We start from the raw sequence: 260,553 nt of genomic DNA on the forward strand, positions 1-260,553 counted from the left end.
GATACTGTGAGCAATGGCTCTTCGTTTGCAGTTTCTTTGGTCTGGAGTAACCTGATGTTCTATATCTGTATGACATCTCTCTCCATTGCCACACAGGCTGACTAAAGTCTTGCCTCATTCAAAACATTATGGCCCTGGCTGGTGTGGCTCAGTGGATTGAGCACTGGCCTGCGAACCAAAGGGTCACTGGCTCGATTCCCAGGCAGGGTGCATGCCTGGGTTGCAGGCCAGGTCCCCAGTGAGGGGCGTATGAGAGGCAACCACTCATTGATGTTTCTCTCCTTCTCTTTCTCCCTCCCTTCCCCTCTCTCTAAAAAAAAATACATAAATAATAAAAAAAAAACCATTATGGGTGTAGGTCAAAAGTCCAAGTCAAAGGGAACCAAGGGGTTGATTATCATTCTTTGCCATAGAGTGTAACTATATTTTAAAAGATAATGCACATAAAACCACCAACCCACCCCTAAACTTGTTGATCCAGGGGACTTTTTTCAGCCCTTTTCCCCCACTTCTGTTTTAGAAGATTATGTTGGAGGGGTAAGAGTATTAAGTCAGCTTCTGAATTTTTCTCTTTTTTTTGGTCATCACTAAAAAGTGATAACATCACTAAAAAGAGCATGACAAGAGTTTGTGCTTCTACATTTACTACTTGATTTGAATTATTTTGAGATAATTTCTCCTGGATTTTGAGGGATAAAACTTTAAATCTGGCTTTTAAATTTTAAAATTTAAAATTTAATTTTAAATTTTAAAATTTAAAATAGGAGGGCACTCTGCCCTCCTATTGCGGAAGGCTTTATGATCAGGCTTAAGGGGGAGAGTGAACCACTCAGCTGATCACTTCTCCAAGTCAGTTGTTCCATAGAGCCTTGCTGGTCCTGCACTAATATGAAGGCTAAGAAGTAATGATGATAGTAATGAAGATACACTAAAACCACGGAACACGTTGGTACTCTTATCCAATCAAAACTGATTTCCAAGGTGGGGGACAAAATAAGATTAAACTTCCCCAGACACATGCTGATGAGTTGTGAAAATAACCTTGAATCAACCGCTCTTTACCTACTTGGGTTCCACTTACTCCTTTTTCCCTCCTAATTGTGGTAAGATAGATGTAACGTGAAATTTACCATTCGAGCCATTTTCAAGTGTACAGGTCAGTGGCCTTAAGCATGTCCACAGGGTTACGCGGCTGTTGCCACTCTCAATCTCCAGGACTCTATCCATCTTGCAAAACTGAGACTCTGAACCCATGAAACCCCACCTCCCCAGTCTCTGCCCGGCCCTCGGCAGCCACCCTTCTACTTTGCGTCTATGAATCTTTTCTGATCTTGGGTCCTTATATCAGTGAAATCAGACAGCATTGTTCCTTTTGTGGTTGACTTATTTCACTTAATATAATTTCCTCAAGATTATCTATATTGTAGCAGGTGTTAGAATTTTCCTCCTTTTAAAACTAACTAATATTCTGTTGTGTGTATACCACATTTTGTTTTTTGTTTATCCATTTATCAAAGGACACTTGGGGTTATTTCCACTGTTTTTGTGAATAATGGTGCTGTGAATATTAGTGTAAAATATCTCTCTGAGACTCTGTTTTTAATATACACCCCAAAACGGAATTCCTGGATCATATGGTAGTTCTATTTTTAATTTCTTGAGGAATCACTATAGTGTGTTCAATCAATGTATTCCTTTTAAATTAAAATGGAATCTCATGCAGGGAAACAGTTTCCTCTGGGTTTGGGTTTGCTTATGAAGGACTGCTAGTAATTTCATGGTAGCCCCAAATTGGGAAAGCTATATTGCAATTACAGCCAACATAGCAAGAGGAAAATAGAGCATATCAAATAAATAACAAATGATAGATTTGTATCTATTTACTCTTTCCCTGCTTGGAACCGTGCTATGGATAACGCTCGCCATTTCCCTTCTACCTCAGGTGTCCCTGCGGAGGCCCGGATGCTCTTCCCAGAGAAAACACTTCCATGGGAGTGAGATGGAAACAATTCGGAGCCAGTGTTTCGTGTCCTGTGGATTTCGCTGGAGTGAATTAGTAAGTTGGGCTTCCAGAAAGCTACCCTGAGAAGAGTGGGCAGAGCTCTCTCTGAATTAAAGAACGAGGGTCTGGAATACATCTTGTGCTCCCCTGCCAGGTGGAGGGCTGTCTGCGGAGGGGCTAAATCCTCAGCCTGGTGGGCACCTTCCACCATCCCTGGCCGCAGGGGCACTGTTCTGGGAAGTGAGGAGACCTATTTGCCCAGACTTCAGACTTGTCACTTTTCATAAGCTGGGTTAGACCTGAGGTTGCTTGTTTTCAGGTTCTAGGCTTAGTTTTTTATTGACAAAATATAACTTCCAGCTTCTGAAATTGGGGATAATGAGGGGGGTGACGAAGAATGTGCTTTTCAAGGTTTATGTTTAGAAAAGAAGAAAAGAGAAAGTACCTCGGGCTCCTCAGACATCAAATGGCTCTTATAAAACTGCATTTTGATGGCTTAAGTGTAAGTGATCCGAAAACATGTGGCTTAAATTTTCCAAGAAACACACATGGATTTGAAAACCAGAAGGAAGGAGATCTTGGCAATGTCAGTTCGGGGCCTTCCCAGACTCCAGATGCATTGCTGTTCTCCGTGCCTGATAGCATAATCGCGCTTGGTGTTTTGTGATGGTGACTCACAGGATGGTTGCCTGCGTAGCTGTCTGAGAAATGAGGCATTGCCAGTGGCCAAATTGAGCAATTCAGGCTGGAGACTGTTCGAGCTCTACTCATTCAGGTTGGATCTCCGTATCACCAGATTCACTGGTGACTCAGCCATTCTTATCCTCTTTATCACTTGGCACATCCACATACAAACACCCACACGTCTGCCACTATCATCACCTCCCCTCTGAAAGGACGCCCCACGCGTGGGAGCGTGCTCAGCCGCCCCCTGCTCCACCCAGGTGAAATGCAGAAAAAGGCAGCATGGGCAGAAGAAGAACACAGGCACTAAAGTGAAACATGGGTTCAAATTTTGGTGCCACCCCTTACCAGGTCTTCCTTCAACCCGGCAGCTTCATTTTTATCATAGTTTGGGAAGATAAAAAGAGGCAACCTGTATGAAGTGCCTGAAAGAGTGCTAGGAGAATAGGGGGTGCCGAATAAATGGCAGCTGTAGTGGGAAGCAGTCCCTTGTTTCAGTTGTATTTTCCGCTTTTGTTGTGCTACTCCCTGCGTCTGGAGGCTCCTTTAACCTTTGCCCTCATGGTCTCGCCACGAGCTCAGTTCCTCAGACCAGAGTTATAAAATGCAAAGGTGCATACAAATCATGTTGGGTGCTTTTTTTTAAATGAGCCTCCCTGAGCTCCCTTGCCACATTTTTAGGGCTGGAGTGGGACTCTGCACTTCAGACAAGTGTGTTTGGTGACACCTGAGCAGGTCTGAGGTGGCAGTTGGCACAAAGCTGTGCTCTGGACCTTCTCCCACAACCATCGAAAAAGATGTGTCCTGTGAGCCGTGCAAGTGTGGTCACATATAATAGTGGCTTAAATTCATGTCACTCTGGTAATGTACTAGCATTTGATTGTACAACAGGGTTGTATGACCAGGAAATGAATGAAGGACCCTCCCTGCTTGGACGCCAATTGTGAAAGCAGGGTCTGTGTGAAAAGTGGCCGGCTGGCGGTGACAGCCGAGGGGATTTGTGAGTAGGTCACTGCATGACAGTGACTACTCTCATCTCAGGTTCCACTCTTCTTCATTAAATACACTTGGAAGGGGGTCTTTCCTCTTGGGACTTCGAAACAAACATTTAGAACAGTGGCCCTGAAAGAGTGGTCTCAGGCCAGCAGGGGCAGCAACACTAAGGAACTTGCTAAACTTGCAAACTCTCCAGTCCCTTCCCAGACCAACTGAGTGAGAAACTGGGGAGGCAGCCAGCAATCTGTAAACTTTGCAGGTGGTTCTGATACTTGTTCAAGTTTGAGAAGCAGTAAAGTAGAACAAAATTATTATTCTTGCAAGTAAATGTCTTACTTATAACAGTATATGAATACATGTATAGCATTTAGAACTGTCTGTCCAAAATGTGTTAAAATAATAGGTATGCTATACATAGCTCACACACACACACATACACACACACACACACACACAGGCCCCTACATAAATACATTCTGGAAGTAAACACAGAAACTCATCACAGGAGTTCTGGGAAGTGACACTGGGCGTGGAGGGAGGAGAGAGAGAGGTTTATTTTTCATATTACATCTGTCTGAACTGTTTGGTATATTTTCTTTAAATACGTGCATATATTGCTTTTATTTTTAAGTTTTAATTTAATAGCAATTACGAAAGAAATTTTAAAAGCTAAAAGAACATACAGATAAATATTTATCTGATTTTGAGAGGAGAACACATGAAAAGGAAGAAATCACAAGGAAAGAAAAGGATAGATTTACACCTTAAACTTTGGTAAGTCAATATACCGTTGATAAAAACAAAAACACATAAAAGCAAAGTGACTAAGAAAATGGATAGTCTCCTGGCAAGACTAATCAAGGGGAAAAGAGAGATCACCAATTATTAACAATAGGAATAAAAATGAGACATTGATTTATATCTTAAAAGCTAGAAAGATAAAAAGAGGATATTATCATATTTCCTGGCAAGTAATTTGGAATTTTATTTCTAAAAGAATAAAACAAAATTTATTGAATTTGTCATTTTATTTTTCAAATATATTTTATTGATTATGCTGTTACAGTTGTCCCATTTTCCCTGCTTCATTCCCCTCCACCCTGCACACCCTCTCGCATCCGAATTCCCCCACTTTAGTCCATTATAGGACCCTGTGGGTCTCTCCAATGAACTCCCCTGTGATGCTGGGAGTTTCTCCTGCTGCCTCAACCCTCACAGGTTTTTTCGGTCAGAGGTTTTGAGGCTTTATTTCCCTGTGTTGGAACCCTGGGTTTTTCGGTCTGTCTCACCCCCCAGTTGTTCATCCTGGCTTATCGATGCGCGAATGTGGGACTGCCCACTTCACCAGCTGCCACCTCACCTGCTCCTCCAGCCGCAGCCCTGCTGCAGGTCCTCTCTGCTCTGGCAACCTGTCTTCCCCACTCCGACCAGGACAAAGATGAATGTTTCTTCTTTAACTCCTTGGTTGTTGGATTTCCATCAGTTCAATTTCCTGGCAGTTCTGGTTATTTTTGTTTTTAAATTTGTTGCTGTTCTTTTGGTTGTGCAAGGAGGCACAGTGTGTCTATCTATGCCTCCATCTTGGCTGGAAGTCTGAATTTGGAATTTTAGATGAACGGTCCATATTGCCAGAAAAACATAATTTGCCAAAACTCATTATAAAAGAATTAGAAAATCTGAAAAGTTCTATATTTATTGAAGACATTGAATATATAATCTAAAAACCCTCTCACAATGAAAACTATAGGCCAATATAATATCACCAGTGTACCATATTAAACATTTAATAAAGAAATATCTATTACCAATAAGGTACGGAAGTGCTTATTAAATAAAGAGCTTTCTTAAAAGTCAACGAAAAAATACCTCATTAAAAACAAAAACAAGCTTTGGCTGGTGTAGCTCAGTGGATTGAGCACCGGCCTGAGAACCAAAGGGTTGCTGGTTTGATTCCCAGTCAGGGCATATGCCTGGGTTGTGGGCCAAGTCCCTAGTAGGGGGTGCTTAAGAGGCAACCACACATTGATGTTTCTCTCCCTTTCTTTCTCCTTGTCTTCCCTTCTCTTTAAAAAATAAATAAAATATTTAAAAACCAAAACAACAAGACAAATAGGCAAAAAGGGAAAAGAAACTTAAATTACCAACAAATATTAAAATGTTCATTCTCACTAATAATTACACTAAAAACATTATCTTTGCTTTGTTGAAGGTGATACAAATTGGCAATTGCTATGAACTTTGTGGAGGGTGATTTGGCAATATGTAAGAAAACGACTATAGATGAAAGAGGAAAGTTTATTTAAAGAATATCCATCTCTGTGTTAACAGTAAAATATGTTTTTGGAAATCTAAATGTTTAATAATAGGTTAAATGAAATAAACTATTATGTATCCATATTATGGCATACCATGCAGCCATTAGAAGTATGTCAAAAATAGTAATATGGTAAATGTTTGTAGAAAACAGTGGAAGAACAGGTTAGAAAACATGGAAGAGTATTAGTATTAGCTACTTTTGTTTATATACCGCCCCCCCACCACACACATAACACACTGATGGGAAGAAGACCGAAAAAACATACATAATGTCCAAGTGGTTCCTCTGAATGGTAGGGTTCTAGGTGACTTAATTTTCTTCTTTTTGCTTAATAATATTCCCAGATGCTATACATTGAACATTCATTATATAAGAAAAATTAAAATCAATTGATAACACTTATGGAGTTAGATGAAAATGCAAACTTACAATGGCACCAAACAGAATAGTACTGAGTGTCTGCATTTGGTCTATGACAGATGCTTAGCCCAAGTATTTCTACAATATACTGATAAATACAAAAGTAGGCTTGGAGATATAAAATAAGCTTCCTGAGGTCAGAAAGCTGGCAAGTGGAGGAGCCAGGATACAAATGGAAGCCTTTCTGACCCTAGAAGCCTATACTTTGAAAATCATCATCAACTGCTGACAACTGGTTGACCTGGTGCCAGTATCTGGAAGAATTTTACAGCGATTCTGCAGCCCAAGAAGCCAATGTGCAAAACATGGTTGGCGACCTGTTCTTTGCTGTGCCAACCAGAACAAAGATGGGACCACCCATACTTCTCTGTCCTTCACAAATGGAAGATCTGTACCTCATGAGAAGACGGACAGTCTTCCCTCCTCTGGGTTGGAGCTTTCCCTTGAAGCAGCCAGTGTTGCCCATGGTTCCCATCTGTACCTCTTTTTTTTTTCTGTGTTCAGCAGAATAAAACACTTTCAGGAAACAACTGGGCAGGAAGTAAGAGAGGAAGGAATTTCATCCTGGGAGGTTTGATTCCCACAAGTGAAGCGCTGTGGTGGGAGCCTTCAGGAAGCGTTATTGGCACGTGGGGACCATTGTGCTTTATGAACTCCATGTGTTCAGAGCATCTGAGACTCACAGGGTGGGGCAGGGCAAGATTCTATTCCATTTCCAGTGTATTCCTATTAGATGGACTCCTGCTAGAAACTGGGAAGTAGCTAAAAATTGTGTGCATTGACTCATCACACACAGACATCAGACATAGATCTGAGAGGATGACTCGATCCACCCCACTTGCAGGGAGACCCAGTGAAAGGCATACATGTGCATAGGTATTAGCCAATACAGGTCTGAATGGAGCTTACCTCATTCTATCATGAGAAGATAGTGTGAAATATGGGTCTCAGGGTTGAGGGAAGGGAAGTATTGCCAAGCAAAAGGAAGAGAGCATCACTCTGAAGACTCAGAGCAAGGACAGACCTCTGAAAAATGGTTTACCACAAGAACCAGGTGTGCTCCTAAGATGCAAGAAGACATGACTCCATAAAATGGGTATAAAAAACTAGAAAGGAAAAACTAGACATGAAAAATAATGACATTAAGTGAAAAGAGGTACAGGAGTGGGGAGAAGGGAACAAACTGAATAACTAAACTCCTTAGTAATCATTCATTTATATTCATTCAGGAAACATTTAATGTTCACATATGAACCAAGAACAGAAATAGAAATAGTAAGGAGCAGAGTTAACATGGTGAAAATTGAGTCTGAGATGTGGGAGGCAACCTTGAGAAGATTCTCAGAAATGCAGGGAGGACAGAGATGAAATGAGCAAAGATGATTGACATGGAGGATGGAAATTGGAGTCCTAATCCAGCAATAAGAAATGCTTCTGGTGGTTAAAAAAAATAAAGGACAACTGCAATACCAACCGTGATCAAAGAACATTTTCCTAAGCTTAAAAAGTAAAAACAAAGAAATATGATAGATAAATAGACCTAGTTTACCCCATTCCAGAAAAGAATCAATGAAAAAAGATCTTTAGGAATAACCTAAAATTCAAAAAATTGACAATGATTTTTAAAACAGTCATGCAGTAAAAAAACTACCTATGAAAAACAGTACCCAGGTCTGCCCCAGACCTTTCATTTGTAAAGCAAAATCCTAGATGAAAATGCAGCAAAATTGCCAAAGTTCTCAGGCTAGATGGTTGAAGAGAAGTAAGTACAACCGTGTATAAAAATGCAAATATAATTTGAAATATGTTAAATTTTAGAAAATACCATGAAAATAGCTATAACAATTCCAGCTTGTTGAGGGTTTGGGGTACAGTACACCCATCTTCTCTGCCCAAGTTCCTAACCGATTTAGAAATAGTCGTAAGTTGGGTAGATGGGCGAAAATAATCCCCTTGTGTTGCTGATAAAACGCTCCTATTGGAGGATGAGCCTTACTGTGGACCGCTGGCTTTCCCAACTGAACCCCAGGGCTGGAAGCTGGACCCACACATGTCTCCTCCACGTGGGTGTCTGTTCCAGGAAACATCCGGCACCCAGGGCCCAAACGGAGGAGGTGCTTCCCTCAAGGCAGGCTTGATTCAGAAAGGATGCGGCAATTCCAAGCAGTTCTGGGTTTTGGCCCAGACTTGCTGCTCAGATAGGTCACAGTTCCATTCCCACTCCCACTTCAAGAAAAGTGAGGGGATGGGAAAGGGTCAAGAGTGTTGCACTGGTGCCATCAGGAGTAAGGAGGATGCGCCTCCGCCCCCCACTGCATTAGTCCGCATCTCCCCTTCCTGCACTCCCTGAGAGAAGCGAATGACAGTGCACACTGGGAAGGTTGTGATATCAAAGGGCCGACTCTTATGCTCCCCATTGGATGGAACCTGTACTAAGGAAAAAATATCAGGAATCAAGACAACATTTACATTATTCATTATAGCATTAAATAATTTAAAGTAGCTCTGTACTATTTATAATATTGCAGTAAATACTGTCAATGACGTAAATTATTATCTTTAGGAAATGGAAAAGTCATTCTGCCTTAAAAATGATGTTTTTAAAAGGTTTTTGACGACATGGGGAAATGCATGAATCGTAATGATATATGGTACAGAAGTCATGTACAGTTTCATCTTGTACGTCAACTAGAATTATTTGTGAATGGCTGCTGTTTTCCCCCAGATAGCTTTTCAGGCCATGTCTGGGTTCAGTGGGAGAGAATGCTGCGGACAACAGTGGACATGGGATGTAGTTATTGGAGTGAGAGGAGGGTCAAGGTAAGGAATGGTGTGATGCCTGCCAAATATTTCCCATCCATCTTATGGTATATAATTTCAACTGTGTAAGGAGAAGAGCGTGAATTAAAAAAAAAAAAAAAAAGATGAGAGGAAGACAAACTGATACGTAGGTGGATGTGGCCTCCGGTAGCCGGGGTCACGTGTGGTGTTCTTCCCGCTTCCTCTGGGTGTCGCTCCAGTGGGCTGCCGTCTGGCCTCCCTGAAACGGAGTCCTGACCCTGCCGCTCACTAGCACGTGTGCTTTAATCTCTCCGTGCCTCAGTTTCCTCCTCCAGAGAAATGGTGACGATAACAGCAACCACCTCACAAGGTCAGGGCTCAGGCAGATGGGCCAAAATTAAATGCATTGAAATACTTAATGTGTGGGGGACGCTGTCTGGTACACGGAAGTTCCATACCAGTTTTAGCCATTAGTAGTAGTAGTGGTACAGTGAGCAGATATTACTTTTATAATGAGATAAAAAGAAAACACAGGAAGGACAGTGCAGAAGTAAGAAAAATTATTTGAGAAAGTGTTAAGTGGCTAAAGCCTTAATATATGATTTTACATTTAATTTGAATATGACTGTATAAAAGTATGTGTACATGTGGAAAAATATTTTAAAGGAATATCAAAAAAAATGAAAACATTTTTGGAGATCAAAAGTATGGGCTTTAAAAACGATTTCCTCTTTGCCCGGGTCAGGTGGCTCACTTGGTTGGATTGTCATCCATACGGCAAAGTGTTGCAGGTTTGATCTCCGTTTGGGCACATACCTAAGGTCCAGGTTCTGTCCCCAGTGGGAGCGCGTACAGTAGGCAACCCATCAATGTTTCTCTTTCACATTCATGTTTCTCTCTCTCTCTGTCCTTTTTAAAGTCAATAAAAAAAAATCCTCGGGTGAGGATTAAAACAACTTCTTTTCTTTCTCCCTTGGTTTCTCTCTCTGTCTCCACATGGCCCTCCCCTCTGAATGTGATGATCTCGAAGTCAGATTTTTTTAATGCTTGCAAAGATTTCTAAAATTCACCTATTTCTAGAATAATGGTGAATATGAAAGAGTAGAAATGAAATTGACTAGCTGTACTTTCTAGACGTGAAGGATGAGCATTTCCTCCTCTGTTTGTGGAGCGTGTGAATCCACGGATAAGGGAAACAAAGGGGAGGGTGAGGGAGCCGTTAACAAAAGGAAAGAAAGGTTTATCTGGGGGCTGGACATCATCTCTTTGTGGGGAGGAGAACTGGAAGGGTGTTTATCATGCCTCTTTTTTTCCTGTTGGGTGGTGGGGAGAAGGGAGAAGGTCCACATAACAGACTATATCGATATGTAGTGTTTAGGTAAACTTTTTCTTAATATTTAGTCTCCTAAGTGCAGGTGACAATGGCTTCAAAATCACACACACAGCAATCTGGGAAAGGGTTCAAACCCAGAGGAAGAGAACAGGCTGCCTGCCCTGGTTAGGGCAGCTTCTCCTTTAGCTCCTGGCTCTCTGGGTGACGATGACACAGTACATTGCTGGAAAGACTGGTCTTCTCCAATTTTTGTTTGTCTTTTTAAAGACTTTATTTACTTATTTTAGAGAGACAGGAAGGGAGGGAGAAAGAGAGGGAGAGAACTATCAGTGTGTGGTTACCTCTCACATGCCCACTATTGGGGACCTGGCCTGCAACCCAGGCATGTGCCCTGACCAGGAATCAAACCAACAATGCTTTGCTTCACAGTCCTGGGCTCCGTCCTCTGAGCCACACCAGTTAGGGCTGATCTGTAATTCTTTACTGTATTGGTGAGAAGAACTGAGCTTCCAGTAACAATGCTTCTTTCCAAAAAAGTCGGGTTGTAATGCCCTGGGACCAGGAAAAGGAGACTTGAAAGCCATCATCTCTCTCTCTCTCTCTTTTTTTTTTACAATTTTATTTATTTATCTTTAGAGGGGAAGGGAAGGAGAGAGGGAGATAAACATCAATGTATGGTTGCCTTTTGTGCATCCCCTGCTGGGAACTGGCCTGCAGGGAACCAGCCTGCAACCCAGGCATGTGCCCTGACTGGGAATCGAACCCTGATTGTCTGGTTCACAGGCCCACGCTCAATTCTCTTTTTTTTTTTAAATAAAGATTTTATTTATTTATTTTTAGAGAGAAGGGAAGGAAGGGAGAAAGAGAGGGAAAGAAACATCAGTGTGCGAGAGATACATTCATTGGTTGCCTCTCACATGCCCCCAACTAGGAACCTAGCCCACAACTCAGGCATGTCCCCCAGCTGGGAATCAAACCAGAGGACTCTGGGTTCACAGGCCAGCACTCAATCCACTGAGCCAGGGCAAAAGCCATCATCTCTTATTGTAACCAGAAAACCCCAGAGCAAAAGAGAAATCATTCACTTTTCAAGGAAAGGCACAGAAGGAAAAAGACAAGGCTAATAGCAATGTCACCCAAGAATTTAACAAAAGGAAAAAGAAGCACTCGGGTCAGTAAACATGCTACTATTAAAAAGCACACAGGGGAAAGAATTGTTCACCTGCCAGAAATGGTGAAGCAGAGGAAATAACCCTCAGTGAGATACAAATCCTCAAAGTCACGGACAAAACTTGTAGCACTTGGCTAATCAGCGGCCATACGCAGCTTATTGGTGAGTCTTGAGGAAACTCCTTCTGTGGCTTTATCTTTTCTGGTTAGTTTCTTTAAAAAAAATAATTTCACACACTTCCTCGGGAAACTAAAAGCAAAGATGTGGCCAGCGCAGTCAGCCCTGAGTATGTCAGGAGACGGGAAGGATGCCAACAGCACCATTTCCTGATGTAAGTCTTTCTGCCCATAAGCAAATTACAAAATAACAATCGTCAGTCCAGAAATCTAGCGTATCTGACAGTGGTGGAAGTGGGTTTGTCCTTTGAAGGTGCTTTTGAGAGTACATCTCTTGCAAAAGTTTTGAGACCCTCCGTTCAATGTGGAAACACACAGAACATCGGGCTATTAAAAAAAAACCTGCAAAAAACCCCCAAAAAACAAAACAGCCCCAACTGGTGGGGCTCAGTGGGTAAGTTGTTGTGCTGCAAACCAAAAGGTTCCTGGATGGATTCGCAGTCAGGGCACATGCCTGGATTGCAGGCCAGGTCCTCAGTTGGGGGTGTGAGAGGCAACTGATGGATGTTTCTCTCACACATTGATATTTCTCTCCCTTTCTTTCTCCTTCCCTTCCCCTCTCTCTGAAACTAACTAAATAAAATCTTTAAAAAAAGAATTACAGACCAGTGAGCAGAGGTGGATGAGTAAGAGTTTTCATAACACCTTCTCAAGGGAGATAATGGGCTTGCAGAGGTTGAAGAGAAGGGATTAGTATAGAAGAAGCAACAAGGGGCTGCCTTGGCCCACCTGGAAGTCAGAGAAAAGGGGACTTAGGGATGGGCTCAGGGGATCAGCCTGGGGCAAGCTGCCTGCTGCCCATTGGCCTTAGCGCTCAGGAGACCAGTGCGCCAGTGCCTATGAAGAAAGGAGTTCTGGGTGAGAAGAGGAAGAAGAAAGTAAAGGGAATGGGGTGGGCTGCTCCCCAGAGGGAGAGCGTGTGCATTAAAACAATTTTTAAAGCCATTTCCCTTTGTATCTTTATTACGTAATTTAACAATGTGCATGTGGCTTAAAAACCCCCTCCTCCATGTCCTTACAAAAGAGAGACCATGAATAAGTATCTCTCTCTGGCCGTGGGAGCCATGCTGAGAGCATTGACAGCCATGTTACCCACCAAAGCAGTGAGTCTTGTGAGAAAGGGTAATTCTACACATGGAGCGAGAGTTTTAATATGTGACTATATATGCGTGTAAATGTGTGTGTATGTATCTGTGTATATATGCATGTGCATTTTCTCTATCTATCTGTCTATCTATGGTAACATTTATGTGTTTGGTCCCAGTTATTCTCTAATCTTGCCTTTTCTGCAGATTCATTGTTAACTCTTACTTCATTTATGGAGAAAGCCCAGTATCATCCTAATAAACTTCTATTTTTGCCTGAGGTTGTTTGAGTTGGTTGCAACCAAGACCCATGACTAATTCATATAACAGCTTTAGTAATAACAGCAAAAAAGGGGAACAAATATTAATCAGTAATATTAAAGGGTGGTTAAATTATGTCAAATCTATCTGATGGGCAATTATGAGGTCATTAAAATACTTTCAAAGACTATTTGAGAAATCATCTGGAATATTAGTCAATGAAAACAGGCGACTCCCTGGCATTGGAAGAGGGATGGAGATTGGGTGCCACACAGGAAGAAGAACCAGCATGTGCAGAGGGCTTGAGGTCTGATGAACTTGGCTCATGAAGGCACCAATGGGAGGATAATGCACTTGCAACCATAAAAGGAAGTCAGAATAAAGAATGAAGTGAAGACAGAAGGACAGGCACTGCAGACTATGGTGAGACTTGCGAGTTTTAGCCGAGAGCAATGGAAAGTCATGGAAGGGTTTTGCAGAAGAGGAGTAAATCCAATTTTGCAGAATTGGATTTACATTTTTAGCTTCTGGGAAGAGAACGTATTGGAAATGAGCAAGAATGGCAGCAGGGAAATGGGCAGGAAGCTGTTACCAGGGGAGCCATAGAATTATATTCAAAATCTGGAGAATTTTTGAGAGTGAAAGGGAGAATTTTAATCATTAAGCCAGAACCAGAGGTTCCAGCCAGGAATTTCCTGGCCAACCAGGACAGAGGGTCACAGAACTATGATTGTCTAGGAAATAAACAGTGGTGACTTGAGCCAGGGTGGGAAGACTGGAAACCATTTTAGCCATTGGTGGCTTAAGGCTGAATGTCAGTCCTTGATTGGTTGCCTGTATTTGGCATTATCCTCTTCTTCAAAAAAGATTTTATTTATTTATTTATTTATTTATTTATTTATTTATTTATTCTTAGAGGGAGGGGAAGGGAGGGAGAAAGATAGAGAGGGAGAAATATCTATTGGCTGCCTTGTGTACCTGGCCCAACCAGGGATCCAACCTGCAACCCAGGCATGTGCCCTGACTGGGAATCAAACTGGTGACATTTCACTTTGTGGTATGATGCCCAACCACCTGAGCCACACCAGTCAGGGCACTATCTTCTCTTGATGTTCCTCGTTTTGCCTTACTGGGTTTGATAGGAAGATTTTCCTAGTCATGTTAATGCTTCTGGCTCAATGGCTCTCACACTTCAGTGTGCATCAGAATCACCTGGCAGGCACACAGATTCCTGGGCCTCACTGTGAGTGATTCAGTAGATTCAGAGTGGAGCTTGGGGTCCAGCAAATTCTCATTTGCAAGAAGCTCCCAGGGGCTGCTGGTGCTGCTGGGCTGGGGTCCACCCTTTGAGAACCACTGCTCTAGACATATGCTGATTGTGAAGCATATTCAGGCTCTCTCTACTGGCTTCAATCCAGTTTCTGTTATGTATGTGTTTATGACTTTTCTGATGCAAGTTTCTTGTTTTTGTTTTTTAAATCAATCACTTATCTCTTGTATTGCATCCATGCATCCATCAATTGTTTTACCTAATTGAGCTGGGAATATCTGTGATCTAGTCTGGAAAACTATGACTTCTTTTTATCTGTTGCACTTATTTCACTGGAGTTAGTGTTTTGGGGATGGTGGTGGTTTTAGTTTCATTCCTTATGCCCAATTGCCCCCTACCCATTTTTTATAATGCTGCAGTTTTCCTGTACTGGCCAGCTGCTGACTAAACTCATCTCCTGCTCTTTGTGATGGTTTCTTGAAGCTGCGCTTTTCTTCAGCCACAGTCCCAGAGGTTTCTGGCCCTCTTCATGTCAGGAACCTCATCTGAACCCCAGTGGCTGCAGAATGAGCGCCTCTCTGTTCCTATCTTCTTGCCGGTCTCTGTGGACCACGTGGCTGTCCTGACAACTAGATAGCACTGGCCACGATAAACCATCTGTCCCTCACATCTCTCTGGCCTGTTTTTGACTCTGCTTTGTCTCCAGTCTCTTCCGGTCTCTGCTGACTTTGCGTGCCATGAATCCTCTGGAATCATCACTCATAAATACTGATAAGTCCACCTGCAAAGAAAAAACTTCTGAGACCGCTGTTGCCAGGGAGATTTTAGCCTGGAAATAGCAGCCACTTTTCTCAAGTCTTTTCCTGTTCTTGCTTTCAAAATCTTCCCCCTTTTCACAGCTTCAGAGTAAGAGACAAAACAGCTGTGCTTTGTGTTTGAAAACTGCAACTCACATTCAAAATGCTACAATCCCAGTGGAAAGCCTGCCTTCAGCACTTTTTTCTTTTCTCTCTTTTTTTTTTTGGAGAAGTAGTCAAAGCTCAATTCTTTTCTTTTAATGTAACTTTATGTATGTTGATTACAAAACTAATACTTTTTCATTGTCGGAAATTTAGAAGCTGCAGAAAGCAATAATAGGAACAACCACTGATATTCCAAAAACTAAAAACCTCCCAGACATAACCTTTTCAGCTAACCTTCTTTGTTTCATATTTTTTAGCAGCTAAAACTTCCCTTCAAATAGCATTGTACTCAGAAGCCAGTATATAAACAGATGAAGCTGCTTGGGTTGGATTGAAGGCAGCAGACTTGGGGTCCAGCTGCTCAGTTTAACCGTCCCTGCCCACCGCAGACCCACAGGGCCATCTGCTGAATGCTCAGCTTTCCGCAGGCCTGCGTGAAGATTGTCACTCGAGGTCATTCCTGTGCAGAGCCTAGACCCCACAGGTTCATTGCCAAGGCATTCTTGGCTTGACGCTCTGGTGGCTTGTGGGACAGGAGGAACAGATGCTATTTTGGGGTGGGTTGGTCTTCCAGCTTTCATATATTTCCTCTTTCCTTTGCGCCTACATTACCTCCAGTCTAAATCAGAGGTTGTTTACCAGGAGCTCAGACATTCCCTGAAAAATATACAGGATTCATGCACATTCTTTTTTTTTTCCTTCATAAATGGAATTTTTGAAGATCTCAGCAATTTGCAGTTCAGCAATGTGATGGAAATCTTTGCATTTAAATATTCAGTAGTGGAAGTATTAAATACTTAGGAACAAAGGAAAAAAACAATTGGAGTAGAAATTTTGTTCCCATTGCTTTTAAGCTTGACTTTAATGTATCCATCCCATTTTTTGAACAACTGGTTGGCATTTTCCTTCTCAAATTTAAACTGTAATGTTGTCTTATATCTAGTATTTTGATAACACAATTAAGAGATAATTATGTGGCACATAAAACTAACCTTAGAATAAAAATGAATGGTAATGGCACTGATTTCTTATAAAGATGACAATTCCTCTACTATTATTAGTATATTATTAGCATGTATTATTAGTAATATATTATTAGTAATTCCCCCCATGTTATTAGTATAATGCAGTGTGCCATAAATACGTTGTTGAATAGGTGTGTTTAAAATTTTGGTAATTTTAACCTATTTAAATTTCAGTAATTCACTTATTTTAAATATACAAGGAAAATTAATTTCAAATGAAATCCCACAACAGAAACATCTTTTAAAAAGTAACGAGGTTTTTGTAATGTTAGCTCTTTTGTAAGGTGAACAGGGGTCTGTATCTTGATGTTTTATAGGTTCTGGCTGATCTCACATTTATCCTGAGTTTTCTGAAAATTGGGCCCATTGTGTATTGGACATTAATGGCTAAGCCTTTCCCTGTAGAAAGGCAGGCCTCATTCTTGGGTGCAGTTAATAAATCACGATGCAACTAATGGAGATGCGTCTCACCTCTGAAACGTTCCCTTTGCCAGTCTGCAGCGAAGCAGGCTGCATCTAAGGCGTTTTACTCGGTGAAGCAGGGCTGGGCTGTGACCTACCCTCCAACCTGATCCCATTAGCCCACCTGAGATGCTCCGCCCCCTAACAACGTGCAGAATAGTTTATGGCCCATTTACCTCTTATTTTGTGATCATGATAAAATTATGACAGAATTAAAAGGCCAGATTGACATGAGACCCCTTCAAGGAGCCCTCAGTTAGCTTGTTTCATTTAAGGTCCTTTTATTTTTAATGATTGCTCTTAATGTGTAAATGCAGCACTGCGTGCTCTCCTGTTTGTGGATTCGGGAGAGAAGAGGCAGAAATCCATGGGTTAAGACTTTTAAAGGGCAAAATTAATGCAACCGGCAGCCCTGCGTGGCTTCCTCCGGTGCACAGAGTATCCATCCCTCTGCTCCGAGAAGCTGCGGTCCCCCCCTAGTGGCTCTGCGGTGATATCTCCTCTTAGAGCCTCTTGCTTGTTCACTTGAGCTGCATGTCTGCCAGCTGGTGGCTCCAGAGGGTTTGAATTAGGGAACCACAGCAATTTCTGCATCTCTTTGAAATCTGTGGTATTTAGGGCTTCTTGTTCCATATCTCATGGATTAAACGAGAAAGGTCCCTGAAGCTTGGAATGAGTAGGTGATTGAAACTCTTCATTTCCTCTCCTTGTAGTTCCTGCTCTCTTCAGATACATTTTTCCCACCTTCTGCCAAGAACACAAGTGAGGTCCGGTGTACAGAGACACTAAGGTGTGGGTTCAGGACACAGCCCCTGCAACACAGAACCCCTGGGAAACCCAGCTCTCTCTGAGCACACCTCTGTTGACCTGTGCTCCAAAGCCATTAAGCTGCAAGAGAACCAAACAGTTCTTTCAACGTCTTAAAAGTGAGTTGGGTGTATCTTAGAGGTCCCGAGGCCCTAGAAACGTCTTCTGTTGAACTGTAGACTAGCCCATTAAGTGCCTCTGAGCGTTAAAGTCTTGCACATCGTGTAAGATTAATATGTGTTGACTGAATAAATAATGAATTGGTACTTGTGTGTATATGACATCCCACCTCAACTTTGGATTCACAGGGAAAATGCATTATTTCCCTTGGCGTACTCCTCCTTCACAATCATTTGAATATTTCAAAATAGTCCCCCGTAAGATAAACCCTGTAATAACAAAGTATTCCTGTTTTTCGTCCCTTCTTTGGGGACACACCGAAAACTGCTGGCATAGACCATGACCACTCATAGACGGCGGCATCGTCCCTCTGTTTGCTTTCATCTCGGGCACAGGCCTCTGAACAGCAGCGGACGCAAGGCCTCCGCGTTGCGGTTGTTCAGAGAGCCTGCCAATCTGACCCTCTGATCGGAATGTGCTGCGGTTTGAGGGAGTGATTCCAAGGAGCAGCTCTGGTGGCCGCTGTCAGGGATGGTGCAGAGAAAAGTTCAACAGGGAGTTAGGGGAGAATTAGAGAAACTCTAAGGTCCCTGGCAGCTCTCTTGTAGGAGTCTGTGATTCTTACTCTAATTTTTTTAATGTTCTGGTCTTATGAACCAATCATCTTTAGCTTGTTTTTTATAATTTATTTTACTTTTTAAGATTTTACTTATTTATTTTTAGAGAGGGGAAGGGAGACAAAAAGAGAGGGAGAGAAACATCAATGTGTGGTTGCCTCTCACTCATCTCCTAATGCAGACCTGGCCTGGAATTGAAACAATGACCCTTTGTTTCTCAGGCACCCACACAATCCACTGAGCCACACCAGCGAGGGGTTTAGCTTCTGTTTTAAAAATAAAAAAATCTAAATGAATGAGTATGAATCAGTGAAACTAAGCCATACATAGTGTCTGGCCCAATCTATACCAAGGAAATTATTCCCCCCTTGTGCTAGAATATCTCATGAGCACTTTTCCAACCCCTATGATAATCTCTTTCCTCTTCTGTTCTATCACGTGCATCTCAGATCATTACCAGGAATTGCATTACCAGGAATTGCTTTTCCTAACTAAGACTCCCGAATCCTCAAGACCTGCCTTTTGCATGCCCCCATCTGCTGCTCTGCTGCTCTGGCATCATATTTTTTAAAGACTTTATTTATTTATCTTTAGAGGGGAAGGGAAGGAGAGGAGGAGAGAAATATCAATGTATGGTTGCCTCTTGTGTGTCCCCACTGGGGACTGGCCTGCAACCCAGGCAAGTGCCCTGACTGGGAATGGAACCGCGATCCTTTGATTCACAGGCCCACACTCAATCCACTGAGCTATGCCAGTCAGGCTGGCATCATCTTGATCTTTTGCTCTACTCTTACTGCTACCTTGCTAAAGTGGACAAGAGTGGTGAGCATAGAAAGAATAACTGCTACTATCTAGTAAACTTGGTCACCAAGTCACAACACCCTGCATCGCCTGATACAGTTTTCATTTGGTGAGACAGAGCAGTTCATTGTTGCTCTTCGAAAACTGACAAGCAATCCAAACCAGAAAACAAAGACCCTGAGGAGGAGGTGGACCAATTGGCTTTAGGAAACCAGGGTCTCCTGGGATACAAAGAACTTACGTCTTAAACCCTACACCCTGAAACAGTCAATGTTAGGGAGTCCTGTTGAGATGACCCACTGGGATGGCTAAGGATCCTGTGAAACACAATTGCCCTAAAGCAGCAAGGAGATGAGATTAGTGGGCAAGTCTTGCACTGGCTCAGGGATGATGTGGCTTGGGCTTTGGGATGGAGCCAGCCCTCCTGGCAATGGCCAAGCTGTGATCTGAAAGGGATGCTGTCAAAGAAATCTGAAGCTTTCTTTGTGGAGCAGAACGTTGGGAGGATTGTCTTCTTTCAAAGAGTTCTTACAACATAATCAGTATTATGGCATGTACCACAGAAACCTAAATCTGCCCCAGGTGTTTCTATAGCCTCACCCGGGACTGAGGTAGGATTAACGCAGAGGTTTTTTCCCATCATGCCAAGTCCCTAAACTATTATTAATCCCAGAGCTGAGTGACATGTGTTTTTTTTTCTAAACAAATGACACAATTTCAAGCCAAATTGCTGACATAGGACGTCTGGTGGGATTCTGGAAATCCATAAATGGGTGAGGGTGATTTGGGGCTGGAGTAATGGGGTCTGCCAAACGCTTCCACAATCCACCTGGATAATCAGGAATTTAACATTCTCTGTGGATGATTGAGATTGATAGAGTCTATAAGTGAGGGGACTCAAATTTTTCTTCAAAACTCTCCTGTGATCCCAAATCCTGGGTGTCCCTTTAATGCTTCTCCATTTTATGTCTCACTTCTGGTTGGCAGCAAACAGTGCCACGTGTCCTCACTCTAAGTAGCGAGGCCAATGCTATCTTCACACTTCAAGAAAGCATATGGATTGAACATTTGCACAAATTGTACACAAAGAATGGACAAATCGTACACGAAGAAGGAAACTCCTGTGACATCCTTTTGCTTTTGCTCTCAGATAGAAAGATACTAATTCTGTTTTGAGAGATTACTTCATTTCCAACAGTGCTAAATCTTACTTAATATAATTCATTTTTAGCATGCACGTTGGAATGAAATGAAAATTACTTAGTTCTTAAAAAATGGCTTTACATAATGATTTATTAGAGCAAACAATTATTTGATACTATTTTTTGGGGGGCAGACAATACTTTTTCTATAATAAATATATCACATACAGACTCCAGGTAAAATTAACCTATTTTCAGAAGCCTTAATCTTGCTCCCTTCTAGTTTAATGATCATTTCATTTGTCTTGTAATCAGCTTGATATAAACCCTCAAACAATAGTGAATAGAACTGGCTATAATTGAAGAAAAAGCTGGCATCCCAAGTTAATAACAGGATTTATAAGAAGGAATGAAAAAGGAGTCCTGCTGTCAGTGGTTTGATTTGCATACTTAGGACTCAGGCTCCAGGGTGTTTTGAAGTTACAGGTGGCAGCTAAATGACTCTTGACAAAGGCACTCTTTGCTTTTAAATGCATCTGAATATTATACTATAACATACATTCATGAATTGCATATTGATTTTATTATAAATTTTAGTTTCAGTTAAATATTTATTGAGTAATATTTCCATTTGCTTTGGTTGGTTGCAAGCAATAGAAACTACCTTAAAGTAAAAATAAATTTTTGAAAAATTGGGGATAACTCATGGAACCGAAGAAAAAGCTGAAATTCTAGGGTCAGCGTCAGTATGTAACATCCCTTTCTTCCTTCCCTTTCTCAAGCCAGAATGGATTGGCATGAAATATTAAACATGATGAAAAGCAATAACCTACAACCAGTATTACTCTCTATAGCAAAACTATCATTTAGAATCGAAGGAACGATAAAGAGCTTCCCCAGACAAGAAAAAGCTAAAGGAGTTCATCACCACCAAACCAGTATTACAAGAAATATTAAAGGGACTTCTTGAAGAAGAAAAGGGAATAAAAAAAATCAAAAATATGATTCATGAAATGGTAATAATTACTAACTTATCATAATTATAATTACTCTAAATGTAATTTAAATGATTAATTTAAATTATTATAGGGCTCCAATCAAAAGACATAGGGTTGCTTAATGGGTAAGAAAACAAGACCCTTATGCTGGCTACAAGAGACCCACTCTGGATTGAACAGACTGGAAGGAAATGAATGGAAAAAGATATTTCATGCAAATGGGAAAGAAAAAAAACTGGAGCAGCAATACTTATATCAGGCAAAGCAGACTTTAAAATAAAGTCTATAACAAAAGACAAGGAAGGACCCAGCAATTTCACTTCTGGGTATTTATCCAAAGAAACCCAAAACACCAATTCAACAAGACATATACATCCCTATGTTCATTGCAACACTATTTACAATAGTCAAAATATGGAGGCAACCTGCATGTCCCTTGATAAAGTGGAAAAAAGATGTGGTTTATACATACAATGCAATATTATTCAGCCATAAAAAAAATAAAATTTTGCCATTTGTGGCAACATGGATGGACCTAGAGGGTATTATGCTAAGTGAAATAAGTCATACAAAGACAAATACTGTATAATTTTACTTACATGTGGAATCTAAAAAGTGAAATAAATGATCAAACAACAGAAATTCATAGGTACAGAGAACATTTTGATGGTGGCCAAGTGGGAGGGGCATGGGGAAGGGGTGGAAGAGGGGAAGGGATTAAGATGTGCACATTGCTAGTTATAAAAAGTCATGGGATGTAAAGTACAGCACAGGGAATATAGTCAGTAATATTGTAATAACCATGTATATTGTCAGATGGGCACTAGACTTACCAGAGTGACCATTTCATAAGTTATATAAATGGCTAATCACTATGTTGTAGACCAAAAACTAACATAATATTACATGTCAACTATGAGGGGGGACCCAAAATACACCAATTTTATTTATAAAAAATTGTGCATTTATTCTTACATGTTTAAGCTTCAGTCAGTCACCTTCAAAGTACTTTCCATTTGATGCAGTACATCTACTGAGAGTTTTTCACTGCTCAAAACAGTTTTTGAACTTGTGGATTTTGATGCCTTTCAATGCTTCTGCCATTTTTAAAGATTATTTATTTATGAACAAATGATCCTACATTTTGGGTTCTATGTACATTATTTGGATATCTTACTATTTGAAAATGTTATGGTGTTCACATACATCCTGCATTTTGATAAAAATTGTTGTTATTCTTAATAACTGTGAATTTGCTGTCCTTTCACTGTTCATCTTTTTTATCTTTTTCTTAGGTAAGTTCCTTTAACATTTCATATAATAAGTGCTTGATGATGATGAACTTCTTGAATTTGATGTTATCTGAAACAAAAACAAAGAGGACAGCTAGATCAGGAGCAGAACCATAGAAATGAAGATCACATGGAGGGTTAGCAACAGGGGATTGGGAGAAGGAGAAGGGGGGATAAGGTACAGAAAATAAGTAGCATAGATGGTAGGTAGAAAATAGATAGGGGGGAGGGCAAGAATAGTAGGGGAAATATGGAATCTAAAGAACTTGAGACATGTGGTCATAAACTAAAGGGGGGAATGGTGGGGGAGGGGTGTGCAGGGTAGAGGTGAATGAAGGGGAGAAATAGAACTGTAATGGCATAATCAATAAAATATATTTTAAAAAATTGTTGTTAGATCTGTAGTGCATCTTCCAAGCAGTGTTACATTATAATTAAACAAATGTATAGTGTGACATCTTTGTTAATAATCATGGCCTGTTACCAGTTGGACTTTAATCTGACCCATATTTTAGTTACACAGTTTAATCAGTACATATCTTTTTAACTCACACTAGATTCTCAGACCTTTCCCATCACTACTAGCACAGGCTTAAAATATTTTTTTTAGCCAGCATGAAATTTTAAAAATATCCTGTACTTTTTCTTCCTGAATTCAGTGGCTATTTCAACTGAGGAATCAAATTGTATATTTGTTGCTAACATCAATCTTTTCTTCTACACTAGAAATTAAATAAGAAATTTGTATTATGTCAAGCCTCCAAGAACACAAAAATCCCCTTAACGATGTCTTTGCAATCAGATATTTCACTTTGCTCTCAAAAGTGTGAAACATTCATCTCTCCAAAAGGTTAACTGCAGGCTGAGTGGAATTTGAATTCATGCACGTTAGCATTTGTTTGCTTTGTGTTTAAGAAATACTTTGAGTTCAGTGCCTGCTGCCTTCCAGTTACACACCCAGTCATGTTAGAACTATCCAGTGGAACTTAAACAAAGTGCTTTTAATCAATTGGAATGAAGTTCCCATTATTTGTATTCATAACTCAGTGTAGGAAACTTCATAACTCAATTCCCACTTTCCTCACAAACATACCCATAAGAAGGTCTTATCTCTTTTTAAATGTGTGGGGAAATAGGTTTTGACTGATGTACTTATTTAGGGTTTAGATGTTTGAATGGCTGTTAATATCTGTGTGAAGAAATGTATATTGTGTTATTAATTTGTTATGTCTTCTGAAGGAATAGGGTTTATCTCCATTAGTATCATTCCCCTGTAAGGGACACAGCACTGTTTCCAGTGTTAAGATAGGTGGGCTGTTGAAAACAGCAGTTAGGCTGCAGTTCCCAAATCTGGCTGGTCATTTGAATCACCCGGGCAGCCAATGAAAGCCTGGCTTGGACAGGTGAGTCACTGGCCTGAGTTACAATGGATGAGATTCCTCAGTAGCTGTTGGAGTTGTGGTTCAGACTGAAAAAAGAAAAACAAAAACAGCAAAGTATTTAAGAGTAATAAACTCAGATATGAACGTTGCATGTGACAACCAGTGGCAGAGAGGAGGATATCCATGTGCGTGTTTTGAGGAGAATTAGAAAGACTGGAGCATAATGAAAAGTATCCCATTAAGTCTCCTTACTTTCCCCTCCTGCCCAACACTTTTGAAATATATTTTTAAATTTTATTTTCTAATATTTTAGTATGTACAACTTAACAGGGGAGTTAGTTATTTTTGCTATTGTTTAAGTTCAAAATACATGTAAATATTTAGTACAATAGTAGTTTCCAAACCTAACTCCTCATTAGAATGAGCTAAAGAACTTTAAAATATAATTGACCCTTGAACAATGCAGAGGTTAGGGGTGTTGACCCCATGCAGCCAAAAATTCTTGTGTAACTTTTGACCTCCCCCAAATTTAACTACTAAGAGCCTGTTGACTGGAAGCTTTACTGATAACATAAACAGTGGATTAACAAATATTTTGTTTCTTGTACAATTATATACTATATTCTTACAATAAAGTGGAGAAAAGAAAATGTTATTAAGAAAACCAGGGCATAGAAGGTGAAGAAGGAGCAAGTGGAAGCTACACTAACCTCTTCCCAGGACCAAACTGGAATTACAAATAAATTATGGAAAAATCACCTGAATAACCTACTGAGCACTGGCTGCAGAGAAACATTATAACCGCAGACAGAAGAAACCATATCACCACAATACTGGTAGGGAGTGCAGAGCAGGTGTGAGAGGGCTGGCTGGGCTCCCGCAGGCAGCAACTGAAGTGTTAAAAGGATACTTCAGTGGCTGGAAGATTTCCCCTGGGAAGTGTGAGGTCTATACCCCAAGCTGGTCTCCCCAACCTACAGCACCAAAACCTGGAGAAGAACCTAAATAACATATGACTGAAAAGCAGCAGGGTTTCTGTACACCAGCAAGAGATGGCTGGAGACACAGACAGCTTCTTAAAGAACCAACACACAAAATGCCATTTGCAGCCACTTACCCTGGGTTCTGGCAGATGGAGAACAAAGTGGACTAGCAACGCTTGAGGAGAATCTGGGGTTGGTGGCTCTGAGGAGAGAACTGAAGGAACAGCTGCCAGAATCTCTGTGCTGAGCCATTCTCCATACCGCAGGAGCCATCTTTCTCAGACAAAGCACTCCCCTCCAAGTGGCATCAGCTTGAGGGGAAGCAATAGCCCCACCCCCAGGAATTACTCTGCTCCATCCAGTGGTGCTTAAGCCTAGCTGCAGAGGAGTAGAGCTGCAAGACATTCACTGATTAACCCTACAGAGAGCTTGCAGGCAGAGGCAGATTTCCTGGGCCTGGTGCAGATAGAAGCCAGCCTTGTTGCACAGCTGGTTCTTTCTGCATGAACTCAGGCCCGGCAGAGGGAGTCACAAAGTGTGGATAGCTGACAGCTTTAAACAGATTGCTCAGGGCCAGTCATGAGCAGGGTTTGATCTAGGCCTGCACCAGAGCCTTGCATATCTACCTATTACATACAAACAAACACAAAGAGGCAAACAGAATGGATAAACAAAGAAACAGGCCCCAGATGAAGGAAGAAGAGAATTCTCTAGCAGAAGAACCAGATGAAATAGGGGAAAGCAAATGATCAGATAGAGAGTTTAGAGTAATGATTATAAGGATACTCAACAGCGTTAAAAAGACATAAAAAACATTAAAAAGGACCAGTCAGAAATAAAACATAAGAATACATTAAAAAGGACTAGGCAGAATGCAATGTCTAAAATAAATAATACACTGGAAGGAATAAATAACAGGTTAAATGAAGCAGAGGATGAAATCAGTGATTTGGAAGACAAAGTAGAAAAAAACACCCAAGCAGAGCAGCAAAAAGAAAAAAAGAATTAAAAAAAATGAGGAGAGCTTAGAAACCTTTGGGACAACATGAAGTGTGACAACATCGGCATCATGGCAATACCAGAAAGATAAGAGTGAGCAAGGGATCAAGAACCTATCTGAAGAAATAATGACCGAAAACTTACCCAATCTGGTGAAGGTAGAAGACACACAAGTCTAAAAAGCTCAGAGAGTCCCAAACAAGTTGGACCCAAAGAGGCCTACACCAAGACACATAATTAAAATGACAAGGCTAAAAGACAAGGAGAGAATCCTAACAGCTGCAAGAGAAAAGCAGGTAGTTTACTTACCAGGTAGCACCAAATCTGATTTCTTAACAGAAACATTACAAGCTAGAAAGGAGTGGCATGAAATATTCAAGGTGACGAAAAGCAAGGATCTACAATCAACACTACCTTACCCAGCAAGGCTATCATTTAAAATCAAAGGAGAATAAGGAGCTTCCCAGACAAGGAAAAGCTAGAGGAATTTGTTAACACCAAACAGGTACTGTAACAAATTGTTAAAGGGCCTGGAAGAAGGAGAAGGATGAGGAGGAGGAGGAGGAGGAGGAGAAAGGAGAGAGGGAGGAAAAGAAAGTAATCTAACAATAAAAACGCAATAAATACATATCTATCAATAATCACCTTAAATGTAAATGGCTTAAATGCTCCCACAAAAAGACAGAGGGTAGCTAAATGGATAAGAAACAAGACTCATACATATGCTGTCTCCAAGAGATACATCTCAGATCAAAAGATATACACAGACTAAAAGTAAAGCATTGGAAAAGATATTTCATGCAATGGGAAAAGAAACTGGGATAGCAATACTTACATATGACAAAATAGACTTAAAACCAAGGCTACAGTAAAAGACAGAAGATACTACATAATGATACAGGGAACAATCCAATAAGAGGACAAATCTGAGTAAACATCTACATACCCAACATAGGAGTACCTGAATATGTAAAGCAAATTATGATGGACATAAAGGGGGAGACTGACAGAAATATAGTCATACTTGATTTCAATGGATAGATCTACCAGGCAGAAAATCAACAAGGAGACAGCGACCTAAAATGACACACTAGATCAATTGAATTTAATTGTTATCTTTAGAGTATTTCACCCCAAAGCAACAGAATATAAATACTTTTCAAGTGCATGTGCAGCATTTTCTAGGATCAACCACATATGAGGACACAGAACAAGTCTCAATTAAAGAAGATTGAAATAATATCCAGCATCTTCTAGGACAACAATGCCGTGAGAGTAGAAATCAATCACAAGAAGAACACTGAAAAACATGCAAATATGTAGAAACTAAATAACATGTTATTAAAAATGAATGGGTCAACAACAAGATTAAGGAAGAAATAAAAAGATATGTTGAACCAAATGAAAATGAGGACACAACAACCCAAAATCTGTAAGATATTGGAAAGCAATCTGAAGAGGGAAATTCATAGCATTACAGGCCTACTTCAAAAAAAATGCCAAGAAAAAGCTCAAATAAACAATCTAACTTCACATTTAAAGGAACTTGAAAAAGAACAACAAAGCCCAAAATGAATAAGAGGAAGGAAATAATAAAGATCAGCGTAGAAACAAACAAAATGGTCAAAAAAATGATACAAGAAATCAATGAATCCAAGAGCTGGTTCTTTGAAAAGATAAACCAGACTGACAAACCTTTAATCAGACTCATCAAGAAAAATAGACAGAGGATGTCAATAAAATCATATGAAAGACAAAAATAACAACTGACATCACAGAAATACAAAGGACTTTAAGAAAATATTATGAACAACTATATGCCAACAAACTGGACTACCTGGACAAAATGGATAAATTCAAGAAATGTACAATCATCCGAAACTGAATCAAGAAGAATCAGAGAATCTGAAAAGGACAAATTACACCTAGTAAAATTGAAGCAGTAATCAAAAGACTCCCAACAAACAAAAGCCCTGGACCAGATGGCTTCACAGGAAAATTTTACCAGACATTCCAAGAAGAAGTAACACCTCTTCTTCTTAAACTATTTCAAAAAATTCAAGTGCAGGTAAGGCTCCCAAGCTCATTTTATGAGGTCAGCATTACCCTAATTCCAAACAGACAAAGGCACTACAAAAAAAGAAAGAAAGAAAATTATAGACCAATACCCCTGATGAACATAAATGCTAAATCCTGAACAAAGAAAGTATTAGCAAACTGAATACAGCAATGCATCAAAAAGATCATTCACCATGATCAAGTGGGATTTATTCTGGGAATGCAAGGTTGGCACAACATTTGCAGATCAATAAATCTGATTCACCAAATAAACAAACTGAAGGAGAAAAACCATATTATCATATCCATAGATGCAGAAAAAGCATGCGATAAAATCCAGCACCAATTTAGGATAAAAACTCTCAGCAAAGTATGAATAGAGGGAACGTACCTAAATATAATAAAGGTCGTATATGACAAACTCATTGCCAGCATCATACTCAGTGAGCAAAAACTACAAGTGCCCCTCTTATGATTGGGAACAGGACAGGGATGTCCACTTTCATCTCTCTTACTCAACATAGTACTGGACTTCCTAACCACAGTAACAAGACAAGAAGGAAAAAGAAAAAAGCATCCAATTTGGAAAGAAAGAAGTAAAACTGTCAGTATTTGCAGATGACATGATATCATACACAGAGACCCGAAGATTCTACCAAGAAACTACTAGAACTGATAATGAATTCAGGAAAGTAGCAGGATACAAAATTCATAGCTAGAAATCGGTTGCCTTTTTTTTTTTGCCAATAATGAACTAACAGAAACAGAAATTAAGAAAACAATCCCATTCATAACGGCTTCAAAAAGAATAAAAAACCTAAGAATAAACCTAACCAAGGACACAAAAGACCTGTACTCAGAAAATCACAAGATATTGAAGAAAATAGTTGAAGAAGATACAAAAGTGGAAGCACATACTATGTTCATGGATAGGAAGAATTCATATCATTAAAACATCCATAGTACCCAAACCTACCTATACATTCAATGCAGTTCCTATCAAGATTTCAATGACATATTTCGCAGAACTAGAAAAAATTTCAAAACTTTATATGGAATCACAATAGGCCCCACATATCAACTGCAATCATGACATAGAAGAACAAAGTTGGAGGACTCATGCTACCTATCATCAAACTATACTACAAGGTCGTAATAATCAAAACAGCATGGTACTGTCACAAGCATACACACATAAATCAATGGAACCAAATACACAGCATAGAAATAAACCCATACCTTTATAGTCAAGTAATATTCAACAGAGGAAACAAGCCCATACAATGGACTATACATAATTTATTCAATAAATGGTGTTGGGAGAACTGGACAGATACATGCAGAAAAATGAAACTAGATTATCTTCTCACAACCACACACAAGAATAACTTCAAATGAATCAAAGAATTAATATTTGGTCCTGAAACCATAAAAATCCTAGAAGAAAACACAGGCAGCACAATCTCAGGCACTGCTGGTAGAAATTTTTTATCAGGTATATCTCCCCAGGTAAGGGAAACAAAAGAAAAAATAAACAAATGGGACCACATCAAATTGAAAGGTTTTGCACAGCAAAGGAGATCTTCAACAAAATAAAAGGACAACCCACAGAATGGGAGAACATATTTGCTGATACATCTGATAACAGGTTAATATCCAAAATTTATAAAGTACTTGTAAAACTCAACACCAAAAACCAAACAATCCAATTCAAAAGTGGGCAAAGGACCTCAATAGACTTCTCCAAAGAGGACATACAGATAGATGGCCAACATTCATATGAAAGGATGCTCAACATTACTAACCATCAGAGAAATGCAAATTCAGACCACAGTGAGATACCTGTCAAAATGACTGTCATCAGTAAATCAACAATTAAGTATTGGTGAAGATGTGGAGAAAGGGGAACCCTTTTGCACTGTTGGTGGGAATGCAGATTGGTACAACCGTTGTAGAAAGCAGTATGGAGATACCTCAATAAGTAAAAATGGGTATGCCTTTTGACTGAGTGATACCACTTCTGAGAATATATCCGAAGGCACCCAAAATGCTAATTCAAAAAAACATAAGCACCCCTATATTCACTGCAGCATTATTTACAATCACCAAGACATGGAAGCAGCCCAAGTGTCCTTCAGTAGGTGAGTGGATAAAACAACTATGACACATTTACACAATGGAATTCTGTTTGGCCATAAAAAAGAAAATTTTACTCTTTTTGATAGGACAGATGGGCCTGGAGAATATTAATTCTAAGTTATGCTAAGTGTAATAAGCCAGCCAAAGAAAGAGAAGTACCGTAGGATTTCACTCATATGTAGAATCTAATGAAAAAACTGAACTAACAAACAAAATAGAGACAGACTCATAGATAGAGAGCAGGACGACAGCTTGAGGGACAGAGGTTCGGGGTAGAGGGATTAAGCGAAAAAAAAAAGGGACCCATGGACATGGACAACAGTGTGGTGATTGGGGGTTGGAGTATAAGGGGACTAAATGGTAATGGAAAGAATACAATAAAATGACATTATGCCAGAAAAAAAAGAAAATCATAAGGAATAGAAAATACATTTAGAGTACTGAATGTATTTCTTTAAAATATGTGCATACAGCGGCCCACAGAGTTCGAACCAGTGTTGTTCAGTGGCCTCTGTGTAGAGAGTCCTAGGCCTCATCTGTTTTACTGGATCAGAATCTCTGAGAACGGAGCCTAGGTGAGTCTTCGTGTAGAAAGTTCTCCAGTTGGTTCTCAGTAGCAGACACCCCTGCTTGCGGGGCCAGCGCAGGTGAATTAATTCAAATCCATGTGTTTGTATTTTTAACCAAATGACATGAAAAAGCTAGGAACAAAAATGCAGCTGAGATGATGCCTTGCTCTAGTATTGGGTTGGCCAAAAAGTCCATTACATTTTTTTCTATAAAAGACGCATTTTTAATGTTCACCAACAACTTTACTGATTTGAGTACCTCTTGCTATTGGTTTCTAATGGATAGAGGCCAGGGGTGCTGCTAAACATCTTTCGATGCATAAGACAGCCTCACAGCAAAGAATTATTTAGCTGAAATATCAATAGTACCAGTTAACTTTGCAAACCAGTTTTGGCACTTTCAATCAATCACAGCACCTTCTCTATACACTGAACAAATCTTTTATTGTGTTTCAGTTGCATTTCTACCTTTCTTGAAACAGTAAGGCATGATATTATTTTATGCTTTATTATGAAATGTTGCATGTTTTCCATCTTCAACATTAAAATGGCTCCACAAAAATTCACCAATTTTTAAAAAATTTAATTGATGTTCAAGTACAGTTTTCTGTCTTTTACTCCCATCCTAGCCCCCCCCCCCAGTGCTCCCCACCTTCCTCCCATTTCCACCCCCCTTAGTTGTTGTCCATGCGTCCTTTATACTTGTTCCTCTAAATCCCTCCCCTTTTCCCCTGAAATTCCCTCCCTGCACCCCTCTGGTCACTGTCTGCCTGTTTTCTATTTCAGTGTCTTTGGTTATATTTTGCTTGCTTGTTTGTTTTGTTGTTCAGCTTCCTGTTAAAGGTAAGATCATATGGTGTTTGTCTTTCACTGCCTGGCTTATTTCACTCAGAATAATGCTTTCCAGTTCCATCCATGTTGTTGCAAAGGGTAGGAGCTCCTTCTTTCTTTCTGTTGCATAGAATTCCATTGTATATATGTACCATAGTTTTTGGATCCATTCATTTATTGATGGGCACCTAGGTTGCTTCCAGCTCTTGGCTATTGTAAATTATGCTTCTATAAACATTGGGGTGCATAGATTCCTTTAGATTGTTGTTTCGGGGTTCTTAGGATATAATCCTAGCAGTGGAATAGCTGGGTCAAAAATCACCAATTTTGATAAGTTTTTTAAATGCACACTGATATGACAGCTATAACACTACAAACTAACAAATTTGTTTCAAATGTAGGTAATGACAGCTAAACACTACTAGAGCTGTCATACAGAAACATGTAAAGGGCTTTTGGCCAACCCAATGCAAAATGTGTACTTAATAAACAGTCACCTTATTGAATGTCCGATGCTTATTTATTAGTTACTTCAGAATATAATCTCATATAACTGTCAGGAGTATGTAAATTTGAATGATAATTCTTCAACACTAAAGCAAAGCATTGCCAGTACTATGAAATCCACATTCTCCTCCTTCATGCATAGAAGCATGCATGCATGTTCACATACACAGAGGCTGCAAGCTTCTCTTTGGAGTTGAGGTGAAAAAGTGTCTGGAGAGCAGCCTGGCTTGCAGAACCTTAGGAAATGTTAAAAGCACTGTATTAATGGATAGTAGCTTTTAAAAGCACCCAATTCCCAATTCTAATCCCACCTCTGAAGCAACAACCAAACCAGAATTGATGGCAACTTTCTAGAATCCTTCAGTGGAAAGAAACCAAAACTTACTCAAAATGTCTCCTTCTTTTTTTTCAGTGAGTGGCATGTCATAGTTCCTGTGATTTTTTATTTTATGTGTCATCATGACTGTGCTAGTAAATGTCCAGATAGCTAGTAAAACATTATTTCTCAATGTGGTTCTGAAGATATTTCCAGAAGAGATTACCATTTGATACAGTAGATTGAGTGAAGAAGATAGGCCTCAACAATGTGGACAGGCATTGTTTAATCTGTAGAGGGCCCAAGGAGAACAAAAAGGCGGAAGAAGGGCAAATTCTTGCTCTCTCAGGCTGGTTATCCATCTCCTGACCTCAGATATCAAGCTCCTGGTTCTTGGATTTCAGACTCTGACTGAATTATGCCACCAACTTCCCTGGTGCTCAGTTTACAGACAGTGGATTTGGGGATTTGGCTTCCATAACTGCAATAACCAATTCCTATAATAAATCTCATATATATATATATATATATATATATATATATATATATATATATATATATATATATATATATATGGATCTATTTCTCTGAAGAATCTTGACTAATACAGTTTCTCTGCAGTGTGCCCCCTCACTGCAAATCAATACATCTGATTTTATCAGACTACAGATTTGTTCTTGGGTCTATGGCTAATTAAGTTTTAATGATACATGTGCACTTGAAAATGTACATTATGAAGTTTGGGGGAGCAGTGATCTATGTATATCAATTAGGTCAAATATATAAATCATGATTTGCAAGCTTTGTGTATGCCCACTGATTTTTTTGACTGTTACATCAGTTAATTAGAAGTATATGTTTAAAATCTTACTCTGTACTAGTAGACATCTCTATTTCTCCTTCATTTGGTTCATTTGTTTTTTTTACTTATATATTTTGAGGCTGGTTACTAAGCAAATAAACCTTTAGGATTGTTATAGCTCCCTGTGGTCTTGATACTTTTATCATTGTGAAATGTCCCTATTTATGTCTCTCTGATGATACTTCTTGCATTAGTAGCTATTTTTATGCTAATATTTCTTCCCAGCTATCTTACGGCTTAACTTATTTTCTTTTTTTGCCTGATTTTAGATTTAATCCAATGTTTTTTACTGTTCTATTTTCACCTTTTCTTAGTTGTTAAAGTTTTACATTTGATTATTCCTTTAGTAAATATCCTAACGGCGACATGCAACTCTTACTAATATTTCTTATACAACTCACTTACATTTTATCAGCAATACAACACAATGTGTATGCATAAGAAGGTGGCTTCTTATGCACAAATTTGATGCACAAATCTCATCATCAATCTTCCAAATTTCATAATGAAACAATATCATTATAAATTAGCTGCCCCTTTATTTTTTACAGTTGGAACATTGCTGTGTACATTCATGTAAAAATTATATGTGTAGATACATGATATTACATACTAATTTTAGCTTAAGATAATTATTATTCCATTTCAGGATTTTTGTTGTAAATTGAGAGGTCCGGGAGTCTCATAGGTTGAGAACAATGTGGGTAGAATCACTATGTTTGCTAAGATTGATTTCAACACAGATAAGACCTAGCACAAAGAGTGCTTTTTATCACGATTATTTCTATTATTATTTTAGAAAGCTATTATTGTTACATAAAGCCGTTTCAGGAACCGAATATTGATTGCCTCTTGGCCGGAACCTTTCGGTCCCCCGTCAGAGGCTCTCCTAAGCAGTTCTGGTCAAGATTCCGACCGGAACCTTGGCGCGGTAACGCTAGTTTCCGGCGGACTCGTTAGAGCGGTGAACAGCTTTGGGCCAAAGGACCATGAAAGGGCCAGAGCCGGGTCCCGAACCTACGATGGAAGGAGACGTACTGGACACACTAGAGTCGTTGGGGTGAGTATTCCAAAGGATGTATTTCCCCCGAAAACCTAAGCTCTCCCTCAGCTTGGCTGCTGCAGTTTGCACCCCGAGGGCCTCTACTGGGCTCAGGAGGCCGGGTGCAGGCCTCCTTCACTGCCTCGCTCCCTCCGGCGCCTACGGAGTTAAGAGGGAGGCGGGAAAGAAATCCGTTTGGAGGGTTGGGGGTGGAGTAAGGCCGGAGAGCTGGGGCGCGTGGCCCCCTCTTCCAAACCCCTTGCCTGGGAACTCCGCAGCCCGGGCTGGCAGCACTGGCGCTAAGTGACCCGGCTGGCGTCAGCTCGCCCGGGAAGCATGTCCCTACCCTGAGGGAGCTATTTTTGTTTACGTAGTAACCGCGCACTGGCGGAGGAGGTGCGGCAACCCGGGGTGCTGCTGGGGACTGTCCGTCTCCTACTGTGCACAACCGGTGGCTTAATTAGGCCTCCGGAGCGAATCTCTCCTGCTTCCTTGACCGAAAATACTTTAGTTCAACCCATTCATTCAACCATTTCATCCGTTTGTAAACAACATATTTACATGATGTTTATGTGTGTTCATTAGTGCATATTTATGTGCTAGACTGAGGAAAAGACAGTAGTTTACATAGTCGTTGTGGCTACATAGTATGTACTGACAATTCAGAGTGGTGATTGCTATGAGAACTCCTCGGTTAGTGCGAATCCTTCCAGGCATGGGGAGCCATTGCTCTCCCACAGCCTTAGGCTGGTTTTTCTTCACAGCCGTTATTCCTTTCCCTAATTGTCTCGACCCGCACGTTGTCTCGTGAATGCCTCCGCCCCCATCCCCAGTCAGCTCCAGGAAAACAGGTGCCTTTCCTGCCTTATTCCCAACGCAATACTACCAGGGTGTCTGTCACAGAAAATCGTGGTTGAATGAATGAAGAAGAGTTCAAAAAAGAGCATGCACAGAGGTAAGCATAGGGCCAGATAGTTGAGAGTCAAAAAAATACACGGTAAAGCCATTAGAGCTATCAGTACAGTTGTTTGCCCTGCCACATGCTGGAGTTTCTTGATTAGGTTGTGCCTTTCAAAAGCAATTACGAAGCTTGAAACCCCGACTCCCTTTATCTTTTCTTGAAACTGCACTTGCTTCTCTGTCGACTGCTACTTTGGATCCTGATAGTAACTACCTTGCAATTAGTAGATCCTGAATAAAATGTTTGCCAAATGAGGAACTGAGCCAGTGACTATTTACAGGGCATTTTTTTTTTTTTACTTCTGTGAAATCCCTTGGAAATTTTCACTTTACTTGGTTAAGGGAGTAACCAAAACAAGAAGTTAAAATACTTAAGTGAAGTGTTTAGCCCTCAAACAATTTAAGGTCCCAAGTACTCCAGAGAAGAATGGTGGGATTCTGGTCCTGGCGGTGCTACTCAGTTGGTTGGGGGGTCCTCCTGCAAACCAAACTCTAGAGGGTTGGATTCCTGGTCAGGGCCCTTGCTTAGGTTGGGGGTTTGGCCCCTGGTTGGGGCTATATGAGATGCAACCAATCATGTCTCTCTCTCACATCATTGTTTCTCTTCTCTCTGTCCCTCCCCACCCCGCTCCAAAAATCAGTAAGCATGTCCTTGGGTGAGGATTAAAAAAAGACAGAGAATGGTGGGATTCTGTAAATTGTTTATGAAAAAGGTTGTCAGTTCTTTTTATCCTTCCTTTAGTCCTTGCATTTGTTTGTATTATAGGTACTTAAAAATGGAGTTTACTGTAATCTTGACTCTTATTAAAGAAAATTAGATTCAGAGTATTCAATATAGAAAGTAAAACTTTACACATTACAGAATTGATTTTTTCTGGAATAACCGAGGGCAAAATTTTGAAGTTTAAAATTTCCTATAATGATAATGAAATGTAGGAAAAAAGTAGTTGTTTACTTACAATAGGAGTTATAATTGAGCACTGTTTTAAAATACTATCTATGTAGATTGTGAGTAATGAATTTCTATTGTGATTAAAATGTGAGATGTCATGAAGGCACTTTTGTCAGATAACATAAGAAGTTAAAGGAAGAAATTAAAAGTGGACATCTGTGTGAAAGAACAATTTAGTGATATAGTCTATTACAAATTAAAACAGGTGAGAAATAGTTTACTCATCTGTGAAAGGAGCAGGCTGGAGCAGATGATTTCAGATGTCTCTTTCAGTCCTGACAGTCTGATTTTGTAGAACAGTGGATCTCAACCCCTACTGTGCATCAAAATCATGTATGGAGGGCGTGGGGAAAAGATTGCAGTCTAGTTTATATCACAGACTGACTGAATCGTGATCTTTTTGTCCTCCTTTCCCACTCAGTCTCACCCAGTCAACTCCTGTTGAGCATTCTTATTTCAACTCAAATGCCACTCCCTCAGAAATCTGTCACTAACCCCTAAGACTGTATAGGTCCTCCTGTTATGTTATCTTATTTTGGGGGTGGGGTGGGGTGTGTGCAGTGTAAGCATGCATTTCTAAAAACTCCACAGCCTAGGTCGAGAACCACCATAATGGAGAGAAGTTGATTTCAAATATTTATTGAGTGTAACTATATTGGACACTGTCTGAGAAGTCAAAGGTAAGCAAAATAGAATTAGTCCCTGTCTTTATGGAGCTACAGTCTAGTGGAGAAAGACATGATCACACAGATATTTATTAACTACAAGTGCTTTAAAGGGAAAGAACAGGATGAGATAACAGGAGGACCCATATAGTCTTAGGGGCTAGTGATAGATTTCTGAGGAAGTGGCATTTGAGTTTAAATGGGAATGATCAATAGGAATTGACTGGGTGAGAGTGAGTGGGAAAAGAAGACAAAGGTGTCCTTATAGTGAGAACAAAATAGGAAAGACTTCAAAGTCGAAAGGAGCATACTGTACTAGAAGAACTGGAAGTAAGCTAAGTGGGTAGAGGGTAGAGAGCAAAAGCCAGAGTGGTGGAAGATTGGATTGGAGAGTTCGCTGAAAAGCAGGGCATGCAGCACCTTTTAGGCTGTATTGTATTGGGGTAGCCAAAAAATTCGTTTAGTTCTTTTTCCACGAACTAAAAGACATTTTTCATTTTCACCAATAACTTTATTGATTTGGATATTTTGAGTATGTCAGCTATCTTCCCCACGGTATAATGTTGATTGTTCTCAATGTCTCGATCTGATTGCTATCAACTTTAACTACTCTACCCAACTGTGGAGCATCATCTAGTGAGAAATCTCCAGCCTGAAACTTCGCAAACCACTTTGACGTGTTCAGTGAGTCAGAGCATTTTGTCCATACACTGCACAAACCTTTTTTTGTGTTTCAGTTGGATTTTTACCTTTTTTGAAATAATAAAGCGTAATATGCTGAAAATGTTACATATTTCCATCTTCAATGTTAAAATGGCTACATAAAAACCAATTTTGATAAGTTTTTTGAAAAATGCACACTGATATAACAGCTGTCACAATTCAACCCAGCAAAATCGATTTGAATGAAGTTAAAGACAACTAAGAGCTTTTAGAACCATCTTATGGAAAAAACCCAAATGAACTTTCTGGCTAACCCAGTAGATGTTTTTCTTTGTCACAACAGCAATGTGACATGATTGAAGGACTTTAAATAAAAAAGGGGGTGATTAGATGTCTAGTTTGAAAAGCTACCTTTGTCAGCAAGATGGAGAGTGGACTGGAGAGTTTAGTTAGTCTAGACAAAAAGTGATGGTTGCTTGGTGGCAGTGGATATTGGAAAGAAGTGCATTAGGGGACTTCCTGATTGATTGGATATTAGAGCTAAGATGATGATGTTAAGGGTTCATTCCTGCAGTAGGTATTTATTTAGCACCAAAATGCAATAATATACTTTGGAATCTAAAATGAATAGGGAAGAAAGTGAAGAGAGCAGGGAACTAGTCAATACAGAGAATGTGGATGGACCAATGGACTGGAGGTAGAGATGATATTAAAGAACAGTTGTAGGTGACTGGTTAAAAGAGCAAGCTGAAAGAAAAGATAGTAGGTTGTGGTCAGATAGTGTCATATCAGAATTCATGATTTCCAAGTTGGGGTAGTTCCAGGTGATAGCCAGAGGGTGACTCACTGACGTGTAGTGGCAAAGTTTGGCAAAGAGCGAGTTAGGGAATTGAGAGCTCAGGGTACGGGATAAGGTATACATAAGACATTGAAGAAACTTAATATAATGGTAGACATGGGAATGGAAAGGAAAAGTGAGCACAGGGAATGTTGGGGAGTATCTAAGAGGTTGGTAGATGAAAATCATGAGGAACAGTGTGGCCAGTCTGACTGGCTTGAGCCTGGAGAGAGCAGGAGGTATTTATATGAAAATGAGGGAGCAAGGATACGAATCTTATACTGGGAAGCAAAAAGAACAGATGCTGCCATCTGATGGAGTGAGTAAACTAGGCAAAGCTACAGGTGGTAGGGATAATCTTTCCGAGATTGACAATACAAGAGAGTTGTTGTCTATGAATGGGACGTAGGGAGAGAATTGGGAAGCAGGAGTAAGTGATGTGCTGGATCAGAGGCAGGCCAATAGGTTGGGCAGGTGACAGGGGAAAGGGCCTCATTTTATATGTTGGCTAATAAAGCTAGAAAACAAATTAGGCCTTGGCTCTGCCTTTGTGGAGGTTTGCCAGTGGCCCTACAGACTGAAGACTAGATTAGCCAGTTTGAAGAGGCAGACGGGCGGCTCTGGTTCCAGTGTATGGAGGACTCCTGGGGGAGTCTGGGCCTAGGGGAGGTGTTTCCATTGCTTGGAATAAGACAGCACTTCCCTAATCAAGTACGAGTACTAGAACAAACTAACAATAACAATACCTTTGAGGTCGTTATGGCAACTTTGGGGTAATAAACGTAAAGCACTGTAGCACTGGCCTACCATAAGAGCCGTTTTTTTATTTTAGTTGTATTATGATTGTGGTTGTTATTAGATGTTAAGTTAGTTAAATGCCTTTATTGTGTTTCTTTTGATTTTTATCTGATTTTGTGAACTGAGACATCAAGGCCCGTGAGATTTTTCTCCCTCTGAATTCCTTCTTTCTGGTGATCTAATCGATTTTTGTTATATTGTGGTTGGCATTTAAGTGAAAATAACTTACCACCAACTATATGAATTAGATACATTTATTCAAAGGTTTATAATTATTGCAGAAATGCAAGTAAGTGGGGGGAAATAAGATGTTTACACTCCAATCTCCATGAGAGGCCCTGTAAGACAGGGAGGAGAGTAACTGCACAGAGGAACCAGCAGCGTTGGGTAGAGGAGCAGAGACAGCGGTCCAGCCCTAGGTCTGCTTCTGCCTGGTTGCACAACCTGGCCGGGTTTATTTGCTTAGTTTCCTTATTGGTGTGGACAGAAGTCTCACAGTTCACATGGAGCATCTGGAGTCAAATCTGGGGTGAATCGGCATGTCATCATGTAGTTATTTTCTGATCCAAAATTGGATAATACTAACTTCAAAGTATTGCTGTAGAGATTAAATGAATGATAAATAAATGTATATAAATAAATGTATATATACACACACATACATATACATATATCTGAGTAACACTGTGCCTGGCCTCTTACTTCAAGCAGGTATCCTAACCTTCTTAAACCTTAATTTCTTACTTGCAAAATAGAGGTTTGAAAATATCCTTCATGAAGATATGACTAGAGAATTCAGAGAAAAAGAGATGCAAATGGCCTGTAAACACATGAAAGGAGGTACAGCCTTGCTCATAAGAGAAATGTAAATTAAAACTATACAAGATACCAGATGGTCAAAAATCCAAATGATTGACAACGTTGCTGCCTTGTGGGGGATGGGTACTGGTACCTGATGGTACAACCTTCTGTAGAGGAAAATATAATAGTGTCTAGCAAAGTTACGAATTCACTTTACCCTTTGACCTAACAGTCCCACCTCTAGAAATTTATCCCTGATATACAAACATTTGCTGATATTTTATAACAAAACACTGTATTAACCCCAATGTTCTTCAGTGGGGCCCCTGAAGTGAATAAGATACAGTGCATTCAGACAGTGGAGTGCCCTGTTTTCTTACCCAGAATTAGGATAATTTTATTGTATAGTAACAATAAAAATGATTGAGTAATATTTCTCCTGATCTCTAGTGTGTGTGTGTTTGTGAGAGAGGGCATATATGTGTTTAAACCAAGATATAGGTCAGTATATAGTAGGTTACCTTTTATTTGAAAAAGGAAAAGTGTTTATATGTTTAAGTGTATATAAGGAGAAAGCATTATGGAATGGCAACCCCAAACTAAAAATATGGTTATTTACGGGGGAGGGAGGGAGTGGAGTGGGGGGAACAAGATCGAGATTGTAAACTAGATTTGTCTGAATGTACCTTGCTTTGTAAATTAGACTTTGAAACCATATAAATGTTTTACATAATTATAAAGCAAAGTTAAAAATGAAATTAGAACAAAAAAAGAGAGGCAGATCTCTAAAACTTAAAGCAAAATGAAGCAAAGGTCTGTTAATATTTTTAGGAGGTGGTTTAATCTCATGGAAAAGAATTTTTAAAAATATATCCTTACTGGGATATATCCTAAAGATAAAAACATAAATTGATTTTAGTGATTTTGTTAGTAATAATGCTGGTTTTCCTACTTTGAAACTATATGCAATTTATATTTTTACTAGGATTATGTAAATATTATAAGAAACCAGATTTTTATTGAAAATAGTTCAAAATAGATAAAAAGAATTTTAGAGACAATAGATGAAAATGTAAAACCAAGTAAGTAAAACCCCACAATTCTTTTATTTTTTTATTTATTTTTATTTTTTAATTATTTTTTAAATTTTTATTTAGTTATTTTTCAAGTACAGTTTTTTGTCTATTTCTCCCATCCTAGCCCCCCCACCTCCCTCCCATTTCCTCCCCCCCCAGTCCCCACAATTCTTAAATTTGAATTGGAAATAGCAATGGGATCTCCTGATATAATTTCTCTTAAAAAGATACAGTACCAGATTGGGTACTCTAAATACCATTAAAAAAAAAATCAGTGCTTCTTAAGAAATGGCCAGTTACAGGTATAGAACAGGAACATCTATCTGGTCAAAGAAATCAAGGAAAGTGTTCAGAGAATACTGAAGATAGTCAAATGTGAATGGCCTCCCACTAAGCAAAGATAGGACTGTTTGGAAAGAAAAAGGACTGCAGTGGCTTAAAATACATGAAGTGTGTTAAAACCTGTAAGCTTATAATGTGAGAAAAAGCTCAGTGGCAAAAGGAGCGACAAAGTAGGAAACGAGTACCTAATTCAATTAAGATAATGTACAGATGATAAAAAGATTTAAGGTTCTATTCAAACACATTTTGTAGCAATGTTTGAAGATGTAAAATTATAAGCGGTTAGGTTAAAATGATCTCACAGGTCTTTTTCAGCTGTAATTTTTTTTTTAATTAAAAATTTGCATCTGTTTTTTCACTATTTTTTTCTTATTCTTGTAAGTAGTGTTAGACTTAGTTCTATTCGACTTAGTGTTATATGTAATTTTTCTCTTAAAATTGGTTAATAATTTTACTTAAAAATGTTAAAATATAGGAAAACGCCAAATGTTAATTATACAGAGCAGAAATCACACCATTTCTTTAACAGACCAGTTAGTAAAAAAAATTAGGCTTTGCCGGCCATGCTGTCTCTGTCACAACTACTCAGTTCTCTGCCCTGCAGTGTGGAAGCAACCAGACACAGTCTGTAAATGGATACATTTATTGGCTCTGCTCCAATAAAACTATTTGCAAAAACAGGCAGCAGGCTGTTACAAAAGAGTATGGGGCTTTCTTTCTTTTTTAACTTTTCATGTCTTCCTTTCTAGGTATAAGGGACCACTGTTAGAAGAGCAAGCCCTTATCAAGGCAGCCGAGGGTGGACTGACTTCACCTGACTTTTCAGAGCTCTGTGTTTGGTTAGGCTCTCAAATAAAAGCACTGTGCAACTTGGAAGAAAGTATCACTTCAGCTGGTATTGCTATTGTGTTTATTTACTTTTTTGTTCAATAGTAGAATGAAATGATAGCTTATGATTTATCTACAGTGTGCCCACTGTACAAAAAGAAATCATTAATATGAAGAACTTCAGTATGTTATGTTAAATATCTTTGAACTATATGTTATATTAACTAACCCAAAATTTGTTCTTAAATTTGTATAAGATTATAAATAATTACTGTGTATCTGCTGTCTTAACCTTAGTAGTTTTTAGAAAATGTGGAGTCTGAATTTGGTCATTTAAAAAGCTTAACTTTTGAATACTGCATATTTTGAATTAAGGTTTTTATTTGTTGTTGTTTGTTTGTTCTTTTGTATTACCAAGCCTGTGACTCAGGGTTCTCTTAGGAATTGTTTTATGAAAAGTTCCTTTACTACTTCATAAAAAAGTTTAATTCCTATATTACTTCATAAAAAAGTTTAATTCATTACTGTCTCAGTACCTGAAATCGTTGATTGGTAGAATTTCAGATAGATAAAATGAAAAATAAAAAATTATTGGGCATTTGCAAAAGTAGTCCTCTCTTTTCAAGCTGTCCTTTTGAATTGTTTTTTCCTTGCTAAATCTAATAGAATTTACTTGAAGCAAAGTAAAATAAGCTAAATTTAAAACATGTCACACAGGCTCTCATATAATTATATTATGAAAGAAAAATAAGCAATGAGGCTTAATTAGATGATTGCATTTATTATCTGAATCCATAGAAATGCAATAGAAATGCAGTAAAAATGGGGTCATTTGCTCTGAAGCCAGTTAATAATTATAACTGCAATGATGCTTTTAATATTTTAGTTACTAACAATATTTTCATTTTATCTGCTTTTATAGAGTGTATATTGGAAAATACTTACTGGATTTAAATGTAAAAATACTCATCTCATGATTACATGTTTATATTCTTAAATTGATACTTACATTTCTGAATTAAATGTTACTTTGAATATAGACATCGTTTGGTTATCTTTACCTAAGCTTTGGGGTCACACATGTCAGGATTTAATGTCTGAGAGATTTAGAATCAAATGTAAAATTGAAATGATCAAGTGTTAGATTTTATAATATCAGATTATATGGCAAATATTCAGTAAATGTTGTATGATTTTTCTTTGTTAAAGGGGGAGATGATCTGGAAAGCTTCCAGCTTGAGATAAGTGGCTTTTTAAAAGAAATGGCATGTCCATATTCTGTACTCATATCAGGAGATGTGAAAGACCGTTTAAAAAAGAAGGATGACTGCTTGAAACTTCTACGTAAGTTACCTTTCTTTGAACATTGAAATACACGTTTGATCTGATTTTGTTATTTTTCAAGTCAAAGTTTATGAAATTTCATTAAATGCTTCATTACATTACATATCTTGTATATATAAAATGTTTTAATATTTGACTTAAAATATGAAGCTGACTCAAATATTTATATAAATGTAGTATAAATTCTAATAATATATGCTAAGATTTCTAACATTTATGATTTGGCCAATCTACAATTCCTTATGTTCATGATTTATATAGTATTTTAGTAATTTTTCCTTCATCTAATTCATCTCGTAGCATTTATGACTAGATGGCTAAAGTTGGTGATCTCTAAAGTCCTATTTAATCCTAAAACTCTTTGAAACTAGTCTACTAAGCAGTTATAAGATCTTGTTTTAGTAATAGGCACTGAGTGATAGCAAGTTCAAAAATACGTTTTTGATCACATATGATTGTGCCAGAGATGACTCTAGGCATTAGGGATATCAGTTTTAAAATATTTCGTCTTTGGGCCACTGGAGTTCTTGTGAGTGTGGCTTATTTTCATCAGGGGTTATTTTGGAGTAAAATTACCCTATATCCAACCAATTACGATAAATAAAAATCTATTTATTTGTATTGGGTTCCTTGAAAAGTTTTTTTAGTTCAGTTAAATTTCATGCTCTTTTAAAAGTTCTGCAGACAATGACCATTTGAAAGAATTTTCTAACATCTGTTATTGAAGATTTCTGTTATTTTAGGGTGTACCGTTTATTAAAAACATCCATGTGATGTAGTCCTTCTAGGCTGAAGTGTTAGTAATGTTTGTTGCACTAGGGCAAAAATTGTATGTATGTGCTTACCTGGTCATCATGATAGAAGTGTTGACATTTGAATTGCATTGTATGTGTTGGGGGGACAAAATTATGTCTACGCCTTCATTTTTTATACTGTTTCTCCATCTTCCTTCCATTCAGTGGGGGTCATTGATTTAATGAACCACTGTTATTAATAACATGGGCCTGAGAGCCAAAGCATCGCCTGTTCCATTCCTAGTCAGGGCACATGCCTGGGTTGCTGGCCAAGTCGGCCCCCCCAGTAGGGGCGTGTGAAACATCAAACCATACATTGATGTTTCTCTTCTTCTCTTTCTCCTTCCCTTCCCCCTCTCTAAAAATAAATAAATAAAATATCTTTAAAAAAACTGTATAGATGGTAGATATGTATACTAAATATACATACAAATATATGCCTAAAAAGATAGCCAAGAAACTAATAATGGTGATTACCTCTGGGGAAGGGGAATCTGAGGATCTGTGGTGGGAAGAAGAGTTTTCACTGTGGTGTTTACCATTTTCATTGATTAGCATTTTAAATACTAGACAGGATCTTGTTTGTACTATTACGTGGAGCACATTTCCATAGAACAAAGGTGGACTTCAGCCAAGTTTCTTTCCAATGTTGAAGAACTGGTGATCTCTTTTAATGAAGTTTTGAAATCAGAGGGACCTTGGCATAGTCCTCATAAGCAAACTTTAATACTTACTGGTCTCAGCTTTTTGTGGGTTTTTTTAGACTGTCTAACATGTATAGATTGCATGGAAAAGTCCTTAATTAAGTGGCCATCAATCCTGCCTGCCCATGAAAATCGCCTTGGGTGTAAAACAAACCACTCAGATGCCCTACTCCTACTTCAGAGCTGGTTCAGAATTTCCGAGGGAGGGACCCTGGCACCTGTACTTTTAAAGTTTCTCAGGTATTTCCTCTGTTCAGCCGAAGTTGAAATTACTGTATTAAAGTATGTATGTGTAACTTTAAACAAGTAAAAACTGCTGTAGTGAAAGTTAATTTAAAATAAGATTATAACATTTAAATGAAATGGTGGCAGTAAAGAGGTGGTCTGTCTTGAAGGCAGATAATCACTTAGATTACCCTCTCTGCTTAGAAATTAGTTAGAGCTGTGTGTTTTCCCCCGGCTTGGGCACTCTGTGCATGTGAGGGAGAGAATATTTTATCAGCATCTTAAACATTTTTATACTTAAATTATTGACTTACTGGTGTGTCTTTCATACTGGACTTTAAACTCTGGTAGGCACTTTTTTTTTAAGTTTTCTTCCTGCCCTCTTTATCATTAGCAGTATTATTTTATGATAACACAGCACGAGATTTATCCTTTTATCAAATTTTTAAGTATTTAAAAATTCCAGTATTGTTAACTACAGGCGCTACACTGTGAAGTAGTAGATCTCTAGGACTTATTGTGTATAGCTAGCTGATCAGTAGGTATCCACCTTGGCTTATGGGGACTGTGCTTAAGGTCCCTCTAATTTCAGAAGTTCATTAAAACAGATCCTAGTTCCTAAACAATTTATATTTGACTAATAACTCTGTTTCTCCCTCCCCCTTTGGCAACCACCATTCTCCTTTCTGCATTATGAGTTTGACTGTTTGATTTCTCATCAAAGCGATATGTAGTATTGTGCTCCTGTGTCTGGCTTATTTCACTTTGTACAATGTCCTTCAGGCTCGTGCGCAGTGTTGCATGTGGCTGGATTTCCTTCTTTTCAAAGACCGAATGATGTTCAATTGTATGTCCATTCTACATTTTCCGTATCTGTTTGTTGAAGAACACTTATAAGTATCTTGGTTATTGTGGACAATAAAGCAGTGAACATGGCAGTACAGATCTCTTTGAGATCCTTATTTCAATTTCTTTGGATATGTAGTAACCCCAGAAGTGGGATATTTAAGGAGTTTGTATACATTTTAACATTATTTGTTTTTCCCTTTTCTTATAGTATTTTTAAGTACAGAGCTTCAAGCTTTACAGATATTACAGAACAAGAAGTGTAAAAATTCTCAAGTAGATAAAAATAGTGAAATTTGTCAGGAAGTCCAGGCCATCTGTGATACCCTTGGTGTTCCCAAGTCAACAACTTCTGACATTCCACTTATGTTAAACCAAGTGGAGTCAAAGGTACTGTATTTGTTTTATTTTTCTTTCTCCAAAATTCAATTAAGTGCTTACATGTTAATGTAAATGTTATATTAAAAATGAAAATACTTCCTTTAAATATAAGATATACATTTCTTTTCAAGAGAAGTTTATCTTCATGAGAACTACACTTTGGATTTGGAGTTAATATGCATGTGACCTAATCTCCCTATAGATAATACTCGGGCTTTGTGAGAGTTACATGATAGAAATCAATTTGCTAATGGAAGGATTGTTTTCTTAAACAAGGTTGAAATACAGTGTAATGAAACAAGTAGCCTAAAAAGTCAAAGGCAAACTAAATTTTTTTATGGATATTGTTGATAGATTTGCAACATGGTTGTCTTTGACATTCAGCAAGCACAGTTTCTGGTAGATAAGTGTTTAGTAAGTGTTTGTTGTAGCGTGAATGAATGAGTATCCTGATGGAGGAAAAACAACTACAAACTTTGTGCCTCAAGTTTTTTGAATTTTTTTCAACTATTAAACTATCCTTTATCCTAGTCGGGCAGTATGTTAGGCAGACTGCTACTCTCACAGACCAGATTCTGGTCTAGTTCCTAGGTTTTGTAGGAGCCCTATAAGGGGATATAATACAGGGTTCATTTTAAAGGAAGAGAAAATTCTCACCCTCAACAATAGGTACTTAAACCCCATTTTTAGGCACATTACTTTGTAGGCACGAAACTAAATTCTTGAATAAAATACTTTTTTGCATTGATAATTTATGAACTTAAAAATAAGAAAGGTTTGTTAGTGTGAGAATTTTACTATCATTAACATGAAAACACAATATTAAGAACTTTTTTTGTGGGGCGGGGAGAATAGAACTTGCAAACCAAAGAGTAAGTTGGTAAATCCCAGCTCAAAAGCATTGCTCTGGAGTTAAAGTACTCTTCAGACTTTTCTTCTCTTTTCCTCTGGATTAAGAATGATCTGCGGTTGGCTAAAATGTCTGGGACTGTTTCCGAATGAGGCAGATTTTTGGGCTCTTTCTAATAGTGCATTTACATATTTATTCCAAAAAGACTTTCTCCTCTTACGGGTTTCAGTTAGTATTAATAATATTCCCAAACCTCTTTTTTCTCGACTTAGAGCAGCTAGAATGCCCGTGTTCAGGTGCTGGCGGCCTGATTATACGGGAGTTGTTACCATGGTCGTCGTGGCTGCGTGTGTCCCTGAAAGGATGTCCTTCTGCATTCAGTTCCGATCAAAGCAAATACTTCCATACATTTTTTTCTTTTATGTGTGCTGTATAAGGAAGAGACTTTGCCACTGTTGGGAGGAAAATTACTCATTTCTAACCTAAAGCCGTTTAAGTGAATCTAAAGTAATGATAGTAATATTAATAGCAAATTATAGCATCTGAATATTTATATGGAACAGTTCATTGAATTCTTAGGTCACCTGTAATGAGGTGGGAATTGTTATCTGCAACAACTGCATGAGGCAGCTGAGGTACTAAAAGACTTCATGAATTGGACAAGTAAGTTTCTAACCAGTGAGGGTTAGAAACCCAAGCATCATCCTCCACTCCTCGCTCCCTGACTCCATCGCAAGTAATTCTCAGACTCGTTGAAGCCGTTATCTAATGTTGAAACCCTGGGAGTGCGATTCCACGTGAGAAAGTACAGATACGCATTAAGAATCCCTCTTGAGTGAGGAGTTACAAGTAAAACTTTAAGAAATATATGAAACAATCAAACTGGAGGTATTTACAAAAGTTGTGGAATCTACAAAAATGGTATATTTTAAGAAAATAAGTTAATTCTTTACAGTATGCAAGAATTGTTTCAGTAATTGAAGTGTTATTATAAAGATAGATTTGCTGTGAAGCTAATAAAGCTTTTAAGCCTTGGGACCCCTCATTTACACTTCTTTTGAAGCTAATTTTTTAAAAACAGCCTCTCAAGAAACAATTTACATGCCATAAAATTCACCCATTTTGTCCTGACCTGTGTGGCTCAGTGGTTTGGGCATCATCCTGCAAAGTGAAAGGTCACTAGTTTGATTCCCAGTCAGGGCACACGCCTGGGTTCTAGGCCAGGTCCCCAGTTGGGGCGCCTCTAAGAGACAACTGATTAATGTTTCTGTCACACATCAGTGTTTCTCACCCTCTCTTCCCCTCTCTCTGAAAAGAAATAAATAAAATCCTTTAAAAAAATTAACCCATTTTAAGTGTGCAATTCAGTGAATTTTAATGTAGTTTTATAATATGACCGTCATCAAAATCTAAACTTAGAATATTTCTGTTACCCTCAAAAGAAACGTTGTGCCCATTTATAGTCATTCTCCTTCACCACCACCAGTATCCAAGCTAATTATATGTTCATACTTTTGAATTCTTTCTCTTAAAGAGTGCCTCCCAACATTAAATAAGCTTCATACCCCTAACCCTTGAACTGCTCCTCATTGGCTTACCTACTTACCTATAACTAAGAAACTGTAAATATTTTATTTTGTTTTGAAATATTTTCTTTAGATAACAAAGGATTCTCCAGATGGGGGCTTAAGTTGAACTTAGGCCATTATTTCTCCATCATATTCTTCAGGATAAATGACTGTTAATTGGAATGACCCCTGATATTGCTAAAGCAAAAGTGGATGCATAATATCTTCTTCATGGAGAGAAAAATGTTTTAAGTAGTTTAAATCGGTGACTTTGCAAAAATAATGAAATGTGTATGTGATGACTGTCACTGAGAGGGCTTGCCCTCCTGTGGTGTCTTGCTGAACAGTGAAGCCAGAATCCTTACAACTGGAATGTGTATATAGTACTTAATTGAGAAAATCAGTGTGCTCATCAGAGGTGTTAGTGTGCTTTTTGAGAATTTACCAGGATGTAAGCAAGTGCCATCTTAAGAAATTCTAAAATTATTTTACAAAAACATACAATCTTCACAGCAAAACCTTGTAGTAGCTATTTTAGTTGTCTGTGTACATTATTTCTTATTCTGGAGAAGAATATGTGCTATAGCTTGAATTAATGTAATTAGTGTTCTTTGAAAAAAGATTCTGCCTTGTAGTGATATTTTTTCCCAGTATATAAAAGTATATTTTAATTATTTCACTTTAACATTTTATTTTTTTGAGCATTTAAAATACCATTTTCAACAAGAATAAGATTGTTTTAAATTAGGGATTTACATTTTCACAGTCTTTTTTATTTATTTTTAGGTGAAAGCTATTCTTTCAAAAGTCCAGAAAAATTATGTGGGAAAACCACTGCTGAAAATCGATTTAACTCGGGAACAGGTGGTAAGTGTCCACCACCTACCCTCCCCCACTGCTTTTAATTAATTTTATGTAATTCGGTTAATGAATATGACTTAATTGTATAAATTGTATAAATTGACATCTAGATTTTATAGTATGTAGCATGCATTTATTATTTTGGAGAATTAAAATGAATTGATATTCTAGAGTAATAGGTCCAAACATATTTCTTCAACCAGATTATTAATTTTAAAAATATCTGGGTAAAAGTTTTTATAGTGCCCAATATATTAGCATAGCTGTGATTTGAAAAGGGTAGTAGTTCAAAGCCAGCAAGAGGGGATGTTACTGGTATTTTTTTTTCCCTATTGGTCCCTACTACTTAGCATGTATATGTTTTACTTAAAGTAACACATTTGATTGAAGATGAGGTAAATTTACCAGTTGTAAAGTTTATTTGTTTAATATCTTCTGAATATCGTAAACATTCTATCAAATTCTCTATTAAATAATTTACTGTAAATCCTCATGGGATTGGAAAATGGTCATCAAGTATAATATCTTTTCAATCAGGGAATATTGACCATGGTTTTCATATTTCTTTTCGGTGCATAATAAGAGTCTAAAGTTTATGATATTTGTTTCTGAATTTTTTAGGAACAACTGGAAAGAATCAATGATGCCCTTTGCTCTGAATACGAGTGCCGACGGCGGATGTTGATGAAACGGTTGGACGTGACAGTGCAGTCTTTTGGATGGTCCGATAGAGCTAAGGCAAGGCTGTTTTCCCGTGTGTGTCCTGTAGGTGGTGCTCTGGGACAGCGCTTCAGGCGCTCGTCTGTTATGTAACTGTGCCACATTTGCACTGCATCATTGTATCTGAAGCATGTCCCAGGCCATCTACTGGTCTTATGTAATGATCCTGGCCCTATGTAAATTTCTGTTTACAGATACCTCAGTTTCTACCCAGATCATTCACATTTATTTTAAACTCATAGCTGTTGTGATTTATGCAAGGATTGCATGAAAGAAGATATCATATGATACAGTGAGGTAAATATAGTGAGCAACTGGTCAGGAAGGCAGGATATAGGAATAGGTGCAGGTAGTACTGATGTGTGAACGAGTTTTCTTAAAAGTGGCTTAAAGCTGTGGAGTGTGGTCCAGTTGAAGAGGGGGTTGGAGGGTGGGGGCATCCACAAATAGTCTCTTCAGGTAGCTTTCTAGAGAGCTAGCGCTTGTCACTCCCATTTTATGCCTTTAACCTGTACCCAGGCTTGTCTTGGACTCCTTGCCCTACCTTGCAACATAGTCTGGAAACTCTCCAGACCGTAAGCTGGGACAGCTGTCGGAAATCTTTCCCTTCTTTCAAGGATCAATGTCCTGTGCTCTGTGATGTCCAGTGTCTGAAAAATCACTGGTTTACATGGGTTGTCCTGTTTTAAAGTTTCAGGTGGCAGGATAAACCTGGTGCATCTTACTCTCTGATATACATTCTTTGTATTAACTGTTTCTCTTATAAGGGTCTTTGTGATTACTTTGGCCAACCCAGAAAAATCCAGGAATCCAGGATAAGCTTTCCATCTCAAGATCCTTAATTTAATCACACATTTACAGGTTCCAGGGATTAGAATGTGGACATTTTGGGGAGGTCATTGTTCAATTTACTGGATGTCTCATCTTCCTTCTAATTGGATTTTATTTTTTTCTTATATTGTATTTCACTCTCATATGCTGCTGCTGCTTTGTGTGTGTGTGTGTGTGTGTGTGTGTGTGTATATATATATATATATATATATAAAATGTTTTTAATCAGGTTGCTGAACATTCGAGTCCTCCATTTTCTTCCCTCCCCAAAGCTTCTGTCCTGCTATTGCAGCCCGGCTGCTTGCACCACTCTCCTTGGCTACACCACTGTTTCTGGACCCAGCGGCCTCCTCTTTCATTGCTTTTTCTCTCGTTCTGTAAGTCCACAAAAACTTCCTAACGAAGGGTGCATTTGAGTGATTGTTCTGAATCCTTGAATTCTGAATATGTATATCTGCTGTCATATTTGATTGATAGTTTGGGTAAATGTAAAAATTCTAGGTTGAAAACATTTTTTCTCTAAGACTGTTGAAGGCATTGCGCTTTTAACATTTCATGCTGCTTTTGAGAAACCCAGTATCATTTTCTGTGTTTTGGGATGACCTTTTATTTCTTTCTCTGGAAGCTTTTGGATTCTCTTCTCTATCCTTAGAGTTCTGAAAGTTCACATCAGATGTCGATTTGGGCCTCTTATCATTTTTTGTGCCAAATACCAGGTGAATCTTTAAATCTGTAGACCAGCTTTTATGTTTCTCTTCATCAATTTCTTGCCTTTTGTTTTCTGTGTTTTTTGGAAATTTGTTAGTCAGATATTGGGTATCATTTTATTGAATGGTTCCAATAAAATGAATCCCACTTTGATTCATTTTATTGGAAATATCCTTGGTATCGAATTTTTGTTTCTGCTATCATTTTTTAATTTCCAGAAATTCTTTTTGATTCCTCAGGTTTTCTTTTTTATACATTTTTTAAGTTTATGGATATGCTATCTTTTTAAAATTTTTCTTTCTTTTTTTTGTTTTTTGTTTTTTGTTTTTAGAGAGGGAGAGAAAGAGAAACATCTGTTTGTTGTCCCTCTTATTTATGTATTCATTTGGCTGCTTCATGTATGTGCCCTGACCAGAGATTGAACCTGTAACCTTGGTGTGTGAGGAGGATGTTGTAACCAACTGAGCTACCTGGCCAGGGAGATATGCTATCTTCTTTTTTTTTTTTAATTTTATTTATTTATTTTTAGAGAGTGGGGAAGGGAGGGAGAAAGAGGGAAACATCAACACATGGTTGCCTCTTGAGTGCCCCCTACTGGGGATATGGCCCACAACCCAGGCATGTGCCCAGACTGGGGATCAAACCACCAACCTTTTGGTTTGCAGGCTGGTGCTCAATCCACTGAGCCACACCATCCAGGGAGGTATGCTGTCTTCTTGAATGAGGGTAAAAAATGTCAAACCTCTCTCCAAACAAAAAAGGCCACCTTTTGCCTTCATTTAGCTTGTTTACTACATGTAATTTTTGGTTTGCTTTTCTCTTTTGTGGCGGCTTCCTTCAAATGCACGATGGTTACTGGCTATTCATTTTAAAGAGCAGGACAGTGAAAAACTGATGGTGGACTTGGGTCGTTGATTGGATTGGAATTGTTGGCACGAGACTTGGGAGTTGGCCCAATGCTGAACTGTAGAAATCTTTTCTCAGTAGCTGCTCATTTTTTCAGGAAGAGAAACCTTATTTTTTCTACACACTTTTTTTTTTCCTTTGACCAAGGGAGGACGAGTGGAGGGTGGCCCCAGGGCCTGGAGAAAAGTACACCGTTCTATGGATAAACTGAGTTAGTCCCTCTTTTTGGCTCCAGGTTTCATTTTGTGAGAAATGTATCTGTATCCCTCTTCTTATCTGTATCCCTCTTCCGTTCTCTTTGTAGTATATGTATACATTTTTATAATTTAGTGTGGTCAGTCTGATCACTGACCTAGAAATACTCCCTCCTGTATTATAATAGAGTCTCTTGCCAAACACCTGGCAGACAGATATAAAACATTGAAGAGTGAGTAGAACAGAGGTGCTGGTGAAATGAAAACTATTATTATTTCAGGAACATTTTTTAGCATAGTAATAGAATAGCTATAAGTCAAAGTTGAAGACTGTCATTTATGTATTTTCTTTTAATAAACATTTATTCCAGCATCTCATGTGTCAAGCAGCATGATGTACCGGGTTCTGGACGAGCTTTTCTGTACCCTGTATGATTAGGTGGAGAATGTTCTTAAAAGATTTCTGTGTTTTTAATACTGGATGCAGTTGTCAGGTGGCTAAATCCTGTTTCTCCTCTGCATGTACACCAGGGTACATCCAGAAATGTGTGTGTGTCCATGTCATGGAAGTGACTGTTGTATGCCAGAAGACCCATTGCTCTAAGAGCTCTGAATTACCAGGGAAGTAGATGACATGATTGCTGACCCGGAGAAATGCAGTCAAGTTTAGGTGTGTGGGAGGCACTGGAAACTTAATAGAGGTCGGTATACGTAGGGTCTTCAGTTCAACCTGATAGAGTTTCAGTGAGAAAAAGGAGTCCAGGCACATAGAGGCACGACTGTGAAAGGCAGTGCATTGGAAGTGTCTTAATACAGAAACTTGGAGGATATTTTCAGTGTTGGCCTTGAGTTTACAGAGAAATCCCAAACAGAAGAGTTTCGACATGTTCTTTTCTTTGAATGTTCCTAGTGGCATGTATTTATGGGAATGCTGATTCTTTACTGGCCTTAGACTGGGGGGCTGAGAAGACACATCTGTAGGAAACATCTTGGTAGTTTATCTTCCCCTCTTGGTCTTGTTTCATCATGTTTTAGGACAGGAGGTTTGTTGGTTTTTTTTTCCCTTTTCTCTTTAGTGTGAAAAAAATTTTTAATGTTTTTCTTTGGGCTATTTACAGGTCAATATAGGCCTTTCATTTGATCCTTTTCAATTGATTTTATCAGTGTATGCATTTATGCCTTGAGTTTTCTCATTAAATATCATGTAAATTTAATATTTCTTTATTATTATCCCCCATACCATGATGTTATTGAATGACTCATCAAATATTTTTCTATAGCATTTTAAAACTTTACAGAAAATTTTATCACATAGAATGATATAGTGTATTGATTAACACTGAAGTTTTCTCTATTTTGTCTCTTGATTGATGTTTAAGTGAAATCCTCAGCAGCTAAATTTTTGTTCCTGTCCGTGATATATTCCTAAAATTTTTTTTCTTTTTTAAATTGAGATATAATTGACATATATTATATTAGTTTTAGGTGTAGAACTCAATTATTTGAAGTTCGTATATATTACAAAAAGATCACAATAAATTACAGAATTATTTTGTGAGGAGAACCTTAAAGATTTGTCCTCTTAGCAATTTTTAAACGTGCAATAGAGCATCAACTGTAGGTGCCAGCTGCACATCACAGCACGTCCCCATGGCTTACTGTTTTGTAACTGGGAGTTTGTGCCTTTGACTCTGTTCCCCCCTTTTGCAGCCCCACCTGTCAACCCCCAGTCTGTTCTATCTATGAGCTTGGTGTTTTTTTGGTTTTTGTGAGGGAGGGGATTATTTTCTTTTTTTAGATTCCACATAAAAGTGAGATCACATAGTATTTGTCTTTCTCTGACTTATTTTACTTAGTACAATGCCCTAAAGGTCTGTCCATATTGTTGCAGATGGCAGGATTTTATTCTTTTTTATAACTGAATAATATTTGTGTGTGTGCATAGCATTTTCTTCATCCATTCATCCATCGATGGACACTTAGCTTGTTACCGTATCTTGGCTAGAGTAAATAATGCTGCACTGAAATACATATATATCTTTTTGAGTCACTGTTTTTGTTTTCTTCAGATAAATACCTAGAAGTGGAATTACTGGTTCACATAAGAGTTGTATTCTGAACTTTTTGAGGAACCTCCGTACTGTTTTCTCTAGTGGCTGCACCAATTCTCATTGAGCTCCAGCAGTGCATGTTGCTGGCGCTTGCAAGGCTCCACAGCCTTGCCAGCGCTTGTTATTTCTTGACTTTTTAGTGAGAGCCATTCTAACAAGTGTGACATGATATCTCGTGGTTATATTTGCATTTCCCTGATGGCTAGTGATGGTGAGCATCTTCTCATGTACCTGTTGGCCATCTTTATGTCTTCTTTGGAAAAATATCTATTTAGGTTCTCTCTATATATTTTTAATCATTATTTTTTGCTCTTGAGTTGTATGAACTACTTATATATTTTGGATGTTAACTTAACCCCTTAGTAAATGTATGATTTGCAGATATTTCCTTCTATTCAGTAGGCTGCCTTTTCTTTTTGTTGTCAATTTCCTTTGCTCTGCAGAAGCTTTTTAGTTTTATGTCAGCCCACTTGTTTATTTTTGCCTGTGTTGTCTTTGCTTTTGGTATTAAATCCAAACAAATCATCACCAAGACCGATATTAAGGAGTTTACAACCTGTGTTTTCTTCTAGGAGTATTAAAGTTTCCAGGTCTTATATTCAAGTCTTTAATCCATTTTGAGGTGATTTTCATGTATGGTGTAAGATTGCGGTCCAGTTTCATTCTTTTGCATGTGGCTGTTTAGTTTTCACAATACCATTTATTGAAGAAGATGCTCCTTCCCCATTGTATATTCTTGGCTTGTTTGTCATAAATTAACTGACCATACATGTATAGGTTTATTTCTGGGGTTTCTGTTCTGTTCCATTCATCTATGTGTCTATTACCATATCAATATCATACTATTTTGATTACTATAGCTTTGTAATATAGTTTGAAATCAGATATTATGATGCCTCCAGCTTTGTTCTTTCTCAAGATTGCTTGGCTGTTCAGGGTCTTTGTGATCCAAGTGAAATTACTTGATCAGAGAATAAGCATGATTTATTTAAAGCTTCAGCCTTTATTAAATAAAAAGGAAGTAGAAGACAGATAAAGGAACAGAACAGGGACTCCTTTTTCCAACTACACACATACATAAAGTACAGACACAACTAAGTAAATGACAGGGACAATTCAGGGGACAGACTGAAGGGCTGGACAGAGACAGCACCCTCCAAGAATGGACCTGGACCCAAGGGTAGGCTGGGACCTGGACCAGGGACAGACATTTGGAGGTGTTATGTTCAAGGAACTTGGGGGTGAGGTCCTCGGCTCCTGTTAACACAGAGGTGGGGAACTTCAGGTCTACCTTGTCGAGGCACCAATAAATTGCATTGTCTGAAGCACTCTTCAAGGGGGGATTTCTTAGCAGCTCATAGCAGAGGGTTCTGTTGTACCACTGATCCACCTTCTCATTGTGCATGCTCCCCTCAGTCATCTCTGGGGAAGGTGGTCCAAGATGCCATGCATTGTCTTCCTCCCCAGCAAAGGTGCGTGTACAAACTAGTCACAGTGAGCAATCTGTAGTTTTTCCTGAAGCCCCAAGAGCAGATCCTCTGGCTTTTATGTCTCTGAATCACATCCTGTAGCAGTACATCAGAGCATTTCCAGTCCTTCCATGAACTGTGGTGGTTCACTTACTCATCGAAAGTGCTGCTCTGCTGCAGCTCCTTGTAGAGCATCCTTTGGAGGGCATACTCCAGAATCAAATAGATCCTTTGATGGCACTGAAATGCAGAGACACAGCATCTTGGGATGATGAAGATGGGCCTGGATTTTGATCTTCCTGCAAAGCTGTGTTCCACAGATTTCTTTTCCCTCTGAGACCTGCAGAGGACCTTGAGTGCCATGATAAAATGAGCCAAGTACACGTTTCCAAACTTGCCTTTGCCCAGAGGATACCCAGTCTCAAAGTCATCAATTGTGAAGGACTGCATTAAATTGGATGTCCCATTGCTTCTCTGGCCCGGGCAGCTGTGGGAGTGGCTCTTGAGGACAAGAGAAGATGGGGTGGTAGGCTTCTCTTGGAGGACCCTAGGGAAGGATGTTTAGGCTCGATTAAGCCGGCTGCTGGTGGCAGGGCCAAGTGTAGGCAGTCTTCTTCTAGATTATCCTTAGTGGGACAGGGGAAGGAGACCTGATGCCTGTGGCACAGCCAATATCCTGACTGCTGGCTAAAAACTCAGAATATGCATGATTTTAATGCTTTTGATGCATACTCCATAGTTACCCTTTAAAAAGGTTATATATCTTTATCAGTATGGTTAATCTAGTGTCTTTTTTCTTTATTTTCATTGTTGACACTATTGCAGAGGTCCCCATTCCTCACCCTGCCCCCACCCCCACTTTTGCCCCACTCCTTCTTCCTTCTGGCCATCATGGTTTCTTTTTTTAATTATTTTTCTAGTATTGAGGTAAGACTGTAAATATAATTTATACTTTTATAGTTTACTTTTCTTTACCATGTCCTGGTCATTGTTTCATATCTCAAAAGCTCTATTTCAGAATTAATTTTAAATTCATTTCTTATTTTTGGAGATATGTACAATTTAGTACTTTAAAATGTACAGTTCAGTGGTTTTTGGTAGTCACCGTATTCTGTAACCATTACCACTATCTAATTACAGGAAATTTCCATCACTCCCAAAAGAAACATGTGCTCATTAGCAGTCATTCCCAATACCCTGTCCCATCCCTGGCAGCCACTACTGTGATCTTCTTTCTGTCTCTGGGTTTGTCCATTCTGGACATTATATACAAAAGGAATCTTACTCTATGTGGGTTTTTGTGTCTGGCTATTCTTAGTATAATGCTTTAAAAGCTTTATCATACGGTGATGCCATAATTTACTAAATCTTATTTTATACATATTTTCTACATAACTAATGTCAGGAATGTTAATATATATAACCTATGAATTTTAAAGTATACTTTTATAATGTGTTCCTAAATGGAAATTTACTGTGTCAAAGATTATTGATGCTTAATTCTCATGACTCACGTGGCCAAATTATTTTGTAGAAAGTTGGTATGATTTTAAACTCCTATCAGTAAGGTAAATGAAATTTTGTCTTCAGTTTAGTCTCTAATATTTAGAATATTGAAGTTAGCAATTTTATTGCTAAGTTGATTGTTAAAAAGACTAAATTCTTTTAATTTGTATGTTTTTATTGTTGGGCAAGTTTAACTTGTTTTCATAAGCTTATTAGTCATTTCAGTTTCCTCTTTTTTTGAAATTTCATTTTGTGTCTTGTCTTTTCCCCTTTTGGGTCTTCCTTCCTGTTTTCCTTTTGATTGAGCTTTTTATATATTAAGGAAATTAGCTAGTTGCTTTATCTGTTGAAAATATTTCCCCATTGTCTTTTGATTTTGTTTTTATGTTTTTCGAAGTATAGAAAGTTCAATCTTTATATTTTTTCAATTTAAAATAAAACATCAAACATTTTTGGAATTTCAGTGAGGTATACTTTATTATAACTGTGATTACAAATAGGCAATAGTTTATTCCAGAACCATTTAAAAAATAACCCATCTCTTTTCTCACTGATCTTGGATTCCCTCTACCATTTGTTGCACTCACACATGTATGAGGCTTGGAATATCAGTTGCCTATTTTGTTTCATCAGCCTCTTTTTTTTCTCCTTAAGTTCCATGTAATTGGACTGAGGTGGACTAGTGTACTATTATCTGTGCATCTGCGCTTGTGGGTCCGGTGTGGGTTTGTACACTTTATTAGTTAAGTGGGCAAACCTGGAATTCACTCTGTATTTGGGGAAAATTGTTTGAGCTTTCTAAGCCTCATTTTTTTTCTCATGCAGAAGTGGGTAATAAATATAACCACTCTAAAAGGATGTTTTGAGAATTAAAGAAAAGACTATTAAGTCCTGGCACATTTAGTAAGTATTTTATGGATGTTAGCTATTAAGATGATGATAATTTCATATTGCATACTAATATTCGGTAGAAATTTTCTTTTTCAAAATTCAGTCATTCCACCTGGCTGGTGTAGCTCAGTGGATTGAGCACGGGCCTGTGAACCAGACAATCCCGGTTCGATTCCCAGTCAGGGCACATACCGGGGTTGCAGGCCGGTTCCCTGCAGGGGACGCATGAGAGGCAACCATACATTGATGTTTCTCTCCCTCTCTCCTTCCCTTCCCCTCTAAAGATAAATAAATAAAATCTTAAAAAAAAATTCAGTCCTTCTTAAATATTTAATTTTTGGATTAATTTTAGTCCCCCCCCCCCAGTCCTTCCAAAAACCATTCAAATAGGATCAGAGTAAACTATTAGTTAATTTGGAGATAAACACATAATATTCAGTGTCTCTATCGAGAAAGTTGGTATTTCTCTCCATTTCATTTATTCAGGTTTTCTTCTTGTTTTTAAAGGTTTAACTATTTTTTTTTCTGAAGGGTTCTGTATGTGTTGTTTTCTTTTTTTATTATGAATGGAATACTTTTTGTGTTTGTTTTTTTTTTTTTTTTTTCAGGAAAATGCAAATTAATCTTTATTATAGTTTTCCCATTACCATTTAGTCCCTTTATACACCGCCCTGCCCCAGCAATCACCACACCCTTCTCCGTGAGTCCTTTTTCTTTCTTTCCCTTCACCCCCTTACCTCCCCCTGCTGCATTAGCTGTCACCTCCCTATCTGTGAGTCTATCTCTGTTTTGTGTATTCAGTTTCTTACTTATTTCCACATATGAGTGAGATCATACAGTGTTTGTCTTTCTCTGACTGGCTTATTTCACTTAGCATAATGTTCTCCAGGTCCATCCATACTATCACACAGGGTAAAATTTTCTTTTTTACGGCCAAACAGAATTCCATTGTGTAAATGTCCCATAGTTGTTTTATCCACTCACCTACTAAAGGACACTTGGGCTGCTTCCATGTCTTGGTGATTGTAAATAATGCTGCAGGGAACATAGGGGTGCTTATGTTTTTTTGAATTAGCATTTTGGGTGCCTTCGGATATATTCCCAGAAGTGGTATCACTCGGTCAAAAGGCATACCCATTTTCAATTTTTTGAGATATCTCCATACTGCTTTCTACAACGGTTGCGCCAGTCTGCATTCCCACCAACAGTGCAAAAGGGTTCTCCTTTCTCCACATCTTTACCAATACTTGATTGTTGATTTATTGATGACAGTCATTTTGACAGGTATCTCACTGTGGTTTGAATTTGCATTTCTCTGATGGTTAGTAATGTTGAGCATCCTTTCATATGAATGTTGGCCATCTGTATGTCCTCTTTGGAGAAGTCTATTGAGGTCCTTTGCCCACTTTTGAATTGGATTGTTTGTTTTTTGGTGTTGAGTTTTACAAGTACTTTATAAATTTTGGATATTAACCTGTTATCAGATGTATAAGCAAATATGTTCTCCCATTCTGTGGGTTGTCCTTTTATTTTGTTGAAGATCTCCTTTGCTGTGCAAAACCTTTCAGTTTGATGTGGTCCCATTTGTTTATTTTTTCCTTTGTTTCCCTTACCTGGGGAGATATACCTGATAAAAAATTTCTACCAGCAGTGCCTGAGATTGTGCTGCCTATGTTTTCTTCTAGGATTTTCATGGTTTCAGGACCAAATATTAATTCTTTGATTCATTTGAAGTTATTCTTGTGTGTGGTTGTGAGAAGATAATCTAGTTTCATTTTTCTGCATGTATCTGTCCAGTTTTCCCAACACCATTTATTGAATAAATTATGTATAGTCCATTGTATGGGCTTGTTTCCTCTGTTGAATATTACTTGACTATAAAGGTATGGGTTTATTTCTGTGCTGTGTATTTGGTTCCATTGATTTATGTGTGTATGCTTGTGACAGTATCATGCTGTTTTGATTATTACGACCTTGTAGTATAGTTTGATGGTAGGTAGCATGAGTCCTCCAACTTTGTTCTTCTATGTCATGATTGCAGTTGATATGTGGGGCCTATTGTGATTCCATATAAAGTTTTGAATTTTTTTCTAGTTCTGCGAAATATGTCATTGAAATCTTGATAGGAACTGCATTGAATGTATAGCTAGGTTTGGGTAGTATGGATGTTTTAATGATATGAATTCTTCCTATCCATGAACACAGTATGTGCTTCCACTTTTGTATCTTCTTCAACTACTTTCTTCAGTATCTTGTGATTTTTTTGAGTACAGGTCTTGTGTATCCTTGGTTAGGTTTATTCCTAGGTTTTTTATTCTTTTTGAAGCTATTGTGAATGGGGTTGTTTTCTTAATTTCTGTTTTTGTTAGTTCATTATTGGCAAAAAAAAAAAGGCAACTGATTTCTGGATATGAATTTTGTATCCTGCTACTTTCCTGAATTCATTATCAGTTCTAGTAGTTTCTTGGTAGAATCTTCGGGTCTCTGTGTATGATATCATGTCATCTGCAAATACTGACAGTTTTACTTCTTTCTTTCCAAATTGGATGGTTTTTCTTTTTCCTTCTTGTCTTGTTACTGTGGTTAGGAAGTCCAGTACTATGTTGAGTAAGAGAGGTGAAAGTGGACATCCCTGTCCTGTTCCCAACCATAAGGGGGGCACTTGTTTTTGCTCATTGAGTATGATGCTGGCAATGAGTTTGTCATATACGACCTTTATTATATTTAGGTATGTTCCCTCTATTCATACTTTGCTGAGAGTTTTTATCCTAAATTGGTGCTGGATTTTATCACATGCTTTTTCTGCATCTATGGATATGATAATATGGTTTTTCTCCTTCAGTTTGTTTATTTGGTGAATCAGATTTATTGATCTGCAAATGTTGTGCCAACCTTGCATTCCTAGAATAAATCCCACTTGATCGTGGTGAATGATCTTTTTGATGCATTGCTGTATTCAGTTTGCTAATACTTTCTTTGTTCAGGATTTAGCATTTATGTTCACCAGGGGTATTGGTCTATAATTTTCTTTCTTTCTTTTTTTGTAGCGCCTTTGTCTGTTTGGAATTAGGGTAATGCTGACCTCATAAAATGAGCTTGGGAGCCTTACCTGCACTTGAATTTTTTGAAATAGTTTAAGAAGAAGAGGTGTTATTTCTTCTTGAAATGTCTGGTAAAATTTTCCTGTGAAGCCATCTGGTCCAGGGCTTTTGTTAGTTGGGAGTCTTTTGATTACTGCTTCAATTTTACTAGGTGTAATTTGTCTTTTTCAGTTTCTCTGATTCTTCTTGATTCAGTTTCGGATGATTATACGTTTCTTGAATTTATCCATTTTGTCCAGGTAGTCCAGTTTGTTGGCATATAGCTGTTCATAATATTTTCTTAAAATCTTTTGTATTTCTGTGGTGTCAGTTGTTATTTTCGTCTTTCATTTATGATTTTATCGACGTCCTCTGTCTATTTTTCTTGATGAGTCTTGGATTCATTGTTCTTTCATATCTTGTTTTGAGACTCTATTTTGTTTGTTTCTGCACTGATCTTTATTATTTTCTTCTACTCACTTGGAGCTTTGTTCGTTGTTCTTTTTCAAGTTCCTTTGAAGTGTAAAGTTAGGTCGTTTATTTGAGCTTTTCCTTGTTTTTTTCTTTTTTTTTTGAGGTAGGCCTGTAATGCTATGAATTTCCCTCTTCAGATTGCTTTCCCAATATCCCACAAATTTTGGGTTGTGCTCTTATTTTCATTTATTTTAAGGTGTCTTTTGATTTTCGATTTCTTCCTTGATCTCGTCATTGACCCATTCATTGTTTAATAACATGTTATTTAACTTCCACACCTTTGCATGCTTTTTGGTGTTCTTCTTGTGATTGATTTCTACTTTCATAGCATTGTTGTCAGAGAAGATGCTGGATATGATTTCAATCTTCTTGGATTTATGGAGACTTGTTCTGTGGCCTCACATATGGTCTAGCCTACAAAACCTTCCATATGTACTTGAAAAGTATGTGTGTTCTGCTGGGGTGAAATGCTTTGAAGATTTCAATTACATCCATTTGACCTAGTGTGTTGTTTAAGGCTGCGGTCTCCTTGTTGATTTTCTGCTTGGAAGATGTATCCATTGAAGTCAGTGGGATATTAAAATCCCCAAGCATGACTGTATTTCTGTCAGTTTCTCCTTTTATGTCCATCAAGGTTTGCTTTACACATTTAAGTGCTCTTATGTTAGTTGTGTAAATGTGTACTAGGATTATATCCTCTTGTTGGATTGTTCCCATTATCATTATGTGGTGTCCTTCTTTGTCTCTTACTATAGCTTTGGTTTTAAAGTCTATTTTGTCAGATATAAGTACTGCTACCCCAGCTTTTTTTCCTTTTTATCTACATGAAATATCTTTTCCAATGCTTTTCTTTTAGTCTATGTGCACCTTTCAGTCTGAGGTGAGTCTCTTGGAGGCAGCACATATATGGGTCTTTTTTTCTTATCTCTTCTCCTACCCTCTGTCTTTTGTTTGGAGCATTTAAGCCATTTACATTTAAGGTGATACTGATAGATACGGAAAGTAGTGCCATTTTATTGTTAAACTGTTTTCTTCTGTTTTTACTTTTTTCTCCTTAAAGCAGGCCCTTTACCTTTTGTTGCAGTAATGGTTTTGTGTTTACAAACTCTTACCGTGGATCCCTGCTTCTGGGGTCTGCGGCGTTGTAGATCAGACCTGACAAATTCACACGGACTACCGCGTCCTGTGGAGGAAAAGAGACATCTCGGCTTCTCTTTCAAGAGGAGAAAAAGCCTCAGAGTGTCTTGGCCACCCTCTCAAGAGGAGAGCACCTTGATCGTTGCCTTGACAGGCTTTTATTATGTTCAATTTGCACAGGAATACATGGTGTATACGTAAAGCTCATCCATCATTGTTAGGCAGAAATAATTAAACAATAGATAACATTCAGAGAACTCTGAGGGCTTATTCTGAGTCAGGGTCAGACAGTTAAAGGGCCATTAAACTGGGAAACAAACTCACGATCTTCTTAGACTCTTATCATTTAAATTGAAGGTATTAGCACAGCGGGTTTCACAGGATTTTATGCATTCTTTCTTAGGCCTGATTGCCCTAGGGAATAAGCCCTTTCCAGCACAGGGCTGCAGCCACCTCCATCATTGTTTCAAGTTTAAGTCAGTCAAGGAAGGTAAGGCAGCCTAGAGATTAAGAGACTTCTTGCAGACAGAATGAGGACTCAGGCTATGACAAAGCTAAGGTGTGAGGATCCATCACCTCCTTTTTCTATAGCCCCTCAAGTCCTTCCCTGAGGGCCCCTTTTCGACCATGCCTGTCTTAGGTCATCCCTCTTGGGAAATCTTACCAGCCATTGGCTAACCAGTCATCTGCCTGAGGCCAAGCAGGGTGAAGAGAAAAGGGGCAGAGGTGGTGTCCTTACAATGAAGATAAACTTTGTCTCCTAAGTGGTTTATGGTCCCCAGGTCCTTTACTCAGCCTTAGCCATGGGGGATTATAGATTCTGAAACTAGGCAACAGATTTCTTTAGCTGTTTCTTGTCTGGGAAACTCCTCATCACTCCTTCAATGTAAATTATGTCTTTGCCGGGAAAAGTAGCCTTGGTTGCAGGTACTTGGTTTTTATCACCTTAAATACTTCATGCTATTCCCTTCTAGCCTGAAATGTTTCTGTTGAGTAATTGGATGCCTTTCTAATTGGTACTCCCTTGTAGGTAACTACCTGCTCTTCTCTTGTACCTTTTAGAATTCCTTTTTTGTCTTAATTATGATGTGTCTTGGTGTAGGAGCATTTGGGTGCACCTTATATGGGACTCTCTGAGTTTCCTGGACTTGTGACTTTTTCTTCACCAGATAAGGGAAGGTTTTGGTCATCATTTCTTGAAATAGGTTATCAGTCCTTTGCTTGCTCTCTGCTCCTTCTGGTATTCCATGACGTAGATGTTATTACACTTCATGTTCTCCAAAATGTTTCTTAAGCTTTCCTCTTTTAAAAGAAATCTGTTTTTCTTTTGCTGTTCTGTGTGTTTTTTTCCCCCTTGTCTTCCAAAACACTGGCTTAATTCCTCTGCTTCATCTAACCTACTGTTTATTCCTTTCAGTGTATTATGATTTTCAGATATTGCATTCTTTATTTCTGAGGGGTCCTTTTTTATGGTTTTTATGTCTTTTTTCATGCTGCTAAGTATCCTTATAGTCATTACTCTAAACCCTCTATCTGATCAGTTTCTTTCCTCCATGTCATCTAGTGCTTCTGGAGCATTCACTTGTTCTTTCATTTGGGACCTGTTTCTTGTCTTCCCGTTTTGGCTACTTCTTTGTATTTTTGGCCTGAGCTGATAAACTCCTCAGCTGTTAATATCTTGAAGCTGTAGTCAGCACCCAAGCTTAAGCCTAACACAGGGTGAGGAACAGAGTAGTTTTGGGGGTGGAGGCACTGCTTCCCCTCAGGCTGATGCCATTCAGGGAGGAGTGCTCTGCCTGAGAGAGATGGCCCCTGCAGTAGGGGGAATGATTCAGCACAGAGCTCCTGGTAATTGTTCCTTCTGCGCTCTACCCAGAGCCACCTACCCCAGGCTCTCCTCTAGAGTCTCTAGTGTACTTTGCCCTCCCTTTGCTGGAGCCCAGGGTAAGTGGCTACAAATGCAATTTTGTGTATTGGCCCTTTAATAGGCTTCCTGCGTTTCTAGCCGTCTCTCCCTGGGAGACAGAAGCCCTGCTGCTTTTCACAGCTGGATGTTATCTGGGTTCCTTTCTAACTCCGGTGCTGTTGACTGAGGAGTGCAGCTTGGGGTTTAGACCCTACACGTCTCAGGGGCATCCTGCTAGCCACTGAAATATCCTCTGGCACTTCAGCTGCCACCAGTGGGACCCCAGCCAGCCTTTTCTCTTCTCTTCCACATTACCTACCAGTCACATTGTGAAGTGGTTTCTTCTGTCAGTCTGTGGTTATAAGGCTTTGCTCCAGCTAGTGACCAGATGGTTATTCAGGATGATTTCTCTGCAATTTAGTTGTAATTCCAGATTGGTCCTGGGAGGAAGTTAGTATAGCCTCCACTTACTTTTCCACAATCTTGGATCCTTACCCTAAAAATCAGTGTTAGTTTTTAAGGAGTCGATAGTGGTAGCTATATATTCTTCTAACATCTATTGGTTTACTTTTTCATTCTACATACAAAATGTCAGATATTTATAATTGCCATTGCTCTTTTATTGAAATGTTCTTTGGTTCCTTTCTCCCCTTTTGTCATTTAGGTGAAAACAGATGACATAGCACGAATTTATCAGCCTAAGCGTTACGCTTTGTCCCCCAAGACAACGATTACATTGGCGCATTTACTCGCTGCTCGTGAAGATCTATCCAAGATCATTAGGACGAGCAGTGGCTCCAGCCGGGAGAAAACGGCATGTGCCATTAATAAGGTTGGTTTTTCTTTCAGTACAGTGGAGAGTGAATCTTTAATTTCCTCATTTGGTATTTTTATGGATCTTAATCCATTTTTTTATGTCCTGGCAAACTAGAAAATTCAGTTAATTCAGGCTTAGTTATGTGTGTGAACGTTCATTTGAATTTTTGTATTTGTAAATTAAACCAAAGTTTTATCTGAATTAGAGGAATTAAGAATTGTTTTTATTAATAGCTTTAGGAAGAATTATTTACCATTCCAAAAAAAGTAATCTTTCTTTGTCACTGAAAAATCTATAGGGATTGCTTCAGTTACTGACAGGCACCTCACGTCCTTGGTGTAAAGGAAGGACACACTCTGGCATCATACAGACCTGGGTGCACATCCCAGCCCTGTCGTTTACGTAGAGGAGTCGACGTAAACGACGGAGCAGCTCATTTCTTGGGCAAGTCACTGAATCTCAGGGAGGTTTCCTGATCCAGAGTGTAGACCCATTTCTCAGAAAGTGGTGTTAAGCTCAGAGAGTCCATAGTTTTTGCTTTTACTGCAGGAACAACAGTAAACTAATCTGGAACACTGGTCAGCTCCACTAGAATGTACTCTTCATTTAGAGCACTCTGTGGCAGATTTCATAACAAAACGAAAAACTCCAAAGTATGCGATTTGGGTAATTTTAAAACATCATTTCTCACTCAGTACAGTGAGGTAGGTATTCGTGATACAGGCTGCCTTCCCAGAGGGATGGTTTTTTACAAAGTCAACTTGCCTAATTGTTGCTTGGTTAGGCACCAGGTGTTGCCGCTGCCTACTTCCATTTTAGATCAACCTCCTCTATCTTCTGGAAGGGTTTTCTCTTTAAATACAGCATGGGGGCAAAAGTAGGTTTACAGTTGTGAATATAGAGTTTATTCTTGTATTATTTATTTTATTATTTTTCATATGAACAATTGTAAACCTACTTTTCCCACCCTGTATGATGTTACTTAATACCTAGTAAATATCAGGCTATTTATTCTTGCTACATCAAGAGCTCTGCTTTTTTAAGTGAAATTGCCCATCCCTTTTCTGAGTTTATAATTTATAGTCTAATTATTTGAGGATGGTCCTTTTTTTTGCATTTAAGAGAACGATTTCTTGCCATGATAAACCAGAAACTGAAACTGAAACAGTTGACAGAATGTACTTGAACTTAACCTTCAAGGGAAATAAGAGGGTCAGACAAAGCCACTGTGTGTAGAAGCTCATGATTGGTTAGGGGGCAAAGATAAGGATGACGGCATTCAGCCTGGGTGTCTTTGGCCCCTCACCAGCAGGTCTCCCCTATCCCTTTCCTTCTGAAGCATCTGCTTAACCCATGGCTTTTCCTTCTCTATTGCAGGTATAAGCCAATAAGTATCCCTTTGGACATGATACAAAACTAAGAGAAAGTTTATAAATTTTACTCCAGGGTAGAAAGTATGCACATAACCAACTCAGCACATATTATGTGGCATCAAAGCACATGGTAGCAACTTGAATTAAATCTGTGATGCTACTGTGTGTGAGACCTGTTACGGGGACCTGTAGCTAGGTCAGTGTTCCTGACTTAAAATACCAAAATATCAGTGTGGCAGGATGCATTTCTGAACTCCAGATTTTCTAAATACTTCTCAGAGGCTATTAAAGTGATACAGAAGAGAGCTGTGTCTCAGAAACCTAGGGACTGGGGAGGAACATTGATGGGTTCTTTTGGGGACTTTTTCAGCAGGTACAGAGATGAACAGAGCACATTAGAACACCTGTTTAGGGCAGTCTTATGATCAGTTCTTGGAGCAGCGTCTCCATATACCCACCAAAGTAGCACGTTTGGTGGAGAGACCACTGAGAATACCAACCAAGAAGGCTGTTTTTTGAATTTGGTGATTAGGACAGTATTGCTGACTTTCAAAGAGTGTTTATATCTTCGAACCTTACCCCACAATGAGAGTGTTGTACTTTTTGTGTTTTATTTATTTATGATCTCTACATTACTAAAACATAGTTTTGGTGAGGATCAACTGAAGTAGAACCTAACTGATTCATAGGTTAGTTTGGTTGAGGAAGTTACTCTTTTACCTTCTTTCCCTGAAAGAGACTAGCAGGAAGCTATTGGCCTGTGGTGGGTGGGAGGGCCCCCTCTTCACTGCTGTCTGTCTTTCTCTGTTCATGGCATATGAAGTAGAGCCTTTCTGTAGACGTCTGGGGTCACAAACCAGGTTCTTGGTTTGTCCTTCAGAGTATTGTAAAGCATGGTTAAGGAAGGATATCAGGTCTTTATTTTCTTCATAGTGTAACAACTAGACCATCCCTGAAATTGAGCTTAAGTTTCTCAGGAGGGAATACTTCATTGAGAATCATTATATCTCTTTGCGGTGCTGCCTTGGATTATAATCATTATATTCATTTCTCACCTCAGTATATCCACATGTTATCACAAATACTTTATACTTTGTTGAAATAAAAATATGCTTAGAAATACAGTCTTTCATTGGATAGTCCATTATCAAAATCAGTGGCAGTGGAAAGTCCAGAATTGTTGTTGTATAAATGGTTCTGAATTTATTAATTTGGGGTCTATATTTTATATATTTTAATATTTTACTAAATGTTTTGCTAAAAAGGTTTCTTATCATAAATATTTCTTCATCATGTTTGTTACAGAATTTGCTAAACAAATTTAAATGAGAAAATAACAGGCCTTAAAGTTTCCAAAATATTTCTCAAGATTGTTTAAAACTAATACTGCATTGTGAGGAATTTGTCATATATCACATTTATATTTTCATAATTAACTCATGCTGTCATGTCTGATACTTTCATGTCCTTAAATATTTGACTTCTGTTTCTTTATTACAACAATAATTTCAATATCAGTTGGTGCCTTTATGTAAATTTTAACGTTTAAAATATTAGAAACTGAAAGCAAATGTTTCTTCAAACAGGTGCTGATGGGAAGGGTACCTGACAGGGGAGGACGGCCGAATGAAATTGAACCACCACCTCCTGAAATGCCACCCTGGCAAAAGAGACAAGAAGGCGGCGGAAGGGGTGGTTGGGGTGGTGGAGGTGGTGGGAGAGGAGGGGGTGGGGGTGGGAGAGGGGGCGGAGGCTGGGGAGGCGGTGGGGGAGGGGGCGGAGGTTGGGGAGGCGGTGGGGGAGGTGGTGGCAGAGGAGGAGGTTTCCAAGGCAGGGGAGATTATGGAGGAAGAGGGGGCTATGGTGGAAGAGGGGGCTATGGTGGAAGAGGTTATGGAGATCCATATGGAGGAGGTGGTGGTGGATATAGAAGATACTAATGACTACAAAATTAGCAGTGCTTACTTGATAGATACTTAGGCATAGTGTTCTAAATAACATACTTGAATGTCATCTTTGAAGTAGACACCATGTTAGATTCCTTGATATCATTCTTTAATTGGGTTAATATGTAAGAGTATTGTTTTATACTACCATTTCATCTCCTGGACAGAATGATGATTTTATTTTTATCATTTTGTGTACTCTTAAGCATGTTATGTCTTTTTAAAAAAACAAAACAAAAAATGAGCTTAAAACTATTTTTTAAAATGTAAATATTTATTACCATCAGACTTGGAAAATGGAAAGTATTTTATTGTCATGATTGAATTTAGATTGTTACCTGTATTTTATTCAGGTTTGAGACATAAATGAGCCCACTTGTTATGAGACTGTTGCCTCATCCGTTTCCTGTGTTTTGTATTTGTTAATTTTACTTTACAAAATAGGGAAAGGGACTGACAGGTTCGTTCAGTAGGTAGTGGTCATGACTTGTTTTTTCTTTTATTGGATTGGAAGTGATTCTTCTGTAGCTAGGTCAGTGTTCCTGACTTACAATACCAAAATATCAGTGTGGCAGGGTGCACTTTTGAGCTCCAAATTTTCTAAATACTTCTCAGAGGCTATTAAAGTGATGCAGAAGAGAGCTGTGTCTCAGAAACCTAGGGACTGGGGAGGAACATTGATGGGTTCTTTTGGGGACTTTTTCAGCAGGTACAGAGATGAACAGAGCACATTAGAACACCTGTTTAGGGCAGTCTTATGATCAGTTCTTGGAGCAGCGTCTCCATATACCCACCAAAGTAGCACGTTTGGTGGAGAGACCACTGAGAATACCAACCCAGAAGGCTGATTTTTGGATTTGGTGATTAGGGCAGTATTGCTGACTTTCAAAGTGTGTTTATATCTTCGAACCTTACCCCACAGTGAAAAATAAGGAAAGGGACTGAGAGTGTTGTTGAATAGGTAGTCGTCATCGCTTGTTTTTTTCTTTTATTGGAAGTGATTCCTCTAGCCAGTTTTCTGTTAAAGTTCCATTAACTGAAACCTGAATCTACTTCTTGGTATGCATATTTGATTTCTTTTCCAGCTGGATTGAAATCTGTGATTTTTATTTGGCAAAGCAAAGTTAGATTGAGGTTAGAATTATTCTAAAGGGACAGAGACAGGAACCAGTTTTACATGATGCTGTAAAAATATTCCTATAAATTGTTTCTTCATCATTTGGGCCATTATTTTAGATATCAGAATATTAAAAAGCAGGCTGAACTGTATTACGTAGGATTACAGCAGTAATTTCCAGTTTTAATAGATCAGAGGTAGGGCCAATGCATCCCTTCGTAATTCTCATTCACAGCAAGACTTAAAAAACACAGGATCAGGGAGGGCTTATCGGTGGTTCGGCCGTTGAAGCAGTCAGAGGCTTGGTGAGCAGGGCTTGTGAATCTGAATCACGGCACTTAGTCCTGGGGTGTTGTGGGCCAAGATGGTCCAAGGGTGTCAGGAGTTGATTTTTCCTCACTTCAGCTGAGGAATGTGATGCTTGAGCCCTATGTAGGTCGTCTCATAAAGACCTGAGTACAAGTGAAATTTGTTGAGAATTTATAGCAGGCTTATTGTGAATAGTTTAAGAGGTGGGGCAAGTAATGCATTTTTCTCACTGTGGAGAGAGAGAGAAAAAGGGCCACACAGTTTTAAATTCCCACTGTAAAGTCTGTACCCCGGTGTAGGCTTCTGGTTAACACCTGTGCATAACAGCTCTCTGTGCTCTAACCAACTCAGTAGGTAGGAAGCTGAGCACCAGTGGACAAACAGCATTTGATTTGTGGCAGTTACGTTTTGTTTTATAGTAAACCCTGTGGTGAAATCTAAAATAATGTTAAAACTTTAAAAGTAAATATTGTGTATACTGCAGTCTTGACCATGTGTTTTTCAAGATAAACCTTCAAAGAAATTTGTTCAGGATAGGAAGACAATTTGTTTTGGTTATTTGTAAACTTATTTTTAATGTGTTTATATTAAATAATAGACTTAATTTTATTTGTGATTGTCAGAGAATGTTTTACATAATTAAGAACACACTTTTATTAGTATCTGTGAACTCCAGAAAAGAATTGTTAAAAATATATCAGCAGATACCAGCAGAGTAAAATATTTCAAGAGAATTATTAGTTAAAACAGAAAATGTTCATTTAAAACCTTTACATTTCCACTTCTTTTCTTTTGGGAACTGTAGTTGCTGACACAGAAGGAATTTACGATCCCTCCAGCTTTTATCAATGAAGATTCATGAGCAATGACAGAAACATTATCAGTCTCTGTAAGGTCCCTTTGTACCTTCATAGGGGCACTGGGATTGTCCACAGGACTCACTGTAAACCTTACCCATGTGTAGCGCTTGCTCTCGGAGTTGTGTTGGAGCTGGAACCACACACATTTCCACGTTCCCATAAACGTCCCCTGATTAACAAGCTGAGGGGTCTAGACTCAACTGTCTCGTCCTTTCCTCAAAGCTAAGATTTCCACGATAATCTTTGCTCAGTAAAAATTTCAGTTGTAGAAGTGTGCTAAGCAATAACTAAAATAGCAGTAAGATAATCTGAGGCCTTAATGTGGAAATGTTTTATAAATTGAATGCAATACAGATGTGGAGTATGATGATGGTACTTCTGCTTCCTAAAGTCCAATACCTTGTGCCTCCTCCTCATTCCTTTTTGCCTGGTTCTCATTTTCATTTTTACCTATTACCTCATTTTCTTTCCTCTTTTTTTTGTGCCTTGGTCTGGTCTTTGTTATCTAATAGCATCTTTAGATATATCTTGACTGGGAGTTTCTGGATTAAAGAAGGTAACTACTCCTACATGTGGACCAGAAAGAGAACGTAAGTCCACCATTGTGGCTCACTTGTGGCTTAGTGGATTGGAGCACCATCCCATAAACTGAAAGGTTGTGGGCTTGATTCCTGGTCAGAGTACGTGCCTAGTTGTAGGTTCGGTCCCTGGTTGGGGTGCATACAAGAGGTAACTGATTGATGTTTCTCTCCCTCTCTTTCTCCCTTCCACTCTCTCTAAAATCAACAAGCATGTTCTCAGATGAGGATTTAAAAAAAGAGAGAACATAGAACATAAGTCCTGTCCACGTATAGCCTACCACACCATTGCACGTCAGCTCAGCAAAAGAAGGTGTCAGTGTTTTCTTTGAACCTATTTCCTTGTGTTTTGCAGATCAGGGAAATTGTGACTCACTAAATAGAAAAAAAAACATTTAAAAAACCCTTTTAAAACAAAAACATTTAATTACCTATATTTGTGTCAAAAAAAAGGTTTGAAAATCCAGAAAAGATTTTTGACCAGAGAATGTTCTGAGCCACGGCATTATTGTTTTGTAAGGAGCATAGGGTATGGATATTTGGGATGGGAATTGTGGCTGGAGGAGAGGAAGTTTTTAATCTCTTAAGTTCAGGTTATTAGAGTGACTTCATTATTTTGTATGAAGTACGAATGGGCAGAATGATAAATACACTCACATCCAACTGTATCAGAAGGTGTTCCATACTGGAATTTGTGATTGGAGGTTTTCTCCCTTCCTCACTGGTCTGGTTAAACAGAAGTTGGCTGGGGATTAAGGGGCGCCAGGGCTATATCTAATCACTAAGGAATCGTGAGCACAAACGAATTGCTCTGGGTGCTCTGTCCACTAGACTGAACCATCCTCTACCAGTTTCACCCACAGCTTCGAAGTTCCTGTACTTGCTAGTTTTCTTAGATAGAATTGTGAAATTAAAGACCAAGCCACAGAGAAATGACCATTTCACATATGTCTCCTTTAGTGTTAAGTATTTATAGACTTAATATTTGGGGAACAGTGTTAAGTCATTGTGCAATAAGATGGAAAACGTTGAATATTTCTATACTCTTACTTTGTGTTATAAAGAGATTTAGAAGAAATAATACTGAGTAATTAATTACTTGGCTCTGCTTTTCCTTCCAGGAGAACTGTTTGGTTAACACAATATGGAAATGGTCTCAGCTGTGGAGTATAGTAAAAATTCAGGTGAAGCTTCATACATATTCATGAAGTAGAAGAAATACAAAACATCTATGTTGTGGGGATTCTAATGTATTTTATCATATAAATATTACACAAAGAAAACTTACATTAGGTATAAAAAAGCTTTACAATCTGTACATGTTTTTTCCTTGCAGTTCTTTTACATAATACATCTTTAGACAGAAATTCACAAATAGTAAAAATGCAAGTCAATTACCAAAGCAAATGATAAGTGACATTACTGATAACAAAACAAACTTTGTCATTGTTTTGGCAGATAAACATATGCCCAAACTTATTTCAAGTCAGTACAAGACACAAAATTTTGTATCCTAGGCTTAACAAACCTATTATTTCTGTAGCTTCACACCAATAATATTTACTTACACATTGTACTTCTTGGCCCTGTAGGATATAAAAACCTGTGATGAAATACTGCTTCCTATCCATTTTAGTGAAAAGTTCTGGAATGCCTGAGATCTTCTAGCCTTGTTGATGTGACTAAGGAGACTGGGACCTTTGAGTTCCTATAAACTACAGAGTATTTACATAGAAACTAACCTGGAGTCTGCATTTGGGGTAGAGGGAAGAATGAAAAAATGTGTTTCATGACCGTGTTTAAAGGAAATAGAGCAGTACTGTTTTTGGTCTTTATCAGAGGAATAATAGTGAAGAATATGAATTTTGAAGATGATCATAAACTCATGTTGTCCCATATAAGGTAAGTAGCCAAGTGCTTCTATAAATGTACATACCAGGTGGTGGGATTTTCCAGTTTGGATTTAGGAAAAGGGTAAGTGTGTGTGTAAAGCGATTCTTTAAAACACTGAAAGCTCATCACTAACTTTGTCACTAAAGCTCAATACAAGGAGGTATGCAGATTGGAACCAGGCTTTCATCAAACTTCTTAAACGATCCGAATTCTCCAAGGAAACTACACTGTATGTATGTGCTTCGTATTCTGATTAAGACTTGGTGTTGTTGGCTTTAGGTTTGGAACTTCTCATTGTTGATACGATATTCTTGGGGTGTTGGTCAGCTTGTTTATGAATTTCAAGTCAGTTTGGTACCAGGTTTTCTAAGCGTGGATGGTAAGTCCCCTCCCCTGCCCCCCTCACAGAAAAAGAAAAAGAAAGTGATCGTATGAATTTTTTAGAGAACTAGAGAGTCTGACAAAGGAGTTTATGAACAGTTGCCTGGACGATTAAATGAGCTCCTTCCTCTATCATTAACCTTCATTAATGGATAACTTGTAGGTCTCTTACTTGTGATTTTGCCAAACAATATAATTTACATTGTGAGCAGATTCTTCACCTTACAACAAACTGAACTTTATACTTGTGAATTTCTGTAAATGACTAAAAGTTGTTTAATTCACTTCCACATTTTATGGAGGAAAAAAATTCCAAGTCACATGCATGCCTGATATTATATATACATAATAAATATACATATGTACACTCTGTCAGCTGTTACTGAAGGGTCTGATCCAGTTAGCTTATTTCCAAATAATATTAACAGTGAAGGCAGTATAAGCACAAATTCAGCTCAAAAATAGTTACAATACTTAAAAACAGGTAAAGATGGCACATAAAGACCTAAACAGACTCTGTTCAGAAACAACAGCCACAGAGTCCTGATTCTGCTCACTGTAGATTGCATGAGGACACACATGTTTGCATTCTGTTCAGCTAATTAGCCAGTGGTCTGTGAGAAGGTATTGGCCGTGTCTTGGGGTATTTGATTTGGTTACTTACTTTATTATGCCTGTGAGACTAAAACTGTGAGTTTAACAGGCCCCCCCCTCTTTGTGCCTGCATCTCCAGCAGTTCAGTCCCAGTGGGTGTCCTCAGGTGTGCGAGTGTGGTGAGGAGGGTGGGAAAGGCTGACTGGATTCGAGGTAGTGAATTGGGAACCAGATTCGTGAAGAACGCTGGCATGTAGAAGAAGCGAGTCTAATGTAAGCAAGCTTTGGATGGAACAAAGTAAATTCCTCAGTTCACAGAAAACTCCAGGCAGATTCATTTTCCAGGGAATTTAGTTCTAAGGAAGAAGCAGCTGGGCAGGCTACTTAGAAGCTACCTTATAAAAAAAACTATAGATGTGTTTTTGTCACATTTTTGCTATTAGTTTCAGGGAAAACAGTTTTCGGTATGAATGGCAACAATATCGCATTCTTCAGTTTTCCTTCCCTTTGATTTAACTGAGTGGAAGAGAAAACAATACCACACACTGGGAAGAAAAGAGTAGCTTTTCCTTTTTAAAGTACCCCTTTTAAAGCCGGTCACTCCAAGGCTCCCTGGTGTCTCTGGTGATTGGCTTGTGGAGTGAGATCTGTGATACACCCATCCATACAATGTGCTGCTTGAGTTTCTTGGCTAAGAACAGTCACCTTGTTCCATTCGAGCTAAGACATGGTTGCTTTTTGCAAGTTGGAGGCTTTCTATTTTCTTCTGTGCATATTTTAGTTGGATCTTTAGAGCATCATTATCTGCTTTCAGTGCATTTATTTCCTTAAGTGAAAGGAAAATGAGGTATGTTAATGAAGCAGCAATGAATAGCAAATACAGTATCAGGAGTATCACACTTGATTGGTATACCCCATTCATTGTGGCTGAGCATGAAAGACTATTTTCAAGACAGTTATTTTACCCTGAATAGAAAAGAACAAGTTAAATATCAAATGAGCGTGTGCCAAAAACAATTAGTTTTTGTTAATCATGTCAAATAAGTGAGTGGCTAACAGGCAGAATAAACCATTCTGGGCAATAGGTGGATAATAACAAAACTTTGGAGGTTGTGTAGCAGGACCTAAACTTGGCAGACCTAAACTCTGGTCAGATTTGAGGTGTGAAAGCAATGACTTGGAATACTGTAATGTGAGAAAGCATAGTTCATTTACTCTTAAGTGTTCTTACCTGAAACCATTGAAAACTAATCGACTCTTTTGGTAAAGATAGGAATTTTATCCCATCTTCTAAACTGAGATCTAGTTAACTAATTTTCAGTGATTTTAATTATATGGACAGCAGGTGGTTTCCAGTTTTGACTTTTTTTAAAAAACTGAAATATTTGACATGTAACATGTAAATTTAAGATGTACATGTTAATTCAGTAGTTATATATTACAATATGATTGCCACTGTAGCTATAATTAATACCTCTATTATGTTACATAATTACCCTTCCTTTTTAGTAGTTGGCATAATTCTTGTCTCTAGCAGCCGCCAGGATTGGAATGCAACATTGTTGTCCATGCCCTCTGAACTGTGCAGTATATCTCTAGAGCTCATTTACAGCCTGTGAGTTTGTGCCGGTAAACAACACCTGTTTTGTGCTCCCCTCCGTGCACCTCGCCTGGTCACCACCATTCCATGCTCTGATTTTACAAGTTTGGCTTTTTAAAATTCTGTATATAAGTGATATAGTAAGTACTTGTTTCTCTCTGACTTATCTCAGCATAATGTGCTCAACGTCCATCCATGTTGTTATGGATGGGAAGATTTTATTCCTTTTTATGGATGAATAATATTCCATTGTATATGTGTACTACATTTTCTTCATCCATCCATCTGTCAGCAGACTCTTAGGCTGTTGAGTATCTTGGCTATTGTAAATCATGCTGCAGGGAACATGGTGGTGCCTTTATAGTTTCGAGTTAGTGTTTCTGTTTTCTTCAGATAAATACCCAGAAGTGGAAATGCTGGATCATACGATAGACCTATTTTTAAGTTTTGGAGGAACCTCTGTATTGCTTCCACTGTGGATGTGTCAGTTTACATGCGCACCAGCAGTGCCCCAGGGCTCCCTTTTCTCCACGTCCTCGCCAGCACTTCCCGCTTGTCATCTTCCTGACAGCCACGCTGACAGGTGTGCGGTGATACTTCCTCGTGGTTTTGATTTCTACTTCCCTGATGATTAGTGCTGATGAGCACCTGTATGTATATCTTCTTAGGAAAAATGTCTGTTCTTCTGTCCATTTGTTAATTGAAATGTTTTCTTTCTGAGATTTATGAGTTTCATATGTCATTATTTTGGTAGTTTAACCCCTTATATGATATATAGTTTGCCTTTATCATTTTGTTGTTTCTTTTGCTTTGCAAAAGCTTTTAAGTTTGATGTGGGATCATTTGTTGATTTTTACTACCGTTTCTGCTTTTGCTGTCATATTCAAAAAGATAATTGTTAAGACCAGTATCGAGGAACTTCGTCCCTATTTTTTCTGAGGAGTTTTATAATATCAGGTCTTATGTTTAATTTTTTGATCCATTTTGAGTTAATTTTTGTGAGTCATGTAAGATAGAGGTCTGGTTTCAGTACTCTGCATGTATTTTTCCAGTTTTCCCAAAACTACTTGTAGAAGATACTATATTTTCCTCATTGGGTGATCTAGGCTCCCTTGTCAAATAGGAGCTGACTGCATAAACAGGGACTTAATTCTGGGCTCCCTTTGCTGTTCCACTGGTGTGCGTGTGTACTTTTGTACTGATACCATACTGTTTTGTTACTGTAGCTTTGTAGTAGTTTGAAATCAGGAAGTGTGATATTTCCGAGTTTCTTTTTTATCAGGATCGCTTTGACTATTTGGGGTCTTTTGTGGTTCCACACAGTTTTTTAGGATTGTTTTACATTTTTTGAAGAATGCCATTGGTGTTTTGATGGGGATTGCATCGAATCTATAGATCGCTTTGGGCAGCGTGGGTGTAACAATATTAATTCTCTAATGCATGAACACAAGTGTCTTTCCATTTGTTTGTGTCCTTGTCAGTTTCTTTCAGCAAAGTCTGGTAGTTTTCATTGTACAGATCTTTCACTTCCTTTAGTTAAGTGTATTATTCCAAGTATTTTACTGGTTTTGATGGTACTGTCAATGGGGATAGTTTTTCTTTTTTAAATGTATAAAAATGGAACCAGTTTCTGTATGCTGATTTTTGTATCCTGCAGTTTCCCAGGAATTATTGATTAGTTCCAATGGTTTTTGGTTGCATCTTTGAAGTTTTATATACAGATCATATTATCTGCAGATAATGACAGTTTTACTTCTTCCTATTTTGGATGACTTTTATTTGCCTAATCACTCTAAGACTTCTAGCACTATACTGAATAAGAGTGGTGAGATAGAGCTTCCTTGTCTCTTTAGGGTCTTATAGGAAAAGCTTCAGATTTTCCTCTGTTGAGTATAAAGTTCATTAGCTGTGGGTTTGTTGTATGTGGCCCTTATCATGTTCTGTTCCTTCTGTACCCAATCTGCTGGTTTTGTCAAATGCATTTCTGCACTGAGATGATCATGTGATTCTTATGTTTTATTTTATTAATATATATTACATTTATTGATTTGCATATGTTGAGCCATCCTTGTATCCCAGGGATAAATCCCACTTGGTTATGGTGTATAATCTTTTTAACATGTTCTTGAATTTGGTTTGCTAATATTTTGTTGAGAATTTATGTATCTTTATCAGTGATATGGGCTATAGTTTTCTTTTAAAGATTTTATTTATTTGTTTTTAGAGGGAAGGAGAGAGAGAGACAGAAATTTCAGTGTGTGGTTGCCTCTCACACATTCTGACTGGGAATCGGACTGGTGACCCTTTGGTTCAGAGGCTGGTGCTCAATCCACTGAGCAGCACCAGCCAGGACTCTTGTGGTGTCCTTATCTGTCTTCGGTATCAAGGTAATGCTTCCCACATGGAATGAGTTTGGAAGTACGCCTTCTTCAGTTTTTTGAGTTTGAGAAGAATTTGTGTTAATTCTTCTTTGAATGTTTGGTCGAACTTGCTAGTGAAGCGATTTGATCCTGGGGTTTCTGTGTTGGGAGGTGTTTCATTACTATTCAGTCTCTGCTCATTATTGATCTGTTCACATTTCTGTTTCTCTCTGATTCCGTCTGGGTAAAGATTGTGTATTTTACTATTCAGTCTCTCTGCTCATTATTGATCTGTTCACATTTCTGTTTCTCTCTGATTCCGTCTGGGTATAGATTGTGTATTTCTAGAAATTTATCCACTTCTTTGCAGTTATCTAATTTGTTGGCATATAATTGTTCATAATAATCTCTTATGGTCTTATGTATTTGTGTAGTAACAGTTGTAATGGCTCCTTTTGCATTTCTAATTTTATCTGAGTCTTTTTTTCTTAGTCTGACTAAAGGCTTAAGAACCAGCTTTTATTTTTGTTGAGCCTTTCTACTATTTTTCTTGTCTCTGTTTCACTTATTTCCACTGTTATTTTTCTCCTTTCTGCTGACTTTGGGCTTACCTTTTTTTTCCCCCAAACATGTAAAGTTAGGTTGTTTGAGATCTAACTTCTTAAAGATATGCATTTATTGCTAAAACTTTCCTCTCTTAACTGCTTTTGCTATATTCCATTTGTTTTGAGATAATTTTTTATTTCCCATTGGATTTCTTCGACTCATTGATTATTCCATTTCCATATATTTATAAATTTTCATTTTTCCTCTTGTTGAGTTCTAGTTTCATACCATTGTGGTCTGAAATTATAGTTGGTATGATTTCAGTCTTTAAATTTGCTGAGATTTGTTTTGTGCCCTATCATTTGGTTTATCCTGGGAAATGTTCCCTGTACACTGAAGATATTCTGCTGCTCTTGGATAGACAAATTGGTTTGTAGAGTGTGGTTCAGTTTAACATTTCCTTGTTAACTTTGGCTGGTTGATCTATCCATTGTTGACAGTGGGGCATTGAAATCCCTTACTATTATTGTATGGTCTTTTTCTCCCTTTAGATCTGTAAGTAGGATCTGTAAGATTTGCTGGATACACTTTAGTGCTGCAGTGATGGCTGTGTATATATTTGTTCAGAGTTGTACCTTCTTTGTCTCATCATTGTTTTTGGCTTGAAGTCTGTTTTGTCTGATAGGAGAACGGCTGTGGCTACTTTGTTTTTGTTTCTGGAATATCCTCTTCCATCTTTTCACCTTGAGCCTGTGTGTCTGTAGAGCTAAAACAAGTTTCCAATAGGTAGCAAGCTTAGAGTTGGGTCCTTTTTTTGAAATCCATATGGCCACTCTGTGCCTTTTGATTGGTGAATTCAATCTCTTTGGAGTGACTGCTGATACATACAGGACTTACTACAGCCGTCTTACTGTTTGCCTTCAGGTCGTTTCTCCTTCCCTCTGTTTCCCTTTGTCAAGTGGTAGTTTTCTGTGGTAATTAGCTCATTCTTCCCTTTTCATAACTCTAGATTTTTGCTTTGTGGTTACCTTGTGGCCTGTAGAAAATGTATCATCAATACAATAGCCCTTTTCATGCTGGTAGCACCTTTGTTTGCCTGTAAGTTTCCACCCTTTTACTCTTCCCCTTTTATGTTTTTGATGTCACAGTTTACCTTTATGCTGTGAACTTACCGAGAAATTAGATAATACTCCTTAAGTCTTTATACTATAACCAAATGGTTAACACAAGTTTTGAATACACAGTTAGTTTTCTAATTGTTTATCTTTCACCTCTGTTAGGGTAGTGCAGGAGAGTAGACGGTGGGACACCTGGGGCCAGCAGGCAGTTGTCCCAGTGCTCTGCTCCGTAGGGCCAGTGTGCTCCTGTTGTTTAGAGTTCAAGGCTCACAGTGAGCTGTGCGCAGGGCTGTAGATGAGTGTAATGTGTGATATTGCATTACATACAGACGAGTCACGGTAAGGGTTTTACTTAATGGGAAAGTGGAGCTCATTGTTTTTCTTTTTTTTTTAGATTTAATTTATTCATCTTTTGAGGGGAAGGGAAGGAGAGAGGGAGAAAAATATCAATGTATGGTTGCCTGCTGGGAACTGGCCTGCAACCCAGGCATGTGCCCTGACTGGGAATTGAACCGTGGTTCTTGGTTCCCAGGCCCGCGCTCAATCCACTGAGCTACACCAGCCAGGGCGGAGCTCATTGTTTTTCAAAGACACAATTGTGAGTTCTTGTCCCTAGGTCCCTATGACAAGGATGAAAGGAAAGAAAGGGAACTTGGAAGGTGACGACAGGGCCTACGGATTCTGGTATTGGTGGGTAGGAATTATTCTGGACTTGCCTCTTCGGAAATGTTTCTGCCACCCACTTCTTACATCAAGCAGTCATTATTGCCAACTACATCGGTCCTTTTCCTAGGCATGTAATGTGTCAAGATCGGAAGCAGACTGTAAAGAGACATGCAGAATCCCGGCCCTGTGTTTTACAGAGGACCGGACAGGTGACAGAGTTTACAGGAAACGTCTGGGACTAGAAATACAGATCTTTGTGAAGTTCTACTCTGTTGAGTTAACTTTTCAAGATGTCTTTCATTTTTTCTTAGAAGTTACTTGTGCTAGTTTCTACTTCTAAAGAAAGAGGGCTTTGTAGAGCCCGCATTTTGCCACCTTCTTTCTGACTTAAAGCACATCTTAAAAATATTCTGAGCAAGAGAGTATCTTTTGTCCAGAAAACCTGTTCTTTTTTCATGTTCCAGGCACCAAACCAAGAGTTTCTTACTGCGTTATGCACGTAACTTGTTTCTTCAAATGTGCCTCCGAGTGAGTTCCTGGGAGTCTGTCGGGGAAGGTCCAACACTGAGAACAGGGAGGGAATCCTGAGGCTGCCTTGCAGTCTCACTGTGTGCTGTGCAGAACTATTTAAGGAACTCTGCCTAGGTGGGTGTCGGCTTTATCGTCGTAACGATAGGCCTCCAGAACCACATTGCCGGCCTCGATGCTTTGGGGGTGAGGGGAGGGCAGAGAGGCACGCTTCCCCTTGAATGAAGTGAATGATCATGTTGGATCTAAGGTAGCCTGTCTCTAAAATGACTTACCGTGTTTTGCTGTATAGAATACACACCCACAGTTTTGTGCATATTATACACAGGATTATTATGGCTGTTATACCCATGGCGTGTAATCGTTACACCTATGTAATAATGCTTATCCTTATTTTTCCTTCAAAAATTTGGGCAAAAAAAGTATGTATTATACATGGCAAAATACAGTAACTTACCTGCCATCAGTTAAAAAAACACCCCAAACTACTGACTCCATGCCAAGAAGTCTGTCTAAGCCAGCTCACCGTAAGCTTTGCACTCTAAATAAAAAGAACTGCAGAGTATTTGGAAACTGCCTGTTGTTCCATCTTACTTTCCCAGCTTTCCTTCCTTCTTTTTCTTTAAACCTCAAATCCTTGGCATCCTATTCCCAAAGTCCTGGTCTCCTTTTCCTGGTAAACCTCATTTTGTCTCCATTAGGTACCTTATTAGACATCGTAGCCTGACAGAAAAAAGCTTTTTAGCACTTTACAGAGCATACTGCTGTGTTATATTCAGCTGTGCGTTTGTCAACTACTACTGATTCAGCTCTACATATATAGAGCAGATCAGCACATTACCTGATGTGTTGGAAATGACTTCCTCGTTTATATTAATAGTGAGCTATATATTTTCTTTGGTGAGCCATAATACACTTTTTTTTTTGGTAGCACAAAGGTCACCTGCCTTCTTTTAGGAAGATGCCTAGGCAACCACGAAAGTCCCAAAACATAACCCTGATGAACAGAGTAAAAATTACAAGGAAGGAGGACTTAGGTAAGTTCATTTTAAGTTCCAGCTAGAAAAGGGAAGGGGTGTGGTGTCAGCACAGTAACACTGACCAGTAGAAACTTTTCCCCCTCAAGGAGCCTACTGTGAAGAGCGGTGGGCACTGGCACTTTGAAGTGGTGCCTTTATGGTGACAGGGAGCCCTGTTCACTCCTGTAAGTAAATCGGGGCCTATACTGGTTTCCTTAGGAGAAAGCCAGGATCCCTCTATTCTCCTAGCAACCAACCTGAATCTTGTTTATATGCTCTTCCTTACTTGAGGCCAGCTTCTCAGAGAGTCTGAAAAAAAAAAAAAGGGAAAGGTACCTGTTCCAGCTCTTGGTAGGTTGGGAGTCTGAGGTGACGGAGCTCCTCCTTTGATTTTATGAGGGAGTCTTTATTCTCCCACTTGACAAAAGCCCGCTTTCTGACCAGGACTGGGCTGGGACAGGGAGACGTCGGACTGGGAAGCACATACAGAGTGTCCTGGGCTGTCTTCCGTGGGGAAGACAGTGCGAAAGGACCAGAGGGGCTCTCGCTGCCAATCCAGGCCAGCAAATCCGTCTGCGTGGCCTTGTGGGCCACAGTCCTCTTCAGCCGAACAGAAATCTTCTGTGAGGACACCCCCATGAGCATGATGGTCCGATCCTTACTTTCTTCACCGTGTTCCGCAGCCTCCCCATTAGGGAACGCGAAAGGTCCTTCCTCTGGCGCTGTAGGGAGATGCGAGACATGTTAGTACTCTAGCTCAGAAAAGCAGACTCAAGCTGGGTGCATTCATTTCAAATGAGATCTTACTGTGACAGGCACCCAGTGTAGGCGTGAGGGGGACTGAACTTCAGGGGTCTTGCTGGCTATGCCCTGATTGCCGGTATCAGGCTGCATCCACCCTGAGGAAAGGGCATTTTGTTTGTTTGTTTGCACAAAGGTTACCTAGAGAGTCTCTGTTTCTCCAGAAAAATTGACCCCCTGCTGCCTTGATGCTGTAATGGTTCATAAATTAAAGAGGGTGGGGCTGATAATATAGGCTGAAACATTTCATAAATACTTCAGTAGGCCCTGGGATTTGGTCCTGAGACAGGCAGTGTTGATCAGCTGGTAGGAATTGTCTCTGGTGCCGATTAGCCCATTTGTGCAACAGGCACAGCTTAACTCTGAGGGGAAAGCCCTCACTTGATATTGATCAGAAAAGGGGAGTGGAGTTGTTCTGGTTTTCTTCTTTGAACAGCACCCTGACCCAGGACCCAGCCTAGATACCAACCAAAAGAAGTAAGTTCTTGGAAAACTAGAGTAGGGGCAGATGCATACGAGGTGGGTGGTAAGCCTTTAAGATAGCAGATCATCTATGTTTACTGATTTGCAAAGACTCGGCTGTAATTTTAAAGTATTCTTTTCTATTAAAATGTTGCGTGCATATATATATATTTCTACTACCAAACTTTCCAGCCAAGACATTGGATTGATAATCAAATGGCTTCTGGACAACAACGGAAGTTCTGTACTTAGCATTTGTAACCCGAATCAACAGCTGTAATACTAGAAACCTTCTAAGGATCCTAGTTTAATTTTTCCCTAAGGGAACATAATTTAAATTAACATTAAATATTTATCCAAATAAAGCTTAAAATTATAATTACTATATTTTTCCATGTATAATGCACACTTTTTTGACCCAAATATTTCAGGAAAAAAAATAAGACTGTGCATTATACATGCTAGTACTAATTCTGTATCTACGTAAATGGTTTTAATTCTTTTATGTATTAAAAGTAACCCTAGAAAGCAATAACAATGTCTATATGCAAAATAACACCCCAGAATATGATAATAGGTTTTACATTTAAATAAATTGAATTAAAAGATTTTTTTCCTGAAAGTTTGGGCCAAAAACATGGATATGCATTATACACAGCAAAATATGGTGTGCTGTTATTTAAGTACCAGAATAAATTGTTATATTCACTCTAAAATAATTACACTGTCTCTTTTGGATCTGTATTATGGGTAATGATTTTTTTGTATTTCCATTTTCCCACTTTTCTGTAACACAGACTTTTTTTTACCAGCCCAGATTGTAAACTCTGCTATTATTCAGGTCAAATTCCTAGACATACTAAAAGCTTGGGACAGAGTCTTAGGAACTCTCTTTCTTTTTAGGAGCAAAAAGAAGAAAGCAAATAAAAAACCAACAGTAAAGGAGTCCTTAAAATGGCAGGACAAGTTCTGTGACATCACAGGGTTCTAAAAGTCAGAAGAGTGGAAATTTATACAAAGTAGGTGAGTGTATACAAACACATAGCCCCCTTTCCAGACTGAGGCCCAGTCCTTGACGCTGTTCTGTGCCATTTTTCTTCCATGGAAATTTGGATTTTGTGTGACAACTGTGGTACCCAGTGATGACGTGTAAATCTTAAAATACAGGTTGCATAACACACAGGCCTGCCTTGCATAGTGGTATGTGTGTGCTTTCTATTAAGAAAGAGTAGGATAGAGGTAATCTTTCCTCCCCAAAAACCTCATCCTTCCCGTTTCACTCCAACATGAATGTTCCCAGTGCCTACTTACCATGGAGCAGATCTTTGGCTCCCAGTGAGCAAAGGTTGAACGTGGGCCCCACAGGGGTGCTGTTCTCTGTGGAAACTACTGAGTTCTTGGCACGCTTCTTGCACTCGAACACAACCAGATCTTTGCACTGTTTGTGGCAGTTCATCCCACAGTCTGTAGACAAGACACCCTGGTCAGAAAGTCTTTCACTTCTCCAGGGTCTCAAAACCACATTCATACAGGGCCCTGTGGTCACACATGCCTGTCCTATCTTCTGGACCTAGGACATCTAACATTCGTAATGAACCCAGCATTCTCGCTTGGTTGGTCAGTCCTGGAGCTCAGGGTCTTGTTGTAGCCCTCACTGGGAGACTCAGGCAGGAGCAGCACCCTGTGGCCATGGAGGGAAGAGGTGGTGTCTTCGTTACCCCACACATGCTGCCTACTCTGAGGGGGCCCTCTGGGCGCCCAGCTCTTAGACCTGATTCTTTCTTGTGATAAAAGGTCTGTTTTCCTTCAGTCCCAAGGCAGGTATGTGCAGATAAAAGGAAAGTTGGCAAGGGCCTTTGGTAATCACTTCTGTTCCAAATGTGATTCGATACCTCTCCTGAGGGATCCACCTCTCCCTGACTGAATGAGAGCATAGTCTCCTAGCAGCCATCCCCATTTCCAGGGCAGAGAGAGGGTCTCATAAAGGGACCCGCCTAACTGCTCACCCAGGTGCTCCTGTCATCTGTGTGGTGGCAGTCACTCAGGGGGGCCTCTAGGGAAGCCAGTGTGAGGATGTGGCTGGGCTGAGAAGTTGTGGACTGAACGGACAACTACCAGGAGGAAAGGGTGCTTTATAGGAGCACACCTGAGACCCAGGGGAGCGGTGCTCTCGACGAAGCTGAGCCTTACCTTTGCATCGGTGTCCTTGTTTGATCACTCCCCAGAGCTGTGGGACGAGAGACAGAAGGCAGCACAGATCATTCCTCTGTCTGTAGCAGGCTAGGCCTTGGCGTCCACTCCTGAGTTTCCCTCATTCTACTTTCCGCCTCAGGTGGGAGGGAACCCTCATTTGTCTCTCATGTGCATTATCTCCTGACCTTAAATTGAAAATGGGAAGTTTGTGCCGCTCAGAGTCAAATGTTCTCAAGAAACTCGGGATGTGAGCCAGCTGAATCATAGGACCAAGAGGCTTCTCAGGACCCAAACTAAAGAACAGATCTCAGGAATCCTGGGGTTGGGGACTGGGTTTGGGAGGGAACTGCTGACTGGGGTTGGGCACCAAGCCCAGATGACTTATTCCAGGTAGTTCCTTTTCAAGTGGGCAGGGGTGAGGATCTCTCACACTTCTTTTTCCTAACACTTGGAATAGCATACGAGTATATAACACTTAAGAAACATATCCCAAATTTAACATTTATCCAAGGCCTCGTGTACCAGCGGGAAAGTACATCAGGAAGGAACAGGACAAGGTGAGTGCAAGTGGAAAACATGCGTCTGTAGACTAGGTTATTCCAGGGTTTGCTAGGCTTCAGCTAGGATGTGTTGGTCAAGGTTGAGAGGTGTGTGTCTGGCTTAGTCACTGTAACGGGCCTTTTACTCCTCCCCGAGTTAACCCCGAAGCACTCTTAAGAACAACTTACAAATCCAGCACAGTTGTCACAGAAAGTAGGCTTCAGGTAGGTTGTCTCCTGGAAGTTGTGGGGAAAGCCCAGGCCCAGCTTGGAGTAGATTGAGCTGGCCCTCATGAAGTAGGCCGTGATCTCGTCCCTGCTGATGAGGCCTTCCCTGCCGGCCAATGACAAAGACATGAGCAGGGGGGCAAGGGTGGCTTCTCGCCTTAGAAACTCACCTTTCTCTTCACCCTTGGCTGGTGGTGCAGTATGTGTTCCCTTCATGAGCCGCCCTCTTAACTCATTTTTATAGGGTTGTTCTTTGGCTAAACTAGGTTTTCCCAACTAATAACTACAGGACTTGAAATAGAAATGATGAAAATTGTGTGTGTTGGGGGGGAGAGAAATCCTTCATGCTGCAGTTTCTGACTTCAGACAGTACATAATACGTAATGAACCCACCAACTACGCGTTTGGTTTTACATAGGAAACCAAAGTAGAACTTAATGTAACCTTGCAAAAAGTAAATATGCACAGTATTAATAAATACTACTTTTTCATAATGTGTAAGGAGAAAACAAGAAGGAAGACCAAACTTTCCAAAGTTTATAGCTGACGGTTCCTAAACTGGCTTCATGGTCTCGTGGTCCCCACCAAAGCCAGACAGGCATTCATTTGGTGACTGCTCTCTCGGCAGCGGCATCTCAGCCGACTCCTCAGTAAGTGGGCACAGCAGCAACACATCCGAGTTTATGAGTTCTTTTCTATTCTAGTCACACACCCATAAATTGTTTTTACCAGAGGGCTCATGACCCTGTGGTCCTCACCTGTCTTTGTCCATTACACAGAAGGAAAATGGAAAACTTGCAGCGATTTTCTCAAATTCTTCCTGAGAAATGTATCCGTCTTGGTCATGATCATAGTTCTTGAAGACAGACTGTGAAAAAAGGAGTTTCTTTGGTGAATACCGAAGAGAAACCAGTCATTTCCCCCTTTACCCAAATGACAAAGGGGCTGGAGCGGCCAGTAAAAGCCTCTCCTCAGCCTGAATTGAAGGAACAAGGAAACGTGCCCGTTAGGCTGCTGCAAAGGTGTGTGGAGGGTGGCCAGGTGCTTCGATCCATTTGCTTATCAGTTATGCCGTCATCCCGGCTAGTGTTCTCCGCTGGTGTCCTTGCTCCCTGCACAGAGGGGCGGTCTCCCTCTGCTCGGCCCTTTCATTGCTCAGCTCAGACTGCATCTTCTGTGAAGCTGAAGCTCAGCTGAAGAGCTCCCTTCCCTCACTTAATCCTCAACTACTTGTCCTGTCCACTTTCTGGCTCTTACTTTTCTATTGTTACTCTGGAGCAAACCAGGATAAATGTAGAAATATGGATGTGTGGACCACCCCCTCAGCATATATGGCACGGTAAACCGAGTATCTTTAGAACTCTTGTGCAGGCACAATACGAGAAGTGGTCTCTGGGTCTCCCCTGTGCCCTTCCATCTCTCCCCTTGCTTTTGTCTCTGAAACACAGCTGTACTTACATCCACCATCCTCTGGACATGTTTGCTTATAGTTTTTGGGTCAGGTTTGGGAGATACTCCAGAGGCCCAGTCCACTACTACTGGTGGCTTTGAAGGTGTGAGTGGCTAAAATGAAATAGAGAAACCCCTGTGATTATAATGCAATATAAACTACAGCTTCTCCCTTTCCCAGTACCCAATGGCTGCCGCTGCTGGACTGCTGCAGACACAACTCTGCTGTGGCAAGAAGCAGAGAGCCCACATAACAGATTTAAAACAGTCATCTCGACTAGCACTAGTGCTGTGTTCTGCTGTTTGTGAAATGCTGCTCACATACGTTATCTCCATCTGCAGAGAATTTAAAATTCTCAGCCTGCATTTCAATTCCTTCTCCATGAAGCCTTTTGCCAAAGCTATCAACCAAGAGTAAAGTGGATCACTTGAGTTTCCTCCGTTCTCTACTTATTAATAAGTAGAGGTATAGGTGAGGACAGAAATAGCTCAAAGGCAGGAAGACGCAAGGAAAACAATGAGGCCCAGACAAACTGAGGTGAGAGTCCACTCCTAAGTATTTAAGACTTGGTCTAAATTAAATTTTTTTCTGAAAATAGAAGGTACCTTTCCATTGAAATGCCTTCTAACATTCTGAAAATGGAATCTATCAGACATTTTTAGTGAACATCTTTCACTGCAATAGGAAGCTAGAACTTGATCTTTTCTAGAGAAACAATGAAATTTAGCCACCTGAACAGGTAAGCTGAATTTCTTACGTGGGGCAACTCTCCCCTTGAGTACCACTTGTTAGGGGGCTGGGAAGATTCCCAGGACACTGTGGGGAATTACTGGTCATTCAGAAGGAATACTGTAATTATTAAACCTGCCTGTAGGAGAGGCAGGTCCATATGACCTGGGATGTTCGGACCATGTAGTGCAAGGACTGGGCTGTTTGAGGGCTCTGCACAGGAGGTCACAGGACTTAGTAGCCTGTGATGGGGCTTTTCTGTCTATCAAGCTGGAAATCTTCTGAAGTTAGCTTCTGATAGTGTGCTTATTGCTTGCATTACCAGCAGTGAATCACAAGGGAAACTGATGTGGGGCCACTTTATAACAGGGAGAGGTCACTGGCCCACAACACTATCTACCTTCTCTACTTTACCGACTGATTCCACCAGTCACTCTGATGCTCTGATGGCGTTTAGTTATTTACTGTTCACACATCAGTCTTAGCCCTTCAAGACCGTAGGCTCTTTATGGTCAGGAGCTGTTCCTAGCACAAGGCTGGGCACACAGTAGGAACACAGTACTCTTAGGAAACTAAAGGAAAGTCCATCCCTTCAGATGAGTGCACCTGTTACCTGAGAGTCTCAATATGGAAACTCACTGGGGCTTTGTGGTTCCGCGGCTCCCGGGCGTAGGAAAGCTCGTAGATTTCATCCTCGGTGTAGTAGAGATCGAGGGACAACTGTGGGTCACAACAACAGCGTTAATTGCTAGGGGGCTGTGTTTCTTTCTTGTTCTTTGTCTCTGGTGGTTTACTCACCCAGGTTCTTAGAAGTTTTTGTAATTCACGGTTTGGAGGGTGAAGCAACTACTACTGTAATAGGGCAGGCATTAGTTCTTTTTTTTGGTTAAAATGTTTTCAGATTTTGGAGAAATCTCAAGATGCCTCATTAAACTACAGTTTACTCTGCAAGCCTCTATGTAGTTTAGGTGCTGGGTGGTCTGAGTGCCCACACTGCACTCGTTCTCCCCAGAGCAGACAGATGGGCCGGAAGGGCAGTCCGCATGGCTCGATCCTAGTAAAATCTGATTCTTGGACCAGAACCCAGTTTAAGTAACAGGCACTATTAAACAACAGCAAGAGTAATAAATTCCACATGTATTAGAGCCATAAAGTTTTAGAGGAGAGAGGTCTTACAAACCTCGTTTTGAACCTGTGGTCCCTGGATGGGCTTCAGGGAGTCCAGAACTCAAAAGGATTGTGCATATGGCTTATGTGTATTTTTCTGGGAAGAATGTTCACAGCTTTCACCACAGGATTTGTGACCCCCAAAAGTTAAGATTCTGTACATGTCTCTACAGATGATGTCTAAGGCCAAGACCAAGGTCACCTTGCCATTAGAGCAAGGGCTAGGATTAGATACCGGCTGGACTCAGAGTTCCATGACCACAGTGACACAGCTGGCGACCCTACAGAACCGCAAGTCCTGAAGGGAGTTCATCTGACCCCTTCTGCACCCCAGGTGCACATCCTGGTCTCCTGCACCACTGCAGGTGCTCGCCTTTCCTTGGCTCACACGCTTCCAGAATAGGAGTCCAAACAGTGAACCTGTTTTCTTTTTCTTTTTAACTCATTGCCTTGTCCTTTTTTATGAGAACACACTGTCTCCATCTCTTACAAGCCCGTATCCTGATTTGCCCTCGGCCCCTCCTGGAGAGCAGGACTGCTCTTGCAGGGAGAGGGAAACACTCCTAGGAGTCGGAAGGGCGCACTGCCTAAGAGCACAGCTGCTGGGTCCTGCCTTCTGGGTGTGAGCCCAAGCTCTGCTGCTAAATAATGTCTCGTCTTCTAGAAAATGATGTCTCTGTGCCTCTCTATTCCCATCCATAAAATGGAAATAAAAGCAGTAGTTACTTCATAGTTTTTATGAGGATTAACTGAGCTAATATTTGGTAAGGCGCAGAGAGTGGTGCCTGGCACACAGAAAGTGCTTCGTCATCGTCTCCCGGGTGAGCCTCACCGTCAGCAGGTGCACCAGGTCCTTGTTGGCCTCCAAGGGTGGGGCCACCTCCTGCAGCTGGACCAGTTCGTTGATATGATTGTAAAGAGCCAGCAGCTTGTGGACGTTCACCTTCCCGTCCTCCAGGTAGTTAGGCATGGCTTCATACAGGGAGATGAGGTCCTTGAGGTGCACCCCCAGGATGGGGATCTTGAAGTGGGTGCACTCCCCGTAGGCGCGCCGGTAGTTGTCGTAGTTTCTGCAGGAGGACAGCAGCTCGGTCATCTCACCCAGGACCTACGAAGAGAAGACGAGACCCAGTCGCTGTTAACCTGCCAGGCGGGTTGCGCTATCTGCAATGGCCGCCTTGTTTACTTTCCGCCTCTGCCATGATCACACCCCATCCCCAAATGGCAACTCCAGCTTTTATCAAATGTCACAGGGTGTATTTACAAACATCGGTGTTCCTTCCATGATTCTACTATGTAACTGGAAAATTTTAAATGAGGTCTTGTCATTTTTATGCTAAAATTTTTCTTTTAAAAAGTAAGCACCTGATATAAGAATCATAAAGGCACACGAGTATACAGTGACTATTGCCGGCCTCCGATCTCTGCCCCAAGCCACGCAGCTCCCTTCCCTGGTGTCTTCTGAGCCCTTCTAGACACACCACATTACGTAACCTCTGGACTGCAGTGCTGGCGGTGCTGACTGTGGTGCTGGCGTGGGGGAAGGCGCGGAGAGCTTCCGTAGTCACTGGCGTGTTTCAGCCTTCGTGCCACGCTCTGTGGGCCTCACTACCTTAATGATTCTCAAAATGGGCCCATGTCTAGGGAGCAGGTGACATTCCATTCATTGACTGAATGAAACCCTGAACTGCAGAGACAATAGACTGGACCAATTCCCAGCCAAGGACACGTGGAGGATGGGGCATAGGCCGCACGGAGCTCTTCATCAGAGCTCAGCCCCTGCCCTGGCCCTGGAGGACGCGTGGCTGCTCGCCGGCACCGAGAGGGAGCAGCTGGATCGGACGTTCTCTCCAAACGTGCCTGGCTCCGGTCAGCAAGCAGTTCACACAACCTCGTTCCCCACGTGTGATGACCAGCTTCCTCAGAAGCAAAGACGGGAAGTAAAGACTGCCGGTCGTGCTCCGACACAAAATTGCCATTTTAAACACTGCCGGAAATTCATTTAGTAAAACTGATGTACCATTTCCCCCTGCCCTCCCCCCTCCCCACCCTGGGAAGATCTTGTTCTGGAGTTGGCCTCCCTCAGTCACTCTGACCTGGCAAGAGAGCCTCCTCCTCATGCAGACAGTGCAGGCGGCGGAAGTATGGAAGGTGCTCACGGATGAGAGATGAACAGCAAAAAATAATACATTTAGGCCTCTTTTGAAGGTGGAATAAACTACTGGGGTGATGCTTGCTTTCAAGTAGACTTAACTGATTGACTGTGCAGAACCCCCTGAGGGGCAAGCAGCTACAGACAAGGAAGCACTAGCGTGGGGGACCCCAAGCTTGAGAGGAGCAGGCTGTGTCTTATCAGTGAAGCGACAGGAAGGCACGTTAATCTCTGTGACGATTTCCTTCTGTCACCTCTGAGACATGGGCAGTCTTTTCAGTTGTTCCACTTGGTCCCAGCAGAACTATTAGTGAGTCGTCAGGGGGCCAGACCACTGGGTGGGGGTGGGTCAGCATCCTCAGAGCTACGAGTGAGAGCAGGACGGCTAATAGCGACCCGAGAGGAGGCAGAACACCTGGGAAACCGTGGGAGAACGAGGCACCGACGTCTCTCCCTAAGAGGAGTCTTGTGCCGGCCACGGAGGACCGGGGCTTGAGTTTGGGAAGGGAGGGCTGGTCGTCTTAAACGAGATAAAAATGCTGAAAGAGCAGTCATTATACCATCCCTAGCTGCACTAGTATCTTCAGTATATCATAGCGTCTTATCTTACATTTTTAACAGCCCTGTGTTACAAAGGATTAAAATCAATTCTGTAAAATCTAACTAATAATGTAGGAAAATACTTAGGATGTTTAAGAAAAATGTTCCTCAGTGAAACACGTACAGAATGGCATGTGAAAAGCTCATTTCTAATTACCTGGGGAAATCCAGCTACCCAGGATGTCATTCTCCAAGGGATCTGGAGAGCCAAGGTTTTAATGTGTCACCGTATACGTACACCTGACTTGCAAACTGAGCCACTGTTCCTTTCGGGAAGACATTTTGAAGCAAGGGAGTCAGTGTCAAAGACGGTGCCTGAGTCATCCGCGGTGTGTAAGCCTGGGGGAGAGGCACACATTCTTCCAGCTGACCAGCAGGGACACGTGCAGTGACACTGAGGCAAGACTGAGTCACAGTCACTTTCAAATCTGTGATGTCCCCATCCTGCAGGGGTTTGCCTCCTTGGTATTTTTCCTGGTTGACGGGGGTGGTGTGGTTTGCAAAAGCTTCAGAAGAGACAGTAGTACTGACCTTATTGATTTCATGTGGGACGTGTGAACTTGTATCCTTGAGTCTGGAGATTGAGCTGTGACATAGGCCTCCTATCACAGCCATCAAAGTGTTGAAATTCTGTAGTTGGTGGAGCTTCTACAATACACAAAGCAGATGAGGACAGTCACTGAACGTGTTAGCTACATGCGAGCTCAGAGGCTGTCCCTGGTCTCTGTGCCATCTTCCTTATATTGGTCAAATGGTAGCTGTCCAGTGTTACAATTTCCTGTTCAATTCTTGCCTTAGGCTTAATCCCAGACCACTAGACCCCAAGTCTAGCAAGGCATCACATCTCCTTCCCTTTGTGTTGATGGTCTTTGGACCACCATCCAGGTCAGTGGTTTCTAAGAATCACCCAAAAATACTTGTTTAACACAAAGATTTCTGGACCCACCCTGACCAGTGTGGCTCAGGTAGTTGGGCATTGTCCTGCACATGCCTGGGTTGGGAGTTCAGTCCCTAGTCAGGGAGTATTCGAGAGGCAATCAATGGATGTTTCTCTCCCTCCCTTCCTCTCTCTCTAAAAATAAGTAAGATTTCCACACCCAAGCCCAGGTAGTCTGATTGCTTGGCTCTGGGGCTGAATTTCGGGATCTGTGCTTTTAATACACCTTTAGTTAATATCAGAGCAGGTAGTCTGCACACCAACTTTGAGAAACATTGGTCTAGACCATCTAGAACTGGAAAAATGTAAGATTAAGCATAATCTTATATATCTTTTACACTGAATAAGCAGACTTTCATTTTTGAGGGCTAGGACTGTCTTATTCCGTTCAGTGTCAGTGCCCATATAGGTCAGTAATTGGGAGAGAGAAGCTAGAATCTCTGGAAAATTTCGGTATGTGTTCACAGTACTGTGGGTCCTCAAATAACATCGTTTCTGTCAACGTCATTTCATTATAACGTAGACGAGATGCCAGGACAGTTCAAGGCAACTAACCCACTGTGGCTCAGGAGGGAAAGACTTGGCTGCGGGAAGAGGGGATAATTTACCTCATAGCCCAGGCCATACTCTTGTCCCATCACTCACCTGAGCCACCTGGATGAACTTGATGAAGACCTCAGCTCGCAGCTGCGGGGTGGGGCGGCTGAGCACCATCAGCTGCACCCACTGCGAGATGCCGTTGCACAGGGCGATGGACCGCTCCATGGTGGGGTTCTCCTTCACGCAGCTGTTCACCAGGTAATTCTGGTAGTCCGAGAACTGGGGGGAAAGAGACCCGTCAGGACGGCGGCTCTGGTGTTCTGGGACATCCGAGGGCAGAGTGTGCTGCTCAGTGGACGGCCTGGAACTGCCATGGGAAGAGGCGCCCTCGGCCCTCCCCTCCTGTGTGTCGCAGGAGGTCTTCCTGACGCTACCGGCGGCGGGGGCGCTACACCAGAACTCATTAGGCGTACGTGGATGTGCACGAGTTAATCCAACACACTAGTTAATTCAAATGTGTTTGGGTAGATGCTGGCACTTCTAAATTCTAAAGAATACAGAATAGAAGAAACACCTCAGTACTAATTCCACCTCTACTGATGTTGGAGGGAAAAAACGGAATTCACGCAAGACTACCACTCTCTCTGCCCCATTATATACTCTCCATACCCATCCCCCTCCCTCTTCCCTCCCTCGTCACCCCCAGCTGTTTCCTTACCTTAAGAATGGGATAATAAAATCTATCTAGCACACAGAATCATTACGAAGATCACACATAAGGTGTGAAACCACTTTAACTTTTCAAAGTGCTAAATAAATGTGGGGTGATGCTAATAGGATAATTATTACCTTTGTGCTACAACAAATTTGTTTGAATTTACTTTGAACTTGAACAGAGGCCCAGTGAGTCGGGCACACGAAGCCTGGTTAGCTAGTTCTGTGACCGTATTTCCCAGCTGGACAATAGCACCGACTCTGGTTGACAATTAAGCAGCATATGTGAAACTGGAAATGTCCCAGAAGGTCACTGTGTAAGTGATGACTGCAGCTATTGTGTCCCGTCCACACAGCTCTTCTGCTCAACTAAGACACCCAGGAGGGAGGAGCAGTCTACCCGGTCCCGTGCTCCTGTGGGAGTTTTGGTGCACGTATTTCCAGCTCTTTGCTTCTGAATACGCCCTTTGGAAGTCAGGTGTGACAGTGTAGCGTAGTTTAGCTAGCAGCACATAAGTGGAAGTGAGGAGAGTTTTGAGGGGGAGCTACAAGAGCCACTGAATGGTGTGCCCCGTTGCCCTTCCACAGCTGCAGAGAGTGTGGAAATCGGTGTGAAGTTGAAACTTCCCACATCTGGTCCCTGAGCCACTGATGGGCAGAGGCCCCTGCTGCCGAGGTGGTGTGAGTGAGAGGTAAACGTTGGCTTTGTTAGGCCGCTGAGATTGTGGCGGGGGGCATTACTTCAGTCTACATACTTTATCCTGCCCGACCAGTAAAACGCCGATGAGAAAATCTCACAACCTAAATAGTGTAAATGCAAATGAAGTACTGCACTGTGATTACTCATGAGTAGAAAACTGAGTAGGACCAAAACTACTTCTTAGGAGACACACACAAAGCAAAAATCTTATTGGTTCTAGAGAAAATTCCCATGACTCATTCCAGTGAACTCATTTATATATCCCTCCCACTATAAGCACAACATATCGAATTCTTTTTAAAAGAATTATCCCCATAATCTCACCCCCCAAAATATTATAATAAACAGAAAATATCAAATGCCACTCAGCAGGGAGAAATGTCCCTCCAATCCCATGTTGGAGGGAAAATCATTGTTTGGGAAAACTGTTAAGAACTGTGTAGGAAGAACAAAAAGTTTCCCCCAAATATTTTTCTGTGAGGGGACTATGCCTGCTGTTCAAAAGAGAAGAAAGCTCCAACTGGCGTTCTCTCTTGCAAACAGAACACTTGCTCACCAGCGGGGCAGCGCGGGCAGAGTCCCGGCTGCACGCCCGTCTCTGCTGTGCTCTGAGTGAGCGCTGGCATCAGCAGACGCCCTGCGGGCCTGACCCAGCAGCCCTGCCAGCCAGGCCCCAGCACAGCTCAGATTGTCAGTGTGATAAATGGCTCCTGCCTGCGTCCCTCCCTGTGACAAGGGAAGGCATTGCCAAGTGGAAACTCCCCAGGCAATGCCTCCCATCAGGGTCCCGTGGCCCTGGCCTGAGGGGTGCCAGTGAGGGGCCAATGCAGACTGATGCTGGGAGACTTATTTCCACATGGGAGTTGGGGGCTTCCTGGCTGGTTGGCTGGGCAAACAGCTATGTAAAAAAAGGCATCGGCATTATGGGAGGAAAGATGGAATGACCTCTGGAACCTGGTTTGCAGGACTCCCTTCAAACAGAGCCGGGCTCCTGTAAGCCGGTGCTGAGCAGTCACAACAGGCACGTGCTCCTGGCCTCAGCTCTAACCCAACAAGCCATGTGACCTTGCCGGGCTACCCTCTGGGCCTCTATTCCCTCACGGGGCGAAACAGGTCAGCATGCCTCCAGCAACTTAGTCTCCTTTTAGAGTAATGCTGAAGACTATTTTTCAGGGTAGACAGGGGCCGAGGACAGGTGTCACTGCTCAGGAAAGCATAGTGGCCAGTGGGGGGTCTGTTGGCATCTGATACGCTGACAGGTTCACTTGTATGGAGCCGGTGCCCTTTGGTACAAGTATGGAGTTCTAAAGAGCAAGCTTGGGTCGGTATTGTTTATCTCTAGATCATCGGCAACTGCTGGCCCCTGTCAGCAACGCTTCAAGTCTGAGGGTATTCTGGCTGGACTGGCAACATCTACTTTATTTGGTGATGTCCCAGGTCCATCCAAAACCCATCCTAGAATGAACTCAAACTCTTAGAGGACCTATCTCCATTTTATTGGAGAAAAATTTTTAAAAAGACAAAATCTCTTACAGCCGAATGATCAGGGGTATGTATGTGTGTGAGTGTATGTACACTCACGTCTGCACGTGTGCCCACTGTATTGTCACTTGAGTCAGGGCTGTGTGTGGGGGGTGGTATGGAAGATGGAGGGGAAGGGCAGCCACACCGGAATTCAGAGCGTACTGATTCCCTGGGCTGCACGGTGTCGGCAAGGCCCACCGGCACAGAGGGGGCCTCGGAGGCGAACAGGCTGTTGAATTTCTCTGCTTGTGTTCAGAAGCACCCAGGGAAGTTCCCCCTGCCCCTCGGGTACATACGGATATCCTCCGGAAGGACTTGAACTCAAGGTAGGTGAGGTGCTCCGACAGCTCTTCCGGTTCCAGGTGGTCAAAGAGCAGGGAGACTTTCCGTTTCTTGCTGGTGTTTGATTTGATCCTTTGCGTAAGTTTCCTGGACCAGTCACGGGCATTGCTTTTGTGGTTAAACATGAAAGAAAGAAGATGGGGAGAAAGAATAAATCAGAATTGCTTTGGAGTGCAAGGAAATCCATTGGCGTTTCCCACGAGGACATACAGAGAACCATTAGCTAACTTTCCTCGGCCAAGACAATGCATTACCAGTTTCCCAAATCATTTTTTTCCTATGGCGGCAGCAAGGATTCCTAGCTGGTTTCCTATGAACTTCTCGAACGCACCATGGGAACTGGGTGAAGGGTGTTTACTTGAAGGACAAGGGAAGCACAGAGTCTCAGGCCGTGGCCACAGTTTCCCAAGTTTGGTCCTGCTCCTTCCTGGAGCCCCTGGCATGTGTGCTCTCTCTGTACCTACTGTGTGTCCCTCCGCTCTCAGCAGGGTGACAGAGGCTCTCCAACTGTTTGGAAGTGTCAAGGTAGGAGGGTGTTTTCATGCCAAAAGAGCACAGAGAACCACTGGAGAAGTCATGCCGCAGGGAATTGTGTAGGAGCACATGGGTACTCCGGGCAGACTTGGGGCACTGCCTTCATGTCTGCAGCTGGTGCTGCTGGTGTCCCCAAGGAAGCCTAGCTGCCCTTGGGTGCCCCCCAACCACCATTTTCTTATAACCGGCCCATGCATTTGATGTAGTTTCAGTTTCCTACACTAAAGCAGCAGAGAAGCAGCCGTTTTGAGAGGGAGCAGGTTGTAAATCTGTTTCCCAAACAAGGTTGGCGAGAACCTTGTCTCTCGACAGAACGACAGAAAGGCTCTGTGGTCAAGTGAGTTTGGGAAATGCTACAAATTCTTGAGCCCCCTGGGCCAATGAGCAAATTACAGAGTCTGAGATGCATTGCAGATTTGCAAGTTTGACGTATCTGGTCAGGCAGTATCCTGCTGGCTGACTCCTGAAGCACGGGCTGGGGGAACCCTGGCGGAGGAAAGGTACCCGGGGTGTGTTGGGACGAGGGGCTTTGGGCTTGAGAACAGTCCTGGGGCCGAGGTTCTGCAGCTTTAAAATGAGGAAATTGTTACTTGGAAATCTCTTTTATCTTTCAAGTTGTATTATTCTAAGCAGAGAGGTACAGAGAGTCCATACCTCTGAGAAACTGATAAATGGATTCATTTGCAGCCGTGAGATGTGATTCTTAAGTCCTTCTGCACGGCTGTGACACAGTGCACTGAGGAGCCCCAGAGCACAGCTTCTGCTCTGCAGCGACCCAGGCGGGTCCCGCAGGCTTGCTGAGCCTCAGTTTCCCAGGATGTTGGGTGAAATGGTCTCCAGAGTTTGTTTCAGTTCTACAATTCTATATCCTAGGGGTCTGCACTATCCCAAAGTAACGTGGCCACATTGTGAAAACCTTAGCATACAAAGTGTGCGCCCTCCTCGCCTCTGGCTCATTTTCCAGAGCGAGCCAACCTTATGAACAAGAAATTTCCTACGAACAAAAAATCCAAGGAACAATGTGAAACATTCCTGAAATCTCTCCCAGCTCCTGAAGTGTTAAGTGCCTTTCATAGAATCCAAATGTGTCATAAGCCCTCTGCCCAATACACTGTCCCTTCCCCATTTTCAGGTCCTCCTGGACTGAGCTGGCGAGAGGCCCCGGTTTAGTCACTGCAATTTCAGTTTCTCATGATCTGGATACATTTTAGTCAGTATCTCGTAATCCAATTTCTTTTTGACTGGGTCTTACATCTTTTCTGCTGTGAACATTAGTCACCCACAGCTTTTATCACCAGGGGGCTTCTCTGTTAGCTTGTTAAATGTCAAGCTTCCATTTGGGCAAAGTGATCTGCACCTGCCTGTCGGAGGGGCGTGGCCTCCCTGCAGGGGCAGAGCAGCAGAGGCAGCCTTGCTGAGCAGGCTGGGTGGTGTCCCGGGAGGGAGGGGGCTCCAAAGACTCCTCAAAACCTTGACACTCACATCTGAGTTGTGTCGATCAGGCGGCAGTGTAGCTCCTCCCCCTTCGCTTTCACCAGTTCCTGAAACTCCTCCATAGTGTTCGTCAAGCTGGCATCCGTCTTAAACATGATCCAGAACTCGGTTATCCAGTACCTGCAAGGTGGGAGTTAAACAACAATCCAAAACCAGAGGCCAGGGCTCACACTTCGCTGGGTGCTTCCCACTAAGAGGACTGAGAAAAGACCAGACAGGCTGGTCTGCCCTTCTATGTTCCTGGGAGTATGGAGTATACATTCTATGTATGGACTCCAAGGAGCCTGGGAAGAGGGAAGAAGGCCACCTATCAACAGCCCTCCACCCCCTCCATACATTAAATGCCTCGATAGGATAAGCGCATCCTGGTCACAGGAGCCAGCACCGAGGCTCGGGAGCGGCCAGGTGTGTCGGAGACCGTCATACACTGGACAGCGGCAAACCAACCCAGAGTCTCCACGATGGGGGCCACGTATCTGCAGGTCGCACTGGATCCCATCTTAGAATATTATGTGGCCGTGAAGATAATAGTCACAAAAAGTTTTTAATGACTAGAGGGGTTTTCAATGATATTAGAGTTAAGACTATGGGATATAAAAATTTCTGTGTGTTTTGATCTCAACTTTTTAAAAAATCTGCTTGGAAAAAAAGACAAAGGAAATGGACCCAAATAGGTAGTTAGATATGAGTAATTATTAATACAGTTGTATTTTGTTTGTTTTCCAAAAAGCACTAATATGAGCTATATTAGGACTTTTATAATTAGGACCAAAAACAAGAGAACCTTCCCAGTCATTCGACAGCAACGTGCCGTCAGACAGAGGTGGACAGTGGTGTAAGACACTAAGCTCAGGCTGGCCAGCAGAATGGACTCTGCTCCTCCTCGAGCAGTCACGACTGCCCTCCCCAGTCCACCCAGGGGTGATCTGCAGGCAGGTGGGCAGGAAGGGAAAGGCAGGGAAGGACGTGTGAGGAGCCGGAGTCACCCGCTCCGCAAAGTCCCGAATGCATGCAGAAGCATTACCTCACAAAGTAGCAGATCTTCAGGCAGAGCCCTGGTGAGTCCTTCGCCGAGGCCTCCTTATACGTAGGCTGGGGTTAAGGGAAATGAAAGCCTCTGTTACGGAAACAAAACTGCCTCCTCCCGAAATAATTTCTTCTAAATGAAAGTGTTTTCTTATGTCAGAAATAAAACAACTTGACATGTGCAGCCATGTTTATTATCATCTAGAGGGGCAACACGGTGACCTTCTACCCGCTCATGCTCCAATGGCTGGGGGAGGAGACCACGCACCTCCTCTGCAGAAGCAGACTGGGAGGTCGGCGGTGTGGAAAGCACCAGGACGGGTGACCTGCAGGCAGGGAAGAAGGGATAAATGACCCCGTTTATGCCTAGGAGTCCAATGGAGACAAGTTAAAAAGAGCGGCCCCTCAAAGGATCACGGTTCAATTCCCAGTCAGGGCACATGTCTGGGTTGCATGTGAGTTCCCAGCAGGGGGCGCACAAGAGGCAAACACATTGATGTTTCTCTCCCTCTCTCCTCCCCTTCCCCTTTAAACAAAATCTTTAAAAAAAAAAAAAGAGCTCCTTGTCTTTTAAAATGTTTTCAGTAACTGATAAAATTTGTGCAGTGAATTAGAGAAGAGGGGGAAGGAATAACTATATTCAGGTACACTGTCATGATAAAAATATGAAAATGATAATATATGCCTAGAGGATGTCTAGGTTGACCCTGTAAGTTGTGACGGCAAGTCACACAAAGCCACGTGAGCAACCCCAGACACAAGGGGAGACCATAGTAAGGACCCGCATCACTCAGCACATTCCAGGAGAACCGTGTGGTCCTAAGAACATCAGAGAGCATTAAGACTCCACCACGTTTACCTGTCTCCAGAGCAGCGACTTTCAGTCTTTCAACCCGTGCACCACAAGAATCTTCAAAACAGGTGACGCCTGCCTAGTCAGGGCACTGGCCTCTTTGCCCTGAGACTGTCAAATAAAAAACTAACAGCCAACACAACAACAGCCATCTGGTGTGAATGAATAAAAAATATACCTTTTATTTTTTTTGGTCAGGTCAGCAAAAAATATATTTTTGGTGTGCTGTAGAATGTTAGCAATTAGCTTATGTGTGCCGTGAGAGAAAAAAGTTGAGAACTGCTGCTCTGGAGCTAAACAGAAAGAGTATCCACTGAAGAGGAAAAGAAACACAAAATCCAATCCAGTGCTGAACCTGGGTGGGCTCTACCATTTCTGTACACAGACAGAATGAGCAATTGAGCTAAACGGGCCATGCGCCCTGCAAGGCTGGGCCCTCTCTCTCTTGAGCCGCGCTAACTGCAGCACAGGTCTCGGGGTTGCGGCACCGCCCCTGGGATGCATGGGGAGAAGCGGGCAGAGATCCCAATCACTAACGAGGCCAGGAGCAGCCTGCCTTCAGCGGGGGTGCACACTGTAAGCCCTGGAGAAGTCGGGGTTCAGTATAGCAAAGACAGTCCGAGTCATGTTATCAGTGGTTTTTTTTTTAGGAATGCATCTATGCCTTTTGAGATTTCGTATGCCAGTAAAGTTTAAGAGTACATTAGAAGGATAGCCTTGAAACTTCAGTTTGGAATATATAAATAAGTGCTTTAGACTTGTGGTTTTAAACTGATATTTTGTTAAGTTTATGCATTGATTTGGAACATCTAAGGTCATGTTAGCCATACTGTTTGTAACTTTACTAGAGTTATAAAAGCTATTTCAAATTCAGGAAGGCCTTCGAAGTATTTAAAAATAATCTAAAATGTAAAATTCACAGTTGTTCAAAAACATTGGAAGTACTTAATTAACATTATCCACACATTTTTCAAGGTCCCTTAAAAAGGTATGGTGGAACAGGCAAGACTCACAGAAACATTAAGACTGCAAGCTAAACTTGAACCTCTAAAGAAAAACTATGGTTATGAAATTTGTACTTTCAATAAAATGAATTTTAAAAACATTTCAGTGGGTTTACTGCTTATAAAACCTGTCCTTGAGGGGCAGATTTTAAACAAAACAAGAACACAAAACCACACACACAGTAACAAGTGTAATCAAAATAAAAATGAGCCCAGGCAACTGGCAAACTTCATGAAGTAACAGGTTCCGACACCTGCCTTTCTTTGGGCATAAAAGGAACAACGAGGTGACAAATGTCGTTACGCCACATCACCAAAAAGATGTGTCCCCCCAGTGCAAAGATATTTAAGCATAAAACAGATTTTCAATAAATAAATAAGTCTTAGATTCTACATTTTTAATTATTTGATCAGCTTCTAGAAATCTTAATTCTTCATCTTGAATGAGTAAGGCACAGAAACCAATCTCCTCTAAAACACCTAAATGGACATATAAATCAACGCTGTGCCCTTTATGTGGAGTTTATTTTCCTCCTGGTGGTTTCTTATCCTTCTCTTCAAACGTCCCTTCTGGCACAGTGGCTGCACTGGGTGGGGGTGGGGGGAGTATCTGTGTGAATCCAGTGGGCCTGCGTCCAAGTGCTGAGCCTGGGTGGACCTGCAGAAGGCCAGTCAGAACGGCAGAGCCCCCCAAGGCCGGCAGCGCCCCTAGCAAAGGCAGCCTGAAGTGAGGCAGGGCACCCGCTCGCTTCTCACTTGAGGAGATGAAGCCAAATCCCACAACACCAGCGGGGCAGTGACAGCTCAGGCGCCTGCCGCCCAGCGGTTCAGGCTCCACACCTTTTCCTCCTCTTCACGGCCTGCAATGCACCTGGGACACAACAGCACCACTGTGACTGCGCTTTGCAGGCATTGAACTATTCAAAGCCGGCTTAAACTCTCTCTCGCTCTTTTAACAATGGAAAAACAGGAAACCATCTTAGCTTATCTAACAATTCTGTCACTTCCAAGTCAGCAGAGAAACTAAGCACAAAGAAAAAATTGTCTGTCTGCCATGTTTAACCTGGGTTTCGGTGACGGGAAGTCTTCATATTCCCTTCTTAGAATCCCTCCCCTGACCCCAGACTTGAGCAAGCCCAGATTTCTCACCTAAAGGTCCCGACAGATACAGAAAAAGCGCCCCAATGTTCTGCACCCGCAGTAATGCAACATTCGCTGCATCCTACCAGGACGTGGCCACGCGGCTGAGCCCTAGAGAAACAAACCCGCCTAGGCCCCTCCCCTTGAGGGGCACTCTAGCTAGGAGACAACACGTAAACAGGTAAGTTGCAGTATGACGTGTGTTTGTATGTTGGAACTGTAGTTTTTCTTAAAGTAGCTTTATTTAATTCTTCAGTACCCTTGCAAAATTCTGTACTACTAACACAATTCAAACTACAGCAACTAGACGCAAAGGTGTGTTGATTTACAAGTCATCTATAAATACCAGAATATATGGGTGTTATGTTTCAAAGCTCACAGGCTGAAGTTTAGGCAGATTGGTTTGTTTAGCTAACACTGGGGTTTTCAGCCAGTGCACCACAAGAATTGTTAAAACAGGCGATACCTGCCTATTTAGTCTGGGACACTAACCGCTTTCCCTTAGATTGTCAAATAAAAAATGACAACAGCCAACATGACCATAGCTGTCCAGTGTGAACGAATCAAAGTTGTACCGATTTTTTTTGTCAGGTTGGCAAAAAGTCAACTGTTTTGGTGGGCCGCAGAATTTTAGTGATTAGTTTACGGGTGCCGTGAACTGCCCGAGGGCGACTCGCTGAGCCAGCAGAGAGAAACGCTTCGCTCCTTCTGTGACCGCGGTGGGAAGCTTCCAGGGCCGAGCACAGCCAGGCCGACACAGGGGAGAGGCGCACGCGCTCACGCAGTGCGAAGCTGAAGTCACAGAAAGGAAACAGGTTTTTCAAATCAGTAACACCGTTTCAAAACACTAGTTGAATTTTTTTTTTAATTTTTATTGATTTTGAGAGAGAGGGAGAGAGATTTGTTGGTCCACTTATTGATGCATTCATTAGTTGATTCTTGTATGTACTTTGACCAGAAATCGAACCCACAACCCTGGCCTATTGGGTGGCCGCTCCAACCAAATGAGCTAGCCAGCTGGGGCCTGAAACACTAGAAGCATTTTTAAAGGGGTGGGAGATGGAGAAGTGCAAGAGGGAGGAAAAGGCACTCCAGGCCAGGCACTGTGAGAAGCCCGGCAAGGAGGGGCAGGTTTCTGAGAGCTGTGGGAAGAAGCGGGAGAGACGCCCTGGGGCCTCCCCTGGGGGGCCGCTGCCTGGCAGCTAAGGGGTCTGCCGTTGCCTCTCTGGTGTGCAGAGGTTCTGCAGACAGGGTTGCCCGATTTCTCAGGAAAGCCACTTCAGAGGTGGAGAACGCACAGGAGCGGGAGGGGCACAGATGAGAAGACCATGGGACAGAGGCTTCGGAGAGGGCCAGAACTGCGGCAGTGGCATGGGAAAGCAGAGGAGACCAGGTGGGAGTCTTTCTGAACTCGAACCCCTGGGACTCTGTGGGAGGTGAAAGGCAGGAGAGTTCAGATGCTTCAGATGCTTCTGCTTAGGCAACTGAAAGGGTAATGACACATTAACTGAAACTGAAACTGAAAACACAGGGTCAAAGCCAGCCCAGGAGCCGCAGGGCGTGGTGCTGGGAGTCCTGGAGGGAGAGCTTGGACAGGCAGGGGCATGTCAACCATGCCCAGGGCTTCTGGGAGGTCAGCATGAACGAGAGGGGAAAAAGGCCATTGGGCTTGGCAGCTAGGCGGTCACTGGTGTCACCAGAGGAAAGTCTGAGCACAGCCCTGGGGGCCGCAGTTGAACTGGGCAGTGAGTGGGAGTGGAGAGATGGGAGGTAGTGAGCGCAGACTACTTCAGGAAGTTTGCACATCAAATTTCTAACCTAACAATGGAACGAAGGGGAGGCAGCACTGAGCGTTTATTTTTAGTCTGTGGAGCTTTGAATGTGTTTTAGGCTGAGGGGCCGGTGCCACTGAAGAAGCAGAGTTTAGAAGTGCAGGAGAGAGGGGGCATCACTGAGGGGTAAGATTCTGTGGGCGGCGAGGCCTGTGCGGGGTGGGGAGGGGGTCTGGGCGCCCTGTGGGCGAGCACTCCAGGCACAGTTTAGTCCTCACCCCCGCAAACAACTTTTCCAGTGGGAAATACTTAATCCCTCACACTGTTTAGAACTGCTGGTATGTGAAGTTAATATTAAAAAGCAGACCAACTTTGAGTCGGTTTTATTATGCTTTTAAAATTCTCGGTAGATGGGACACCCACCTATTACCTGTACCTCTTATGATGCAGACCCCTCCCAACAGTCCCCACGTGGCACGCCACTGGGAACCTGTCCTTTGCAATGACAGTAAAGATTTCTAAGCAGGGTTAGAGAAGGGACCGTGTGTGCACCACGAGATGAAAAGGCAGGGGTCAGGAGAGCGGTGAAGATGAGAAGAGCCGCAAGTCATGACTCAGTGCCAGGAGCTGGGCTTCCTTCGGGTGCTAAACAGTCTCACCCCACCTACGGTCTCTCCTTGGGGGCCACAGCTCACAGAGCCGTCAGTGACAGGGAGGGGGCAGGTGCTTTTCTATACCTTCTCACTTCACACCCTGTCAGAAGCTTCAAGTCCTGCAGGGTTTGCTGCCTGAAGCAAAAGGCACCAGCAGGTCCCCCAGGTGCTGTGGCACCAGGAAGTTTCCGTCAGAACCTGGGGAAGGTTCCAGGATCGGACAGGAAAGCCCAAATGCTGCCGTCATTTGAGTCACGCTGGCACCCTGTCAATCTGCACAGGATGAACATGCATTCTGATGAGTCCACAAGAGAAGCATTTTTACTAGCCAGAGATACTGAAGAAGATGGTTGGTACTCTTGACCTGACTACTTTCCAAAGCAATCGACGTCAGTAACGTTGTCTTGCCCAACAGGAGATACGCAGGTACACACACAAACACAAACACACACACGCCCTATATCCCTAAAAGGACATAGGACATATGAACCCATTTACCACAGGACTATTCCAAATCAATCAAAAATAAAAACATACTTTCCATTTCAAGACACTTCTCAAAGAATCCCACTTTGGGACTGCCCGGCAGCACGCTGAAAGGATATAGGGCGATCACTTTTTGGAGCAGCTCGGCAGAGGAAATGATAATTCGGTGCATGGTCAGCATGACTTGCAACAGCTGGTTACTTCGACACAGGTTCCCATCCGCGTCTGCAACACAAAGAGCAGCATCTCAGTGAGGCCCCGGAGAGAGAGCAGTCGCGGGCCAGCCGGCAGCCCGCGCTCCTGGAGGGCGCAGGCTCGGAGGGCGCAGGCTCGCAGGGCGGGTTCTTCGGGACCGGTGCTTTCTGCCACGGCCCCTGGCACCACGTGCCCCTCCCTTCTTTGCTTTTCTTAGCCTCCTGCTGTGATTACTCTCTCTTCTTCCCCAAATGTCCATTTTGGTGCCCACTAGCCAGCCCCCTGGGAAGGTGGCGGAACCTTGGGGAAGGGATGAAATTTGCACCAGTGCACTTGAGTCTGTGCTGAAAGCAGAGGCAGGTCCAGGTTTTGGGGGGCCCTATGTGAATATAATGTGGGGGAGTCCTTTCCAGGGTCAGAGTAAAAACAAGACACAGTCTTAATAGATCACAGTTAAAATACCTGTCTTTTGCAATTTTTGCAAAGACATACGACCATCAGAATACATTCCTGGGGCTCCTCCATGGGCCTGAAACACAAGCTTCCCTAGTTTTATGGGAGTACATCTCCAGGTGGAAATAGAGGAGGAAGACTATGGACAAACACTGCACTTGGAGATTATGGCTGAGTTACAAGTATCCATGATGACCTGTACCCATGAGTATGATTAGCTGGGTGTCCCGAATCCCAGCTGGTGCCAAATAACAAGATGCATCCCACACACTGGCACTGGGTATAAAGCTTGCCCGCAGAAGGGTTTTCCAAATCTTTCCACCAGTTACAGCACGAAGTACTAGGGCTGTGCCAATTACTCGCTGCCTTGGTGGCTGTCCTTCATGGTGGATTGAGTGGGCAGTGCCAGCGGGCTTCCAGCTGCGTCCAGCCATCAGGGGGCAGCGGCAACAGATGGGAGAAAAGACAAGTCAGGAGGTGGCTTGTGCCCTCCCTGCTTTGGCACCACTCCCCTGAGAGGAGCTGTGGGTCTCCAAGGAACCAACGCACCCCGGGCCCCTCCCGTGACCCCTGTTTCCTTCGGCCCCCAGGGTGGCAATGACGTCTGGCTGTCAAGAGTCTCTGGGTACAGCATCTCTGAATTCCACTCTCACCTCTTTAAATGGTTCCTTCATGGAAGTGTCTTCACTTAGACAAACCATGTGAATTCTATCCCCTGCTGGGAGCCAGAATAATTCAGGGTAGAGTATCAAATGAAAGAATAAACATGAATTGCTTTACCACTGTTAGCTCTCTAAAATATATTATGCAAAAGGGGCTGTCATTTTCACTCTCCCCAGGTGTTCAAATGGCAAGTAAAGGCCATAGCGCATTTGGGCTCAGGGTTCAGCAGTCCCGCTTGTCCTCAAAAGAGGACCTGACACCACAGTCCACTGAGAAAGTGTCAGTAAACTGATGGATCACTCCGCGTCCCACTGCCAAACCCGCCAAGTCACCTGCGTTCTGTCGCTGCCTGCCTGCCCGGCTTCCTTCCAGGGCCCAGGCCTCCACTGTGCCCGGGGAACCTCCCTTCCCTAGGACCTTGAGCCTGCCTCTGTCTACTTTCTTCTCTGCATTATCAACTTCTCTCTCTCTCTTGCTTTACTTCCACTGGCATTGAAACGTGCCTCGGAATCTCCTATTTAAAACAGAACGAAATAAAACAAAACCTGACACCCTCATCCTCTCCAGCTCTCTCTCCTTGTCAGCAAAACCTCACCGTCATCTAACTCCACTTCGACTCCTAACTCTATCCTTCCCCTTCATATTTTATCTTCAAGGTCACATCGCCACATCCAATAGTTGTTGCCTCTGTCCTCATCTTACTTTATGACTCAAGCTGCGTTCGACCCAACCCACGTCGACAGCCCTCTCTCCCCGGAACACTTTCTTCCCTTGGCTTCTACCACATCACACTTTCTCAGCCTCTCTCTCAGGCTCTTCTGCTGCCTCTCCTTCCTCTGCTGAGCTTTTAAATGTCACCGTGCTCTCTGGCTTATTCCTCCCACTCCCTTTTTCTAACAATTTTTTACATTTAAAACTTCTTAAATTTTAAATTAAAAAACACATGTTTTTTTGGTGAGTGAATTCACCCAGTCCTTTGGCTAAAATACCACCGATATGCTGATGATTTGCTCAGCCTTTAACTGCAGCCCCGAGTACCGAATTAGTCTGTCCACCAGACCCGGCAAATCCACTCAGAGGTCTAGTTTCAAACTTCACTCACTCAGACGAAGCTCCTCGCTTCCCCCCGCCACGCCTTTCCCATCCACTCTTCCATCTCAGCAAGTGGCACCAGCCGCCACCCTCCTGGTTACCAGACCACATACCCAGGAGTCATCTTTGTTTCTCACTTTCCCTAGCACCCAATCCAGCAGCAAATCTCAGCTCTACTTTCTAAATACATTGCAAACGTGTCCATTTCTCTGCGTCCTCGCCATCGCAAACTCAGCCACGACCACGACTCAGTCACCCAAATAAGCTTCGTGTTTCTACTTGCCCCCCTACCAGCCCTTCTCCACCACCCAGAAGTCAGGAGCGAGCCCCTGAAACCCGTAAGTCAGGTCACAGTGCTTAATATACTCTAATGAATTCCACTGCACGAGTAATAAAACATACACTCCTTCTGATGGCCAGGGGGCTCCCCATGTTCTGGCCCCTTTGACCATTTCCCACTGTGTTTCGTTATTCCATGCCCGTCACCCCTCTCCACTCCCCTATTTATGCAGCCAAGTCTACTACCACTCTAGGGAGGTAACTTTTCCACTCAGCATCTGACGTACGGTTTTAGTGTCTGTATTCCTGTGCGTTGTGGTAAAAAGCAGGAGAAACTGTGAAATACCTTTGTAGGGCATGCACTTGGATGTCCAAAGGGGCTGTGGACACAGTCGCAGGCTTTTTCAGTCAGGACAAAATCTAAGACCTGTGACTCCACTCTTCTTTCTGGTTGGCTAGCATCTTTTAACAATGTTACTTCTAACTTTCCCAAGAGTTCTGCAATGTTGGTATTGTTCATGACTTATAGCTGAGGAGATTAAAGCATAGGGAGAGTGGGGGATTCGTTCCAGATCAAAGCGACAAGGCAGGGAGGAGCCGGCCTCTGGGTCCAGGCCGGTCCCATTCCCGGGCCCCTGCTCTCCCCTCTGGCTGCACGCGGCATGACCAAGTCCCAGGATAGGGAATCCGAGTGTGAAGTGGGAGGCTGAGCTGTAAGATCTCTTCCAGTCCTTAGGGCTGCAAGCCTGAGAGATGCCCCTGGGAAGTCGGACTGGAACCGACACACATCTGCACTCCGGTGATGTGCGAAAATCTCTTGTAAGCCTTGTTTAATTGATACTGATCATTAAAGTTACCTTTAAGGTGGAAGGGTGTCGTGTCTAAGATTCACAGTCACGTTCACGCTCCGTTTACCCTGCACCTGCTCCTGCCCACATGCTCTCTGCACAGCGAGGCAATTGGCATGGCCAGGACAGGAGGACCCACCCGGCAAAGGGAGGCAGAGACAGGGCCACGGAAGAAGCCCCTCTGCACCTGGGGCCAGAAACCCCTACTTGGCTCTTTTTCCACTAGGAGAATGTCCTGGCACACTCGCTTGACCTCATTCCCACCACTGTCTCTCCCCTACATGACCTTCCACCCTCACATGACCTCATCAAGGACGCATTCCCTTCCTGACCTCACCTCACAGAGCAAGCACTTCTTCCTGTCTGAGGGGAAGAGCCTGCTTTTTGAAAGTCAAAGGGAACCTGCCTTCCAGACTGTTGGATTTTGATATTTTGATGTCATTGCTATAAGCTGATTTAAATATTGCAATGCATAATTTCATTCTGTTTGCATCTTGAAGCTTTTTAAAAATGCAGGGTGTCATACTAAAATTTTTAATAAGTAAATGTGCAGATTTTCTCATTCCCACCTGCTTCTCCTTACACTTCTGGGGGAGACTTCTTGAAAGGGTGGAAACCTCGGTGGGGTACAGAAGGTCATCTCACATCTCACTTGACTTGGGGTACACTGGCTGCCAGAGAACTACACTCTTTACAGATCGACCAGCCGCTGGGCCACCGGCCCCACAGAACAAACGGCGAAATCCTGCAGCTCCTAGAGAGTCACTTGCCCGTGAGGCAACAACCGCCTTCCACGGTTAGACTCGGGGACGGCAACAGCTACACTCCCTGGAATCCCAGACTTTTGGGGTGGAAAAGACTGTGGACATCTTCTAGCTCACCTTTCCATCCAACACATACTTCCTCCTGAAAGTGTCACAGGTCAGTGGCTATGTAGTCTCTACATGTAACCTTCCAACGAGAGGCTATAGCTCCCTAACTATTCCATAAAGCAACTTTTCATTCTACTTCAATCAAAAACAGTTGTGGACACAATTAGCCGATATAGATAATTAGTCTACCCTGTGCCAGGCACTGCCTTAGGTCCCCAGGGAGGTCCGAACAGCCATTTAAAAACTCGCCACTCAGGTGCTCACAGTCTAGCTGGGGAATGAGACATGCACGCAAGACACCAGTCAGCGAATGTGAGAGTGAAGCCACGGAGGCCAGGCTGACGAGTGGTCAAGTTCAGATGCTTCCTGGTGTGGCGGTTCAGGAAGCATCTGATGTCTGTGGCGAAATGATCCAGATCTTCAAGATTCAAGAGGCCTTATGGTCCAGCCCTCTTCCTCTGAATCACCCTGCATACTCTTTTTTTCCCCTTTCTGTGGCTTAATCTTAAATAAGCTGATGACCGGGAACCCTGCGACAGCAACCTCGCACAGGCTGCCTGCCAGGCGCGACCTCGTGCTGACGACAGGTGGGGCGGCCGAGCCACAGTGGAGGCTCCTCCGGGGGATGAGGTGGCAACGGCTCTCGCAGGAAGGAATAAAGCGTCGCGCACCAGAGAAACCCTAGAACAGAGTCTTTTCTTCTCCTTTGTTTTGGTTTCCATGGAAATCTCTTGATGGGTGAGGGATTTTGAGTGTACCAAAGGCACAATGTCGGAAATTGGTATATTGAGGGAAGGCAGGCTGACAGCATAGCAGGCATAGCACAAAACAGCAGATGTCTCGAAACCAGGGACCAGAAAATGGAATGGGAAAGTGCGTGTCAGACACCCATCCTGGCAGTGCTGGGTCTGCAGCCTAGGGTCGCGCTGAGGTGGCTGATGGAGGTCAAGGTCTCCATAAGCGAGAAGACTGGCTCCAGGAAAAACCCAACAGATTCTTTCTCTCTCTCTCTCTCTTTCACACACAAACACACACGAATCCTCAAGGTCTAACAATGTGACCAATGTTCCAAAGCAACCGAGGCTACTTGGCAGCAAGACTACAGCATTCATTAAATCCTGGCTGGAGAGTGCGCAAACATTTGCAAGCTGAAAGTAAAGTCCCTAGTTTGTTCTTTGCTTTGTCTGGTTTTCAGTGTCAACAGTTGCAAACAGACTCTGGAAATGCAAGTAAAAAAAGAACGCGGTGATACATACTTAGAACTCTCACACCTGAGCAGCATAAACCATGGGGTAGATAGACACCACCTTGACCTTGTTTTCATCCCAGACCCTCAAGATGGAGGAAGAAAACAATCAGGAAAAAAGCAACTGTTTTTGCTAAGGATGGAGTGTCACTTCACAGAGCTAGTGTGAGAGTCGGTCTGGTTGCTGTCGTTGGCGTGCAGGGAAGAGATTAAAGAACAGCTCTCCTGGGGTGCATGAAGGGGACCCTGATTTGTAGTGCTGGCAGATTTCTGTGGTTCACTACTCCCGCTACAGCCAGTTCCAAGCCACCAACATGAAGGCACCGAATGTGGAGATGGGGAGAGATACTCACGGTCAGGTGTCCACCCAGGTGCATGTCAGCAGCAGCAGCAGAACTGAGGTCAAAGGTCGCTGCTTGCGCAGCTTCCTGTTGCGTTCCTCCCTACCTGGTGTCCCCGCTACCAGGTGCTGCCTAACCGCTGTGCTCTCTACCTCATTCCTAACCTCGCGCCCTCTGGGCCTTGCCTGCGACCCAGGAGGAGCTAACCCACATCAGCCAGTTCCTCTGGTGGGCAGAAAGACTGCAAGGGTGAATCCTTTCGGGACATCCGCATTGCAACAGCGGTATCTCGGAGCAGTCAGTGCTCGAACCCAAGGACACAAACGTTACTCTGAGGTGAGATCAGGGAGAAGGGAAGCTCCCAGTTCCTCATACACCCGGCCGGACCTGCATTCCACCAGGGGCCCCATGGGGTGTCGCACCCAGGCCGAGGGCATGGGGCTGCCAGATGAGTGAGGACATGTATGTGTACAGAACATTTTCTCTTCCTTGGCCCATACAGTGTCCAGGGGCTCTGAGTGTCTTGGTTATAATTAGCTTTTAACTGTTTATTGGAAATGCCCAGGGGACATTGTGGCATGGACAACACACAGCCTCAGTGGAACTAGGACCTGCAACTTCAAGCTTCTACAGCAGGTCTTAGAGTCTCAAAGTGGAGAAGGGGCTGGGCAGGCTCATCTCTTCTCTCCCTCCCCCCAGCTGCTGGGGGCGGGTGATGACGGTCAAGGCCAGGCATGCAGAGGAAGGAAAAACCTGGCTAATCAACCCCTGTGTAAAGCGGATTTGGTGTAATGAGGCCTCCCTCGACTCCCGTCCCAGAGGCCAACCGGGCAGACACTTGGTGAAGGAGAAGGCCCGGGGCGTCCTCCCTTCCTTCCACTGCTGCTGAGACACAGGCCTGCCGGGTCCGACAGTGGAGGGGAAGAGGGGCAGGCATTTTGAGGGGCAGGCATTTTGAGGGGCACGGCATCTAGACGCACGCACACAAACCGTCCCGGAAGCCAGCCAGCCCTGGAGAACCACCATCCCCCGGGCTGAGAGCAGCTGGCAGCGGCTCACTGGGTGTTTGTGGCAGGTGGGCTCCACAGACAGAGTCACCGTGTTGGACACAGGGGGTGCACAACACTGCGAGGCAGCAGGGCCTGTGGGCTCCATTCCACAGATGGGGACACCGAGGTATTGAGCTCTGGCCATGGGCCCGGGGCTGGGGAGTGGAGGCCCCGGACAGGAATGGCCGTCTGGCCCCCAGCCTAGGGCTGTTTCCCGGGCACCTGCCTCTCCTTAGGGACCAGGAGATGAGTGCGGTAAAGACTAGTTATGCAGGGAAGAGCTGGGACTTTCAGCCACCCGCACGACAAAGCTGAACCTCCTACCCACTTCTCTTTTTCTCCCCAAGAAGCCCTCCACCCTGACAGACCAACCTCTTCACCCTTCTCTCTGGGGTCGTGATGCATACACTCTAATGATCCCTCTGGAGATCCGGACCCTTAAAGCCACCCCTTTCATGACGTTATCACAGGCAGCTAGCACTGGCGCCGATGAGCTGGGGCAGCTCGAAACCAGACGGCCTGTGCGCCAGGGGCGTGTGGGTGCAAACACCAAGCCCCCCGAGAGCCCCCAGCCCCCACCTGCCATGCAGGCCCCTCCTCTTGCAGTGGGCACCCCACTCCCGCAGCCAGACCAGCAGCGGCAGCAACACCCACACCCCTCCGCGGGCAGGGCGCTTCTTCACCAGCACGAAGCTCTGTGTAAAGGATGACCTAGATTTTTTGGATGAGCGACTGCAATCTATAAATGTCTAACCAAGCGCATGAGTTGCCTAACGTGAAAGAGCTTTTAGCCGTGTTGCCTCTGCTGAGCAGGACTGTCAGCCTTCCTCGGGGACGGCCATCTGGACGAGACCCGTCACGCCTGCAGACTCAGGGGGCTGAGAAGTCACGCGGGCAGCTGTCCTCTTCAGTTCTGCAAACTGGATACAGTTCTGGGGGTGGGGTCGGGAGGCTGGGCTGGCACCACAACACGGAGGCATGACAGGTCCGGCGCAGACACAGTGACCTGACTCTGGGGCAGTGCTGACCGCACACTCTCAGAGCCACTGTTGGACGGCAGCGCCCACTGAACACCCAGGGTGGCTGCTTCACCAGGGCCCATCAAACTCCCTGGGAACAATCGTCCGCCGTGGCAGTAGTTAAGCTGGGACTGGATTCTTTGGCGATGCATCCCACTAGGCTCACACGCAGCGATCATTCCCCATCAGAATGTGCTGGCGGGGCGAACGGGGAAGCAGGGCACAGAAGGCAGGGAGGCTGCCAGCAGAGGGGGAGCGGGCCCGAAGGAAAAGCAATGCCAACAAAACAGGGAGGAAAATCTGGGGCAGCACTGTTTCCCTGCTCACTGCAGAGCACGCCCATGGTTTCACTCTTATCTGTTCAACTCGGGGCCTTTCCTGCATATTTGTTGACAGGCTGCCCAGGTAGAAGCCACTCAGGGAACTTCCCAAGACGCACCAAGGGAAATAATACAGGGCCTCATGGAGACCGGTCAGCCTCAAACTCAGGCTGCTCAGAAAGTCTTCCTCACCGTGCGGCTTCACCCTAGCAGACCTCCGTGCCCAGGTCACCTCGGTCCAGCACAGAACGGGACTGAGGCGATGGGGCGTGGCCTCGCACAGCAGCCACACAGTGGGTAAGGTCCTGCCGCCCGCCAGTGGGCTTTCACCAGGCAAACTGTTCTCGGCTGCCGATCCTCTGCAGCAACCTGTCCTGCACCGAAAGCAGCAGCATATCACCATGCACAACCAAAGTCACTGAGCAAAGTCTTTCAAAATCAGAAGTTACTCTGCAGTCTTCTCTCCCCTTCTTTAGTGGTACTTCGGATCAGATTACATTTGATTAAACATAGAAAAATGCTTAGTAAACTGTGACGCCCTACCACAGCAAATGGTTCTTACTTCTCTTGCTGGATCTGGAACACCTTGCTTCTCTCTTTGCTCCTGTTAGTCTTCAGCTTGTCCAGATAGGACGTGGTGTTTCCCGAAACAGGGACTACAACCACAACTCGAGGAGTGGCCGTCCGCAGCTGAGTCACTCTGCCCGCGCCACTGAAGCTGCCCTGGGCCTCCCCTGGCGCGTGGTCCTACTCCATGCAGAGTCAGCCAAGGCCGTCCACGGTTCCCTTCCTGTCCTGGGTTTTAAGTGCACCCTCCCCTCGGGCCTTGAAGATGGAAGGACCTCTTAGAGTTTACTGAGGTGCTGGAGAGAAATCTGCAGAGGACCTGGGGCGCGACTGTGGAAAAGAGAACTTCCCAGTGGGGTGAGGCACGTCTTACCATCTGAAGGAAAGGAGAAAGTGTCCTCTCCTCGGGAGTCCAGAGCCAACTACGGATGTCTCCAAACACCCTAAGTTATGAATGCGTGCTGCAACTCGCCATACTGGTACCAACTGGGACGCGGAAGAGCCGGGAGAAGCATCCGGTGTTGGAGGAAATGCAGCATCTGGCTGAAGACATGCGCCCTATTCAAAGGTCAGCCTGACTCCCTCTCCTTCTCTCCCCGTGGCCCCCTGTGTGGGGACAATCCCAGAGTGCTTCCGGCATACCAGAGAGGGTCTTTATGTGCATTAACTGCATGAGGTGACAACTGTCACCCGCTATGAGGAAACTGAGGCAAAAACAGGGTGAGGTAACTTTCCCAAGCTCAGCTACTAAGTGGCGGCCCTGGGACAGCTCTGACTGCGTCCTAGCCTCAACTTGCTCATCTGCAGAACGAGAGCTTGCACGTCCTACCCCCAGCCCTCCCAGCAGAGGGATAATCAGGAGATCAGTCAGGTTAAGGAGGAGCTTTCATATCTTTGGGGGAGAACAAGCTCTTGAGCTGAGTCTAAACCACTGTGACTTCCGGTTGACCTGTGGGTCCCCAGTATCTAGGCTGCCTGCCTGGCAGTGGTCACGTGGACACACGAAACCCTCACTCCCTAGAAGCCTACATTCATTAGTGCCTTCCCACTGACCACCCTCTCCTTGCGTGGGAGCTCACGTGACCCTGGAGACAGCTCTGTGGGGTGAGCACTATCATCTTACGAGTAAGGAAATGGAGGTGAGGGGATGGACCAGCCTAAGCCACGCATCTGATGAGAGAGTGCTGGGACCTGAGCTCTGGTCTTTTGACTCAAGCCCTGCCCTGCCCACCACATCTCGCTGCTCCTCATTCTGAGAGTCGTACGGATGGGAGATGCACACTTTGCTCAGCACTTGAGGGACTCTGGGGGCAGCCTACGGGCTAAACGAGAACATGGACAATATCCACCACCCTCTACCGAGCATTCCATGGGCCAGACACAGGCGAGGCCACGGCACAGACATTCTCCCTAATTTTACCACAGCTCTGCTTGGTAGATCTGTCTCTGTTTCACACATGAAGAAATAGACTCACGAGAAGTAAAATAACTCATCTATGGTCCCACAGCTAGGAAGTGGCAGGAAGGGACTGCAAATTATTGTCCTGTTTACTTTAGCATTCCAAGTCTATGAGAGTCCTTCACTGCCTTAAAAAACATTACAGTTGATATACAATATTATACTAGTTTCAGGTGCACACCCAGTGATGAGACGTTACATAACCTGCTAAGTGATCACCCTGATAAACCTCGCACCTGACACCGTGCGTAGTTATCAGAACATCACTGACTGCATTCCCTCTGCTGCGCTGCACTGCACATCCCCTCCCTCGGCAACCGTCAAACTGTTCTCTGTATCTGTGAGTCTGTTCCTGCCCTGCTTGTTTACTTTGTTTTTTAGATTCAGTTATTGATGGAAGTGTATTTACTGCCATTTTATTGTTCCCACTGTTTATCTCTTCAGGGATGAGGAAAAGGCTGTGTCTGTCTGCCCCCGGCTCCCTGCAGTCCTGAGCCCCCCGCCGCACACACCGCTCGGGGCGGTTTCCGTCACTGGCATCACAGTACAGAACAGCCACCGACCAGCTGCACCGACACACAGCACAGGCGCTGCACACTCACCACGAGTAACGAGGGAAACGTCTTTGGGAGGAAGCGATAGCCGAGGACTGGTATTCCCAGGACCCGAGGGTGTGAGGGGAGGCAGGGCGCTGACAATGAAGAAAGAAGTCGGTAGTTTTTAAGAGAGAGGGAAAAGAGGGAGACAAGAAGCTATAAGGACAAAGCAGACACTGAGACTTAGACTCTTACTTCAACCTGTGTCATGTCGGGGGCCCTTAATTCCAGGTACAGACAGAGACAGAGTAGCCTCTTGACACACAGTGGCAGTCAGAGACGCCCAGACACCTTCGGGAACCCAGAGGCGTAAGGGCATCATGGGGCAGAACAAGGCGTCCTCAAGTAAGAAACGCTTCAAGTGCAAAAAGCCTTTTCTAGGCTTCTGGTTTTGCTTAGATCTTCCAAAACTTATCTGCTGAAAATCTGACATTTTCAGGACTTTTGAAAACGTAAGGGGTGGTGCTTGAAGAAGCTGACGACCTGACTCTCCCTGCGGTCTGACAGTGTATTTCAGAGAGTTCTCCAAGTGCTGGGTCCCAGTTGAAGGGCTGGCCGCTCCTCTGCCCGCCGGCTCTGAGCTCTGAGCTCTGAGCTGGGCAGGGGGCGCTGAGGGAAGGACCACTGGCCCCCGCACACGAGCCCCGGAGACACCCAAACAACCAGGACATACCGCTGCGCAGCGCTTCAGGTTACAGAGTCCGTGCCCCGTGTGATCTCAGCTGACTCTCACCGCAGGCCTGTGAGGCGAGCAGGGCTGTGCTGGGTTACAGACGGCAAAGGCACGACGGGCGTGCCCTCCGTCCCACTGGCATCCGCACAAGTCGACGGGGCCTGCGCTGCACCGGTCACAGTTTGGCCATCACCCCCCACAGACACCTGGCCCTGGATGACATGGATGACACACGTGGCAAAGCTGGAGCTCCAGGCTTCAATGTTCTTGTCACATGTTCAGGGTTCTTTGATCAAAGAGTGTCAGGGGAGGTACCTTAGGGACTGGGAAGGCAATCAGGCTGCTGCCCCAGGACGTCAGCAGAAGCTACTTATCACAATATGGTGGAGAATACAGTGAGGGCCCGGGGCTGGAGGAGGTGCCCACAAAATAGCAAGGCAGCGGGGAGAAGGAGCAAAGCCAGATGCAACTACAACTGAAGGCTGCACTCTCACCAAGAGGTGGCCTGCGAGGAGGGCCTTGAAGGGGGGCGTCCATCTGCACAGGCGGAGATGTAGGGAAGGGGATTCTGGGTGGGGGAAGATACAGTTCCTCCTTTTGGATGGGGGAGTTACAAGCACATTCAGGAAAAGTGTCAAGTTTAGTCTGGTTGAGTCAGAGAGCACTTGTTAGGCAGGGAGGGAAGTGTGGGAAAGTAGATTGGGGTCACCATGCGGGAAGCTCACAGACCAAAGTGGGGAGTTGCCCTTACTCTGATCTAAAGATTCTGCAGAGCGAATGCTCCCCAGAAAAGGAAAGCCAGTTTCCTCTGACCTAGTATTCCATTCAGTGTGCTAGGCTGTTCACCTTACGACCTGAGCCCTCGGCTCTCTTCACAGTGGATCACTTCTAAAGAACCTTGCACTTCATTTTAACTTTTACTTATACATCTTCCCCTAACTGCTCGGGCCACCAAGGAAAGGGTGAAGAGTGCAAGTAATGGGCACGGGTGTGTGCCCTTGCTGTCACAGTGAGGTCATGTCAGAGAATGCAATAAAGGTTGGTTTTGTTGAACTCTGCTGATTTTGTTAGTTAGGAAGCTCGGTTACTTACAGTTATTCTTTTCCCTCCCCCACTTTGCCAGCATTAGCATCTTAACCTCCAATCTCCTTCCCTGTCCACACCCTTCCCTGCCTGCTTGGAAGCTAAGCAACTACGTGGCAAACCATCTATGACCGACCACGGGGAGTGACGACTCCAGGACTCCCCAGGTCTGTCATAGGGATGCTGGGTGACTTACTTTCAAAGTCAGATCCCCTGCAAGAAAAGGTACAAAACCACTCAGCAAGGTTGGGGTGGAAGTTTGGCAAGACTCTGGCTTCCTCTGTTTTGCTAGGAGTTTTAGCAAAAGTGGGATAAATACTGTTCGTTCATCTTTGGTCCCTTATCCACACCAGCTGGATCTGCCTCTGATCCACACTATTGATTTACATAAAATTATAACCCTGTAGCCTGTCCAAATAGGTCTTGAGCAGACTGTGAAGTGGGTGCGGATTTCAATGCTTTCCCGGCTTGGTGTGTTTTTCCCCCTTTACCTCCCACCTTTCTGCACACCTCGTGGTTGCCCATGGAAACCAGAGGAAAGATCTACCTATGTGAATGTGTTGGAGACTTCACTATACTTCAAGTCATATTTGCATAATAACAGTCACTCTGAGAGGAGATAACATAATGAAAAAAAATCACATTAGGTAAAATTTTGGGCTTTTCCCCCCCTTTTTCTAGTGAGGAGGCCTTGATGTTAATGGAGAGTTTCAGGGAGGAAAAAATCAATTGTTTTGTATCTTAGGATGAATATGCTCAGGCTTATCCACCAGCAAATCAATATATAAACCTGACTGGCTTTAAGACCGCCTGGATAGGTTAAAAATAAAATAAAAATAAGCCAAACAACACACCCCCTCCAAATAATTGCAAGTCCTTATTTCATGCCCATCACATCAAAATATCCTTGGATGGGGCATTGAATCCGTATTTTTCAGAATCTTCCTGGGATCTGTTGATCGGTCACATTTGATTGGGCTGAGTTAGACTATTTAGTTCATTCCTTGCCCTGGGGTAGGGCTACAAGCTACTGAGTGACCCCTGAAAGACACTTCCAATTTCAGGAACCGTGCTGAGGCCTATCAGCTGTTTTCAGGGCTGCGCACAGGGGAAGTGCTTACGCGACAGGTGATTCGGTGCCAACACTGCCATCATCACAGACTCCGTGGTGGGGCTTGGCTAGTCCTAATTTATAAAGCACATCAGAAGTCAGCCTGGGGTGAGCCAGAGGACCACAGTCAAAGGCAAAAGGTCTGGGCCTCCATGGGCAAAGCTGTTCTCCCTCAGGACATTGCTGGACAGCAATGTTCTCAGGACGTACTTTGTGCCCGAAGCCAGGACGTCAGCCCTTTGCACCGTCCAAAACCGAGATATTGGTTGACCTGTGGCTCCTGGTCTTTTCCTAGGGGGCAAAGTCTCTCCCCTCGGCCTCTGGAGTCTGAGGAAGTGTCCCCCAGGGGCCATCACTTTGCAGGCAGCAATAAAGGGGCACCAAAAGCTCAATCCCCAGATGACTCTGTCTTACTTGGGAGAGAAGATTCCATCCAGGATATTAACACATTTCTCTTGCCCTTTCCCACCACCAGCTCTTGGGTCTCTCACCACTGGTAACACTTGGGCTAAGAGAGGACCCACAGGAGGATTGAACACTGGATACTTGTATTATTTCAGCAACTCTGGTGAAACAACTGGGACAGACTCCAAAGGATGACTGAAATGTGTGGGTCTGTGGTAAGTTGTTGGGAACTGCCCTGCCTGGTTTCAGAAGCTGTAAACCCTCCATGGCTAAGGCTGAGTAAAAAGACCTTGGGACCATAAGTCACTAAGGAGACAAAGCTCATCTCCCTGGTAGGGGTGCCACTTCTGCCCCCTTTTACTTCACCCTGCTGGGCTCCAGGCAGATGACTGGTTGGCCAATGAGGCGTAAGATTCCTCAAGGGAGGGATGTCTTAAGACAGGCATGGTTGTGAAGGGACCCTCAAGGAAGAACTTGGGGGGCTATAAAGAGGGTGATGGACCCTCACCCCTCAGCTTTGACACAGTCTGAGTCCTCATTCTGTCTGTAGGAAGTCTCCTGATCTCTTGGCTGCCTTACTTTTCCTGCCTGACTTAAGCCTAAAACAATGATGGAGGTGGGTGCAGCCCTGTGCTGGAAAAGGTGGGTTCCCTGGGGCAATCAGGCCCGCATAAAATCCTATGATACCTACTTTGTTAATACCCTCAATTTAAATAAGGGTCCAAGCATGAAATGAGTTTGTTTCCCCAAAGTTTTATGGCCCTTTAGCTATTTGACCCTGACTCAGAATAAGCCCTCACAGTTCTTTGAAAGTTATCTGCTGTTTGATCATTACTGTTTGATGATGACTGATGAGCTTTATGTATATGCCCTATATTCTTATGCAAATTAAATTCAATAAGAGACCACTGAGGAACAGGCTCCCGGCCCTTCTCCTTTGAGAGATCGGCCACCTTTCCTCCCCAAGCAGATCATGTCTTGGTAGATTTATTCTCATCTGTGGTGGCTGGGGGTCCCTGCAGGTGGAGACCCCCCTACAGTAAATGTCAATGAACCCCTCTCCTGGACTAGCATGATCTTGTGACTTAACCGTCATGTGATTTGCCACATCAACTCTTTAGTTCCTGGACTATTCCAAAGAATATTGCATTGGTCGCCTGATGAAATAAGGATGTTCTTTTTCCCAGGGTTTTCTTTGTCTCCTGACCCCTGCTGAGTGAGTGAGTCATCAGAAGGGGTCCCTGGTTTCTGAATTACTAGACATTTGTCTCTCATATCTTGGCCCTCACATATTTGATCACACACAACCACAGAGGGACCCAAAGGCTTAACCCAGAGGAAAAGCTGAAGGTTGTCATGATCACTTGTCACCTGCTGGTGCCCTCTAGCAAGCTCCACCTCACGGGCACAGGTTGTGGTAGGACTTTCCTCAATGTTCCTAGAGAAGCAACTTCTGCCAGTCTTTCTGGAAGCCTGTTTTGCTGTTTGTTTGATTTTTAAATAACCTTTTCTATCTTATTAAGCCTCTCTCAAGACAGAGCATTTTTCCACGACCCAGTAAGTTCCCTATATTCCCAGTTGGTGCCTCCAAACCCATCCCAGCATAAAGCCATTTTTAAAAGAATATAGATTAGTTTTACCTGTTTAAGCACGTCATATAATTGAAATCATACAGTACGTATTTTTATGTAATGCTTCTTTCATGAAGCAAAAAGTGTTTGAGATTAACCCATGTTAACTATATCAGTGGTTCATTCCTTTTCATTGATGTATAGGTATTCTGTTGAATAAATGACATTTTAATTCTTTTTTTTGATGTTGAGTGGTACATGCATTGTTCCAGTTTTAAATTTTTATGGCTAAGACTGTGATGGACATTCTTGTACAAGTTATATTGCAGACATGTGTTCTCCTTCCTTTTGCATAAATACTAAGAGTGGGATTGGTAGGTCATAGGGCAGGTGAGTATTCAACTTTAAAAGAAACTGCTAAGCAGTTTTCCAGAGTGACTCCATCATTTTACAACCCCATCGGCAACGCTCCAGAGTTCCGGATGCTGTACGTCCTCACCGACAGCTGGTGCTGCCCGTGGTTTAACGTCAGCCTTTTCGGAGGGTGTGCAGTGATACCTTACTGTGATCATGATTCAGATTTTCTAGTGCCTAATGATGTTGAGAATTTTTGTGTGTTTATTTGCATTTATATTCTTCCTTTGTGATGTCTGTTCAACTGTTTTTGTACAATTTTAGTTGTTTTTATTATTGTGTTCCAGGAGAACTTCATATGTGGGGTCCAGCACAAATAATACCCCTTTTTATTATGAAATGTTTTATTACAAAACCAAAAGCATATAATTCTGTAACATAACACTATCACACTCAAGCACACCATATGGCATTTTAGGAAAATTGTTCAAATTAAAACTATAAAGTATTACACCCAGATTATTGCCCTACTAACCACACTAAAGCAGGAGTTAATTCTGCCGGACCCTGTATTTTGAATAAAAGTTCTGGTCAAAGATACGTTTTGCCAAGTATTTTATCTCACTGTGTGGCTTGGCCATTCATTTCTTTAAAGGCTCTTTTGATGAGCAGAAATTTTTGATTTTTTTAGAAGTCCAACTTATTAAATACATCATTTACTGTAATGATGTATTTGGGTAAACACCTACCCAAAGTTTACAAAAATATTCTCCTATATTGCCTTTCAGAAGTCTTATTGCCTTAACTTTATATTTAGCTTCCTGATTCATCTCTAATTGTTTCTGTGCATGGTGTGAAAGACAGGTCACATTTTTTTCAGTATCAGTTGTTCCATCACCATGACTTACTTTGGTGCCTTTGTGGAAGATCAGTTGCCCATATATGTGGATTTATTTCTGAATTCACTATTTTGTTCCACTCATACACTTGTCTATCCTTATATGGTCTTGATTATTATAGCTTTATAGTAAATTTTGATATCCAGTAGTGTGAATTTTCCATTTTTCTTTTTCAAGATTGTTTTGCTTTTTGGCTAGAACCTCCATCTTCCAGTTATCTTCTGAAATGACTGAGACAAAGGGAAAGAGGAGAGGTACCCACTCTGTGTTCTCTAGGCCTTTAAGAAAACAGGGAGTTGCTCCTCTGGCCACGTACATGAGAATCTACAAGAAAAGTGATATTGCAGGCATCAAGGGAATGGGCACTGTTTAAAAAGGAATGCCCCACAGACATTCCCATGGCAAAACTGGAAAAGTCTACATGGCCACCCAGCATGCAGTGGGCATTGTTGTAAACAAACAAGGGCCATGTTCTTGCCAAGAGAGTTAATGCACATATTAGCATATAAAGCTCTCCAAGAGCCAAGATAGCTTCCTGAAACAGGTAAAGGAAAGTGATCAGAAAAGGAAGGACACTGAAGAGAAAGGTACCTGGGTTCAGCTGAGGCCTCAGCCTGCACCACCCAGAGGAGCAACACCGCGTGAGAACCAGTGAGCAGGAGCCTGGGCTGCTGGAGCCCATCCCCTAGGAGTTCATGGCATGATGAGTGTGGAAAAGTAAAAGGCCTCTGTACTGATTTAAAAAAAAAAAAAGATTGCTTTGGCTATTTCCTTTCATTTCCAAATTAGGTCCAGTTGCATCATCTGAAACTCCAGTGCTTGGGGTTTTTGTGGGTTTTTTGTCTTTTCTTTCTGAATTATTGACTTGCCTTCAAATTCAATGATCTTTTCGTTTTCAGTGTCCAACATGGTATTAAGCCCATCCAGTGACTTTTTCCTTTTGGTATATTTAATTTTTCGCTTCTAGAATTTTCATTTGCTTTTTAAATTGTTTCTATTTCTCTGTTGAGGTCACACATCTGTTCACCTTACTTTAAATCCTTCAACATATTTACAATAGCTGTTTTAAATTCTTTATGAACTAATTCCAACACTTGTGTCAACTCTGCATTTATTTCTCTTTTAAAAAATATTCTATTTATTTTTAGAGAGAGGGGAAGGGAGGAAGAAATGAGAGACACACTGATGCTAGAGAAACATCAATTGGTTGCCTCTAGTAAATGCCCCAACCAGGGACCAAACTGGTGACCTTTTGTTTTGCAGGACGATGCCCAACTAACTGAGCCATACAGGTCATGGCAACTCTGAGTTCATCTCTATTAACAGTTTTTCTTCTGATTATGGGTCACATTTTCTGGCTTTTTTATGTCTTGTAATTTTATATTACATGCTGGACATTGTAGCTAAAATGTCGAGGCATTTAATGTACCTGAGCCTTAACTCAGTACTATCAAGGTTTGGATTTAGGCTTTGCTAGTGTGGGTCAAGAGTAGCTCTTATTCTAGAGCTAGAGCAGTCCAGCTCCTTCATTACAGCTTTTTTTTTCATGTCCCAACCGAATGCCTAAGGTGTCATATCTCTCCATTCTGATGGTTGGAACTGTGATATTTCCTCTGACTCACACACCCCCAATAATTAACTGGTGTCATGGAGTCTTACCATTTTCATACACAGTTTAGCAGCTGACCAAAGACTAAAAAGGAGATCCTTCCTCTCTAGCACCCTACTCCACAAATCCCAGCAACCCTGGAAGCCCTGGACACAAACTCTATTTCCTCCACTCTCCAGGATCTAGTTCCCTGTACCAGAATTTGCCAAGTTGCCCTAGGCATCATGCCAAGATATGGTCTGAGTTTGCCTCATGTCTTTTCACTTTATCCACAAACACAAGTCTGTCCTATTTTCCAATAGCTGCAAAGTGTTGCTTCATATATTTTGCCCTACTATATAGATGTTTACAGCAGGAAAATAATTACAATACCCAATATTCTACTGTGATCAGAATTGGAAGTTCCTGTTTTGGTGTTTAATACCTTTATAAATGGGAAGTTGTAGTTTCTTGCTGAAATTTGAATCCATTTAGACTTTTTACCCATGCTATTGGAGGTAAATAACTCATACTAACTGTTTTGTTCTCAACACTGTCAAGACATACATATGCTTACCACTTTAACATATGTTAAGGCCACAAAGAAAGAAAAAAGCACCCATTTGTCTACTTTTCAGGTATTGCCATCTTGTAGCCCCATAATTTTATTTCTGTATCATTTCTTGACTACTTATCTCCTCTATACTCACTCTAGCTTTCTATTCCTATTTGAAAACCCAGAAGCTAAACCTGAACTTAATAACACCTTTCACTACAATAAAGAAAATGTGTTAATTTTCATGTTTCTAGAACACGAGTCTCAGAAACATTAGGAAAACTTGCTAAGGGCAAAAAGTGTCTGTGTGCCAGCATCACAGCTGAGCCTCAGAATGCAACTGGGGCGGCAGGGCCTTACCCTGGAGAGTCCATTTTTACTAATCTCAGACTATTTTTACTTTTTGACAAGACACATGGCACTAGTGGCTCGTATTGAAGGTAGTGTCTACTGAAACCTTTTGGTACTTTTCATGAGAATGACAACTACTCCAGTTTTTATCTGTGCAAAACATATAATATTTTAAAACTTAAGAGCAAGACATGTATTCTTACTGACATGCTGTTTATCAGAGTTCTTTGTTTTACATTATTGCTCTCCTGAAGTTTGATTTTCATCTAATGTATTTACCATTTCCATCAGTGTGACAAACAAAAACAGACTGTGTTTAAGTCTGATGAAAATGTACTGAACTGTTCATGAATGCTGATACCTGCAAAATGACATCCACCTATGCTCATGTATGGATGCATACACTTTGAGTATGATTATTAACCACCTATACATCTGTGTATCTGGATTTTATATAGTCTACATTTGTCTGTCCAACATTTATTGAGCATTTACTTTTTGACTTGGTAGCAAAGCCCGTGAGTACCCTATCTATATGCTCTCAGGCATTACCATTATAGTGTAAACTCCATTCCAAACTGTGTGTGAGACAGGCCAGACATGCTCAAGAATGAACACCCCTTGAAAGCTACCCTTAACCAGTGACTAAGGGACCTTGGTAAACAAGTACCCTGGCTCCTTTGCTTTGGATGGGACAGTTCTGAAGCCAGAGTAGTAACTCACCTGACAATGCAGCCTCTATAAGCTGCCTTCCCTATTCCTCTACAGATTTTCCTAATATCACCTCCCAAAGTAAGCTATTTGTATTAAAATCTTTGTCTCAGGATCTGTATCTGGGAAAAGACAAAATAAGACAATCATTTAATTTTCACCCAAACTAAAATGACCTTCAATTTTTTTTACACTGTCCTATTTATAGATGAACAAACTGCAAAGGAAAAAGTTAAAAGACACAGTGAGCAAGAACATGTATGGCTACAGTAATAAACTAAGGGACACACACATGATGTAAAATATAAATGTGAGGGGGGTGCGTAAAAAATGTGCTTTCAGAATGCATTTCGACTCAAATAACAATGAACTTAAAATAGACTGCTATGAATGTAACCTGTTAAATATGAATCTTATGGTAACCACAGACTAAAAACCTATAACAGATACACAAGAATAAGAAAAATAAATGCAAAGAAACCACTAATGCCATCAATGTACAAGAAAAGAGAGCAAGAAAGGAATAAAAACTACAAAAAGCAAACAGAAAGCAATTAATAAAATGGTAATATTATATAACCTATCCATAATTTAAACATAAAAGGACTAAATGCTCTCATCAAAATACATGGTTGAATGTATGGAATGGCCAAAAAGTTTGTTTTCTTCCATAAGATGGCTCTCGTAGTGCCTAATTGTCTTTAATTTGATTCAAAACAGTTTTGTTAGATTGTATCATGACAGGTGGCATATCAGTGTGCATTTAAAAAAACTTGTCAAAATTGGTGAATTTTTAACATTGAAGATGGAAGAAAATATGCAACATTTTTGGCACATCATGCCTTATTATTTCAAGAAAAGTAAAATTGCAACTGGAACACAAGAAATGATTTGTGCAGTGTATGGAGAAGGTATTTGATTAAATGTGTTAAAAATGGTTTGCAAAGTTCTGTGCTGGAGAGCTCTTGTTGGACAATGCTCCACAGTCGGGCAGACCAGTTGAAGTTGATAGCAATCAAATTGAGACATGAACTGAGAACAATCAATCTCCTACCATGTGGGGAGAGCGCCAACATACTCAAAATATCCAAATCAATAAAGTTGTTGGTAAAAATAAAAAATGTGTCTTTGATTTAATAGAAAAAAACTAAATGGACTCTTTGGCCAACTCAATATATTAACAAACAAGACCTGTGCACATGCTACCTACAAGCAGCTGATTTCAGATGGAAAGACACACACAACTGAAAGCGAAGTAATGGGAAAAGGCACTTCATACAAAGGAAATGAAAAGGGAGCAGAGGTAGCAATACTGACAGCAGACACACAGGAGAATTTAAAACAAAGACTGTAACAAGAGATGAATAAGGGCTTCTTATAATAATAAAGAAATTAATCCAGCAAGAGGATATAATACTTGTACCATCTACACACCTAATTTAGGAGTACCAACACACACAAAGCAAACATTAACAGATGTAAAGAGAGACAGTACAGTAACATGGTCATAGCAGGGGACTTTAACACTGCACTTCATCAGAGGACACATCATCCAGGCAGAACATCAGCAAGAGTGACTTTAAATGACATATCAGACCAGGTAGAGTTCATAAATAGCTACATAAAATTCCCCACAAATCAGTAAAATACACATTTTTTTCAAGTATACATGGAACATTTTCCAGGGTAGTCCAAGTCTGGCCAAAAATCAAGTCTCAGTCCATTTAAAAAGACAAATTGTATGAAGCATCTTCTGGGTGCTTTTATACAATCACAATTGTATAAAACTAGAAGTCCATTACAAGAACAATACTGGAAAAAATATAAACACATGGAGGCTGACCAACATGCAACTAATACCAATAGGCTAATGAAGAAATCAAGGAGGAAATTTAAAAAGTCTTGAAACAAATGAAAATAAAAACACAATATTCTCAAAGTCTGAGGACACATCAATAGCAGTTTTAAGAGGAAAAGTCATAGCAATACAGGCTTAGCTGAAGAAAAGGGAAAAATGTCAAAATAATCTTAACTTTATCTAAAGAAACCAGAAAAAGAACAAACAAAGCCCAAAGCAGGTAGAAAAAATAAGAAAGATCACAGCAGAAGTAAATGAAATAGACACCAAACAAAACCAACAGAAAAGATAAACAAGAGAAAGGCTAGGTCTTTAAAAAAATAAACAAAATCAATTCATTTTTAGCCAGACTTATCAAGGAAAAAAAGTGAGGGCCCGAATAAATAAAATCAGAAATGAAAGAAGAGGAGTGACAACCGACATCACAGAAACACAAAGGACACAGGCGAGCACGGAGCCGACACATTGGACGACCTGGAGGAAAAGGGCAAATTCCCAGAAACATAATCTTCCAGGACTTAAATCAGGAAAAAACAGAAGACTTGAGCAGATTAATCACTGAAAATGAAGTTGCATCAGTAATCAAAAACTTCCAACAAATAAAAGTCTGGACCGGATGGCTTTATCAAACATTCAAAGAAGAATTCATACCTATCCTTCTCAAATTATCCCAAAAAACTTGAAGACAATGTAAAGCTTCCAAACTTATTCTATGAAGCTAGCATTACTCTGATACCAGAACCAGACAAAGACACTGCAAGACAACAAAATTTACAGCTAATATCCCTGATGAACACAGATGAAATAATCCTCAACAAAATCTAAGCACACTGAATTCAATGATAGATTAAAAACATCATATACTTGGTCCAGAGTGCAGGGATGGTTCAATATTCACAAAATCAATACGATACACCACATAACAAAATTAAGAATAAAAATCACATGATCATATATATAATTACACACGGAGAAAACATTAGACAAAATTCAACATCCACTTATGATTAAAAAAAAACTTAACAAACTGGGTATAAAAAGAAGATTCTGGAATATAATACAGGCCATAATGTTACCCCCAGCTAACATTATACTCAACAGTGAAAAACTGAAAGCTGTTTCTGTTTGATCAGAAGCAAGACAAGGATGCCCAGTCTCACCACTCTTATCTAACCTAGTACTGGGATAGACATGGAAAAGAAAGAAAAAGAATCCAGATTAGAAAAGAGGAGGTTTAATTGTCACTATTTGCAGATGACATGATACTATATATAAGAAACTTGAAAGATTATAACAAAAAAATTATAAGAATTAATAAATGAATTCAGTAAAGTAGCAAGATACAAAATTTATATACAGAAACCTGTTAAATTTCTGTATATAAATAACAAACTATTAGAAAGAAAAATTAAGAAAACAATCCCATTTATAATTGCATCAAAAAGAATAAAATACCTAGGAATACATTTAACCAAGGAAGTAAAAGATATGTACTCTAAAACATATAAAGCATTGATAAAAGAAATTGAAAAAGGCATAAATGGAAGTCTATGCCATACTAATAAATAGGAAGAATTAATAGCATTGAAAAGCCCATCCTACCCTCAAGCAATGCACAGATTCACTGCAATTTCTATCGAAATACCAATGGTGTTTTCAGCAGAACTAGAACAAATAATCCAAAAATGTACATGAAATCACAATAGACCCCAAATAAGCCAAAGAAATCTTGAGGAAGAACAAAGTTGGAGGTGTCATGTTCCCTGGCTTAAAACTGTATTACAAAGCTATAATACTAATCGAAACTGTATAGTACTAGCACACAAAAAAGACACATAGATCGATGAAACAGAATAGACAGTCCAGAAAGCACACCACACTCCTACAGTCAAGTAATCTACAACAAAAGAGGCAAGAATATCCAATGAGGAAAATCTGTCTCTTCAATAATCATGTTGCAAATACTGGATAAGCACATGCAAAAAACAAAACAACAAAACTAAACCGCTTTCTTATACCATATGCAAAATAAACTCAAAATGGATTAAAGACTTTAAGACCCGAAGTCATAACACTCATAGCAGAAAACATAGGTAGTAAACCCTTTAAAATCAGCCTTAACAATATTTTTTCGATATGCCTGCCCTTGGGCAAAGGCAACAAATGCAAAAATAAACTAATGGGACTACATTAAACTAAAAAGCTTTTGCACAGTGAGGGAAACCATCAACATGATGGAACGGCAATCTGCTGAACTTGAGATATTTGCGAATGATAATGCCAAAAAGGGATTAGTATCCAAAAATATAAAGAACTCATATAAACTCAGCATTTAAAAAGCCTAATTAAAACATGGGCAGAGGACCTGAATACACATTTCTCCAAATATGACATACAGATGGCCAACAGACACATGAAAATATGTTCAACATCACTAAACATCAAAAAAATGCAAATCAAAACCACAATGAGACATCAGCTCACACCTGTCAGAAAGTCTATTACCCAAAAGACAACAAGTAACAAGTGTTGGCAAGAATGTGGAGAAAAGGGGACCCGGTTGTACTGGTGGGATTTAAGTTAGTGCAGCCGCTATGGAAAACGGTATGGAAGTTGCTTGAACAATTAAGAATAGAACTTCTGTACAACCCAGCAATTTCACTTCTTGGATACATCCTGAGGAAACAAAACCAATAATTCAAAAATATATATATGTACCCCTATGTTCATTACAGCATTATTTACAATAGTCAACATATGAAATCAACCCAAGTGTCCATCAACAGACCAATGGATAAAGAAGTACTGATACAAATAGACAATGGGATATCATTCACCCATAAAACAGAATGCAATCTTGCCATTTGCAACAACATAGGTGGATCTAGAGTATATTATGTTAAGTAAAGTAAGTCAGAAAGAGAAAAATTCTGTATGATTTTACTTATATGTGAAATCTAAAAAAAAAAAAAAATAAAATGTAATAGAAAAAACTCATAGATACAGAGAACTGATGAAGGGGTGGAGGAGTAGGAGAAAAGGCAAAAGGAGTTAAGAAGTAAAATCTTTGTTATAAAATAAGTCACAGGGATATAATGTACAGCACAGGGAATACACCCAATAATATCATGGTAAGTATATATAGTGATTGATAGTTACAACAGTATTTATTAGTGATAGTGATTGATGGTAACTTTGCAAAGTTATAAATGTTGAATCACTATGTTATACCTGAAACTAATATAATTCTCTAGGTCACCTATAATTAAAAAGAAATTAAAATAAATAATTTTCCTAGTACTGATCAAAAATTTTCAGCCTTATTATCCATTTTGCAAATGAGAAAACTGCAGTGAAATAACCTGCCTAAAGCCAATATTGGGTAATGTGTAGAGACAGGGTTGGATTCCAAAGACCACGGTGCTGTGTGGCCTCCACGGCCTTCTGTGCAACCTGCTCACTGCCTTGCTTAAGAAGGCAGCGCCATAGCGCTGGCCTTTCCCTGTTCAAAACTGGGTGTGGGGGTGGGTGGGGAGGAGAGCATCACATTCTCTCGTTTACTTAACTCCTACTCCCTCCTCTGACAATAAGATGGAAGATTAAACTTTCTCATTTTATTTTTTGTCTTTCTGGAAACCAGAAATGCAACATCCCAGTGTTGAGCAGGCAATGGGCTGAATGAGACCTGGACGTTAGATACAGGTCATGGGTAGGTTAACTCAGTGGTGTGCATCCTAAGTCCCCTGTGTGATTCCTCACCATTCTCGGCCCTCTTTAATACACACATGGTGCTCAGTTTTATCATCCAAGAAAATGAGAATAACAGATTCCTTTGAGTTTCCTGTTAACTCCCAATCATCTATTTTTCTTAGGTTTTGAGAACACTTCTTTATGATTATGGAACTTAATAGTCTTTTGGTCAAGATGGCAGAGGTAACTGCTGAGCTCGCCTGCTCCCATGTGACTATGTCGAAATCACAACTGCGGAACCATCATTAAGAACCACCTGAACAGGAGCTGGACAGAATTCCTATGACTAAGAATATAAAGAGGAAGCCACACCAAGACTGGTAAGAAGGTGTAGAAGTGGCACAGGCAGGCCCCATACCCACAGTGGGGCAGTTAAGAATTGGGAGGGAGATCCCAGCTGCAGAGGTTCCCCCTGAGGAGCCAGAGGTCCCAGCCCCACACCAGGTTCTCCAGCCCGGGATACCAGTGCTGGGAAGAGGAGGTCCCATAACATCTGGCTGTGAAAACCAGCAAGGGCTGTGTTCAAGTGAGATAGAGGGCTGATGGAGACTGGTGAGCTTCTCTACAGAGGCCTGCACACATACACATTCACTCACAAACTCACTCGCTCTAAGCTCCAGCATAGGGGATGCAGCTTGAGAAGTGCTGGAAACATACAGGGAGGAACTAAATTGGCTAGCTTCAGGGAGATGGCTGGAGGGGCAGGGGTCAGGATAGCTCTCTCCAGGGACAGATGGGCTGGCAGGCACCACTGTTCCCTTGATGAACTCCCCTCCCACCCAGATGCCATGGTGCAGGTGGGTGTCAAACCTCAGATCTCTATTAACCTGGCTAACACTGTTTGTCCTGCCTTGGTAATTCTCTGAGACCTCATTCCACTCAATTCACTAACCCACCCAAGCCTCTTCCAGCAGCTAGTCCACACAAGAAACTGCCTTGGCTCATGCTGAGGACTTTCCTAATATCTCTCAAAATCCACAAATCCCAAATAAGCAGTGGTTGGCTTTGGTGTGCTCTGTACTTCTTGCTAAGTGTCCCTAAGCCTGGCACAAACAGTGACTTGTCTCAGTTTCCATTGTAACTCCCAGCAGGTGGCCCCAAGACCTACATATGCAGTAGCCAGTCTTGATTTGGAACATAGCTTCAAATGAGTGGCCACAGGCCTGGCACTACAATGTGGCTGACCTCAGCCCACACTGTAATGCTTACCAAAGGGTCCCAAGCTTGGCATAAGTGGCAGCCATCCTTGGTCCACAGAAAAGCCTCTCCCAGGCACCTCCGAGTCCAGCACAACCAATAACCAAGTACAGATCACTTTGTACTAGGCAGACCCAAACCCAGTACAAACCATGGCTGCCTGTGGCCTGCACTACAGCTCCTCCCAAGAGGCTGCAAAACCAACATACTGAAAGGCACTGTGCGTGGGCTTGCTTTAGACCACAGCAGGGCACCACCCAAACAGCTCCACAGCCAACACACCTGCAGGGTAGACTCGAATGGCACAGGTGCCCAACTTAAGCCACTCATACTCCATTGGATTAGCCCCAACACAGCAGATTGCCTGCTGCAGTTATGCCCAACCCTCACAATCAGACCCACTGAGACCCACCACTACCTGCTGACATGCCAACAGCAACCGAGGCGCATCTACAATGAAGGGCACTCGCAACCCATGCAAAGGATACCCCTTCAGAAGCCGGCTCAAGTGACTAGTGAACCTGCATCACTGGGCTCCACAGGACACCTACTGATATGGCCACTCTGTCAAGACAGGGAGATGTAGCATATCTACCCAATATCCATACATGGAAACTAATACAAGGAGTGAGAAAAAATGAGGAGACAAAAACACACATTCCAAACAAAAGAACAGAACAAAACTCCAGGAAAAAAAAAAAAAACCCTAACAAAACGGAGGCAAGCAATCTACCAGATACAGGGTTCAAAACACTGGCCATAAGGATGCTCAATGAACTTAGGAAAAGAACAAATGAACTCAGTGAGAAGCTCAACAAAGAGAAGGAAAACGTGACAACAGACCCATCCAAAATGAAGAATACCGTAACTGAAATGAAGCATGCATTAGACGGAATCAGCGGCAGGTGAGATAGAGCAGAGGCTCGAATCGGCAATCTCGAGGAAAAGATAGAAGAAAAGACCCAATCAGAACAGCAAAAATAAAACCAAAATAAAATAAACGAGGATAGTTTAAAGGAACTCTGGGACAACATCAAGCACGCCAACATTAGCATCACAGGGGTATCAGAAGAAGAAGATAAAGAACAAGAGATTATAAACCTATTTGAAGCAATAATGACAGAGAACTTCCCTAAGTAGAAATACAAGTCCGGGAAGTTCAGAGAGTCCAACACAAGATGAATCCCAAAAGACCCACATCAAGATACATCATAATCAAAATGCCACAGGTAAAGACAAAGAGAACCTTAAAAGTAGCAAGAGAAGAGCAGGTAAGGAGCTCCCATAAGCCTACCAAATAATCTCTCCATAGAAACTTTGCAGATCAAAGTAACTGGCATTAAATATTCAAAGTGATAAAAAGCAAGGCCCTATAACCAAGATTTTTCTACCCAGCAAACCTATTATTTGGAATCAAAGGACAGATAAAGAGTTTTCCACACACAAAAAAGCTAAAAGAGTGCATCACCATTTAATCAATATTACAAGAAATGTTAAAGTAATCTTTAAGAAAGAAAAAAACGATAAAAAATATGAATAAGAAAATACAGAAAAAAATTGTCACTGACAAAGGCAAAAATTTAGTAAAACCAGTGGACCAGCCAACCATACGGCTAGTACAAAACTTAAAAGGCAAAAGTAGGATGATCATGTGTAGTGCCAACAGTAAGTTAAGGGACACACACATGAGGTAAAAAATAATGACAAAAACAAACATGGGGAAGCAAGAAAACATTGTAGTCATTTTAGAATGTGTTCACACTGAAGCAACTATCAACTTAAAACAGACAGTTATAAACATCAGTTGGTATATGTGAAGCCCATGGAAATCACAAACCAAAGGTCTGGAAGAGATATACAGGAAAAAGAGAGAAGGATGTCCAAATACAACACTATATGAAGTCACCAGCATACAAGAGAAGAGGGCAAGAAAAAAAAGGAACGGAGAACAACTACAAAAACAATCACGAAACAATGGATAAAATGGCAACGATTACATACCTATCAATGATTACTTTAAATGTAAGTGAACTAAAGCCTCCAATCAAAAGGCGTAGGGTGGCTGAATGGATTCAAGAAAAAAAAGACCTGCACAAATGCTGCCTCCAAAGGGCCCACTTCAGAGAGAAAAAAACACAGACTGAACATAAAGGGATGGAAAAAGATATTTCCTGCAAATGGAAACAAAACAAAAAAGGCTGGAGTAGCAATACTTATATCAAACAAAATGGACTTTAAAACAAAGGCTGTAACAAGAGACAAAAGCATTTCATAATGATAAAGGGATCCAACAGGAGGCTGTGACTCTTGTAAACATTTATGCACCCAATGTAGGAGCACCAGAGTATATAAAGCAAATACTGATGGACATGAAGGGAGAGATCGACAGGAATACAGTCACAGCAGGGACTCTAACAGCTCCCTGACTCCAATGGCTAGATCATCCAAAGAGAAAATCAACAAGGAAACAGTTGACTTAAATGACACATTACGCCAGGCATGCTTAATTGATACTTTTAGACCATTTCACCCCAAAACAACAGAATATATATTCTTTTCAAGTACCCATGGAACATTTTTCAGGATAGACTGCATCTTAGGCCAAATCTCAACAAATTTAAGAAGACTGAATTCATATCAAGCATCTTCTCTCATCACAATGGTATGAAACTAGAAATCAATTACAAGATAAAACAGAAAGACACAAACACATGAAGGCTAAATAACATGTTACTAAACCATAAATGGGTTAACAATGAGATTGGGAAGACATCAAAAGATATCTCGACACAATGAAAATGAAAACACAACAACCCAAAACCTATTGGACATAGCTGAGCAATTTCAGGCTAGAAATTCAAAGCAATACAGGTCAATCTCGAGACATAAGAAAAAGCTCTAATAATCAATCTAATCTTATAGCTAAAGAAACTACAAAACAAAGAAAAAGCAAAATCTAAAGGGAATAGAAGGAAGGAAATAATAAAGATTGAAATAAACAAAATAGAGTCTAAAAAACAATAAAAAGATCAATGAAACCAAGACCTGGTTCTTTGAAAATGTATACAAAATTGATAAACCTTTAGCCGCACTCATCAAGAAAAAAAGAGTGGCCCAAATAAATAAAAGCAGAAATAAAAGATAAGAAGTGACAAATGAGATCACAGAAATAAAGAGCACTTTAAGAAAGTACTACAATCATATGCCAATGAATTGTATAACACAGAAGAAATGGATAAATTCCTAAAAACATACAATCTTCCAAAACTGAATCAGAAAGAAACACAAAATATGGACAGACCAATTACTAGAAATGGAATTGAATCAGCAAAAAAAAAACAACAAAAAAACAAAAAAAACCAACAACCGAAAGTCCAGGACCAGCTGGCTTCCCAGATAAAGTTTACCAATTATTCAAAAAATTAATATCTATCATTCTCAAAATTGAAGTCTCCTAAACTCATTTTACAAGATCAGCATTATCTACATACCTAAACCAGACACAGACATTACAAAAACACAAATAAATTTAAAAAAACATTATAGGCCAGTATCCCTAATGAACACAGATGCAAAAATCCTCAACAGAATATTAGCAAACTGAATTCAGCAGTACATTAAAAAGATCATACACCAAAATCAACAGATATCTATTCCTGGGAAGCAAGGTTGGTTGAATATCTGCAAATCAATTACTATGACAATACACCATATAAATAAAATGAAGGATAAATCTCACATGAGAAGTATCACTAGACACAGAAAAGCAATTTGACAAAAATCTAACAAACATCCATTTATAATAAAAATTCTCAGCAAAGTAGGAATAATGGAATATACCTCAGCATAATAAAGGCTATATATGACAAATCCACAGCTAAGATCATACTCAGTGGCAAAAAACTGATCTTTTTCTTTAAGATCAGGAACAAGAAAAGAATGTCTACTTTAACCACTGTTATTCAACAGAATGAAGAGGCCAGAAACAAACCCACATCGTATGATCAACTGATCTGTGACAAAGGTGGCAAGAATATATAATAGGGGGAAGATGTCTCTTCAATAAATGATGTTGGGAAAACTGAAAAGATAGATGTAAAAATATTAAACTAAGCCACTTTCTTATACCATATACAAGAATAAAACAAAAATGGCTTCATGACTTGCATGTAAGACATGAAACCATAAAATTCCTAAAAGAAAACATAGGCAGTAAACTCTGACATCAGTCTTAGCAATATTTTTTTGGACATGTCCTCAGGCATGATAAACAAACAAAAACAAATGAGACTATATCAAACTAAAAAGTTTTTGCAGTAAAGGAAAACCAGAAACAAAAAAAAATTATACATGGAACTGCCTTATGACTCAGTGATTCCCTGCTGGGGACATATCTGAAGAACCCCTAAACACTGATTTAAAAGAATACACGCACCCCTATGTTCATTGCAACGTTGTTTACAATAGCCAAGATTTGGAATCAGTTCCAGTGCCCATCAGTAAATAAGTAGATTGAAAAGCTGTGGTACATTTACACAATGGACTGCAAAAATGATGGGAATCTTACCTTTTGTGACAGTATGGAAACACCTGGAGAATATTAAGTGAAATTAGCCAGTCAGAGAAAGACCAATGTGATTTGTGCCAACAAATGAACAGAAGAAGGGAGGGGATTTGGGGGGCTGGGTGAGGAAGGTGATGGGATTGAACAAACAGAACTCAACAGACACAGACAAGAGTATGGTGACTACGAGAGGGAAAGGAGGGAGGGGGACACCAGAGGGTAAAGGCGGAATCGGTGGTGATGGAAGGAGACTTGACTTTTGGTACTGAACACACAATATAATATACAGATGATGTTTTATAGAATTGTACACCTGAGACCTATATAATTTTATTAACCAATGTCGCCCCAATAAATTAAATAAAAATTTTAAGAAAAGTCAACCTACTGAATGGTAGAAGATATTCACCAATGATATATCTGTTAAGGGGTTAATATCCAAAATATATAAGAAACTCAAGCAATTTAACACCAAAGACAAAACAAAATAAACAATCTGATTAAAAAATGGGCAGAGGACCTGAATAAACATTTCTCGCAAGAGGACTTGCAGATGGCCAACAGACATATGAAAAGATGTTCAACATCACTAATCATCATGGAAATGCAAATTAAAACCACACAAGAAGTCAACTTACACCTGTCACGATGGCCATCACCCATAAATCAACAAACCACCAGCACTGGAGAGGATGCTGAGAAAAGGGGACCCTCATGCGCTACAGGCAGGACTGCAAATTGGTGCAGCCACTGTGGAAAACAGTATGGAGGTTCCTCAAAAAGTTAAAAACGGTTCTATTATATGACCCAGCAATTCCACTTATGGGTAGTTATCAAAAAAATCCAAAACACTAATTTGAAAAGGTATATGCATCCCTGCTTTTAGCAGCTTTATCTACAATAGCCAATAGATGGAGGCAACCTAAGAATCCATCAATAGACCAATAGTTAAAGAAGTTATGGTACAATATATACAATGAAATACTACTCAGCTATAGAAAACATGAAATCTTGCCATGTGTGACGACATGGATAGATCTAGAGGGTATTACGCTAACTGAAATAAGTCAGACAGAGGAAGACAAATAGTGTATCATTTTACTTATATGTGGAATCTAAAAGATACACGAGAAACAAATTCATAGATACAAAGAACGAATCGAGGTTTGCCAGATTGGGGGTATGGGGGGCTGGATAAAAGAGGTGAAGGGATTAAGAAGTACAAATTGGTAGTTATAAACTTAGTCCCAGGGATATGAAGTACAACCTAGGGAATATAGTCAATAATATTGTAGCAACTATGTATGATGTCACGTGGGTACTAGAATGATCACTTCATAAGTTGTACAACCACTCTGCTGCATACCTGAAACAAGTGTAATATTGTATGTCAATTGTCATCGAAAAGTAAGACAAAAATTAGAAATAAAATTATAAGCGAATACCACAGTAGGCAAAATGATGTAAGGAAACCCCATGGACTCAGCCAGCTTCGACAGTGACCAGCACGTGGCCGGTTTTGATCCGTGTAAACTCCCCTCACTTTTTCCTCCCACATTATCGTAAAGCAAATCCCAGACATGATGTTTCATCAGTAACTATTTTAGGTTAAACATTTTTTTAAATAAGGGCTCTTTAAAAAACAATGCATCATTAACATGACTAAAACAAAACAAAAAATAGTAATTCTTTATAACAAACATCCAATCAGCTACGCATTTCCAAGTACCTATAATTATATAATATAATTTAGAAAAAAGTGTTCGCATGCTATGACGGGCTGAAATGTCCCTTATGTTTCTTTTGGTTAAGAGGACCCTCTTCCATCGCTCTTGCAATTCTGAGGGCACCGCTTTTTTGGTTAACTGAAGCCATGACCATCTCAGGTCGTAATGGTTGCTGACCAGGTAACAGGGCGCTAAGCTCCTGGGGACCAAGAGGGTGGGGGGACCACAGACACAGTGTGGAGAGCTCTTTTTGGGGGGCTTAAAGCCATGTCGAACCATCAAGTGAATCCAGTGTCACTGGCTAAGACCAAGGGCTCAGTTCATCATTGGCAGAGTCCAGCAGTCAGCAGCACAGACACTGCAGCTAAATTCTGGGAAGTGGCCCATCAAGAAGCTGGAGTGACTGGCTGTGTGGTCTGAATGGCCTGGGAGTGGAGGTGATGAGCCGGCCAAGGCAGGTATGGATGCAGTAAATCTGGAACCCATGATGCCCATGAACTGGGGAGGAAGAGGAAGAGGAACCATAAATGCCCCTAGGCATTTGGCGTTCAATACGTGAATGCAAAATTAACCAAACTGAGTAAGTGCTCATCAGATTAAGGATGCTCTGTAGGCTGTAACTACATTCTAATAAGACAGACTCCTGAATGATAATGTGGGAACACATCTTAGATTCCTGAATACCCTGGGTGCCCCCTTAAAATGGGGCTGTTCACAAGATTTAAAAAAACAAGTCCTGACAGTGGTTCAGACAGATCAGTGAAGGGAAGCCAGACGTGGCTACTTGTGCTCCTCTAACCCCCAAATTCCCCTGAGACTCCCTCACTGGCTGCCTCACCACTCTGGTGATTCCATTCTCTGCTTCACTACCAACCGGGCAAGCTCGGCTCCCCGCTCCTCTCCAAGAACAGTGCCTCTAGTCCCTACTGCTCTTGGTCACTTCGGTTAGTCACTGGTGTCCCTCCAACCCATGCCCCATCCTGGTAGCATCTACCTGAAGATTTTGGTAAGAGCCTCGGCAGTCTCCCCGGGGCCTTGACCACTCTCTGGGGAAAACCAAAGTGGGCGACCCGGCCTCCCCGGCACCAGAGCCCCGCTTGTCTTCTGCTCTGCAGAGGAGTCCCAGAAGCACCAAACTGTAGCATCGCCGTGTGGCTGCTGCGTGTCTCTCCTGGTTGCCACTTCGTGAGTCTCTCAGAACATTAGTGAGGACACAAGATTTTTCCACTGTTTTTGAAAACAAAGCTTCTCTTCCACAAAACCTGCCTAACTTCTCCTGTACATAAAAAAAAGCCCACACCTAGAATGTTAATAGAAGCACGTTTTTTATTTCCTTCATTTGTTATAACTATAATTACCTGCTTATCATACTTAGCATTTGGCCTTGAGAAGAAATGGGTAATTACTCTTGTAAGGATTTTAATTCCTCATTAGAATAATTTTAGTTGCCAAGCAACTTTCACTTTCATGTTCCATATAAGAAAGGATGATGCCAGAATTGTTTTTTCAAATCAATTTTAGGATAGAATGAGCAACTTTCTATGCTAGCATGCTTCTTTATAAGAACTAACATTGATTTTGAGAGCGGAACTGTTCACGATGGAATTACAGGAGGCAAGAGTTCACTGCAGCAGCCTGCCACAGACAGACAGCAGCGACCTCCCGGGGCACCACAACGCGCAAAAGAGGTGCGTGAAGATGTTCCCCACAGGCCTCTCTTGCTCCTGGTGGCAGAGTGGATGGACGGCAGTAATTTTCTCCTTTTTGCTAGTCTGTATTTTCCAAGTTTTCTAAAGTAAGCTTGAAAAATGTTTAAAGTTATTCAAATTTAGGAAGTAAATGTAAGAGCTGAGTTACAATTAGATTTTATAAATACAAGAACTGATAAAAGTGTGAGATTTAAATAAGAATATATATGAGGGGGGACCCCTGCAAAGAAACAGAATTCTCTTCTGGAGGGCGGGCCCCTTGTAGTGCAGGCTTCCCCCTCTAGGTGAGTGTTCTAGGAACCCATCTGTGTCAGTCAGTGGACCAGCTGGCGTTGCTGTGAGAGGCTGTGTTTGGCTTCAGTGAATTTTTTTGAAGACTCTTTCAACACGTTTGCCCATTCCATGGTGGGGGATTTACCAGCACACCTGCCCACAATGTGCTGAGTGTTCAGCAGTTCTGATCAAAAATGACAGGATCCCCGTGCCCCACCCTCCCTATTCACTTGATCTCACCCGGGGTGGCTTTTTTGTTTGTTTGTTTCCCCAGATGAAAGAAGTCCTCAAAGGGAAACATTTTGCACATGTGCAAGAGGTGAAACAAAAAAAAAATGGCAAAAGCAGTAAAAGGCATCAAAATTGATGAGTTCAAAAACTGTTTTGAGCAGTGGAAAAGAAGTCTCAAAATAGGTGTAGTGCATTAAACAGAGAGTACTTTGAAGGTGACATGAAAGAATAAGTACACAATTTTTTATAAATGATCTCTGGGGTTTTTTGTTTCCCCCTCATATAAAATATATTAATATGAACACTTTTTTCTTCATGGTAAAACTTCAGGTTAACTATTACTAAAATAATATTTTAGAAATGGGTTTATGTGGTAAATTTCATGTTATGTACATTTTACCATAATAAAAAAATATAAGTAAAAACAATGTAGATTCATTATATAGTAATAATTTAGAAAAATACACCTAAATTTGGTTGGTTTTGTAAGTCTCCACCCTAAGGATATTGGCTGTGCAAACAGATCAAAAGCACTTTCCTTAAATATACAAATTCCTATGGCACTTATTTCAAATGCACATCCAATACTGTGAGTGAGACCTCATGCCATCTTCTCCCTGATACTTTCAGTCTCAGAAATCATTTCGGTTACAAGTGACCATCCAAGTGCTCCAGTTTTAAGCCAATGACAATCTCAGAAACAAAACTGAAGGCTCTTTTTCTCCAGCAAAACCTTACTGACAAAGTTTTATTGATCACCCCCAACAGCAGACTATAGAATTACTGTATATCATAGAGATTTAATGAAACTTTGATTAAAACAATAATAGCATATTCACCAAATCTTTGGAATAGGGATTTTTTTTTCAAATTTAGACATAATAAAGGAAAAGATAACAAAAAACACAGACAAACTTAACTACATTAAAAATGTAAAGTATCTATGCATTGAAATCCCCAAATCAATATAAAAATAAAAAGGAGACTAAGGAAAAAAGGCCTGGAACAATTGGTATTCAAAGAGTTAAGAGATTTTTTATATAAAAAGCTTTTGCAACTCTCTAATAATAAAAAACATTGAGCAACAAATAATAAATACGCAAAGGATATGAACAGACAGTTCACAAATCTGAAAATATAGTTAGCAAACCACAAACAAACATGAAAACATAACAAAAACTTGGAGATACATATATTATCCATCTATCCATCCATCCGTCTATCAAACCTCTTCCCAGGGAGGGTGAAATAAAGGCGGATGGTTGAACAGATGGAATCAGGAACAAATAGAGAAGGCACAGAATACACGCAGAACAGAAGTTCACAAAATTGAGGTCTGGTTGGTCAGAAATAAGGGATGGTTGAACCATAGAGAGTTTTTAGAAGAGGTAAATGTTTTTTTAAAAAGTGATAACTCTGACTCCAGAAGGAGAATCTCAGTTTTAGCTTTTTAGTTCCATTGTCACTTCTTTAAGAAAATTTCTCAATTTCACTGATATTTGATTTTCTTTTCCATAAGGTATAATGTTCCTTGTTTCCAAAGCACACACGGAGAGTTGTTTTATAAGATACTTAGATGAAAGAGCAAAAGAAGAGCAAATAGTCCCCTCTCCCAATTAGGTGATACAAAATTAAATTTCCAGTTTTAGCTTCCCTTCCCTCCTGGACGCCTTGTTGTGTAAGTGCCCATGTGGCTGGGGGAGGCGATGAGATGGTCGGGGCTTAAGGGGAAGCCCTGGCTGGCAGTGCTTGTCCGTTTCCATGATGTAAATACTCCCGACACAGGCAATGTCACTGAACGACTAGCACAGCTTCACTGAACGTGGAGCTGGGGAGAGCTGTGCGAACCATCGCTTACTGTGATACAGCATTTCTACCCTGTAGATATAGTAGACTCTCTCAAAAGCACAGATGACAGTAAAACGTGGTACTGTATTAGAAGATACTGAGTTTTCAGGATTTATCTTGCAAGTTGATCCAATTTAATCTGTAATGATGCCTGTGTCTAACAACTGGCTCACACAATTTCTGCCAGTTTAACAGACTGCTGTTGCAGGTGAAGACCGTCAGGACTTCGGCAGCATTACATCCCGTGCGGTGCCCCGTGCGTCTGCACAGGCCGTGAGCCTGGGGACCTGCCCTGCGGGGCACTCACTCGCATTCCCTGCTGTTGTCCTCACAGCCACTCTGGGAAGGCCCCTGCTGGGGGACTTGCAGAGCCTGTCGCCAAGCCTGAAGCTGGTAGCCACTCCAGGCAGATGGGCAGGTCCTACTTTGAGGAGGAGGGTCTGGGGGTGGCGCCTGCACTTTGGATGACCTTCTCCAGTGGTCTCATTGCCCAATCCCTGCTGTTTCAGTCAATTACTGAGCACATAGCTTTCAATTTCACGCTATTTCCTAATGTGTTCCCATCACAAATTTAATAACTTTCATGTCAACTAATGGCCTAAAAAAAAATCTGTTGGACAAGTGGCACTTGTGGAGAAGTTACTCATAGGAAGCATCTCTCTAGTCCTCATCCCCCCCTCCCCCCTGACCCCTACCCACTGAGCTGCTACTCTGGGCCTCTGACCTGTGGGAGATGGGCATATACACATATATACATTAGGGACGAGGACTCCACAGCATCACAGAGGAGCCTTGCACCGTGGAAGGTGGAAATGAAGAACAAGAATGCTATCTTTGAATGCAAAGAACAAACCACAGTAATAACAGACGCCCATATTCTATTTATTTCCATGGCCAAAGATGAACAGGATAGAAGTTTTGAAGGGAGTTTCTGTAGTTGAAAAGAAACAGAAATGCGGGAAAATCTGAAAGCAGCAGGCCCAAGGTGACGAGCCTGCTCACAGGCAGGGCTCTCCAACTAGGTCTGGAGGGCAGCTTTAGAGATGCCCCGGGCTGGCTGCACCACCTGCTTTTCTAGTTCACAGAGCTGAAAACCGTGCCTGGCTCTGTTGCTTCTCAGGGGGTGTGCATCCTTGAGGTTTTCCACGTTTTCCTAGAAAGCCCAAGAAGCAAGTGTGCCATGGGACTCTATCTCTCAAAACCAGTTCATGTGTCACCTCCACCAAAACCACAGTGGCTACCAGCTTAATGGACATCTCCGGAGGGGACCGTCCGGAATCTGCAAGTCAAACCCACCCCCTGCCCTAGGAGTCAGGATTCCTGCTCATGTTAAGGGTGGAGAACTTCTGGTGGAGCGGAGAGAACGTGAGCCTCAGAGATAAATGACCAGAGCTCAGATCTCAGTGGCTCTCTCACTAATGAGTTGGGCCACTTTCCACAGGTTCCTTAATGTCCCTGAGCTTCAATTTCCTATGAATTAAAAGAATAAGGAACAAACATCCACCTCACAGGGCTATTGTGAAAATCAGTGGCACCAGTTCAGGTAAAGGCCCAGCAGCCCGCAGAGACCACGGCAGGTGTCCAGCCACCCTCAGTCTGCTACCGGTCTGTCTGCTTGTCTCCTCCTCTCAGCAGTCAATCCCGTCTCTCTGGATGGATGTACTGAACTAAAATGCTTGAAATTCCTGTGACATTGTCAACCTCATGCATAAACATTTTTGACCGCCTCTGTTCTCTATTACAGCGAGAGGTCTGTTATAAATAGCCCCACACAGGAGCACAGAGGAGACTGGGAAGGGGTTTCCCATCTCCTCACTTCGCAGGGGTGGCAGTCACTGTAACTCACACCCATGGGAGGATGGACACACCAGCCTAGGGCACTGGCCAATGTCAGCCTGTCAAAGATGCAGCAAAGAATCTCCTGGAATAAATAGCATCTTAATCGCAGAATGCTAATTATTTCACTCCAGTGGGCTAAGGACAGCCATGTCTGAGAGCTGCTCTGATGCCAAGAAGCCTTAGGAAGTAGGTGCCCGGAGGACAATTTTTTACATGTGCAACCTTGGCCATGACTTTCAGTGACTGGGGGTTCCATCAAGAAGGTAACTGAGACAGCTGTGGTCTTCTTCATGGAGGGCCTGTCATCAACAGTGACCAAGGCTTTGGGCCCCTTCCTCATCCTATACTTGGCTTTGTTTCTTGGAGTTGCCCATTCTTGGGTCTGAATGCCATTGGCTATCATCTCTCTGGGCTTCTGGTCTTACACTCTTGCTGCTCACGGGCACCTCACTTTGGTGTATAGACTCTAAGTTGCAGAGTGGCGAGAGATACCTAACCCTCCCTGGAGGGAACCGTGCGGCCCCAACATGTGTGTGTTTGCCTTCTTTGGCTCTAATTTTAAAAATAAGTGTAACATTTTAGCCTTAACAAGTTAAGGTCTATACAACACTTTTAACATCCACTGCTCCATGGTGTGGGAAATATGCCTATTACTTCTGGGGTACTTCTAGTTGGGGAAGTCTTTGGTTAGCATGAGTACAATGCAAGTGGCAAGTTTAATCAACTAACACTTTGTTCAAGAGACAATTTCTGGCAGACACCTGCTATAAAGACACCTGCTATAAAAATGTGAGCCCAGGGTGCAGCCTTGCTCTGTGTGGCATGCAGTGACCCCAGACCAAGGGAGGCTGGGCCCAGGAGGGGGACCCCAGCATGCCCAGCTCAGGTTGCAGGTGGCTGCTGGGGGCCGAGGAAGAAGCACATGCATGGCCTGCTTTCTCCTTACACTAGGGACATGAGGCCAATGTATTCTGTTGTTTGTCCAAAGGAGACAATCATACCTGACCTGCTTATTTCAGAATTGTTCTGCGCTTAAAAGAAATCAATACATATGGAACTCCAAGGTGTGTGTGTGTGGGGGGAGCACCAACAGTCTAAAATATAAGATACTAGGCTTTTCCCTCCACACTGACAGGTAGGACAAAGACGGAGAGTGTCCTCCCACACCCACCGGAGAGCAGGGGAGCTGCTTGCTGACGGTCCCTTTCTGGGATGTGTTTGGCTGTCATAGTTGTCTTGCATTCAGAAAAGGACAAGGAAAGAGCTTTGTGAATGGGGACATTGGAAGCCTTCCACTCGATCCCAAGTGCTGGCAGCCCGCTTACAAAACGAAAACGTTTTAAAAAGCCCAGATGACCTCATAGGTCTTCTCCACCTCTGAAACAGATGGTGTGATTCACATACATTTGACGTCAATGTGTCAGGTTGTGATGGTTCGCCATTATGTTCGGCTGAGGAGTGGATTAACCTGTAATAATGCGCTGAGGATGTAAAGCATGGCCTCCAGTGAATACGGAGGTGGGGGTGGGTTGCTTCATAGTGAAAGCAATGAACTGGCTCAAGGCTGTGCGTTCCTAATCACAAACCTGTGACCTTGTACGTGACAGTGGGAGGCCTGCTGGAGGCCTTCAAGAGTACCCTTAATTTGTACAAACTGATCGCCCATTTTTAAAAGCATTGGAGTAAGCGCATCCTCTGAGAACAGTATGGGTGGTAATTAATGGTTAATAACACTCAAGAGAGTAAAGACTGCCAAATGCCCGTGATTCCTTGGGGAGTATTCAGATTATTACCTAGAGATGCTAGAGAAACACAAATCCCACAGTTCCCAGAACACCAAGTCTGCTGCTCTTCCCCCCGAGTCAGCCGCTGACCCTGTCCAGCATGCCCCACAGACTTCTTCTGTGGCAATGGAAATGCTCTTTATTTACTCCATTCAGAGGCAGCTACCACTTGTGGCTGTTGACCACCTGAAATATGACTAGTGAGGCTTAGGCACTAACGTTTACACCTGATTTAATTTTAATTAATGGACACATATGTGTAAACAGCCTTGAGTATAGTGGCCACCATCGTGGACAGCATAGTTCTGGCTAACTCAACCTCTTCAGAGCAATCTTATGAAGGGCGGGGTTGGGAAAGTAGTCCAATGTACATTAACTAGTCAAAACTATTTTTTCTAAGTTTAAAGAGGTGGTGAAATTCGAGGTCAGAAACGAGAGATTACTGAAAAGTAAGCACCATTTCCCATAACCCTGCACCATTTCCCTCCGTTTTTATGGGTATTCATCTGAGAGGGCATCAAAACCCTAACAAAAAGCTAAACTAAGATCCCTTTATTCTACTGAATAACTTTTCTATACAAGGCTGAGAAAAAGCACCAGTGAGATCGAGTTCAAGAGAAACATTAGCCTCTCGGTCCTGTTCTCGGATCACCTCAGAGGAGCACGAGTACGTGGGACGTTCTTTGTCTGCCGTCCTCCCCAGCCCCACTTTCCTGTGTGGCTCCACCTCCCCTCCCCTCCCCCTCCTAGACCGGTCAACTGATATAAACCACGGCTCAGAATCACAGGCAGAGCGCTGTGTCCATTCCCTCCATACTTAAGGCATCTTCTTTCTTGCCCTTTTGTGAATTCTGTGGCAGCCTTGAAGAAGTGAACTCACTCAAACTTTACAGGGGGTAAAGAATTTATTCTTCCCTCACTTAGCTTATTATTGCCCTCTCTTTTGTATCTTTTTTTCCCCTGCACAGTGCATTTCTCAGGTAGTCTAAGCTCTAATAATGGAACAGGGGTTCGGTCCGTGCGATCCTCCTTACACACGGCCCAGCACAACCTCAGAGGCAAATAGGAACTCAATCAATGCTTCATGGTGGTACATAACAGACCATGAGACTCGATGGGATGTTAAGATACTTCTTTCAGGTCAACATACTCCAGGAAACAAGGTATCTTTTGCCTTTGTATGATTTGTTGAGGGGAGTGCATTAGGCTTGGGCCTTTTGCGAAAGGACTTTAGAAAGGGCCATGTCGTTTTCAGGGTGATGTCATGATTACCCAAAAGTTGGGAAAGCAGCCCTGGCCTCAGCCGGCAGCTCTGTGATTGGCATGGGAGAAACGAAGCGCGATAAATACATCGTTGGTCGCTGTCTTCTCAACAGTGGGAACGGAGCAAGAATGAAGGTCTTCATTCATGAAATGGTCAGCATGCAGAGTGGCCCCGCTGAAGACCGGTGAATGGGACTACCAGGCCTGTGTGAGGAACTCTGCAGTGTGTTGAAGTGGGAACAAGGCGATGTAAGAGCTTATGGCAGCCGCACCTCCCAGTCTCCACTGTGCCCTAGTGTTCTCCTTAAATGCACATCTCCTAGGGAGATTATTTTGAAGGAGAAAACCATTTATTCTGCTCCCAAATTCATCCTTAACTGAAAGATTAAAGTGTAAGTAAATAGAAATCTAATTAAAATTTAAGGTTAAACTAGCAATAAAAATGCTTCCAAGCTAAAGAGTCTACCACAGACAACAAGCACAGTGGGGTACTTGGATCAGCTGCATTAGCAACACCAGGGAGCCTGTTAGAAATGCAAAATCTTGGGCCCCACCTGGGACCTACAGGAGCAGAAGCTTTTGGAGCCTGGCCCAGCAACTGTGTTACAGAAGCACCTCCAAGTGACTGTGCACTAACACTTGAGAACGATTGCTTTACCCAGTGTTGAAATCATCAACTTCTTTCCAATGTTGTAATTAAGTGTCCTCAACGAGTATCCCTGAAACGTCAAGTCTTTCCCAATCCTAGAAGTAAGGTCTGACCAAGCACTAAACAAGTCTAGCCAGGAATCCCTAGTTCTGAGTTCAAACACAGGTGCATGTCCTGCTGCCTGGGGCCTGACCGAGCCTCCCCAGGGCGCTCAGGCGCGCTGGGCCGGACAGGCGCGTCTGCGCCGAGACACCAGCGCCCATCAGCTGGGTGGGGGGAGACAGAGGGCTTCCAAGGGGCGGGGCATGCGGAGGGGAACCGTGACCGGAAACCTGTGCCTATTCCATCAACTGGAAGCATTTCTCTTTTTGAAGGGAGCAAATATTTAATACCTTTCCATCGCTACTTCACAAACAACAATCAAAAGAACCACAGCGGTTATAAGATTTTAAAAAATAGGGCATCTTCGCAGATAACTGCTGTCAGCGGCACCAGGGCGCGTGTCCTTCATGGCAACGACCGAGTCCAGTGTCTGGATGAGTCCTTGCTGACGTGAGTCTGTCTGTGTCTTTCCCGGATCTGTGACACCCCCCCCCCCATCGCAACACGCATTAACCAGTATCTCCCAGTCACAGGCATTCCAGCCTCACCCAGTCCTTTCCTACTCCACCATAATGACCATCCAGATCGCAAGGGGAATTAATGAAGCTTTTTGTCCAACTGATTCAAAGACTTTCAAATTGCTTTTTGATGACAGTGGTTGCTCATGTAACCTACTTTTTGTGTGCTCCAAGAACACAAGGACAAAAAGTCAAAGCCCCAGAAGCACAAGAGCATTTTATGATAGTTCCCGTCACAAGAAAAACCTCCACGCAAAGACACATGGAGATGTAAACTCTCCACTGTAACTTCTCTCGCTGAAATCGCACCTCTTGTCACGACCTGGTACACCCACACGGTCGTGTGCCACAGGCACTGCACACTGTCTCCGACATCTCAAAGGCTCAAAAGCTATTTTTAAAGCTAAAATGCAACCCAGGTTGCTATTCTATAAGGCATTTTCTTAAGGAAGAACAAAGTAACACAGTGACTTTTTTTTATGCATGTGGGCAGTTAGCCAACTCACCAAAGGACTGAATGCAGCTATCGATGAGATCGTCCAGGCTGGCTCCTTTGGCCAAGTGGCCCAGAGACACCATCATTCGGAACTGGGTGATCTGGGCCAGGCTGGGATGGGAGGGGATGGGGCTGGTGGCTGTCTTCGCCTCTACTTTTGCTTTAGGGGCAGCTCTGCAGCCATGGGAAGGTTTCCTGAGGAAAGAGAAGAGTCAGTGAGCGCACACAGGGCAGCCAGGGGACCAACAGACTGGCAGCTCCGTGCTCTGAAGGCAGATTGGAGAGGAGAGCAGTAGAGATAGCACAATTAGTCCTGGGAGTTGGGCTGATAGGAAATATACCCCTCCCACTTGGCAAAGGCACCACGCGCACTGGTTGGCTGTTAAAGAGACATCTCCCAAAGCAAATAACAAGGTGAGATTTCAGGGTTGCAACTAGGGCTTGTCCTCCTGGGGTTAGGATTGCTTTGACCTGCTGTCTCTGATTCCCAAAGGGGAGAGGCAGAGGCAGGACCACCCTGGCAGGCCTCAGCTCCTAGCAATAGTTTTTCATTTTAGCTTCAAGGCCACTGACTTGGGTCTTGAGAATTAAGTTTCAGGTGGTCTCATCTTCAGCTCGGTTCATTCGTCTTGAACAACAGCAGAGATGCTGTAACAGCCCAAGTGGTCTGGGGAGTATCCTTAAGGCCTTTGTGGGGCAAGTCAAAGACTGAGGACTGGTATGCAGGGGCTGAGGGGTGAGGGTGGTGGTACTTAGATTTTAAATTACAGTCCTGCCTTTCTGACAAATCTCTGTTGGTTTTAAGATCCAGTTTTTCATTAATGATAATACAGATAATCATCATGAGTCATTTTTATCATTAAACAGCAGTCCATCAAGTCCGTACGTGGGTTTTTACTTATTGGGGGCAGGGAGGGGGTTGAGGAGCAGAGCTCAAGGGGGCTTTATTCCAGAGCCGAATCCAAAACAGTGAGCCTGGGTACAGGAAGGCCTAGGGGTCCTGCAGGTCACCGTTGTCCACGCTCACCTCACTTTACCTTTGGTCATGACCTTTCAGTATAAGCCAAGTTGTTTGCAAAAGGATACATGAACATTAATTAAGCATTTTGTTTCCCTTTCCATTAGAACAGAGAAACACACACAGACACATTTCTACATTCTTTGAAGGTTTGTTAGTGGCAGGTGGTGTTACTGGTAACGTCTCTGAGCACAGAGTTAACTCCTCTCTCTGCTGTGACCTGGTTATCTCATAGTTCACATTAAGGAGTCAAAAACAAGAGAAAAGGAAATATATCTCAGATCCATGCTTTAGCGACTCACTACATATTTTGATAAACACATGATGACATTAATTAATCAATAATAGGTCAGAGAAGACCAGTGAGACAGTGTGTAAGAGGATACTCTTGTAATCTGTAAAACATACTAATTACATTAGTTAGCTGTTGTTGTATAAAGGTCATCTATAAGTTCTTTAAAACAAACATCTAGTTGGAGAATCAGACCCAGACCATGAAAAGATAATTATCAATCTGCGAGCGTCAAGGCTAAGGGCTGGGCTGTTCTCAGAGGAGGGAGAATCATTTGCAGGTGGAGTGTAGGGGAAAGCTTCTCTGATGAGACATAATCTCACCCAGGAGGGGCTGAAAAGGTACTGAGATGAAAACAAAATGCCGAGGCATGCACAGAATTTTGGAAACCAACCTGTGGAAAGACCTCTGAACCGTGGGGCTACTCGGTGCCAGACTTGTGGAGGGGACACCCTGCCCTTCCAGTGGCATTTCAAAATGGCTCCAGGGTGCTGGGCTCCCGGTGGCTGGGGGCTCTGTGTGCACTCAGGGTGGTCCCAAAGAGACAGAATCAGCAACTGGCTACTGGGAGTCTGCTAACCTGAGGCAGTGACTTCCAAAAGTTCAAGCTGGTATTACAGGACTTGATCAAGTTTCTCTTGGCTGTTATTGATTCTCACCCAGCACTTGCAATAGCCCCAGGGTCAGATCAGTATCTGAAAATGAGAGAATAATGGCCACTGTGGATTGAACAGCCTTGACAGGCAGGCAGGCACTGTACTGGAGATTTACATGGTCTTTGAAGCTTACATCCCAGAAAGATTTGATCTCCATTTCGTGATTCTGAAACTGAGTCTAAAAGAGGTAAATGACATAGCCAAGTACAACTCATATGTTCTAGATCTGGGATTTGTACGGGGCGCCTCTCTGGCTCTATCTGCTTAATTAATATTGGCTGTGCCTGGAACTGTGCACCTTCACTACGTCAGAATTAGTAAGAGAGGCTGACAAGGGTCAATTCAGCTTAAGATCAAGGGACATTCTCCTAAAGCGTAGCTGATGACACAAAGGCCGAATGTCGGTCCTGCTCCTTCTGCACAGTCCCAGAGTGGTCCTCAGACCCCAGTGCTGCACGGACTCTTTGAAGTTGTCATCCACACCCTCCACCTACATGCACGGAGGCCCAGGATCAGCAGGGCGATGGGACCGGCCACCAGTGCCGAGGAAAGCAGAAGCCAGGCCCCCTGTGCCCCAGTCTTGCCCCCCACTTGGGCTCTCTCCCCTTTTAGGAAGCATTGACAATCTCTAAACCTGGGGCTGGTTGTCAGGTGTTGGGATTAATCATCTTTGTGCCTTATCTGCTGCCTTTTTACCACTAATATCCCTACCCAAGGCAGAGGTGGAAAAGAGAAAAATAAAGTTCTCGGTGCAAGTATTTTTTTCCCTCTTAGGCCCTCCACTTCACTTCTCCCTGGGCCCTGCAACCAGAGGCTGAGTCTCCACAGATAGCTCTTCCCTCTGGGGCAGGGAGGCATCTGCCTCAGTCCCTCAGCTGATGCACAGAAGGAAAATTCCACTTTCTCTCTCAGTTGGTGGCACTGGCCATTGAGGACTCTGAAAACTGCCCTGGCTCTAATTCTAGTAATGGTTCCTCCTGTCAGCTAGGGGAAACCACTTTTGGTTCACAAGGTGAGATACTTGTACCAGAATGAGGAGGGACTGGGGTAGATTTGAGCAAAAAAAAAAAAAAAACCAACAACAAAAAAAAACGAACGTGAAGGGAGTACTTGGGGGTTAGTGAAATATGCAATGTGGGAACTATCAAGCCCAGAGAGAGTAGAGGGTTGGGGCATGAGAAACCCCAGGGAGAAGAGAAACTATTAAAAGCCAAATTGCAACCTGAGAGGTCTAGATAGATGGGGCTCATCTGCACCACAACCTGGGAACTCAGCTCTTCTGCTATGCGATTTCTTGACTGCCTGTCTTGTGACAAACCCTCAAAACTCTCTTCTGGAGAAATGACTAGAGACAAGGATTTATTAAATGCTTATTACGGGCAGTACTTGAAGGTATTTTAATCCATAGAATGCATAGTCTCTAGTCTGCAATGACATATCTTTAAATGAGACTAGCCAAATATTTCCTGGCCAGTTCCCTTGCAAATTAAAAAAACAAACAAACAACCCTTAAGGAAAAATTAACTTGAAGGTGTTTTCTGACGCTAAAATTTGCTAAGGCCCCAGTAGCTTTGCTGAAGGGGACTCTCAAAATTCAAACTGGTTCAAGTGAAATCCTTTCCAAGCACAAATTACCTCAGTTCAACTTTTTATGGAAACTTTCACAGCTTTCTTTGCAGTGGAAGTGGCTTTTACAGGCTTCTAGTGAGGATTCCTTCCAGTCCTGGCCTCTCCCCATCTCCATAATGACTCAGTTTAACATTGTGAAGCTCTCCTCCCTCAATCCAGTGTGAGGTACAGTGTTGGACCCTTGGGGATATAGGGCGAGTGCAAAAAAGAGCTGAGGTCCTTCAGCTCTAGAAAGTCCAGCAGAGCAAAGCTTCCTGCCTCCATTGGGCATGCTTGTGCAGGCTGGGCACGGCACAGTCACATTAGAGCCCATGTGCATGGAGGCGGGGAAGTGCACAGGTGCTCAGACTTATGCTGCGCTCAGGCCGCTGTCTAAGCAACTGTCGGGTGCCAGCCCTTTGGGGATAAAATCAAAGTTACCTGTCTCCTCCAGGCCCCTTCCTCTAGACAAGAACCTTTTCATTCACTGTCACTCTTCATCTTATGTCACCCCAAGACGCTCCTAAAACATCTCTTTAAAATCACAGTGGAGTGGGGGTTCCCACCCAGAAAGTTATACATTCGCTGACCTCCGTTTGCTTAGCGCAGTGGGCCCCGCAGGGCCCTCCCGAGATCCGCAAGGCCAGCAGATGCCGCCAGGGGGCGCTGCGGGAGCCCTGCCCCCGCGGCAGGTGCGGGAGTGCAACCCGGAAAGTCCACGAGTGGAATTCCCAGGTGCGGGGCAGCTAGGGGCTGGGGGATGAGGTCTGTCAGTGCAATTCGGGAGCTCGCCAGGCGAACGCTGGCCGAGCGGACCGCACAACCCAGCTTGCTACCCCATTTCCCGGGTGCGACGCGCTGGGCACCCCAAGAGCGTCCGTCTCTTGAGCTTGTGTCCGCTGCGAGCGTCTCCCCGGACTTCAGCAGAGACCCCAGCCTGCTGCCCCCAGCAGTCCGGCCGGCAACTTCCCGTAGAGGAGGCGCCCGTGTCGTCCACCCCACTTCCCATCCCCTAGGGGCCTCGGGGGAGCTGCCCGCACACTGGCCCCGGCCCCAAGGAAGAAGACTGGCGCTTCCGAGGGCCTGGGCCCCTACTCACCGAGGAGCCTCTCTCGCCTTGCCCAGGGTCCCCATGGCCACGGCCGCGCTCGTGAGCCGCTTCACCTAGCGCAGCTAGACGGGCTCAGCGGGGTGCATCGCAGCACCCTCGCCGCTGCCCCTGCTGCCGCCAGCGCGTCCCTTCGCCCCGGGCCTCTCCGCCTCCGAGCCGCCCACCCGCCGCTCTCGGAGCCGGGCGAGCTCGCCGGACGCGCACCCGCAGGCACAAACTTTATGTGCGCGCGCTCTCTCGCCTTTACCCGCGCGCACGCGCGCACTCACACTCTCCGGCACCCAACCACCTGACACCCTCTGATGTTATCAGCTGTAGGAAATGTGTAGCGCTCCTCGGCTCTTCTCTGAAACCTGCCCTCAGTACTCGGTAGTGCCTCGAGACCAGCGTCTCTCCAAGTCCTCGCCTTCCAACCCTGCCTTGTACCCTCCCAGCCGGAGGTTTCGGTCCCAAGGAGAGCTGGAGGGCTGGGGAGGCTCCGGATGCCCTAGATCCCACCAAACCCGCGCCTGCAGAGCAGGCGTGAGCCCAAGGGAACCGGCTTAGCCCGGTGGCTCGGCTCTCGGCTCTCGGGAGAATACCACCACCACCACGTCCCCTGCAGTCCTGCATTTCAGTCCCGGATCCTGAACACCCCTTGACCCCTGGCAGGCCTTTTTGTATTTATTAGAGCCCATAGCTGGGGCAGGGCAAGGAACTAATACAAAGTTGTGGGTATGCCTGAGCCTGAGCCTCTGGGTATCTTCTTGGTAGCAATTTGCAAGACTGGGCTGGAGATACGTGTACAATACCGTTCAAGCAGCAGCAGGTGTGGAAGTGCGCTCTGGGGCGTGATGCACATCTGGTGGGAGACAGCTGCCCAGCATCTGTAGGTGCAGGAGATGTAGGGAGAGGAGCACAGAGGTGGGGAGGGGTGGAGAGAACTTTGCTTCAGCAGACCTGGCTAGGAATGGCGGCCTAACCCCTGCTTGCAAGTGATGGTAACAATAGCTTATGTTGACCGAGCACGTTTTGCTAAATGCTTTCTGTACATTGCCTCATTTAATCCATTTCCCCCAAATACCAAGAGGTCATAGTTTAAAGATGAGAAAATTAAAGATTAGAGGCTAATAAACAGCAGAGAGAACCAAGACTGGGCTGAGATCCGACTCCCTGTAATCACTGCTGCACCGACCGCCCTGATAACACACCCATTGTCATTGTCACAGGCTATAACTCTAGCCACAATAATAGGGCTCTTCCCAGCCATAATGTTTGGACCTTAACGCGTTCCCCTGCAACTTCATTTATACATTGCCTTATATTATGCTATCTTGTCCTTAAAAAATTGAAGATAGCTTACCTACATAAACTACAAGAGAAGTATGTGAAATGTACAGTGAAAAATAAGATACATAAAGCAGAGCCATAAATGAAAGTCATTTTCTAAACATGCACCCCATAGAGTCCAATACACTTGTTTCAGTGGGACAGAAACTTTTCTCCTGGAGTTCCAGCAGTCATGTCCAAAAGGGAAGGCATCTAAAATTCAGTTCCTTGGGGGGGGGGGACTGAGGGCAGGGCAGGAGGCCAGGCTGGACAGGTGAGATCCAGCTTGCAGATGCACACTGATAAGTTTGCACTTTATTCTGTAGGCAGCCAGAGATTCCTTGGCAGTTTGGAAGCAGAGACATGACATGATGAGGTCAATCTAAAAGCAGCACGAAAGAAGGGTCAGAGACGGGGAGGTTCTGTAATTAGGGAGGTTAGTTATGAAGCTACTACACATATCCAGATTCTGAGATAATGGAGGTCAAGGCCAACAGGTGGCTGTGAAGATAGGGAGGAAGTCCTGTGGGATAATTAAAGGAAGTGACCAGTTGGAAATGTGGGTGTGGATGTTAGATATCGAGGTTGTATGTTCAAACATCAGAGTCATATGGGTCCCGTTAAAGCTGTGAAAGAAAATAAAAACACCTAATTTGAGTAATGGATCATTTAGAAAACCTGATGAAAGCAGGTATTTTCGTCTCAGAGGCTTCACAATGCCCATCAAAAAGCCAAATGAAAGTCCACGTACTTATTTAAGAACGCCCAATTGAAAGGAAGAACCATAGAGAAAGAATCCCTCAGAATGACCTCACCCAAGGGGCAGGTACAGCCAGACAATTGTCCCCAACCTTTCTCAGCTGCTAGAGACACTGACAACTGCACATCAAAGAGGTTAGAGACCCAGGAGAGAGGGTTAGAGGGTTAGAGGAGTGGGTGAGAGAAAAGAAGAAATCTGTTCTGAAGGTCAGAGGTGCCTGGGAAGACACTGGGGAGACTAACCACCTGCAGAAGGTGATGAAAGCCACAGAGCTAACTTCTAATTTTGTAAATGTCTGGAAAGGACAAATTGCTCAAGTAGGAGTAGCCAGAAAGCTCCATCTAAGAACTCAGGTGGGCCAAGAAACACAACCAGGTTCAAGTCTAGTGCAGAGCTCTCGGGAAGCTGGAGAAGAGGAAGCTTCCAGGCCAGAATCAAGCCCCTTTCTTTAAAAAACTCAGCAAGACTTGTTTCTCGAATGAATTAATAATTTCCATCCTTATACACATAATGGACTCTATATCCTTATACACATAATGGACTGCAGGTGTGTAGGTGTGAGCAGCTGCCTACATGTGTGCTTAGTATTGTGTGTGTTCACCAAAAAGTTATTCTATGTACATATACCCACATTTACATATAGTTATGCACATACATAAAGGTATATGCTTATCCACTTGGCATATAGAAATATAAGTATAGAGTGTAATTCTAGAAAAGTGTTGTTATTTAATATTTATTAAACATCCACATGCCACTTCTATATATGCTGTGACTGAGGACGTGGTTCTTTCTATCGCCTCAAAGTTCAAGGGGATTCTTTAGAGCTATCTCTGTCTGGTCTCAGTATCAAGAAGAGTCCACCTTCTCTTGAGCAATTTTCTTCTTCCTTTTCTTTCTTTCTTTCTTTCTTTCTTTCTTTCTTTCTTTCTTTCTTTCTTTCTTTCTTTCTTTCTTTCTTTCTTTCTTTCTTATTTATTTTTGTTTGTCTTGCATGTGACAGGAATTTTATTATATTTTTTAGTGGGATCAAACTTTTTTCCTTTTTCAGTGTATTTTATTGATTATGCTATTACAGTTGTCCCATTTTTCTCCCCCTTCCCCCCAGGCCCTCCCAGCACCTGCCCTTTTAGGTTGCACCTTGGTCATTCCTGGTAATTGCTGTGTCCTGAGCCCCTGCAAGCCTTGGTGCTTTTGCCTGCATACCTCCTTTTGCCTGCCATCTCTTTTCACCTGATAGACACACAAAAGTAGTTAGACCAAATGCGTGTCAAACTGGTAAGCCGCCCTAGAGGGCACACGCAGGACTGCCTCCCGGGTGCAGAGGTGTGCATACTTGCCTTTCAGAACCTGTCTGCGGCTACCACAGCCTCCACTCTGTTGTCTGCCATTGATTCATTCATTTAAGATGTCTTCACTTGGTGCCTACTTAGTCTCAGATGCTATCCTTGTCACTGAGAATCTGGTAGAGAACAAGACATAAGATCCTTGTTCACAAGAGCTTACGTATCTAGCAAACAGACAGTAACCAAGTCAACAAATATACAAATACGTCACGGTTTTACACCCTGATTTCTAGGAGTTGCCACTTCAGAGTCCGGTTACCTCTGCCCCCATGATGTAACCCAGTTGGGCACCCCTCCCCCATGGGTGTGTGAGAACAAAGCTGCCACATTTAGGGGCACGCAGACCCAGAGGAGAGTGGAGAGAGATGAAGAGGGAAAGTGGGGGCTGCGTGGCATCATCCTTTCCTCTCCTGCTGAGAGCTGCTCCTATTTCTGAGACAGGCAGCATTGGCCTCGTTATTTTATGATTGTGACTGGCTGCCCTGCACAGATGCACATCGAACACCAAGGCTGCGCACCCTGGGCCAAGGCCAGAGGAGCCTCCCGTGCGAGAAGCGGCTCCGTTGGCTCTGTACCTGTAGAGTGTGAGTATGGGATGGGGGCCTGCTTGTTTTTGTCCTGGGCTTCTTCTCACAGGCGCAGCGGCAGGCCTCTCTGGGTCTCTCCGTCTGTGAGCTGTTCTGGAGAGTGTCTCTTTCCTTCAGGTATCCCCGGGATTCTCCAAAGGGAATTTTATGACTGCCCTATACATTTCATTTTAAGCTAGATGGTCCTTTGTATAAGCCCTAAATGGGAATATCCATTCTTGTTTTCGGCTGCTTTGAAGGATCCTCCCTGTCTTTGTGAAGCCGCTTCCTGGAGTCCCATCACAGAGCCTGTATTTTGGGTTAGACTGGCCTCAAATTTGATTTTGGATTTTTTTAAAAGATGGTAACACAGCAAACAAATAGAAATACAAGTTGTCTCATAGCTTTTACTCCTAGCTGGATGGGAGTCCCTGGAAGCCTTTGAACAGATGAGGGACGTGATCTGACTTCTGCTTTATGGGGCCCCTCAGGCTGCTGAGTTCCAAAGTGCTTCACAGGAAGTGAGGGCAGAAGGCTCTCGGTGGAAGTGCCTTTAGAATTTCCACCCGAGTGGGTCTGCCAGGTTGGTGGCTTTCGGATTGTTTTGAACATTACTCCATGGTAAGAGGAGTCAGTCACATTGTACGTCCTGTGACTCAGATGCATTTTACCCCGCGTGGAAAACCGAAACACAGGCTGTGTGAAACAATCAGTCCCCTTACTAGATGCGGTTCACTTTGATCCTTTCAAGTCTTTTTCACTTTGTTTAATGGCGTTAGAGAGTAAATGCTGGGCAGGACCCGCTGAAGTGATATGTTACTGGGTTGGGCTCACAGTTTGTGAGATAACAGCTCTCAGCCAGCCTCTCACGATAACAATAGATCACCATAGTTACCCCAGGAAATGGGAACCAGGTGGCATCAAGTAGGGGAACATTTCACTCCTCATTGTTTCCCCTTCTGTAAGTTTTATTTTTGTGTTATGTGCGCACATCTATTCAATAAATAAATTCTATTTTAAATTATTAGTGCACACAAACCTTCCTGCCTTCTAATTCGGAACTGAACGGCTTTACAAAATGAGAGGCTGGGGCTCACAAAAGTAAGATGTGAGTGAATTTGTTTTATTCAAGTTTATCAAAAATATCCAACAATATTTTTTCCCCCACAAACATTTGGGAGGCAGAACGGCACAATGGTTAAAAGCCCTGGAGTTAGACTCATTTTGAATTTCAGCCCCAATACTTCCTAGTAATGTGACCCTGAGTGAGTTAACTTCTCTAATCCTCAGTTTCCATGTCTGTAGAAATGGGCACAAACAAGGCGTACCTCATGAACCTTTGCTAATGATCATATGGACATGATCCACGCCTAGCATGTAGTAACCTCTGGAGACATGGTAATGTTTTGAATTATTACTCTGTGCCAGGTGTGTTTCAGGAACCCAATGAGTGCTATGTGATCACATCCAAGGGATACCTACCCTACCTAGTTCTTGGTCAATGTGGGGCCAGCTTCTCAGAGGAGGTGAAGTGTATAGGTTAAGATGCAAAGGGTGAGATGAACAGAAGGGAGGGGAGAGGAGAGCAGAGGGCTTTGCTTCTGATCCCCTCACACTTCCACCCCCGTCAGTATAGAAATAAGGTTATCAACTCTAACTTAATCTTATTGCCTGTATAGAAGCCAAGAGGCTGGTTTACATCTCAAAGAGTCCCATGGGCTCCTTAGATCCCTCACTCCACTTTAGATGTGATTCAATTAACACCACTCTCGGGTGTGCAGTTGGGTGCTTGAGATGAGTGTTGCTGAACAGAGGTCCGAGTTAATCAGCATTCAACACCGGGCTTCTTTTCAAATGGCTGGCATTGCGATCGAATGATGGCCATTCAACCACTATTTTAGAAATGCTTAGTGTGCACCCAGCACCATCCCAGCGTTTAGACTAAACAATGTAACACCTACAAGGACACAGGGTTAAAAACTGGAGAAAAAAAATGGTTCATAGAAAGATTCGTATGACCTGGACCAGCCCAAGGATGTGGTTTTCTGGGTACAAAAACTGCTTAATATGCCTTTTTTAAAGTACTGTGATAAGTTGCATTAAATGAAAACTCTTAAGTATTAATAGATTCTTTTGCATGTGAGCGGTGGAGAGAATCACTGTGAATGAATACGGACAGTGCTTCTCAAACTGGGATCATCTGCAGTGCACCCTTAAGGGTCTAGAAGATTTTTTCCCTGTAAAAGGGGCCATACTTTACTCGTATCTCAGAAATACTGAAGTAGGCCATTTCCCATGCAGCTTGCAAGCATTTTACCTTTTGATTTCGATGGTGTGGTTCTAATAGTCCATCCCACTTCTCTGTGCCAAAGCCCCATCTTCCCCACCCACGTGGGGTGTGAGTATCTCTGTATGCAGTCTCGTTCTTTGTCATAGGAATTGGGATTGACTCTTACGGCCAGAAAGCAGGCCTAGAAAAGTATAAATTGAATAATCTTTTACTTTCCTCTGGCTTTGGAAGTGGGAAGTGAAGCTCCATCAGCTGGACTAACAAGGGTGTGTCCTAACCCCCTGGGTGACTGGCCCCTGAGTGCACGATTTGGGTTTCAGAAATAACAGTCACACCAGGAGAGGGTCGTGAACATTAGAAATACATTGATTTAAAAACAAAACTGAAAACTTAGATTTGCTGCAAGTATCAATAAAAATTGATCTGTTCTCATTTTTAACTGGCAACTGACTAAAACATTTTAGTGGAAGTAATTTCTCAGAGTCTATCCAAATGATAGCAAAATTTACAGTAAAATTAAAGTGTTTCTCTTTTGTTTCTTATTTTGTTGTTTGCGTGTTTGTTTTCCATCTTGTACCACACTCAGAGCACGACTCTGAACTAAGTGCGCAGCCGGAGGAGCCTGCATCACGGCTTCACAAGCGCGCACAGAGGCCTGTCCGTCAGTCAAGACGGCAAACCAAGCGCCCACCTTAACTGATTTTAAAATAAATAACTCAGTGAAAAGCATTGCCACGGGTGGTGATAAACCCACTTAGTACCCAGATATGTGTGATTTTCCAGTGCTTCGGAAGCGAGGCTCCGCTCCGCGAGGAAGGTTGCCTCCTGCTGGATGGTCATTTGGCTCCTGCAGGTGCGAGGCTGCTGGGGCACGATCGCTCCGACGTGTTAGTCTGTGTTTGGGTGGGGGCGCGATGAACTCTGGGTTAGACTCGGGGCGGAAACAGACAGGTCTTGTATAATCAGTGTTGGTGATTGTTTAAACAGTCCTTTTGAAAATCTAAACTGACTTGTGTACTGCACCAGCCAGAGGAAGCAACTAGGTCAAGTGGGAGGCAGGGGTGAGAGGTACGTGTGGGAGGAGGACGGGTGTGTGCCTCAGGCCCTCCCTGCTCGGCGAGGAACGCTCCGATCGCGGCAGGTCCACCTTCGTGGGCCCCTTCCTCCATAAAAATACATGAAAAATAGGTTTTATGATTGTGTTGGCAGAAAGATAAGTATCATCCAGACTAGAGGCATTAGTATGCATTCATTCTTATCATACTCAGTTTTTTCTTCTGATTTTAAAAGGAATTAAATGAGAACCTTTTCATGGGCCCCAGTAATTACTGTGGACTCTAGGCAATGCGCCTCCTTCATTAGTCAGCCCTGGGAGTTGGCCGGCTCCTTCAGGAAAGAGGAAGCTGTGTGTGTGTGTCTGTGTGTGCGTGACTCCGGGAGAGTGATTGTCTTCTGGCTGCTGAGAAATGGTGTACAAATAAGGGAAAAGGTAATTTTGAAGAGGAGCTCCCTCCCTGTCTCTTTTGCCCAAGCAGGAAGGAGGAACATGAAAAATTGCCCGGAGAGCAGTAAGGTGAGGAGGGGGTTGAAAAATGAAGGCCAGTCTAGGGAGGAGAGACAGACACATGGTCCTCTTTAAAGCTAGGGGCTCGGAAGGGTCATTCAGTGCCAGAGGGGCCAGTGTAGAGAGGCCAGAAAAGTAGTAGGTACTGACCAACGAGCTGTTGGCAGTGACTAAGGAGTGCTTGTCCTGGAGTGAGTAAGGACCTATTACTTCCACGTCCGACTTCAACCGGAGTGATCTGCTCAGAGGCCCAGACAGGCAAACCTGACAGCCGGTGCTACTGAAGAAAGTAGGCTGGACTATTGCACACAATTAATTGGTAGTCAGCAAAAAACAAAGACAACAAAGAAGAAATGGGCTGCTTTATATGCTAAGCAATGCTGAGCTGGATTCTGTGATCCAACAGAATGCTTTTTACTTTTTTCTTTGTATCTCTTCTTTATCCTAAATTCCTCATGATGATTACGTGAGCCAACATGTTGGGTACCCCCCACCTGTCAAGCACTGGGCCAGGGAATCAGTATGCATTATTTCATGTCATCCTCACAAAAAACAATGACTTACCTTTGTCCCCACTCTGGGGATTTCAGGCTCAGAAAGGTTGAGTAACTTGCCCAAGGATGCATCGCTGCGGAACAGCGAGGCTGGTTTCCTCAGGTCAGTGTAATTCTGAAGTGGATTATCACCATTTTGCTACACTGCCTGCCCATAATATATGAAATTTTGCAACGCAAACAGTTGTGCTTGTTAGGTATTACCCACGACAAAATCCTGCTGAGGTAAAGAGGATAAATAAGCAGCACTAACTACTGCATATTGTTGATGGTCTCGGTGAAGTGCTAACCTTTTAACTGTCTTATCGACTATGACTTACAAACCAGACCATCGCAGGGGGTCATCATGTCTGTCTGGTCGCAAGCTGCCCCTCCCCACCGCTGAAGCTAGGACTGCCTCCGAAAAGGCTGGGCCACTGGTGGGGGCGGGAGAGCCACTGCCTTGAGGCATTTTCAGGCCCTACCCCAAGTTTTCACTTTCAGTTACTTGAGAAGTGAAAGTATCAGCATTGTCGACATGCTATTAATGTGCTGCTTGGGGCCACGTTGCCTTTATGTGTCCGTTCTCACGTGACCGGTCCATAGCCCGTGTGAGTGTCCACACCTGCGGGGGTTTCCCTACCAGACAGGGCTGAAGACTCGGTTCCTGCTCCCTTGTCTCCTCCATGATTCCGTTTTTAGGGGCTTTGGTTGTTCTCTTTAAGAAATGGGGATTTATTAGATCAAGTGATTCAGGTTTTATTCCTTAGGGGTTTCTTACTATAACCCAAGAGGGTTTGTTTATTTATTCATTTATTTATCAAGAGTTTTAGCTCATTATTACAGTAACCCCCCCTTACCCGTGGGGGACACGTTCCAAGATGCCCCGCTGGGGATACCTGGAACAGTGGGTATACTGAGCCTCCCTTGTACTGTGTTTTCCCTACACATACCTACACTGGATAAAGTTTACCTTATAAATTGGACACCGTAAGAGACCGACAATAATAAGTAATAATGAAATAGAACAGTTATAACAATATACAGTGAGAAAGATTATGTGAATGTGGTTTTTCTCTCTCTCTCAGAATGCCTTATCTCACTGTACATACTCAGCCTTCTTCATGTGATGATGTGAGATGATGCCGTGCCTTTGTGAGGAGATGAAGCGAGGTGGAAGTTTCCATGTAACGTTCATGGACTGCAGCTGGCCGCGGGCATCTGAAACTGCAGAAAGCAAAACCGTGGATAAGAGGAGACTACTGCGTCCTTTAAAAAACAGTTGCTGTGACCGTGCAGTTAATGCAATTGTACTCCAATTTCAAAATCTACTTTTAAGAGGCATGAATATTTTTTTCGGGGGTGCAGATAGACATTCAGACAGTTAGTCTAATGTGTTGAAATTAGGAGTTAAGACTGATTTTGACTTTTCTGTTCCTGGATGATTTTGTCCAGCCCCCTAAGTTCCCATCCTGGGCTGTCATTTCCTGGAGCATCTCAGAAACCAGTATTCTCAGTTATCTTCACCCCAGATGCCCTTCATCTTTGCCCTGGTTGCCCTCTGTGGCCTGCTCACAGCTTCTGATACAGACTTGGGCACTGAAGAGAAAGGGTGTCTTCCTTCCCTTGCTATCTACATAGGACAACCTGTGTGCCAGGAAGTGTCTGGCCCAACAGAACGGCTTTCCTTCCTGGTCCCCAGCTTCTCAGGAAGACATGCGGGTGACACCTAGGCTTCTATTTCCTGCTAGTCCCTCAGTGTCTCATTTTCTCTTTTATTCTTCCGGAACATTTAAGGGCCACTTGTAATTGTACCTACTGTGTATCTCCACTAGCCCCGAGAGTGCACACCAAATGCTGTCTTTACAGACACTGGAGTCCAACAAGGTAGGGTCAGGTGGCCAACTGTCCAGCATGCCTCCACAATAGACGGGGGGCTAGAGATAAGGAAATGCAAGGAGATGCAGCAGGTAGGATGGCTGACCTGCTTTCTAGCTTCTGCTATGAAGATGCGTGAGAGGTTCAGGTTCTGCAAAAGCGATTTAACTATGACCCATCCTGCCCCATCCTCGGGGAAAGTTCCTTTCTCCCCTTGGACTTGTGTTTTTGTCCTTGTTGCTTGGGGCTGAGGGGTTGAACTGCCTAAGATTAACAATAGTCTCAACATTTTTTACGCCATAACTTCAACTTTACTAAGCTCCTAGATGTCCCAAACCTAGGATAGGCTTCCGATAGTCAGGGGTGGCTTTGATTCAGTCTCTCAAGGCCCAGTGCTTTTTGGCAGATGCAACTCTTTCGGAACAGTAAGTCATTGTTGAGTGACATGATTGGAACCAGAGCTAAAGAGAATTAAGGTTTCCAAAGACTGTCTAAAACAAAGGGCCTTTGAACCCCTGGTATTCCGGGTTTCATCCCTCACGGAGCCAAGGTTGCTCACATTGCGGCGAGCAAGCCCACAAAACTGGGCCGTCTGGAACGCAAGCGCACTCAGAGGCTGGCCACCACTTAGGGATGCAATGTGCTCCTTGCTCAGCAGCAAGTTTATCGGTAAGGGGGAGAAATAGACACACTTTTGCTGTCTTATCTGTACTTATTCTCATCTGGTATTCCATGAGGGATGCGGCTATAGTTACAGGTAACTATCAGAGAAAACAGTAGCATTTCAGTTTTCTAGGTTCCTTCTTCCCTATGTCTTTTTTTTCCTCTCCTTTTGAAAACTATAGAGGTCTACTTGTTTTTTTAAGAAAGTTCAACTCCAATCTCATCTAGAAGACTCAGGAGGGTCTTCTCCATCGTGCTGTGGACCTTAGGAAGGGACCCCCGCTCTGGGCAAGGCTGGAAAGGCCTGGCGCTCAGAGACCTCTGAGGAGCCCAAGGGTATTCAAGACGGACTGGTGCCCGGGAGGCTCGGGGTTGTGAGAGTCCCCTGCACACATGTTAGACTGAGCCTTCGTCAGAGTGGACTGACTAAAACTGGGCAGTTCCAGACTTCCAGGGTTGAGGAGCGGAAAATCCCAAACCTTCTTGAATTTTTCCTGGGATTTCAGCAGACGGGTGGTTCCTCTTAGTTCACAGAGGACTTTCCGTGCCTGTTCTCGGCTCATTACTCAGAGGAGTCCTTCCCAAGGCACAGAGAAGAGCGCCTTGTGTTGGGCCACAGGGTGAGTCATTAACAAATTAAGAATTATATCATATCTTCAAAGCTAGGTTGGCTTTTTGACAAAACAGCATCAACTCTTTCTTGAAGAGATTATGTTGCACCCAGTGAAGCATCTGTCCGCTGGTTTCTGGCGGGTACCATCTGAATGTCTGATTCGCCTTTGTCATTGGTCCACATCACACAATTCGATTGTTGTATGCTCTCTCTGCAGAGTTATTTTATTTCATTAAAAAGGAAGGAATCTATGCAATAAAGAAAAATAAAGCAGTATTTGAATGCTGTCTACATCCTGGAAATCATGCCCACTGCAACGGCTTGCTCTGCGTTGCCTCTGGTCTTGTAGCTGAGGGAGGCAAGCACTTGATCCCTGACAGCAATTTGAGAGTTCACCTTAAATATGTCATTTTTGATTCTTAATGTAAACTGAAAATACATACATTTTTACTATGAGTGTAAATGTTAAAAATCGGAATTTCATAGCTTGTTTTGCTGAGAAAAAATTTTCCTAAGAACAGAGATTTGGAATCTAGTAAATTTCTGGAGGGGCCAGCTCGGAGGTTTAGTCCCCTTCCTCTCTGTAGGAGGTGCCCCAGCCAGGACACTCATAAACTAGTTTCTAAAGGGATAGAGCCTGGCTAGGGGTTAGGGACCATTAGACTTTGAGTGTTGCAGTTTCTCCCAGCTTTTAAGTAAACGGTTAGAGTCAGGTTGTCAGTTCACCCTTTTGTTTCATTAACACACTGGACGAGTCACTTACTTCTGAAGTCTTGGTCCCCCAGTGGTGCCTTAGTTGGTAGCACTGGTGATAATTTTCACCTTACTAGTTCTGACTGAACTCAATGCTCTTCAATCAGATCAGTGGTACAGTAATGCACCATTAATCCAGACGCAATACTTTCAGAGCCTAGTAAGTCCAGAGGTATGGGAGAAGCGTACTACATTTATGAAGAAAGTGTTTATTGAGCCTAAATACATGATTGTGGGAGCAAATAGTGAAACTGCTAAGAAGAAAACTACCTTTGAGGATGCAAATAAACTTTTAAACTAATTACAGAGGATATTAGCAAAGTAGACTGAGCAGCATTCTAAAAGAATCTTCAGTTAATATATGATGTTCTATGAAGTTAAAAATAAAGACAACAAAACTCCATATCCTTAAAGATATTCTGTAGATGAGATTTAAAGAAAAAAAATAAAACAAAACCATGGCATTGGCCTTCTTCACATCAGTTGGTCCAAACTCAGAAAGTTAACTGGATGTCATAATGTTACAAGGTTTGGGGTGATTTATAGGAGCATAACTTTTTGAGGGCAATCTAAGAACCTCTGGAATTTAAGTGTGACCTTCAAATGTGTGAGTCTGTTTAGGTGCATGTTTATATGTGTCTAAGCATGTGTACCACACAGGTGTGTATGTTACGGTGATAAATTTCAGTGCTAAAAGAGTTTAAGGAAGCAGACCCAGGGACAAGAGCAAGGGCAACAGAAGCTACCTCTATGGAAAATGGAAAAAAATCATATCAGAATTCTAAAGTTAAGTAAAAGCAAGAAAGAGAGACTTCACAGTTTAAAAAAAAGGGGAGGGATGTAAGAGGCTGGCATAACTTCATCATAAATATTAAGATCTTAGGCCAAATAAAAAACGGAACCCACCGTAACAGAATGTCTGAAGCAGATGGTTATTTCTACATTTACATAGTATTTATATTTGTGGATGATACATGCATTTTGAGATTTGTGTCTGAGAACAAGAGACCTGTATTCTATTTCCGACTCTACTAGTGAGTAAAAAAATAATTCCAATTCAATCAGTTTTTAGGAAGAACATAGACATGCAAATTTTCTCTAGGAGCTGTTAGTCTGGTTGGTAGAGTCTTACTAGCCCTTTGATGCTGACAAATTGCTTAACTCCCCTGAGGCTGAGTTTGAAATGACAGATGTGGCCAGCACACATCTTGCTTTCTCTTCCTCTCACACTGACAGTGGTGCTCTGAGGACAGATGGACACTCTTCCCTTACAAGTATTTTTGTGGATGTCACATGTTCATTGTCCACAGGCATGCCCCCCTTCCCAGATGATAATTTTCTACTTCCAGATATTAATTAGCATTTCATAGTTTCAGAGCCCTTTCCAGCTATTGATTAATCTAGCTCACCTGTCCATCTCTGGCTGATGGTTCCCCTCATCCACCCTGCAGCAGTGGGGCTGAAACCTGCCCCAGACAAAGGCTTTCTTGCAGGAGCACGTGGCCAGGCATGGGGGGCTTGGCAAAACCTTCCTCCTTCCAGGATGCCAGCACTGTGAACCAAACAGAGAGATACTAAACTGATATCATCAGCATTGCTCTCGACAAAAACAGCTTCGTCACTCACTTGGCTCCAAGGCCTGGAATTCCTATAGAAACAGCCACTGATGTCCAAAATTCCCTTTAAAAGACCATACTAGTTGTCCTTTGTGCTGTAATGTGATGTCATAGATACACATACATGTATATAAGGTTTTATACATATAAGGTTATTTGTAATATTTTATAAAGCTATATATTATGTAAGATTATACATAACATTTAATATGATATATATAATTATATATCTCTCCATTAATATAATTAATATATAATGGAGAGATATATAATTAGATATTATATAGTGTGTGTGTGTATATATATACACATATATATATGTATATATATCTCTCTCTTCCAAAATAGGGCTATTCAGATTAGATAACTAATAAATGACAGAACTGGAAGCTTGACTCTTTTGTCTTTAAATTTAGTGATCTTACTACTACCCATGCTGTTTCCTCCATAAATATTCTACCCTATAAATATTTTAGCACAATTACTTCAGCAGGTTAACAGCGTTCAATGGGGACCAGATAAATGGTGCCTATTTGGAGTGGGATCATAGCACGGTGTGTGTGTGTGTGTGTGTGTGTGTGTGTGTGTGTGTGTGTTCCCCAAGTGTTTATTATGAATTTTAGACAGTGAGAACTTTAAAGAATAGTACATAGAACAACCATCTATTCTCTACCTAGGTTCAATAATTATTAACAGTTTGCCATACTTGTTTTTCTTTTAAAAGTATTTTTTCAAAAATTATTTGCAGATATCATGACACTTTACCCCTAAATACCTCAGCCTAAGCCCCTAAATATAAGGACAGTCTCCCACATACCCACACTTCACTTATATCCAACTATAACTCTATAAAAATACATAATAGGTAGCTAGCTCACAGTTATTTTTTCCAGTTGTTGAGTCCTTATTCAGATGTTTTCAATTGCTCACTCAAATGTTTTATAATTATCTTTTACAGCTCTTCCCTTTAGAACTAGGATCCAGACCAGAATCGCTTGTTGACCTTGGTCATCAGGTCTCTTTAATTTCTTTTCATCTAGAGCTGCCTTGACCAGTACAGTAGCTACTAGCCAGATGTAGCTATTGGACACTTAAGTGTGGCTAGTGCAAACATATGTGCTTAAGTACAACATAGATCAAATTCTGAAGACTTAGTATGATACGAAGAATGCAAAATATCTCAGCATAATTTTAACATTGATGAAATGTTGAAATAATATTTTGGCTATATTGAGTTCAATAAAATATATTATAAAAATTGGTTTAATCTATTCTTTTAATCTTTTTAAAATGTGACCCACCAGATTAAAAATGACAAAAATTAAACATGGCTTGCATTGTATTATTTAACTATATTTTATTGATTATGCTATTACAGTTGTCCCGTTTTTTTTCCCCTTTCTCCCCCTCCTGCCCCACCAGCATTCCCTCACTTAGTTCACATCCATGGGTCGTACATGCAAGTTCTTTGGCTTCTCCATTTCCTATACTATTCTTAACATCCCCTGTGTATTCTGAGCTTACCAATTATGCTTCTTATTCCCTTTCCCCTATTCTCCCTGCTCCTTCTCCCCACTGATAACTCTCCATGTGATCTTCATTTCTGTGATTCTGTTCCTGTTCTAGTTGTTGCTTAGTTTGTTTTCATTTTTTAGGTTCAGTTATTGATAATTGTTAGTTTGTTGTCATTTTACTGTTCATATTTTTTATCTTCTTCTTTTTCATAGATAAGTCCCTTTAACATTTCATATAAGGAGGGCTTGGTGATGATGAACTCCTTTAACTTGACCTAATCTAGGAAGCACTTTATCTGCCCTTCCATTTGAAATGAAAGCTTTGCTGGATAGAGTAATCTTGGATGTAGGTCCTTGCCTTTCATGACTTTGAATATGTCTTTCCAGCCCCTTTTTGCCTGTAAGGTTTCCTTTGAGAAATCAGCTGACAGTCTTATGGAAACCCTGGTGTAGGTAACTCTCTCCTTTTGTCTTGCTTCTTTTAAGATTCTCTCCTTATCTTTAATCTTGAGTATCTTAATTATGATGTGTCTTGGTGTGTTCCTCCTTGGGTCCAATTTCTTTGGGACTCTCTAAGCTTCCTGGACTTGCATCTCTATTTCCTTTGCCAGAAAGGGGAAGTTTTTCTTCATTATTTTTTCAAATAAGTTTTAAAGTTCTTCCTGTTCCTCTTCTTCTTGTGGCACCCCTATAATTCAGATGTTGGAACATTTAAGGTTGTCCCAGAAGTTCCTAAGCTTCTCCTCATATTTTTTAAATTTTTATTTCTTTTCTGTTCTGGTTGAATGTTTATTTTTTTCCTTCTGTTCCAAATTGTTGATTTGAGTCTTAGCTTCCATCCTTTGACTCTTGGTTTTCTGTATATTTTTCTGTATTTCACTTTGCATAGCCTTCACCTCTTCCTCTATTTTGCATCCTTACTCAGTCACTTCTGTGAGCATCCTGATTACCAATGTTTTGAACTCTGCATCTGACAGGTTGACTATCTCCTCATCATTTAGGTCTTTTTCTGAAGCTTTGATCTGTTCTTTCATTTGAACTATATTTCTCCATCTCAGCACACCTGTTACATTGTAGGGGGCAGAGCCTGGGGTATTCACAAGGGTGGAGCAACCCATTTTGCTGCACTGTGGTTGTGTGTGTGGGGAGGGGTCAGACAAGGAATGATACCACTTGTTCAGCTCTCACTCACTTTCAGTCCCTTTCCCTGCTACCCACAAGCAAACTGGGCCCTTCCGATGCTGATTCCTTGGTGGGTGGGGTTGTGTACATTCTAGGATCCGGTGGGTCTCCCTAACGACTCTCCTGTGGGTCTGGGAGTTTCTCACACTGCCCAAACCCCCACAGGTTTTTACAGCCAGAGATTTTGAGGCTTTAATTTCTCATGCTGGAACCCTGTGTTGTGTACTCTGTCTCTGTTCCCAGTTGTTCTTCCTGGCTTATCCTCATGTGAATGTGGGACTGCTTAGGCCACCAGCTGACACCTCACCTGCCCAGTCCACTACCTTGCTGCACATCCTCTCTGCCCTGGCTGCCCCTCTCCACCCCTCCTACTAGTCTGGACCAATGTTTCTTGTTTAATTCCTTGGTTGTTGGACTTCCATACAGTTCAATTTTCGGGCAGTTCCGGTTGTTTCTGTTTTTAAATTTGTTGTCCTTCTTTTTGTTTGTGTGAGGAGGCAAAGCATATCTACCTACACCTCCATCTTGGCCGGAAGTCTCCCATTGTATTTCTGTTGGGCAGAGCCTGTTCTAGAATGTGCCTTTCTTTTTTCCTCGTGACATTGACTTAATGACATGTCATGGCAGTTGTCCAATAAAAGAAGTTAGTATAAACATCCTGCTATGCCATTTCTGGGCTCAGTGCAGGCCAGTTGATTGGCCTTTGTACTGTCTGCCTCCTTCACATAGGCTTTTAAGGATTCACTTCCATGTATATTTTTATTTTTTAGCCTAATGTATTTTTTGGTCATTTCTTCCATTTTCTTCCTGTGCTTGCTCACTTCTGAATTCATTCTCTCAGTTCATTTGGGGGGAGCCTGGTGTTCCTTAGTGCCGTTGTAGCCATCTCTCAAAAGTCCTGGACATCGTTGCCGGGGATCAATCAGTGGGTGTTGGAGACAGATCGGACTGCATGGTGCAGTCTCTCACTGATGCCTGACTCCAGGCCTGCTCTCTTTTAGGACTTATGTAAATGGTTCACCAGAGTTCTCTTTTTAAAAATAATAACTTTTCATTTTTATTATAAAACTTATGTGTTCTTTTAGTAAAGATGAGAAATATAGATAAGCCAAAAAAAGTCTACCCCCACTGCAGCCATTACTCAATAGGATAACGTGGCTGTTCCCAGCATGAAAATATTATTCCTGTCCTCCTGTGTTCATTTCCTGCTGTAACAATTACTCCTAATTTACAGACTTAACACACATTTATAATCTTACTGTTTGCTAGGCCAGAAGCCCTAAATGAGTTCTGTGGGGCTAAAATTAGGGTATCGACAGGGCTAAGTTTCTTCCGGAGGCCCCAGGGGAGGATCAATTTTCTTAACCTTTCCAGCTTCTAGAAGCTGCCAGTACCCCTTGGCTTGTAGTCCCTTCTTCCATCTTCAAAGCATAGCACTTCAATCTCTACTTCATTGTCCCATCTGCTGTTTTTCACTTTGCCCTTCTTGCCTCATATTAGAAGGACCCTTGTGATTGCATTTGTCCTACCAAGACAATCTTTTCGTCTCAGCATCCTTCATCTCCATCTGCAAAGTCCCTGTTGCCATGTAAATGAGCAGATTCACAGGGCAGGGATTAGAATTGGGACATGTGGGGGGGTATTTATTATCCTATCAAACCCTTTCAACTAAAAACACATTCTCTTGCCTATTTACCTCCATTTTTGTCCATGCAAATGTTTATTGTTATAAATTGAGGAACAGTGGGGAGTTCGTGTTTTGTGGGGCAGGGGAAGTAGAAAGGGCAAACAGAAGATTCTGTGATGTCTACTCTAGTTTTGGCTGGAGACGTGGACTTGAGACCTGCTCCATAGGAGGTAATGGCAAGAAATGGATGGTACTATTTTAGGAAAACTGTGTGGTCTTGGCACAGGAAGAACTGCTATAGGTTCAGGGGGAAACGTGGCTCAGAATTACCTGATTTTGCCAGGAAACCAGCAGACTTCTGATGTAGGAGGAATGGAAACACTGAAGCATCTGGACATGGTAGTGTCCTGTGGACATGCTTGTTCCTACAGCGGCAGTAGCAGAGATCGTGCGTGAGGGAGAGCTGGTGCGTGAGAGCAGGGACAGGTGGCTGCCACAGGTGAACTGTAGATGACCTTGGGCACAAGGATGCCCCATTTAGGAATGGAGAGATTAGAGGCAGAACAGATGTGTGTCTGTGTGTATGTTCCACTTAACAATATATTATGAACACTTTTTTCATATAAGTTATTTCTTTCTATGATATATGGAATTTCCTAGTATTTCATGTTTGGAGATATGTATTCAAATACTCCTCTTTTACTGGTGCTTCCAATTTTTTTCCTCCATTTTAAACCATGGTATAATGAACCTTCTTGAAATTTTCACAAATCCATAAATGGTTTCTTAAGATAAGACTTACCTGAAAGTGGAATTGCTGGATCTAAAGGGTATGGGAATCACTCTGAGGCTTTTGAAGTATGAGGTGCAGGTTCCTCATTTGTAAAGCAAAAGGGTAAGATGAAAGTGATGACTTTCAAGCTTTTTTCCCCTTCCTGTTCTTTTATAGCCAGTAGACTCTTTCAGGAGAAACTTCTGCAGAAACCTAGGAAGTAAAGGAGCCGGAGGTGAAGCCACTCTGGTGGAACGGTGCTGCACTGGTCTGGCTCTGCCTCCCCAGCCCCTCTGATGCGGGGGGGCTCTGAAGAACCTTCAGGTCCCTGAGGTACAGTCTGCAGGCCACGGGGCGAGGTGACCTCATGTTTCTTTCCAGTGACATCTTTGCTTTCAGGTGCTCTGATTGAATTGCTGGCTGTCTAGACAGGTCTGAGATCATATCACTGGGTCTCGCTGTGCCCCCTCCCTAAGTAGGCAGTAGGTACCTGTTAATCTTAGATAGCAACCATTTCACAACAGGTTAGAAGTGGCAGGGATCCTGCAAGCCAAGTTGAAAGGGAAGAAACTGAGTTACACCCACTTGAGGGAGATGACTTGGGAGTCTGGATGTGACAGATGAATTGGGGAAATTCCTGTGACTCAGAAGTTGTATATTTATGTGATGTAGACAGTATATAATAAAAATGTACTTGTAAATATACAGGTGACTTTGGGAATATCAAAGTCACCTGTATATTTGCAGATGAAAATATAACCTCCCATCGGGAGGTAACCTTTGGGAAAACCTAATCTCCCATTTTTGTAGATGAGGAAAAAAAACCAGAGAAGGTAAGAGTCTCACCTTAGGGCACAAAGTAATTTAGTGGTATCATCAGGCATAAGGAAAACTAAAATGCTGCTTTGGTATTGAACATTCTCCTCCCCTCCCCCTCTCAATGGAAAATGACAGAGGGGAGGAAGAAACTAACATTCAAAACACCAATTATGTGCCAGACAATGAACTAAGCACCTTCCTTTTTCTTTGTTTGCCTGGTCGGGATGCACACTGCGCTCCCTTGAACGTGAGGTCCTGGCCTCACAAGTTCAGTGCTTGGTCCGGAGGTGTCAGCAGTGAGTGACGATGCTGCAGGAACCTAAACTCATTCTCTGTCCAGAGACCATCCTTCCCAACATGGATGTGTTGTATGAACCTAGAAATGTACCAGTTGACTAAATATCAGTTGCAGAGGAATTTGAAAAGTAATATCAAGACTAAATAATGTAAAAGATGAACAAGAACCTGATGACAGACAGGACTCTAAATAATATACAAACACATCAATTTCATTCAAATATCTCCATTTAGGAAGAGACTATGACCTGAAAACCTGCCCAGAACACATCCTTAGAGTCTCCTCCTGGCATGAAAGTCGATGCTATAGGAAGTGGTATAAGGTACAAATAGAAATCTTCTTCCTTGAGTCGAGTTCATTTGGGGAATACCATTTAGTGTTCAACGTTCTACTAATGTCCTCTCTGATTGGGAACCCAGGGTACTGGGCATGAGAATGTGAGGTGTAGGTCCCAATCTCCAGAGTCGCTCAGAAGACTTGGGCACCCAACCTGCAGGCATGGGGATGTAATCCCCAAGGAGATTAGAGAGCTAAGGGAGATGAGGATACTGCGTCATTACCTTGAGTTTGAACTATAGCACCACCTTCCGTCCAACCCAGATCTACAGGAGATCTTGCCGTGATTTTGTGGGGAACATTCCAAGTCCTCCGCTGATATCAAACTTTTCTTGGAAGTTTACAATTCTACGGATTGGAGCTCACAGGGGTAGTTATAAGAGAACATTAAGAACATTCTAGAGTTTACCAATGGGATTGGGTTTCCCTTCCTCAGAAGTGTTTTGACTCATGAAGTCCACTACATTGCAGCTCATGAACCCATGGTTTCATGGGTAAAACAGCCTTCAAAGTCTCTCCTAAAGTCGAATGTGGCTGGAATCCTCTACTCCTCTAGAGTGGATTCCAAGCCACATCCCTCTGCCCAAGTCACATAAGAGGACATTTTTTACTCCTGAAAACTGTAAGCTGCTGTACCAGTGAGGCATGGTCTCTGGGGCTTCCCCCAGCTCACACTGCCTTTGAGGTCCAGCCCTCGCTGCCTTCCTGACGGCATCACCCGCCACTGTCTTCCTTACACTCAACACATCGGCTCCTTCTTCCCTCTGTTATACAGGGATTGTCGCTAGTTGCTATACTATATTGTTCTCTAATTTTTCATGTGTGTGAATCTCATTAAACTCAAAATGTACACATTTCTTGAGATTAGGGAAGAGATGGGGCAATGAACTGGACTGCCATTTCGGTGCAGTACATCTTAGAGAATGGGTGTGTGAGAACTGGACCTTGAAGTCAGATGGCCTGAGTTACATGCAGACTCTTGGTCAGGTTACCTAATCCGTCTGTGTTCCAGTCACCTGATCTGTAAGATGGGCATAATAATGGGACTTACCTCACAGGCACTGATTAAATCAGGGAAGTCATATAAAGTGTCATTCCAAAAGGTCACCTGCTATTATTATGTGCCAGGCTATTTTTCATCCACAATCTCATCCATTTATCACAAGAACTTGGTGGGGCAGGGTAGTAAACACCATCCATTGCCTGTACTCCAACCAATGCTACTACTTCCTCCTTGTCTGCAAAGTCCTGCTGTTATTTAGGTGTTTGTCTTCCTATCACAGGTGTTTGTCTTCAAGAACAGGTTCTTGGGGACGTGATTCTGCTCTTCACCCAGGGGTAAGTGTTGAATTGTCTGAACCAGTTATGGCATCCATCACCAGCAACTGGTTCAGTGAATCATGTTGCCCCATCTAAGCCAGTGAGGCATGAAGGCAAGCCCAGTTGAGTGGGAATGGAAGGTTGGAAAATGTTTTCTCAGAGACAAAAAAAAGGCACGTAAGAAGAGACATCCCTCTTCCCTACTTCAGATGCTATGCTCTCTGGATGTGTGGTTTCTATAGCTGTGAAGGAAGCCAACAGAGAGGGAGGAGGCAGGAGCCAAGCAGAGCAGAGGCAGGCCTCCTGGTTCCTGGCATACCTGTGCACTTACTGTTTTGTGAAATGGGGCTTCCCATGACTGTTAAAGTCTTGAGTCATGCTTTTTCTATAGCTTGCACCCAAAGAAAACATCTTAACTAGTATACTTAAATATTTTTGCTCGTTTTGTCCCAGGTGAAGAAACTGAACTTCAAAGGTGTTTGGGCTGCTTCTTTCAGCTCTGACAGACTGATCATAGCAGGTGGCCATTCAGAGTGGTCTCACACATCCCCTATGGCCTCGAGTGCCCAGGACATTACAGGACAAACACTTATTGTTTAATAAGTAGGCAGCATCTCAGAGACCCAGGATGCTCATGGACCTGTGCTGCCTCTGGGCTGTCTAGGGGTTGTGCCGCAAGGGGCCCTATGACATGACGAGATTTCACAGTCTTAACACCTTTCCAATCCAGCACACTCGCTGAGTCTCATGAGTTCTCTTAAAAGCAAGAAGAGTGATAATCTAAAGTCATTCTCATTTCTAAGGCAACATACTCCACTCTGTCATAAGTAACATTTGCTCTTTATTTAAATGACAGACTTTGATTTGGTAGTTACCACTCCTTAATGTCATTGTCTTTTAAAGGGGAAGGGTTTGAAGGAACAAGTATAAAGGACACATGGACAAAAACTAGGGGGGGTGGAAATGGGAGGGAGGTGGGGAGCACTGTGGGGGGTTGGCTGGGGTGGAAGTAGAAGACAGAAAACTCTACTTGAACAACAATTAAAATAAAATAAAAAAGACAATATTCATGGTACACACGTGAAGGAAATCTACCATAGTTTTCCTTTTTTGCAACATGTTTTGTTGCATTGATCTTAGCATTTATCTTTACTCCAAGAGAGTCTGTTAACTAGGGATCTGGGAGGAAAGCTTGGGAGTATGTAAGAACACAATCCAACCAGGGAGAGAAGGGAGATGCTTCAGACTTTTCTCGCCCGAGGAGCCTGTGCCATGCCTTAGCAGACGCCTCTGATTTTTGTCAGGGGGTAGAATATTAACGTGTACCTTTAATTGTACAGAAAGCTAACCAGGGGAAAAGTAACTCACAGTGACATACCCCACAGTCACAGAGGCATGATTGGGTTTCCCCTTTATGTCTCTGCTTCACACAGTTCTGCACTAGTGCAGTCCTCACTGCATGTGCACCTGGGCAGGACTTCAAGGGCAGTGACCTTGACTGATATGGCCAAATATGGGAATTACGGGCCACTGGGCTAAGATTGCAGATGAGCACTTGCCTCTCAGGATTACACCTACCAGAGCCCAATTACTTGTTAAAGCCTCCTCTTAGGTGAAGGAATAATCATAGGAGAGAAGCCAATAATAATAAGGGTGACAGTTAATACTTACTGAGCACTCACGACACATGCCAGGCTCTGTTTGAAATTCTTTACATACGTTATTATTTGAATTCTCACATGAGTTAAACTGTCACGACTGGTACTATAGTAGTTAGTATGTCTCTGATAACAATAAATAGTAGATGCTCTTATTACAGATGGGGAAACTGAGGCACAGAGGGGTTAAGTAACTTAACCAGGGTTTCAAAGGCAGGAAGTGCCAAAGTTGGAATTTAAATCCTGGCACTCTAAGTCCAGAATCCAGCTCTGATCAACACCTTCTGGTGCCTTAATAGTCAAAACAGCTCATGAGAAGGAACAGATGGCTTGAAAATGGTAAACAGATGGTAAAGAGCAAAACATTTTTATGAAGCAAGTTTCACTTCTCCATCTTCACTGTGCCTGAGAGTCAGCGGCTTGGTGGGGAAAGCCTGCCTGGCCAGGTACCTGGAACCTAGTCCCGGCGCTGCCAGGCCCACGGAGGCTGAGCGACATGCTAGAGTCTTCTTGACATCCAGATAGAGTTTAATGACTTACAAACTTCAAAGTGCACGTGAGTCACCAACTGATTCACAATCCTTCGAGGGTAGAGAACAGGAACCCACGTTTCTAACAAGCTCTCCCGGTGATTCGGCTGTACCGGTAGCTGGTCTTTGAACAACCCTGGGAATTGGTTCATCCTTGGAGCTCTTTCCTGATGCTTCTGAATGAGCCCAGGCTCCTTGCCCTTATGGTGCTGTTTCTGATCTGCTCTTGTCTGTGGTGAGGAGCAGGGGCAGAGGAAGAAGGAAGGCGTGGGGCGTCGAGCGGTTGTGTGATGGTAGGAGGTGCATCGCTCACTGCCTCAGACCCATTTTTTCTCAGGTTAAGTAGGACGAGGGAGACCAAAATTCAGGGGCATGGAACGGAATCGCTGCTCAGTAGTGTCGGTGCTCAACCTCGAGCTTTATAGCATGTTCTGGTTGTGCTATGTTGGAGCTAAGAACGCGGCAGAGAACAGCTGGGATCTAAAGAGCCCCCAATTCTTTTTTCTGTAAATGTTGTCTGTTACTTTGATAGAAGTTAGAATTCTGTTTTGCTTTCTTCATGTTAGGTTGTTCTACCAGTCTCTTTAAGATTTCATCCATGTGCCCCTGGTGCAGAGCTAATGCATTTGCAAACACACTGCTTTCTTTGGACAGATACTGCTAATTGATATTTTCAGTGCAGGTATAGCCTCAGTGCTCCAGGAGTCTCTACCAATGAATTAAAGACGGCTTCTAGGCTCTAGACCCCTTGCAAGGAACCTGTTAAAACTTCATTTACTTTTAACGCTGAGTCTTTTTGAGAGTCAGCCTGATGTGGCATCTGTCTAATTTTAGGGTACCAGCCCAGAACAGAGGGGGAAGAAAGGATTTTATTGTTACCTATCAAATTGTAGAATCTCTATTCTAAGGGAATAGTTTTCTAAAAGGGTAAAACTATGACTCATGCAAATGTAGAAAGAAAACATGTCAAGTATTTTATTTAAATCATGGATATTGAGTAGAACTAATAAGGTATTACAATTAGTTCCAAAGAAAAGCCAAAGACCAGTCATTTATAGAGGCAATCAGAAATGCTGACTTTTAATTTGCTAATAGATGCAAAAACACCTGTTTCCCAAGGTGGGAATTACTGGTAACTTCACAGGTCAAAATTCATTTGCAGTTTTTTGGACAGGGGCCACTTACGTCCCTAACGGTTCTCCACAAGTTGAAGTCTGCCTCTGCAGAGCTGCACGGTGGTGGAAGACCAAGGATGGCTCACACACCCAGTGCGTCTGACAGCCCGAAACAGCCCTCCAGACAGTACCTAGCCTTCCATGGAAGGATACTCGGGAATCCTTCTTCGGTTCATTTAGAAGTTTTCACAGCTTTTCCTGACCCTGCCGTGTACTTAAATCTGCAGGGGTGCTAAACATCCTTTGAAACCATGGCAGGAAGTACCAGGTAGCACTGCTTCCTCCCCACCCCCCTTGCAACATTGCTACCTGGTAGAAAACCAGGTAAAATGTGCGTTTAGTTCTGGGAACCTGCACAAGGCAGCTCCCTGGCTTCGACTTGCCTGCCCCCTGCGGCTCCTCCGCCTGACTACCTAGTGCCAGGGATGGGGCCCCGGGTGGTTGGTTTGCCTTTCCCGTCCCCCAGGACTTTCTCAGGGAGTTCCCAAGAAAAGAAGAATCCCCGTTCAGCTTTATCTTGGTTATCCTACGGCTCAAGAATAGAGGTGGAGCAAGGGAAAGGCGATATTCAGAACTCAAGTGTTCTGATCACTAATAACTTGCCCCGGTTTCTTAGAGAGGTAACGACACCGCGAGGACTATTGGAGGGCAGACCTGGTGTGTGTGTGTGTGTGTGTGTGTGTGTGTGTGTACACACACTGGTGTGTTGACAAAAACTCTCACCTGGACCGAACTTTAGTCACGCTCCTCTCTATGAGCCCTCTTCTTACCTAGGCCTTGACCTTGGCCCTCGATCTGTCTTAGGTTTGTTCGGTGCACTTTTAGCAAGAATCCTGCTAAGTCACTTTAGCAAGAATCCCTCCACCACTGATATCTGATCAAGATCCTTATCCCCAACCTTTGACATCTAAGTCCTTGGCCTGCCTTCAACAAGAATCCTTTTAGGCCAGTTTTGCAAGAATCCTCCTACCCTTGATGTCTCTTCTTAGTAATTTTCCACCCACGGACCCCCTCACTCCGCTTCCTGGCTGTAAAAAGCCCCGCTTGTCCTTGCTCTATTTGGGGTTGGGCCCAGTCTCTATTCCCTACTGCGATACCCCTGCTGCAACAGTCTTAACAAAGTCTTTCTTAATGTTTTAACAAGTGTCAGAATAAGTTTTTTCTTTAACAGTGTGTGTATGTGTGCGTGCGGGTGCGTGTGTGTGCGTGTGTGAGAGAGAGAGAGAGAGACAGAGAGAAAGACAGAGGACCTTCAGCAGAGGGAGCACCGTGTCTCAGTGAAGGGGCACAAGAAAAAAGTCTGGGAGGAAAAAAGTAACACCAGCTCTCCCACTCACTACACTTGCAGGAAAGGGAATTTACTCTTCTCCTCCTCAGTTTTCTAATCTGTAAAATGGAAATAATAAAGGCACCTATCTGATAGCATTGTTATGTGTGTTTATTAATATTAATTATTTTATAAAATATCAACCATATTTTTAAAGTACTTATATGCATTCACCTGTGTTTGGTTTCGTTATTACATATGTAAATAACAATATTGTTTTCAAGTATTATTCTTAACCTTTGAGAAAAGTACCATTTTAATGTAGGTAGAGTGATATGAATGCTACAAAAAGAATTACAAGCAGCTAAGAAGGAAAATCATTTCAGCAGGGGTAATTTTTTTCTGCTCCGACTGATTAACAACCTCCAGAAAGAGTCTTTCACTCTGTAATATCTAGAAAATTAAGTTCACTCTTGCTCTGAGCAAACAAGAGAGATAAAAGAGGTGGCATCGTAGTGGGCTTTCCAGAAAGGCAACTCAAAAGTGCTTGGTGTCTGCAACACAGCTCAGACCAAATGATAGGCTGGCTGTTTCTGCTGCAGGGCCCAAGGGCTGGGAGAGGACGTGTGAAGGGGCACGCTGTGCCCTAGGGAAACTTCTGCCTCTGGGACCCGGAGAACAGCAGAGGAGGCCAGGAAAGTGGAAGGGGGCGCTGTGGATCCTCACACCCATGAGCCAGCTGCACTCAGGCAGACGCTCACCCATCTGGCCCTTGAGAAACTCCAAAAAGCAGCACATTCCCCGTTTGCAGGAGAATCCTGGGCCACAAGAAAGTAATGTCCACAGCCTGCGAGCCAGAGGAGGGGCTGACCTCTGGGGCACATTGTCTTGAACCTTAAGGCTGTTTCCTGGAAGAACTGATCTGACAGTAAAGAAGAAACCTGAGAGATGAGAGTCCAATAAGGCCAAGGCCAAGGCCAAGGCCATGTTGGATCATGTGAGAAGGAAAATGCAAGGGCGCAGAAAGCAGCTAGTCTCCTTAACCTTCTCTAGGCCTAGGGTGAGGCCACACACTAGAAAAAAAATCTTAAAACATTTCTGCTCCTGGGAATGGCCATAGGCAAGGAAGCTCAAGTATTTTCCCAGGTGGCAAATAGGTGCGGTAAATTGGCAACTTGGTTCAATGAGTTTAAGCTGGTTATAAGGGGGTGGCGTCAAGAAGAGTCAAAATTAATTCTTTGAAGGGAAACTGCTATAGTGGTTAGCTGGGGAGCTGAAGCCACTGATAAGAAGTTCTGAGAAAGTCGTTTAATAATGACGGAGCTCGCGCTGTGCAGTGAGTTTCAGTTTGTTGGGTAATTGACACTTGCTAGAGGCATTCAAAAGGCATGCCAGTTACGTTCCTGCCACCAGTCATCGTCCCTGGCAGGCACAGGGTGACCTTTCCATTTTATGTATAAGATGTTGATCTCCAGGAAGCCAGAGATTTCTCCCAGAGGATTACAGAAAGTTTTCTCTGTGGGGAAAACCACAAGATGAGGAAGGAAAGGAGAACTATCTCAACCCTACTGACATAGCCCTAGATTGATGAAAAGCTAATGCAGGTAGAGAGAAAAAAAAAAAAAAAACACAAATAGGCAGTCACCTGGAGTTCCTGTAGGCCTCTGGGAGGCTGGAAATGGAGACTCTATTTTTATATTTGTCTGTGCTCCTGAAGCCTACTTCAATTTTTTAAAGTCTCACCTCTCCTTATATGCATCCTGAAAGTATGCCTCATGCCCAGAAAACTTTCCTAGAATTAGTATTACTCCTAGAAATTTGTTTGGACCTAAGAAACTCGGGCTCAGGCAAAATAGTATAAAGCATCATTTTCTAGTTCATTTACTTAAATCGCTGAATAATCATTTCAACACAGTCTAAAATGTTTTCCAAAGAATATTCCTCTGTGTGATATTAATAAATAATGACACGGTAGGACTTTTATGGTCAAATAAGTTTGAAGAATGCAGGGCTAATATAAATTAGATAGGTTTCTTTGCAGTTGAATTATTCAGGTCCTTTAATAAGCTTATATGTATTATAAAACAGAAGGGACTGCCTGGTCAGTAGTAATTCCTAAGATTATTCTCAGTGTACTGTGACACAGTAGTGGTTTAAGCAGCACACTTTGAGAAATATATTTCTCAAGCAGTTGCTTTTACTGCTTGGAAGTTTCCTCACATAGCGTTCATCGGGAACACACCACCGGGAGATGTTGTGGACCAGGAAAGTGGAACGAGTCTGGAGACCTGGGTTCTTGTCCCGCATTCTTCCTACGCGTTGTGCCAAGTAGTAATGAGTGGCTCAGTTTTATCACCTGTAAAGTTGGACACTCATGGCCTTACTTTGCTTGCAGGGCAATAGTTGGGACTATCCGGTGAGAAATGTGAAATAAGCAAATGTAAGTTGGTGGCGGTTGTGGTATACTGGCTAAGAAAGCTCTTCTTTTGTCTGCATGATGCTTCATGGAGAGCCGCCTCTCCTTGGTCTTTATTTTCTATCAAGTCAACAAAAGTCAGAACACTTTTTGTATAAGGCACTGCTTAAGTTGATTTTAAAACTATACCAAGACGCATAGCAATCCTCAGGGAATACCTAAATCCTGCAGATTGCCCTGGTAGCATTGTTAGGGATAGTGTGCAAATGGATAACTCACTTCAGGTGTCTGGACAAGCTCAGTCTGATAGTCCTTTCTGCCTGTTGCTCACAGTCACTGCTGAACTGTCTGCCTGTTAAAAAGAACAGTGGAGCAAAACATATGACTTCAGGGGCAGAATTTGCGCCAGGGAGTTCTGCCTATCATTTTTGTGACCTCAGCTTTCCTGAAGACCTGGTTGTGAAACTACCTTCCCAGTGACAAAGGCAGGCATTGGTTTGACTGATTTCGGAACAGCCGTGGACATTTTCCCACTCAAATCATCGACTTTTGTTGTCTACGGGTGTTTTCAAACCTGCTCTGGAAAAGGATGAGTTTCCAGAGACGGTTAAATTTGGCAGTTGTTGAGGCACATGTTCTTGAAAGGGGTGGGTCAAGGCAAAGACGCTGAGTGGGGAGTCAAGGGGGTGGCATCCTGGAAGGCCAGAGCGAGGGCCGCTGTAGTGCAGCCTCGAATAACGATGCTATTCATAGTGATGACCACGTGCTAGACACTGTTCTATACGTTTTGTGTAGGTTCACTCCCTTAATCTCCTAACAGCACCCTAGAGGAATGTCATTATTAGCCTGATTCTACATGTGTGAAAAGTAGCTATTTAATAATGCCCACTCTGGGGTTCTGGTTTCAAGGATGTGGACATCTCAGGCAATTGGCCTATACTACTCATAGTTCTGGGGTGACACAGCCAGCTATGGCTGATTGGATTCTAGGTGGATATGTATCTCAAAGTCAATTCGTTGGCTAGTCATATTTTCTCAGGAATTTGAACTAGGGGTCATGAAGGTAAGAGTCTCTGTGAAAGCTATGGGGATGGGGCAGCCATGCTGGTTCACAAGCAAATAGATGGGAAAGTAAAGAGAGTTCTTCTACTGAGAGAGGCAGAGGAAAGAAAGAGCCACATGGTGTTAAGAAATTAAAAAAAGGAATGGTTAAGCACTCCACTCTCAGGGCTCATAGGCTGAGGTTTGGATTGGGACTCTGTCACTTGTGACCATGAACCAATTCTCTGACTTCTCTAGCACTCAGTGGGGATGCTGATATCTCTATCAGGTGAGTTGCTTACCACAGTGCCTGGCTCTTAATCAGTACTCACAAAATAGTAGCTATTATCATATTAGTAATATTTTGGATGGCTTGACTTAATTTCCTTTTCTAAGATTCCATCATCTCTGCGTCCTCATCATAACCCTCCTTTTACCAGAATGAGACTTGATGGTAATGTCATAGTGATAGCTAACCCTCCTCCCCCACTTTAAAAAACAGGCTTTATTTTTTAGATCAGTTTTAGGTTCACAGACAAATTGAGCAAAAGTTGGGTGACGTCCCATGTACCCCACACATGCACAGCCTCTTCCATTAGCAATGCCCTCCAACAACTGTGGTGCCTTTGTTACAACTGATGAACCTACTAGGCACCTCACCATCACTGAAGTCTGTTGTTTACATTAGGGTTCACTTTGGTGGTTCACATTGTATGGGTTTGGATAAGTTAATAATGACATGTGTCCATCCTTGTAGTATCATACAGAGTAGTTTCACTGCCCTAAACATCCTCTGTGCTCCATCTATTCATCCCTCTCTCCACCCAGTCCTGACAATTCCCAACTTTTCTACTGCCTCATGGCTGTACCTTGCCCAGCAAGTCGTAGAGTTGGAATTATGCAGCATGAAGCCCTTTCAGACTGGCTTCATTCACTTTGTGATACACATTTAAGTTCCCTCTATGTCTTTTTATGACAACGTTTTTAGCACTGAATACATCCCATTGTCTGGATGTATAACAGTGTATTAGTCTGTTCACCTACTGAGGGACTCCTTGGTTGTTTCAAGTTTTCATAATTATGAACAAAGCTGATATAAATATCCACATTCAGGTGTTTGTGTGGACATCAGTTTTCAACTCATTTGAATAAATATCAAGGAGTGTGACTGCTAGGTCATATGGTAAGAGTATATTTAGTTTTGTAAGAAACTGCCAAACTGTCCTCTAAAGTGGCGACACAGACAACAATATGGTGATTATAAGAGGAAAAATGGTGGACGAGGAAGAAGAGGAACAAGGGGGATAAATAGTGAGAGTGAAAGGAGACTTGACCTGGGGTGGTGAACACACAAAACAATAGACAGATGATGTATTATGAATTGTACACCTGAAACCTATGTAGTTTTATTGACCACTGTCACTCCAATAAACTCAATTAAAACTTTTTAAAATTTCAGGAAAAAACAGCAAAGTGCCTGCACCACTGTGTGCTACTACCAGCAGTGAACGAGGTCTGCAGCCGCTTCACATCATTGCCAGCATTTGGTGTGGTCAGTGCTATGGATTTTTGGGACAGCCCCCCCTTTTCGAGACTAGCTCTTTTTAGAGAATAGTGTGGGTCATGTGTGGGATTTATTCTTCATAGAATCACAACAAAAGGAAGACAACGTAAACAATTCACTCTCTCTTCCATTTCCTTCTTTCCTCATCAGGTGTGGCAATCTAGCACCAACCCATTATTGTATTGTGCTCAGTGTGACACTGCGCTCTGTGTATGTAAGTGTGTGTGTGTGTGTGTGTGTGTGTGTGTGTGTGTGTGTGTGTGAGAGAGAGAGAGACAGAGGGAGAAAGAGAAGCCCTGCCCCTGGCCAGAGGAGCAGGTTGGTAGGAAAAATAAAAGCAGGAAACTCAAAACAATCGAAAAACAATGTAATAGTACATATCAAATATGATGTGGTTCTTTATAGACAAATGACTCTTAAGTGAGGGCTTATGAGAACATTAAAACAAATGGCAGATTTCCCAATTTCACTCCTGAAATTTCAAATTTAGGCAGTCTGAGGACAGTGACAGTAAGTACTTACACAGCTCATCGAAGAATTTGCTTGGCCACAGCTTTGGAACCACCATTGCAGATGACAAGTGTAGAGGATTTCTGGGGTTCAGTGTAGGCGAAATGCCTTGCAGAAGGTACACAAGAAGGCTGCACCTGGCTCCTAGAAGGTACGAGATACAGAGATGAAAGGGGGAAACATTCCAGACTAGGGGACTGGGAAGAGCAAATGCAGGAGACTTGGGCTTTCCATGGCATCTGTCGGGGATAAGGGAGGGATTTCTACAATAATGAGAACTATGAAACAGGAGCAGCAGGTCCAAAGTGGAGAACTACTGAGGTAGAGTCCCATGCTTAAATTTTCCATTGATGTTTGCAGATTCAGCATCACCCTGGCCTATTTTTGTAGCAGTCTCTCACGAGCTGGGCAGAGCAGTGCTCCTGCTGGTCCTGGTGGTAAAGCTAGGTAACTTTTAGGTAGCTCTGAGAATGTCTCATTTCTACTCCCAGTCTCCATGGTCAGGGCCATACAGCAAAACCAGCTTCAAATGAGAGGAGAGGACCAATGACGATTGCTGAAATGAGACCTCATTGTTGCAGGAAAGCTCTGCTTTGGCTGGTTGAGTCCAGATATCTGGAACAGCCAGTTTAGTCTAATCTGAGCCCTGCCTTGGGCTTGGTGATGGCCTCCAGGAAGTTGGCAGTTCAGCTGCCTCACAGCTTGGTTTTGTGGTACTGACACCCTCTTTTACAGGAAAGGTTTACGGAAGACAGAGAAGTTTTAGCTCAGGAAGGCTTCTAAAAAACTAAGACTTTAACAGTACCCCAGCCGATGTGACTCGGTGGTTTGGGCATTGTACAGCAAACTGAAACAGTGCCGGTTCAGTTCCCGGTGAGGGCACATGCCTGGGTTGTGCATTCAGTCCCAGGTCAGGGTACACACGAAGATAACCAATCGATGTTTCTCTCTAACATTAATGTTTCTATCTCTCCCTTCCCTTTTCTCTAAAATAAAAAAATAAAAATTAAGAAATTAAAAAAAATATAAAGACATAAACAGAGAAATGTGCCAGGTGTCTTTGCCATATGTATCTCCATGATGAACACAGGTCTGCTGTCCCCTTCTCCCCAGGAACCAGCAGCCTATGCTTTGATCAGATGTGGAGTTTGTGTTTCTGAGGGATCCCCTCCTCCGGGGCCCAGCTCCCACAGATTTGCTGCTGCATGCTCTTTCCTGTGTAAGCCCAAAGGCTGGACATGTCTGCATCTGTCAACTGTTCCCTTATCAAGTGTCCCCTATGCCGTGTCTTTTGATGCTAAGCCCAGGCATTCAACAAATGAACCTATACAGGATATATCTAATAGCAAATCTAGCAAACGCTATAGCAAATGCTATAGAATTGGAGCTCTGACTCTTTGAGTCAAAGCTTTTAGAGCCCCGGGGCCTACATTGTCAACAAGCATAACTGGAGTTTTTGATGCTCACTGTCCTCCATGGCCATCCAAACACAGAGTTCCTGCAGACATTTCACCTTAGCTGCAGCTCCACAGTGAGATTTTCTTGCTTTGTGATGTAGAGTAAGGGGAGAAATGTTCTTTCGGTAGGAGGGCCTTCCCAGGCTCTCTAACCCTTAGGTCATCTTTTATGAGGAGATTGTTGATGTCAGTGAGTATGATGCACAGTATTTATTAGCACTGGCAGATTCAGACTCACGTATTCTTCACCTCCAATGTCCAGGTATGATTTGCCTTATTGGTACTGTCCTTCCTTCCTCCCACATGAAGAAGTGCAGCAAAACAATAGTCCCATAACCTAGAACTCCAATGGACCAGGCTCTCTTATTAGAAGTAAAGATCAGAAAACCTTCTGTGTAAGCTTATTTCTCTCCCTCTGCCTGCACTGACCTGGAGAAACTGCTGGGGGCCCTGGACTGCATGTGCGCTCAGGTGGTTCGTGGGAAAGGACACGCCCTTCGTGGGGAGCATCGCCTTTCTCGTGAAGTGTGAAATATTCCCCAATAATGAGTTTCAGGACACTTAGCAGGCCTTCTTTTGAATGAACTGTCCCTGAATGGGTGAGTCCTTGTTAGTAATCAAGTCATAGTTCTCCAAACATGGCTGTGGCAATTGTTCAGAAGGGCACTGGACCTCCATGTTAAGTAATTGAGAATCTTACCATGTCTGTCCTGTGGGATACACCTGTTCTCTGTGAGAGGCCCAGCACAAACCAGGACCTCAGTGAGAGGGACTCAGTGAGGTGCCACAAATGTACCTGGGTCCCTTCAAGTGTCATGAAGGCAAGGGTCTCCTCTGTTGTGTTCATTATTGTGCCCTCAGTGCTTATAGTTATTGTTCAATAAACCCATGGTGGATTTATTGATTGCATTTGATGGACTGAACATGGTACATGGGGTATAAGCTGACTCAGTATGGTGTGATATGAGCTGACTGGAAGTATGAGGTGGCTAAGACATGGGCTCTGCCTTTGGAGAGTTCCTAGGCTACTATGTAAGGCATACGGTTGGAAAAAAACAACACAAAACGTAGTAATAGATGTATGTAAAGGTCCTAAGGGAGCTCAAAGGAGGAAATTCAGTTGCGTTGGAGAACATGCAGGAGAACCAAGGCTTCACAGAGGAGGCGAACTTCACAGGAACATGTGAAAGACCGAGAAACATGCAAACAGAAATTTTAAACTGTCAGAAAGATCTAGAAAGACTTCATACTTTATCCAAGGAGTGGGAGATGAGCTGGATCTTGAAGAATGGGGAGGGAAGGATGATGATGGAAGAGAACAACATAAGCATGATTTCCTCTACAGTGAGGAGCTCACTGTATAAAGGATCAGAGCAAATTTCATGAATGGGCATTAGAAAGCATGTGTTGCAGGGTGTTATAATGGAACCGTTCCTGCCTCCATTTTTACTGAGGCACCAATATGAAAGTTAGCAGTTACCAAAGGGAGTAGGAAACAAAACTCACCACCTCTACACTCACTCAATATTTAGAGAAGAAATAACTCTGAAGGCTCAGACCCCCTCAGCCAGATCAGGGACTTTTCAGGGCAAAGATGCCACAAATGTTGCCCTGTTTTCTGTGGACTAGATGAAGGCCACTTAGGAGAGGGATGTGGTGGGCCATCTTTTGGAGAGTTTCTGTCTCCAACAGAGAGCAGAAACTCCATTGAAAAGGAGCTTGTACCTCTGGTGGGCCAGAGGTACATTGCCCAATGCCCAGGAAATTGGGAAGGAGCTATAAGAGGCCACCAAGAATAGAGAGTTTTTCCACCAGGTAAAAGACAACTGCAGAGGAGGTGAGTCTAGCAGGAGACCCATGAAGAACTATAAAAGCACATTTGAGGGAAAAAGTCCGTCCCAGGGACATCAGCACTAGCCATGTCCAAGCCCACAGAGCACAGAGTCATCTAGTCAAGGAAGTACTGTCCTCTCCCCTCACCTGGCTGCTTTCCTCCTCTCTGTTAGGCCTGATGGTGAGGGAGTGAGAAAGGCCGAGATAACAAGAGGAGAGCTGCTGTGTCAAGCCTCCTTTCCTACTGTGGACTTCCAGCCTGAGGAGACCTGAGGAGCGAGGATCCAACCCTAAGTTCAGCCTTTGGATCACTACGTGGACCTGGACATGTTTGTAGCCAAAGCGAGAAGGTCGTTGTGACTTGAACTGACTCCAGTACTGTTCTATTACCCGGGAGTGAGCAGAAAAGCCACAACACCTGCCAGGGTTTTTATTATGTCGACAAGATTATAACGATTGCACTAGAACTCTCTCCACAGAGACATAGATGTCAGAAGAGCACCAAACATGAAGCCTAGAGGTTGTGGTTTGGGGTTTCTATGAACTACTGAAGGATTATCAACTATTTGACCTCACAGAAGTCACAATTACAGGGTGACATCAGTGATGTCATGGCATTCTGAATGGGGTAGAGTGTCCAGGCAGCCGAGGCCCACAGACAATGTCCTTTGTAGAAGACAACTGATGGCCATCACTCCTGCTTTTCTACATCCATAGAAAATGCACAAAAGATGTTTTAAGCCTCTTCACAAGTAAGGACACCACCTACCTTAGGACTGGCCTGAAGATGCCGAGTTTGCGATTGGTAGAACATAGGACAACACCTTCTCTGTGGTCTCCCTCAAAGGGTGATATGGTGGGAGAGGTCATCAATCCACTCTTCCCTCCTTCTAGGTGATTTCTTTTATTCTGTAGAAGCTGGGAGTCTAAAAACCACATTTTCTCCCTGGAAGCAAGGTTTCCTGACATGATTTGAGTTTGACCAACCAGAGGCACTCACAGACAGTGCTCTTCAGACTATAAGTCACACCTTCCCCTCCCCACCAGATTTAGGAGGAATAATAGTTGTTAAAGCTGTTGGGCTCTGTTTACATTTATATTGGTGAAATATTATGTTATTTATGTTATTAAATATTTTACCACATTTTTTTTGCTTCAAAAATGTTTCCCTGTTTTCCTCCTCTAAACCCTAGGTGCGTCTTATTGTCTGAAAAATACGGTAGTTTCAGCAGACAGACAAGAGGCAAGGGCCTTGCTTCAGCTGCTTCTGAGGGCTGAAAAGCATGTAGAGACATCTGACCTTTCAAGAGTCTATCACTTCCATGGGTGTTGAGAGCCAGAGTGTGGGACATTCATTCTCATCGCAGCAGGCGTGGTGTGATCTGGAGGCGGCAGCCGTGGAAGACGCTGGCCTGGCAGCCTCCTGGTTGCTGCAGCTGTGGTGTAGTTCTGCAAAGGCAGTTCCCTGGCTGTAGAAGAGGCAGCTCTCTTGATGGGCCAGTTCTGCAGTGTTCTACAGAAGTCTTTCTTGACAGCTCAACCTTGAGTCTATTTCTTCAGCCCTCCCAATGATTCTATAAGCCATGTAATACCCTGAAATAAATCACTTTTTATATGAACGAATAGAAAATATTCTGTTCTCTACCACTGAACCCCAATGGGTACAGCATGGTATATAAAGAAAAAATACAAAACAAATTTGTCCGAGAAGCTAAATAGTAAGGGATGAGTGCAAAAGAGACCTTTTATCTGGAGGTTGACACTTATTGGTTCATTTCATTCATTCATCCCATATTTATGGAGGGCCTCCATGTGCCAGGCACTGGGAACAGATCGCCATTCACTGAGGGAAAAGGTCCATGGGCTCCTGTACTCATGGTGCTCAAGGTCAAGTGGATTTCAATCATGCACTACTTAATTCTGAGAAATGTACCATCATTAAGGCAATATTGTGAGAACTATATAGAGTGCACACAAACCCCGACAGTATAGTCCACTACACACCCAAGCTGTGTGAGGCACATGGCTGCATTCCTTCCCTCCCCCATTCTCCCTATCCGGCCCAGAATGTTGATTTATACTTCTTTTCATTTAGTGATTAGATAGGGGAGCGGCTTGCTCAACCAAAGAATTTGGTTTCTAAAGAGCTAAGAGTTCCAGAAGCAACTCTCTACCCTGAACCCAGGCCAGTCATAAACACTAGCGATTGAGTCTTTCCTTCTAGGTAAGTCAGTAATTAACTAATAAACAGAACCTACCGTCAACCTGTTACCTTAAGATCAGGGTTAACTTCACACATGCTTAGAACACATTTCTCACTATCAGCACAGTAAACTCCCCTCTCAATTCTTTCACTCCAGGAAGAAGAGTGCACTCAGCAGCCCAGGAGCTGTGCTGTTCAGACCTCCCCGTAAGGGAGAACCGCTGTGAGGTCTGCTGCTCGCTGGCAGTGCATTTGGACCCTGCCTTCTCCCAGGAACTGACCTGTCACTGGCTGAGCAGCCCTAGTCACCACTGAGCTCGGCACAGTACAAGGGGCAGTCCTTTCTTCACTGCGGGCAGTCTTTACACCTAAACTCATCACCCAATTCTCCCTCCTATTCTTTTCCTTTCACATAATCAGGCCTCTATTATTGTCAGACGCCTTTCGCTACCTGCTCCTGCTTTCTCTCCTCTTTTTCTTGCACAAGTATTACCTCCGATATGCCTCCTGGATTCCTGACTCAGTCTTGGCATCTGTTTCCTGGAGGCACCAAGCAGCCCACTGTGCAAAAATAAATACCTTCTCTTGGGAGAAGTTACTCATTTACTTCTCATTTAAGAGTTTTTCCACTTGCCTTTGTCTTTCTTATTTCTGAATGAAACTTCCCATGTCTGAGATTCTGACTTCTCTTGTCCAGGCCCACCTCAGTCCTGGCAGTAAGGGAGGTGATGAGGGACCCTTGGAAGTAATCTGTGTAAAACAAATAAATTAGGGAAGAGGTTGGGTAATTGACTCCCTGACTCTGGCACAACTTGGGACAGTCCTTCCTGTCATGGGACTGGGTCTTCTGTTGTGATGAGAAGACAGTCACCAGTGGACGCAGGTGTGAAGCTTCACCTCTGGCATAAGCCATGGTAACTGTATGCACCAACTGTATGCACAGGTGAAAATAAAAGCCCAAGTGGAGCACCCTTCCCAGCACCTGTACACTTAGTGAGCTGCTTCCTCATCAAGGCCCACTCATCAGTTGCCTTCTTTGTGAGAGCTTTCCTGCTCTCCCCGGTAGCACCGCCCACTGTACGTGTATGCAGTTCTCACACTGTGCGGCAATTATCTGAACAGGCGACTCCTCCCTGGTTAGGCTGTGAATCTTAAGGATGCGCTGGTGTCTGTCTCAGGCATTTTATTATCCTTTTCACAGGTGTGGACCTGACACTTTGTAGGAGCCCAATAAGCATTGAGTCAGTAAAAGGCATATGCTTGTCTGGCACAAGGCGATGGACTAGGCACTTCTGAGGAAGCTTTTCGGCCCACAGTTCTAGTTCCAGTCTCAGCCCAGGGCTTTGCTGCATGTTTGCTTGGTTCAGTGAACACTGGCCTTCACTCAGCGCATGGGGAAGAACAAAGAACAAAAGACAGGCGTTCAGTCTTGGCTCCTCACTGGGCTTCAGTTTTCCTAGCTATAAAACAGGAGATCTGGGTAGATAGTCTGTAAGGATTCGCTAGCTCTGGGGCTCCCAGTTTCTGCGTTGGAGGACCTGTAGCTGGGTCATCTGCCTGCCCATTTGCTTCCCAGGTGAATGTGGCTGACCTGGAGATGGAACCTCCCCAACTGTTGCATGAACTCCCCCCATAACTACTTGCTCAGGTTAGTGGGGGACAGGCTCTTTGGCCCGTGGTGATGAGGTGACATCTGTCTCCAGAGTGAAGGATCACAAAGAGGAGGCATAAATGCTACTTGGGTACCTACTCTACTTGTTGCTTTTGCAAATGTTATCTAATTTTATTTCTCTCTTCAACAACTCTGTGTGGTTACTATAATCTCTAAGTTTAAAGATGGGGAAACGAGACTCGCTGGTTTAAAAAAAATGCCCTAGTTCACACAGCTAATGAGCTAAGAGAGGTGGGATTGCAAGCCAAGTGTCCAGACTCCTACTGCTGTTACTCCAGGCAGATGGAAGGTGCTAGTAAAAGTGCTAAACTGGAAAATCACAGGGTGTTTGGAAATTAGGGAGTGGTGCAGGAAGAGGGCAGAAAGCACAGGGCGTTTGAAGGGGAAGATGTGAGACAAGACTGGCACGGGCGTGCAGATCAGTGGAGTTGACGAACTCTGTGCAGTTGGGAGTCAGGTAGTTTTGAGAGTATGACAGACAGGATGTACTCAGAATCATTTGTCATAAAGGTTAACCTGCCTTTGGAATAAAGCATAGAGTTAGTGAGGAGAGAGGGGGGACCTTAGCAAGCCATCCTCCGTGATAAATCATTCGCCACACAGAGTGCCCTGTGTGCAGACTGCTGGGCTTCCCACTGCAAAGATACAGAAACGAAAGAGACATGACATAGGCCCTGCCCCCAAAGAACTTAGAGAAGAGACAACTTGAGGACCTCTAGAGCCACGTGGTCTTCTAAATGGAAGGGCTAAGGAGGTACAACCAAATCCTGCCTTTGTAGAGTTCTCCATTGGACACAACCCACTCGTTTTCAAAGGATCAGAGGGAGTGAGTTTTTGGTTATCACTTGTACTAAAAATTTGGCTTCATGTCTTCCTGTTTGCTTGGATGTCCAAATGTTCAGCTTCCAGCATAGAAAGAAATTGTGACTCGCTGCCTTTTCTCCTTCTCCTTTAAGCTGCACTCTCCTTCCTAAGTGTGAGTCAAGGTGTAGGAGACGGCCACAGGATTTCCAGACGTTCAGGTCAGAGCTTCCTTCACTTGTCTTCTCTTTACTGGCTCTTTCACCGGAGCCAGGACTTCTAAAGCTCTGGGGGTCATTAGCTCACTTGACCCTGCTCGGAGGATGTGGAGTGGCTCTTCATTCTGTTTTGTTACTTCACTTCACAGGTACCTGCCCCACCGTGCCCCCCATTATGGACTGACCTCACCTTCAGTCACCCACTGAGTGCCGATGTATCAGTTCTGGATGTTTAAGTAGCAATTTCAGGAGGAACATTCCTAGCTATTAAATACCTTTGAACTGGATAGATAGGCAATAGAGAAACCAACAGGCTATTTAATTTTATTCTCCACTTTATCTTGCATCTTTTCCATTTGTGTGTTTAAGCTTCTCCTCTGTGCCCAGGACTGTGTTGTAGATGGAGAGAGATGCAGAGTTATTTAGTTATTCATTACAATTTTATAAAATTATAGAATGCCCTAAGCCAGGCATTTTGCAGAGAACTTTCTCGTTTGGATCCCATCTCCTGAGCACAAAGCTGCCACTGCTTGGAATCATGCTATGACATTGACCCTGAATGGCTAAAATTCATTCTGTCATTTGTTTCCCAGTCCTCCTAACGACCACCTGCATTCTGTACAGCAGCTACTAGGGATGCAGTCCCAGGGAAAAAGAGCAGACTGACAGCTGTCAGAGGGGAAGTGGATTGGGGACTGGGTAAAAACGGTGATGGGATTAGGCAAAGAAAAGAAAAACTGATAGACACAGACCACAGTACATGACTAGGGAGGGAACAAGGGGTCGGGGAAGTAGAAGAGGGTGAAAGGGAGATAAATGGTGATGGAAGGAGACTTGAACTGGGTGGTGAACACACAGTACCATATATAGGTGATGAATTATAGAATGGCATACCTGAAACCTGTATAACTTTATTAACCAATGTCACCCTAATAAATTCAATTAAAAACTTGATTTAATTAAAAACAGAAACTGAGAGGAATTCCAGACTAAGAACAAACAACAGATCTTTATAAGGCTCTGTACCCTGACTATTGCCTCTGTCATCGACTTTTATTAAAACTACTCAGTGACTTGTGGAAACCTTTGCTCTAACACCCATGTGATCGCACTTATCGCCACTATCTCGGTTAGTCTCATTTAGTCTTGTCTAAATATTTAGAGTCCTACCCATTGCAAGGTGCCATGTTACCCTTAGTTATGCATGGAAACAATTTATCAAAGTCCTTAAAGTCACAATGTATAGTAATAAAGTAAACGTGAAGGAAAAAATTTTTTGTTTAACTTTTTTTATTGATTATGCCATTACATTTGTTCTATTTCCCCCCCTCTGTTCCCCTCCACCTTGCATACCCCTCCCCCACCATTTCCCCCTTTAGTTCATGAACACGTCTCAAGTTCTTTAGATTCTATATTTCCCATACTATTCTTACCCTCCCCCTATTTTCTATCTACTGTCTATGCTACTTATTTTCTGTACCTTCTCTCCCCTTCTCCTTCTCCCACTCCCCTGTTGCTAACCCTCCTTGAGATCTTCATTTCTATGGTTCACTCCTGATCTAGCTGTCCTCTTAATTTGCTTTTGTTTTAGGTGTGGTTGTTAATAACTGCGAGTTTGCTTATCTTCTCAGATGAGATCAAATTCAAGGAAAAAATCTTTGAGACTCGAATCTTGCCTGTGCCATTTTGCCTCAGTCTCTGTTTTAAGAAATGATAGGAAAGATGAGTCTGCACTTCTGGTTTGGGTTCTGTGATCCTGACCTCATCACTTCCTTTCTAATGATGTTCTCTCATCACTGGCTTTTCTTCTTTATTTAACCACCTCCTCTCTCTTTCTGTTCTTTTTGATCTCTTTCTCTCCCCTCCCCTTATCAAGCCAGCTTACCACCAACCCTACTGCCTTAGTTTACAAGTAACAGCTTCCAAAGGCAGTGAGCAAAAATCATGACTGTTATTCTAAGCTTGCATAGGAATAAGAAAAAGACAGCCACTTTTTTCCTTTGTGGGTGAACTCCTGGAAAAACCAAGTCACTTTTCTCTTACCATTTTGTAAGCGGGTATTAGGGCTGAGGTCCCGAACTTCCTGTTCTCTGAGCTGCTGTCGAAGAGGAAGAGCTTTCCACTGTGCTTACAGGGTCTCCCTGCTGGTCTAATAACCCAGTCCATATGAGACAGATCAACAAGAGAAAATGACCAAATTTAACTACACACACACCAGTGGGAACTTCAGTTTCATGAGCAAGTCAGAGGCTCCCACGAACACCAGAGGCTCACAGGCAGAAAGGAGGATGAGGTATACGTGGTGCTCTGAGCTAAGGGGGAGGTAAGGCACTTTGGGGCTTTGGAGCATCATCACAGGACCATTCAAAGAGCAGATATTCATTGGTTAGTACTTTGCCCTGCCATACATAAAAGTCATAAAATGTTACTGCTGGTGATAATTCTTATTGTGGTTGAGTGCCCCCTAATTGAATTCTTTGAGGGAGAGGTAAACGTGTCTCATCAGCCCACAGGGTCTAGGTTGCCATTAGCTCAAAATAATTCACATGCCAAAGTAACACATTTTGGGGAGGCCTGCGCCAAACCCCTTCACTACAAACTTGGGGAAAAGAGATGAAAGCAGAAATGTTACGTGTTGCCAGATTTTTCTGTATGCCTGGCTTTTCTCTTTGTCATGTATTGATCTGGCCAAAAATGAAACACACATTTTTTCATTTTCACCCATAACTTTATTGAACAATGTATTCACTGTTTTGTTCCACTACCTTCTGCCATCTTTCAGGCAAATTCATAATTCCATCTTCCCAAAACTTTTGATCTTTTTGAGCAAAGACCTATTCCAGGTGCCTTTTGCAGTCATCTAGGGAATTTCAGTTTTTTCCATTATGAGAATTTTGCAAAGGCTGAACGATATAAGTGGAAATCTGAGGTGCAATGTCGGGTGACATGGTGGATATATCAGAATTTCTCAGCCAAACTGTAAACAGTTTTTTCCTGGTCATCAAATAAACATGCAGTCTTGTGATTATCCTGATGGAAGACTAAGCATTTTTTTTGTTGGCTAATTCCGGATACTTTTTGTTGAACACTGCTTTCAGTTGTTCTAATTGGCAGCCATACTTGTTGGAATCAATTGTTTGGTTTTCTGGAAGGAGCTCATAATAGAGGACTGACTCCCTTCCAATTCTACCATATACACAACGTCACCTTCTTTGGATGAAGGCTGGCCTTTGGTGTGGTTGGTGGTGGTCCTTTTCACTTGCCCCACAATCTCTTCCATTGCCCATTATTGTAAAGTATCCACTTTTCATCACCTGTCACAATTTGTTTTAAAAAAGGAAAATTTCATTACATTTAAGTAGAGAATCACATGTGGAAAAATGGTGAAGAAGGTTCTTTTGCTTAAGTGGAACCCAAACATCAAAGCAATTAACTTAACCGAGCTGGTGCAAATAATTTTCAATGCTTGATTTGGATATTTTAAGCATGTTGGCTATCTACTGTGTGGTTTACCATTGACTGTTTTCAATTAATGTATTGATTTGTGGGGACGACTTCTTTCACGAGGTCCCCCCAGTGCCACGGACATGCGTGAGCGAATAAATATGGCCGAGACAAGATGAGATCTGTTTGGGGATGGAGGCGTGCGCTGTGGCCAGTTTCTCTGGGGAGAAAGAGGCCATCAGTGGCCAGTTTCTCCAAGGAGAAAAAGGCCCCAAGTGCCTTTCTCCATAGCCTTTTATTGGGTTGTAATACACAGGAATACAGGGCGGCAAGGATCAAACAGCAGATAACATTACAAAGAGATCTGAGTGAGTGTCAGGAAGAGAGTTGCAGAAACTTTGGGAGACATACTCATTTCCTCTCGGACCCTTATCATATGAATGAAAACTCTCTTAGCAGAGCAGATTTCACAGGTTAATCAGCAAGCCTTTGTGATGCCAGATTTTTCCCAGGGCACGCTCTAGCCAGGCAAGGAGCTGCACCTCTCCCCATCAGGTATTCAGGCTTAAGGGGATTAGAGCCAGGAAGCACTTCTCCCAGAGAACATGGGGACTCAGGCTTTGACAAAGCTGGGGGGCGAGAGTCCATTGCTCTCTGTTGCAGCCCCCTAAGTCCTTCCATGAAGGCCTCCCAAATGATCGAGTCTGGCTTAGGTTGCCCCCCGCTGTGAGGGGTCATACCCGTCATTGACTTCCGACCAAGCTCTGGGGTCAGGGAGAGGAACTGAGGCAGTGTTTGCTACCAGAGACAGGCTTTGTCTCCTGTGGCTGGCATTCCAGAGGTCGTCTCTCGCCCTTAGCCACAAGGGGTAGAGATACAATTCCTAAAATCAGGCAGAGCAGTCTACAACATTGATTTGATCAATAACAACTTCAACTTGTCTACCTGACCCTGAGAAATCTGCAGCACAAAACTTTGCAAACCACTTTTGACACGTTCAATCAGTCTCAGCATCTTCTCCATATACTGCACGAATCTTTGTGGTTCAGCTGTATTTTTACCTTTCTTGAAATAATAAAGCATAATATTCCAAAAATGTTGCATGTTTTCTTCCATCTTCAATATTAAAATGGCTACAAAAATCCACCACTTTTGATAAGTTTTCTTTTAAATGTACGCTGATATGACAGCTGTCACAATACAATCTAATGAAATTGTTTTGAATGAAGTTAAAAAGATAACTAAGGGCCATTGGAACTATTGTATGGAAAAAAACAAATGAACTCTTTGGCCAACCCAATAGTATACCTAGGCTATTTGTTACGATTTTGTTTCAACTGGGTAGAAAGAAATTAGCTCTTGATGACCAAAGGTAATTTATTAAGTTCTTAATTGATTCGAGCATTATAGTTGAAACTGCATGGTTGGGAGTGTCCTAAGGGCTCATAACACAAACCTGGAACTTTTAGTAGGTACGCAGCAAATGCTTTATTTTGAAGGAGTCGATGATGTATGAGGTTACACTTACAACTTTCTCAGATGCAGAGGTTATTGTTGATGATGGTATTTTAGAAACAAAATTAAGTGACTGGGATTGACAAGTCTGTTTCTCATTTTGGAATTTACATGAAACTACAACTGTCTAAGTACGATTTTTTTTGTTAACCATTGCATGAATGGATCACCTTTATTGAAAAGAATAAGTGTGTAAAAATGGGGGTGATTTAAGAAAATTAAACATGTAGTGCCATGCTCATGGCTTGCAAAATCAGAAGCTGAAAATGTAAAGGATTTAAAAGTAAGATCTTAAAAAGTAAACACGACAGTCATTTAGTGTGGTCACAACTCAGGAGTAGCTGTGGTATTGGGGTTGGCAACTAGCTAAGGCATCTGGGAACATTCTGGGTGTAAACTGGGAGACAGGAATCATATAGTAGCTTTTTTCTGTTTAATCTCAGAAGGCTGGAGGAGGTGACCTTGCCAAAGTATTTGGAACACGAACAGAGATAATTAATCAGCTGGTATTAATGACTACTACCACAGTTCATTGTAGTAATACGCACCTTCTTCACATTCTGACCAGTCTGGGTTTAGGGTCAGGGCTTTGGAAGATTACAGAAGGAAATGAAGTGTCTCACAGTCATGCATTTCTAGGTGTAAAAGGACAGGTAAAAAAGTTTTATTCTAATCCTTCATCACCTAAACCCAATTCAATAAAAAAAAAAAAGATAGGCACTCAGGGCAGTATTCTACTCTGTGAAGGCCTAAATGAAGATGTATTTCTTCAAGTGGAACCACAGGGGCTGTGAGAACGTCGGACTGCATTTCCCTTCAGCACTTCATTTGGTGGATAGAGGACAGGAATGTCCCACCTGGCCCCCAGCACTCAGAGCCCCACTTCAGCCAAACTGCCAGTTTCTCTCACCTTGATTGTTGCATTAGCTTCCTAAGTGGTCTCCTTCCTTCTGCTTTCCTCTTTCTAGCATTTGTTTTTCACACAGCAGCCAGAGTCTTCTTGTAAAAATGAAAATCAAGTTCAACCACCTCCTGCATTAAACTGTCCAGTGGTTTTCCACTGCAGTTAGAATATCATGTTACCACATTCTATTCTTGCTCTGTTCTGGTCATTATATTCCTGTTCTGGTCTACAGAGCCTTGCAGAGCCTTAATCCTCATATCTCCAGCCTCATCTCAGACTATCTTCCCCTTGTAGAATGTGCTCCAGGCACAATGGCTGGCCTTCTGTCCCTTGAGCATGTCGAGTGTGTCCCTGTCCAAGGCCTTTGGACTTGCATCCTTAGCCACTTTGACCTCAGTTCTTTGAATGGTTGCCTCCTTCTTGTCCTTTGGGCCTTGGTCCAAGGACACCTCTTCCGTGAGAATGTCTTTGACGTCTTCATCTAAATTAACTCAGGAGGTCACCCACAATCACATTCCCTATTTCATTTTCTTCATAGTCTGTATCACTTTCTAAAATTATTGTATTTATTGTGCTTTAGTAATTTATTGACTGTTTTCTACCACTAGCATGTAAGCTTCAGAGAATGTAAGCTCATGACTATATTGTACATTGCCATGTACCCAGAAATAAATTCCTGGCACATAGTAGGTCCAGAATAAACAGCTTTGGTTGGTGTTAATGAGTAGTAAGATTAAACCCATTCTCCTATCCCCACTGCACTGACATGCTCCATGGATAGCACATACTTTTCCTTTGTAAAGTAGGTTGAAGTCCCTGTTTACTTTGGAGAAAGAGCCAGTCCAGGACACACAGAACACTTAAATTACTTAGACTCTAGAGAGGGCTCATGCACAGCACCTAATGTCACCCAAGAGGAGCAATATGATAGACAGTCTTCAAAGATTGCCGACACCAATTTCTTCTCTCCTTGTACATGCACACTATTCCACCCATCAAGGGATGGGGTCCATTTCTCCTCTCCTTGAATCTAATGGTCCTGTAATTTGTTTTTTATCTAATAAATAGAATGTAGCAAGGTGATGTGGTAGAACTTCCAAGCCCAGGTTTTATAGAAGCAGCAGCATCTATTCCCTCTTGAAAATAAGCTGCTATGGACTTCTGGTCAAGATTGTGATATAGATAAACAAGGCTCACCTCCTTGCACAACCATATCAAAATTACAACTAAAGTGTAGAACAACCATCACTCAGAACCATCAGAAATTGAGTTGAAAGGAAGTCCGACAACCATAGAATTAAAGAAACCACATCCATCCAGACTGGTAGGAGGGGCAGGGACACAGAATGGGCTGGTCCCAATCCATGTGTAGTGAATAAAAATTGGGGAGCGATATCTCAGGAGTGGGGCAGAGTCCCATCCCACCCCCATACCAGACCCCCGAGGCCAGAGTTCTAGTGCCAGGAAGATAAGTTCCCATAACTTCCAGCTGTAAAAACCAACAGTGATTGAGTTAGTGGCAGAAACTTCTGTAGGACCAAGCAGTTCACCTTAAAGAACCCACACATGGACTCACTAAGACTCACTCCCTCTGAGCTCCAGCACTGGGGTAGCAGCTTGAAAGGCACCAGCGGGGCACAGGGAGGAACTGAAGTGTCAGGTATAATGGCAGAAGCTGGAGGGCAGCTTTCTCCTGACAGAAAAGTGGGCAGAGGTCAGTGTCTTTTTTCTGAGTCCTCCCCACACAGAGCCATGGAGCTGGCAGGCAGGTGCCATATCTGAGACTCCATCAACCTGGCTAGCAATGTTGGCCCTGCCCTGAGATCTCCCTGAGACTCTGTCCCACCCAACTTATGGACCACCCAAACTGTTTACTATGACTTTTCCATATGAATGGCTGGTCTTGGTTCATGCTTCACAATTTCCTAAATCTCAAACAACAAACAGCTAGCTTCAGGGAGTACCCAGGCCTCATACATCTTGCTAAGTAGCCCCAGGGCTGATGCTAGCAGCAACCAGCCTAGATTCACAGCTTGGTTTTGCCTGGGAATCTCCAAATCCAGCACAAGCAGCAACCATCTCGGATTGTTTTATAGCTCAGGCAGGGTGACCCCAGGCAAAAAACAGGTGGGGGCTGACCTTGGTCTGCACCACCTGGGAAACCCAGAACCTGCACACCCAGTGGATAGCTTCAGACCACAGCAGAGTACCAACACCCTGCCCCTGTATAACTGATCCTCCACAGAACACGGACGTTGATGGCTAGTGGTCACAGTGAGTCCTCACCACTGACTGGACTGGGTAAATCACTCCCATTGGTCTGCCAACAGCAACCTAGGCTCAACTACAAGAGGAGAGTGTACTCAGCCCACATGGAGGCTATACCTTGAGTACTCAGCTTGGGTGACAGCTGCAGCTATGCTACTGGATCCTACTGGACACTTACTACATTAGGCCATGCTCCCAAGACAGAGAGTCATAGCAGCTCTACCTGATACATAGAAACAAACACAGAGAGGCTGCCAAAATGAGGACACAAAGAAACATGACCCAAATGAAACAACAGATCGAAACTCTAGAAAAAAAAAACACTAACCAAAATGGAGATAAGCAATCTATCAGATGCAGAGCTCAAAACACTGTTTGTGAAGATGCTCAAGAAACTTAGTGAGGATTTCAGCAGCATAAAAAGATCCAATCAGAATCAAAGAACACACTAATTGAAGTAAAGAACAATTTACAGGGAAACAACAGTAGAGTGGGTGAAGCCAGGAATCAAATCAATGATTTGGAACATAACAAAGCAGAAAACAACCAATCAGATCAATAAAAAGAAAAGTAAATCCAAAAAAAATGAGGTTAATATAAACAGCCTCTGGGACAAATGTAAGAGGTCCAACATTCACATCATAGGGGTGTCAGAAGGAGAAGAGAAAGAATAAGAAATTGGAAGTCTATTTGAAAAAATAATGAAAGGAAAGTTCCCTAAATTGGTGAAGGAAGTAAACATGTAAGTCCTGGAAGCACAGACAGTTCCAAACAAGATGGTCCCCTCCAAGACACATTGTAATTAAAATGCCAAAGGTTAAAGATAAGGAGCGAATCTTAAAAGCAGCAAGAAAAAAGAAGTTAGTTACCTACAGAGGAGTTTCATGTCAGATGATTTCTCAAAAGAAACTTTGCAGGCTAGAAGAGACTGGCAAGAAATATTTAGAGTCATGAAAAGCAGGGACTTACTTCCAACATTGCTCTACCCAGCAAAGATATCATTTAGAATTGAAGGGCAGATAAAGAGCTTTCAGACAAGAAAAAAACTAAAGGAATTCATCATCACCAAACCATTATTATATGAAATGTTAAAGGGGTATATTTAAGAAAAAGAAGATCAAAATTATGAACAATAAAATGGCAATAAATATATATCTACCAATACCTGAATCTGAAAAACAAACTAAGCAAACAAGAAGAACAGAGATAGAATCATAGATATGGAGAGCATTTTGATGGTTGCCAGGTAGGAGGGGAGTGTGGGGGAATGGATGAAGAGGTGAGGGAATTAAGAAGTACAAATAGGTAGTTACAGAATAGCCATGGAGATGTAAAATACACTACAGGAAATAGAACTTATTTGCAAAGAACTTATATGCAAGACCCATGGACAGGAACAATGGTGTGGGGATTGCCTAAGGGAGTGGGGGTACTGGGTGGAGGGGGGCAAGGGAGGAAAAATTGGGACAACTGAAATAGCATAATCAATAAAATGTAATTTAAAAAAGAAAATAAGCTGCTATGAAGTCCAATACACTACAGTGCTGGGCTTTGAGGAAGCTCAAGCTATCCATGTAGAGAAGTGGTAAGGAGGAGCACCAAGGCACCAGATATCTGAGTGAAACCTTAAACCTTGCAGTCCAGCCCATAAATGCCACCTAGTGATTGACCCTAGTGCATGCCACTTCAAGCAGAAGAACCTACCAACAGAGCCAAGTCAAACTACAGAATCATAACCAATTAGTGTTTCAAGACACAGTCGGTTTTTGGGTGGCTCATTATGCAGAAGATGGCTACTGGTAGGCTGCTGCTGCTAAGGGATTTTAAGTGACCAGGTCCTGAGAATTTAATGCATTTTGAGTTTCTCAGGCTTTAATCCACAAATAAATCATCAGGGCATACTGTTACAAGGCAGGCTTTGATTCTGTAGGACTAGGGGGAGGGGTTGAGATTCTGTATTTCTCACCACCACTTAAGTGATGCTTCTGCTGATGGCAAAGTGCATGGACTATACTTTGAGTACCAAGGCCAGTCCCCAGTCTTCAGGAAGTTCCACACTTAAATCATCTTAGAAAATCCTAGGGTTCCCCCATGCACATCTGAGAGGACACTAGTTTGGAAAAGGACTGTTCAAATGAGTTTGGGAAACAACAGCACTACTAGAGATTTACAATGTATATTAACCAATCAAGAGCTCTTCAGAGCTCCTCCAGTAAGGGAACCTGTTTGACTTGATTTAGCATATTTCCTAACAGTATTTGATTATATCTACCACTGTCTTAAAGAACTGGTGTTCTTTGGGACATACCTAGAGAAGTAAAAAACACTTTATTTTTAAAAATTAACTTAAACCAGTTTCACATTGTCCCTCAATAATGAATACTTATGTTTCCCAGTTTCTCAATCCAGAAATATTCCCCTCTTAGATTGAGTTTAATTTCTTGCCCCTTCTGCAATGTAAGAAATCACTATTCATTTCTCATACAGTGGAAGAACCATAGCATTGCCCATTATTTAGCCCTTCCTATACTTGAAGGTCTCTACTCTTTGTCAAGGTCCTTGATCTTCCAGTTCTTTCAGTTTTTCTTTCATTTCCAAATACTTTTTTTGTTAAGCTCTACCCACCTGAGTAACTTGGAATGGTTTCTTGATATTTGTAAATATAAATATCCCCAGTTATAAAATGGAGGTACTCCTAGTATGGAGGTAGGTATTAAATGAAACATAAAAAGATGCTCAATACCACTAATCATCAGAGAGATGCAAATTAAAACAGGGAGCTATTACCCTGTCAGAATGGCTATTGTCAATATATCCACAAATGACAAATGTTAGCAAGGATGTGGAAAAAAGGGAACCCTGTTGGTGGGAATACAGACTGGTACAGCCACTGTGAAAAACAGTATGGAGTTTCCTCAGAAAATTAAATATTGAATTGCCTATGACCCAGTGTTTCCACTTCTGGGTATTTATGTAAAGAAACCCAAAACCCTAATTTAAAAGAATATACGCAATCCTATGCTTATTGCAGCATTATTTACAGTAGCCAAAATATGGAAGCAACACAAACGCCCATCAATAGACGAGTGGATAAAAGAGTTGCGAGATACACACTGGAATATTACTTGGCCATAAAAAAATGAAATCTTACCATTTGTGACAACATGGATGGACCTAGAAGATATTATGCTAAATGAAATGAGTTAGACAGAGAAAGACAAATACCATATGATTTCACTTATGTGTGGAACCTAAAGAACAAAATAAATGAACAATAAAATTGAAACAGACTCATAGACTCACAGAAAGTAGACTGGTGGATGTTGAGTGGAGGAGGTTGGGGACTTGGTGAAAGAGGTGAAGGGATTAAGAATTCCAGGTTGGTAGTTACAAAGTAGTGATGGGGATGTAAAGTACAGCACAGGGAATATAGGCAATAATACTGTAATAACTGTATGGTGCCAGGAGGTTACGGAAAATATTGGGGGAATTTAAAATTAAAAAATTAAAAAAGGGAATTGAAGATTAAAAAAGAGAAAAGGTGCTAAACAACACTAATGATCAAGGAAGTGCAAATTAAAACCACCATCTCCTACCTAATAGAATGGCTATCACCAATAAATCAACAAACAACAAGTGTTGGTGAAGACGTGGAGAAAAGGGGACCCTTGTGCACTGTTGGTAGGTTGTAAATTGGTGTGGCCACTGTGGGAAACAGTATAGAGGATCCTCAAAAAATTAAAAATGGGGTTACCATAAGATCCAGCAATCTCACTTCTGGGTATTTATCCAAAGAAATCAAAAACACTAAATCAAAAAGATATATGCAGTCCTATGTTCACTGCAGCATTATTTACAATAGCCAAGCTATGGAAGCAACCCAGATGTTCATTAATAGATGAATGGATAAAGAAGATATTATACATATATAATGGTATATTATTTAATCATAAAAAAGAAACGTTGCACCCTGGCTGGTGTAGCTCAGTGGATTGAGCACGGGCCTGAGAACCAAAAAAAAGAAACGTTGCCATTTGCAACAACACAGATGGACCTAGAAGATAATATGCTAAGCGAAATAAGAAAGAGAAAGAGAAATACTAAATAATCTCACATACATGTGGGATCTAAAAATCAAATAAATGTATAAATGAAACAAAATAGAAAACAGACTCATGGATATGAAGAACAAGCTGATGGTTGTCAAAACGGAGGGGGATGAGAATTTAAAAAATCATTTCCAACATAAAATCACACACACAAGATTGAACAAACAAACAAAAATGAATCCATCTGTGTGACGTGCTTAGCATAAAGCCTCAGGGTTCTGATCACCCAATAAATGTCAGCTCTTGTCTTCACCGTTATGGGTCTACTCTCTGTCTCATAGCTTCAACTCTCCAGCATTATGGGTGTTCTATTCCCCCTGGGGCTGGGCCGAAGAAAAGAGATTGGGGTGATATGTGGCTGATTGAAATCCCAGTCTGATTTGAGTTGCTATTCTTAGCTGATTTCACACCAAATCTTTCCCAGGAACTGCTGAACAGCTTCACAAGGTTCAGGCTAAAGTTAGAATCTGAATCTGTGTCTCTGGAAGTCCACCCACTCCTTGTCTCTGGAAGCTGCTCTTCGGGCCTGGCACTGGCATTTCAAGGGTTATCTGTTCTTCCTGTATTTTTGTCTTCTCTTTCCTGGAACAAGTCAGAGATCGTTGGGCAGAAGTCAGACACGATACTGGTGGGTTTTGCACTGAGATGTGGCTCTGCACAACACCCCCTCTATCATTTTCCCCTTTATTCTGGAAACTACCTGTAAATAGGGTTAAATTTTTTGCTTCGCTGTTTCTCATTTGCTTAGGAGAGAGCAGGCAGCTTCTCATCCATATTTAAAAGCTACGGCATTTTTCTTTTCCCTGGCTCCTCTCCCCTGCCTTTTGCACACCCCACTTATAGATATAACCTCCGACTGTAAGTCTCTGCCCCTATAAAGGGTGCACAGCGTGCGCAGGCTGCCCTTACTTCCCTCTTCCTTGGTCTTGAAAAGAAATAGCTCTGGTCACATGACAGAGTTCTTTTTCCATGAAGTGGGAAAACAACCTGCTGCCTGTTGTTTGCCTTCAAGACTAATACCAAATACTTTACCTATAATCTCAGCTAAACATCCATTTGTATTGCTTTTTTTACAGCAGATACCCAAGGGATCTAGGGCTTAACAGAGGTGACACCACTTGTCCCAGGTCACAGAGCTGGTCAGTGAACGAGCAGAGATCCAAACCAGAGCCGGGGGGAACTCCAGCGCCTCACTGCTGTTCACCACCTATCAAACCTTCACTTGGAAAGTCCATTCGGGCTGTTTCCAGGTTGGGGGTGGGGTGCCGTGTGGAGTTATGGCCCCTGGGGGGCTGCAGGGCCCTCCCGAGGTGACCAAGCCCATTTCCCGTCCTCCAGCTGGTCCACCAAAATGTTGGCCCTTCTAATTCTAAATAGGAGGGGCAACATCTAGATCCCACAACTGAGTCTGACTAATCTGTTGGCCTTTCACGACCCTTATACAGGAAGTTTTAGCCCGAGGTTTCTATTTGTGTCTGAAAAAAAATCTGTGCGCTGAAATTTAAAGCAGTGTTATTTTCTTTTCAGCTTCCCACGGATAGGAAATGAATCCAGGGAAGTTGCTGCTTGAAAGTGGAAGGCACATATGGTGCTAGTCTTCAGACTATTGTGGGTCCAAGGAGAGTTTCATTGCCAGTCTCATGACACTATGCATTTTGTCTATTATACTAATAGTAAAATAAAAAGTGGCAATGACTTTGATTTTGTCATTGAGTCCTGTTTTTTTTTTTCTTAACGACCTTGCTTCTCAAAGTGTGTCTCAAGGACCAGTAGCATTAGCGTCACCTGGGAGCTTGTTGTGAGTGCAGACTCTCAGGCCCCCAGCCCAGAACTACAGAATCAGGATCTGTACTTCAACAGCATCCCAAGCTTATCCGTGTGTACAGAAGGTTTGAAAGGTACCCTTTTGTGGCACTTTAAAGCTTGAGGGTGGGGTACAGATGGCCTAGGTGTTAAGGTAATTATTCACAACACTGGCTGAACTGTAAAACACATGAGGCTGGGCCCCCCTGCTCAAGATTCTGCACACCTGTATCTTGTGTGTGGTACAGGCATAAGCATGTGTGAAAAGCGTTTTGGGCGATTCTGATATGCAGCCAGGGCTCAGCACCACTGCTCAAAGGAAAGCAGAGCCCCAGCTCTGGAGCCCTGTGTCCCCTGCCCTGAAGATGAGGACCAGTGGGAGGGCAAGAGCTCTCTCTGCCGGACTCTCTAACTAAGGCAACAGGGATGTAGACCAGGTTCAAGGGAGGAGGACAATACAATAAACACTGAAACACAACCAAGCCCTATATCATGGGTAGGTTTGTTTTTGAGAAGGCAATGAAAAGGGAGTCGTGGGGATTATTTCAGACAGAGTCAGGATTTGGAAAAATGTCCCGTTATCCTTCCAGCTCAGCAGAGGGACTGTTCTTGAAGACCTGATGCCCTTTGCCCATGATTTTAGCATCTTTCATCCAGAATGTGGGCCTGTTTGAGGGCTGTCAGGCTTAGCAAATTAAAAAACTACAGGAAACTCAGATTTGAATCTCCAAGGAACAAGGAAAAATGGTGTAGTATAATTTTCTGGTATGGAATATTTGAGACATATTTACATTAAAAGATTATTCACTGTTTATCTGAAACTCAAACTTAACTGGGTGCCCTTTATTTTATTTGGTAACTCTAGCCTGCTTAGAACATTGAATCTCAGTCAGTGCTTCAGGACATCATGGTATATCAAGAAAGATGCCCTTGATGAATTGCGAGGGTGAGAAGCTCTGTGTGTGTGTGTGTGTGTGTGTGTGTGTGTGTGTGTGTGTGTGTTACAGAAAGGGTGGGGATGCTTGTCCTTAGGAGTGAGGAGAGAGAAGAGACAAACATTTCAACAATAATAAAGAGAACAAGAAGATTTTTTTTTCTAATACGTCAGGAAAAATTACCCATCAGTTACAGACTGAAAAAACTGAGCAAGCCTTCATAAAAAGATTTTTTTTCCATGAGAAATAGATTGGTTTTTGTGTGTAAATTTATATAAGGGATATATGTTTGTAAAAAGTTTAAACTGTACAGACAGGTATAAAGGAAAATTAAAAATTGTATCAAATCCCCTCACTGTGTCTTGACTTTCACTTATCTATCTTTCCAGGAATTTCTTAGCATGGATTAATGTGTATATATATATATATGTTTTTTAAATTTCACAAATGAAAACAGGTTTTATACCTTTCTGTAAGTTGCTTTTATATTCACTTAACAGCATATTTTAGATATTTTTACTTATGCACATATAAATATACCAGCCTCATTCTTTTTAAACTATGTTATAATTTATTACATTATAGGAATCCTTTCAATTATTATTTTTTAAGGGACACTTTACTTTCTCTGTGCAGAGCTTTGTGTGGGTGGTTGCTTCTCACCATTCAATATTGAATTAATCATCAACACTGGCTGTCAGGTTGAACAGCATCTCAGAGGGGCATTCCCTGTTCTCTGTAGCAAAAGAGGCTTTGTACCTGCCCACACCCTCACCTCCCTGACAAATCACCCTATGTTGTTCTTCCAACAGTGTTTATCGCTATCTGAAATGATCTTATACATTGATTTGTTTATTTATATCTGCCATTCCACACCATCACATAAGCCTGAAGGCAGGAACATTGTCTATTTATGTCTGTCTTCCCAGCACTGAGAACATTTGAGAATACGCAGTGGGTCCACAAAACATACCTGTTAATGGATGAATGACCGAGTGATGGGTTGTGCACGCTGTGGATATATAAAGATAAAAGAGGGACGACTAGGGAGCAAGTAATTTATTGAATGGGGGCAGCAAATGGAAATAACTTTAATTGAAGATGTGCTGTTGTAAGAGAGGGATACAATCAGTTCTGTGGGAGCCCAGGAAGGGGGCATATCATGTTCAGTTGGCAGAGAGGAAAGGTGTCATTGAGAAAGTGAATTTGAAGTGACAGTGTAAAGATGAAAATGACTGGCAGGCAGGAACAGTGGGATGAGTGTGTAGGGCGGAGGGCATGTCTAGACCAAGCTGGGAGGGGGATAAATGCCTGACAGGTGAGGGAAGTGGCACCTTGGCTACCGTGATGGGAGCTCAGGATGTGTATGTGAAGGCACAATGAATTGTGTGGGACTTGAATGCAGTATTGAGGAATTTAGATTTTTTACTCTAAGCAGGAACTATGAAAGATTTTTGAGGTGAAGGTGGTGGGTTAATTACATATTCTAAAAAGATAATATTATCAGCAGTGGAAAATATTTATTGGAGAAGAAATGGACTGGGGTCAGTAGGAGGCATTAAGAGAAAAAAGACGATGAACTTGGACAGGGGCCACAAAGATTTGAAGGTGCAGCCTTTTCAGACAGGGAGAATTAATGGTGTGTGATGTCATTCATCAAGATCAGGAGTTGGAAAACTATGGCCAATGGGCCAAATCCAGCTCACCACCTATTTTTGTAAGAATAGTTTTACTTGGAGACAGCCAAACCCACTCTCTTACATATAGTCTAGCGTGCTCTGGGGCTACATTGGCAGAGTTAAGTAGTTGTGGCAAAGACCTTATGGTGTGAAAAGACTAAAATATCTATTGCCCTTTGCAGGAAAAGTTTGCTGATACCTGGTGAAGACTGAGAATATCCACACAGGCTTATTTCAGAGACATTGTGGGTTTGATTCCAAACAACTGCGATAAAGTGAATATCGCAATAGAGTGAGTCACACAACTTTTTGGCTTTCCCAGTGCACTTAAGAGTTATGTTTACACTATGCTTTAGTCTATTTAGTGTAAAATAGCATTATGTCTAAAAAACCAATGTGAATAACTTAATTTTAAAATACTGTATTGTTAAAAAATGCTAACCATCATCTGAGCTTTCAGAGAGTCATAATATCTTTTCTGGTCTTGCCTCAATCCTGATGGCTGCTGACCAATCAGGGTTGCTGGAGTGGCTGTGGCAACGTCTTAACCTACGGTGATGATACAGTTTGCCACAGTGATGGACTCTTCCTTTCACAAATGATTTCTCTGTAGCATGAGATGCTGTTTGACAGGACTTTACCCACAGTAGAACCTCTTTCAAAACTGGAGTCCTCTCAAACTCTGTGGCTGTGTTATCAACTAAATTTATGTAATATTCTAAATGCTTTGTCATTTCAATAATCTTTACAGCATCTTCACCAAGATAGATTTTATCTCAAGAAACACTTTGTTCATGCGTAAGAAGCAACTTCTCATCCATTAAAGATTTATCATGAGAGTGTAGCTATTCAGTCACATCTTCAGGCTCCACTTCTCATTCTAGCTCTCTAGCTATTTCTACCGCCTCAGCAGTTACTTTGCCACTGAAGTCTTGAATCCTCAGCATCAGCCATGAGGGTTGGAATCAACTTCCTCCATGCTCCTGTTAATGTTCATATTTTGACTTCTTCCCATAGTTCACAAATGCTCTTAGTGGCATCTACAATGATAAATCTTTTCCAGAAGGTTTTCAATTTACTTTGCCCAGACCCATTAGAAGAATCACTATCTATGACAGCTATAGACCTATGAAGTGTAATTCATAAACAGTAGGGCCTGAAAGGCACAATTACTCCTTGGTGCACAGTCTGCAACTACTGTGTTAGCAGGCAGGAAAACAACATTAATTTAATTGCATGTCTCTATCAGAGCTGTTGGGTGGCCAGGTGCATTTTAAGTGAGAAGTAATATTTTGAAAGGAATATTTTTATCTGAGTGGTCAGTCTCAACAATGGGCTTAAGATACTTAGGAAACCATGATGGAGACAGATGTGCTGTTGTCCAGGCTTTGTTACTCTATCTATAGACACAGGCAGAGTAGATTTTTCACAACGCTTAAGGGCCCTAGAATTTTTGGAATGGTAAATGAGCATTGGCTTCCACTTCAAGTTACCAGCTGCATTAGCCCACCAACAAGAGAGTTAGCTTGTCCTTTGAAGATTTGAAGCCAGGCATTGACTTTTCTTTCTCAGCTATGGAAGTTCTAAATGACATCTTCCAATGTAAGGCTATTTCACCTACACTGAGAATCTGCTGTTTAGTGTGAACACCTTCACTAATTATCTTGGCTACATCATCTTGGCTACATCATCTGGATATCTTGCTGCAGCCTTTTCATCAGCACTTACTGTGTCCTTCACCTTACACTTTTATGTTACAGAGATGGATTCTTTCCTTAAATCTCATGAACCAACCTCTGCTAGCTTCAGACTTTTCTTCTGCAGCTTTCTCACCTTTCTTAGCCTTCATAGAATTGAAGGAAGTTAGGGCCTTGCCCTAGGCTTTGACTTAAGGGAATGTTGTGGTTAGGTTGATCTATCCAGACCACCAAAACTTTTTCCCCATCAGCAGTCAGGCTGTTCAGCTTTCTTGTCATTTGTGTTTTCACTGGAGTAGCACTAATAATTTTCTTCAAGAACTTTTTCTTTGCATTCACGACTTGGATAAATGTTTGGCACAAGATGTGTAGCACTTGGACTATCTTGGCTTTCAATATGCCTTTCTCACTCAGCTTGATCATTTTTAGCCTTTGATTTAAACTGAAAAAACATGCAACTCTTCCTTTCACTTGAACACGTACAGACCATTGTAGAATTATTCATTGGCTTAATTTCAATATTGATGTGTTTGGGGGAATAGGGAGGCCTAAGGAGAGGGAGAGAGGCAGGGGAATGTTTGGTAGAGCAGTCAAAAGAGACCTTACAGGCAAGAAGGGGCTGGAAAGAAGTATTCCAAGTCGTGAAATCCAAAGACCTACAACCAAGATTACTCTATCCAGTAAAGCTTTCATTTAGAATGGAAGGACAGATAAAGTGCTTCTCAGATAAGACCAAATTCAAGGAGTTCATCATCACCAAGCCCTTATTATATGAAATGTTAAAGGGACTTACCTAAGAAAAAGAAGATAAAAAAGATGAACAGTGAAAGGACAGCTAACTCACAGTTATTAAGAACCACGCCTAAAACAAAAGCAGACTAAGAGGACAGCTAGATCAAGAGTGAACCATAGAAATGAAGACCACATGGAGGGTTAATAACAGGGGAGTGGGAGAAGGAGAAAGGGGGAGAAGGTACAGAAAATAATTAGTATAGACAGTAGATAGAAAATAGGGGGAGGGTAAGAATAGCAGGGGAAATGTAGAATCTAAAGAACTTGAGACACATGTTCATGAACTAAAGGGGGGGAATGGTGGGGGAGGGGTGTGCAGGGTAGAGGGAAATGAAGGGGGGAATAGAACAAATGTAATGGCATAATCAATAAAATTTTTTTAAAAGGTAAAAAAAAAACCACATACAACATTCATTGGTTAAGTCTGTCCTCTCACATGGGTGTGGTTTGTGGCACCTCAAAACAATTATAATAGCAACATAAGAGACCACTGATCGCAGATCACCATAACAAACTAATAATAATGAAAAACTAATAATAATGACAAAGTATAAAATATTGCAAAAATTATTAAATGTGACATAGAGACAGATAATGAGTCAAAGCTCTTGTAAAAATGGCACTGGGAGACTTGCTCAATGCAGAGTTGCCATAAACCTTCAACTTGTAAAAAAAATGCTATGTCTGTGAAGCACAAAAGAGCAAAGTGCAATGAAATGAGGTATGCCTGCAGGCCTGGATATAGGTCTTAGACCCTCAGATCCCTGCCATCAAAATCTGTCCCTATTCTCTGGGAACAACAGGCTGCATCAACCAACTACTGTTCTTTGCCTTGAGCTCTTGTTCCAAATCTTAGTGAAGTCAAGAGCCATGAGAGCCAGAAGCCAGGAGACACGGCTTTGACTGGCTTGATTGGGAAGGAGACTACCAATCAGCTCAACTTCCTCAAGAACCATCCTTTGCCTTTGCGGGGCCCACCGGACTGACCCTTGCAGAATGCTGTCCCCTTGACCTCAGAGTTGTTTGCAGCCCAGTCTCCTGTCCCGAACTGGACTTCCTCCAAGGATAATTCAAAGTATTCTGATTTTCTTTAGCAAAAAAAGAGAGCAGCAGTGACATTGCAGCATTTCAGCATGCCGAGGCCCTTTACATTCACATGCACATGGAGACCTATCTCACACAGCCTTAGAGCAAGAACCTCAGGTTCCCAACAGATAGCCTTTTACCAGCATCCTTGTTGCTAGGATACACCTCATCTGACTGATGTGAGAAAGCAACTCAAAATGAGTCTGGAGGCTTTGCTAGAAACAAATGGTAGAGATTTATTCAAGGGCCTTAGAGTTTGCAAACTGGGAGCACAGCTGGGTAGAAACCAAGGAGTGTTTCAAAGAAGAGAGAAAAGTTAAAAGTACTCATATTGAAAAGTACATTCTTGAGAATCATGTGCTTCATTCTTAGCCCTGGGTATTGTCCAGGATGGTTATCTATCAGATGACAGACGAGTGGTCAGAATGATGAATGCCAGGTGGTCCGGAAGATGGGGGTCAGGAAGTCAGGTCACGTCCAGTGGTTGGGAACATAGGTGTCAGGTGGATGTATATGTGAGTCTTCCAGGGGGTAATTAGAGACATATCTGGAGGTCCAGATGCAAATCCGGGCAATGATGCAGGACTGGAACATTTAAAAAATTAAGTTCCCCAGCTATTTAGAATAAGAATGGGGATTTTCCTCATGCCTCAGCCTTCACAATGTTAACAATTTTAGCAACTTGGTTAGAGCAACCCACTTTATATATTGCCTTTATTCACTCTTTCCTCAGATGTTTCCAAGATCCTGGTTGAAATCCCTTTGTTTCCTTAGTGCTAAGGACATGCCTTCAGGTTTTATGTGTTTAATTAATCTGCAATTGTGTCAAACAAAATGAGCTGACATTTTCAACAGGCTGAAAACTCACCGAGACACCATTTCTCCATTAGTAACTGTGATGCAGATTTTCCATTTTGGTCAATGGCCCTACAGTTCCTCACTTCAAGGTACTGGGTGAATGGGAATTTCCTTGATGACTTCTTTCTACTTGTTTTTTCCCTTTGATCCACCCACTTGAAAATAACTTCTTACCTATAAATAGCTCCTGCTTTTTCTAGAGTCAAGAGTTTGTTTGTAGGTTGTTTACTGGGATGTCATCAGCCAAACTGCAGTGTCAGGCTGCTCAGGGGAGAGCTAATTTCCTTTGGAAAATTGCAGTTCTGAAAGCTGCACGTATTTTATCTCCATCATCAGTAAGAACCAAAGTACATGCATCTTCATGCTGAGTGATATACCAGCAAGCTAAATAAAATTATTTCACTCTTGAAACTAAAAATTGGTAACACTGGTGTGAACTGACCTCACTGTGGAACACACAAAATTATCTTACAGGATCTCTGAGCCAGCACCCTTCAGCAAGAGGCCTGGGTGACTGCCAGGCAGAAGAAGAAAGCCATATGTATTGAAACTCTGTGAACAGAGGGAAGAAGCAGTAGTTTCAAACAGGTTCCAAATTGGAAATGACAAGGGCAGATGTGTCAATTTACAGGCAATGATTTGCAAATGAGCTGTTTCCTACACGTCAACTATGGGTAGTGTGCTCCAGGGCATAGAGCCCAGGGCAGCGATTCTGGATTGGACTGAGACGATTTGGCACCCCATTCCTATCCCCATTAGGGGACCTAAGGTAAACTTTGGAGACGTTTTGGTTGTCACAACTGGAAATGGAGCGCTACTAGCATTTAATGAGGCCAGGTATGCTGCTATATTTGCACAGGACAGTCCTCCACAACAAAGAGTTATCCAGCCCCGAATGTCAATAGAGAAAGCTTGCCCTAAATATTTAATTCATTAATGATGGTTAACGACCCTCCTTTGCTGTGCCTGGGTAACCAGATTCTCACTCGTGTATTTGTAGTAAAATGTTACTGCAGGGACTTATCAGTGGACGGTAGTAAGTAATGGGGCCTGTGAATCCTACACTGGGTGCCTCTGACTCGGAGAAGGGAGTGGGACATCGAGAGTCCTTCGGGGTATGGAAGGGAAAGCCTGTAGTGGGCTGGAGTGGCTTCGTGTGCCCAGACTTGTGGAAGGAGAGGTTTGGATTGGGGCAAACTAGATTTTGAAAGAAAGTAAATGGCAGGAGGGGAGAACCTGGCAACGTGGTGGCAGGTGGAGAGTTCCTCACTAGTGCACAGATGGCTTCCTGTGCCCTGACCTCCGCCCTCACACAGGTTTGCTTACAGTGTGATGCTCCAAGAAGCAGCCGCTCCTCCAGGGAGGGGAGAAGGAGCCCCACCAATCCCAGGACTCCCTCTGAGCGCCTTGTCTTTTGAGTCACCCTGCAGTGCGGAGCTACAGGAAAGTGGAAACATGCTATTTCATGGAAAATCCCTGGGCAAGTCTCAGCAAGTGCGGAGTATTGGGGAAACGAGCTCTTAGACAGTGACAAAATTCTTTTCCCAAATTACACAACCTTGTTAAAACCATTCCTGTTAAAATTAGGAACTAGATGAGATTGCCTGTCATCAATATTATTACTTAATATTACCTTATGTTTCTGGCTTATAATTTAAAAACATCATTATGCAATGATGTTTTTAAAAATTAAAATTATTTGTATAAACTTCAAAAAAGAAGAAAAATAACCTCTTTTGCTTGATCAGCAATTGTATACTTGGGAATCAGAATGTCTAGTAAAAAAATACTAGAATTAATGAAAGAATTATGTAGGTAGCTATCTATAAGATAAATGCATACGAGTCATTAGCTTTCCTCCATATTACCATAAAGCACCCAAAATGAAAATAGAGAAAACAGTTCATTCTCAGCAGCAATAACAATCATAAAAGATTTATGAAGACGTGCTTTATTCTTGAAAAGAAAGTCTTAGAATTATAAATAAACCTTCCTAAAACTAATGTAAAATTTTAATTAAACTTTAATGAGAATCTCAATAAATTTTCCCCTTGGAATTGGATAAAATAATCTTAAGCATCATGTAGAAGAAGAAATGTCCAAGAATAGCTAGAAAAACATGAATAAAAAAGGCAGGAGGCCCTGGCCAGTGTGACTCAGTTGGTTGGAGCATCGTCTCATAAACTGAAAGGCTGCGGGTTTGATTCCTGGTCAGGGCACAGGCCTAGGCTGTGGGTTCAGTTCCCAGTCAGGGTACATGCGAGAGGCAACCAATCAGTGTTTTTCTCTCACATTGATGTTTCTCTCCTTCTCTCTCTTCCTCCCTTTCTCCCTCCCTAAAATCTTTTAACATGTCCTTGGGTGAGGATAAAAAAAACAAAAGGAAGGGGCCCTTTTTTTGAGTTGGATTTGCTTTACCAGATATCAGAACAATTTCTAATCATAATAAATATAATGTCATCATGTGAATAGAGAACGAGACCAGCAAAGCAGAATAAAGAAACTGAAAAACAATGGGAGCATCTGTAAGGATTTAATACACTTCAAAGGTGATTCAGTGAGGAAATGATGGATTTTTAAACAGGTGGTGCTGTTCCTCCATCTGGGTGAAAGTAAAATCAGACGCCGTTTTACACCATGCTCAAAAATCAGATATATTTCAGAGAGAATAAAGATGCAAACAATAATACAACAAAACACAATAAAAACTAGGAAAGTTCATGAATAATCTAGGCTAGAGGACACTTTCTTAACAAGACAGAAAAACCACGCTATAGAAGAATATATAAATATATACATATGTATACAAAGATAACAGAGAAATCAATAGACATCATAAAAAATGTCAAGAAACAAATGAAAAATATGGAAAACTATAGCTCCAATGCAGAAAAAAACAAAATTTTGCCTATGGTACTTGAAGAGCTCTTATAAGTTAATAAAAGACAAGCCATTCAATACAAAGAAAGCCAGTGATGTTGGAAAAAGAATTCACTAGGGAAAAATGACAGTGGTAACAAATACCTGAAGAAATGCTCACTGTTACTTGTAGTCTGGGAAATGAGCTTAAGTAACAATAGCTCTCTCATTAGTCCCATCAGACTGGAAACAATTTCTAAGAGCCAAAATACATATTGCCTTTGAGCCAGCAGTCCCTTTCCTGGGCATGTATCTCACAGAAATAAAACACCAAAACTTGGAGCTCTACCGGTAGATCTTATCGAGGTCTCGTTTGTGGTGCTAGAAGAAGAAGCGGGGAGTAGGAGGAGGAGGAGGAGGAGGAAGGCTAGATACAAGTAAGTGCCAATCAAAGAAGAACAGATTTAAAAATATGGAGAATAGGTAAAAAATGAACCAATCTTGTCAACACATATTGTGCAATTTTCAAAAGAATAATTTACAGCTATGTTACACCACTTGACGTGCGGAAATCTCTATGACATACTGTTGATTGAGAAATGCATGAAGCTTGTGTAATGTGATTTCCATTATTGTTAAATCAGTAATGACCCCTTTTTAGTATATGTACAAGTGTGCATTGAACACGGAGAAAAATATACCTTTTAGGTTTCAACACCATGTGGGTAAGAAGTGTGGAGGAGAGAGCCAGCAGAAGAAAAAAGAAAGAAAAGACATATCTGTGCCATATATATTTATATATTATATGTGTATTTATTTGTATTTATATTTGTATATAGATATATGCCCATTAGCTGGCTGGAAAAAAATTAACATAAATAATGGTTTTCAAAAGTACAGGGTCCGGCACAAATAACACCCCTTTCTTGTTACAATATCTTTTATTACACAACCATAAGCATGCAACACTATAACATAACAATATGACACTCAAGCACACCATATGACATTTTAGGTGAAATGTGCAAATTAAAACTATAAATTATCACACCCATATTATTACCCTACCAACCACAGTCCAGCAGGAGTTACTTCTGCTGGACCCTGTATGTTAATGCTGTCTTTAACACCCTGCATTTGATTCGCACAACTTCCTGGGAGACGGGACCTTTAATGTCAAAGCCCACAGGGCTCTCTGCCTGACTCCAGGGGCGGACATCTGCGGTGGGATGCCTGGATACAGGCCTTTCCCCTCTTTGTGTGAGTGTATTTAGGGAGCTGACTTTGCTGCTGGGTTCTTCCTGCCTGCAGGGCTCTGGGTTTCTCCAGTTTTCTTTCACACACGACTCTCCCTCTTAGACAAGAGGGAGAGCTTTGAGGCTTTACCTGGCTGTGGGTTCCTGAACCTTAATGAAGGCACAAGTGAAGAGAGAGCTATTGGTTATAGAATACCCTAATTAACGACTTTAAGGGCCTGACACCGGAAGATTACTAAGTGCAAGAGCTAGTTCTAGAAAGTAACTGACACACTGTTCAGCACCACAGAAGCAATGGGCTCTGTAGAAGCTGATTGGAATCGTGTGGAAAGGATGGCTTTCTAATGCACAAGGCGAGAAGGTAATTCTGGTTTTACCATTTCCTTGAAAAATTATTTAATTTCTCTGACCTTGTAAGCCAAACCTTCTCAAAACAATTCTTACTTACTAGATTATTACAAGGATTTAATGAGATGACAAGTATGAAAGCATCTAGCACTGACTGGCACACTGAAAGAAATTAACCAGCTGATGGTAGAAAACCAGTGTTTGGAAACCTGTCAGGATGGGACCCTGTGTTCTGCTTCTCCTGTCTTCCCTCTCATGCTTTCTTTCGAAATTTATTGAGATGCTGTTATACCAACTATTGGGCCCCGGAATTCTCACAGTCTAGTTGAGGAGACTGAGAAGAATACACACTCTATGGTGAGTTAGGGGCTTTTAACCAATGTGTGCACAAAGTACCATAGGGGACACACAGAATAATGTTTGGGTTTAATGGAAAGAGTGACGGGAGAGGGGGTGGAGAGTAAGTGGAAATGGGTACGTGCCAGAGTGCAGACAACAAATGGACAGGAAGACAAACATGTAAAACAAAAGCCTAAAGTTCAAAAACCATTTATATGTATAGCTACTATTTTTGGTATAACAATTAACATGATTCGACAAAGAATTCTGGGCAACCGATATGGCTGAATTCACTAAAATAGTTTTGACCCTGAACTGTGGAAACAGTTTGCCAGTTTCTGGGGATAACGAAATACAGTATTTTAAAGGAAGCCTCACGGCCAGCTTCCAAGATGGCCCGCAGGGGTCCCTGCCTCCTGGTTTCCAATCCTTGCAAAGCCCCTCCAACAATGAAGAAGGGTTAGTCTGTGCGATAAGTAGAATACGAAAGGTGTGATAGTCCATCACTTCTGAGATAAAGTTATAAAATTTAGTGTCTCTGTCTTGGGTTCTGTTTTTCTTCTTTTTGGACCACTCACTCTGGGGAAAGCTGGCAGCCAAGGTCTGCAGAGAGGCAGGTTTTGGAGACATCCATGTGGAGAATGTATCTGCCAACGACCAAGGGAGTGAGCTTGGAAGCTCATTCTGTAACAGGGCGTAGCCGGGGAGGGGTGCCCAAATAGGGGTTTGTAATGGGGCCCAGAACTGGGTGTCCAGGAAATATTAGGGAAAAATATATGTATAGGATGTCCTCACTCCAACAAGTCTGAACTGGGGGATGGGACACCTGGAGCAAGGCCATTGAGAGTTTTTCTGTATAGCAACAGTTTTGCGATAACCTGTAGAATGGTCATTTAACATATCTATAACCTTTAACCGGTTTCATAGATTTGTTAAACAGGTATGACCATGCTTTGAGCTAGGCGGATGGGAATGACTTCAACTCATGATGTAACTGGGAGGCAACTTCCCCTGGTTACAGAGCCTGTGTAAAAGCTTGGAGATGATTTGCTCCATACAACAGGGCCACACTTGCCTGGACTTATTATGGCAGCCCAGTAAAGCTGGACAAATATGGGAATGCTGGCAGCTGTGGCCAAGTGTGGTAGGAGTCAAAAATGGTGCTGCAGAGGAAGATTGGTGTGGGATTTTAACCTAGGTGCAGCAGCCATGTGGCATCTTTTTGGGACCACGTGGCTCAGGCAGAGAAGAACCACAGACTTCTATTTCTTTTTGTCAGATACGGTATCCTGGACTAGGCAGAGGGGAAAGGAAGGACTATATGTTTGTGGGTATTCTAAAGGACTTTGGGATCTCAATGAAGACATTAAGTTATTACTACTAAGTTTGTATAACTCTTTAGATAAATAATCCCTTTCCTTTTCACCAATCTCTGGCATTGAGAGATGTCTTTCCCTAGTAGCAGGCAAGGAGAACCTAGTACAGGGTAGGGGACCCCCAGAGCACAAGGGTGGGTCCATTCGGTAATAGTATATCACTCACCACGCACCCCAGGTCTGTTCTGTAACAATTCTTTAGCCATCAAGCCTCAGATAACCACAACTCTGACTGACAGTTTAATTGAGACCCCATGAGGAACACTGAGCCACCATCACCCAGCTAAGCTGCTCCTGGATTCCTGACTCACAGAAGCTGTGAGATAATGAATATTTGCTATTTTAAGGATAATTTATTATACAGCAATAGCTATTTGTTCCCATCTTTTTACCTTTCTTTTCATCAATACCTTTTGCCATACATTACTGCAGTTTCCCTTACTATATGTAGAATATACTTCCCTATCCCACTCATGTTGAACTTGGCCTTGCAACTTGCTTTGGCCAAAGAAATATGGGCAAATATGACAGTATGTGCATTCTTAGCTATCTAGGCCTTAAGAGGTATCATGTGTTCCTGCTCACTTTTCTGGGAGCTTCTATTCTCTTTCACAAAGAAGGGATGGTAGCTACTGTCCTTGTAGCTGGTGCCCTTCCAGCCTGGGCCAATTTTTAGCTAGGAGCCTGAGAATAAATTATTGTTTTTCAAGCTGCTGAGTTTACATTCTTACTCAGAATTGATGGGTCAATAAATGACTAAAGTTATCCCCTTAGACATGAGAAAAAGAGACATGAGATTAGAAATGGTTGGTCAGATAGGAAATCCAGGTCATGGCTGTGTTTGGGGGGACCTTGAATACCAGGGTATGGAGGTTAGACCTTATTATGAAGGGTTCCCATGATCATTTATTTTAGAAAGAAAACTCTGGTGACAGTGCAGAGAATGGATTAAAGAGGGTAAGACTAGAAGCCAATGTCCAAGTGGGACACTGGCAAGAATCCATGTGAGATGTGACAAAGGCCTGAATTAGGGCATTGGCAATGACAATGAAAGGAGATGATAGACCTAACCTTGAGACTATTCTGAAACAACTTGTCTGTTTACCAAGGGAATGCATAGGGGGAGAAAGTCTCCTACTATACATATATGCCTGAATCAAACCAGGAAGCCTGTTGATTAGAGGGACCGGGCTCCTTTGATAATTTCCAGGCAGATTTCATTATTCACTCCTCCTGGATCTGTGAGGGAAATGCAAGTTAATCCATAGGAATTGGACAAATCCACTATCCAAATACCTGCTAGGATACATTTGAGCCTAAAGTGGTGTGCAAGGCTATACTCTAACTCAAGAGAACATGCTCTTTGCAAAGATGTAGGTAATTTCCCTTCCTTTCGTTGACCCACTCCAGCCATTTCCACCAAAGTCAGGGGAGTGTTGGTTAGCTGTGGGTTTCTTTGATAAATGAACTCTCAAATAAAGGTCAGGAGTTGCCCAAGGGAAATTTCACTGGAGTAGAGGCAAAGGCTTCCTGAGAAACCATTTCAGTTTCTACCAGAAACAGGATGAGTTAAGATGGATATTCTAAGTAGGACAGTTTGGAAGACTTTCATTCTCACTCTGAAGTCACAAGCTGTGCTAGTAAGATATGGAGGCATCTGATACTTTCTATATGTTAACATATTAGCTGAGAGGAGTCTTTTCTTCTTGCTGAAGCATGAGAGATGCTGTAGACTAATTGTGATTATCTTTGTCATTACCATAGTGGGGCAAAGAGGTGTATGTTTCTCATAAGTAAGAGAATGCTAAACAAAGCCTAATACATACTCACTAATATGAAATGATCATAGGATGAGACTGGCTTGGTCCACATCTGTCTGACAGAATTACAGACTTTATATGCTTAGCTGTGAAAACAGAGTCAGGGAAATTTTTAATGGATCAGGGATTTGCAAATGTGAGAGCCTTAGAGACATCAGAGAGAGTATTGTGTCACTTTGGTGCCTTATGATCTAGTCTCAAGTCAACTTGTGATGTACTAAAGGTCAGTTCTTGGGCTCTATATGTCACTTTTGTTACATGGAAAAACTGGTTTCTATAGAAATTTCCTTGTTGGTCTATTGATAGAACTAATCAGCGTTTGTAAAGAATTTATAAAGACCTTTGAAAACTGCACAGCAGCTAAAGGGTGCAGCTGTGGGGCTCTGGTAATTAAACTCTAAAGCCTGAGAGCAAGGAAATTAGGAACAATATTTTTGGTGTGGTATGAGGTGGCAGGTCTTACAACTGATAGTGAGATTTAGGGCATCAATATCCAGGAGACTGATATGATTTGAAGAGAGGTTTGAGTAAGCAAGAGGTTAAGTACGAAGACCCATTCTGAAACCACAACCACCTGCCACCTTGAATGTCACAACAAAGAGGGCTCTGCAGTTATCTTCTCTGGAAACAGTGCCGTTAAGTCAACAAGGGCTGCCAATGCCAGTGATGGCAAAGACCCACAAGTCGTGTGCACACGAGCCTCAGTGATAAGGAATGGGGGTCTGTTAGCACTAGATGCGGTTGTTCTGACAGCCACGCATGACACTCCTACTCACAAACTGCAGTTAGGCATTGGGACTTGCTGGGATTGAAAACAAATATTCTGTTGTGTTTCTTGTCTAGACCCAGAAGCTCTCCCAGGGAACATTTCACGATGTGACAGCAGGAGAGGTCTGAGGATGCTCACTTGGAGGATGAGGAGTGAAGCTGAAGAGGTGAAGTGACTGTCAAAGGTCATACAGCTAATTTGTGGTCAAGTTGGAGCGCAGCTCCAGTTCTTCTAATCCCCAATTTATGAATTATTTTTAATGTTTCATCACTTTTGTTCTTGACTCCTTGAAAATCATCATATCCTTCTCTTATTCCCAGAAAGGAGCCACTTGCCTCCTTCAAACAAAGAAGTAGATAAACCTGCTCCGAACTTCCACTATCTCTCCCGAGTCACTTCTTGAAGATCACCTGACTGCGGGCAGAGGGGTTGCTTACCTGCTTGGGCTTCACTTCTATTGACCTCACTAGACTTGGCCTTTCTCCTCCATACCATTTCCCTTCCTCTCAGCCTCCTCCACGAACAAAAAATCTTTCACACTTGCATTTTATGTTATGCTTCTCAAGGAATATTTGAATTTTACCAGCACCTTTTAATATAAGAACCCAAGGGATGATGAAAGGTACAAAGGAGCTACTTAGGAAATCCTGTGGCAGTGTTCTGTTAGGACAAGTTGATTTTCCTGTGCTATTGAGTATCACACCTTGTTGCTGGCCCCTTGCTTCTTTTGCACACAGCTGAGCTTGGACCCCACTACTTGGTCTTAAAGGAAAAGGTGACTACAGTCTGGGGCATGTTTTACTATAAATTAGTAGTGGGAGATTAGGCAGAGAAGTAGAGAGAGCAATAGGTAACAATTAACAATGATTGCTAAAAGATAATAAAATGTAAAGAAAGTTAGAACATCATTTTACTTTCCTACCACCTAATTTGCAGTTGTCTATTAGTTAAATGGGGCATGAAAATTTCTTTGCAATGTGATTACAACCTTGTTTTTACATGTCATCACAACATAGAATAGCTGGACAACTTCTAATATTATCCTTTGTGACCTTGAACAAGTAAATTGTCTTTCTCTTATCCTTTAGTCTTACTATCTGTAAATAGACCCACTACCAGTTATCACATGTAAAAATCAGGCCCTTTGAATTTAACCTCCCTTAAATTTTTAAAAATCAATTACATAAGTTATCTGTTGCCACAGTAATGTTGCAAAATGAACAACCACAAAATCTCACTGGCATACAAGAATGATTTTGTTGGCCATTAGGGTACCCACTGTGACTGTTAGGAAACAGACTTGAGCCAAAACTTCGTTCATCACCCAATTGTCACAAAATCCTACTCTGACTAGTACAGACAGTGATGCTTTCGATCTCTGGGAATTAGTGAATAGCCAATAATCCCTGAAAAGTCTTGTTATTTTTTCTTGCCCAATGCATTGTCACCTTGATAATGGCCATAGGTGCCTTTGGGGACAGTTAGAAGGAAGATAGACAATATAAAAATTTTTTTTGCATGTAGGGGACCTTTCTTTATTTAAGGCATTCTGGGTATATAAACTAGCTCAAGTCTGAGAATTGGTTTTATTTGGATTTCTTTTGATATAGACTGGTAAAGTCACTTAATTCCTTTAGTTTTTACTGTATCTCCCTGTAAGTCACACTTTGTAGCTTCCCCTCTTGGGTCTGCTGGGGCTTGAGTCTGGTTATAGGAGCAGTAAAGACAGTGGGACTATGTTCTAAGAAAGATCAGCAATTTCTTGCAAGGTAAAACATTTCAGGGGAGTTAATTACAGGTTCTTCAAGCAAAAGGAGACTAACCTCCTTAGACAAGAGAGGAAGGGCTGCTTCTATTTGGCAAAAGAGGTTTAGTAGAGTTTAGCGGTTCAAGTTGCCCAGTTCATTGGAATTTGGCCACAAATCTCCATTCTAATACTCAGGTCCCCAATCTGCCAGTTAATGCTCTAACTTTAACAAGGGAAACTCTGTAAAGTAGGAAAGTCAGCTTGCACTGTAACTTAGCCACCTGTAAGAGCAGACATTGAGTGTGGTTTCGAAAATCTTGGCTCTAAGGCTGTAGGAGATAAAGGTTACTATAAGAAAGTCATACATTTTAAGCCCCTAATGCAGATCTTAAGCTGGGAATTTAAAGCCCTGACTTCAGCATTTCCTTTCTCCAAGTCCTGCAGCACATTTACAAGCAGCCAAACAAACCATTCCTAGTAAAAAAAAAAATGTGTATTAGCGGAGAGTCAGAGAAGCAGAAACCACTATGAGAAATTCTATATTAGTAAGTCATAATAAAGAATTTCTCATAGAAGTTTGATCATATACAATTTTGGGAGTTTATGTGCAATTGTTGTAGTTGTGTATATATGTTGTATACCTGTCATTTTATGTTTTTATATCTAAACACATATGTACATGTGTGTATAAATATTGAATCCATAGAAAATATATAAAGGTATATAGAAAACATATACAAATAAATTATATATATATAAATATAAACATACACACAACTACATAGAAAATTAGTGGCTTCTGGTAAAAAAAAAAAAAGAACTAGGAGAAACTGAAACTCTCCCACTATAAATTCTGAGAAAATCTAAATAAAATGTTTTAAAATTCTTTGAAATTTAAAGCTGAACCTACAAGAAAAAAAGGGAACACCCTAGATCCCACCAATGAAGAGGGAACTGAAAGCCAGATCAGTGAGCTTGCAAACTGACACTGGCGTCCTTGGTGTGGGGGTTCGAGCTCCTGTCCCCAGGGTCTTGGGCCTTAAGAACCACAGTATGTGAAATCAAGAGCTAGAATTTGCATGATGTGGTGGGTGAATCTAAGGTGTCTTTAACAGCCAAGACATCCAGAGTCTGAGGTCACACTCTCCGTGAAAGGAGATAAGAGAAAAAAGTCTACACAGTGCCCAAGGACTTTTTGAAAAGGAGAACTCTCTCTCTTTATATGGCTCTCAGTGGGGGAAAAAAAAGTCTGACCTAAGAATATGACACCAACAGACCTATGCCTTGCATGGACTTGATATTCAAATGTATATTGCCTACATGGTTTAGGGATTCAAAATTCACAGTAAATGATAGGAAACATGCTGATAAGTTGATAAGCAAAGATATAAACAATAACAGCACCAACAAAAATAATCACTGTTGTGAGGATGTAATTTTAAAGTAGAAGAAAATAACATGTAAGATTGTAGGGAACTTACTAAATTTAAAAAGTTCTAATGTTCGTCTATTACATGAGAGAGTTAGAAATATTGGTTAAATTTAGATTTTTTTTATTAACCAAGCATGCAGAATTTTAAGGGTAATCCTCAAATTATAGTAATAAAATATATAACTTCAAGATCAGAAGAAAGCAATACAAGAAATAGAAAATATGATAAATTCAACAAAATTTAAGAAAAAAAATCAGTGAAAAAGAAGGATAAATAGAAAGCACAAAATAAAATTATAAAAAATAGATCCAGCTAAATATGTCCACAATAATGACAAACGTAAATGGGCTAAATTTCCCAGTTCAAATATACAGGCTCAGACTACATTTTAAAAATGTACAACCTTATAATCTAGATATGTGCTTGTTTCAAAATACCTAGTGGAATGTCACAAAGAGTTGAAGCTAAAATGCTGGTGAAGAGACACCATGGAAACAGCAACACAAAGAAAGCTGGGGTAGCCCCCTTACTACCAAATAAGGCAGATTTTAAAACAAAACATGATAAGTGAAGATTATTAGACTAAAAAGCAAGAATGTTTAGAGAAGATATTCTAACTCTGTGTGAAAGTATATAAAGCCCAAACCGAAGAACTCCAAGCAGATACTGCTAAATCAGCAACCACACACAGTAGGGCGTTTCATCACATACCTGGTTCAGAAATTGTTAAAGCAGAAAGATAAAAAACAAGTAAGCACAAAGGAATTTTGACTAATACAATTAGTGTAGTAGATCTAATTAATGTTTATAAAAGCCTATATCCACAAATTAGAAAATATACATTAATTTTAAGGGCAATTGTAGCATTTAGCAAAGTTGACCACTGGGGTTGACTTGACTTGGGGTAGATTGCAGGGATAGTTGTTTTTTTAATTGTAATTTTAATTAATTAACTTATTTATTTTTATTACATTTTCCAAGAGATTTTAATGTGTAGTCAGGGTTGAGAACCACTGTAATATAGAAACTAAAAATGAATGCAGTCATACAGAAAAGAATTGAAATGATAAAGTCTGGTGATATGTGGATAGCTCTTATATGATGTTTGTACTTTTGTATATTTGAAATATTTTATATTTAAAAACTTAAACAAAAATACATTCATAGATGAGTTAGACCCATATCCACTGGGTAATGTAGTGTGTCTGTTCATCAGGAAAGTAATGGGATTCTTCTTATTAGATTTCACATAGTGACATTATCTTTGTGGTTCTACCACAAACCTAGATCTTTCAGGCTCAAAACTAGGTTTGTCAGAAAATCTGCTTGTAATGAGGAAACTGTAACAGGGACATGAGTATTCCTGCTTGGTGGAAAACTTCACAGGTTTATGTAATGTTGGAAGAGAAATCCTTGGGAGAAGTTCACTTAGTCAGCACTGACAGACTAAATGGCATTGTTTAAGCAACGATTTTGTTTAACAGCATCAGGCTCTGACAACATCTGAGGCAGCTGTTTCATAACTGGATTGAAGTTGGCATTGAGAATCCAGATTCCCAAAGTCCATTTGAGAATTCGTTCTTGCCTCTAGACAGAGCTGGATGGGCAGAGTCTGTGTTTGACTCTGTGGATATCACTTTCTGGCTTTCAAGACTGAACAACACCTCTCCATCCCCTCCACTCCCAAATATCTTTACATGGGTTAGTAGAGACTCCAATTAGCTAAGGCTTAAGAGGCATTCTTTCTTTTTAAAAAATTCTCACCTGAGGATATGTTTATTGATTTTAGAGAAAGAAAAAGTAGGGAGAGAGAGAGAAACCTCAATGTGAAAGAGAAACATCTATTGGTTGCCTCCCATATGTGCCCCAATCAGAGACTGAAACTGCAGCCCAGGTCTGTGCCCTGGTGGGGAGCAAACCCATCCCCTTTCGGTGTATGGGAGGATACTCCAACCAACTCAGCCAGCCAGTCAGGGCAAAAGGCACTCTCTCTTTATGCTAACTTTCCATCTCTTAGTTTTGATTTAATTTGGATGGATTTTATAATATTTCTCTAAGTACTTTCTTCGTCTTTTATTTTCAAAGAATTTAAGAGGGAAACACTGGACTGTACATCCCAAGAGATGACACAATGACAATAAAATCCTTCAACAGCTCCCTGTCTCCTGGGCTAAGGCTCAGATTCCCCAGCATATGACTTGGCTTCTGCCGGCATCTCCAGTCTCGTCTCTGTCCTTGCCTAGCACTGCACCCCCAGCAGCATCACCAGCCTGCTTTTTGTTTCACACACACTGACTCTCCTGCCTCTGCCTTGGCTCCAGCTGCCTGGAGGGCTAACTCCTCTCCTGGCCCCTTCACTTGCTAGAACCTACCTGTTTCACTCACTATTCACTTAACAGTTACCTTCACTAGGTAGCCTCTGCCGCCTTCCATACCTCCCATCTTGGAGTTGCCACTCTCCCTCTGTGTTCCCATGGCCACTTTTGCAGGCTTCAATTTTGGCACCTTTGCATACAGTATTTAAAAATTTCTGTTTAAGTGTCTGCCTCCCCAGTTGGATTGATGGCTCCAGCAGAGGCAAGAACCATGTCATTTTAATTGTCCATTCTTTGCTGGTCACCGACTACTTCTAGGTCTCTGCTTCTGGGCCTGTGGTAGGATTGCACTTCCTGACCCCTGAAGTCACCTGACTAGTTCTGCCTGTGAGTTGTGTGTGACTGAGATTTGTGTCAGTCCTGTACATAAGAAGTTAGTTGCCAGTGCCAGTGGGAGACTCTGCAGACTCTGGCTGTTCCCTTGGCTGACTGGCAATGTACAGGTAGTGACTGCTTTGTCAGCCCAGAACCCAGAGTGAGGCTGATGAAGATGGCGGACAGATACCCAGCCAGATCATGGCACGCAATACACAGGGTTCAAAATCAACTTTGTTTTAAATCACTGTGATGTGGGGTTGTTTGTTACCACAACATGTGCAAGTCTAGCTAACTGATACATATCTCCAACATTTGGCATGGTGCTGGCACTTGTAAATGCTTAATACAAGTTTACTGAAAAATACAAAGTTACTCTAGGAGAAAGTTTAATAGTGTTTGTGAAAGTACCAGGCATCTAGTACTTTGATGAAATTAAAGCACTCATTAAATATTAATTGGATCTAAATAAGACATCTATACTTTAGGGTGCTTTTAAAATACTTCCACTGTATGTGAGAAGAAGTGTCTGCTGAAATGAAAATTAAATTACTAAGTTAGATGTAGTCATCAGCAAGAATAGAAATATCATTTGTAGCCAAAGATAAAATGTCATTAGGGCATACATTTCTCAAGCAGAATAAATATTTAATATCCCAAATTAAACAAGCATCCTATTAAAAAAGAGTCAGCATCTGAAATCCTGTCTTAGGTCTCTTGTACTTCTGCAGGCTGTATAATTTGTTCTAGAATTACTTATTTAGCTCTTCATTGCCCTTTCCAGATTCTACATTAGGAAAGTGTAGGGAGAGACTCGTTTATTATTAGCATGTGGGGGCAAGAGGGAAGAGGGACTGATGGGTGATAACAAGTGGAACATGTTTGTTTTGCATAGTATGGCTTCACTAACTGTTGTTATTGCCTACTAAAACAAGACTTTTAATAGCTGAACTGCAAGGAAAGTTAGTTAATTGATGTTTATTGAGTATATGATAATGTTCTAAAAATTTACAGAGAGTGAAAAAGATAAACAACACTCCTACAAGAAACTTATAAAGTACCTGGATAATCTTTGCACAAGAAGCCACTTGCAAATGTATGAGATTATAATTGATTTGTATTGGGCAAAGAGCAGGTGTGTGCATTAGCATGTATGAACATGCCCTGCCCGTCTGTGTAGAAAACAAACTGTCTCTTGTGTAACTGTGCTAGATGAAGCGCTTGCACATGCTAACAGGTAGCACTCGCCTGCTTTTCTCCTCCAGGAAGAAGAACTGTGTGGTCCCAGGAGAAAGAGAGCAGTGCTCCAATCCAGAGGCCCTGGTAGCGAATGGGCAGTAGATGATGGGAGAGAGAGTGCTAACACTGGAAAAGCTGAAGAGGAGAAAGTGAAAATAGTGAACTCACAGGGGAAGCAAACAAACAGAGAAAACTGAACTCATCCAGAGGCAGGAGTAGAAGCCAGTTAAAACCCGCATTCCCAGCCCCACCCTGGCAGGGCCTCTGCGGTCTGGCCCCAGCATCAAACCCACGATGCACTTGTCCCTTCATTCATGAGGCTCCACCTGGGCTCCTGTTCCTGCCGTCGCTCAAGCATTTCAAGCTTTTTCTTTCTGATTGACTTAGCACTTAATGTTCCCTTTGTCCAGAAATCTGTTCCCTACACCTTCACAGTGGCCGGCTCCTCCTTTTAGGTCTCAGTTTAAATGTCATCTTCTCAGAGAGACCTTGCCTAACCTCCAAACTCCAAATAAAAGAAATCTAGAAATGTTTGTTGAGTAAATGAACTTGATAGACATGGAAACAGGTGATCTTCTAGGTGTTTTGCTGAAATAGAAAGCAAAGACACCAAGCATTGAGGGGAAATATTTCGGGTAACCCAGGCAAGTCTGAAGTCTGGGTCACTGAATGTAAATGTGCTGCTATCCCAAATTTCACACAGAGGACCAGAGTTAGGTGTTTTAGGTCTTTTTTTTAAGTTTGTATTTCTTCTATTTTAAAAGATTTTATTCATTTATCTTTAGAGGGGAAGGGAAGGAGAGGGGGAGAGAAGTATCAATGGATGGTTGCCTCGCGTGTGTCCCCCACTGGGACCTGGCCTGCAACCCAGGCATGTGCCCTGACTGGGAATCGAGTCAGCAACCCTTTGGTTTGCAGGCCTACACTCAATCCACTGAGCTACACCAGCCAGGGCAGCTTTACATCTTATAATTAACTACTTGGTACATCTATACTTTGTTATCTGTAAAACATGTAGCCTTTTGGGGGAGCTTCTTTAATTCTTCTATGCTGTAGAATTTTTGTCTGTGGATGTCAAAATATATGTTTAAAAAGGTTATTAAAACTGAAAAGAAATATTTGCAACTTACATCAATCACAAAGAGCTCGTAGAATAATATAAAAGAGCTTCTGAAAACAGAAAACCAAGACCAATGCACCTATGAAAAACTGGGCTGGAAACATGTGAAGATAGTTCATAGAAAAAAATTGAAAAATGACCTTTAAGCGTATGAGCAGATGCTCGACCTTACTTATAATAACGAAAACCTAGCTTTAAACTGAAACACCCTCTCTCCTTCCCTTCCCCTCTAAAGATAAAAAAAATCTTTGAGGAACAAGTAGAAGACACAGAGAGAGGACTGGGGGGGAAGAGGAGGGGGGAGGGGGGGATGGAGAAATGATTAAAAAAATGTACTTGAAAAGTAACTAAATAAAATTTAATATTAAAAAAAAAAGAAATACATATGAAAGCTTCACTGAGATACAATTTTTCACCTATCAATTAACAAATATCTGGAAGATTGATGACATATTTTGTTGGTGAGACCATGGAGAAATAGGCATGTACATCGCTAGTAGGAGTGCAAAATGGTAGAAACCAGATGGCTGGGAATTTGACATATCTAGTAATATTATATGTGCATTTACCCTTTGACCTAGTAATTCAGCCTCTAGAAATTTATGTGTGAAAGTGCCAAAAAAACTTATACATGATTATACATTGCAGAATTGTTTATTGTATTTTTTTGTTGTTGTTATAAGAGCTGAAGATTGGAAATGATTGAAATAAACTATGGAACATCCTCCCAGTGGAATACTATGCAGCTATAAACAAGAAGAGGGCTATCTTTGTATACTACCAAGGAGTGATTAGCTCAGTAGGACAGTTAGTGAAAACAATTATGATAGAAATGTATATGCAAATTGTTCTAAGGAAGAGGGATTGGTGTCTCTATGTATACTTGATAATATTTAACAAATTATAAATAAGTGAAATAGTAACTTAAAGGAATAAGAGGGAGAATGGTAAAGGGATACAGATAGAAGTTAGACTTTCCTGAGGGTACTTTGTTTCACAGATATAACAATGGTACATGTAAATGTCTTATATAATTATTAAAACATTAAATAAAAATTAAAGAAGTAATTCATAAAAATGAAAACAAGTGATTTAAAAACAGTTATGTGACTATGTAGCCCTAGTGTGGTAAACTATGAAGATAAAAAACTGAAAACAACAACAAAAAAAACAATAAAAAAATCTTAATGATGGTTCTGTTTGTATTGTTGCCTGAAATGGTTATATATATATAATAGTGTAAAGCAAATAATTTATTATGTTAAAGGGATTAGAACCTAATATTTTTTCCCTGTAAGAGAAAAAAATTCAAAAATCACAAAAGCAGAAGACTTCTCGTCTAGATGGAGGAGTAGGTAAACATACTCCACCTCCTTGAGTAACCACAGAAAGAATTATAAGTAGACCTCAAACCAAAAACACCGAGGACCATCAAAAAATTGAGCTAGATGGTAGTCTGACAACCAAGGATTTAAAGATGCCACATTCCTCCAGACCAGTAGGAGGGGTGCAGTTGCAGAGATAGCAGAGAGGTCCTGAGATGTGGTGTGGTGGCAACAGAGAGCTGGAGGGGGAGGGGTGGGCAGTCCCACACTCTCACGTGCTGGATAAAAGTTGGGAGGGAGGCCTTGGGAGCAAGCAATCCCAGCTCCAGGACAGACTGCACAACTCGGGGTTCCAGTGCTAGGAAAATAAATCCATCTAATTTCTAGCTGTAAAAACCAGTGGGGGCTGGGGAAGCAGACGACACTGCAACATTTTGAGGAGACTCCACTTTAAAGGGCCCACACAGACATAAAATGTATGCAGACCCAGCCCCTCTGGGATTTAGCACCAGGTCAATAGCAGGAAGAGTGCCAGTCATACAGGGTAAGTGCTGGGAAAATGACCAAAAGCCAGGCCGCAGCACTGTCCTCTCCTTGAGCCCTCCCAAGCACAGAGCCACAAAGCAGTGAAGCCGGTTGCTCACCCTGGAGATTATCTGAGACTCTGCCCCACACAATTTACAGGTACCTTTTCTACAATAGGCTGTGCTACTAAAACTGGGAGTCAAAGCGACTCTACCTAACACACAGAAACAAACACAGGGAGACTACCAAATTGAGCAAAGAAATATCGCCCAAATGAAAGAACAGAACAGAAGCCCAGAAAAAGAACTAACTGAAACAGAGATGGCCAACCTATTACATGCAGAGTTCAAAACACTGGTGATCAGGTTGCTTAAAGAACTCAATGAGTATGGCAACAAAATAAAAAACACCCAGGAAGAAATGAAGTTTACACTAAGTGAAATAAGGAAAAATCTACAGGGAACCAGCTGTGAGTGGGATGAAACTGGGATTCAAATCAAGGATTTGGAACATAAGGAAGAAATAAGCCTTCAACCAGAACAGCAAGAAGAAAAAAGAATTTAAAAAATGAGGATAGTATAAGGTGCCTCTGGGACATATCCAAACATACCAACATCCAAGTCATATGGATGCCAGATGAAGAAGAACAACAAGAAATTGGAAATGTATTTGAAAAAATAATAAAAGAATCTTTCCTTAATTGGGTGAGGGAAATAGACATAGGAGCCCAGGAAGCACAGTGAGTCCCAAACAAGTTGGGTCCAAAGAGCACCACACCAAGGCACATCATAATTAAAATGCCAAAGGTTAAAGATAAAGAGAGAATCTTAAAAGCAGCAGGAGAAAAGCCATGAGTTACTATATTTTCTGTGTATAATGCACACTTTTTTGCCCAAATATTTGAGGGGAAAATAAGGATGTGCATTACACATGGATAGTACCTGAAATACCTTGTGTCTCTTCTTATGTTTTGTAATTATTTGTTACATAAAATTTCTTGTACCATAATATGTTAAAAAATAAATGCTAAAATTTCTTTATAACACAAAACACAAGTATCAAAATATAAATAAATAAAAATTTAATTGAAAAATTAAAACAAAAGATTTTTTCCTGAAAGTTCGGGCCCAAATTGTGGGTGCACATAATACATGACAAAATATGGTCATGGAAACTGCAAAGAAGTCTCAGAAAAGTGCCAGCTGATTTCTCAAAAGAAACTTTGCAGGCAAGAAGGGGCTGGCAAGAAGTATTCAAAGTGATGAAAAGCAAGGACCTGCAACCTAGATCGCTCTACCTAGCAAAGCTGTCATTGAGAATGGAAGGGCAGATAAAGTCCTTCCTACACAAGACAGAGTTAAAGGAGTTCATCATCACTAAGCCATAATTACACAAAATGTTAAAGGGACTTATTTAAGAAAAAGAAGAAAATCAAAACTATGAACAATAAAATAACAATAAGTACATATCTATCAATAATTGAATCTGAAAAACAAACTAAACGAAGAACAGAGTCAGATAAGGATACACAGAACATTTTGATAGTTGCTGGATGGGAGGAGGGTGTGGGGAAATGGGTGAAAAGGTGAGGGGATTAAGAGGTATAAATAGGTAGCCACAGAATAGCCATGAGGATGTTAAAAATACTATAGAAAATGGAGAAGCCAAAGAACTTATATGCATGACCCATGGACATGAACTAAGGGGGAAGAACTGCTGGAGGCAAGGTGGGTACCAGGGAGAGGAGGGCAGAGGAGGAAAAACTGGGACAACTGTAATAGCATAATCAATAAAATATATTTTCAAAACTCACTTAAGCAAAACCATGTATTCCTAAAGTTGAATTATAAACATCAGTATGAACCCATGTTCTATTTTTTAAAAATACTTATTTTCTGATTTCTTCATATAAAGGTCAATCCATTAGCAATGAGCTCTGCTTGTGTCCAAATGGTAGCATCTAAATGAACAAGAGAAGTCTGAATATCTAGTTACTCCAGAGTGGAAGGAAGTTATCAAAGCCTAGTTGGTTTGTATGAAAATTTCTCAGAAAGGCCCTGGCTGACGTGGCTCAGTGGATTGAGTGCTGACTTGCAAACCAAGGGGTCGCTGGTTCAATTCCCAGTCAGGGCACATGCCTGGGTTGCAGGCCAGGTCCCTAGTAGTGGGTGCACAAGAGGGAACCACATTGATGTTTCTCTCTCTTCCTCACTCCCTTCCTCTCTGTCTAAAAATTAAATAGACTCTTTAAAAATTTTTCTCAGAAGCCAACTTGAAGAGCTTCCCATTGGCTATATATAGAGCCATTTGAGCATCAGAAAAGTAAAAATCACTATGAATTAAAAAATATCGGCTATGTTAAAACTCATGAATTCACAAAGATACCAAAGAAGCCAATTGGTTATCTTTGGAGGACACTGGAGGACCAACTTATTATCCTGAATTATTATCAGCAGAGGGAAAAGGTTAAGGATTTGTCCTTCCTTTCATGTGATAACTCTACCTCAGGGGAACCAAACAGTTCATGAGAATTTTTTTCTCTATATAGGAGTATTACAGCTAACAAGAAAGAATGACAGAATTTGGGATGGCACTATTTTGCACTTCTAATTGAAATGAGCATCAATCAGCTAATATGACTAGAAGAGAGACAACTAAACATCATTTGCCAACTGATAAATGCACACAACACCACCTATGAAATATCCTTGTAAAAAAGATTGAATCTCAGCCCTAGCTGGTGTAGCTCAGTGGATTGAGCACGGGCCTGCAAACCAAAGGATTGTGGTTCGATTCCCAGTCAGGGCACATGCCTGGGTGGCAGGCCAGTGCCCATACATTGATGCATGAGAGGCAACCATACATTTCTCTTCCTCTCTCCTTCCCTTCCCCTCTAAAGATAAATAAATAAAATCTTTTAAAAAACAGATTGGATTTCTATCAAACTTATCTTCTACATTGAACATCAATTTACATAGGAAGTTGATTGGACAAGACTGAACAAAACTGTGAGAATGTAACCAACCAAATGCAGAGGGTGAGAATCTCCACAGGTCAAACAACCCAGTTTATTTAATAACAACAACAAAAAACTAATCATGTAGATTAAAATAGACATAAGGTCAATATCAACCAAATGCCAATGTACCCTGTTCAGATCCTGATGCAAACAGATAGACTAAAAATAAAAACTATGTGCAAATCCACATACTGTTGAAATTTACCTGGTTATCCCATGAGAATGAACATAGTCTGGATATTTGATGATTTTAAAGAATTATTGTTGTTTCTGGCCAAGATAGAGGCATAGGTAGATACTCTTTGCTTCCTCACACAACCAAAAGAAGGACGACAACCAATTTAAAAACAAAAACCAACCAAAACTGCCAGAAAATTAAACTGTATGGAAGTCTGACAACCAAGGAGTTAAAGAAGAAACTTGCATCCAGACTGGTAGGAGGGACAGAGACAGGCAGCCAGGTCAGAGAGGACATCCAGCAAGGTGGCAGCTGGCAGACTGTGAGGTCCCATGTTTGTGTGTGGATAAACTAGGAGGAACAACTGGAGAGTGAAACAGACCACACAACCCAGGGTTCCAAGGCGAGGAAAGATAGCCTCAAACCCTCTGGCTGTAAAAACTTGTGGGGGGCACAGTGGTGGGAGAAACTCCCAGTCTCACAGGAGAGTCCATTGGAGGGATGCACAGGGTCCTAGAATGTACACAAACCCACCCACCTGGGAATTAGCATGAGAAAGGTGCAATTTGCTTGTGGGCAGCAGGGAAAGTAACTGAAAGTGGGGCAACAGAGCAGGCAGCACTGTTCCCTCTAGCACCTCTCCCCCACATGCAGTGCCACAACACAGTGACCTGGGTTGCCTCATCCTGGCAAATACCTAAGGCTTTGCCCCTTACAATGTAACAGATACAGTGAGACAAAGAAATATGGCACAAATGAAAGAACAGATCAAAGCTCCAGAAAAAGAACTAAATGATGAGGAGATAGCCAACCTTTCAGATGCAGAGTTCAAAACACTGGTAATCAGGATGCTCACAGAAAGAAGAGAAATAGATGCAAAATAGAGAAAGAAGTGAGGGCTATACAAAGTGAAATAAAAAAAAATGTGCAGGGAATCACCAGGAACGGAAGAAAACCAGGACTCAAATCAACGATTTAGAACAGAAGAAAGAAATAAACATTCAACCACAGAATGAAGAAACAAGAGTTTGAAAAAATGAGGAGAGGCTTAGGAACCTCTGGGACAACTTTAAACATTCCAACATCTGAATTATAGGGGTGCCAGAAAAAGAAGAGGAAGAGCAAGAAATTTAAAACTTATTTGAAAAAATAATGAAGGAAAACGTCTCCGTTCTGGTGAAGAAAATAAATGTGCTAGTCCAGGGAGCTCAGAGAGTCCCAAAGAAGTTGGACTCAAAGAGGAACACACCAAGACACATCATAAATAAATTACCCAAGATTAAAGATGAGGAGAGAATCTTAAAAGAAGCAAGAGAAATGGAGAGTTACCTACAAAGAGGCTCCCATAAGACTATCAGTTGATTTCTCAAAAGAAACCTTGCAGACAAGAAAGGGCTGGAAAGAAGTATTCAAAGTCATGAAAGGCAAGGACCTACATCCAAGATGACCCTATCCAGCAAAGCTTTCATTTAGAATGGAAGGACAGATAAAGTGCTTCCCAGATAAGGTCAAGTTAAAGAAGTTCATCATTATGAAGCCCTTATTATATGAAATGTTAAATGAACTTATCTAAGAAAAAGAAGTTCAAAATTATGAACAATAAAATGACAACAAACTCAAAACTATCAACAACCGGACTTAACAAGAAAAATAAAAACCAAGCAAACAACTAGAACAGGAACAAAATCATGGAAATGGAGACTGCATGGAGGGTTATCAGTGGGGAAGAGGGGGAGAACGAGGGAAAAGGTACATGGAATAAGAATCATAATTGGTGAGTACAGAATAGACAGGGGGAGGTTAAGAATAGTATAGGAAATGCAGAAGCCAAAGAACTTATATTTATGACCTATGGACATGAACTAAAGGCAGGGGGAATGCTGGAGGGAGGGGGGTATATGGTGGAGGAGGATAAAGGGGAGAGAAAAAATGGGATAGCTATAATAGCATAATCAATAAAATATCCTAAAAAAGAATTATTGTTAATTTGGAGGGATATAACTGATACTGTGGTTAGGTGTAAAAACTTAGTCCTTATATTTTATAAATTTATACTAAAATCTTTTTGGGTGAAATGACATGATATCTGTGATTTCTTTAGGAACAATCCTAAGTATGTGTCGGGGCCAGGTAGGGGGTTTAGCAATGGATAGAGTTATAGATGAATTAAGGAGGACAATGACTGTTATAGCTATGTTTATTGTGTTATTCTTTGTAATGTTGGGTGTATCTAGATTTTATTTGTCTGAGACAGTGCCTGGGACACTGTAAGCACTCAACAGATTGGTCCCTGAGGAAGCCTGGTACTTGAACTCTGGAGCTCTGGGAGAGAGAACAGAATACCTCTCCTTTTCTGGATCTAGATCACCTATGAGTGCATGAAAGGGAGGAGACATTTTTATAGTAGTAGCAGATGATCTACACTGTTTTGTACTTTGCTTTTTATCACTTAATTATATCTCTTGGTGATTGTTCCATATCAGTGCCCAGAGAGCTTCCTCATTTTTTCTTTTGCAACTGTTCAGTTTTCCATTTATGGTTACACCCTATTATATTTAACTCACTCTTCACTGATGTCTGTTCCCGCCTATTTTTTCATTTTGATGACCGAGTTTGAGAACTTGTTTCAACAGACACAGAAAGATTTTATTTCCTATTGAGAGCTCATGGCTCCATGACTTGCTCAACTATAGGAGGCAAATCAGACACTCTCCCCACCTCACGACAAACAAGTGCACTCCACAATTCTCTCACAATAACAATGAAATCAACTTATCTTTGAGTAAGCAGTCAGGGGACACACCCCTCAAGTGTGGGTTTAGGTTGGTTTAATTGGGGTGTGTGTTGGGTGGGTGTGGCAGGATGAATTATTGTTTGTTATGTTTGAACTCAGATCTTCTTCCCTAGCTGGAGTATGAGTCTTTAAGCTTCTAACAGTAGATTCTAGAGCCCCTGAGCCTTTAGACAACTGCTATCAAAGCTCTCATCACGTGTAAGAGAGGCAAAGGAAATATCTTTACACGGGCTGCTTGGAAATGGGGCAAACTACTAAATAAGAAAGCGCAAGAGCAGAAAATGGCCTAGGGTATTTTTAAACTTCTTACAAATTTGACATTGGCTGCTCGTTTAATGTGGCTTTTTCTTTCACCCACCTTTGCTTCAAAGGAATCATTTTCTTTTTTCTCTTTCTGCCAAAACACTTGGGCTCAGGTAGCAAACTACTCAACTCCCACAAGCAGAGCGAGTTAGTGCTTGTGAAGAACTGCACCCAAGAAGCAAAGGAAACTGAAGTTAAAACACAAACCACACCTCTGGCCCCACTAGGTGACAAAGATAAAATCTTTCCTGGTCTCATCTCTCCAATCCAGCAAGAAGCAAGCTGAAGCGAAGAGCAGTTGGGCAGGAAAGAGAAAGCAGAACTGAGGATCATCCCTGCCTGCCCAATTCCCTCACTCCCCTCTCTCTGAGCCTCTCCAGTTCCTGTCCACCCAGAGCTGGCCAAGCATGGAGGTGTGGGAGGAATTTGCAGCTCCACTTTCTCTCTCTCACGTTGGATTGGCAGAAAAATCCGTTACGCTTTTCCATATGATGGTTCTAGTAGTGCTTAGTTTAGCCTCTTTTTTCAAATTTTTATTTATTTTTTAATTTAATCTTTATTGTATTTTTGCCATTACCATTTAGTCCCCTTATATCCTCTCCCCCCAGCCATCACCACACTGTTGTCTTTAATTTCATTTGAAACAATTTTGTTAGATTGTATTGTGACCACTGTCATATCAGCATGTGTTTAAAATAAAACATCAAAAATGGTGAGTTTTTGTACAGCCATTTTAACATTAAAGATGGAAGAAAATATGTGACATTTTCTGCATTATATTTCAAGAAAGGTAAAAATGCAACTGAAACATAAAAGATTTCTACAGTGTATGGAGAAGGTGCTGTGACTGAGAAAATGTCAAAAGAGATTTGAGAAATTTCTTGGTACTATTGATATTTTGGCCAAATAGTTCTTTGCTGTGGGGCTGACCTATGCATTGGGAGATATTTACCAGCACCCCTGGCCTCTACCCACTAGAAGCCAATAGTGGGAGATAGCCGACATACTCAAAATACCCAAATCAATAAATCTATTGGTGAAAATGTAAACTATGTTTTTATTTTACAGAAAAATGTCATGGACTTTTTGGCCAACCCAATACTTCTCTGGGCATCTCAAACCTCTTTTGTGTCTTCTCTCAAAATAGCTCTTAGAAAGAGTTTGATAGAATGCATTTGCACTATGGTAGAGAAGATACTGCCGAATCATCTATACTATAGATAATTAATGAGCTTTAATGTACAATACCTTCAAGGGATATTCTTACCCTTAAGCCAAATTACTTAATGGGGCATTTCAGGCATCAGTGATTTGTGAATGGGAAACATGTGAGTAGAGGGTATGCTCTGGATTCTAAAATCATACCATATGAGTGGCTACCTACTTGGATATGAAAAAACGCAGCAGTTTAACACCTCTAACTGAACTTAAAACACGCATAAAAATCTCACTGTTAAGTAAGCTGTGTTCCTTCACTCCCCTGCAGAAAAGCAAACAACCTTAGATCTGAGTGAAATTTGCACTTACAGGTGATGATCGAGGCACAGGCAGTTTAGCCCATTAATCCATGGCATGCTGGGTAGCTCTAGCCTCTAAGCTTTGTGGTTTTAAGTAGTATGAAGTCAGATCTTTGAGCTTAACTCAGAAACATGGTGATATCACTCCACATAAAAATATTCTTTCATTTCATTCACTTATTAATTCACATTCGACATTTTATTTAGCCCAAAGTCCAGTGCAGCCTCTTGGGATCTGAAGCTCTGCCCTGTGTCAGCCTTGGATGCCTAGGCCCCTGGTTTGAAACAGAGACCATGTGAGCTACGTTCAGATCTTGTCCTGCTGATTAATTCATAAAATGGACAACTTCCTGACTTTCATCCCTGAGACTAATTAACTTCAAGGGTTGGAAGGGGAAGGAACTCAAACTGAAAATGTATGCCAACCAGCATGTAGAGCAGAAGAACCAGCAGATTAAGGGTAAGTAAACCTGCAGGACCTCTCTTGCATCCTCCCCTACCCTTGTCTGGATGCCACTTTCTTGCAGCCTGGCTTTCTGTATCTGTCAAAACCCCAAGCTTAACTCTATTGGCTAAGTAATTAGACTCTGGGTTTTGGGGTCAGGAAGTTAGGTGTGGGGTGGGGGGAGGTGGAGTTTCTCTGTGGCTGTCTGAGCAACTGCAGAATCGTTTGATCTTTGCAGGCTCTGAAAATGATAACTAGCTACAGAGGGCCTTTTTGGTAGGTGGTAGGCCATGTAGGGAGACTTTCTACCTGTCTTTGAAGAATGTGACACTGGGTCAGCTGACATTTAGAGGGGCAGCTCCAAAGGGGACTGAGCACCACAGACCAGATAAATATCTGATGCAAAGAAGGGTGATGGAACTGCAAGCCTTCATCACGCAAGCTCCTCCCCAGGCTCTGGCAGATTCTATAAGTTTGTTCTAATGACCTGGCTTTAAACCACCCAAGATCCTTTAAAAACTCTCATGGTCAAAAGCAAGAGACTCTAAGAGCTTTGGGAGAAATCTGAGGGCAGATGCTGGAACGATGTCTCTGAATGTCAAGGTTGACCAAGAGAAGTCTTTACCGCTCTAACTAGCCACTCTAACAGGGGAAATGTATACATGAGAAACCTATTTTCTGAGACCCATCAAAACCAGACTGAGTCCAATCTCTTCCTCAGAAGGGAAGAATAGATGCTCTCCTTCCCTAAAACCCAGTGCTGAACTGATAGTCACCTTTTCCTCCACATTACACAAGAAGCCCAGGATTACAGCATAAACAAATGCAGGGGTCTTTTGTATTTCCATGTTTCAAGAGATTTTGGTGATGTCTCAGAGCCATAGAGTCAGCATGCAAATGGGTAGTTCTGAGAAAAGGACACACGGGGAACAGGAAGCCACCCCAGCACTCCGAGGAGATAGAGCTGCAGAAAGGCTGGACGCAGGACTGCGAGAGCGTGCCTCGGGGAAGAGAACCGTGCCGGGATTCTCAAGGAGAGTTCTTTAGGACAGTGAAGCAGGGGAGTTCTCCTTCCAACCCCTGCTCAGCTTGGCATTTCTAGGGCCACAGAGGGAACACTTACCCCTCTGGAAACTGAAGGGATGTGACAGCAATAGTTTTACATGGGCCTGGAGGAGAGAAGCAGGATTTGAATAAAGAATTGCGACCTGGGGATTAAGTTACAAACCAGCTCTGTTCAATAGAAGTATAATGTGAGCCACATATAAGTTTGAATTTTCTAGTAGTCGCATGTAAAAAGGTATGAAGAAATAAGTTAAATGCCTTTATTAATATATTTTACTTAGTGCAATATATCCAAATATTACCATTTCCAGGCAGTTGATGTAAGTAATATTTGAGATATTTTACACGAATTTTAATGCTGAATTCATTTAGATTAAATTAAAAATGTGGTTCCTCAGTTGTAGTAACTATATACATTTCAAGTGCTCAGTAGCACATGGGAGCTGGGCTACCGTGGCACAGGTCTAGAACATGGGCCCTCAAATCATGGAACCTTTTAGCACTTTAAATTTGAATCCAGACAACTGAGTTATACAAACACATGTGTTTCAAATGATCTTGAGAGTGTATTCTCTGTTGTAAAATGTCTCAGCGTATGCTTAAACAACCACGTGTGTGGGATTAGAGTGTCCTTGGTGGAGAGATTGTATCCTTCAGGAGGGTGAAAGAATGTGGGAAGGGGTCAGAAATGGTAGTTGTTGTCTTTATCAGTCAGGATAGACTAGGTTTTGCTTCGATAATAAAGCGTAATTTGCAAATTGGTGGAATCAGGGGCTCCTCGTCATTTTCTGCCTTTCTCTACATTTCTGGTACTGTCTTCAAGTCTTGACAGATAAAGATAGATGTGAGTTTCATGATAGCAGAGACCACAAATCCCTTTCTTTAATGAACATTTCCCTTTGTAAACAAAAATGAAGCAAGAAGCCTATGATGAACTGGATTGTGTGCTCTCCACCCCCAAGCCTGGATTCATATTTTGAGGCTATAACCCCATGTAGCAGTGTTCAGAGACAGAGCCTTTAAAGAGATATTTTGGGTCAAATGAGATCACAAGGGGTGGGCCCTAATGCTATGGAACTGATCTTCCTGTAAGAGAAAGCGAGCTCTCTGCACACGCACAGAGGAAAGGCCATGGTTAAGTCTATAGCATTTTGTTATGATCATCTAGGCTGGTTAATCCAGAAACTGCCCCCAAATTCTCTCCTCTTGTCATACAGAATGTCTTGCTGGGACAAAATGAATGAATTTCCCCAGATTCAATGAGACCTGAATTCAACGAATTCAATCTGTAGCTGGCATCATTCTGAGTGCCGAAGGGGACAGGAGCATGACAAGACACTGCCTTCAAGAAGTGTAGAGCTGGACATTTAAAAACCACCCAGTAAAAAGAAATAATTGCAAGGTTCCAGAAATAATGAATTCCGACAGAGCTGAGAAACTCCCATAGAGGAGGCAGCGATGCTTTGGCGGGGCTTCTTCCCTCAATTCCCCCATCCAAAATTATCCTTTTACATCAACATATTTAGGTGTCACATACACACACATACCACTTCTCAGTGAAGCCAACATTATAAATGTTTCACAGATACCCGCGACATCCCAGTTTTGTATTCTTATGCCCACTTTGCAGAGGAGAAAAGAGACTTCAGAAAACTTGCCTAAGGATCAGCTTATGTGATGGAGCTGATATTTGAACCCAGATTGACGTGATTCCAAAAAAAATGTATACTGCCTTGTAAAGTAAAAGATGCTGCTGCCACACAGCTCAGACAAGTCTTTCTCCACGAGCAGTTAATTGGTGGACTTCACCTCTCATTTTATCTGTGGGATAATTTATTTATTTTCTTAAATTGAGATGTCCTTGTTTCTCTACATCCAGGATGAGTGTGTGCTTTTTTCCCACTGACATATCCTGAGCGGTTTTATCAGTGCCTGGCACATGGTGGGAGCTTAATAAATATTTGTTGAATGATTAATTGCTTTTAGTTCTTTCAGATGTAAAATGTAGGTTTTGGAACAACTAGTACACTTGTTCAACTGATCCCTCGACTGAAATGCAGAGACATAGGCTGTTTGAAGATGGGGACTGGTGAGGCGGTTCTTTCAGTCTGAAGCAGTTTCTTGAACTTGTGAAATCTGAGAATTCATAGAGATTTGAGGAGATAACCAACTGGCACCTGGAAAAGTCAATCTGGATAGAAAGCTATGTCTGCAGGGCTGTTTACAGAGAAGACGGCTGAGGTGTGGGGAGGCAGGGGTGAGGGAAAGAGTGTTGGGTAAGACCAGAAGCAGTAAAGGTCCAGCAGGCTTCCTGTTATTAGGAGGCAGATGTACCACAAATGGAACTATTATGCCTTCATTCATCCTCAGCATTTGTTCTAGATCAGTCATTTCTGCTATCTAACATTCTTTTATTTACGCCTTCATTGACACTTTTTTCTTTCCTCTGGATACACCTTCTCTATACGCCTTCCTCCTCCAAATCCAAATTCTGTGAAACTCTCCCTGACCTCAGCTCCCACTGACCCACCTCCCTTGGAGTTCCCGCTGCTTTACGAGGACACCAGCAGTCTCTGCCTTCCTGGTCGCCTGAGCCTCCAGCAGAGCGATTTTGAGCACGTCTCCCAATACACATATTTACTGGTTCTTTAAAATATAACCACTATACACACAACTGCTGCAGAACATTGTGTAGAAATAAGAGACATTTTAAAATATGAGATGAGAATGAAATAATATTTTAAAATATAAAACTAATTGTGATGTCTTCATGTTATTATTGGCTTATATCTCGAGAGGAAATATTCACTTAGGGACATGGTTCCTTGTTAACAACAGTAGATGTAAATCTACATTTTCAATGTGTTTTCTTTTTCGATAATTTCAAAAGTTTTTTGCTACCCTGACAGATCTGAAAAATCCACCCTTTCGTTTACCTGGTGTGGAAGCTGTTGGAGAGCTTTCTCTAGGAAAGGTAGCCTTGTCGGCCCTGCCACTGTCTCAGAGGGCGTTTTCATGGTTTCTGTCCAATTCTGGGAGCTGTGTTAAACCTATTAATCTACAGAAGTCACACTGGTCTTTACTAACTAATTGACACATCAGTGCATGTGAGAACAGATAAGTCCAATCATCACAATTATTTGAAACTAGGTCAGCCACTGTCAACTCTTCCTCTTTGTAAAGATTCCTCTCTTTCCTCAGGACACAGACTTGGACACAGCTTCCAGGTGAGGACGCCCATGCTGCCCCACCCTTCAGGGTGTGGCCTGCCCTGTCGGAGACCCTGCTCCTGCCTCTGTTTCCGAGCACTTGTTGCTTATTGGCTTGACTTGGTCTGTTTTACGTGCCTCCTCTTACTCACTCCAGTGGCTAATAACCTGTGAGAGACAAGATGGTCATGTATTGTCTCTGCTGACGGACTGATAACGTTCACAGGCTCCTCCCTCCTTTATCCGAGTCATCAGTTTCCTGAAGTTTGAATCGAGGGGAAGGAAGTCAGGGTCCAAAGGTTACCTGAGTAGCCAGCACTTCTAGCGAGATACATGTAAACCAGCCACAGTTTGTCCGGTGGGGTCCCTACACCAACATCTATTGTTTCTCTCTAAATTTTCTAATTTACATTTCTTTTTCCAGCAAGAATACGCCCCCTTAAAAGCCCTGAAATTTTCTCACTTTATTGTTTTAATTTAGAACGTTCTATTCTTGCACTCTGTCAGTCTCCACTCTCCCCTTCTCCCAGTTTCTTCTGCGGTACAGAATATCTCACCTGACAATTTTTTTAAAATTACATTTTGTTTAATTTTCTTCCCCAAGAGAGCTATTTAGAAACAGCGCATACTGTGCAGTCTGTTTGTAGGTGATGCTTCCAGGCCTGCATCTCAGCACTGGCCCCTCGCCGAGGGGTCCCACACCTGATACGGTGACTGAGGGCAGACTCACCTGGGCCCTTTACGTCTACAGTAAAGTCACAGATAATGACTGGCAGGGGTTGAAAGACCCCTCACCCTGGTGACACAGGCCCTTATCTGGGTCTTTTCATTCATAATGGTAGATAAGTCACTTCACAGGTCTGTATATTTCAATGTGGATACAAATTCTACACCTCAAACACTTTTGAGGAATATTGAGAAATGATAGAGTGAATATATTTCAGAAAATGTAAGGTATACATTTGTGTACAAGTACACATTCAACACGTACAAGCAAACATTTGTCCAAATCCAGAAAATGGACACCACCAAGAGTGAACTCTGACGTAAACCGTGATGCGTGAACGCAGGTTCACCAGGTCTAACAGGTGTGCCAGGCAGGTGTGGAACGCTGGCGATGGGGGCGACTAGCACACGTGAAGGAAGGGGGTATGTGCAAAATCTCTGCACCTTCTCAGTTTTCTTTGGAACCTAAAACTGCTCTAAAAAATGAAGTCTATTTTTAAAAACCATAAGATGCAATACAAATGTAGGATATCATAACAAATTCCCTATCTTTTGCAAATAGTCTCCATTCTTCTGCTGCTACAAACCTGGACAGTAGGCGGTGGTTAAGGTTCTCCCCAGGAAGAGGGGAGATGCATGGGGAATTGTTTCTTTTAAATCAGTGTTCAGGCAGTGATTTAACGCACAGAAACAGTGTTAGCTCAGGGTGGCATTTTAGATTGGATTGAAGATGATACGGGAAGGGTTGGGGTGAGAACTCTTTGAATCTTTGTTTTCTTCTTTATTCTTCCTGTACTAGCCCATTCCTTAACAGTTTTTGTGTGCTCACTTACTTACACAGCATGTTAGCAGTTGGGCTAAGGAAATATACTATACCATTTCTTATATATTCACGTAATTAATTATTTGTTAGCTAATGCAGCAGCATTTGTTAAATATATACGTTCTAGATTATTTAAGGTGCTAGGGGGGAAATGCCCACCTCTAAGAAAAATTCTGTCTTCAGGAGCCCCAGTTCATGCCTTTTGCAGACCTTCAAAATTGAATACGCACGCCCAGTAGGTTTCCCCTGAATGTTCAACTTCTGCAGAAGTCAGGTTACCGGGCTGTACATCTCAGCTGTGGTCTGGGTGGTAGCGTGTATGAAGGAGTTACATGTATTGAGATATACTGGGAAATACAACTTCTTATGAATTGTCCCAGTTCTTACTTTTCTTCTTTCATGGTGCCCACAATGACCTTGCTAAGAACCGTCACAAAAAAACAAACACTGCATCACTACGTCGGAGGCAACGTGCATGCAGACGAGCTGAAGACAGGCAATGGCGTTGGAGGGTGAGACTAGGAAGTGGGGTGGGGAGCACTGCTTGAGGATCTCTGACTTGCATTTCTTAGCAGGAAATAACTTACACCCAACAGAGTTCTATCTTATAAAACATGGCACTTCAGCCTTTAAAGCACTTATTCTAGTCTTGAAACACTCGATGGCGGGCAGGACAGTTATTATGCTTGTTTTACTGTGGAAAAATTGAGGCCCGGGTGAAGTAAATGATTGTCCATAGTCTGACACTCCTGAGCTGCAGAGTTAAGAGGAAAATTCTCCCATAGAAACTATTCTGTGATAACATTCGCTTCTCATCATTTGTTGCCTGCAGTTCATGCTATGTTATTCCATGTCATCTCAGGTCTTGCTAAGTCATTTCTTCTTCTTTTTTTTTTTAAATTCACAAACATTCATGGAGTGCAAGGCAGTGTCCAAATGGTGGAGAGATGGACATGGTGTGTTCCTTGAGTTCGAAGAACTTGTGACCTATTGCTTATGCTTCTACTGATGCCCCTGACTCCTACTTACATTCAGCAAGGCACCTACCCTTGGTGGCACCATGGGGTTATTCACAGTGTGGAGTAACCCAGACTCTAGCAGCAGTCGAAACAGTGAATTCCCAGTGGCAACGGGGCCAGCAGTGATGAGCAAGTGTCCAGAAGTGATGCATCAGCGTCACTATGGATAGCATGCCTTGCTAGGATTTTCTGAGCCTGGTTCTCATCTTTTATGCCAGTTCTCTCTTATACCCAGTATTCTTCTACAAATTTATTTTTCTCTTTAAGTTAACACTACTTTCTGTTAAGAGTGACTGAGAACCTTGGTATATTTTCCCAAGAAATTATATATATATATATATATATAATTTATATAGTATATATATTACTATCTATACAGTAATATATGTATATATTACTGTATACATAGTAATATGCAAACATATTTTCATATATGTGTATATAGAAATATATGTATTTAAATAAATTATATTCCAAAGAGAGATTCTAGCACAAACATCTAAAACCCAGGTGTCCATGGTCATTCACACACAGAATGCCATTCATGGGTCACCATTACATGCTGCTGCCCCTAGTCCTAAGTGCTGTCCTCCTTGCCCTCTGTCCCCACCTGATCTCAGAATTTCCCATCCCCCTCTTAGTACAGACTCAGTTTGCTGAGTCATGGTGGGGAGACAAATGCTACTGAAAGCAGCAATTGACATCCCGGGAGCTTGTGCCCCTTTTTTTGCAGCCAATCCAGTTCTAAAACCTAGGTTCTGGGGAGGGGTGCCTTATGTCTCTTATAGGTACATCTGGCTAGAGCAGGCCCATTTTGCAAAAGGAGTTCCAGGGACATTGTGAACGGGGAGAGCTTGTGGTTGCTCTAGAAAAAATTTGGCCAAGCACACGATGTAGATAGAAATATAGCACAAGCCACAGTGCATTGTCCATATCAGAAAATGGTCCCAGATGTGAAGTAACTAAATTCTGGAATTTTCTATAAACCTAGTGTCATCCAGTGATTTCTACAGTTTTGGGATAGGCACCATTGGTGTCATGTTCCACATGTGGCCTGTTCACACACCCAGAACCTGGGGCAAAACTGATTTGAACTAAAGTTTCCACAGGATGGTCTTGTTATGCCATCTGTACCAAAAGGGGTTCTCACTCAGGGCTACATGTTAGACACATTTAGGGAACTTTTCTAAACATTGATGCCCAGACACAGAGATTCTGGTATAATTGGTCTCAGCAGGGTGAATTGGGGCGGAGGGGGGGCGGGAAGAGGGGGTCTTTCTTTTTGTTGTCAAGATTTCTTAGGGGATTCTAATGTGAGGCTAGGTTGGGAACCATTATACAGAGAACAAAAACGTCAGCAACAGCAAACAGTTGATTAAGTCAAAGTTTAAGGCAAGGAAGGAAAAAGCGGAGATCTTAAAGTCAGAATATAAAACTTAGACCAACCCTTAAAAACGATGTCTTTGTCAATCACGACTCCCATAGCAAGGTCCAATAGCTAAACTCATTGGCTTCCTGAACCCTTCAGGTGAGGAAAGCCTGTGCTTTCTTGTACTTCCCAAAATTCTGTGCTCAGAGAGCCACTTAGATAACTTAAACTAATACTCTGAACTTCCTTGTGTTTCTATTTCTTTGCTTCTAGCGTTGTTTTCCATACTCAACTGCTTGCCCCTCACTGGCTTTGCCTGCAGGTGGACAGGCAGTGTCAGGCCATTGCGTTCAAACCAAGTAACTTTGGGAAGCTCTGGACATCTTCAGATGTGTTGAATTTGGAGCTATTGCCCTTTTTCCTCTAGGCTCACACCATAAGAGCAATGCCTGCATTGCTCTTGTGCCTAGACAGTTCTTTTCCTTCTTCTTATTTTTACATTTTTATTGCAGGGGGAAGGATATCAGAACTCTGGATGAATGCCCATAGCCCCACGGTTTGCCTGAATACATGTGCACACACGAACACTTTGAGAGCTCGTGAACTCCCATCAAGAACAGAACTATTTAAAAATTGTAATGCTCTCCATTGACACCTCCAGCTGAAGAGCAATTTGATAGCATAATTACAACGTATTGCATAATTTGAAAAAGCTTTTGTTCTCATTGTGATTATCCTCCAGAGCTCTTTCTCCTCCCCCTTCGAATATTGACTGACTTAAGAATATTCGACCCTTAAAAGCTGCTTTTTCTTCACAGAATAAAAAGGATGCTTTAAGATAAAAAAAGGATGGGTGGGAGAGAAATTTTGGTACATGATTCACCTCTTTATTGTGGCGAAGGTAATTTTTGACTGTTCTCAAGAACTCTCCTCCTAGATTTTATTGGGCTGGGGGAAAAGGCCCCATGAAAGAGAATTAGAGGCAATAAATGCCCCAGAATGTGGTAGGTTGACTGGCCCGTTCATGCCCTTTGGCAAGTGGCGGAGCTCCCCTGGGTCCCGCTTTGCTACTTTTTAAAATAGGGGAACTAGACCAGATGACCCCTAAAATGAACTTCTAAATCGCAGAATTCTATCACGTGGGAATATAATATGGGAAGGAGCTGAGAAAATGATTAGAAATCACATTACTGATCAATTTTTGTAGACCTTAAAAACACAAAAAATTCTGGTTCACTTTGTGTCTAGTGTTTTAACAGTTAGGGTGAAGGATTTTAGAATGGAAATATTTCCAAGTCCCCTAGAAATGCTGCTGATTTTTTTACTAAACGAAAGCATCTGATTTTACTATCTGGCCCAAACCAATAACCCTTCGAAGAGAAAGAAAAGTCAAGGCCTCAAAATACACCTCTGAAAAACAAACAAACAAACAAAAAACCAAAATACACCTCCAGGCAGGAAGCACCCTGTACAGAGATTTGTTTAACATGAATGAAACAGAAAGAATCCTGAAGCTTCCCTTTCTCTTGCTCACGGCTAGATTTTGAAGGAGTTATTTTGTTTTTTTCCCTAGCTATGCCTAGCATACTGTACTTTTATAACTTTAAATACTATACTTTTCTCTTTGTTTCTTGTTCTCTGAAACCATGGACTTCTTAAATGTTCTTGTTCAATGGAGTTTCCCGGCCAGGGCTTTCTTGCTCACCCCTCTCTGCTGTTCATCCTCAGCCACCAATTTCCCCAACACACAACTTTATTTTTTTCCTCAATAATTTTATTTAGTTATTTTTCAAGTACAGTTTTTTGCCTGTTTCTCCCATCCCAGCCCCCCCCCCACCCCATGCTCCCCACCTCCCTCCCATTTCCACCCCCCTTAGTTCTCGTCCCTGTGTCCTTCATATTTGCTTCTCCAAATCCCTCCCCTTTTTCCCCCTTAAATTCCCTTCCCTCTCCCCTCTGGTCACTGTCCCCTTGTTCTTTATTTCAGTGTCTTTGTTTTTATTCTGCTTGCTCGTTTGTTTTGTTGTTTAGCTTCCTGTTAAAGGTGAGATCATATGGTATTTGCAACAACATGGATGGAACTGGAAAGCATTCTGCTGAGTGAAATAGGCCAGGGGCTGAAAGACCCAACACACAACTTTAAAGTGTCCTCGTCCTTGAAGACCGTAACTGAAATGTGAAGGATGGCCCTCCTTGAGTCATTCTGACTCCGTCCGTGTACAGTTACCCTAAGGTAATAGCGCTTTTTATGGGCTTCCCTGCATCCTTTGCAATGTAATCCGTGCTGCTCCCCACTCCCTGCATGACCTGACCAGCCGAGGGCAGGCACAGTTGTTTAGTACCTCCCCGCAGAAGCATATGCAGATGAAGTTCTGACACCAAAGTGTGTTTAGAACGTGCTTCTGTTAAAATAACTAAAGGGACACATTCCCTTCCCCAAATTACTATTGACAATTTTGAAATGTCAGTCCTAAGTCACAGGTCTGGAAGGAAATGAGATTCTCTGTAGCCTAGGAGAGCCCTGCTGCTCACCTCCGGGGAGGGGGAGGGGGGCGCTAATCAGCTGAGGTGGAGTGCGTCTCCCCTCCCTGACAGTTCACGCCTTTCCTGGCAGTAAATCAACTAAGGTGGCTGTAAAGTGTGGCAAGGATTAGACCAAGGTTAGGGATTCTCCATGCACTTTTTTTGTTAGGTTATGGGTTTGGTTTTTGTGTCGTCCAGTACCAGGTGTGGTGGTTCTTGGTTTCTGATCATGTTTTGATGTGGGTAGAAGAAAATAGGAAGCACAGATTGGAAGGGATATTCTCAAAGGAGAGGGAAAACAAGTGGGAAACTTTGGCCTGGCTTCTACCTTGGCCATGGTACAGTGGTGGGGAGGGAACTACTAATATTGGAAGGTAAGCAATCTTCGTGCAGGGTGCAGGGAAAGCATAATGCTTTGTACACTCAGCCTGGTAAAACCGGTCACCCGATCTCTTGGTCTGTTAATGAACTCTTATTCACTTTTTGATAAGGTTTATTATGAAAAATCGAAATCACTACAGTCTCTAAATGTCTTTTTAAAAAAGTCATCAAATAAAGATTCAATTCAATCCAAAATAGTCCTACAGTTTTTGAATGGTGACACTCTCTTTGGTTAACAGATAGAATCCCATTTCCTGACTATGACAGATCATAAATTTATTTATAAGCTCAGAAAGGAAGTTGCTCCTCCTTTACCCTCCACATTTAGTCTGTTGTTTGTGGGTCAGCCAGACAATGCTCCACACTGCTCGTGGCGAGCAGGAATCGGCACCCCATAAGGGTGGCCTTGCTCTGGCCCTCTCTTAGGACATGCTCTCAGTTCCAAAGGTTGGGGGTGAGGGAGTAGGGGAGCCGGCCGCTCTGACGGGCTCTTAACTTCATGGTAACACGCGCGCCCTCCCCACCACTGCCCCACCACAACAGAAAGCAGTTCCTGGGCACCGAATGGGATTCTACTGGGTAAATAGATACTGGCTCTACGTCCTGTTTTAACGTTTCCAGAGGGTGGTGGCAGGAAAAGCAGGGGCCTCCCTCGGGTTCAGCCAGTGTGGCCACAACTGACAGCTCCCTAAAAGGGATGTGGTTTATCTCCAGCGGAGAGGGGCTTCTGAAAATACATGCAGCGTTTTTCCAGAGTCCACGACTGCCTGTTCAAACACATTTTCTGGTAAGTGCCGGAGGAAGTGTTACGTGGGAGGCGGCATGGCGCAGGCTCACTACTGCCTCGGGAGAGCTGAGCAAACCTCTTTAAATAACGAGGAACTGGTCTTCGGCCCAGATAGTGGGGAGAAGAGTTTCTAACATGTTCTAGTATGGAATCGAGAGATGGAAAATGGCTTTTAATTTGCTGCCTGCCTGCCTTAACATTTATCTGAAATACAAACAGACAAAGAAAAGGAAAGTCTTTACAAAGGGTATTTGGCCTTGACTCTCAAACCCTGTGGCCCCCACGACAATGGTGAGGCCGTTTCCCTCGCAACTGGCTGTCTTGTCCTCTGCCCAGGCTGCCCTGAAAGGGGTCACCAGGAGGCCACTGATAGATCAGTACCTTTGGCTCTGCCTTCTCTGTTCCCACAGGGATTGCCTACGGTACCTTACAAATAATCTTTTCACACGGAGTGGATTTGCAGGTCTGGAGTCCATAAAGCCAATTCTCCTTTTTAATCCTGTTTGAGCCCATCTCATTAATCAGTCAAGACCTCCTTTTCACACTTGCCTTGGGACACAAAGGGAATCCAGTTATGAGCTGTTAATTAGCTATTAGGGGACTGAGAAACTTCCAATGGGTCATTATTCACTCTGTTTGAGGCTAATACTTATTTAATTAGAAGTATTCCTTTCCTGTCATAAATCCCTAGTTAAAATAAATTTAACTCAAAATGTCAGCTCCGCTTAAAAAGAAACTGGTGACTAATTCAAACTCAACTGACTATGGGACAAATTCTTGAATAATTGCTGTTTGGCCAAGCCAAGCACAGCAACTAGAAACCAAGGAGAACTTGCACTTGGGGGGACATTTTGTGTGTGTGTGTGTGTGTGTGTGTGTGTGTGTTTAGAATGCACACGAGGCCGAGAAAGTGGGCTCCCCTTGGTTTTCTATCTATCTGCCACACATTTTCTTCACTCTTTTGAGAGCTTTGGTGAGAGCCCAAGATCTGATTAGGGTAGAAGAGAACAGGAAGATATGGGGTGAAGCCACATCGTCCCAACTCTCAGACATTCACACGCCACGTGTATAGTCTTATTACTGGGTCACACATTCTCCCAACCAGGATTCTCTGGGGCCCTTGGGGAATATAGTGTCCCGAGGAATGAAGTTGCTAGATAGATGAAGGTTCAGTAGAGAGCTTTTTCTTTCTGTTATTGAAGCTTGTGAAAAGCAGTTTCTATATTTTCCTCTTGTATTCGTTATTGAGGGAATAACTCCCTCCCTGCCACAAAACTTGGTGGCTTAAAACACCAAGCATTTTATTTGTTAGTCTTGAAGGTGTGTAGGGCTCAGGTATGTGGTGCTTTAATTCTTTGTGGCGTGTGCTGGTGTTTTCTTGGGTGCATCCAAGGACGTTTTCATCAATGTCTGGCACCTCAGTGTCACTACACAGGATGTTTCTCCTCTCACTCCTCCCCTTGTCTCTCTCTCTCTCCGTCTTTTTTCTGCTAGCCTGGGCTGGGTGGTCACAGGGCAGGCTGCAACCTGAGAGGAAGTGTTCCGAGTGGCGTGTTGCAAGCTGGGACTCTCTGAAGGCTCAGCCTCAGAAGTCATCCGGTGTTACTTCCACTGTGTTTTGTTGGCCATGAGGCCAGCCCAGATACAAGAAAAGGAGAAATTGATTTCATCTTTCTATGGCCTCCCAATAACAAAGGATTTGCAGCCATGCTTCATGCCACACGAAATTCGCCACATTCAAACCTTCGGTGGGAGATTCGCAGCTCGCACCACGCCACTCGTGTTGCAGGTCCCCCTTCAGTGGGAGTCAGTGAAAGAGAGTCACTGCCCCCCCTTCAAATCTCCCCATGTCTTATTGGCCAGAACTGGGTCACATGCCCACTTCTGAACCAATCGCTGACAAGAGGTATGGGATCATGCAGGACCTGTGCGTGGGACCAGCTTCTCTACACAATGTGGGCTATGTGGTATCAAAATTGAAGTTGAGCTTCCATCAGAAAGATAGAACATGGCAATAGATTTTCAGATGGGTAGCCAAATGTCATTTAAAAATAAATCCATGGGCTCAGTTTATTTTTTTTAAGACAGAAAATAAAAATTCCTTTTATTTGAGAATTCAGTTTATGCAGAAGTGATTATAGAAAGGGGAACATTATGGAGACAAACCTGGTAAGGATTCTGTTTCTGCATGGAGAGAGTAATCTTTTCTCCAAAGCGTCAGTTCTCCCTCCCTAAAATTAGGATAACAGTACATACTTCTCTGGTTCATGATTAAAAAGTAATAATGCATGGAGGATGCTGAAAGCAAAGTCAACAGCCCTATTCTTGAGAGAGCAGTGCAAAGAGAAGGTCCCCCTGGGTGGACCAGGGGTAGAGGGGGCGTGGAGCTCAGTAACTTTTCGAGGCAGAATATAAACGTATCTGAAAGCCCAGAATGTAAACTCTCGCTGCTAGAACCATCTGGAGTGAGGAGGGTTGGTGATGCAGAGCCCGGCCAGACTTCCCTGGCTGTTTCCTCCCCCACAACATGTTTTTCAGAAGTGAAATCAGGTTATGAAGCGCACTGAGGCAGCTTAAAGGGGAAGTCATAAGAAGACAGGCTACAACTGGGGGATGTGTGAACTGTGTGCTCAGTGGGGGAGGGGCCGTGGGGGAGAGCAGGCCCACTTACTTGGCCTTGTCTGATGGCCCCACCTCCTCCGTGGCTCCTGCCTCTCTGAGTCGATGCTCAGCTGCCCTGCCGCGGGACCATGGGAACGTCCCCACGCCCAGGTGAGGTTCTGCGCCTGTTCACCCCACCCGAAGAGAGGCTGTGGATCTCCCTGACTCCCACTATTTCCCACCTCCTGGCAACAAGGCATAGCAGTTTCTTTCCTCTGTCTCAACCACCCCTTCACGAGGCTGGCAGGGTCTTCTGTTCCACAGACGGCTTTGGGAATGAAAGCAAGAGACTCTCAGGGAGGGAAAGTTCCCGTGCAGGTATCCTTCAGCCAGGAATTTTTTCACATGTGCTACCTCTAGCCGACATGCCAATGCATTTTATACCCTAACCAGATGTAGCATCACGAGGCTGGATCTTCTTCAAAGGTGAAGAACCAACCCCAGCTGTTTCCAGCAGCAGTTAAGAGCCACCGAGAGCCTGAGAAATTTTCCTTTAATTTTGTTTGACTCTAGCCTGGACAATCTAGAGCAATAACTTAAAAATTATTACTCTAAAGAGCAGAATTTTAATGTGGCATGTAGAATTAGCTAAACTTCATATTCCAAATATTTGAGGCTATTTTCAGCATGCTTTGGGGTGATATTAAACTGAAACAAATGCCAGAGGCTGGCTAAATTACAACAAAAAACACAGAAAGCTTCAAGCAGTGAATGTCAGTAAAGAGCAGGCCATCTCCATGCATTTATGCCCTTTCCATCCTGTACAAAAGCGTTAGGTGAGATATGAATATGCCACTGCACAGATGGGAAAACAGCCTCGGGAGTGTCAGTCAGACTCCGTAATAACTGACGCAGTCAACTCCAGTTCCTTGTGTGTTACGTCCATTCCCCACTCACACGATAACCTTTCTTTACCTAGGTTTAGCTCCTTGCATAAGGTGAGTTATGCACAAACTGGGAAATGCGGGTTCCTGCCCTAGCACTTCCCCTTTCTGAGTGAATGGCCCCCTAGATTTCTGAAAGCTGACGGGCTCTGAAGAGCCAAGGTTGCTTTCGCTGTTTTGCATGCCCATCTGAATGCTTATTTAGCCCGCTCCTGCCCTGTAGTTCTCCTCAAGGGGTGTGGCTGGGAGGAAGGAACCACCCAAGAATCAGATCTTTCCTGGTCTGAGGAGCCCCTAGGAAGAGCCCCTCAGGGAACAACCTTGGGCCGCCACGTGGGAGGCTGTTCTGCCTTCGCCCTGAAGACCACCTCGCCCAATGCCTGTCAGTTGAAACACAGGAGGTTTTTGTTGAGGTAGTGTTATGAAACGTCAC

The 260,553-nt window shown here is 42.3% G+C and overlaps 2 protein-coding genes and 1 pseudogene across 4 annotated transcripts; 1 reads left to right on the plus strand and 2 right to left on the minus strand.

Annotated features, from left to right (window-relative positions):
- The first annotated feature begins 34,324 nt into the window (after window positions 1-34,324).
- On the plus strand, window positions 34,325-72,116 carry FAM98B (family with sequence similarity 98 member B). Its single transcript, XM_037143749.2, has 8 exons — window positions 34,325-34,428; window positions 42,255-42,400; window positions 43,543-43,677; window positions 46,458-46,636; window positions 49,832-49,912; window positions 50,528-50,644; window positions 66,504-66,671; window positions 69,616-72,116. Exons 1-8 carry the CDS (start codon window positions 34,358-34,360, stop codon window positions 69,967-69,969), a joined length of 1,251 nt encoding a protein of 416 aa, XP_036999644.1. The 5' UTR covers window positions 34,325-34,357; the 3' UTR covers window positions 69,970-72,116.
- LOC119048220 (aurora kinase B-like) lies at window positions 56,383-65,206 on the minus strand (annotated as a pseudogene).
- Window positions 72,117-74,035: 1,919 nt separating the features above from the next.
- On the minus strand, window positions 74,036-156,595 carry RASGRP1 (RAS guanyl releasing protein 1). Of its 3 annotated transcripts, XM_053665539.1 has the most exons (18): window positions 156,367-156,594; window positions 153,584-153,698; window positions 151,704-151,888; window positions 107,704-107,809; window positions 101,675-101,737; window positions 100,639-100,770; window positions 98,577-98,730; window positions 95,448-95,621; window positions 94,397-94,513; window positions 91,946-92,221; window positions 90,586-90,666; window positions 89,226-89,330; window positions 88,526-88,635; window positions 87,729-87,873; window positions 86,998-87,034; window positions 86,119-86,271; window positions 83,881-84,266; window positions 74,036-76,533 (listed from the first exon to the last, which is right to left on the minus strand). In XM_053665539.1, the coding sequence occupies exons 3-18, from the start codon at window positions 151,777-151,779 to the stop codon at window positions 76,399-76,401; spliced, it is 2,250 nt and encodes a 749-aa protein (XP_053521514.1). In that variant the 5' UTR covers window positions 151,780-151,888; window positions 153,584-153,698; window positions 156,367-156,594; the 3' UTR covers window positions 74,036-76,398. The 3 variants fall into 3 exon arrangements, with proteins under 3 accessions (XP_053521514.1, XP_053521509.1, XP_053521499.1); XM_053665534.1 differs by lacking the exon at window positions 153,584-153,698 and having other exon boundaries at window positions 156,367-156,595; XM_053665524.1 differs by lacking the exons at window positions 153,584-153,698; window positions 156,367-156,594 and adding an exon at window positions 153,398-153,550.
- Between the last annotated feature and the right edge of the window lie 103,958 nt (window positions 156,596-260,553).

The sequence above is a fragment of the Artibeus jamaicensis genome, unplaced genomic scaffold, assembly GCF_021234435.1.
Source record: "Artibeus jamaicensis isolate MK-2021 breed Jamaican fruit bat unplaced genomic scaffold, CSHL_Jam_final contig_1132, whole genome shotgun sequence".
Taxonomy (NCBI): Eukaryota; Metazoa; Chordata; class Mammalia; order Chiroptera; family Phyllostomidae; genus Artibeus; species Artibeus jamaicensis.

Bases quoted from the DNA above. Each gene is read 5' to 3' on its own strand.
- FAM98B (XM_037143749.2), top strand. From the start codon at position 34,358: ATGAAAGGGCCAGAGCCGGGTCCCGAACCTACGATGGAAGGAGACGTA. The intron at 34,429-42,254 runs GTGAGTATTCCA...CTTCCTTTCTAG, and splicing joins GACACACTAGAGTCGTTGGG to GTATAAGGGACCACTGTTAG. The intron at 49,913-50,527 runs GTAAGTGTCCAC...TGAATTTTTTAG, and splicing joins ATTTAACTCGGGAACAGGTG to GAACAACTGGAAAGAATCAA.
- RASGRP1 (XM_053665524.1), bottom strand. From the start codon at position 153,474: ATGCCACTGGAAGGGCAGGGTGTCCCCTCCACAAGTCTGGCACCGAGT. The intron at 151,889-153,397 runs GTTGGTTTCCAA...CTCTTTCCTCAG, and splicing joins GTTCAGAGGTCTTTCCACAG to GAAACCTTCCCATGGCTGCA. The intron at 101,738-107,703 runs ATATCCTTTCAG...ACCCCAGCCTAC, and splicing joins CTCCAAAAAGTGATCGCCCT to GTATAAGGAGGCCTCGGCGA.